The sequence below is a fragment of the Acinonyx jubatus genome, chromosome B3, assembly GCF_027475565.1.
Source record: "Acinonyx jubatus isolate Ajub_Pintada_27869175 chromosome B3, VMU_Ajub_asm_v1.0, whole genome shotgun sequence".
NCBI classification, from domain to species: domain Eukaryota; kingdom Metazoa; phylum Chordata; class Mammalia; order Carnivora; family Felidae; genus Acinonyx; species Acinonyx jubatus.
This window is the reverse complement of record NC_069386.1, coordinates 143,545,143-143,807,172: the sequence shown is the minus strand read 5'-3', so window position 1 is coordinate 143,807,172 and position 262,030 is coordinate 143,545,143. Positions and strand designations below refer to the sequence as shown.

The window sequence follows — 262,030 nt, the reverse complement described above, 5'->3', positions numbered from 1 at the left end:
CTGGCCCCCACCCGCCACCCCTCACGCCACCCCCCCACACGGTGCCCGCAGCCAGCGGCCGCGGGACGCCTCCCAAGTCGGCCTCGGAAGAGCTGGCGGCAGGGAGCACGCACCAGTGCAAAAGGCTCAGACTCTCCCCCGGTAGGTACTCGGACTTCCGGTGGGCCCCATCCCCGTCCCTGTCCCCCGTCCCCCCTCATCCCCTGTCCCCTCACAGGAAGGCAAGGCCCACGTTCCTCAGAGGCAGATTTGCCAGCCCTGCTCTCCTGCCCCGGCACCGGGCGGGCACCTAGCCTACAGCTCTGCCCGTGTGCGGCACCGGACGTCCACTTCTCGCACACACGTGCACCCCAGCCCGGCCACGCTTCGGTCCCACCGTGGGGCCCAGAGCGTCTTGCACTCCTCTTGGTGTGCGGGACTGGGGTGAGTGCCTGGTTCCCGTCACCTCTGTGTTTGGCTGCCTTTGGCAGCTGCCGGCCCGTGGGCATCCCAACCCCGGTCCCTGGGCTGCGCTGCTCTAGACCAGGGCGTTCCCGTTCCTGCGCCCACACTCGGCCGGGAGGGCCAAGGCTCCGTGCTGGAGGTTCAAGTTTTGGGCCAGATTTCTGGGCATGTAGGTAAATACTCTCTTAGCATTAAGAAAAAAAAAAAAAAAAAGGAAAAAGAAAAAGTAAACCACCCAGGAGATTTGAAACAGAACCAGGACAGCTTCTACAGCTTCCAAGGGCCATCCGGATCTAAGAACGCAGCGGCTGCCCTGAGAGCCTGCGGTGGAAAGAATGAGTGAGCTAGAAGACAGGTCGGGAGAAGCCGCCCCAGGATGCAGTCCGAAGACGCGAAGACACCCGAGGCGGGGAGAACCTCAGTGGAAGGCACTGGCAAGAGGCCCAGCGGGCTGTCCCCAGGCCACTCGGGTCCTTGCCTTGCTTCCCCATCCGGGCGTGGCCTGGGTGGCCCGGTGCCTGGTGGGGGCAGGGGGCAGGGCTGTCCACGCACCTTCCCAGGCCCGGCTTGCAAGGACACCCTGCGGGCTCCCACGGCTCATGCCTGCAGTGCCCCTACTCTGTGCTCTCGTGTGGCCGTGAAGAGCGGCCAGGAACGTAGCCCGGCGCACCGTGGCTGGCCCACCGCCCGCTTCTCTGCTCCCGGGGCCACCTCCATACCCCAGAAGCCCCTCATCGGCCTGCCCTCGTCTGTGCTTAGCCACACCATGCTGAGGCCACGACCCTATAGCAAGGTCAGGCCACTCTGTCCTGTCCTGGCTGGAACCTTATTCTCTCCCGGGGGCGGTGGGGAGGGGGGGTGGCAGGTAATTAGCTCCGAGAGGGCAGCTGCTTTGTCAGCAAGTTCACAGAGAGGAACACAGGCTCACAGATGCCCCAGCGGCAGACACGGTTACCCCGAGGTTGGCGCCCGACCCCACTCAGGGGGGCTCCACTGGCAAGAAGCGGTGGCCGTGGACACCGCCAGCAACCCCCCCGCCGAAGCCTGCGTGACTGCACGGATCCTGCTGTGGCCCAGATGGGAGACAAAGTCCGGGACCAGTTTGGGGCCCTCCTGGCCACTGGGTCCCCTGCGCGGCCACCTTCCCGTGAGCTGTGCTCTGCACGACCGTGCGAGCTTCCTCCTGGTGGCGGGTCTCTCCTGCTGTCTCACCCCTCCCTCCTGGTTGGTGGGTCTGGAAACCGGACAGGAGACGCCGGGGGCCCGACGGGAAAGGGTGAGGCTCTGGCCCGAGCGCTGGGCTGGGGAAGTTCTCCACCGTCTGTGGGGTGCCTGTCACAGAGAGAAGCCTGGGCCTTCCCACACCTGGTGGACAGTGGGCTTTGGGGTCAGGAAGCCCTGAGCCGGCAGCCCAGCCAGGACCTTTGGACTTGCTCCTAGCCCAGGTCCGGGGAGGCTGCACGGGCCCAGCAGGGTCTGCGTCCCCCCTCATCTGTGTGTAGCATCCAAACGCCGTGCGGTTCAGAGAAGACGGTGACGGGATTTGGTGGCCATCTGGAGGGGACTAGGCTTCGGATGTGCACTGGGGGCTGGGAGAGGCGTGGAGGCGGGGGCAGCCCCAGGCAGCCCTCTCTTTGAGGGCAGGGACCCGGAGAGCCCCGCCGTGCCCACTAGGTGAAGGGCGACCGCCCACGCTGGCGTGACGCAGGTTCCACAGCATGGACAGAGCTGGCGTCCACGCACAGCTCTCCTGGAGATGTTTGCTTCCTCTGGGCTGGGGTCAGACGGCCCTCTCCCCCTTCCCACCGCCACCCGGTCAGAGCAGGGAGCAGTGCCCGGACCGAGCGGCACGTCCCAACCCCCCGGCCCACCCGGTGCCCTGGCGGACGGCCTACCGCGGGCGATGAGCAGCCGGGAGGCCAGGACCAGGGCCTCCTGCACCCGCCGCCCCGGGGCCACCTGCTGCGTCTTTGGCGTGTGGCCCCGGGGACTGCACCGCTGGCTCTGCCTGGCGACAGCGCTGGCAGCCGAGTCTCCGAAGAAACCGGCCCTGGGGAGCAGTGGGGCTGATTCCACAAGTGTCCCTCCTGCGCCTGGGCCCATTAACCCCCGTGGGCCAGGCCACAGGTGGGTGGCGGTGGCCTCAAGGTGGCCTGACTCCAGCTGCGCCAAGACCCAAGCTGGCTTGCCCCTTTCCCGTCCACAGAGGACATTTGGATGGGTCTGAGGCCAGCGACGAGGCCGGTGTGGGGTCCTGGCGTCCCGGCCGGGCCAGAAAACAGGTTCTAAACAGGGGTGGGGTGTGTCCCCTCAGGTGGGACAGGCCTGGCTCACGTCCTCAGGCTTCCTGCACCTTCCACATCCCCTCCAGGGCCGGGGCCCGTGCTGTGCCCTCCCACCGGCACTGCGTGGGGGCCGCTGTGCCTTCCACACCCACGGGCCTTTGGGCACCAGCGCCCCAGAGCCCAGGAGAGCTGACGACAGCCCCGGGCTTGGCGGCCGGCAGGCGGTCGGGACCCCCAGCGCCTCTCCACGAGACGGCTTCAGGAGAACACAGCCACACGGCTGATTCTCCAGGAGAGAGCATCGGAGGAGGTCCACGGGGGCACCAGACGATTCTCTGCAGTGAAAACGCGGTCTCCCGGCCACTCAACAGTGGACGGGACAAACACCAACAGGAACAGCGATGGAGCCCAAATTTAGTGCCTGGAGGATCACAAGGGAAGAGGGAAAATCCTTGGGGTGGAGACAGAGCACAGGGCAGGTAACAGGAGCTCCTGAAGGTGAGCGGGGAGTAGGTGGAGAGGGGCAGTCAGAGGCGGGGAGCACAGCTCTCTGAGCTAAATACAGATCCCGCCTGCCGAGGGAAGAAGGGCCCACGGCCCGCGCTGCCCACGGACAGGCTCGCTCCCCGGCAGCCCTGCGGAAGCTCTCCGGCTCTGGGGGAAGGGGAAGCTTTCCAGGATCCAGGGCGCCACGCCGAAGTGATAAACGGACAAGGGCCCGGGGCCGGGGGCCGGGGGACAGGGGACAGTGTGGTGGGCGTTCCCGATGCCCTCTGGCATCTCCTTCCGAGGCGCGGCCCCGGCAGGTGACATGGGCGTGGCGGGGGGGCAGTGTCACCCCGGGCAGAAGCCCCGCCGAGGCTGCCGTGGGGGCGCGTGGTGAGAGGGACGCACCACCCGCTGAGGCCCAGGGCGCCCGGCCACCCCACGGCTGTCTCCGTGCGCGTCCGGATGATTGCACCTGACACGCGGGGACCTCAGACTTGTCACTAGAGCCAGTATTGGTTCCTGCTGCCGTGTGACAAGTGACCCCACATGCAGGGCCTTGAACCATGAACACCTGTCGTCTCGGGCCACTTCTCAGGGCTGGGGGTCCGGGAGAGGCTGGCCGGGCGGATGTGGCTCGGGGTCTCCCGTGACGTTGTGGTCACTCTGACTCGGGTGGCTCGGGCCGGTCCAGCTGCCGGCGCGTCTCCCACAGCCACGGAGCCCAGAACGGGGACAGAGGCTGCAGGGCTCTGATGGCCGACCCCACGGCGGGCACCCACACTCAAGGGGGATGGGGGAGGAGGAGGAGGACGTGGGAACATATTTTATTTTGTTTCATTTTGTCTTTAAAAATTTTTTAATGTTTATTTTTGAGAGAGAGAAGGACAGAGCATGAGTGGGGGAGGGGCAGAGAGAGAGGGGGAGACACAGAATCCGAAGAAGGCTCCAGGCTCCCAGCTGTCAGCACAGAGCCCAACGCGGGGCTCGAACCCACGAACTGCGAGATCATGACCTGAGCCGAAGTCGGACGCCTAACCGACTGAACTTCCCAGGCTCCCTCCACCTTAACTATTTCTAAGGATATGGGTCAATAGTATCAAGTATATTCACGTTGTTGTGACACAGAACTGTTTCCTCTTCAAATCTGAAACTCTGTCCCCATTAAATTCTCCCCACTCCACCCCCAGCCCTCCGTCTACATTATGTTTCTATAAATGTGACTCCCACAGGTACCTCAGACGAGTGGAATCACACAGCATTTATCTTTCCGCGACTGGTTTATTTCATCTGGGATGATGTCCTCAAGGTCCGTCCACGGCAGCAGGCGTCAGACCTCCCTTGCTTTTTACGGCTCGGTACTATTCTGTCGTTTTGTCTATCCCCTGGTCTACGCATCGACACTTGGGTTGCTCCCAGCTCTTGGCTGTTGTGAACAATGGTGCGGTGGACGCGGGGGTACAGACATCTCTTCAAGATACACAGATATTCTTTTAGGTAAATGCCCAGAGTGGGGTTGCTGGAAATGTGGTAATTCTACTTTTGATTTTTTTGAGGAAACTCCATACCGTTTTTCATGACGACCGCACCCTCTTACGTTCCTGCCAAAGGTGCACAAGGGTCCCGACTTATCCACATCCTCGCCAACACTGATTATTTTAAGTTTTTGTTTTTTCAACAGTAGCCATCCTACTGAGTGTGAGTGGTTTTGATCTGCATTTCTCTAATGGCTAGTAATGCTGAGATGATCTGTGCGCTTTTAAAAGAAGTCATGACTGTGTCACCCATGCACCCGCGTCCACGTTATCACGTGCACGCAATGCGGCCTCATGGGCTCCGAGAGAACACAGAGAGAGGGCACGCAAGTGTCCATGTGGGCGACGTGACGAAGGTGGGGCCGGGGTCAGGGAAGGAGTGAGGAGGACCAACGGAGAAGGGGGAGAAAGACCAGCTTAAACACGCTTATCCCTTGGACACTCATGCCTTCGTGGTGGAGAAGAAGTACACACGACAAGGACAGAGCAGCAACAAAGCATTGCCTGCGGCTGGGAGCGCACAAAACCGGGGGCCAAAGAACAGTCAGAAGAAAATACAGGAGGCTTGAGGGGGGTTGAAGAGGGAACGCTAACAATTTAAGAACAACAGGTGTTCCTTGAAAGAGTAGAAAGGTGACCTAAGCGGTAGACACTCCCTGTTCTTGGATCGGAAGACTTAACGTTCTGAAAATGTCCACGCTCCCCGGGTGGATCTGCAGATTCAACACAGTCTCTCCCGAAATCCCAGATGGAACCTTCCCCTCAGAAATTGACACGTGGATAATAAAATTCACATCGAGTTGCACAGGACCCCAAATGGTCCACACAACCCTGACGAAGAAGAGCAAAGTAGGAGGACTCCTACTTCCGCATCTCAGAACTGATCACCCAGTGACCATAATCAAGACCGTCTGGTTTTGGCACAAGGACAGACGGGCAGGTCAGCGCAGTAGAGCCAAGACTTCATGGTCAACTGATTTCCGAGACAGGTGCTGGGACAACACAGGGTAGTCTTTCCACGCGTTTCCGACTGGACGTCCACGTGCAAGAGGGAGGCCGGACCCCTACCTCACGCCGTGTACAAGAATGAGCCCCCGGTGGAGCAGAGACGTACACGCAAGAGCCGCGTGACAAGGAGGCAGCCGACGTTGCCGCAAGTCCCGGTGCCGCCAGGGCAGCCCCGGCGGCTTCAGACATGACAGCAGAGCACAAGCCGTAGAGGAGAGGACGGATAAATAGGGCTTCATCGAAATGAAACACTTTTGGGTTTCAAAGGACGCCCTCAACACGGTGAAAAGACAAACCAGAGAATGGGATAAAACAGTTGCAAACCGTGTGTTTGCTGAGGGGCTCAGACTAGAATATATAAAGAACTCTTGCGATTCAATAATGAAAAGACAAAGCGCGACTGAAAAATGGGCATCTGAGCCGACGTTTCCCCACTGAAGACGCACAGCTGGCGGCAAGCACGTGACAGGCTCCTAGTCACATCCCTCACCCTCAGGAAATGCAAATCCCGACCACGACGGGACCGGGCTCACACGCATCGGGACGCCTGGGACAGACAGACAGACAGTAAGTGTTGACGAGGAAGTAGACAGGCGGAACCCTACTTCGTCGCTGGAAGGAGCGTGAAATGGAGCAGCCACTTGGGAAAACAGTCCGGCGCCTCTAAGGCTGAACACGGAGATACCATGTGACCTGGCGGTCCCAACCCTGGGCGTCTACGCAGGAGAGGTAAAAACATAAGTGCAAACCAAAAGCTTGTCGATAAATGCTTACGGCAGCACTGTGCGTAATCGCCCGACCCTGAAAACCATCCAAACATCCGTCAGCTGATGATGTGGTCTCGGGACACGGGGGAGCCCCAAAGAGGTGCCCAGCGAAGGAAAGTACAGAGAGAAGGCAGCGTGTCCTATGGTTCTCTTCACGTGACGCGTCCACACGAGGCCGGTCCCCAGAGACAGGACGCAGAGCGGGGGCCTCCGGGGGCCGGGGACCGGGGGAGGGGGAAATGGGGTGTGACTGCGGACGGACGCGGGATTTCTTTTCGGGGTGAAGAAGGTGACTGACGCTGGTTGTGGAGATGGCCGCACAGCTCTATGTCTACCAAAAACCCATCCGTTGTGCAGTTTATTTATTTATTTGCTGTCTTTTTAAATTTTGTTTACATTTTAATTTATTTATTTTGAGAGAGAGGGAGAGAACCACAAGCCGGCTCCAAACACAACTCGCGAACCGTGAGACCGTGAGCTGGGCCGAAATCAGGAGTCGGAGGCTTAACCGACGGAGCCCCCAGGCGCCCTCACACCGCCCCCTCCCAACCAAGTGTTTCGGTGTGTTTTTCACACAGGAGCCCCTGGGCGCTCTCGTACCGGACGTGCTCGCAGAGGGAAGTGGAAGGCATTGGGATTCCTTGTGGAGACATCTGGAAGGCTGCGTCTCTCCTGTGCTGAGCGGACTCTTCTGCCTGGATGGCCGGGGGATAGTTGGGATGGTGTCTCGGGGGGGGGACGCGGGTCCCCGGCCCCTATTGCGGTCCCCTGTGGCACAGGGACTAGAGGTCGCCGTGCAGGCAGGCCCTGGCTGGGCTCTCTCAGTGGCCGCTGTGGTCCCCCCTGGTCGTGTGCACATCTTCCGTATGAAATCCTTCCTGTCTGAAACGCACGGAGCACAGCAGAGGGCTCACAGTAGACGCACCAGGAGTCCTTCCAAGAGAGGACCCCCAGCGCCAGCTCAGCGGTGGGGGCTGAGGGTGCACGCCCCCCCCCGAAGGGTGCGGGGACGGGAGGAGGCAGTGCGGGTCCCGAAGGCTTGAGCGAAGGTGGTGTTGGCCTCTTTGCTGATTATCGGGGTTGGGGCAGGGACCGGGGGAGGTGTGCAGGCTGGAGCGCGCGGTGGGAAGTGGTTGCTGGCACCTAGGGATGGAGCACGCGGGGTTTGCTCAGATGCAGGGCTGGGGGCGGCGGGTGGCCGGAAGCCACCAAACACCGAAGATGGAGTGAGCGACTCCCGTGAACCCGATCGGTTCTCCGGCCCGACTGGGGCCTGGGTGCCGCCCTAGGAAGGACCTCGTGCCAGGGGCAACTGGGATGTGACAGGCCTGCCCGCAGCACGGTTACCAGACCCGTCACCTGTGGCTGTCGGCGAGAAAGTGCCGCGAGCAGAGGTCACGGTGGTGTGCGGCCAGCGACAGCGTGTAACCAAGCGCCGCTCACGGTGGCCTCAACCGTCGAGTGTGTGTTACTGCTCGCGAAGGCAGCGGCCACCTGAAGGTCCCCCGAGGAGGGGGGCTGGCTGGGATGGTCCCACACACATCTGGGAGGGGCCGCCCGTCGGCCGAGGCGTTGGTCCCACTGGGCCCCGGTCCGGCCAGCCAGCAGGCGACCTCGGGTGAGTGGGCAGAACAGAGCAGAAATTCTTTCTGGTTCTTCCTGTTTAACAGCTTCATTGAGGTATGTTTTCTATGCTGTAAAATCCACTTGCTTGAAGTGTGCGGTTCAATCATCTTTCACAGATTTAGAGGCTTGCAGGGGTCCCCCCAGTCTCATTTTAGAACGCCTCCATCTACCCAGAAAGAGCAGGGCGGCCGGGGCAGGGCCCGGCCGAGTCCCGGAGGTCATGACCTCCCTCGACGGCAGACCCGCCTCCTCTGCACCACCTGTGGTCTTTTGTGTCTGGTCTCGTCTCCCGCGTGTCGGGACCTTGTTCTTTCTTGTCGCCAAGCTGTATTCCGTGGCCCGGACACGTCACGTCTCGTGTGTTCAGGCACCGTGGGTAGGTGTTTGGGTCGTTTCCAGCCGTGGGAGTCAGGCTGCCGTGAACACTCACGCTCGAGGTTCTGTGTGGACACATTTTCCTTTCTCTTGGGTGGATTCCTGGGAGCAGAATTTCTGGGCCATATGGTAAATTTGAGTTTAATATTTTAAGAAACAGCCAAACTGCACCATTTTACATCCCTCTAGCAACATGCAAGGAGCCCAGTTTCCCACGTCCTTGCCCACCCCTCGACCTTCCCCCTTGCAGGCGCAGAAGTACCCGAAGCACCAGTCAGAGCCTCGGCCGGTTGCACACGTGCACGCCAGCCTGGGCCGGGGGTTGGGTGGGAGCATTCGCTGGGCTTGAATGAATCTGACCACCCTGAGCCCGGCCCCCTCCAGGCTCCTGCCCAGGCCATGCGGCCCCCACCCCTGCCCGAGTGGACCCGCCTTCCTTCCCCTGACAGGCGAGTGGTGTAGGACTCTGCGTGGCCCAAGGGGGGGTCTGGCCTCGCCCTCCGCCCCTGGTCTCTAGGTCCTTGGAATGTCCTGCCTGATAAGATGGTCTCTGTTTACCCGGGGGTCTGGGCCACACCAGCTCGTCCCACAGCGGGATCAGGGTGGGGGCCTTGGGTCAGGAGGTACCAGTTTGACCTCCAGAGGTTCTGTCGACCACGGAACGCCAGCAGGGACCCTGGACGCCAGCGCTGGGTGGGCGCCCCCGGCTGGCAGTGCTGTGTGCAGGCGCCCCCACCTCCCAGTCGGGAAAGTCGTGCTGTTCTGACTGCAGGGGAGAGGATGGCAGAGGCCTGGCATGCGGACCCAGGGAGCGGGGGTGGGGGGGGGTGTGACCGCCCTGCACCTCCTCCCCAGTCCGTTCGCAGGACGAACCACATTCCTGAGTGTATTGGCTCTCGTGAGTTCGGCCAGCGCCTGCAGTGAGGTCCAAACCCGAGCGTGGTCTCGGGGGCCCCCGAGGGGTGTCACCGGGGGTGTCAGAGTGCGCTGGCCCTCTGCCCTCACAGCGGCCCTGTGCTGACCTCTCCTGAGGCCCCCAGCCCCCCACGGTCATCTAGACTCAGAACTAAGACCCGGCGTGCCCGGGGGGACACAAGTCCCCTGGAACGCCCAGGGTGGTCATCCAAGAAGTGGGGGCACGGGCTGGTCAGGTCGCAGTCATTGACGGAGGTGGGCGGCGGCTGGGAGGACCCGAGGTCGCCGGTGGAGAGGAGGGCTGGGGGACCCCTCCTGCCCCCTGGGCTGCCCCCTCAGGGCCTCAGGGCCTCCTCTGGGCAGGGCCGACTCGGAGACCAGCACTCGAGAAGGGCTAACAGGGCCTTGGTCCGAGCCTTCCCAGGGTAACTCGGGTCCTCGTGGCCCGCCCGCACGACGGCTGCGCTGGGGGTACAGTGACCGCTCCCTTCACGCAGTAAGAAACCAAGGCGGAGAGAGAGGTCATGGAAGTGGCCGAGGGCCCACGGCCAGGGCAGCACTGACAGCCGTCCCCGGCCTCCCGCCTGCCTCACGGGAAGACGGCCCCCGGATGGTGCTTCTGTCCTCAGCATGGGTTTGGTCTCTGAATGCGGCGTGAGCTGGCCACGGACAACGGGTGCACAAGCTGCCGGGAGCACACAGCATTCTCAGGGACGCTGTGCCAGCTTGGAAGGACCCCCCCCCCCCTTCCCGCTTGGCACCTGTGACCTCTCTTTGACCCCTTCCTCACGGGCCGGCTTTGGGCAGGAACTCAGCTCCAGCCCCAGGTGGACGCGGGGCCGATGGCCCTGTCCCCACGGGCTCCAGGTGGCCGTTCACGCTGTCATCCCTCCTAGCCATGCATTTTGCTACTATTTTATTCAAAAATTTCAACACTTCGGGGCGCCTGGGCGGCTCAGCTGGCTGAGCGTCCAACTTTGGCTCCAGGCATGATCGCGTGGTTTGCGAGTTCGAGCCCCGCATCGTGTCTTGTGTGGACAGCTCAGAGCCTGGAGCTGCTTCGGATTCTGGGTCCCCCTCTCTCTGCCCCTCCCTGCTCGTGCTCTGTCTCTCTGTCTCTCAAAAACAAATAAACATTAAAAAAAAATGAAACATGACAGATTAACATATTATAAGACTAAATGTATACATTTAAGTGCTAATCAAAAGCATACATGTGGAACAGTTTTCTTTCCTAACTAAAGAAAGGCAATTAAAATATTTGTGGGGGGTGGTGCCTGGGAGGCTGGGTCAGTTAAGCGTCTGACTCTTGGTTTCGGCTCAGGTCATGGTCTCACGGTTCATGGGTTCGAGCCCCACATCAGACTCTGTGCTGACAGTGTGGAGCCTGCTTGGGGTTCTCTCTCTCCCTCTCCCCCCCCCCCCCCCCGCCTCTCTGCCCTTCCTAAGCTCACGTGCTGGCTCTCTGTCAGAAATGAATCAACATTAAGAAAACTCATCACTGCTGCGTGCTGGGGCTACAAACAGAACCCCAGCCAGCCCTTCTCGCCTGAGTGCACCCGGCGTGGCCAGTCCCCGCGGAGCAGGATGGTGCGGGCTCAGGCTGTGCCCTCGCGGTGCCCCAGCTCTGCTTCCGCTGAACCGCTTCAGAAGGCGGCTGTGTCGCCCTGGGGGCACCAGGGCAAGAGTGGGCACGTTGGAGACGTGGGCTGGAGGGAGGCCGTGCCCCGGGGAAAGCTGGCCGTGGGGCGGAGAGGTCCCGGCCGCGTGAGTGGGCGGGGCTCCGATGAAGGACAAAGCTTGTGACCTTGTTTGCTCACTGCGGCTCGCGAACTGACCGGCTATGTCTGTCCGGGAAGCTTTGCTGTGAGGCGTTTCTCACGTGCACATGCTCAGACCTGCCCACTCTCTCACCGTGTGTGTTGCAGACATTTCCGCAAGTTCAGGGTCAACTGCGGCTTCCTCCTCTGAACGGAAGTGTTAGACGCATGTGGTCAGACCCATTGCTTCGCTGTGTGTTGCACGCTGTTTCCCGGCTGGTGCCTGTGGCTCTTGGCTGATCCGAAGTGGTCAGGTCTGTGGCCTCTCTCTGTGGCTCCGGGGGCCATTCACTTCATGATGTTTCTTTCCCCACCCCCCCCCCCCACCCCCGGTCGGGACCAAACGAGGCCTTCGAGTGAAGTTGGCAGACGGTCCAGTGCGCGTCTGGTCCCTCTCCAGTGGACGGTGGGTATGGTTGGTACCTGGCCCCCGTGGGCACCCAGGCACTCGACCTTCGCTGGAAAGGGAAGCAAGGTGGGGCGGCCCTTCCACGGCTGCCACCGTTTCCCGCGCGAGCCCGAGTGGGGACGCTCTTCTGTGGCCACGGGAACAGGCCCGAATCTCACCCCGACAGTCCAGGTCATGGGGCCTCCATCTAGCAGCCTTTGGTCCTGGCTCGGCGGGGTCCCGGAGCTGAACGTGGAGCTGCGTCTTCTGGTTCCCCAAAGTCCCAAGTGCAACAGGAACCACAGCCTCCTTGAGGGGCCCCAATCACCCCGCGTGTGTAATAGGCCCCCCGGAACCCATGGGTTAAAACAACAGCCGTTCACGGGTTTGTGTCCTGGGGCGACGCTTCTGGCTCCGGGAGTGGTTCTCCCCGAGTTGTGGCCAGGCCGCCCCTGCCTCTGCCGTCCGTGTCCCCGAGGGCGTCTGAGGGGACTGGGGGACCGCCGGGGTCCGGCCCGTTCCTGGTGGCCTCACACACGGGCCGGGCGGCTGACCGGCCCGGGGCTGGAGCACGGCCGTCCTTCCCCAGGCTCCAGCCAGGGCTTGCACTCCGGGGGCAGCTCCCCAGTAACGGGAGCAACAGTGGCAGTCCCCTCGGACGCGTTCTCCCGTCAAGCGAGCCGCGAGGATGGTCTCTGTAGGAGCAGCGAGGACTTGCCTGAGGGGGCCCTCGGGTGTCTGCGGTCACGTGAACTCCAGCACGGGGCCAAGCCGGCCGTCGTTCCTGAAAGCCACTTCTGAGACTCAGCCGAGGTCCCTCCGAGCTTCCACGGTCTGCACACTCCATGCCAGGAGAGCTCTGTCCCCGAGACTGACTCCTGGCCCCGACAGCACGGGCGGCGGAAGGGACTTCGGCCTTGGGTGGCCGCCCGTGCTCAGCGGGAGCGAAGTACCCAGAAACGTGTGTTTCGGCGGTGCGAGCGGCCCGGGCCTGCACTGCGGTCTAAGACGTAATGTGATGTGATCGGGGGTTTTGGATTCTGAGCTCAAGGACCGGTCAGAGAACAGGAGTCCAGAGGCACCGCAAGGGTCTCTGGTCTCTCGTGGCTGCTGCGTCGATGCACTCCCAAGGGAGATGAGCATCATCGGGGCTGGGGGCTGCCGGTTCCCACACGCGGGATTGACGTCCCTCCCCAGGCCCCTCTGTGAAGGCTGGGGCCCTGACGGGACAGAGCAGGACCCCAGAACTGGGAGGGAAGAAGATTTCGATCGCCAGGACGGCAGGATAATCGTGCTGAGCGGGAACAGCGCCCCGGGTCCCTCGAAGGGCCTGGTCCCGCCGTGCTGGCCGCGTCCAGCCCACCTGGCGGGGGGGGGGGGGGGGTGCTGCTCTGTGGGCCGCCCTCTCCGCTCCCTAGCCTGCAATCCGAACCGATCCCGGCAGGCCCCGGGGGACAAGCACAAACCTAACTGGGGAAAAGACGGCTTACACATCAAAAGATTTGCAAGATCTGTCACCTAACGGTCAGGTGACTAGGGCCGAGGTTTCTGCAAGTCCCAGGCCAGTGAGCGTGTGGACCCGATGGCTTCTTTCGAGATGTGTGCGGTTACAAGGGATTTAGAATTCCACGTTTTAGCTCAGAAGCTGGGGGTGCCCTCACCTTCTAGGGCAGTTGACGGACACCTGAGCCCACGGGCACCCGCTGGCTGAGGCCGGGGGACTGGTGGGGCCGGGCACGACTCAGAGGGAGGCAGGAATCCACAGTAAGGGAGGAAGGGGTCCCCGGTCTCCCGATGCCGCTCCCACGAGGACCCCCCGCGGCGTGCCTGCGGTCAGCGAGGCCCCGAGGGCCCTGGCGAGGAAGGCACAGGGGGCTGGGGACAGCTCGGGGCGTCCTCTCCAGGTGGCGGGTGGAGGGGCGCGCTGACTGCAATGCCGACGGACGGGGGGCAAACCTTTGGGGAGGGCCAGGCGGTAAAGACAAAAGCAAACAGGATTTGAAAACCAGAAGAGCTAACCCTTTGGGGGCAAAAATCACAAAGAAGCAGAGCAACAGTTAGAAGGCCTAGTCAAGAAAAGGAGAAAGTTCAGGTGCACAGAAAAGGGAGAAAGAGGAAAAGTGTCACAGGTATAGAACTTGTTTTCCGTGATAAGAAACCATTTGATGAACAGCAAGCAAACATGTAAAGCCTGGCTGAAACAGCATTTTCTAAGAAAGTATTATCATTCATAATTATAATTATAACAGATCCCCGAGGAGGTTTAAGAATCCAAGTGCACCGGGGCGTCTGGGGGGCTCAGTCGGTTGAGCGTCCGACTCCGGCTCAGGTCATGATCTCCACGGTCTGTACGTTCGAGCCCCGCGTCGGGCTCTGTGCTGACAGTGGGGAGCCCACTGCAGATCCTCTCCCTCCCTCTCTCTGCCCCTGGGCTGCTCGATCGCTCTCAAAAGTCAACGAACATTGAAAAAAAATAAAGTTGTGGGCTGCAGAATCTGGTCACCTGAGACTCTGTTTCTATCAACTTTGTCCCCCTTGATCACGGGTCGCCTTCTCACACTTCTTCTCCATCTGGTCGTTGTTTACTGTGTTCCAGACACGGTGGTTGTTATGTCGAAAGGTGTCTCGACGATGGGCCCATCTTTTAAAAGATGTTGTTTTGCTCTGGACGGCAGTTAAAGTCCCGGAGGACTGTCTGGTCACGTCAGTCTTGGCTGGATGCTTTGAAGGGTGGGGCTGTTCCGCGTTTGTTCTTGGTCATATCTTGTGGCCTTTATTGTGGAGTGTGTTTCTTATGCCTAAACCCTGGCCTTGCTGGGGTCTCACCTGATCTCCCCAGGTGCCCAGCGGGGACGCTTCCCTCCGGCTGGGCAAGAACGCAGCGTCGCCCAGCCCTGTGTCCCCGGCTCGGCCCACAGCCCTGCGCCGCCCCCCCTCCCCGCCTCTCAGCCCACAGCCCTGTGTCCCCGCTTCCCTGCACGGTGCAGCCTGGACCCCAGGCAGGCGGCTGAGGAGAACCCCCACGCACACGCAGGCGCTGTGTGTTGTGATTTACAAAATGAGAAATCTGCATTTGGCTTTGTCCGCATTCCTGGCACCTGCTCCAGAAGCCCTAGAATCCCCGTGAGGGGGACCAGGGAGGTGCCTTCTGTGATGTTAATGAGGTGGCTCCGGAAACCACTTTGGGTGGGGGCTGGTTGCCTGGGGGCTGTCGGCTTCCTCCCACCCTGACCTCTGGGGAGGGGACAGCGGCTGAATCTGTCACCCAGCGATTTAACCAGGCCAGCCTACGGAAGGAGAGCTCCAGGAAACCTAAGAAGACGGGGTTCCGAGAGCTTCCAGGTGGGTGAGCCCTGCCAGCCACGTGCCCCGGGTGCCGCGCACACGGGACGCTGCTGGGTCCCTACGCGTCTCTTCATCTGGCTGTTGTAATAAACTGGTTTCCTGAGTTCTCTGAGCCACTTAGCAAGTTAACCGAACCCAAGGAAGGGGCACGAGAACCTCTCATTTACAGCCAGTCGGTCGGAAGCACAGGTGACAACCCGCACGTGGAACGGGCATCGGAAGTGAGGGCCAGGGGACGACCCTTGGGGCCTCTCCAGGTGGTCTGAACTGAGCTGGGTGCAGGACATCCAGCTACTGGGGGGGGGGGCGTCGCTGGGTGTGGGGAAAAGGCCCCCCCACCGCCCCGCAAGGGAACTGGCATCAGGCTCCCACCACATGCCCTTACGGCGCGAAGCTGCCTCCTGTCCTCTGCTTGCTGCCCCTCCAGCAGCACTGCACTCTGATGTCGCTTCCTCAGCCCGTGAGGCTGCCGGCCTGTGATTTGGTTCCAACCCTCTGTACCCCGGAAGGAACTCAAGACAAAAAAACAGGGAAAGGGTGCCCGGGTGGCTCAGCGTGTTAAGCGTCCAACTTCAGCTCAGGTCATGATCTCATGGTTCGTGAGTTCGAGACCCGCATCGGGCTCTGTGCCGACAGCTCGGAGCCTGGAGCCTGCTTCGGATTCTGTGTCTCCCCCTCTCTCTCTGCCCCTCCCCCACTCATGCTCCCACTCTGTTTCTGTCAAAAATAAATAAACTTTTAAATAAATAAATAAATAAAATAATCTTTAAAAAAAATAAAATCGTTTTAAAAACTGCAATGAAGGAAACACAATATTAGTTTTTGCAGACGATACGATTAAATATCTGGAAAATCCAGGAGGATCGATTTAGATTCTTTTTTTTTTTTTTAGTGTTTATTTTTGAGAGAGAGAGAGAGACAGAGCATGAGCATTTATTTTTGAGAGAGAGAGAGACAGAGCATGAGCACGGGAGAGGCAGAGAGAGAGGGAGACACAGAATCCAAAGCAGGCTCCGGGCCCCGAGCTGTCAGCCCAGAGCCCGACGTGGGGCTAGAACTCGGGACCAGCAATATCCTGACCCAGGCCGAAGTCGGACGCCCAGCCGACTGAGCCACCCAGGCGCCCCTCGACTTAGGTTCTATCACCAACTCTATTTCGGTGCTGTGGCTGCGACAAAAGCAACGTAATTATTGGCCTGGTCTCTACAAAACCAGCTTGTTTGCAGGAAGGGTCCTGAGAGGGAAGATCCCGGTGGCCAGAGTGCTACCTGGTGACAGTGCCCAAGAATAAGGTTAACAAGAAACTCCTAAGATACAAAGTAAGAGGACTCATACCGCACTGAGGGATACACACAGGGATGTAGCACGGTCCGGGTCAGGAGACCGGGCGTCCTAAAGATAACAGTCTCCATGCCCGGGAATGTATCTCACGGATGTGACTTCACAGCTGTGGAATGAAGCACGTGTGTGATCCATTCGGTGGAGGCTTGTCTGCAATCGCGGAAGGCCGGACACGTCTCCGAAGGCCAGCGGGCCGGCTCAGCGAACCGCGGTGCACGTATAGCGGCTGACGTCGCCACCGCGAGCAAGGCTGCCTTCTAGGGACTGATAGAGGGCCGTCTCCCAGACTGACGGACACGTGAAGGAAACCAGTGTGCTGAAGGCACGATATGCGATCATCTGTGAGGTGTGTGTGTGTTGGAAATTTATAAATAAAAGAAAACCGAACTTAGCGTGATGTCAACAAATAGCCGTTTATTTCCCCCCAAGAGGCCCAGAGGAAGTGGTCTCCTGGCAGCCCGGTGTTTCCCCTCGGCCTTGTTGCCTCGTTGTTACAAGACGGCTGCCTGTTCTCCCCAAGTCGTGGCCGTGCTCAAGGAGGGAAAGGAGAAGGGAAAGGCAGTTTCTGTCACACCTGTCCCACGCGTTACGGAAAAGCAAATGTTTTCTCTGTCCTCTCCCGGGCCCAGCAGCAGCTCCTGGCTGCAGGGAAGCCTGGGCGGTACAGCCACCAACCAAGGCTGGGGACTGTGTGACAGACGAGGGCAGGGAGACAAGGCAGAGAAAGTGTTGCCGTGTTGGTCGTACCGAGGGTGTCTTCAGAAGAACGCATTAGAGGTTGTGGGGCTGGTCGGCTCTGGGAGGGGACAAGTTGTCTGGAGCAGGGCAGCAGGGGCCGACTCTATCCCGTGGATCCAACACCGGGCACGTTTACTACCTATGCAAGAAACCAAGAACAATATAATTTTCAAAACAAGAGACCAGTAACCAAGCCATGGCTTTCAAAATGCCACATTCAAGGGGTGCCCAGGTGGCTCCGTCAGTTAAGTGTCTGACTTCGGCTCAGCTCATGATCTCACGGTTCGTGGGTTCGAGCCCCGCGTCGGGCTCTGTGCTGACAGCTCAGACCCTGGAGCCTGCTTTAGACTCTGCGTCTCCCTCTCTCTCTGCCCCTCCCCTGCTCACGCTCTGTCTCTGTCTCTGAACAATTAATAAACCTTAAAAAAATTTTTAAAAAAGCCACATTCAGAAACTTTTTTTTAAAGTGCTCGGTAGTGATTGGGTTGAAGAGAAATTCATAAAGTAAATCCCCAAATGCATAGAATTTAAGAATAAAGGAGCTTCAATGTAAAATTTGTGGGACACGTTTAAATAGTATTAGAAACAACTGTATAGCTTTGTTAGAAATGAAGAAGAAAGGAAATAATAAAGATACAGACTACGATGGAACAAAGACAAAAACAGAAAAGAAATAGTGAGGAAGTCAAAGCTGGCTTCAAGACTGGTGGCAAATAACAAAAGAAACAACAAAACGTAGGATAAAAGGGAGAATTAACTATAGCTGTATGAGAGTTATTGTTTTTTAATTTTTTTTAACATTTATTTATTTTTTGAGAGACAGAGACAGGGTGTGAGTGGATGAGTGCAGAGAGAGAGGGAGACACAGAACGTGAAGCAGGCTCCAGGCTCTGAGCTGTCCGCACAGAGCCCGACGTGGGCACGATCCCATGAACCGTGAGGTCATGACCTATGCCAAAATCAGGAGTCAGTCCCCCAGGCACCCCTGTAAGAAACATTTTGTAAAAAGTACACACCAATAAATCTGAAAACCCGGAGTTATAGAAAATTTAAAATGCTGAAATTGGGACCAGAACAAATAGAAAGCCACAAGAGTCTAATAATCATTTAACAACCACAATAATAGCCAAACCTCCCCACCAGCACGCACATGCCTCCCAAAGCCCCCACCCTGTGGGTACCCCAGATGAAATCTACCAAATCCTTGGGGACAGATAACCCATATGACATATAAGTGTTCCAGAAAAAGAAAAAGAGAGAAAAGTGGTCCAACCCATGTTATGAAGCTAGTATAGAGATAGTCTAGGAAGCACTCGATCAGTGAATTCTACACCAGTTTTAAAAATCCTAAAGTATTGGGGCACCTGGGTGGCTCAGTCGATTAAGGGTCTGTCTTTGGCCCAAGTCGTGATCTTGCCATTTGTGAGTTGGACCCTTGCATTGAACTCTCTGCGGTCAGTGCAGAGCCCACTTTGGGTCCTCTGTCTCCCTCTCTTTGTCCCTCCCCTACTCGTGCGTGCTCTCTCTCTCTCAAAGTAAACATTTAAAAAATCTCACAGAAACCCTTAAAGTATTAGCTAACTAAAATCCAACGGTGTGTTAAGGTCACACAAACTTTATATCAGGAATGTAGGCGTAGTTCAAATTAGAAGATTTAACACAGCAATTCACCAGGTTAAAGAAGGAAAGTCAGATCATTCTTACATTGATGCAGATTAAAGTATTTGACAAAGTTTAATGCATACTCATTATTAAAAAAACAACAACAAAAAACTTAGAAAATATGAACCAGAGGGAATTTCCCTAATGTGCAAGTGCTGTCGCAGCCAAACCTGGCAAATGTAACAGAAACACATTACACATAACATAAGAACGTTTCTTCTTACAATTTCTGTTCAGTGTTATTCTGGATGTCCAACGTGATAAGACAAGAAAAAGAAATCAGCAATTTAGGGACTAGATGGAGGGAGACCAAATTATAACGTCATGTATTTTCAGATAACGTGATAACTCACACTGAAATGCGAAAATAATCAACAGATTAACTACTAGTACTATTCTGAGTTCAACAGGGTTTTGCTTTGATAAAAAACAGTAAGCAGTGTTCCCCTAAGTCAGTGGAAAAAAAGAAGCAGGAAAAATGTTGCTTAAAAAATATATGTATAGGGGTACCTGGCTGGCTCGGTCAGTAGAGCACGAGACTCTTGATCTCGGGGTGATGAGTTCAAGCCCTGAGTTGGATGTGGAGATTACTTAAAATAAAATCTAAAAAAAAACCATTAATACGTACATATATATATATATATATATATATATATATATATGATATTCCAGAATTAATTTGGAACCCACGAGTCCTTTGTGGAGGGAATCCCCCTAAAAGCCCCCAAAACTTGAACCATCCTTCCAGGCCTTAACAGGGGACTGGAATAAACACCATTTTTCTGCCACGTGTGTGGGTGGGGCCAGGCTGTGAGGCCCACGCTTGCCAGGTCTAGCACCCGCACTCTTGTGGGTCTGGAGGCCTGCGGAGGCTCTGAGCAGTGGAGCAGGTCTCTGCTCTGCTAGCGTCATGGTCCTTCTGGGTCTGTCTTTGATCCCCGCTGGCCCACGGCCGGATTGAGTTGCCCTGGACCCCAGCACCAGCCTCCATGGGTGCTGGGACCTGGCCTTTCCTAAGGATGCCACTCCCATACTGGCCTCTCCAGGAACGAGAGGCCCTGGCCCCTCTACCCCACATGGCTGGTCACGGGTCAGTGGGCTGTGTTGGCATTCTCTGCTCAGCTCTTCATGGCCTGAACTCCTGAGAGAGACATCCGGGTGGTGACCAGGCCTGCCTGGGTTCTTCTCAGCCTGTGAGGAATGCCAGGGCGTGCTGGAGCATGCCCACCCACGGCCTGGCTCAGCTGAGCTTCTGTGTGTGTGTGTGTGTGTGTGCGCGCGCGGTGGGTTTGGGGGACCTGGGGCTGACCCTGCAGAAGAACCGGAGTCAGCTCCTCCCTGAGCCTAAAGAGCGGGGGTGGGGTGGGGGCTTGAACTCCCAGGGGCATTTGGAGCAGGCAGGCCAGGGGGTGGTCCCTTCTGCTCAGCTACGTGGACCCTGGAGTTGCTGCATGACACCCAGCCAGTCACGAAAACTCTCTGGGGTGCTGCGCCCAGCCGAGGGCCCGGCCCTGGCCAAGGGTCCCGTTCTGTGGACTTTGGTGAAGGCTCTCCCTCTGCCCTCGGCTCAGACCCGGGACGTGCAGACGCGGCAGGCCCTGGGGAGGCCAGAGGGTTTCTCAGTGATTCGGATGCAGCCTGGGCACGGGGCAGGGAGAAGGTGTGGGGCTGTGGGGGGAGCATGCCAGGGATGTGTGAGCATGGAAGGAGGCAGAGGAGGGCAGCGGCCGGACGGGCTTTGCACAAGAGGCCACGCCTGAGCTCTGGCAGGGGAAGGGAAGGGTGGGCACCGGAGGGGGCGCTGCTGAGCAGGGGCTCCATGGGAACTCGAGTTTGATCTGGGGGCTCTGGGGAGCTACTGCCGACTTTAAAGCAGACTGTCAGATGTCTCTTGGCGGGTAGCCAAAATGGAGGGGGTTTCGGGGAGCAGAAAGGGGAGGGGGCAGGTGAGGAGGGGGACTGGAGTGTAGGAGGTTGAGGTCAGAGGACGGAGTGAAGGGGGTGCTGAGTGATGGGGCCTGTGGGTAGGATCGTGAGAGAGTCCCGAGGCTGGCTGGTGCTCCCATTGGGGGTCAGGAGTCCCCGGCACATACTGGGGGCTCCACGAGGTCACCCAGGAGGGTGCCAGGTCCCAGCGACAGAAGAGGCTGGGGAGAGGCCAGAGGAAGCTGTGTGCCTCCAGGGGTCCTGTTAGTAGGGTGTCAGGCTGGCACAGATTTGTCAGCCGCAGCGGAAGATCACTGAGTCCTTACTCACCTCTAGAAATCTGTCTTGATGACTCAAAATTCAAACAGTGATGGACAGTGATTTTCACTGCAGAATTATCTGGAAGCCACCTTAATACCCAACAATAGGAGATTTATTCAGTAAGAACTGGTCCAACCTGAAAGATGGATTATTGTACGACCCTGTACACCACACCCTCTCCATGTCTGTTGGGCTGGTCTTCCTAAAACTCACACTTGAGGATGTCAGTCCCCCCTGCTCAAACACCTCTGTGGCTCCCCACTTCCCTCAGGACCGCGTTGGAGCCCAGCCTCCTCCATGCTGATGTCCACAGTTACATTCTGCGGGAGGGGGGGTGGGGGGGGAGCTCCCCACCTTTCTTGCTGATCTGTTTGCTCCTGGGAGCCCGGTCCTATGCCTTTTAAGACCCACCGGCTCCTCCTGTCCTCAGAGCACTTCCTGCCCAGGTGAGCCGGGCCTAGGAGTGAGGGCCCGCCTGGGGCCTGGAGGACGCAGCCGGCCCTCCAGCCCACCCCCAGGCCCAGCCGTCCCTGGGGGGCCCCTCACTTTCCCCCAGGGCCCCGGATCCGTCCCGGTCTCCCCAGCCCTCCACGACCTCCGCGAGAGTCACGGCCCTCGAAGGCAGGAGGGGTGCGGCTCCCAGCGGACCGGGGCGCGCCGGCAGCTAGGTGTTAAATGAATTAACAGGGGTCCGGAGGCGGGGCTGATCGGTGAAGGTCAGCCGGTCCGACACAGCGTCGCGAACCCCGGCCCCGCTCTCACCTCCCGCCCCAGGCCCCGCCGCGCCCCGCGCCAACTTGCTTCCCTGACCACGCGGGCCGCCTCACCCCCGCCTCCGCGCTCGGGCCCTCCCCGCTCACCCCCCCTCCTCCCTCCCCGAGCCCGCCCCCGCAGGTCCCACCCCCCCCAGTGCGCCCGGGCCACGGCCCTGGGGGAGTGTGTGTGCCGGGGGGGGGGGGGGGGGGGGGGGGGGGCGGGGGACGTGCTCCGGGACGGCTTCACCCCTTCCCCGGGGCCGTCCGTCGGCCCGCCCCCGGCCCGCAGACCCCTCCCGCAGCTCCCTGCCCCGCCAGGAATGCAGGAATGCGCGCGGGGCCGGGGCCGGGGCGGGGCGCGGGCCGGGGGCGGCCGCCGGGCCCGCAGCGACACGCTCGGGAAGCCGGGCACGGAGGCGCGTTCGGCCGCCCGCCCCGCCCCGGGCGCGTGGAAGGCTCCGGACACCCCGTGGGTCCTGCCACACTCCATTCTTCCACTTGGGCGGAGGCTTTGCCAAGAACCTGGGCGCGCCTGCACCCAGGGGACCGTGCCTTGCCCCCTCCTCCAGGAAGCACTCCCCGTTTGTAGACCTGAGGACCTGGCCCGGCTCCGCCCCTCTCCCACATCCCCAGGGGAAGGCAACCCGTTGGGAAAGGACACCCCAGGTCTCTGGCAGGGCCTGGGAGCCAGACCTGACCAGGTGGGCAGTAGAACAGAGCCCGAGTCCCGCTGAGACACAGGCAGGGCCAGACGTGGGCTGGAAGGTTCCCCAAGGGCCAGGCTGCTCTGGCTCGGGGCGCCTGGGTGCCCCCCTTTCTGCAGGTGGTGCCCTGCTGGGGTCCCTTCTCCCGGCAGCAAGGGGTGGATGGAGCGGGTCCCAGACAGGCCTCTGGGGGAGGGGGGATGCCAGCTGGCGATGTCCATCCGGCAGGTGAGCAGACCTAGGACGGAGCCTGGCCATCCTGCTGGGGCCTCTGCCCCTCAGGAGCCCCTGATGAGACCCGACCTGCTTGGGGCTTTGAGCCTCCGCTCTCTCACCTGGGCTCAGAGGGCGGCCCCTCGTTCCAGAGTCAGGGGTGCTCAGCGGCAGTGACGCGGGGTGCACGGAGTGAATGGGCCGTTGTCACAGGCTCAGGGAGGCTATTCCAGTCAGGAAGCAAGCACAGCAGAGGGGAGGCCTGTGGTCTCCTGCGGGGCTGGCTCCCCTGCCATCAGGCATGAGGCCCCGGACGTCCCGGGGCCCCTCCTGGTACTGGGTGGTCCAAAGCCCTGACCAACATAAGGCGCCCCAGGGGTCTCAAGAGGGGACGTGGAGGTGGGAGGTGATCAGAGGGCAGCCTGGCAGGTAGGGAAGAGTCAAGGCCAGGTTCCCCACCCCCCGGGGTGGGGGCAGGCTGGGGGAGGGGCAGAGCGCTGCGGCACTGACAGGCTGCAGGTGGGGAACAGACCCGGGCCCACAGGTGAGGGGCCAGGACCGCCACCCAGCTGGGAAGAGGGGGGTCAGGAAAGTCCCGGGGCACCCGCCTGGGCCCACCCCCCCCCCCCCCCCCCCGGCTTCCCCTGTGGCCTGGCTGGCAAGGCCCGGCGCGCCCGGCTCCCTGGAGCTGGCAGGGATCAAAGGGCGGAAAGCAGTCCTCCGCCCTCGCCCACTGAGACAGGAATCCGTGGCCCCAGGGGACGGAATCCACAGCCACATGCCGGGTGCCCTGGTGGCCACGAGGCAAGGGCGGGGCAGGGCAGGAGCGCCAAGACTGGCACCACAGAGCGTGGGAACCAGGCCTCCGCCGGCTCCCAGGTAGGCGGCGCCCTCCGCCGCCCGGCTGTGGCCTTTGCCCCTCGCGCCCTCCCTCGAGGGCCTCAGCAGGACTGGGGAGGGGTCCACCTTGCCAGGAGGTGGGGGTTCCTGGGGAGGGTGGGGACTCTCTGCTGCCGGGCAGCGGGAGGGGCTGGGGGCGGTCGCCATCGCTACCTGGGGGAGACCCAGCCCTGACCCCCACCGAGCCCTCTGGGCCCACAGGGGCAGGGAGAGCATCTCGGGGGAGGGGGCCATCCCCAGCAGGCGTCATCACGCGGAGCACAGGATGCTGGCACACTCACACGTGCACACACACGTCCACACACAGCCTGCGGCAACTTGCTCTCTGGCAGGAAGGCGGCCTTGCCTGTCTGGCTGCAGGCGGGGGTCGGGGGTGGGGGGGTGGGGGGGTGGGGAGGGGTCAGTGCGCGTCTGGCCAGAGCTGAAGCGCCTGTGGACCCCACAGGGCAAGGCCACGGCCGCAGAGACATGCTGTGCACGGTGGGGGTGGAGCCCTGACCCCCAAGGGCACAGACCAGCCAGGCGTCACCCTCTGCCCGGGGGGTCGGGGGTCGGCCCTTCCCACCTCCCACCCCCACCTCACAGGTGAAGAAATAAGCCCAGAGAGGTCAGGCGACTTTCCCAGAGTCACACAGCAAGGTAGTGGCGAGGCGGCAGATCCAAAGCGGGCTCGGTGAAACCTTGAAGACGCAGACCTTAGGCTCCCGAGAGCCAGGTGGGTCGCGCCCCTTCTCTGGCCTCAGTCTCCTCGCCTGGGAAGTAGGCTCGCAGTGACCACCTGGCAGAGCTCTCCAGGAGCCTGTCCTCTGCTCCCAGGCCCAGCCCAGCCCCCAGCTCAGGGGTCCTGATGCGCTCTAACGCTGCACCTGAAGCAAGCGCCCCCTGGTGGCCACTGATGGTATGAAGCCACCCGTCCTCTGTCCTTGGTGATGATGGCACAGGTTGAGAAGGCACCTGAGGAGGGAGGGGAAGGAGTGGGCCTGGGGGAGAGGGGCTGTGGGGGGGCCACAGGGCACAGGGGCTCCTGGGCTGGAGCGGCGTCCCTGGGGGCTCGCGCATGCTACAGACGGAGGGCCTGGGGACAGTGTCACTCCCCCTGGGGCGTCCGCAGAGCAGGCTGCAAACACCAGGTCAGGAGCTTGGAGCAGATCCTGTGGGCAGCTGAAGGCCTCTGGGCCCGACGGACTCATCCCAGGGTGGTTGCAGGGGAAACAGGGCCTGGGGCAGGGTCCGAACTCGAGAGGAGGGCAGCCCCAGCTATGGGAGCTGGTGAGGATCCCGGCAGATGACCCAAGGGCCCCAGGGGCGCTCAGATGTGGGGTGTGGTCAGTCTGAGGCCTCCAGGCCACCAGGCTGGGGGAGGTGGAGGCCAGCCCTCGGGGCCTTCAGGAGATCGGGACATTGACCCCTCTTCAGACCTTAGTACCAGGTGGCCTTGGGAGGCCTCCCCCTGCCCCTCCTCCCTCCGAGGCCCACCCTTTCCCGTCCTCCGTGGCACCTACCGAAGCACTGGCCTGGGAGGCCCACGGTCCGTGAGTGTGTGGATGGGACTTCGCTAAATGAATGAATGAATGGGGAGCCTCGTGTGGGGCTCCCAGTCTACCCTTGCACCCTGCTCGTCCCAGCCTGGGGTCCAGCCACCGGCCCTGCGCTGCCCCTCCTGGTCAGAGCCAGTGGGCCGTGACGGTCGAGCACTGAGGAATCTGGGGCAAGAAGGACGAGGCTAGGGTGGGTGGGAGGCAGGGTCATCGGCCCAGCACCCCCAGCGTAGGGGTAGGGAGGCAGAGGAGCCATGCGGGGTGGAGGTCAACCGGGCACAGGGTGGGCGAGGCAAGTCCATGGGGCCTCTCTGGCTCTGGGCAGGGGGCTGAGCTCGGGTTCAGGCTGGGGGAGGGGGCAATTCCTGCCCAGTCTCTGGGCCCAGGGCAAAGGGACAAGTCTTGGCTCGTATCTTGCCTTGTGGCCCTTGCTCCTTAAGCTACCGTCACTGTGAGGGTGGTGAGGCACCGGCCGGGGTAGGGGCAGGTGTCATGGCAGGGACAGGAGGAGGCTGAGAAGCAGCTCTGGGGAGGGGCTCCCGACTTTCCAGCATCCCCTGGGGAAGGGGCTCTGGGCACCCTTCTGGCCTCAGCAGCGAGCATCCCCCCCCCCCGTACACCCCCACATCCCCAGCTCCCAAACGTGGGACTTCCTCCCCGGACCCTCAATCCTGAGTGCCCCCACCTGTCCTGTGGCCAGTAAGCTTCCTGGGGACAATGCGGGGCTGGCCCTCCTTCCTGGGCCCTGTTGTCAGCTGGGACCCCTTGGGTGAACATCTGTGCTTGGGGCTCAAGCCTGCCTCCCCTTGGAACCAGGTGCCTCCTACTTCCCTGGACCCCGGAAGAGAATGTGCTCCTGGTGAGGGTGTGTGTGTGGGGAGGCTGGGCAAGCCGGAGGGGCCGGCGCCTCCAGGGCCTGGCGCATGAGAAATGCTTAGGCAACTCCCCACCTAAGGAGTGGGCTTGGCAGAAGTGCCCGTGTGCGTGTGCACGCGTACCTACACGCACACACACCCGAGGGCAGACACGTACACGGAGGTGAGCACGCGTTCACACCAGCACCTTCACACTCACGAGAACGCGCGTGCATGACACACGCGCACCCCACGCACGCGTGTGAGCCTACCCAAGCCTGAACCCGGGGGTGGGGGAGGGTTGGGGGGGAGGGGAAGGCAGGCGCTCGGTGGCTTTGGACGCTGAGTGCTTCCTTTCTCTCCGTAACTGTAACAAGAACTCGCTTCCTGAGCGGGCACCAGGCACCTCTCCCCAGCTCCAGCGGGGTCTCCCCCACCCCGCGCCCCCGCAAGGCTTTGGTGGAAGTAGCGCCCTTTGCACAATGGGGAAACAGAGGCACAGACTTTTCAGCCAGGTGTCTGGGCTGCCGGGCCCTGGGGGGAGGGGTGGGGGCCGCCGGCTCCCCCCCACCCCCGGGACTTCCAGGCGCGTGTGTCAGCGCGCTCGGCTTCGCCCCCACGGCCCCAGACGGCGGTTTGGCGCGGAGCGCTGGATTCCGAGGGGGCGGCGTGGCCCCAGGGCTTAGGGCGGGGTTGGGGGCCCGCCCCTGCACCCCCAGAGCGGCTCCGGCAGGAGCAGGAGCGGGTCTCCGCCCGAGCCAGAGCGCTCGCCGTTTTCCCGGGAGGGAGGCCCGGGTGCCCGCAGGGGTGCCACGAATTCTCACCACCTTCGGGGCAGGCCCTGCCCTGCGGGTCGCGGGAGGAGACCCTGGGGCTCGGTGGCGATCCCCGGGGTCGCAAACGCCCGCCCGCTTGGGCGAATCCCCGCGTGCGGTGGGGGGCGGCGTCTGGAGCGTGAGAGCGAACCCAGTTGTGCCTCGCGGCCGCTCTACCCGAACTACTCTGCCAATAAGATACGGCGGCGGGCGCCGTGCGTGCCCCCAGGGGTGCCGCCTGGGAACCAGGGCGCGGCCAGCCCTCCCGGGCCAGTCCTCGAGCCCCCCCTCCCCCCGCCCGCCCTTCCCCGCCCCGGCAGAGCTCAGCCAGCGGCCACGACCGGCCCCGGCGCGCTCAGGCCGGCTTGGGTGGGGGGAGGGCGGGGGGTGGGCACCAGGAAGCCCCCGGCCAAGCCAGGAGTCTGGGCAGCTTCGGGCAGGAGGGCTGGGGCGGTTGGGGCAGGGGTGTGGGGTGTGGGGGCTGCAGCGAGGGGGAGCAGTCCGGGAGGGGTGAGCGGAGGGAGCGCGGAATCTCTGAATGCGCAGGGCGCGGAGAGCTCCGGGACCCCTTCGCTCCCCTAGGGCAGATGCCCCCTCCTGTCCACCCCCACTCCCCGTACCTCTGGGCTCTGCACGCTCCTTTCCTGCTGGGGAAACCGAGGCCCCGGGTGTGCAGTGCATCTGGCGGGAGCAGGGGCTGGAGGCGAGGGAGTCGGAGCAGCGCAGGGGTCCCGAGGAGCCCCCAGGAGCCGGTGGGGGGACGCGGGCGGCCCTGGCCGGAGAAGCAAGCCCTGAACGCGGGCGCCGGGCCGGGGGTCGGGGTGAGCCCGCGCGCGGCCGGGAGCGACCCCGGAGCCGTGCCCGGAGCAGCCGCCAGCAAGCGGCGGGGCAGAGCCGGTTGCGGCTGCAGCTGGGCCCAGGAGGGGGCCGGGAAGTCCCAGGCGGCTGTTCCTCCCGGTTCCTAGGAGAAAGGGGGTCCCTGCAGCCGGGAGGGCTGAGCCCGGCCGAGCTGGAGGAGGGGGGAGGTGAGCCCTGGGCTTAGCTGGGGAGTGGCTGAGCCAGGAGAGTGTGGTCTGGGACTAGGGGCTCCCGACCTGAGCCTGGGGGTCTTTTGATCGGGGCTGGGCCGCCTCGAGGGCACATCTCCCACCAGGGCCCGGCCACTCACAGATGGGGGTGCCACTGAGCATGCCCAGACCGGCCGGCCCCAGGCCGGCTGCACGTTGTGTCTCCCTTCCCAGGCACTGTGGCTGGGCAGGAATGTGGGCCAGGCTCCCCATAGACTAAGCACTTAGCCAGGAGGTGGGGTGGAGGGATCTGGGGGTCAGAGGCGCTGCACAGGTCAGAGAGAGCACAGGAAGGGCACTGAGGGCCAGACCTCTGTGCCTCGGCCCGCTGACCCTGACCTCAGCACCCCTGAGGAAATGTCAATCACAGGGGAGAAGGATCTGGTAGACTTTCTATCTGAAGGTAACCGTAAGCGGGGGATTCCCTGAATCACGAAAAAAAAACTTTCCAGCTGACTTTCCAGCAGGTGGCAGGGCCTGAGTCATTAGTGGTTCGCCGTCCGTGGGCAGCCTGGGTGGGGGTGAGGGAGCCCGGCTGTCAGCAGTAACCCCCTCACCCCATACCAAAGCTCAGCCACAGAGCCAGCCCCCGGGCACTGTGCCCAGTGGGGGCTTCTACCCCCCCTCCGCCCCGCCCCCGGATGTTGCCAGCCTTGTGCCAGGAGACCCCCCGCCCAGACCAGCTCCGTGGAGGGAGGAGGGGTGGGGTTGGACTCCCCTCTTCCAGCTATGGCACTGCCTGGGCTCCTGCCACCACTCAGAAGGAGTATGAGGTCATGACGGGAGTCAGGGGGCTTTCCAGCTTCAGGCTGCCAGCAGCGTCCCTCCTCTGGACGTGGGGGCAGAATTAGGGGTCAAAGGAGAGGGGAAAGGGGGCACCTGGGTGGCTCAGTCGGTTAAGCGTCCGACTTCAGCTCAGGTCATGATCTCGCGGTCCGTGGGTTCGAGCCCCGCGTCGGGCTCTGTGCTGACAGCTCAGAGCCTGGAGCCTGTTTCAGATTCTGGGTCTCCCTCTCTCTCTGCCCCTCCCCCGCTCATGCTCTGTCTCTCTCTCTCTCTGTCAAAAATAAATAAGCATAAAAATTAAAAAAAAAAAAAGGGAGAAGGGAAAGGCCAGGGGGGGTCCTAGATACTAGCCACTGCCGGCCCCTCTTCTCCTCTTCCGCTGGTGTTCTTGGGGGTAGTCAGGGCCAGGTGGGGTGCAGGGATGTGGGCCTTCACTGTCTCACGGCAAAGTGTGGCAGCTGTGGGGATGTGGGGAGTGAGGGACGGGGCAGGTCTGTGTCCCCAGGGAGCCCCAGGCTGCCCCTGGCCCCTCTGTGTCCTGCTTGCCGACCCAGACTTTGGGCTCAAGTGATTGCTGTGGCCCCTGGAAGCCGCACGGTGTGGCTGCCGCTCACGGTTTAATGAGCGTGATCAGGAAGCAGGTGACCCGTCACCCCAAGTCGAGCCACGAGGACCCAGGCCCTGGGCTCACAGGGCAAGGTGCCCACGGTAACATCCTCTCCGTCCTGAGAAATGTACAACCGCTTGATGGCGGGAAAAGTTGCCAGAGACCCCTGGGTGGGTTGGAATGATACTTCCATGGAGCAGCTGAGGCAGGTGTAACCAAACCTGAATCTACACTTTCACAGAACACACACTCCCTTCAGTGGCCAGGACCCGCCCGCCCGCCCCTCTCCTGCCCACCTCACTCGCGCCCCGTGTCCGTCGACACCTCTGTCTTTTTCCTAAGCTCTTCCCTCCACTCACCCCACAGGGCTCGGCTTCGGTGTCCAAGAACCCTTTCCTGAGCCTGTGCAGTGAAGGGTCTGGGTGGTCCACACCCTGCACGTCCCAAAGAAGGGTCTGGCCCAGCACCTAGAAAGCAACCTCTGAGCCTTTGGAACGTCGGAGACCCCTGTCCCTTTTCTGGTCTGGAATTTGTACCCAAGAAGAGGCAATGCAGGCCCTGGGGGGGGGGTGCGGGGAGGAGGTGGCCATGGGCAACAGCCATCTGTAGCAACCCCAAGGATCCAACCGCAGGACCTTTCTCTCGGTTTCCCATTCACCGGGGCACCAGAGGTTCTAAGACAGAAGGGAAAAGAGGCATCGACACCATCTGGAGCTAAGTAATGGGACAGGGGCCTGGGTTTTTAAGAGGAGGAGGGCAGTTCCCAGGGTGACAACAAGGAGAGCAGACAGTTGCTAATTAGATGCTTGCCCTGCCACGCGGATGGGTCACGTAAACTTTCCCTCTGATGACCACTCTTATTCTGGGAAGGGCTCCCAATTTAGATTCTTCTAGGTATTTAAGAAAGGGCCAGAAGTTCCTCCTGAGGCCACAGGGTCTTGATTGCCTTCGGCTCAAAACAGTTCTCATACCAAAATGGCACAGTCTAGGGATGCTTGGCCTGAACGCCTTCAGATGCAACCATCCCTCCCTCCCTCCATCCAACCATCTCCCTTGTATTCCCCCCTCCATCTAACCATCTATCTGTCAACCACCCACCCATCCCCTCGTCCTTCCACCTGGCCATCTCTCTATCCGTTCACTCCAGCTCTCCCTTCTCCTGTGACCCCCACTTCTTATCTTATCATGGGGGACTGGCTTCAACTGAGAGCACCTTCCAGGCCTTGTGCCCTGGTGACCGGGAAGCCGAGAGAAAGATCCTGCGGTTGGATCCTTGGGGCTGCTACAGATGGCTGTTGCCCATGGCCACCTCCTCCCCGCACGCCCCCCCAGGGCCTGCATTGCCTCTTCTGGGGTACAAATTCCAGACCAGAAAAGAGAGGGTGGTTCCTGTACAGACAAAATTAATTTGTTTTTCTTCTGTCTTTTTAATCTGTCTCAGGTCAATTTTATTTGTAGACCAGCTGGAAGAAACTTTGAAGGGTAGAGGACACTTTTTCCTCCCCAACAGGTGGATGGAGGAAGTGTGGACAGAGGGATGTGTGAAGGAACAGGTGTAGAGCAGGTGCGAACTACAGGGTGTTAAGAGTGAGCATAGGGGCTCTCAGTGTGTGATCCTTTTAACTGTGCTGAGTGTTTGAAAGTACAGTCCAGCATTGGGGAAAGTTTTATACATGTGCACTGTAACACATACACTCGGACTGCTGAATAGCTCACAAGCTAAAGAAGAGATTGTAATGAGAGATTTAAAAGACCCAGAACTGCATGGTAAGGAGACAGTGCGTCTGCGGAGGGGAGAGCAGTAGGGCTGCCCCTCCGGGAAGCCAGCACAAAGCCTACATTGGGGGGGCGGGGAGGAAGCCTCAGGATTTGCAAGCTGGGCCCCCACCTCGGGAAGCCAAGCAGACGGCCCGGGGGAGGCGGCGGCTGCAAAGGGGCTTGAGGCAATTCGGGGCATGAGGGAGACGTTTTAATATGTGGGGCCAGCACTTACCCAAACGCATGCATTTGTCAAAAGTTGGAACCACATCCTGGACAGGGTGAACCATACTGTGTGTAAGCTATCCCCGATTTTGTAAATGAAATAAAAAAATGTTGGGGGGAAAAACAGAAGAAGCCCAAAGAAAGTTGAAAACCAGAGATAAAGGCGTGCCTGGGTGGCTCAGTCAGTTGGGCGTCCAACTCTTGATTTTGGCTCAGGTCGTGATCCTGGGGTTGTGAGGTGGCCCCACGTCAGTCTCTGCACTAGTCAGGTTCTGCACTAAGCACGGAGTCTGCTTGGGATTCTCTCTCTCTCTTCCCTCTCCCCAGCTTGTGCAGTCTCTCTCAAAGTGTGTGTGTGTGTGTGTGTGTGTGTGTGTGTGAGAGAGAGAGAGAGAGAGAGAGAGAACCAGAGATAAAAGTAAGATTGGAGGGGTGCCTGGGTGGCTCAGGTGGTTGAGTGTCCGACTTCGGCTCAGGTCACGATCTTGTGGTTCGTGGGTTCAAGTCCGGCATGGGGCTCTGTGCTGACAGCTTGGAGCCTGAAGCCTGCTTCGGATTCTGTGTCTCCCTCTCTCTCTGCCCCTCCCCTGCCCTGTCTCTCTTAAAAATAAAAAATAAACATTAAAAACATTATTTAAAAAAAGTAAGACTGGAGGTCCATGAAATAGCGAACAAAGCTGCAATAGAGGTCAATGAAGACAAAAGTTAGTTATTTGAAAAGTCAAACAACCAATGGAAGAGGCCAGCGACAGAAGCAACCAGAAGGGTCAGAAAAGGCACCAATGAATGAGATGCAGTATTAAAAGATGATAAGCCACAGACGGGCAGGAAGTGTCTGCAAACGTAAATCAGGTAAAGGACACGTATGCAGAATGTGTGAAGAGCTCTCAGGGCTCAACAGTGAAGAAACGACCCAATTTAAATATGGGCCGCAGACGTGAGCGCGGTGCCGAGGAAGGTGCGCGGCAGGAAGGAGGCCCGAGAGCACAGGAGCCGTTCCCCATCGCGGGTCATTAGGCAAATGCAAATGAAAGCCACTGAGCGGTCCCAGGGCTGCCAGCTAGGACCTAGGACGCCCCCGCGCGCAGTGGCCGCCGCAGGGCTGAAGATGTGCGGGGCTGTGGGTGGTGCAGCCGCCGTGGTCCCCGTGGGACGACTCCGGAGCCCCGTGCCCAGCGCTCGCTCGAGAGAAATGAAAACTCACGACCACGCATCCTCTACAGCAGCTTCCTCTATAACCACGAAAGACGGGAAAACCACGGACAAATGGATAACACACTGGTCCGTCCATGAGATAAATGCCATCCAGGCCCGAGAAGGAGGGGGCTACTCACCTGCAAACCACGGACGGATCTTCACGCGTTTTCGGTGGGAAACACGCCGGATTCACAGGCTGTACAATTCTGTTCGTGATGTTCTGGAAAAGGCAGGAGCAGAGAGAGGGGGAAATAGACCAGCGGTTGCCAGGGGTTGGGAGCGGGGGGTAAGCACCGACCCACAAGGGGCTGCAGGCCAAGGGGGTTTGGGGGTGCCCCTGTTCCGTGTGGTTCCCCTGTGGCGGGGACACAGCAGTGTGCCTCTCTTAAGACCCGTGGGACCGAATACCGGTGTGACTTCTACTGTTCGTAAATTAAACATTTTTTAAATGCAAAAAAAAAAAAATCAATTCCAAAAAAGGGTGAACAGGAGAATACTGTAAACAGGCGTATGTCAGCATTTCTGGAAACATAGATGAGACAGACAAATTATTAGAAAAATAGAGAGAAAAAGCTTGACTAGTCCTATGGTCAGCAGGTCCATGGAAGCGATGCTTCAAAGTCGTCCGTGTGGACGCTTGGGTCTGGCAAGTGCGGATGTGGAGGTGGCAGAGAGCGTCGCAGCACAGCAGCCCCGAAGCCAGCGAGGGGCCAGCGGTCCTGCCCACGCGTGACGGGTCACACTCTGCTCCCGCAGGCAGAAGAGCCAAGGAGAGCCTCGCCCCCGCTGTGGCCGCAGCCTGGACGGAGACCTGTTCCCTTGTCCCCACCCCACCCCCACCACACTGACCGGGCTCTGAGGTGCGGCCTGGGGCCGCGGACAATGTGCCATCACCTCTGCTGCCGGAAAACCTCGGGGCTGGACGGCGGGGGGACCCCGAGGCACCCAGGGTGGCCTGCAACCTCCAGCAAGAAAGGAACATTTTCGGTGGCGCTGGGGCGGCTTCTCGCGGGTTGAGGCCGGGACGTTAGTTTGCCGAGCGGGGGTCACACAGTTAAAGCAGGACGAGGGGGCTCTCCGTGCAGACACAAGCCGCGTGGGCGTCCCAGCGAACCGACCCGAAAGGCATCCAACCTGGCAGGAGGAAGGAAGACTGTGTGCCGATGATGGGATCCCGCGTGTAGAAAACCCTCCAGGTGTCACGAGAAGCCTGTTCCAACAAGCGCAGCCGGCGAAGGAACCCGACACAAAGGCGGCGCGGGGGTCCCGCTGCGTTTCCGGCCCTCGTGGCGAACTCCCGGAAGGGAAGTTGCGAAATCAATTTCCTCTTCGATAACATCAAAAAGAATGAAATACTTAGGAGTTAAGGGATCCAAGGAGACCACAGATTTGCACAGTGGAAAGAAATTACGGACGACGTGAGCATGTCCCAAGTTCACGGACTGGGAAATGCCCGTGGAGTCTCGAGGGACCCCCAGTGGCGGAAAAAATTGACGGGGGGGGGGGCAGGCCCGGGAGCAGACAGGTGAGGCTGGAGGCCAGCCTCCCAGCTCGCAGCCCCCAGCCCTGCTTCTGGGCTCAGGGGCTCCAGACGTCCCCCTCCCCCGGGGGCTGCTGAGGGCTTCGCAGGTGACCCCTCACCCCCATCCCCCCCCCCGGGCCCCACCCTCCCCCCGAGGAGCCGGTTCCTGCACACGTGATAGTGTGCAGGTGGGTGTGTGGTGTGTTTGTGTGTGCACACGTGTGCAGCCACGCATGTGTGTGAAGGTGAGCAAGGCCTGGTCTCCGGGTGGGTGCTGGCGGGGCTGGGGTGGAAGGCTTGACCGAGGCCTCGTCCCCCTCCCCGCTGGGCGGCAGGTGAGGGGCAGGAAGTGGACACGGCGCCTGCCTCTGGCCTGGATTTTCTATGAGGGGGAGAAGCGGCCCCTGCTGCCCCCGGGGAGCCCGTCAGAGCTTCACGCCTTCCCCCCGCCCCCCCCCCAGCATAACCTCTGCCGTGGGCCAGCCGCACCCCTGCACCCCCGCCCTCTGGCCTGGCCCCACCTCACCACAGGCAGCTGACCTGTAGTGCCCTGAGGCCCCGGGTCTCCTCTGGGCAGCCCTCTGCGCCCCCCCGGCCTAGCCGTCCCCTGGGCAATGCCCAGCTCCTGCCTCCGCCTCGCCTCCTGCCGGTATCCAGTGGGTCCCCGCCCCTGCTCTTCTGTCTCCTGGTGCTGGGGCCGCAGGCCTGGACGCCGCCCTCTGGCTCTGCCCTCACCCTGACGAGGCAGGGCAGCGTGTGACGGAGCGCTCGGCCCCTCACAGAAAGGATCTACTTGCCACCACGCCCCGCCCCCCCGGGAGACCCTGCAGGCCCAGGGGGCAGTCACCCCTCCCAGCCTCACTGTCCCTGTCCCTCTGCCCCGATGCCCTTCCAGGCTCCAAGTCCTTCTGCAATGCTTCTGGTCACACTCCCGGGGTGGCCACAGCGGCCTCTCTCTGGCGCCCGCTGACGTGAGGGGGCCCCCTCCGTGGGCTGTGGGCTCCCGGAGGACCCGCCTGGTCTCCAGAAGCTGCGCAGGGTGGTGCACAGGGCAGGGGCTCTGTAAGCACCCCGGCCTGGCATCCTGGGCCCCCTCCCCGCCATCCCACCCCCCCAAGCTGGGCGTTACCAGACTGCTGAGACCTGAGGCTGGCTAGAGGCCCTGCAGAGGAAACCAAATTGCTTCCTGTGTGAGTCGTAGTGTCAGATGTCAGCAGTGTGTTTGCAGGGGCTGCTCTCTAGGAGGTGTCAGCCAGCTGCAGGTGTGGGGGGGGGTGGCTAGCCACAGCCCCCACCCCACCCCACCCCTGGCATTCCCCGTCCGAGGGCACTTCTGCTTTTCTCTGTATTGCAGAGGGTGCAGGCGGGAGGAAGGCTCCGGGTCCCAGATGCCACGGGCCGGGTGGGGGGGGGGGAGGCAGGAAGGTGGGGGAGGGGGGTGGCTGGGGACAGGGTCTCATCCAGGCTCCCAGGCAAGCCACCCTGGCTGGGGGGGGGGGGAGGGCGGGTGGTTCGGCGGGGGATGGCGCTGAGGGCCAGGGGCCTCCTCTCTGCAGCAGGCGGCCTGTGTGCCCGGCCCGCTCTCCTCATGGGGACGGGGGCAGAGCGGTTCCCAGCCCTCCCCTGGTGCCCACAGGCCGGCAGGCTCTCTGGAAGCACCATCACTGCCAACGTTTGGGGCCAGGTAATTCTTTGTGGTGGGGGAGGGGTGTTCTGTGCATTAGGGGATGTGTAGCGTCACCCGTGGCCCCCCAGCCCCAGATGTTAGGAGCGTCCCGCCTCAGTTGTGAAACCAAGAATGTCCCCGTGGGTGAGACATTGTCCTGCCTGGGGACCACCGGGGAGGCCCTGGACTGGACGTGCTGCAAGGGGAAGATGGTGGCCGGGGGTCTCCAGAGGCAGGAGGAATCCGGTGGGAAGAACCAGGTTTTTGTCTCCCGTCTGGGGCCGACCTCGGCAGTGTGGGGACTGGAGGAACGAGTCGGAAAAGAAGGCGGACGCTGACGCGCGGTGCTCTGTGAGCCTCACCACCTGGCCGCCTGGACAGCGCTTCCTGAAGTGGCCAGGGGAGGGACAGCAGGCGGGGGCCTCCTGGTGAGTTGGGGGGATTCTTAGGTCCTTTTGTGTCCCCGGGGCAGCGCGGCGCCCTCCGGCACAGTCCTCCCTGAACGGCCTGGTTCTGCACCTTCACGCGCAGCTCGCGGGTGCACCGGTCGCCTCTGTCCCGCCAAGCGGGTGGCCGTCCTGCAGCGAGGGCCCGCGGTCCCCTGCCGTGCCCCGGCCCCGACAGCCCCCAGGACGTGAAGACCTCCGCTTTCTTCTGACGCTTATTGTTCTGTTTGCCACTTGGTCCGCGACCCCCTGGAACAGGTTTTCTTGGGCGCAAGGGACCCTTTGTGGTGCCCCAAACGCCCCATAATCCGAGGGTGGGCATCCTCCTCCGCCCACCCGGCAGCAGCTCTGACGTCAGGAGGCTGCACCCACGCGTAATCTTTTGAGACTGGTTCCCTCTGACGGGGAGGACGCTCAGGGCACCGTGGGCTCGGGGGCACCAAAGTGGATGGGGTGCCGACCCGCGGCCCGTGGGGCTCGCGGACTGAAGAGACAGGCGGACAGACGGGGCCGACGGCTGGTCACAAAAGCAGGGTCCGGTGTGGCTGTGACCCCCTCTGCAGGGCTCCAGGATCCTCTGCGCCCCCAGCAGGTAGAGGCGACACTGTGTGCACCCCCAAAATATCACCCGAGGTGACACCTGATACTTCCTGCTGAATAGCTGGTGGCCCTCGGAGACTCCGGGCTGCGCAACGAGGCTATTTGGCATCACTACCTCCCCCCGGAAGGGCGGACCTCTGTCGGTGCGCACAGAGGCCAGGAGCCATGCCCATCCTGCTTCCGGAGGCTGGGCCGCGGAGGGGTCGCAGGGGCCTCCCCTTGTCCATCACGCCCCGGGGGCCTCCCCCGGACACCCCTCTCCCCAGCTCCTCTGGTCCCTAGGCTCCTCCATGCTTTTCCCGGCTCGACCCCTTCTGGTCCACTTTCATCCCAGGGCCTGCCGAGTGCACACCCCCGACCCTGCCGGGTCGAAGAGAAGCTGGTGACCGCGTGTGCCCGAGGCAGCGTCTGTCCCCCTCTCTCTTAGGCATCGGCAGACAGCAGAGATCACGCCTTCCAGTCTCCCCTGCAGCCAGGCGTGGCCACAGCACCGCATTCCCCAGGACGCAGGGCTGGAAGGACTGGGCCGGAAGTCTGGGATGCCTCCTTACAGGCCGGGGGCTCCACCATCCTCCGCTGTCCTCCTTCCTGATGCCTGAAATACAGCTGTGAAGGCCGGAGCTCAAGCAGCCACCGTTGACCACGAGATCAGGCACCAGCCTCCCAAGGCTGTGGACGCTTCCGAGAGAGAAGACCCTTGTGTGTTGAGCGTGTTTATCCGTGGGGGTGGGGGCAGCCTGTCTTGGGCTGAAGGAGGGTTTATGGTTCACACTCAGCGTGTGGCCCGGTGGCAACGAGGGTTTCAAAATCACTGAGCTCTTGAGATGGCCCCTCTCGGAAGCCCCGTTGCTCCCCCGCCTCCTCCCTCTCAGGGCCACTCTCTTCAGAGCCGCGTCTGGGGGAACTCCTGTCCTTTTAGGAGGAAGCCCCCGCAGCCCCCTGCCTTCCCCTCCTCCATGACGACGGCCGAAGGCGGCAGAGCCACAGGAGGGTGGGGAGACGCGAGGAGTCAGGGAGGCTGGAAGGACCATTCGGAGCAGCAGAAACTGAGCATCCCAGCAAACAGGACCAGGCGTCCGCGGACAGACCGACGCCCACGACAAGGGAGGGTTTGTGCCAGGCACGTGGCGTGGGCAACCGACCTCGAGGGCAGGTCTAGGGAGACAAACCGTAAGATCAACCCCACAGAGGCAGCGTGGGCAACTGCTCAGATTTGGGGCAAGTTTGGCATCTTTCAGAACGATGACCGTGCCTCACGGAGACACGCTGGAGATCCGGAGACCCGTGAGCCTCGTCCCCCAGGCCCCGGCAGCCGGCGGGCGACAGCAGCCCAGCGTTTTTCGACACGGGAATGGACACGCGGGGTGCGGTCCATCCGCACGCTGGGCGTCCCGACACCTGCTCCGGCACAGGTGAGCCCTGAGGACGCTACGCCGAGTGACACACACCCGTCACAGGGGGACAAAGCCTGTCTGAGCCACAAATAGAAGGTCCCCAGACTGGCCAGCTTCGTGGACACGGACAGCGGAGTGATGCCGGCCGGGGAAGGGCTGTTTGTGTTTCACGGGGACAGGGCTTCAGCCTGGGACCTTGGACGTGTCCTGGAGGCGGTGGTGGCCGTGGCCAGTGTGGACGTACTTAATGCCACTGAGGCATACACGGAGAAGCGGTCGGAACCGTAGGTTTTGTGATACCTACGATTTCCCACATTCGAACAGACCGATGAGTCCTTGACGAGAGAGAGAGAGACTCTGAGTGCTCAGCCACCTCTGGAGAGCTTCGCCAGAGGAACATGCTGGGTGACGGTGCCTCCCACACACGCTGGCCAGCGGATGCGCGTGGAAGCATCCAGGAAGTGCAAAATCGGCACTTAGCGAAGCAGGTGAAATGTTGCCTTGGCGGGACTCCGAGTGACGCTAAGGCTCCCAGGGTGAGTGAGGAGGGGAGGGGAGGCGGTGAGGAGGGGAGGGGGAGGCGGTGAGCCTCTTGTGTTACCACACGCTCTCCAGAGGTGCGACCGCCAGAAACGCCAAACTGCCCCAAACCAGGCGGGAGAACCCCCTTTCCTAGTTTGGGAAACAGGTGACAGAAGAACACGTTAAATGACACCAGAAGGACCCAAGCGAGCAGATCCAACCGGTCGGGTCACTTTAAACCGTCGACCCTATGGGCGGCTGGGGGTGGAGGGGCCCAGCAGACACGGGCGGGGGTGCTCCACCCTCGCTCGGACCCTGGCTCGAGGGACCCGCTGTCAGACCACGTGGGGCAACCGGGGAGGCACAGAGCGCGGGAGAGAGGCGGGGTGGCCGCGTACGCTAGGAGGGGGCCGGAGGTGGACGCGCCAGTGTCCCGGGGGCTGAGTCGGGGGCCTGCGTTCTACTCAGACGCGTGGACGCTTCTAGACGAAGCCCATCCGAGGTCTTCACATCTGTTGAATCCAGGTGGTGGTTCCTCGAGGGCTCGTCAGCCTGCCTCCTTTTCGTTATAAAGACTTTAGGACCCAGGAGGAGAATAAACACCCTTGAGTCCCTCGGTTGGGGGTGCAGACCGCCCTGGGCAGACACCCCGAGAGCCGGAGCAGGTGGCAGAGAGTCGTCCCGCCCACCCTTCCCTACCTTGTGAGATTCAATCTGAGACAATAGGACCTACTCGAAATGGTGAATGACTTCCGCTTATGGTGAGATGGTGTGAACGGGGTGGCCCCGATGCGATGCGTGCAGAGTCCTTCCAGGTTCCGTGGGGGACCTTCCCAGCAGGAGTCAGGAGCCAGTGACCCCTGGGGGCACTGTCAGGTGGCTACGGCCCCCTTCCCCCCACCTGGAAGGCAGTCGGCCCTCGGGAATAGGCCCCCAGCCCCTCGGCCAGGTGAACTCACCCCTGCTTCTCGGCAGCCCCGTCCTCTGCTGAGACCTTCGTCCCACACACGCACGCCCTTCGCTGGGCCGGAGTCCGTGCCCCAGAAGAGGCCCTACCAGCGGTGGGGGTGGAGGGCTCAGCGGACCTAACTTGAACCGGCCGCCGTCCCTGACCCGGCCACCAAGGCACAGAGCTGATGGTGGTGCAGGTTGGAGCTGTGTCAGACCTGAACCCATCAGCGGGGCCTCAGGGGAGCCCCAGAAGACACGGACCCGTCCGCGGAGGCCCGGCCCGGACCCCGCCATCCCCGGCACACCCGGCCTGATGGGGGCTGTGGCCCTGCTGAGGCCCGACCTCCCAGGCCACCCTGAGCCGCGGCCCCACCCGCCGGGGGCGGCGACCCGGGAGGCGCGTGGTGCTCGTGGGCAGTGGCCAGGCCCCAGGGGGGTGTTTCCGGGAGGCTGAGGTGCGCCCTGCGCCCAGACCTGTGCGGACTCCAGGCCCAGCGTTCTAGATACTCGGCAGCCACTCACGCCGAATCGCTGTTCGGGCCGGGTCTGAGCGGACCCCTGCCCGGAGCCACGAGAGCCTGCAGGGTGGCAGGCTGAGCCCCGAGAGTCCCTTAGAGAAAGGGCGGCCTGCGGGGCACCCCCCACAGGGACCCTCCCGGCCCCGAACACGCCTGGGGGTGTGGCTGCCTTAGATCCGCCCCCACGTACTGTCCCTGCTGCAGGGCTGGGCACGGCCACCCGAGAAGTGCGGGGGGCCCATCCCTGCGCCCCCTGGACTGACAGAGTCAGGACCGGGTCAGGCCTTGGCAGTGGGGGAAGGCAGCGGACCACCTGCCTCCCCCTAGCGTTTCCCAGGGAAAGTGGGGTGGGGGTTTGGATTGCGGGTGCCTCAGCCTGGGGTCCTGTAAGCCGGATGGGGGACCGGCAGCTGGGCCCGCCAGGGCGGGGCAGCGCCTCGGTGCAGGACGCTGTGTCCCAGGGAACCCGTGTGGCCCCTCACAGAGAATCCCACCGGCGAAGTCCGCTGCGCCCAGCCGGGGTGAACTCTGGGGCCAGACTCAGAGCCGAGGACAGGGCGCGCAGGCCCCTTCCCTCCAGTGGGAGCCCCGCCCCGGGCAAGGGAAGTGAGGAGGGAGGTCACCCCGTGAACCACCGCCAGGGGAGGGCGCACCGGGGGCCAGGGCAGGAGCCGTGTGTCTGGGGCGGCCGCGCACCAGCGGTCGCTCCAGCTGCTCCCGCGTGTGGGCCGAGCCAGCTGGGAAGGTCCTGAGCGAATGCGGAGCGTGTGGCCTGTGTCTGAGGTTGTCACCACCACGAGCCACAAGGAGAAGTAGGTCTGGGCTGCTTCCCTGCATCTGCCTCCAGGAGAGTTCAAGGCGCCAGGCGGATGACGGACGCCCCAACCCCGCCGGCCATCCTGGGCCCGCCCGTTTGCGGTTAGGAGAGTTTGAGAGAGATCTCTGGACCCCTGCTACTTCCTGAAAGTTCACAGCTGAGCATGAGGTCTGCCTCCCTGAGTAAGTCGTGGGCTCCATGTGCTGGGGAGCGGTCGGCAGGGGGGCGCCCGGACAGGTGGGGGGCTGGGATGATTTGTTGGCACAAAGGTGGGGGCTTGGTCGAGAGTCTTAACCTGGGGTCCTTCGCTCGGCCTCTTCCGAGTTCTCGCGGTGGTCGCTGCTCCAGGGGGCCAGCGAGTCGGAGCTCAGAGGCAGGTTCCTCTCCGGGGCGGGGAGTGGCACTTCCTGGCCGCTGTGGGACCGTGGCTGATTCTCAGGGTGTTTGGTGGGTGATATACAAAGCACCTGGCTCCCTGGCCTCCAGGGCTGCTGGGGCCACGTGGGCATGAGGAGGACAGGCGGGACAGCGGGCTCTCTGCTGGGGCGACAGTCAGCCTGGCCGCAGGGCCTGGTCCTGGGGCCCCTCAGGGCGCCGTCCGGTGTGGGGCCAAGGCCAGCGGGGTGTTCCGTATCTGCCGAGAGCCGGGACGGGGAGTGAGACCCCATATTCTCCCAGGTACGTGTGTGCCCAGGAAGGTGACAGGATGGTTTCAGGGGACCTGCCAGGAGGAGGGGGGAGGCAGCCACCTGGGGCAGAGGGGGACACGACAATACAGATGGATGGGCTGGGGGGCGGCATCAAGCTTGTTGCCAAAGACATGAAACGAATTAAGACAATTCTTTTTAAGGACACTCGAACCCCAAGGCCGGGAGACCTGTGCTCTACTCACTGAGCCAGCCGCGCGGCCTCGCAAATGAATTTTTAAGACTTGCACTTAAAATCTATGCGAGGAGGGGGTGCCTGGCCGGCTCGGTCGGCGGAGTACATGACCCCTGATCTCGGGGTCGTGAGTTCGAGCCCCACGCTGGGCTGTAAAGCCTACTCAAAAAGAGTCTATCAAAAGGGGAACGGTAGCGGCCTGGCCACCGGGCGTGGGAAACACACGTGGTCTGTGTGCCATGAGGGCCGGGGGCGCAGAAACTCCCAGCTGGGACACAGAAACGAAGTCAGGGCTGGGTGTGAGAATGTGGGGAACGTGGAAGAACCCGAAATGTCCAGCAGTGTTCGTGAAACGGCCCCAGAAACCACAGACGATCCCCGGGGCTTTCAGCAACGTGTCGGGACCGGGGCGACAGTCAGGGCGGGGTAAAGACGGTGTGTGTCCCGTGGCTGTGCCTTGGGGTCTGTTTGAAAGTCCTGTCGTCAGAGCTGAGGAATATATTTGAGAAGCTGGGGGGACGGGCTGCCGGGGCAGCTCGTGGTGGGAGATGCGCTCGTTCAGCGGGTTGTGTGTGAACAGCGGCCGGTGAGGGTGCTCGCTGGGAGCGGAGCCAGGGGACCAGAAGGAGCCGCGAGGGGACTGGAGCCAGCTGTCACCGGAGCCCCGGTCAGGCTGGGGGGAGGTGGGGCCTGTGGGCCCCTGGGGATGTGGAGGCGCAGGGTCATGCTCGGGGCTGTGTGGCTGTCGTAGCTCCCCGAGAGAATAGACCGAGGACAGAGACCCCCCCCCCACCCAGGCCTCCAGGCCCAGGCTGGCATTCCAGGCATGGCGGGCTTGTCCCTTCCCTGCGTCCCCGGGCTGGGAGCAGCCAGCTGGGTGAGGCCTGGGACCTGCAGCGGGCCGTCCCGCGGGATGTGTCACTCCGCCTGCCCCACAGCTGACACCCGCCTCTGTGGGTCCCCACGGCCGCCCGCACACGCGGTGGCTCTCGGAAAGAACTGGCCACCGTGCGTGACCACGAGCTGCTGTGGAGGGACACGGGGAGCCACCCCCGCCGCTCTTGGCCCCCCCACCTAACATCCAGCCCCGCGGGACGGCCAGGGTGCTCTGCGGCGGGTGGGGTGGGGACGCCGAGAGGGCACGGCCACTGCCACCCTGGCCGTGCCGGGTGCCGCGGCCAGCGCCCCCAACCCCCACGCAGGCCTGGGCTGCCCCGTGTCCCGGCCACCGGGATGATGCAGGGACCCGCCGAGGTTGGGCGGGAGCAAGGCGCTGGCCGGCTCTGGGACTTGCTCGCCTTCAGGGGCGGGGGGAGCACAGGAAAGCAGCAGAAAGTAGTGGCGGTAAGGGTGGCGGGCGGGGGACGACGGAAAACGGGGTCACCAGGTCCAGGGAGGCCCTGGGACGCCCGTGGGCTGAGATCCGGAGCCGTGCATCCACGGGGCAGGGAGCAGGACAGGCTGTGGGGGAGAAGGCGGGCCGCCAGGGCGCTGGCCGGGGGCGGGCCGCACTGCCGGTGCCTGACGGGGTCAGGGAGGTGGCCCGGACCTGGACACGAGCACCGGGCCCCCACGGGCCGCGTGAGCACGCTGCCCCAGGACCCCCCTCGCCCCGCACCGGTCTGCTCTCCACGTGGCCCCCGCAGGCCTCAGCTCAGAGGAGCGCGCTGTTTTGCTCGGGCACCACTTCCTCCGGCGTTTGCAGAAGCGGCTGCGAGAGACCCCACCCCTCCCCGCTCCTGTGTGCGCGGGGGAGACAGGGCAGTGCGGCCCCCCGGGGACGGGCTCAGCCTCACAGCTTCCAGAACACTCGAGAGTTAGCGTGAGGGCGGCCGGGCCCGGAGCCCCTGCTGCAGGCAGCTCACCGTCGTGACGGAGGAACTCGGGCCCCGGGCTGAGGCTGCTGGCACCCACGCTCCCGGGGCTGCAGGACGTCCTGACGGCTTCCGGGTGGCCTGGCGTCCCCGCAGCTCCTCCTTTGGGGGCCCCCCTTAGTCGGGCCCACCCCCTCACCCCTGGCCGGCCGGGGCTCCGTGCTGGGGGGTGGCGCCATGCGGGCCCTGCTGGGTCACAGCTGGGAGCGCCTTAGACCATCTCCTGCGGGGGCAGGGCCTTCTAGAACAGGCCACAGACCTGTCAGGGAACTCCCGGGGGCCGCCCCCCTTGTCGGGCCTTCCCAACTTGCAGGGGGCTGACCCGAGACCCGGGGGCGGGATGGGCAAGGCCCAGCGGCGGCCCTCCGGGCCCACGCCTGCCAGCGTGTCTGGGAACGTGGGCTCAGAAGGTCAACGTCACTTGGGAAACAACTTTCTAGACTCACCTTGTTGACTTCCAGGAGCTACTTTCTGTAGCTTCAGCAAACCCTGGCTTCCTGTGACCTCTGACTGCTGGAAACACACCAAGGGGGGCCGGGCGGGTAATCTGCGCTCTTAGGGTGTACCTCCCCTGCCCAGGCAGCTTTGGGCGGGACTGGGGCCAGCACAGCAGCCCCTCTGGGCCCAGCCTCTGCCCCTGCAGGACAGAGAGGCCCATGGGCCTGCCTCACGGAGCACAGCAGGAGCCCACGGCCCCTTGGGGCTCCAGGTGTGCCCTGCACACTGTGGGAGCGTGGGTTTAGAGCGCTCGCCTTCTCCCAGACCCTCTCTGGCGGATAAGGGCGCCTCTGGTTAGGGAAGGAAGTATCGAGATAGGGTGCCGTGGACGCTGTCCCCCACCTGCCAGGGCCCTGCTGTAGCTCAGGCCCCTACAGGCATGGTGGGCGCTCTCCTGGGGGGTCCTGGTCCTTTCCGTAGGGGGGGAGGTGCCGTGACATGCCTGCAAGTCACACGCACTTCACATTTTGGGTCATTGTTTCGCCAGGGGAAATTCCTAGAAAGGATTTTATGTGATCAAAAGTTAAGTGCGCCCCAGACTTTTGGAAGCATGCTGCACAATCGGGCCCAAAACATTCATGCCGGTTTATGCTCCCATCAACGCAGTAAAGACACCTGCTTCCTCACACTTTCGCCAACACTGAGAATTAGAGTCCTTTTTTTTTGTCAGCCTGATAGGCAAGAAAAGACTGCCCTTCTGACGTTGATGTTCGCATTTCTTTGCTTATAAGTAGAGTCGAGCCCTTTTTGGGTTTTTAGGAGCTGTTTATTACGTCTTTTGCAAAGTATCTGCTCATGGGCTCCGAAACTCCTTATATTCATTCATTTTTAATTTTTTTTTTTTGATGTTTGTTTACTTTTGAGAGAGACAGAGACAGAAGGCGAGTGGGTTGGGGCAGAGAGAGAGGGAGGCACAGAACCTGAAGCAGGCTCCAGGCTCCGAGCTGTCAGCACAGAGCCTGATGCAGGGCTCGAACTCACGAGCTGTGAGATCATGACCTCAGCCGAAGTGGGACGCTCAACCGACTGAGCCACCCAGGTGCCCCAAAACTTCCCATATTTATTGATTTGCAGATGTTCTTTGTATATTGAGGATCTGCTGTTATATCTATATATATCCAAACATATCTATATATCATATATAGATATATCTATATATCATATGTGTATCATATATATCATATATCTATATATATCCTATATATGATATATATATCATATATATCATATATAGTTATATCTATATATCAAAATACAAGACTTGACACATAACAAATGCTCGCTAAGGGTTGAGTCATCTGTTGAATGACTTAATTTCTGATCTAATCTGATTTTCCTAAAGCCATTCCGTCCTACTCTTTGTCCAGGTCACTTTGAGCTCTTGGAGCAAACTGCTCAGTAGGATCAAGAAGACACATGACATGTACTAGAAACCGGAGTGCGTGTTAGAGCCTCTCTGAGATCGGAGCAACTCAAGTATGCCAGGTGAGCCCCCTTCGCGTCTCCGTCGACTTTAACCACTTAGGAGGGACTGCAAGAATTTTTCTAGAATGCCGTCCCCTCAACATAGGAGTAATTACTTCAAAACTTAGCGTGAAAAATAGCCTTGTCTGAAAAAAAAACCGTCTCCGAAACAATAAAGGTGTAGGGTCTCCATCAAGACACAGGGAAGCGTCTGTTTCTTTGCTCTCGAGGCGCTAGGAAACACCGGGAACAGGACCGCGAGGGACCGGGGTCTCTTATCATGCCCATCTCTGGCCAAGTGCCGAGCCCCAGAGCTGTCACCTGTCACCTGTCTCCCGCCCTTTTCCCAGGGGCTCGGGGCCCTCGTGTGTGCCTGCGGGGGAGGGGGGGCAATTGATAAGTGGGCCCGACAGCGCCCAGGCCCCCGTGCCTCGGACCCTCGCCGGTAAATGGGGATGGCTGTGCCTGTCCCGGGGAGGGGGCGGAGAAGCCACCTCACACCCATTAGGACCATTAGGACGGCGACCCTCACAAAACAAAACACCAAAGTGTTGGCGAGGACGCGGAGAGACCGGGTCCCCGTGCACCGTCGGTGGGAACGTTAAGCTGGCGCGGCCGCTACGGGAAACAGCCCAGCGGTTCCTCACAAAGTCGAAAACAGAACTGCCGTGTGATGTGCAATCCCACTACGGGTATTTACCCGAAAGAAGTGAAAGCCGGGTGTCGAAGTGACGTTTGCACGCCCGAGTTCTCGGCAGCATGCATCCAAAAGGGGGGGGGGGAGTGGAAACGACCCGGGCCTCCATCGACAGAGGACTGCGTGAACGCACGCGGCCCAGCCTTAGCGCCGAAGGACGTTCGGACACTGGTGGCGGCAGGGACGGGCCTTGAGGACCTGAAGCCGAGTGAGGGAAGCCAGACGTAGAAACACAAACCCTGTGTGACCCCACTCCTGCGGGGGCCTGGGGGGGGTCGACTCCCAGGGACTGAGCAGAACGGGGCGCGGGCGCTGCGGGAGCCGAGGGGACTTCGGGTTTAACTTCCGGTTTAACGGGGACAGTGTGGCAGTGTTGCAAGCGTCCCCAGCGTCTCCTGAGGAACTGAAAGGCACGGGCCAGGGGCAAAGGCTCTGGTAAGCGTGTGTCACCAGGAAGGACACAGACGTTCGTTTCTGTGACAGGTCCCAGAGGAGGCGGGGGAGGGAGGACGGGGTCCAGGGTGGCCCCAGGCGCAGGTCGGGCGGTCAGAGGGGGCCCAGGAGAGCAGGCTGGGCAGGAGAGGGAGGTGCCCGGGATGGGCAGATTCCTTCCCCACGGCGGGTCCCCAGAGAGTGCGTGCGTCTGCAGTGTCCCTGCCGCTTACAGCTGGGGGCTCACGCCTGACGGCACGCTTTGTCCTTGTGACTCGTCCGCCCGCCACATCGCCTGCCCCTCAGGAGCACCGGTGAGGGAGGGCAGTGAGCACCCACCTCGGGCTCTGGCAGCTTGAGCCGGGGCTCAGGGCTGTTGTCCTCACTGGCTTCTTGCTGTTGGACGGGGTGGTGACTCAAAGGTGGCCGTCAGGTCACGCCTTCCTCCAGGGGCCTCTGTCACAAGCAGGTGCTGCAGGGGCCCCCGTGTCCGGGCGTCTTCCCAGTTGTAGGTGAAGGGACACTAGGGGCACTCCCTGGGGCTCCCACTTCCCATGCGGTGGCCCGTCGGCCAGCCTCAACGCGTTCCTGCTACGAAACACCTCAGAGCTGGGTCACACATCGGCCGAGCCCCGTGAAAGCTTGTCTGAACTCTCGAGGGGAAGGAAAACCCTGAGCAGGGTTGGGGAAGGTGGTCAGCGGCACCGGGCCGGGTGGGTGTCCGAGGCTGTGCACCGACGCGGTCCCTTCCGTCCCGGGGCATTGGGGTCCCCAGAACTCCAGAGCCCTGAGCGTCTCTGGCCCTCGGACTTCGTGTGATGCCATATGATGGTGACTGTCCCCTGTTACTGAATCTCAGTGAGAATCAGCACAGGGACATTCACAGGCTTAAGACAGCACAGAGGCCGTTCTGCGTTTACGCCCTGACTCACTGCTGTTCGTTTCCTAATGGGCAGGGACAGCAGGTGAGCCGTGGCTCTGGTGCGGGAGTGGGTGTGGGGCTTGAAAGGGGTCCCCTGCATACGGGACCCCAAAGGACAGCCCTGGGCAGTGAGGGCTGGAGTGAATCCGAGGATCCCTGCCCGCTGGCTGCCAGAGCTCGGATGGGGGTCCCAGGCAACTGGTGACGGGAGGCGATGCCCCTTCCACTCAGGCGATGCCCGCAGGTAATGCCCAGCAAACGTGGGCTCAGAACCACCTCCCACCTTCAAGGGAGCTGGGCTGTGGTGCATGGGCAGGGGCCAGAGGGCTAGTGCTGCGGGGTTAGAGCCCTCAGCCCTCGGTGCCAGCTGCTGGGACTGCCTCATGGGTGCGACAGGGGCACCTGGGGCGCGTCGGGGGCACGCAGGGCACGGACTGAGCCAGAGGCCATCCGGACAGACTTGGAAAGGAGCCAGATGGAGTTTCCAGGAATGAAGGCTGTATCACTTGGACGAGTTAGACACCGATGAAGGGACTCCTACCCTATAGCTGGACACCAGCAGGCTCCTTGGATGGCACGGGACAAGGGGGCCGAGGTGGAGGAGGCCCCACAGTGAGATGAGACTCGTGTGTCCGACACAGCCAAGCAGAGCCCTGAGGGCGAAACCTGGGGTCCCTGCACACTGGTGGGATCGACACACTCTCGGATTCCACAGGTCCGAAGGCAGGACAGCCAGACCGACGGGTGACTGCTCCCCGCTTCGGAGGCCAGAGGACAGAGCACAGGGCGTCCACGTGCCAAAGACGCGGGGGACCCCTGGGTGAAGAGGGCGTCTCAGGCGGACCCGCGGGGGCCCCTACCAGCAAGGTCCTGTCCTCGGCAGAGGACGTCCTGAGGCAGGACGAGGGGTCTCAGGAGGGCGGCCCAGAGGAGGCAGGTGGGCCAGCAGGAGCCCGGCCGCCACGTGGCTCGTCGCACAGGGCGGACGACAAGGCCAACGTGCGAAGCTAGAAACGCGCGAGTCCCCACACGACTGGAACCCTGGGGGGAGCGGTGCGTCGGCCAGTCGGGCCCAGAGAGATAGCGCTCGGGGCTCCCGGGCCACACGCTCAGGAGGGTGCAGACTCTGACGAGCTCCGGACACACAGAGGCACACATTTCGTTTCCAGGGTAGTCTCTGAAAACCTAAAAATAGACTTGATAATAACTTCCAAATGAGTAGAGGCGGGAAACAGAATTTAAGAAGTAAACAAATCCAGAAGATGTGTTTGCTCGCTTGGCGGGAAGGGAGAGTCTGTCCTAGCCGCTCTCCTTGGCTGGTGGAGGGCTGCCGTCTCCCTGTGTCCCCACACCGTCTTCCCCACCCGCGTCCCTGTGTGCGAATGTGCCCACGTAATAAGAACACGGTCCCAAGGGATTAGGGCCCACCCAAATGGCCTCATCTGAACCCGGCCGCCTCTGCAAAGACCGGCCCCAAATGAGGTCATGTTCTAAGGTGCTGGGGTCAGGGGTCCCCCACGTCTTTTGGGGGGGGCACAGTTCAACCCATAACAAAAGACAAAAGGGGAATAAAAGCAAACAGAAAAGCAGACAAAGGAGCACAAAGTAAGGTGGAGAAAAGCAACAAAACCATATCAGTGATGTCAAGAGTATAAACGGATTGCAATCGGTAACTGAGAGGCAGCGAGCGTCAGATTTCTAACTCCAGTCGGAAGCGTCACATCCAAACCACAAGGATGCAGACAGGCTGGAAGTAGAAGGTGGGGAAAAAAATACCAATGACTAGTCATCGAGAGAGAGCTGCTCTTTTTATATTAAGTACTAAACAAAGACTTAGTATTAAAAGCATTATTAGAAATTACACTGCCTTCCTGTGATTGTGTTACAAATGACTACAAACATAGAGGCTTATAAATGCCCATCTTCATTGTTCGGGGGATGAGAGGTGAGAAATGGGCTAAAATCAGGGTGTCACAGCCACGCTCCTCCTGGAGACTCAGGGAGAAGCCGTTTCCCTGCGTGTCCGGCTCCCAGAAGCTGCCCGCATCCCTGGGCTGGCAGCCCCTTCCTCCCTCTTCAGAAGGGCCAGTGGCCCCCACGTCCCCACATTCCGGGACCCTGGACAGCACCGAGCCTGCCCCGGCAATCTACGGCAGCCTCCCTCTTTTCCTAGTGCCAGGCAATTCACAAACCCAATTCCATTTGCAACTCCTTTTGCCACGGAACCAGAGTTGCGCATGAGCCAATCAAGCTGCTAGACTCACAGGTTCTGGGATCAGGACGTGCACGTCTTTGGGGGGTGGGGGCGTTATTCCGCCTACCCCAGAGATAAAGAGACCATGACATAATAGTACAGAGGTCGATTCATCAGGAAATCAGAACCGTTTTTAACTCACACGCACCAATTAACAACGGCTTAAAACACATAAAGCAAACCTTGAGAGAACTACAAGAAGTACACAAATCCCCCATCACGACAGGGGGGGGTTAATCATTTTTCTCCATAACTGACAGTTGAAGCAGGCAAGATGGTGCTGCGCACGAGCCGGGGTCAGGGGTGGGGGTCAAAGCATGAAAGCTGCTAGAGAAGGGCGGTGGGGGGGGCACCCCGACTCTATTGAAAATGTGCACAGAAGAACGGTCACTCAACAATTAAAGAATACACTCTGGGGGTGCCTAGGTGGCTCAGTTGGTTAAGCGCCCGACTTTGCTCAGGTCATGATCTAGCAGTTCGTGAGTTCAAGTCCGGCGTCGGGCTGTGCTGACGGCTCGGAGCCTGGAGCTGCTTTGGATTCTGTGTCTCCCTCTCTCTCTGCCCCTGCCCTGCTCACATTCTGTCTCTCTCTGTCTCAAAAATAAACTAAAAAAAAAAAAAAGAATACACTGTTTTCCGGCACACAAGCAACCCTTTGAGAAATGACCTCCGTGAGTTACGAGGACTCGGCGTCGCACAGCCCACGGGCTGTGACGCCGCCAGGCTGGAGCCCAAAAATCTGACAGGCATTTGGAGAACCCTTAAACGCCTGGTGCCTCTGGTCTGGAACGAGCACGAGTCGTATGTTCTCTTGGTTCCCAGGCGCTCCCGTCCTCATGCTTGTCTCTGTCCCACAGGGAACGACACCCTAGTAAGCGGCCCTGTCTCGGCGACCCCGTTTCCCGGCACGGGCCCCTGTAACGTGTCCTTCGAGGACAGCAGAGTGGTCCTGGTGGTGGCGTACAGCCTCGTGTGCCTGCTGGGCTTCCCGGCCAACTGCCTGACGGCATGGCTGACGCTGCTGCAGGCACGGCAGGGCAACGTGCTGGCGGTCTACCTGTTCTGCCTGGCGCTGTGCGAGCTGCTCTACATCGGCACCCTGCCCCTCTGGGTCGTCTACATCCAGAACCAGCACCGCTGGACCCTGGGCCCGTGGGCCTGCAAGGTGACGGCCTACATCTTCTTCTGCAACCTGTACGTCAGCATCCTCTTCCTGTGCTGCGTCTCCTGCGACCGCTTCGCGGCGGTGGTGTATGCCCTGGAGACCCGAGGCCGCCGCCACCAGAGGACCGCCTTCCTCATCTCGGCGTCCGTCTTCCTCGTCGTCGGCCTCATCCACTACCCGGTGTTTGAGATGGAAGACGGGGACACCTGCTTCGAGACGCTGCCCACCAACACCAGGGTCGCCAGCTACTGCTACTCCCGCTTCGCCGTGGGGTTCGCCGTCCCTCTCTCCGTCATCGCGTTCACCAACCAGCGGATCTTCAGGAGCATCAGGCTGAGCACGGGCCTGAGCGCCGCCCAGAAGGCCAAGGCGAAGCGCCTGGCCATCGCGGTGGTGCTCATCTTCCTGGTCTGCTTCGCGCCCTACCACCTGGCGCTCCTCGTCAAGGCCGTTGCCTTTTCCTACTACAAGGGAGACCCGGGCTCCATGTGCGCCTTCGAAGCCAACCTGTACACGACCTCCGCGGTGTTCCTGTGCCTGTCCACGGCCAACGGCGTGGCCGACCCCATCATCTACGTGCTGGCCACGGGCCACTCGTGGCAAGAGATGTCCAGGATCCACAGGGAGTGGAGGAAGTGCTCCGCGAGGACAGATGTTGTCAAGCTCACGTGTTCCAAGGACTCAGAGGAGGCGCCCCTGCCCACGACGCTCACTAACGGTCACATGATCCCCAGGATCGTCGAGCCCCCGGAGCCACAGCAGCGTGCGTGGGGCTCACCGTGCACCTTGGAGAGGCCGGGCGAAGAGTCCTGTTGAGCCCACGTAGGAGCCCAGGAGCGGTGGTGTGGCTTCCCCATCCGCTGAGCTTGCCAATGAGTGCCCAAGGCGCTGGCCGAGAAGCCCTCCTCTGGGAAACCTGCCAGGATCTCTCGTTCCTGGAGCCACGCTCTCCGTCGGCCCATCAGGGTCCCGGCCCCCCCGGCTCCCCCCACCCGGGCCGACACAGGAGGTGGCTCGCCCAGGCAGCGCGCGGCTGGCAGGCCGGCCTCTTCGTCCGCACACATCCCGGCCGGCTCACCCGGCCACTAGCGAACAGCGGGGCTGTGGGCAGGGGCCGCGTGCCTGCCCGGTGCGGCCCTGCACGGTGCCGGTCACGCGCAGTGATGACTTTATTTCCCGTGCTTTTCTGCAAGCAGTGCTTGGATGACCGGATAGTACGGCAGGGGGTCTTTGTGCTCCGTCTCAGGATGCCCTTCCCGCAGGGCCAGCTCGCTGTGGGACAGCCAAGGCCGACGAGGGGGCAGGAGCCCAGGCCGGAGGGCCCTCGGCCGGGCCGGCTCTGTGCCACGCAGGTGTGAGGTCGCGGGCTGCCGGGGACTCCTCGGGGGAGCCGTGGGCTGGGGCACCAACTGCTCTGACTTCAGCAGGGCAGCCGACGGGCCTCCTGTAGGGTGGCCCAGGTCGAGGGTGCCGGTGGACACCCGGGAAGGGTCAGACGCTCAGCTAAAGAGGCCCGGAGAACGGCTGGGATTCATTCCTTCACGTCAAGGCTTCCCGGCCTCAATGCCAGGGGAGAGGCCGCCGAGGGCTTGCAACGGGGGGGCTCAGGAGTGAGCAGGTGATGGCCCCAGGCCTCCAGCCCCTCCACCAGGTGCGGATGGAGTGTGGGTGGAGCATGGAACCTGGTCGGCCATGGGGCCCGAAAGTGGGCTCCCTGAAGACGCACAGCGTCGGGTCACATCCGGGCACGTCTAGGCCAGGTCACGTTGCTGCCTCGGTTTCCCTATCTGTAACAAGGCCAACGACACCTACCGCACGCTGACCCACTACCTGTCCTTCGGGGACTTCACACACACCTGCAGCTCACGCCTCAAACAGGAGCCCGGCGGGCTGTGCGCCCAGCGTGGGGGCCTGGGCACCCCGGGTCCCCCCGAGCTGTGCCGGGCCGTGGTGTTACATTGTGCTCTCGTTTCTGTAAGGCAGCGGTCACTGTCCGTGGTGGTTCTTTGTAGTGAGAGCCATCGAAAAGATACACTTGGAAATAAAAATGCGAAAATACACGCCAGTCTCAGGTGCCTTCCTAACGAAATAATGCCACCTTCCCCTTTTCAGGGACGTGTTTTCCTCTAGGGCTGTCTGGGGGCACCAAGCCCGTGGGAGGAGTATGTGCCCAGGCTCTGGGGTGACGGCTGTGGCTTCAGGGCACAGTCCGGAACGCTCAGCGCTGGGGACGGAGCCCGGTGTCCCTGGACAGGGCGCTGGGGACGGAGCCCGGTGTCCCTGGATGGGGCGCTGGGGATGGAGCCCGGAGCCCGCGGACAGGCCCACAAGGCGTCCATGCTGAGCCCACGCCGTCCTGCCAGGGGCCATAACCACTCAGCACAGACTGAGCAGCTTAGCACCAAACTTGTTCTCTCCGGCCGCCGTCGCGGGGGCTGGCCGTCCAAGATCAAGGTGTCTGCAGGGTGGGCTCCTTCTGGGGGCTCTGGGGGGGATCCCTTCCAGACTCTTCTCTCAGCTATGGGCGGTGCCCGCCATCCCTGGCCCGACTCCCGCGTCGGCCTCCGTGTCCGCGCCCTTCTCCTCTGGGACTCTCCGCCTCTCCTCCCTGTCCCAGGGCCACGTGCTGGGCTCCAGTGGCCGCGGGGCACGGGCGCAGGGGCGCTGGTGTACAGCTGGTCCCGGCCCAGCGTGCTCCGCTTCCTGTCCTTCGTCCTCGGGGAGCTCAGAGCCTGCACCCCCTCCCCGTGGGCACCAGGGTGACCAGGCTGCCCGAGGGCCCCTGGCCGGTGCTGCTTTGTCGGGGGGCGGGGGGCGGGGGGGGGGGGCTTCCGGGTCTTTCCACACCTCAGCATGAGAGGCAGCGTGGTCCCGGTGCCTCAGTACCACCCCAGGAGCGCGTTCCGGACAGGAGAGAAGGAACAGACGGTTGGCTTTCGCCGGCACGTGGGTCTGAGCTCTGTGCTAGGGGCTCTGTGGGGGGTGTCTCCTCTTGTCACCATAGGTCGCTGATGGGCGGGGGGGGGGGGGGTGAGGACTGACACCTGGTGGGGCGGGGCCTCATGCACGAGGTAGAGCGGCTGGAGCCGGGGTGGGCCGGGGTCTCGGGCCGGGGGTGTGACCTGCAGGGTCCCCTTCCCTGGGGGTCTCAGAGGGTGTCTGCAGTGACAGCATGGGGACCCATGAGATTAGAAAATGAATATGGGGAGAGACGGTGACCACTGGGGCCAAGGAGAAGCTCTGTGCTGAAGGCCCGACCAGCTCAGTGTCCACACTAAGACACTACTCAATCCACACCCCGCAGTGTTAGCTGAGGGGCTGCTGGGGGGGCCCAGGTGGGAGGGGCTGGGCTCTGGCCACGTGCCAGCTCCGGTGTGGGCGCAGGAGCACCCGGGGAGCAAGGCCGGCCCTGCCCTTGAGTGTGAGATCCTGGGGGCAAGAGGCAGAGGGCACCAGGCCCGAATCCCAGCCGGACAGGGACAGCTGGGGACGTGGTGGGCACAGGCTGGCGTGGTCCGTCCCGTCCGCCTGGCTGTGCTCCCCTCCTTGAAGATTAGTGATAGTGTCGTCCTCACTCGCTGACCGAAGACCTCTCGTGTTTTCATCTGACATGTGCTGCTTCCAGAAACTTCTCTGGTGAGCAGTGGGGCTGTGCTGGTGAGCAGACCAGATATCCAAACATGAGACCTTCACTCACCCCCCACCATGCCCCCTCATCTTCCTGACTCACCGTACCCCTCACTCCCCTCCACCCTCCACCTTCTCATCCCCCCACTTACTCCCCCACTCGCCCCCCCAGTCCCTAACCCCCTCTCCCTCTCCCTCCCACCTCCCACTGCCTCACCCATTCACTCTGGGTCCCCCTCTCCCCTTTTCCATCTGTTCCCTCCACGAAATGCTCCCTTGGGCGCCGGAGGGAGGAGGGATGCCGGCAGTGAGGTCCACCCTCACAGTCCCGAGGCCAGCGCCCCAGGTGGGAGCCCTGAGACCCCTGCAGGGTGGCGCCCCCCTCACCTGGAGCCCACCACCCTCACTCCTAGGCTCTTTCCCTCAAGCGTGTCCCCAGATGGGGCCACCCGCTGTTTGCTCACTACGGCCTTCCCAGCTCCCTGGACACGGCCTGTGCCTGAGTAGTCCCCTCTTGTTCCTCGAGGGACAATGGGGGCCAGATGGCCACGTGTGTGGGCGAGCTCCGTGCCAGCTGGGGAGCCCACACAGAACCCTCACATAGGACCAACCTACCGGGCACCCTCTGTTCCTGCCCTGACAGATACACTAGCATGTCAGGTGCAGGTGGGGCCCCTCCTCAGCCCACCCCACCCTCCGGGCATTGCTGGTGGCTGTGGCCCACAGGTGCACACCCCGGGTGGACCCCGCAGGAGAGGCCGGAAGGGCGCAGCCGGGAGTTCCGGGCCCCTTGGTCCTCAGTCGGTCTAGAAGGGGTGGCATGTCCCCGACCCCAAAGCCTCTTGCCCCTGGGAGGGGTGCGTGCAGGCTCTCCTGAGTGGTGCACAGGGAGTAGGTGGGGCTGGCCGTGGGACATGGGCTCCTGAGGACAGCTCGCTTTGGCCAGGTCACTCCACCCTGTGTCTTCACTGGGGAAATGCCTGCAGGGCCCTGGGGACATTAACTGAGATCATGTATGTCCCTGGCTTAAGCTGGCCTGACACAGGGTGTATGCTCTAAGTAGGTTAGACACTGTTCTTGGGGTCCTGGGAGGTGCCAAGTTCGCGGCGGCCCCTGCAGGTGCCGTGTGCGGGCACCAGGGGGCAGCACGGCCCCGTTGGCCCCGCTCTTGTTCTAAGGGAGGAAGGCGCAGGAGGCCACGGACGGGGCCGCGGAGCCCAGCCGCCTGGGCGGAGGGGGGTTGCTGACCCCGAAAGCCTCCTGCGCGCAGAGCTGGGCCTAAGGAGAGAAACGACCAGTGGCCTTGAGCCCCGGCGACGAACGACAGCCACGCCATCACTGACAGTGCCATCAGTCCCCAAGCCAGGGGCAGGGGTGGGGCTCAGGACTGGGGTCCGGGAGGGGCACCCTCGCGGATCCGGGAGGGGGTGGAGGCCAGCGGGGCAGAGACTCGGCGCCAGGGCAGCGCGCGGCGGCAGCAAGTCCCCCCGGGGAGGCACCGCCGCCCGCCCTGCGCCCCCTCCGCAGACTCCACCGGGACCACGGAGGCACACGGTAACGAGTGTTGGTGCACACGCGCAGAAGTCACAGCCCTGGCACACGGCCGGCAGGACGGAGAGGGGACGGCTGCTCCCGGAAACAGCCTGGCGGCCCCCCAAACAGCTACTCAGGCGTCGCCCCCTGCCAGGCAGAACCACGCCTGGGGCCTCCCGAGGCTGACGGCACCGTCCACACGGGGACGCTCACCCAGAGGTCCACGGGGCACACTGGCGATGGCCGGAGGGTGGAAACAGGCCAGCAAAATGCGGTCTATCCCCTGGTGGGACGTGGCTGAGCCCAGAAGAGTGAAACACTGACACCGCGGACGGACCGGAGGGCAGCTCGGCCTTGGACGGACCCCGACGGGCAGCTGGGCCACAGACGGACCTCAAGAGCAGCACGGAGAGACAGAAGCAGACACGAAAGGCCACGTGGAGCAGGATTCCACTTCTCTGAAATGTGCAGAATGGGAAAATCTGTGAGGACAGAGCAGGTTCAGAGTTGGGAGGGGCAGTGGGGGGTACAGCTAAAGGGGACAGGCTTCTTCCTGGGGGGCTGGTTGCACATACCTGTGACTGTGACAAAACCACTGACTCGTACCCTCAGAGAGGTATGTTGTATGGTATGTGATTATGTCTCGATAAAGCAGTTTAAAAAAACAAAGACGCATCAGACTGTGGCCCCAAAGCCCCTGAAGGGACAGTCTGGGGCCACCATGGCTCAGAGGGGGGCGGGGGGAGGCTGAGATCCTCGGCTGCCGTGGCAGGGAGAAACCCAGAGGCACCCCCCCCCCCCAGTCCGGTGTGGTTTGAGGCAACCGGGCAGCAGAGGGGGCCTGGCAGCTCAGGACCTGCCTCCCAGCAGCCTCAGCCCCGAGCTGTCAGGTGGGAGGTCAGCAGGGCACCCGTTGTCCGTGCTGCTCAGGAAACAGTCCCCTCCCTGCATCATGATCATTCCTGACCAGCCTGGGGGTGAGCAGCCCTGCCCTGCCTGTCCTTTTGCCCCTGGGTTTGGGCCCAGGGTGGGCTCTGATTTCTTAAATGTCAGCCTACATCCAAATCACTGAGGGGCCCTGTTAAACACAGAAGGGACCCAAGGGCACCTGGGTAGCTCAGTCGGTTGAGCATCTGACTTCGGCTCAGGTCATGATCTCGCGGTCCATGAGTTCGAGCCCCGTGTCGGGCTCTGTGCTGACAGCTCAAGAGTCTGGACCCTGCTTCGGACTCTGTGTCCTCCTCCCTCTCTGTTCCACCCCACTTGCACTCTGTCTCTCTCTCAAAAATAAATAAAGATTAAGAAAAAAAATTTTTTAAATACAGAAGGGACCCAGCCCCATGGCTCCTGAGTCAGAGCGTTTGCATCTGGGAGACCCTGGCTCATGTCCACACCTAGAGAGCCTTTGAGTCTCAGCCCGATGCCATCAGAACGGCGCATATCCAATTTCGACCAGTGAGAGGTGGGCCTGGAACTCAGTTTGCCTTCTGGAGGAAAGGCTCTTTCCCTGGACCTGCTTCAAGGCCAGGTGCAAGGTCTGGAGCTGCTGCAGTCACTCTATGACTGTGGGCAAAGACATGGAACCAGAAAGCCCGTACCAAGGGGAGGGCCTCCGTGTCCTGCACCTGCCGTCCCACTCCTTGGCCGCGTCAGGGCCGGTGACGTCGTCCTGCAATACCCCCCTGCTCTGTGCCCGGGGCCTGCCCCCCTCAGAGGGCATGGCAGCCGCCCCACCCAAACCTCCTCTCCTTCTGCTCTCTCACACTGGCACCCGCCTCGGCTTCTCTGCGATTTCACAGGGATGCTATTTTCTTTCCTGTCCTCTCACACCCACGTTTGCTCTTACAAATTGCCTGTGATATCTCCGTGCAGACGGCTGGGGTGTCACGGGCCCTGCTGACGCTCGTCCGCCCCCTCCCCCACCTCCAATCCTGTTCTCCTCCCTTGAGATCATCACGGGCTGTGCACCTTTGCAGACTCCTCCAGACTATTCCTAAACATTGACTTGCCTACATAGGCACCCGTGGAAACTACGTGGGATTGTTTTTGCTTGGATCCAATTCTCCGTTTTGAAATAACTTCCAATCTGCAGAAAAGTGGTACACTTAGTACTGGGAAATTCTGGATAGTCTCTCTGTTTACCTAGATTCCCCAACTGTCAACATTTTATGGCATTTTCCTTATTATCCAGTCTCTCCTTCCATACAACTATTTATTTCTGCACCGTCTGAGAATAAGGAGTCTCTCCTGCATAAGTGTAGTGCAGTCTGAAAAATCAGGAAATCCCCCCACTGATCTAACATCCCCCCCGTCTTGACATGCTGCACGTGTCTCTGCAGAATGCCCCCTTCCTTAGCTGTGTCTGTGTCCTGTGCTTTCTGTATTTCTGTGGGGCCCCCTGGGAGGCGAGGCTGTGTCCTTCTCACGTCCCGCCTGCCGGGGGCCCTGAGTGCCCAGCCAGCCGGCACCGCTCGCGTGAGGTCTCGCCACTTGGGTGAGATAACACCTGCCAAGACCCCTCCCTGTGAAGATAACTGCTGAGCACCTTGCACTCATTAGTAAGTAATTAATTAGTAAGTAGTTGCACTCGTTAGTAAGCAACTAATTAGTAAGCAGTGACGAAGCAGTTCATAGGGACAGCGCTTGTGATTTCTTTGACGAGGCTGGGGTTCCCCTCCCTCTTGGGGGTGTACCTTCTTACATCTGGACTGATGTCAGCACGGACTCTGGGCTGCTGTCCTACTCGAGGGCCTACCGTCCGCCACTTTCAGTGGGATCCTGCGTCCTTTGGACACGTCGTTTTGTTTAGGTACTTCCTTACCTTCTGGTACAAGATGCCGAGCTCACTCAGCTCAGCCTTTTCCCGGAGGGGCCCCAGCTCCTCTCAGCGGAGAGCAGTGCGAGTGAGAGCCAGGCCCAGGCCCGCCTGCCGTCACCAGGCGGCACCGTTTCCAGAGCGGGAAGATCTGTGCATGTGTCCACAAACCCGCGTGCAGACCCGTATGTTAAGCTGAGTGTCCTCTGCTCTCTCCACCTTCCCGCACCCCAGCGCTGGGCTGAGCTGCACTGGCACCCTTCTCCATTCGTTCGGGGTTTTTCCTGTGCGGTCCCCAACAGGCAAAGACTGGGCCCCACGGCGGGAAAGGGAAGGAGGAAAAAGGGAGCGGAGTGCGAAGACACGGCTGATTTGTGGGAGTGGGCTCTCCAGGGTGGTTGGAGGGTCCTGGCACGGGTCCGAGCCAGGCGGCGGCCGTGGGCAGACCGAGGGCTGCAGATTGGAGGCAGAGATGAGCAAAAGAGAGGCGTCGGGAGGACCCCAAGGTCTTGGGCGGAGTGGTGAGCAGCTGATTGAACCAGTAAAGGGAACAGGATGCTTTGGGTGGGGGAGGCAGACTTCCATTTCAGATGTGTAGGGTGTAGACAGAAGTGGTTTGAGGACTGGGCCCTGGGACACTGCAACGTCTGGAGGGGGGAGAAGAGGAGGAACCAGAGATGGGGTTCTGCAGGGGGGGCCCAGGGAGGCCCAGAGGAAAAGCAGGCAGGTGGGCCAACAGGCCTCTAGGGGTCCCCGAGATGGGGCCACCCAGTGGCTGACACGGATGGTGACGGGGGCACATGGGCATACGGAGGGCCCCTTTAACAAAGTCAAGTCCCAGCCCTCCGAGGATGCCCACCTACAGGGCTCACCCTTGGAGGTCATGCGTGGAGAGGCAAGCCTCAGAGGTGTGAGGGGGGAGCGGGTGGGCAGAGGGGACCCCGAGGGTCTGGTGGCATCTGTGAGTTCAGGCTCCGTGTGGCCTGTGTGCACCCCAAGGTTATGCTGGGGGGACGGGCTGCCAGGGGCATTTTCAGGGTGCCGGTCCATGACCCTCTGCCTGCCCCTGAGGCCTGGACCCACACAGAGGGGAGGGTTCCCCTGCTCGGCTGGTGCCGGTGGCCTCAAGGGAGATGCCCGGCCCCCGCCGACCGTCTCCCTGGGCACCGAGGGGGTCTGGGCTGTTCGCCTGGTCGGGAACACAGAGGCTGGGGAGCTGGGGGCGGGGTCTGCACGGGCAGAGAACAGCACGGTCCCTGGCCAGATTCCGAGGCAGAGGAGTGGCGCTGGCCGGGGCTGGGCGTGCGGGGAGGAGACGAGGGGCCGAAGGCAGACGCGCTTCCTGTCCACCTGGGCTCCCGGGCCCGGCTCACCCGCCCCCCCTTCCCGTGCAGCCCCAGAGAGTTGGGCGGATTTCTGTCCCTGCGGCACATCCAGCCCGTCTGTGATGAGGGCGGCTCTGAGCAGCACAAAACTAAACGACATAAAGGAAAGCATTTCTTAATGTCATCCTTTTTCTTTGTTCTCATTTTCGTAAACAACAGAGTACAACAAGGAAACTTCCAGGATTCCGCCCACCTGAGGACGCCTCGTAGGAAAGGTTCACAAGTGACACACTGATGCCGGCAGCAATGTTCCCGATGTCAACATCCAGCTGACTCCTCAAAGTGTAAGTGTAAGCGTGGCCGCGTCCAGAGGGCTGGGCGATGAGGCCGGACTGGGGAGGTAAACCCCCTGACCTACTTTAGCTGGCAGCATTTGTGTCCCCTGCCCAGTCCCCACCCCCTCCAGCAGCAGACAAGGGATTCTGGGAAAGGGGGTGGGGGGTCAGGGTTGGGGTCCAGCAAGGGTCCACACCAGCAGGTGGGCCTGGAGCATCTCTGGGGCAGGGCCACACGGCTCACAGCCTCGGAGTCCCCTCTGTGCCCGGGCCCGTCACCCTCCCCCACCCCCCCCCCCACACTGTGCCCGGGCCCGTCACGCCCCCACCCCACCTCTATCTAGCTGCCAGACAGGAGCCGACAAGTGGACCCCCCCCAGAGCGTGGTCCCAGGCGAGCCCAGGTGTCCCAGAGTGCGAGGGGACAGGCAGGGGCTGTGGCTCCCCTCTTTCTGCCTGGACGTGGCCGGGACATATGCAGGGCTGGCTCTGTAGAAGGGGCTCTGCAAGAGGCCGGAGAGCCACATGCACGGTTTTCTTTAGTACAGAAGAGACTGGATTCTTTGACCGGCTCAGACACACATGTGGTAAGGAGTCCCCAGGATTAAAGGCAGACATGAGGCTCGAAGCCGACCTGGGCCCGTGGCCAGTGCATCGCCTGGGTTGGCCGCTGGGGCCGGCCTCTGTGGACCCTGCCCTAGACGTCTTAATCGGCTTATTTATTGGAGCACGAGTAGAGAATGTCCCCAACGGGACCGTATCAAACGAACGTTAGCCACCTTCACTCAGACCAAGTATGGACAGTCTCGGGGTCCCAGAAATCTCCCCAGGGCCTCCCCCAAGCCCACTGTCCCCTTCCTCAGAATAGCTCCACTTGATCTGAACTTCCCATCTGTGGAATGGGCGTGCGCTCTGCAGTCTGGCTTCTTTCTCTCAATGTTCTGTGCTGAGACCCATCCATGCTGCCCCGGGCAGTGGCGGCTTAGCTGGCGGTGTGGCCTGGTGGTGCGGGCCCCGCCCCTCAGGCCCGTTCTCCTGCTGGGGGCGCTTGGGTTGTTTTCCCTTTGGGGCTGTAATGGAGAGTCCCTTCTATGGGCATTCGGGTACAAGTGTTTTTGCGAGCGGGTGTCTGTCCCACGTTCTCCGGAGCGGCCGTCCCAGCTCACAGTGTGGCCGCCCTTCTCCACGACCTCCTGGCTGTCTGTCCCTGGCCCTTTGCCTTTCCATACAGATTTTAGAATCAACTTGTCAGTGTCCACGAAACCAAGTGAGGGCTGGGATTCGGAGGGCACTGAACTGAAGGTAGGTTTGAGAGAACTGGTATCTTTACGAAGGTGAGTTTCCAGCGGGGGCCCCACCACTTTCCCCAACTTGAACAGCCACTGACCTCCCAGCAGGGCTTTGCGCTTTCCAGGGGCGGTTCTTACACATCTGTGGTTAGATTTAGCTGGTGCCGATGTTTTTGGTGCTTTGCAACGGTATCATTAAAACATTAAAGACTCCACACTCAGCACGGAGCCCAATACGGGTCTCAATCCCACCACCCTGGGATCATGACCTGAGCCGAAATCAAGAGTCCGACGCTCAACTGACTGAGCTACCCAGGCGCCCCTAAAGAATGTTATAGTGGCCTCTTACTTGCATATATAAATATGATTATCTGATGGTCATGCTTAAATCTTTATTCATTTGATCCATTCACCTGGAGATTCGCTATGGACGGAATTGTGTCTCCCTCAAATTCCTCTGTCCAAGTCCTGGCCCCCAGTGTGATGGTCTTTGGAGGCAGGGCTTTTAGGAGGTAATTAAGGTTAAAAGAGCTGGGAAGGCAGGGCTGCTGGCTTCAGCACAGGAAAAGCTCTCCCTCTCTTCCTTCTAGTCCCCTTCCGGGCACTCCTGTCCCGTTGTGGACACCAGAAACCAAACCTGGATGGCCGAACGCTCCCCTTGGCCTTCCAAACTCCAGAACTGTGAGAACGCAAATCACGAGGGTCTCAGTCCCCAGTCTGGGGTCTCTGGTTTCGGCAGCACTCCAGGCTAAGATGAGGTTCTGTGGATTTTCTACATTCGAAAACCGATCTTCTGGGAATAATGACTCCAGTTCTTTGCAAATCCTTTTCCTCGCCTATTTGCCACCCCCAGCCCCCCTCCCCGCACAATGTCCGGTATAAGTGTGGGAGCAGAAATCCGCCCCTAACTCCTGATCCCAGGAGGAAGCTTTCACTGTTTCACTAGTCACCGCGGCACTGCCTGTAGGTTCTTGTAAATGCACTTCACTTCGATGGAGTGAGCCCCCTTGCTGTGTAGCAGAAATATGGGCCTTGCCCAAGGAGGGGTCTGTTCTTTGCCCCGGGTCCTGGGAGGTGATCCCGAAACCCCTGGGCTGTCCTGCCTGCGGTGGCGAGTGTTGGAGGGGGGTGCAGGGACCACACCGCAGAGCAGAATACAGGGAGGGGGCCTCGGGTCACTTGGGGTGGAAGCCCCAGGCGTGGGGCCCTCCTGGTCCCTGCCCCATGAACTTCTTCCCCTGCGGGAGTTTAATGGGCACACTTTCAGTAATAGACCACACTGTAAGCTTTCAACCGGTTCGGTGAGTCTTTGTACTGAATTATTGGACTGGGGGTCGTCCTGGCGGCCCCCAACTTGCAGCGCATGTCGGAAGTGAGGGTGGCATTCTGCACTGCTCCTAACCTTGCACTTGTATATTTAGTGTGCTACGTGTCTTATCACGGATGTGGGCTCATGTCATCAGGTGATTCTTCTCCACCTATGGAGATTTTCAGCTATTTTTCTTCCTGCGTTTTATTAACGTCGGGAATTGTTTTGGTTGGTTTGGAACGTTAACCTTCTGTCCGCCGGAATGACCCTAACGTGGCTGTGATGGTCGTCTTCTCACGGGGCTGGAGTTGCTGACATTTTGGTTGGAAGTTGACGAGGGCTCGGCCTGTGCTTCCTCCCTCTTGCCACCCCCACCCTTTCAAGCTTTAGCATCGGGGCGATGTCGGCCCTCTCGGTGGGAAGACTTCCTTCCTGATTCTCCAGAACGCTTCGTGTAAGATTGCTGCTACGTCTTCCATTGGGGTCCTCTTAATACATCCTAGTTCTCCTTGTCATTAATTCTCATGGAGAAAATGAGTGCTGTTTTTAAACCTCTGATAATTCCAGTATCAGGATCACCCGTGAGTCTGTTAGTATTATGTGGGCGTGTTTTTTTGTTTTCCCCTTGTTTTTCCCTCATTTTTTGGTTTTGTGTCTAGCTCTGCCTGTTTTCATTTAATGCTGAACATGCTGGGTGAAAAAGAGTGGTGGCTCTGGATACCCTTACTCCAGAGATGTTGGATTTTTGCCCATCTGATAGCACGAACGGCATCTAGGGTAGTCGCATATGCTCGGCTCATATTCTGAGGCCCAGCACCGGCCTCTTCACCAGTTAGGCACTGAACTGTGCCCACGTTCTATTGGTCCATCCACCTTGCTTTCACGTGTGTTAAGGGGCACGTGGCATGTGGCTAGGAGCAAAATCTCCCCCTAGCTTTTCCACTGTTTGACAAAAGGACATTTTAAATGTGTGCAGTCACACTGGTCACAGCCCATAGTCCCCCCACCCCAGGGCTGCCGTACCCTAAGTGGCCTCCCTACATCTCCCCTCTCCCCCTCCCAGATGCGTTCTCCACAGCGATGCTCTCCCGGCCCCCCTCAGAACCTGCCCCTCTTCTGCACAACCCTCCAGTGATCTCCAGCTCACCCCCTCCCTTCAACTCCCTTCCTCTCCAGCCCGGAATTCTCTCCCTCTTCCATGCCCCCTTTTTCCCAGAGGCCCGTGTGCCTAGGGTGCCCACCTCACCTTGGCTTTTCCTGACAGCATGAGGGGCACCACACTCACAGCCACCCCCCCCCATCACGTGACCCAGCAGACCCAGAAGGGCTTTTATTGCCTGTAACTGCAGCCCTGGCCTGCACAAGAGCAATGTTGGTTGAATTAACAGTCAGGATTTGCTCCTCTATTTACCTTTTCCCCTGAGAAAATTTTTTAAAAACCTCCCCTGCTTTGGACTTTCATGGTTTCACTTCTTCCATGAAACCCGGGAAGTTCCTACAGTGACCTGGGCTGGGGGGGGGGGGGGAAGAGCTGCTGCCCCTTGCTGCTCCCCCCTCCTCCCACAGCTCTGACTCCCCCCAGTTTCCACATCCTCCCTCTCCCATCCCCCCTCCAGCCCACAGCTCTGAGTCCCCCCACCCTCTCCTCCCCTCCCCTTCCAGCCCACGGCTCTGACTCCTCCCACCCAACCCTCCCGTCCCCCCCTCTCAGGCCCACTGCTCCGACTCCCCTCACCCTCCCCTCCAGTCCCAGTCTTCTCCCGCCACGCCCCGCCCCGAAAGCCCTGCGCCGGCGCGCTGGGGCCGCGCGCGGAGACCTGGGAGCGGACGGGGGCGGGGCGGCCAGGACGCGGGCCCCCAACGGCCAACGCGGCCGCGCGGGAACTCGCGCGCCGGGCCCCGCCCGCGGTTTGAACAGGAGGCCCCGCCCCCGCACTCGGCCAATCGGCGGGCGGGGCGGCCGGCGCCATGGCGACCCTTTGTGGGCGCGGAGAGGCCCCGCCCGGCCCCGCCCCGCCGGCCCCGCCCCTCCCTCGGCGGCGGGCGCGGGCGCGGAAGGCGGCGGCCAGGTGAGCGTCTCGGCGCGGGCGGCGGGCTTTGTGCGGCGGCGGGCGGGCCTGGGCGCCCGGGGTGGGGGCTGCGGGCCCCCGGGGGGAGGCCGGGGTCGCGGGGGCGGGGAGGGGGCGCGACGCGGGCCGCCGGCTCCCCCCGCCCGTCCGCCAGGAGGGCCGTCCGCCACCTGGGAATCCCCCCTCGTGCCGGCTGCCCTGCGCTACTGGCGTCCGAAAGTACTGCCTGCGCCCCCCCCCCCCCTCCCCGGCTCTCATCACGCTGCGGACTTTTTAAGAGGGGAAGCGCGAAGCGGGGTCGGCGGGGCCGCTGGGGCGTTGCGGCCTCCGAGGGCAGCCCCCACTGCCTTCCTGCCTTGGACTTGGGAAGGAAGGGTCCGCGCGGGGAGCCCGGCCGACTTGAGTTTCCAGCCCTGATCAGAGTCCCCGCGCTCCCCTCCTCGCCCTCGTCCGTGCTCATCTTTCGCCCCTTCCCCGGTGGTGCGGGATGCCCGCGCTCCTGGGTTTCCTCCTAGCCCGCCTTCCTCACGGAGTGAGTGGGTGGCTGGCCGCGCAGTGCTGGTGCCTCATCCCAAGTCCTCTGGGCAGCACGGGTTCCGCTAGTAATCTGATGCCCTTCCAGGATGGCCCAGCCGGGGCACCACGCTCTGGAGCCCTGGAGGGTAGCGAGGTCCGCCGCAGCCCGGGAGGGTCCACTTTCACTTCTTTTCCTTTGTTTCTGGGTTTGACTTGCTTGAAAAAGGAACGTTGGGGATATTTCGCAATGGCTTCTGCCCCCCGTTCTGTGGCAGACCCAGCTTCTCTTAAAGCTGGCAGGGGAGTTTCAAGGAGCTGATGGCGCCTGCCCCCTGTGCTATCCAGCTCTAGCTGCGTGGGCAGTGGAGGCGGGCATCGGGGAAGGGCGGGGTGGGATGTGGGAAGAGGAAGGTTCCCAGACCCCGGTTGGGAAACTCTTTTCAGTCGGCTCCTTGTGGCTGCCTGCGGTGGCACTCAGGTGTGTGGGGTGGTGCTGGGACTAGGAAAGGGATCAGAAACTCTTCCACTGGTCAAAGGCAAGCTTGAGTCCACCTCTCTGAAAGCCTGTTGTCTGCAAGATAGGATCGCCAGGAAAAGGTTACCAGGTTACCAGGTAACCACAGTTTGCCAGGAGATGCGCTGGTCCAAATCCAGGGTTTCCCAACTGTTTCCTCCTCTGGTGGCCTTTATGTCGCATGCACAGGACAGCAGGACCGAGCTAACTGTTGTTTCAAAACAAGAAAGAAATTGCCTGTTTACAAAATTAAGTTTGATGTCTCATAAACTTCCTGCGTATAACTATTCTTTTATTTTCAAGTTTTGGCACGTTTTACAATTGAAGTTGAAGTTCAGAATAAAAAGTCAGTTATGACTTTTTTCTAGGTAGAATGGCAGGTTTTATCCTGGGAAGAGGGCTGGGAAGTTTTTTTTCAGCTTGCTAATGGGACATACTCCATGTAGAGGGAATCTGTGTGTCATTCCAAGTCGCAAAAGTCCCCGAAATTCACTTGTTAGTAATTGCTGAAGGAAGGTCTCAGACGGTGATGATGAACCCACAGCTGGACTCCCAAGCAGTGCTTCTCAAGACTGCCACGCTTGCGGTGTCGTCCCATTTTCCTCTGGTGAGGTATTTCAAAGACAGTCTGATCGTGGGCCAGAAACTGAGAGTTCATGTTGGTCTGCCTGAAAAACCTGAGTGCCATGAGCTGAAGGTCGTGGTGAAGGGGCAGGTCTGAGCAGGTCTCAGCCGTCTGTCCCCTGCTGCCCCAGCTCTTCTGCTCGGAGTCTGGGGATCTGCATTTTCCACCGGCCTCGAGATTGCTGGCCACACGTTGTGAGAGCAGCTGCAGGAGAGGCCGCTGGCCAGGAAGGGTGAGGGGTCCACCAGGCCAGGCTCCCCTTTGTCTTGGGGAGGGGGCCCTGATTGGGCGGACACAGCACCCCTCCCTGGCTCCACCTGCCACATGGAACCACTCAGTCTGTCATCTTCAAGTTTTTCCGTTGGTCACCCCTTGTTCTGGAGGCTGCTGTGCCTTGACCACGGGGTTGACACTGCTGGCCTGCTTGTCCATGGCTCAGGAGGGTTTGAGCAAAACACCATTGACCCTGAGGAGTTGCTGGGGTGTGACTCAGCAGGACCTTCTGGCTATCTGGAGTGGACGGAGGTGTGTAATACGGAGGTTTGTCCTGGAAACATGCTTGTTATCCAAAGCACCTGCATCGCAAAGCGAATTTCCCCATAAGAAATACCGGAAACTCAGATGATTCGTTGTACAACCCAAATATATGCATATAAAAATGGTTACGGTGCTGTAATACAACATAATAAAATGCAGATTACAAAGCTAAATTAACCTGCCCTTTGAAAACCCTCCTAGCTGGTGTGAGGGGCACAAGAGAGGAGGGTTGCTGTGTAGGGTGACTTTTATCACTGACGGAATCACTGCTCTCTGTTGGCTCCATGGAATCTTAACTTTCGTGCAACTTCAACAAGGAACCTGTCCGATGACCTAGAATGAAGCAAAGCATTCCTGAGCTCCCTCTTGGATGGAAAAGCAAAGGACGGCCCAGAGGTGCTTTGAAGTGACAAAAATACACAAGTGCCAGTTGTGGGCACCTTCCAACGTCCTGAAAAATCACTGATTTCTTCCAAACACCGCGGCCTGAGACCAAGCGTCTGAGCATGGGAGATGATCACCCACAATCCCACAGCGAGTGAGCAAGAGAGAGAGAGAACTATTGGCTAGTTGTGATCATGTGACATCTGGCAGCACGTACTGCTCATATCACAGGACGCCGCTCGTGTATCAAGTTAAAATTTATTCGAAATGTTTACTGGTCTTGCAGAACAAGTTACTCGCGGTCCAAGGTTTTACTGTACTCTTGTTCGGAACTTAATGGTGAGTCAGGCTCTGCAGTTAGGACAGCCTGGGAAGTCTGGGGTCTCGTGTCCTGTGTTCAAAGGGTCAGGCGCCCCAGGCCATAGTCATGGGCTGCCCAAGAAGCTGGGCTTGGACCAGTCCAGCCGGGGGATCTGTGTGCTCACCTCCACTGCCTTCAGAACCATATTGTGTGCTGTGTCCCAGGCACAAACGTAGGAGGGTGAGTCTCACCGGCCACCTTCTGGGCTCGGCCTGACGCATCACCCTGACACAGGCTCTGGTGGCAGCCCAGTGGCTCTTGTGGTTGTATGTGCTGCCCTCGAAGTCCTTCTCAAGTCGCAAGTCTGCCAGCATTTTCTTGTACGGAGTATAACAAAACCTAACAGTTGCTCAGGATTTGGCCCATTTGAAGCCAGTAATTCGAGTGACTCTGAGCACATACTGGTCTTGGCATGCTGATCCAGACACTTAGTGATACACGGGAGGCAGTGTCTAAGATGGCTTGGATTCACATTAACGTAGCCTGCTCCCGTCAACTCGTTTACGTGTTTTTCTTTATCAAGCCATCGCTTAATACGGTGAAATGAACAGTTATTACTTGTGCTGCTCAGTGAATCTGACGAATGCCATTCTCCTGTCTGGACAGGGTGCATTTCCGTCGTCCTGGAGAGTTCTGGATGATCCCATCTCCTCCACTGGCAGCCCCTCTGCTATTTGCACCTTAGGTTAGCTTTCCTTTTTCCAGAAGTTCATCTGAATGGAGTCGTATGGTACCTGTTTCTTTGCTCTTGCTTTGTGATTGGGCATAGCGTTTGAGGCCCGTCCTTGCTGTTGCGTAGACGGGTGTGGATTTTGTTGCTGGGGAGCGTCCTGTTGTCAGACACACCACAGTTTACCCATTCGACTTGCTTATTTTGAATCTGAAAATAATGTTTACGTCTGGGGTGGTGACACAGGGTAATGGCAGAGGCACGGAGGAGGAGCCGGGATAATGAGCAAGGTGGAGGGGAGCTTCCAGCGATTGTGAAAGAACCATACAGAAAAACCTGGTGGAGGGTGAACTGACTCAGCCTTCCCAGAGAGCGGCTTGATAACGTCCATCATGAGCCTTACAACTGCCCCTACCTTTTTAAGCCCTCGTAGAAACTCCGGAATCAAGTGCTACAAATACCAACATCCAGGGTTAGAGCCCAGCATCACTGTGAGCAGTGTGAATGTCAGGGAACAAGGCTCTGTTCTTCATAGCAACGCACAGCCATCGGAGGTGATGGTAAACCTTTACACGACGTGGAAAATGTGACCAGCAGGAAAGCAGAACTCGCAACGAGCTCTCAGGTGCACAGAGAAGAATGTGCTTAGGACGATGCTAAGAACCTGCGTGATAACTGGTTCTGAGGGGCAGGGCCAGGGTGGTTTTTGTCTTCTATTTTCTTCTTTTTTTTTTTTAACGTTTGTTTATTTTTGAGAGGGAGCATGAGCAGGGGAGGGGCAGAGAGAGGGACACAGCATCCAAAGCAGGCTCCAGGCTCCGAGCTGTCAGCACACGGCCAGATGCGGGGCTTGACCCACAGACGGTGAGATCATGACCTGAGCCAAAGTCGGACACTTAACTGACTGAGCTGCCCAGGCCCCCTGTCTTGTACTTTCTGATACTCTTCTCAACTATCGACAGTGAGCTGCGGAGACAAATGGAGGCACCCATGTGAGAAGAGCAAAAGCTGTTTACTGGACGCAGTTGCAGCCAGGGAGTGGGTCACTGCCTGGCTTGCAGCTACTCGGGTAGCTGCACTTGGCTACAGACGGCCGAGTGGCAGCACTGCCTCCTGGAACAGGGTTCCGGGGCCCGGTGGGCCTGCAGGCTGGGGGAGCAAGGAGCCCTGGTGGTTTTATGGGGAGCACGTTTGGCCTTTCTAGGAAGTGGGGACAAATATTAGGGAAGCCCTCAGTTATTGAAGTCCTTTCCTTGGGGCGACTGTGACAGAAGTCATTGGCTTCCTGGCCTGTCACTGGAGATAGAAGTCTGACTTCCTGGGCTGTGTTAGCCTTAAAAATAAGTCAGTTATTTTACCAGCTAAAATGGGTGTATTTGGGAATAACAGAATAGCAGTTTCAGGTGTGAAAAACAGTAGAAGGAAACACCGTTTCAAATGGCATCCGGAGGTGGGCAGGGGAGCTCTCACAGTCACTGCCACTGCAGACCCAACAGGAAGAGATGCACCTTGCACACAGGTACTACCTATTAGTGTCCCAGCAGGAGAAAAGAAGGTTTCCTCCTTCCCCGGCAACCGCCCAGCCAATGAGAGATGGTTGCAGCCCAGCCAATGAGAGGCCGTCCCAGCTCAGCCAATGAGAGATGGTCACAGCTCAGCCAATGAGAGGCCTCTATACTTCGAATTCCCAGTTTATTCCAATAGACTTTGTTTACAATAGCCCCATTCCCTAGCCTCTTCTCCCCACCCCCCCTTAAAAAAAATACCAATTGAAATTTTGTTATTCCCAAATACGCCCATCTTTTGCTGGTGAAATAACTAGCAGGTTTTTTGTTGTTGTTGTTGTTTTTTGTTTGGTTGGTTTTGAGAAAGCGTGTGCAAGCAAGAGAAGGGCAGAGAGAGAGGGACTGTTAGGCTACATGCCCAGCACAGAGCCTGACTTGGGGGCTCAATCTCACGAGCGGAGCCAAGATCAAGAGTCAGACCTTTGGGACGCCTGGGTGGCTTAGTCGGCTGGGCATCTGACGTCGGGTCTGGTCATGATCTCACCGTTCGTGGGTTTGAGCCTCGCGTCAGGCTCTGTGCTGAGAACTCAGAGCCTGCAGCCTGCTTCGGATTCTGTGTCTCCCGCTCTCTTTGCCTCTCCCCCGCTCACGCACGCTCTCTCAAAAATAAGTAAACATTAAAAAAGAGAGACCCTTAACTAGTTGAGCCACCCAGGTGTCCTGGAAGTTTTATTTTTAAAGTTAACAGGACAAGCAAGCTTTTTCAAAGCCATAGGCAAATCCAACGAAGGAGAGTAAGGAGGTAGTTTGGAGGAAAGGAGAAGGAGGAGAAAAGGGGGAGTTCAGGGTGGTGGCTTTCTCATTGCCTGAGTGGCACGGGTGCTCAGGTCCTTGTGGGGGAGGCAGTGGGCTCATTTCCCTGCGGGGCCTATAACTGGCGATTCTTCCTGGGATCGGGCAGTGAGTGGTCCTGGCTCCCCCTTCCAGCCTCTCCGTTTTAGTGAGTTTGTCTTTGTTTTCTTAGCTGGTTGCTACAGGGAAGGGTTGGGGTCCTGGATGGATCTAGCAACCGCCCTCAGCATACGGTCTTTCGGAGCAGGTATGAATAAGGGCTCTCTCTGGGCGGTTCCTGCTGTGATGTGTGTCTAGCTCGGTCTGCGGCCGCTGTTGACCGTCCTGGCGAGGCTGGCCCCGAGTCCAGCCTGGGCGTGAGAGGCCCCTGCTGGACCGACAGCTCACAAACTTGTGTCTCGGGCTTGCAGAGGACCCCTGAGGAGAGGGAGGTGGGCCCCCAGGGAGCCGGGTGCTCGATGTGGCGCCTTGAGCTCTGCGAGCTGTGGGTCTCTGCTCCCGGCTGCCCCCGTGGTGGTGCTCACCCTTGCCGTGCAGGGCCAGCAGGAGAGGCAGCCCAGAGTCCTGGTGGTAACTTGGGCCACTTGAGTGAGTTTTGTTGGGCCCCAAATCAAATCGGTTGTCATCCAGGTTTGGGATTTTAGAGTTGGTTGGAAAGAGAACTAAAAGTTAAACGTGGGGGGCGGGGGGCACCTGGCTGGCTCGCTTGGTTAAGCATCCGACTCTTGATTTCGGCTCAGGTCACGGTCTTGCGGTTTGTGAGTTCGAGCCCCACTTCGCGCTCTGCGCTGACAGCACAGAGCCTGCTTGCAATTCTCTGTCTCCCCCTCTCTCTCTCTGCCCCCTCCCCTGCTCCCACTCCTCTCTTTCGAAGAAAAAAAAAGCCGAACAGATACAGTGGTTTGCCACAGAGGAACCCTGGACACTTAATTCTCCCCCCCCCCCCGCCCCCTCACAGGTTATCTTGTAGTTTGACCTAATCTTACATTCATTCTCAGTGTACTCATCCATTCTAAGTAAGTGACTTTTACAAAAGTGATGAGAGAAAAAACTTGTGTAAAAGTTGTATTTGCCGCCACAACAGAAACCTTGACTCCTGTACCACCAGCAGTGAGTGAAACCTCTTTCGTGTGTTTTGGTGGTAAACGCTTTAATTCACTTGTTTACAAACCGCTGATTCAAGTAAGTGTGAGCCAGGTGCTGTGGTGGAAACGGTAGAGAGTTTCAGAGACTGTGGGTAAGTCCGACCTGTTTGCTGTTCTGGGAAAAGTAGTCTGGGGGTGGGGGGGTAAGCTAGGGTTACTTAGTGTTTTAGGCTTTTTATTTGGGAGTAATTGTAGACACACAGGCCCTCGGGGAGAAATGATCTGGAGGTGCACCTTCTCGCTGTTTAAAGAGGGTGCCGGGCGTGGCCGTGCTGCAGGTACCTAAGGACGCTCACGGAGGGGGGAAGGGGTGGCCACGGCAGCCCCCGCCCGAACCCCCACCTTTGACGACTGCAGACTGAGTCGGGGCTGGGGGTGTCTGGGGGGGGACTCTGGAACGTGCTAATCGGGGTCCGCCTCGCTCTCCGCAGGGCAGGATGTTCGCACGAGGGTTGAAGAGGAAGAGCGCGGAGGACGCGGAGGACGCGGACGGGGGCGGGGCGGGCGTTCCGGCCGCCCCCTCCTACACTCTGCAGCGGCAGTCGCTCTTGGACATGTCCCTCGTCAAGCTCCAGCTGTGCCACATGCTGGTCGAGCCCAACCTCTGCCGCTCGGTCCTCATAGCCAACACGGTCCGGCAGATCCAGGAAGAGATGACCCAGGACGGGACCTGGCGGGTGGTGGCGCCCCAGGCCGCAGGGCGGGCGCCCCTGGACCGCCTCGTCTCCACGGAGATCCTGTGCCGCTCGGGGCGGGAGCAGGAGGGCGAGGGAGACGGCCCCCTGCCAGACCCGGCCCCGGGACAGGCCCCGAGGCGCCCGCAGAGCAGCCCCTGGGGACTGGACGGCTCCCGGGAGGGCAGAGGAGGCTTTCAGAAGTCGCTGGATCACATATTTGAAACGCTGGAGAATAAAACCCCCGGGTCCGTGGAAGAGCTGTTTTCGGACGTGGACAGCTCCTACTACGACCTGGACGCGGTGCTGACCGGCATGGTGGGCGGCACCCCCTCCGGCCCCGGGCTCCCCGCCTTCGCCCCCGCGGCCGCCGCGCCCCCCAGTTCCACCTGCAGGTCGGATCTGGGCGAGCTGGAGCACGCGGTGGAGATCCTGGTGGAGACCTGAGAGGGCAGCCGGGCCCCGGTGGGACTCGTGGCGGAGGGGCCCCTGCGGCCCCCGGAGCGCGTGGCCTGGGCGTCTGCGGGCTCGGCCCCTGGTGTGTCGGCGACGAGGAGAACGTTCCGGAACAGCGTCCCGTTGCCCTGTGCCCTCTGTCCTCCTCCAACGGGTTGGGCGGTTTCCTTCGGGCTAGCCATCCGAGCCGGCCTGACGCCCACCGTGCCGGCCCCTCTGTCCTCCGTCCGGCCACATCTCTGTGCAGGGCCCGTCCCCAGCTCGGTGTCCAGCCTTGTGTAATTTTAGATAGGTGACATTTTTTAAATTAAGTTTTATATGTTTGGGGCAATATTTTGTCTTAAGATCTATTTTTTAAACTTTTTATACTTTTTTTAGATTTTGTCAGCTATTCAAAGTATATTTTTCCTATAAACGTTTTCTGCTGCTACATTAGGAACCTATAACCTGAACAGTTGCAGTTGGTGTATTTCATCGTTTAAGGTTTAAATAAGGACTTTGTTTCGGGTGGAACTTCGGGCGACTCCGTGTCGCGCACGTGTGTCATGAATTTCCACTTCACGTCGGTGCGAACCTTCTCCGCGTCCTCGCCGGGCGGAGCAGTGCCTCTTAGTCTCCAGTGTCCTTATCGGCTCCTCTGCGCCGGCTGTGTCTTCGTTAGAATCACATGCGGATTCTGGGGGGTTTATTTATGCCTATTTATATGTAAGTGTTGGAGAAGGGCCCATCCTGTCCACCGGAGATCTCGGGGCGGGGTCTCAGGCGGTGCCTTCAGAGGATCCGACCCTCGCAGCCCCTCCCGTGCGGTGTTCCCAGCGCGACTGGGCTTTCCCTGTGCCCCGCCGCTGTCGAGAGTCCCCCGACCGGTGTGAACATTAAACAAGGGGAACCTCGCTCCAAGGGAGTCAGGAGGCCAGAAGGGGGCTTTCGCGCCGCACCTGCGGACGTCGAGAATTGCCGGTCACAGACCCTACAGAAGACCCCTCAACGGGAAGGAGTCCGTGCCAGCCCCCACGGGAAAAGATGCACATTTGCTCTCCCACCAGAAGCTGACGGCCCGCGACCACTCAGCCAGAGAGAAGCCCTCGTCACCCTGGACCCCGCTTCTCTCCAGTGGACTTTGGTTCAGAGCAGCCCTCCCGGCTCCCTCCTTTCTCCGTAAGTGACGTTCCTCCCGTTGGTTGCTTGGGCTTGCCTGTGGTTCTCCCAGGTCGCAGTTCTGTTATTCCTGAATAAACCTAGTTTGCTGGTAAAATAACCGACGTTTATTTTAAGGTCGACACTGGCCACACTGGTGTGCACGGAGTCTGCCGCGTGCCGGGTGACACTAGTGCTGGGACAGAACCGTAAGGTTAAGTCCAGAACTAAGGAAGTCTGGACTCCTGCCATGTATGGCTTCTCAGTCCCGAGGGCAGTTGATGGTGGGGTTGGTGGGGCGGTGCCACTTAAGTGGGCTCTGGTGTACCGTGTCTGCACCCCTGAACCTGCCCTGGCCGCGGGGAGTGGCCAGACCTTCTGTATTGTTTTCACTAGTTTACAAGTAAGACTGCGCTCACCCCGTCCCACCCCTGCCCAGTTGCTGTTTCTCATGCTTTTTCTTCCTTACCCAGCCCTTAGCCAAAAACGTTTGTTTTCTCTCATGCGTAGGACCATTCTTTAATATCAGTCGTGTATACATCACTTTATTAAAAAACTATCCAACAAACAAAAATGGAAGTGTGTTTATTATCTGCTTCGTTATGCCACGGCATAATCCTTGAGTAGATCTTTTTCGGCTGGATTACCTATTTCGCTTGTGTTAATATGTGTTAAATACGAGGTGGAGCATTTTCACCTTGCTGAGCAGACAGGCTTCTGGTTCAGCACCCCTCCTCTCTCCCAGTTCCTGGGCAGGAGCAAGGGCAGCGCCCTTGGAGGAGCCAGTGGTGGGACGCGACATCCCACGGGTTGCTGTTTCCTTCCGATTTTGAAAGTACTTTTGCCTCGTGGAAAACAGAGTGTATGTGTTTTATAACCAATAAACCTGAAGCAATGTGAAAGTTAGTAAGGGAGCTTCGTTTAGAATGGAGTCAGGAGGCCAGCAGGGGGTGTTCTCACGGCCACCATTCCTTGCCCCCTGCAGACCCAATGGGAAGAAATGCGCCTGCCTTGCTCATGGATACTGTGTTACTCTCCCAGCAGGAGGAAGGAAGATTTCCTCCTCCCCTGGCAACAGCCCAGCCAATGAGAAACCTCAATACTTCCCACTTTATACTTCCCAGTTTACTCCAATGGATTTTTTGCTTACAACAGTCCGTCCCACCTGCCACTCCTCTCTAAAATGACATCCTCCCCATCGCGGGGTTTGCTTTTGGCGCTGGGGGAGAGCTTGCTTGTGTTGTACTGAAATGCTGTTATTCCCAGGCAGATCCATCTTTTGCTGATAAAATAACTGGCAGTTTTATTTTTAAGGTTAACTAGTATTTTGTGTCTTTATAGCATTTTTTTTTAACGTTTATTTTTGAGCGAGAGAGACAGTGAGCAGGGGAGGGGCAAGAGAGAGAGGGAGACAGACAATCCGAAGCAGGCTACGGGCTCTGAGCTGTCAGCACAGAGCCCGACGTGGGGCTTGAACCCACAAACTGAGATCGTGACCTGAGCCGAAGTCAGACGTTCAACCTACTGAGCCACCCAGGCGCCCCTGTATCATTTCTTTATTTTTCGGTCTTGGTAGTAGTTGCAGTGTCTGTCTTCCCGCTTTTGAAAGTGTAGCATTTTCTGAAAATGTGGACCATGGTGCACTCCAGGGGAGGAGCCAAGCAGGGCCTTCGGGGCCCCCACCTCACTGACAGCTAACCCTGAACTCCCAGCTCTTCCCAGCGCCCTTTTCCCCTTTGCTCTTCTGATGGTCTCCCAGCTGCCGCTCTCGTTCCAGAGGCTCCCTCCTGGTGCTTGGTGGCCTGGCTGTCCTGGGCAGGGCCAAGTGAGGGGGGGGGGGGGTGGCTGCTGGCCCTCGGTCATCCCAGTCATGCTGGTGGACACCCGACTCCCCTAGAAGCACCTGAGCTCCTCCGCTGAGGCGCAGAGGCAGGTGGCTGGTTGCTGAGGACGGACCTAATGTAAATGCAGGACTCAGGCCCTGTAAGCGCCAGTGCGGACATGGTCACGTGCAGAAGGAAGGTGTGGGGACCGCAGCACGCTCAGGTTGCTGTGTTCACCCCACCTGTCCGTGCAGCTCTGCGCTCTGGGTCAGGGAGGTCGTCATCAGCACCAAGACACCGGATGCTGGACAGCCCATCCTCCCAGGGAGAGCAGGAAAACAAGGAGAGGAGCCTGGGTCCACAGCAGCCCCCAGCAGCTGCCGGGCACCCTGAGTCAGTGGCCTGTGGCCTGACGCGCCCTCATGCAGGGGGTGCCTCTTGACCCTGTGTCCCAGGATTCACCTACCCCAAGGTCAGGGGTGGGGCAATATCAGGGGCCTGGCCTAGTTCTGTAGCAGGAGCCTGTGTGCCCAAAGCCCAGGCCTCATGGTGAGGACGGAGACGTGGGTGAGCTCCCTGCCCCATGGCCATGCTGTGGGGGCCGCCCAGTGGGTATGGGGGTCACCCTGGTGAGCGTGCACACGTGTGCATGCACGTGTGTGTGTGTGCACGTGTGTGTGCCTATTGGTCGAGGCACACAGTGGGTGATTCCCTGGGGGTGGCTTGGGGTTTGCTTTTCTGTCCTGGACTGTTGTTCGTGTCCCCCAGATTCATATGTTGAAGCCTAACCCCCGGTGTGATGGCGTCAGGAGGGGCCTCTGGGAGGTGTTTTCCCGCTGCCCCTACCCCCCCCCCCCCCCCCCCGCCCTGGAGGCGCACGGTGAAGGGGTGAAGTCGGCTGGCCGTGAACCAGGGCAGCCCCGCGGGTCTCCAGCCTCCAGCCCTGTCGGAAGGAACTGTTCTAGCGCCCGAGCCGCTGAGACGCAGCTGAGACACGGTGTCACCCCTGGCGCCTGCCCGTCCCGTAGGACACCTCCCGCCCGTCTGGTCCCCGTGTCGCGGAAGCCGCCTGCATCCTGCACTCGGGGCCCAGAGCCCGGGCCTCGGCCCCCTGTCTTCCTTCGTGCGGACAGCACGCTCTGGGGGGCCCGGCGACGGGAGGGGCCTGAGGGGGGCCATGGGAGTCTCAGAGGAAGCGGAGGAAGGCCTTCCTGGAGGACAGGACGCACCCTCGAGTCAGGGGGCCGGCGGCCTCTGTGCCTGTTGCCAGTGGCGACCGGTTGCCACCTTCGTTCTCTGCTTTTTCCTCAAAGACTCTTAGAGCAGATGGGAGATGTTGAGACATCTTGCCGGTGAGTACATCCTAGACCTCAGAACCGCAACCCCGTGTGGCGGTGAGGAGACAGACACTAATTCCTCCACACCGGCCCCCGCAACGCGGAGCTCCGTCACTGGGGTGCCGCGTGCACCTGAACTGCGGGGACCGATTGGTGGCGGTTTGCGCGGGAAGGGACCGGCGCCGCTCTGCCCGGCTCGGGTCCGGCAGTGGAGCGCGGGGTCGGAGAGGGTCTGTCCTGCTGGCTGGCGGGGGGGGGGGTGGGGGGGGGGGAGGTTGCCGGTCAACTCCTGTGTGTCCGTGTCGAGCACGGGCCTTGGCTCCAGTCGTCGCCGCTCCCCGTTTGGGTGGCTTCTGCTGTCACGTCCGTTCTTTGAGCCTACAGCTCTCTCTCCGGCACCTTGACGTGACAGCCCGGCCGGTGGCTCTTACGCTGGCCTCGTTCCCTGATGCGCGCGCACACGATGGCCGTCCCCTCCAAGCTGTCCCTCCCGCCGCCCCGTTTGGGTGCCGCACCTCCATCCTCATTCAGTTTAACCTGAGGAGCCCGCCCGCGTCCTCCCTGCGGGAAAGTTCTTGGCCATTAAATCCTCGAATATATCTCCCCTTTGGCTCCGGCTCCTGGTCCGCCCCGGACACTCGGTTCTGTCTTCCTCCCCACTCTGGTCTGCGTCCTGCCCGGATGTTTCCCGGTGACCCGTCTTCGCTGGGCCCTCCTGCAGAAGGACTCACCCTCGAGGTCACGGCCTTCGTTTCTGGCATCTCCATTCTTCCGTTTGATCATTTCCACGTCTTTTGCATGTGGCCCGCTTTTCCGCTGGATCCCCACCTCTTCTTATTTTCCGGTCTTTGGCTTTGCCCGCCTGGGCCCTCTCTGCTTCTGCTCCCGTTGACTGGGGATCAGGGTTTTGTTGCATTTGGATCATCTTGCGAGGTTTTCCCAAGCGCCGGGAGTTTGGATGAGGGGAGCAGAGACTGGAATGTCTCACAGTTAGCCTGACAGGTTCCTGGCGGGGCGTGTCCTCCTCACCTGCCGTTCGGCTGGGTCTGGGCCCCGTGGCAGCTCGGTGAGTGTCGCCCGGGCCTCGAGGTGGCAACAGGGCAGCACTGGTGAGGCGCGGGCCGTCAGCCTGTTTCCGAGCCGGGCCGCCATGACCTCGGATCACCGGACGCTCCCTCTGCCCCCGTCCCAGGTCCATCCACCCCGCTGCTCTTCCTGGCCCTGGTGGACCACCCTCGCCCAGGGCAAGGGCCTGGCCCCGCCACTCCTCCCAGAGGGGGCTCTCGGTTTCCGGCCCCCACTTCTGAGAGGCTGGCTTCTACTTGGGGGTTTTCTGCAGGCTGTCCCCCCCTTACACCCACTCTTACCATTGCGAGCCCTCCGCGAGGGCGGAGAGCCGCAGACCTACTGGGTGCTGGCCCTCGAGACCCCAGACTCCGCCAGCAGGCCGGGCAGCCACCCCAGGGTCCTGCCCCACCCCGGGGGGCACCGAATTTAATTAACGTAGGCTCTTGTGCGTCCTTAGCTCTGTGATTATTTTGAACCGTGACTATGTAGCTAACGGGGCATGTTGTGGTCAGGGTGACAGTGGCAGCCTCTTGGGATGGGTGTCCCTGAGTCAGGGGACCGGTCCGCACTGACCCTCCCGGTTCACTAGGCCCCCAGCTTGAGCAGACTGGCCAGACATCAGGACAGGGAACCAGAGCCAAACTTGGTGTCCACTTGCACGCGGACCGAGGGACAGGGACAGCCGTCCCTCTGGCTCGGGGAGCCGGACGCTGGGCTGGCTGGGGCTCAGGGGCGGTCACGTTTCTGAGGTCTGTGAGGCGCTGGCTTACCGGCAGTGGGGCGGGGGGCAGCCATGGGGGGTTCAGTGCCCGGGTCTGAGAGGGACTCTGGGTGGCAGGACACAGAATGGCCTATTTTAGCTTCAGGTCCGACTCTAGCCAGAGGCTGGAGACGGCGGCAGGGCCCCAGGAGGCCCCAAGGTGGTTCTGCCCTTTGGTGAAAGCAGCGTGAGAACACTCGTGCCTTTTTCTGGCTGAAAACAAAAAATCAGGGCAGCTTCCCAGACATATGGCACTAAAAAGAAACAAAACAAAACTGTTGCCCCTTAACATGAACCTCAAAACCACACGCAGTCTGGAGGAGGGTGGCCAAGGACCCACTGGGCTGGTCCTCCCCGTGACAGGTGACATCTGCCGGCCAGTGTGTCCCCACAGCGTCACTCTTTGGGTCTGACACCTGGGTTGACGGAGCTGGCATCTGAGGCCAGCTCCCCGTTGTGGTCTCCCGGCCACAAGTGTGGCCTTGGAGGGACAGAAAGGTCTTCTCTGCCAGCCTGGGGTCCCCAGGCCTCTGCAGAGGGACGGGGCCGGGGCTTCCGGGCAGGCACAGGCTGAGATGACAGGACTCTGGCAACAGACCCACACAGCAGATGAATCAGCGAGAACATGGGCTTATCCAGGCCATTTTATTTCATAAAATTTTACAAAACTCAGTGCCTCCGCCAGAACCAGAGAACGCTCGCTTGCTCGGGGTTGGAGAGGAGGGCCGACGTAGAGAGAGGCCGCTGGATGGCAGTAGTCCAGGTGAGCACTCACGGGGCTCTGGGGAGACCCTGGCTTGGCTTTCCTGCCGCGTGGGCCCTGCCCAAGGTGTGCCCGAAACACACTCAGGGCTTCCTGGGCGCCGGGACGGCTGTCTCCTGGTGACACCCCCCACCGAGAGCCAGGCCACCCTGGTGCGCCCCCCGCAGTGCTACGCCGGCAGCCAGACCTGGGGTCCCTCACCAGGCAGAGGACCCCCAGTGCCACCCGGGTTCATGTGAGGCTGGGGCGGAGCTCCTGGGGGGCGCAGGGCGCCTCCTTCCTGTTGGGGACAGCTCTGCAGAAGGACATAATCCTAAAGCGGTCAGACCCCAGCATGCGCCAGTAGGCGCGGGAGTGGTTTGCACAGGGATCCCAGGAAACCGACTTGGGGTTTGAGAAACTCCCCCACAAAATAGTTCTGGTTTCCAGTAGCAAACTGAGCCAGTAAGAAAATGTAAACTTTCTCATAAAAATACCAAGGATTCCCATCTTAGTAAACGTTACTATTAAACAAGGTCATTTTTAGGTTACGTGGACTGAAAATCTTCTTTTTCCGTGGAACTGGGATGTACGGGCCGCTGCTGCGTAAGGGGGTCTTCAGAAAGAGGCTCCACGCAGTCAGGCTCCCCTGTCTGCCGCCGGAGGGCCCCGAGAGCTGGCGTGGGAGGAGGGGCACGGTCAGGGTGTGGAAGGGCCAGCGGACCCGCTGTCCCGGGGGCCGGCCTGCTGCGCCCCGCCCCGCGGGGCTTTCTCTCCTGTCCTCACCCGGTCAACGTGAACGCGCACGGGACGCCGCCGACAGCTCCCTGGCTTCCCACAGAGCAAATGGGGCACCACGCCGGGAGGACGGCCAGGCTGTGTGCCGGGGCCAGGGCCACATGGGGCCTCCTCGACCCGAGTGATAATACGACCCCAGCCCGTGGCCCCCCCAAGCAGCCGTGGGCCCGTTTCCTACGAGGGGTCACAAGGCCCTTGTGCTGTGTGTCGGGCCCTTCCCGCCCGTTTCCCGCAGCGTCTGTGAACCTCCCCTTGCACCTGCTGCGGACGTGTGGGCTACTGTGAGTGGTGCCGCTGCGGAAGCTTCTATGTCTTGCTGCTGTAAGATGGTCCCTGCCTCCTGCCCTGTGGCATTTTCCAAAGAGCAGGTCGACCAGCGTGCTTGGGCGTTGCTGCAGATGGCCCGTGGGACCAGGCGACAGCGCCCTCTCCCGCGCTCCATCCTGCCCTCCCAGCGTCCGCGCAGCAGCCCGACCCTCCCCAGCACGCACTGTCCCCCGTGTGCCGCTGCCCGCCTGGGGCCGGGGGCCTGCCGAGCTGACCCCACCGGTGCCCCAGCTCTTGGTACCGGGAGGAGAGCAGAGGCGCCCTCACTCCCAGGAAAGGCTTAGCCCCGCCCCCGCCGCCCGCTTGGCCGCGCCCCCCTCCCCCCTCCCCCCAACCCGTTGCCCAGTGGAGCCTGGCCGTCCCGTGGTTTCCCTGCGGCCACCCGCCGCCCTCCAGTTCCCCTGGGAGACCTGCCCCCACCGGCCGCACCTGCCCAGACTGTGGGAACGCGCCTTTCTCACGAGTCCGCGGCACTTAGGTGGGAAGTGCCAACACACACCCACGCGGCCAGCACGGCCCACGGCCTGTCCAGGGGCCGGCTCACCTGGGTGTGGACCAGGGCCCTGCAGGGCTGCGCACAGACGGTGTGCACACCTAGTTCTTCAGGCTCTTGGAGGTCGGAACGTTCCAGAACGTGACCCAGGTCTCCAGAAAGGTCCTAGTGAGACAAACCAGTGTCAGCCAGCGAGAAGGAACCTAAAAGGCCACTTTGCTCTTTCTCTTTGGTAACTCAGAGCCCTCTGGCACAGTGCACTGGAATACTGCCACATGGTGACTTGGTCCCCATCCTGCTGGCACCCGGCCCAGGGCCACCCTGTCCCCCCAGGACTGCAGGGCCCCTCCACCTCCTCAAAGTCAAGTCTTTCGCCACCTCCAGGGTGAGCCCCCGGCCCTGGAGCTGTCCCACCTCGGAGCCTCCGGTTCAGGAGGCCGCCCCCTTCCCCGGCTTCCTGGCCGCTTTCCTCGCACGAACACAGTGCCAGGGTGGCCTCGGGGCCCCTCGCTTCCCTCCTGGCCGGCCCCACGAGGCCCCTCGGCCAGGACAGCCTCGGGTCCCGAGGCCCTGTCTTCGCTGAGGTCTGCGAGCCCCTTTTAGGTTTCCCGCGTTTGAACATTTTCATAACACGTAAAAACGGAAAAGCGTCTCTGCCCAGTCCGTTGCCAAAAGATTGGTCTTGCTGCGATTTGCGTCTCGGCTCACTCGCAGCCGGCCCTCCCGCTGCAGCCCAGGCCTCGCCAGCCTCTCCCCTGCCACCCCTCCGCTCCAGCTTTGGGGGCTCCCAGCTCAGGTGCGAGGGCCCCACCTGGTGGCTAACCTCACACCTCTGCCTGCTGTGCTCAGGCCGCAGCTCCAGCCCCCTCCTCCACCCTCCCCTCCTCAAGGGGAGCCCCCCCCCCACCCGCCTGCCGCCCCCCCACCATGCTGTGTGTGTCATCGCCTTCTGCCACAGCCCCTCCTCACTGCGCGGCGAGGGCTGGGCCGCGCGGGGACATCCGTCAGCCTGGCGCAGGGCAGGTGCCTAATGCCGAAGAACTGACCCATCGCGCCCCTTCCCTGCCTGGGTTCCACACTCCCCCCACCGTGCTGGAAACCAGTGAGTCTTCTCTCCCACCTGCTGTTTCCTGGCAACAAGGTCCCCTCCCCCCCGGCCGTGGCCTCAGGATGGCCTGCCAGGTCGCTGCGGAGCCCGGCTGCACCCCCGGAGTCACAGCTACACCCGCATCACCTTCCGGGCAGCATCCATTCCGAGAACAAGCAGCAAGTTCTCCTGGCACCGGGACTCGCTCCAGAGCCACCGGGAAGTGGATGCACTATCTGTGTTCTGAAGAGCTCCCCAGAGCCTCCTGGACTCAGAACTGGAAAAGAAATGCATTAATTAAATTAACTGAAAGGTAACGAGAAAGCCTTCAGAGGAAAAGCAAAGACGGGCAGTGGACCTTTGAAAATCCTGAGAGCAGAGTGTCCCCTGCAGAAACACCAGGCCGTGTCACCGGGCATTTATTCAGCCAACACCTGCTACCCCGGGGACACCCGGCACGCCTTCCCTCCTCTCCTGCTTTATTTCTCCCCTGAGAGCACACCCCTGGTGCCGCCTGACTTCTCGTCACAACTCAGTGTCTCCTCCAAGCGGTGGAAGCTCCTAGAGCCCGGTGCTCCTCTGGTTTTGTTCCTCAGCAGCTGGGGGACCGCGAGCGGCACTGGGTGCCACAGAGACACTCGAAAACCCGGGGCAGAGCGATGCTCAGAGGACGAACCCCTGGGTGTCTCTCACGCACCGTCCACGGTCACGAGCCATCCCCCCACCACGTGCCGTCCACGATTTCTAGCCCCCCCTTCAACCACGTGCCGTCCCCGGTTGCTGGCCCAGCTCCCACGAGGCAAGGGGAGGTGTGCCCACGGAGAACCACAGCAGGGGCAGTTACACCAAGTGCCCACATCATTCCCAAGTAGTCCTCTTGCTCGCACACCCCAAGGTACCCCCTGCCTTCCATCCCACAACCGGGCCCAGCCCCGCCAGACCTGGCCCCCAGGACCACCCACCCTCTGGGTGTCTGAGGCTCATGCTGCCACCTGAGGCCCCTCTACCTGCCTGCTGGCCCGGACCACACCTCGGGGAAGCACCACGTCCGCAGGGCGTATGGCCCTCTGGGCCATGGTGATCACAGCCCTCTGGGCTTCGGGCCTCTGTCCCCAGGCCTCTGCGGAGGCTTCCCGGGGGGGGGGGGGCAGCCACCGGCTTGGACCCCAGGAGTGGCCTGTCTGCAGAGCTCCCTCTCTGACAAAGAGGCATGGAGGGGCCAGGGGAGCCAGCTCCTGCCGACCTTCACCTCCTGCTGTGGCCTTGGCCCAGTGGACCTCAAACTTCCCTGCCAGGACACACCACCCACTGAGCGGCCCTCGTCCCTCTGTCAGTCCCAGTGGAAGCGCGCCTTAGGCAACGGCCGTCTGCAAACAACCGCATGGTGACTCCTTTAGAAAGCCGGTCCCCAGGGCGGCCAGCCTTCCACTCTGCACCAGATGCACACAGGCTGTCGGGAACGTCCCTCCAGGGCGCTGGGCTGTTTTCTTGGGGGCCCAGGACCATTCGGTCAGGTCACCCAGGAGGCCCCTGTGCTCATGGCCCAGGCCCCCGTCCTTTCCGCACCCCCAGCATGTGCAGGGAGGCATCAGGAGCTGGCACTCGCCGGCCCGCCTTGCCCCGGGTGAGCTGATGGGGATGGAGGGGGCCACACGTGGGTCTGAGAGAAGGGACCGTGGCCAGAGCATCAACCCACACGCCCCTCTGTCCGGGAGGGCCCCATGGCCGCAGGGTTGTGGGGACTTCAGGAGAGACGGGCTCCCAATAGAGGTCCACTTTATCAACCAGAAGCATAAACTCAAAGTTGCCATGAGAAATGTCGCCTGCAATTTAAGTTCATTACCACAGTATGTGTCCAGGTCCACAGCCAGGTTTTCCCTCACTGCTCATTTCTAAGATGCGGTCTAAGGGGGAGACACCTTCAGTTGCCTGCTGGACTGGTACTTCCTGAAAAGCAAACCTGAAAACATCCTCATAGCTGAGAATGAGCTGAAAAGAAGAGAGAAACACATGGACGTTAGAAGAGATACATTACAGGGTGCCCGGGTGGCTCAGTCGGTTAAGTATCTGACTTTAGCTCAGGTCATGATCTCACGGATCATGAGTTCGAGTCCCACATCGGGCTCCACACTGATGGTGCAGAGTCTGCTTGGAATTCTCTCTCTCTCTGCCCCTTCCGTGTTCTCTCTCTAAAAAATAAATTAACAAAAAAGGAAAAAGACTAGAAAAAATACATTACATCACCTTATACCAAATACGTAATTTTGGCGTAAATGAAACGTGTAACGATTGTACCATTACTGTTACCAAAACAGGACACGCTTGTTCCCATGGGGTGTGGGACAGCGAGATTAGGGCACAACACTCAAGCTTCGTCAGACACGTGAGAAAGAGGCACTCATAAAAATGTGTTTCCCGCATGTTAACTGGCTGGGAAATCTACCCGCACGACAGTAATGTGGCATTTCCTGGGAGATGATCTGAGGTTGGAAAGGTCAGGGCGTGAAGCCCTGAAATGAGGGCTGTCTGAAGTCCAGCAGGAAGTGACAGGTGTGCACGCTGGGAGGCTGGGGGCGAGGGCGGGGGTGCAAGCCGACAGGGCCGGGAACCCAGAGAGCTGTTGGAGATGTGCGTGCGCACGGTGTATATATTGAGGTCAGTGGGGTGGTTTTCTGCATTCACCTAGCGTCTCCTGCAAAGTTCACACTATCCTCAGATTGTTCCCTGACCTATTAATCACGCTGGAACACAAGTCCTGTTTCCAACACAAGTGGTGAGCAGAGCGGGCCCCATGCACAAAGGGGCCCGTCAGGGGCTGGGGAGAGCCCAGCTGCTCGGGAAACACACAGCTCGTCCCCAGAACCAGTGGAACCTTTCCTCTGGTCCCTTCTTCATCTTACTCCCTCTGTTCTCGTGGAATCCAGGGTTAGCCCTTGGGAAGAGACCGTAGAGGAAGAGAAGCCAGGGGTGGAAGAGGAAAACAAGAAAAAGCCGCATGAGATGCAGTCACAGAAAAGGTAGACCTGGTGGTCAGGTCGGGAAGGGCAGAGCAGGGCGCCCAAGAGATGAGGCCTGGGCTCTCCGGGCCATCCCCAGCACCGGATCGTCACACAGACTGCAAATGACCCTTGGTGATGCTGTCTAAACAGGCAGACTGACAGCTGAGACAAAAAACTCTCTCCCAAGTGCCCGACCTGAGGCCAGGAAAGCACAGCCGGGTTGAGGGCAGCCGGATGCTGGAGGCCTAAGGAGGGGACGGTGGGCACACGGATCGTAGAGGCCTCAGGAGGGGGGGAGGCAAGAGGAGGCCGATGTGCCCAACCCCGGACGGGTGGGCACAGAAAGCGGCCCAGTTCCCGAGTGCCCCCAGGCGCGGTCCCCTTCTGCAGCCTCGTTCCTTCCCTGTGTCAGGAGGCCAGCCAGCCAAGGACGAAGGCCAAGAGAGAAACAGGCCTCCTGCCTGGCCAGCCCACTGAAGCTGGAGGCCGGCGGCGTGTAGAGCGCTCGCTGTGCCACACGGCGGCGGCGGACACGGGGACTGGCAGAAATACCTCGGAGGCGGAGGTGCCGGGGGTCCCGGCCGCCCCAGGCCCGCCCCGCTGAGGCTGGCCAGAACCCCGCTCCTTTGGAGTGGAGGCCGCGCTCTGCAGCCCGCGTCCCGCGTGTCTGTCCGGGAGTTCAAAGGGTTGGGAGAAGTGTGGAGACTTGGCTGAAGATTCCTGAAAGCCTTCGAACTCCCCCCAGGCGCTGCTGTGCTCCCCAGGGTCCGGAGTGCTGACCGTGCAGGCGGAAACGCCGTCGCCGCCCCCGGAGGTCCTGGGGGCGCTCCTCACGCACTGCGCCCCCGCTCCTCTCCGCCTCCCGGGCGCGGGGCTGGCCCCGCTGTCTCTAGAGGCCCGGTAGAGGGACACCTCGCCCGCTCCCTCGTTGCCCGCGCGCGGAGACCCGCAGACAGGGGGCGCGTGACCGGGCCCTGCCCTCCGCCGCCGCTGGCCCTGCATTTCGGCGCCGCCGGGCCCGCATAGACGCCGCGGGGAGACACCCACACCGCCGTGCCGGGGCTGCCCAGCGCTGCACCGGGCGGGGGCCGGGGGCCGCCGGGGCCTCCTCGGCAGCGCGGGAGGCCTGCTGTGTGGCCAGGGTCGCTGTGGGACCGACACAAGCCGCCCGGGGGCAGGGGCCGGAGCCGCGGCCCGGCTTCCTCCTGCACGCGCCCGGGCGGCCGGTCCAGCGCAGCGGCGTGTCCCGGAGCACAGGAGTCCCCGAGAGCGGGGGCGGCGCGGGGCCCTGGGTCCCCGCGAGGGTCCGGCCTGCAGCCCACCTCGGCCGCTCCGCCGCCTCTGCCTGCGCGCGCGGCGGCAGTCCGTCGTCCCCACGCCCGCCCGTTGCCTGGCAACGGAACGCGCCAGCCCCCGCGCCGGGCGCCCGCCGCCGTGACGTCACCGCCCCGCCCGGCCGCCGCTGCGCCTGCGCCGTGTCCGCCCGGCCCCTGGCCTCCCACGAGGAGGGTCCTCGGTTCGGTTGGAGCGGCACGGCGTCTCTGGTGCCCCCGATTCCGGACCCGCGGGGGTGCCGTCTCCACCGCCCGGCCGACCCCCGAATCCCAGAGCCTAGCTCCCCCAGCGTGAGGGCGCGTGGGGATCCGCCGCCTGCGGGCCGGAGGAGCGACGCCATCACCGGGCACAGCAGGCCCAGTGTGGGGCCTGGACAGCCTGCCCCTCCTGCTGCCTCCCGCCCCGGGGCAGGGGCACCGAGGGGCCAGCTTGGCCCTCCCGCCAGCCCCTCCCAGGCAGGCCAGGCCGGTCCCCATCTGACCCCACCCCAGGCTCATGACACCCACCTTGGTGAGTCAGCTTGACTCCAGCCTCCCCAGCGCCATCATCAGATGCCTGAGCCTCACCGCGCTCCCCAGTCTCCCCCCCCCCCCTGCCCCGCCCCACGTTTCTCCACCCTGTGACCTCCTTGGGCCCTGTCCTGTTTGCATGAGTCGCCCGCTCTCCCTGGTCCTTCCCAGCCTAGCTATTGAAGTTTTAATTCTGAAAATTACCAGATGAGATCATACCTGACCTCTGGGCTGCAGCCTCCTGTCCCCTCCCTTCCCCTGAGCCAGCAATGCAGTGTGCATGCGATGCAGTCAGACTGCCCAGCTCTGGACACACACCTACCTGATGACCCTGCGGGAACGTGACCAGATGCCAGCTCTTCTGCCTCGACGTCACCCCGGGGACAATGTTGACCCCAGGCACTCCTGCTGTGTACCCACCGCGTGGACCCCCCTCATCCATTGTCCTTGCCGTGCTCGTAGTCCAGGCAATTGGAAAGGGGTGCGAGAAGTGGTGCCGTCGTGTACAGGTGGGGAAACTGAGGCCCAGGCCCAAAGGCCTGAGTGAGAAGTGTTGCTGGGGCTGGGACCAGCTCTTCTAAGCTCGGCAGTTTCCCGCACCCTGTGTGGACCTCAGTGAAGACTGAGGAAGACACAGTGAGCTTCAGGGTGCAGGCGGGCTGGTCTGCATTCCCCGGCGTGGTAGCTGAATAACGCCTCCCGCAGGTGTGCACGTCCTGATGCCCAGAGCCTGTGAATCTGGGACCTTATGAGGCACAAGGGACTTTACAGACACGATTACATTCAGGCTTTTGAGATGGGGAGATAGTCCTGGATCATGCTGTTGAGGCCGACATCCTTACAAGTAGGAAGCAGGAGGGTCGGAGTCTGAGAAAATGGAGAGACAGAAGCAGAGGCCAGAATGACGCAGGGCTATAAACCCAGGGATGCGGGCAGCCTCTCGAAGCTGAATGGGACAAGGAAGTTGGACCTCCCCCGAACCCCCCTCCCAGGAGGACCGCAGTCCCACTGAGGCCCGGAACCGTTAGGGAATAAATGCAGGTTGGTTTAAGCCACTGTGTGGTTATTTTTTCCAGCAGTCATGGGAGACTAATATATCCGGTGACCCCTGGCTACTAAAAAGGTGCTGCCTTGGGGGGGCCGAGACTCAGGAGGTGGCAGAGGGGACTCGCCATTGGGTGCTCGGCGGTGGGGGAGGGGGGTGCAACCCAGGTGCTGACAGGTGGCCCCTGGCTACTCAGGCCAGCGTCCAGGCAGGCCGGGCATGAGACGTGGGGGCACAGGCTGAGGGCCAGGCCTCCAGCTGGGTGGGTGGGGCAGCTTCTGTTCAAGTTTCAAAGGCTCACCTGCTGGGGAGACTGGTCAGAGGGAGCGTAGTGCCTTTAAAGTAGGCGTGCAGGAGACACAAGCAGGACTCCCTGGAGGGTAGCAGAGGGGTCGGGTGCAGTGTGGTCAGGAGGAAGAGCCTGTGTGCCCCCCCCCACCTCCTCTCGGACACCTCCGTCCACCCCTGATCTCCAGCCCCGCTGAACAGGAGTGGTGGACAGCTTCTCCACCACCAAGCTAAGCCTCAGGAGGAAGCCAGCCTCCACTTGGCCCGGAGCCCCACGGTATCGTGTGCCTCGCAGCACTGCCTGATGAAGATGGGGAGGCGTCCCTTGCCCCCGGAAGCACCTGGGTGTCCTGCTTCTCTGGGGTTTTTGGACCTCAAGGAGGCCACCTGCCCCCAGGCCTGGAGCAGGCACTCAGCTTGCAGGAGACTGAGGCAGTTAGAGGCCAGGGGTCAGCAGACCCGAAGCTCCCCTGCTCCCACCTGTATCAGGACCGGATGGGGGGTGGGCAGATGGTGGCCGACAGGGTCCTAGATGTCCCACCACCCAGTCGTGCCTCTTGGGCTGGGCCGGGCCAGGGCAGGGACAACAGCAGAGCTATTTTTGTTTATGGCACTGCGGCAGCCGCAAGGAGACATCAATCATTGATGTTCTGGGCCTCCCTGCCCACCAGAGAGGCTCGGAGAGCAGCCAACCAGGAGGAGCGAACTCTGCTGAGGGGCTAAGCCTGTGGAGCCGGCAGCCACGACTCCTCATCCCGGCCCCACCGATGCCCTGCATCCTAGGCTCTGGTTCCCAGGTACCCAGCCTCGGGAGGCTGCAGGCAAGCCTGAGAACCCTGACTGGCAGGCCAGGGCCAGGGCCGAGGCGTGGCCCCCAGTGTCCCCGGTGCGGTGGTTCCAGGGAGGAGGTGGAGCCCGTGTGGCCAGCAGGAGAGAGTGTGGGGCACTGCAGAACCACCACGTCCCCTGCCACCCCGACCCTCAGATGCCACGTGGGGCCGCATCTGGGCCGGGGGTGGCTATGAGTTGAGCCCAAGACGCCGTGCTGGTGGGAGGACAGCAATTTCTGAGCTGTGTCCAACTGCCGTGGCCTTCCCCAGCAGGGCATCGGTCCCCAGCGGGGCCATCAGGACGGGGCGGTAGCTGGGCGTGACGACAGCAGCTCCTGGCAGCTCAGGGCTCTGCGGCAGGCTCACAGCCAGGCTTTGGCTGGGGGGCAGGGACAGGCGGGGAATGGGGGGAGCGGCAAGGCTGGGCTTCCCAGGCTCTGCCTGGGCAGCGTCCTCCCCTGTCTCCCCTGTGATCCTGGGGCCAGGCTGGGGCCTCTGAGGCGTCGGCAGGTGGGAGGAGGGACTGGGACTGGGGAAGTGGGGCCCAGTCGGGCTGGCCCTGGGTGGGTGAGGGCCAGTGTGTGGGCCGTCTCCCTGTCTGCAGGGGCAGCTCGCCATCACTGGTGCACACAGCTGAGGGGCCAGGCCCTCCTAGAGGTGAAGTGGGGCCCACAGGGGGCCCAGGGGAGTGTGCGGGGGTGAGCATAACAGGTGAAGTCAGCTCTCCGCTGAGAGCAGGCAGGAGAGGGGAGGGGGAAGCCTCTGGAGCAGGGGTGTCCTGTCCACCCCCACCCTGAATCTGGGGCCCTGAGCCAATGCCGAGCCAACTCCCTTGCTGCAGAGTGAGCAAGGCCCGAGGGTGACAGTGTAAGCCACCCAGCCCCCACCAAGGCCAAGGGCAGAAGTGGCCCCAGTCTCCCCCAGGCCCTGGCCGGTCAGGGGTCCCAAGGACCACCCGCCTGCAGAGGGGCTAGCTGGGGGCCAAGTGGGACCCTCCTCCTGGCCTCTGCTTAGGCAGGGCAGCCTCCTGGCCTCCCCACCCAGGGCCCCGTCATCCCCTCCCCCACACAGCTGGTAAGAGCCACCATAGCCCCACATGCATCGTGCTGGATAATCAGGACATGTCACATGGAACGAGACCGCCTCATTTGGACAGGGACCCAGGGTCCACACGACTTTACCAAGGTCACTCACCCAATGGAGCAGGGGAACACAGAGCTGGGTCTGTACCCCAAGGTCCCTGATTATTCAAGACCGCTCCCTTGTTCCCAGGCCCCCACAGCCAGACTCACATACGCAGACAGGCAGGCAGGCTGAGATCCCAACAGATCTGGACAGATGCTGGACACACTAGGGACACAAACAGCACTCCCTCCCTGCACCCATGAGCGACAGGGCAGGGCAGGACCTCAGGAAGAGAGGAGAGCACAGGGTCCCTGGCTCCAGGGCAATGCTGCCCAGCCCAGGACAAAACACCGGGGCAAGAAAGGGGAGACCCACAGCCCGTGGTCTGCACCTGGAGGACAGGGCTGTGCCCCACTGTGGCATGGGCTCAATGGATGGGAGGCTGCCAGAGCCTCTTCCCAGAAGCGATGCGCGTGCCTGTGTGACCCGCTGCTGGAAGGCTGCCCGGCTGCGGCCTGGCTAGCGGGAACTGGCGTGCATGAGTCATCCTGCCGGGCAGGCTCACCTGGGCCCCACTGGCTGCGTGAGTCCGGGAGTAGAGTGCACGTGCGCGTGTCTGTGTCCTGTTGTGCACATCCGGGCACATGGGCCTGAACGGGTACATGGGTGTATGTGTGGGCGTGGGCGTGTGCCCGTCTCCGTGCACAGGGACATACCAAGTAGATCCGTGACTGTGTATTAGTGTGAGTACGTGTGTCAACTCGACACGTGTGTGTGCGTGTGTGTGTGCACGTCCACCTGTCTGTCCCGGCACCACCAGCACCATTCCTAGGAAGCCCGCAGGAATGGTCCTCCTTGGTGGCAGCTATGCTTCTCTGGGTCTGTGCTGGCCCAGGCCCCCCAGCCCCAGGCCCAGCAGGACCCACACCTCTGAAGCACCCTTCCCCAGGTCTACGTCAGGCTGGACTGCAGCTCCCTCCCGGCTTGGTGGGAACAGAATTCTCCTGGGCCTCTCCACTCCCCGCTCATTCACCGAGGAGAGCCTCCTCCTGCACAACGCCAAGCTGGAGCCCAGGCCAGCCCGCAGCCAACCCCACTCCAGTCTTCAGCAGGCCCCCTGCCGGCTTCTGGAACATCCTGGGTCCTTGTCTCCTTCCTCATGTTGCTGCTCTGGCCCAGCCCCCACTGTCTTGCAGAGCTTCTGACTTGCAGCAGTGTCCCCAGGGACAACCCCCCCCCCCCGCCCCTCGTCCCAGCCCCTGGTGGTCTTTTCAAAGCTCTCTGACCAGTCTTGCTGCCCCCTGCCCCACGGCACCTGATTCTCAGCCCTGTGAGCTAGCCTGGGCTCTCTTACCCTGCCCTGCGCACACACACTACTCCGGGCTCTGGACTGAACTTCCCGCACTCCTGACGTCCTAGCTTAGACTGACCCCTTGGGAGCCTGCCAGGAACCCCTCCCCATGCACCCCCAACACCGTGCTAGCCGGCAGAGCACACCTCTAGACTGGGAGCCCCCAGGGCAGGGCCAGTGAGGCCACATCACACGCCCCTCGTCTCCTTGGACTCCCGCGGCCTCTATGGCCCCCAGGGCGCCCCGCCCCCCAGCTGAAATGTCCTTCTCTGGGCTGGGAGGTAAGACTGCGGGGCGCGGGTCCAGTCCGGGAGCCTAGGCGCGGCGTGTGGAGCCCCCTCCCTGGCAGGGGCCCAGAGTCCACTGTCTGGACCCAGAAAGGCCAGCTGAGGGCGCGGGGCCGGCCCGCCGCAGGGGTCGGGACTGGCGGCTGGACGCGGGAGGGGGGGGGCGGCGGCGGCGGGGTCCCGGGGGGCGTGGCCGGGTCGGGAGGGGGCGTGGCCCTGCGGGCTGCAGCCAATGGGCTGGATGGGGCGGGGGCGGGGCAGGGTCCGGGCGGCCGCGGGGTCCCAGGGGGCGGGGCCTGGCGGGCTGCAGCCAATGGGCTGAATGAGGCGCGGGCGGGGCGGGGCGGGGCGGGGTCCGGGCGGCAGCGGGGTCCCGGGGCGCCGGCTCCGTCCGCAGTCAGAGGCTCGCGGCCCGCTGCAGCGCCAGCCAGCGGAGGCAGAGCGCGGCGCCCGCCGGCTACCCGGCCGCCCGCGCGCCGGAGCCGAGACCAGCGACTGGACGCGACGGGCCGCCGCCGGCCCGCACCGCCCGGCCGCCGCGATGTGCGACTGTTTCCACATGGTGCTGCCCACCTGGCCCGGAGCCCCCGGCAGCGGTGCGCCTCCTCTCCGCCTGCAGCCCGCTCCCCTCGGGAGGGTGGGCTCCGCGCGGGGCCGCGCGCCGGGCGGGTCGGGGTGGGGCGCCTCGGGGACCGGCCCGGGCTCTCGCGCGCGGTCCTGCGCCTCGGGCTGCTTCCCTCCTGCTGCCTCTCTCCTGCCTCTCTCCGTCTCTGCCGCTCACTCCGTCTCTCCGGGTCGCTCGCTGACTCATCCCTACCACTCACTCTGTCGCTCCCCGCCTCGGTCACTCACTATCCCTGTCTGTCTTTTCCGTTCTGCCACTGTCCCCCTGCTCTAACCCTCTGGGACGTCGTCTTGTCCCTAGAGGCGGCCGCCTGGGGAGGGCCGCACGCGTGAGTGGGGGCCGTGGGTGACCAGGCGTGGGGAGCTGCTGTCAGGCTTGCCCTCTGACCTGCTCTGGGAAGAGCAGCCTGGCTGGACCCCGAGTCAGGGCTGTTGGCCTTGGTCCAGAGTCCCATGCTGGGCTGGGTCCACAGTGTGTGGCCTCTGTGTGGCTTGGTCACCGGCTAGGTGGTGGCAATGAGGGGGCTAGACCCGAGGTCTGAGGCTTGGTGAGGGGCCTGAGTGCGGTCAGAGATCAGGCCACAGAGTAGCCCAGTGCTGGGCAAGGAAGGCAGGTGTTGCCCATGGGGCAGTTCCCACTCCTAACGCCTCTGGCCACAGAATGGGAACTAGGAGCTCTTTGTTACCTGTCTGTCCCCGCACTAGGTCTGGTTCCAGAGGTTGCCTGTCTCAGCATCTTGCAGGGCAAGGTGGGGTGAGGCAGGGGCAGTTCCTGCAGCTGTGGGTCAGTGGTGCGGCAGCCACACCCAGGACATCTGGCCAGTTGCCATCTAGGGGGGGCTGGGGCCGTGCTGCAATGGTGCAGGCCGGTCCCCACCGCTCAGGGTCACAGAGGTCGATGATGACAGTGGTGTGCTGAGACAGAGGGGCTCTGGGGGCCCCTTGGCCTAGGCACACCCCTCCAGCTGCAGCAGGAGCCCCCATGGGCCCTTCTGGTGAACACGGCTGACCTCCTGTTTGGGCCCCCCTTGTCTGGGGGACAATGATGGCCTCCGGCCCCCTCGTCCTGACTGTGGCCCCAGCCCACATATTGGGGGATCTGCTGCATCACAGGGAAGGAGGGGCCATTGCCCTGCCTCCAGCATTCCACACTGGCCTCTGCCACCCCCCGACCCCCGCCGCCCCCCCCCCCCCCCCCCCCCGCTCACAGGCTACCCAGAGGCTCCCAAGATGCAGGATCTAAGGCCATCTCATCCTCCCTCCTGCCTTGAAAAGGCCTGTTGGGGCACCCCTCCCCAGCCGAGACCTCCATTCTCTGCTTTGACCTGGTGGTTCCCTGGCCACCCCTCACATCCTGCCTACAAACCCCTCTGCTCTTAGGGAATGAGGTCAGTGGTTCTCGTGGGGCATTAGTAGGAGACCTACTGGGTCGGAGCCCCTGGGGGTTCTGTCTGCTGTGCAGATGGCCAGGCCCTCCCCCACCCTTCACAGAAGCTAGGGAACGAGCATCCCTGATAAGGCCCCCTGGGGGCTGGTCCACGTCTTTCCAGCTGCAATTCCTTCCCAGCTGGCCAGAGGTGGACAGGTCTTGCTCTGCCCTCGTCTTTCTGCCCAGTCCAAACCTGCCCTCTCTGGCCAGTCACGCTAGGTCCTCTGAAGACCCCTCCCAGAGCCTGCGTGCACATCTAACCCTCAGCCTGGGGAAGGAAGCCAACCACGTCCAGCCTGCAACCGGAGGCTGCCCCCTCGTGGCTGTGCCAGGAACACGCCGCTCAGGGATCCGCCCAGGCTCGGGCGCCTCGGCCAGTCCGAGGCAGCTGGCCCCCAGCTCCTTCCAGGCCCCTTCCCCTATTCCCGTGTGGGGAGGGGGCTCCACCTGGCTGCACTGCCCCCACACAGGGCTTCAACCGCTTCACCCTGTGATGGGCACCAGCTGTCACATCCCTTCCTATCCCGGGGACGGCCAGTTTCTTCCCAAGGTAGAGCTGGGTCCTGGGCAACTAGACTGACAGGGAGCGCCCTACTCCTGGCCTGGGCCCGCCCCCCCACCATGCCCACCCTATGAAGCCCCCACCAGGTCCAGGGAGGCCTTGCTTATAGTGACACACCATGAGGGGGATGGTCTGGGTTGTCTCTTCTTGGTGGGGGGCCGTGGTAATGCAGGGGTCCTTCCCAAGAGCGTTGCAATGTGGGGCGTCCCTGTGGTGGCCTCTGCACGGCCCTGGGCTTGGGGCTCCCAGGAGCCGCGGGCAGTGCCTTGTATCTGTGAACGGGAGTGACCACAGCTGTCCGCAGCAGAGGCTGGGCAGAGGGCTGTGTAGCCAGGGAGGCCGAGTGCCAGCGCCGGTGGCTAGTGTGTCTATGCTGTCCGCACTCATGGCTTTGCCCTCGGTTGTCCCCACCGGCACACTGAGTCTGGGAGCGACGAGGCCCAGCCCCTCTCTGCCTCTACGGGGGCCAGAGAGGCCACACCACACTCTCAGTGCAGTGACGTCTGGCAGGTGCTGGCTCTGCCCTACCCCCCAGGCAGTGCTCTCCAGTGCCCCCCTCCAGCCTAAAGTGTCCCTGGCAGGGGCGGGCACCAAGGAGGAGGCAGCAGGGGTCGTCCTAGGCTGGGGTCCTCCCTGAGCTTTAACGGGCGGATTTTCAGTGGTGGCAGATGTGTTCCTGACGGCACCCTAGCTCTTCTCCCTGTGGAAAACTGAGGCCACACAGCCTGCTCCTGCCCCAAGGTCTCAGGGAAGTGGGTGGGGGAGGGCCCAGCTGTGCTAGGAGGGTCCCATGCCCCAAGGCCCCCTGCCTCCCCTGTGTCCCCACTCCACTGGGGCTCACTGTGGTCGGGCAGTGAGCCCGTGGCAGGAACGCTCTCATGGCCTTCCCTCCCTCTGGCTGGGCTCTTCCATCCCTGGCTGGGCTAGGAGCTGCCTCTTCCAGGTAGCCCCCTGGCTTGCCGGGCCCACCCCCCACTCCCCTGCAGATTCCAACCCTCTCTGTATCCTTTCTCCCTTGACTGCCCTTTGCTGAAGGCTTCTGGGTTTCAGGTTCAGCCTGGGGCAGGCTGCCTGGGGGTGGGGAGCAGAGGTGTCTGGGAGAGGAAAGCAAGCAGGCAGGAGGGCCGTCCCCGTGGGACGAGATGGGGCCAGGCAGGAGAGGAGACACCCCTGCCCTGGGGTGGCATCGGGCCCCGTCTCCAGATAGCTTTCTGGAGGGACGCGGCACCCACATCACCGCCAGGGGACTGATGGACCTGTGGGCAGAGAGCCACGGGTAGAGGCTCGCCGGCGGGCTCCCAGGCCCTGCTGGGTCTGGGGTGGGAATCCTGATGGGGGTCTGCGAGCTGCACCGCCGCCCGCCACCCTCCCCCTCCCCCCCCCCCCCCCCCAGCCCGGACACATCGCCGGGTGTGGGTGTCAGAAAGGAGCAGCCGGGGATGGGACTTCGTGGGGTCCTTGTCTGGGCCTCACCTCCCTGTCAGCACCCCCTGCTGCTTGAGGGGCCTCCCGAGCCAGGAGGCTAGTGGGTAGGAGACCCCATTTGGCCAAGTCATGCCCCCTGTGTTTGGGGCTCAAACCCCCTGCCGGCTGCCGCTCTGAGTGGGGTCAGCCTTGGGCGACCTGCACCAGGCTCTGGTGCTCTGCCCCCTCCTGCGTCCTACGTCCCACGTCCTGTTGACGCCCTCGTTCCCTGGAGCAGCGTGGGCCCCTCCCGGGTGGGGAAGAGGATGGCCTTCCCCCCGGGCTCCCTCCCTGGCAGGCCTTACTCCTGGGTGGCACCAGTACCTCGGGGGTCTTCTGTGACACGCCCCGCTAGGAACGCCGTGCCTGGGCCTGGCCTCCTCCCCCGTTGCCCTGCCCGGCCCTGGACAGCAGCTGAGCTCCCACGGTGGCTCCGAGTGGGAGCCCAGGGTGCAGGTGGCTTTAACCACCTGTGCAGTGGGCATCAGCACACGTGTGCTGGGCAGCCTGGCCCTCAGGACCTGTGCTGCCGCAGCTCATCAGACCCCCTTCAGCTGCCCTAGCACCTGCCTGGCCACGGGGGGCCGGCAGCGGGGGGCCGGCAGGCGGGCAGGGCCTTGCACCGTGGCCCTTACCGGCCGGAGAGCCGGGTGGGTCCCCCATGGGACTGGACACTATCCCGGGGACGAGGAATGAAAGGTCTTGCCCCTGCAAGGCCACAGTGGTCTGGACCCAGAGCCCTGTATGTCCAGTTCTCCCATCTGGCTGGCACCTGTGTGGAACCACGGGCAGGGGAGCCGCCCGCACACAGCGCTGGCCACGGGCCACACGTGGGAGAGAGTCCAGGGTCCGAGCTGGGAAAGCACTCCGGGCAGAGTAAGCAGCACGTGTACCCCTGGGGGCCTGGGGGGGTGTCAGGGAGGGGAGGGCAGGGCTGCAGCCTGCGGGCTGCCGGGGAACCAGGGCTATGGCAGGGCCCAGGGCCTGCGGCCGGCGGATCGGGAGGCTGGGGATGTGGCTCTGTGGGTTTGGGGCACCCGGGCTCAGGAGAGGAGGGGCAGGGGTGACCCTGCTTCTCCTCCGGGGAGGCTCATCCCTGCCCTGGGGGAGGTGACATCTGCTGGGTGTCAGGCAGGAAACAAAGAGCTCCCAGGTGAGGACCGTCTGGGCCACCAGCTTTCCTGTCTCACTGGACATAGAGTCATCTGTGACCGTTAAAGTTTTAGGGACAGGGGAGGCTGGGAGAGGCCTGGGTGCCGTCGTTCCTTCCCGGACTGGTGGCCCACCCCTGGGCTCAAGAGTGCCCGACGCCCCGGGCCCAGGCTGGCCAGAGTCTCCTTCCTCCCTGGGATCCCCCTTCCCGGCACCACACCCCAGGCCACCCCTGGCTTCTCCTGTTCTGCTGTGGGGCCTGCTGCCCTCGGCTGTCCCCAGAGCCCCCAACCTTGCTGATCCTGGCCTGTGGTGTCAGGCAGGGGTGTGTGCTCGGCCACCCCACTGCCTCCTCCCCAGGGCCGGGCCTGACCCCACACTGCCCTGGAACCCCGTGTGGGTCCCTCAGCTGTGCACGCCTGCTCCGACCTGCTCGTGGGGTGCAGATGCCAGCAGCCAGCCGGGCCCCACCCCGCGGGGCCGTGGGGCGCGGGGCGGGGCGGCTCTGGGACCCAGCAAGAGATCTGCCGATGGCACGGCGGGTGCAGTCCTGCCCGGGCCTGCCGGGGCTCCTGCAGCCCGGTCGGGCCAGGGGTCTGCGTCTTCCCACCCGCCCCTCGGTGCCCAGCACGGGAGCTGAGTCCTGGGGCCAACAGGGTGAGGTGACCAGATGTGGCAGACCAGGCAGCCGGAGCTTTGGGGAGCAGATGACTGGGGTCTTCAGCCACCACTTCTAGCCAAGTGACTGGGGAGGGGGTGAGAGATGCAGGTTCCTGGGCCCCCAAGGCACCCACCTGGAGACGTGGCAGCAGGGCTGGAAGGGTGGCCGGGGTGAGGCTGCCCCAGGGGGACTCGGCGGGTGAGCAGTGCCCCCCCCCCCCCCACGAGGTCACTCGCTCGCCCGGGGCCCTGGGTGGGCTGGGTCCTTCCCTGCTCTGGCCTTGCCGGTGTCTGCTGTGGAAGGAGCTGGCAGTGCCCTGGGCCGGGGCCTCAGCCCAGATGGGGCAGGACTTTGTTGGAAGGGCCTATGTACGCCTTGGGCTGTGCCTCCCCTGCCCTGCACCCCCTAGCCTGGCCAGCTTCCTGCAGGGAAACTGAGGCGCGGGGCCCAAGAAAAGCTTGCCCGGAGCATCCTATCTGACATCTGCATCTGCGTACCTGTCTACACAGCAGGACTGGACTGGACTGCACGGGCGGGTGGTAGTGACTCAGACATCCCTGGGCGGGCGGGCGTTTCCTCTCCCAGTCAGCTGCTTGGGCTGGGGCGGGGGCGGGGGGGGGGCTCTGGGGGAGGGGCGGGCTCCCCAGCTCCTTGAAGCCCAGGGGGAGGGACCTGGCCCAGCTCCGGGCCTGTGAGGGGGCCGCCCATCCCTCTGGTGGGGCTCCAGGCAGGCCTGAGGAGGAGGAGGCCAGGGCCTGGCAGCAGAGGAGGGCTGTGGAGGGGAGGGCAGCTGCAGGGAGCACCAGCTGGGACCTTCACTCCTGGGCAAGCTGGGAGGACTTCTGAGCTGGGTAAGCCACAGCGGCCGTGCTCTGTACCTGCCCCTGCCCCCTGCCCCCTGCCCCTGCCCCCTGCCCAAGTCCAGCCCTTGGGCCCCTGCCCTCTTCACTGCCCAGTCGGTCGGCCTGAGGGGGCTGGGTGGGGGGCTCGGGCTGGGGAGCACGGCTGTTATGTCCCTGGCCCTCTGCCCTGCCTCAGCCCCAGCCCTCCTTAGGACAGGCAAGTCAGTTCACGGCAGCCAAGGCTGTGGCCAAGCATAGCCACTGCCATCCCAGGACAGGCAGGTCCCCAGGCTGGACCGTGAGGCCGGGGAGGGCTCCTCAGGCAAGGCCAGCTCCCCTGCAGGTGCCGCATGGGCAGTGGGGGCCTGCAGGGGTGGGCGGGATGTCTGGGGGGTCCTGGCCTGTCAGCTCAGAGACAGAAATAGGCTCGGGCCCACCAGTCCCATCTGGGACGGGCGGGACTGTGGGGGCCTTTCCTTTTGGCTGCCGGGCCCTTTGGAGCTGGTGGGCCTGTGTGCCCGCCCCCCCCCCCCATGCCTCAGTTTCTCCAGGTGCAGAAGGAGAGACGCTGGGCCCACCATTGCCCGCCTAGTCCCACAGCTCAGGGGCGTCCTCAGACTGGGTGGGACGTGCCCCTTCCCAAGAGATCTGCCCTGCTCCCCGTCTCCTTCCTGCACTAGCCCTTATTATGCACCTACTGTGTGCCGGGCTCTGAGCGCTTGGGGCCAGAGATGAGGCGGGGTGGCCACACTGGGCCCGTGAGTCGGCAGAGGAAGCAGACGTGAGAAGTGCCCGGGCCGGGGAGAGAGCCCGGTCTGGGGTGCGGCTCCAAAGGTCTGGGGCCCAGGCCTCTGCAGGCGGGACTGAGGGCGTCCTGGGGCTCGGCGGACGGGGCTGGGCATCTGGGGGCGGGACAGGGTGGTGTGGAAGTGTCCAGCTTGCAGCTGTAGCAGCAGTGGAGCCGGTGGGCCAGGATGCTCGCCCCCAGGCCAGGGCAACCAGGCAAGAGCCGTGGGGGCAGAGGCGGGAGCCGAGCTGGCCTCCCCAAGCAGCACGGTTACCCTGAGCCAGTCGGGAAGGGGGGCAGGCCCTGGCTGCCTGTGGGTGTTGCTTCAGGAAGTCTGAAGGTCTCATGACCGGTCAGCCGAGCCCAGCACTTTCCTCGTGAAGTTCCAGGATGGGGTGAGGCCCCAGCGTGCCGTGTGCCCGTGTCGGCCCTGGGCTCCAAGCCCAAGGGCAGTGTCCCCTGAGGGGAGAGCTGACTCAGGCGCCCCCATGGCTCCCTGCGTGGCTGGGGGGCCTTGCCCGGGACTGTGTACCCGTGCTCGAGGGAGGGTTCCCGAGCCAGGCACACACGTCAACACCCACGGTCTCATAGGCGCATGCACGCACGCACCCACCCATGATGGCTCCTCGGGCCACCGTCCAGGTCCCCATTTGCAGCCCTCCTCCCTGCCCGTCCCAGATCCCCAGTCCCACCGCTGCCCTGGCGGCACGCAAACACCCCCGCCATCCCTGGCCCGCCTGGAGGGCAGCCAGTCTCCGTGCAGACTTGGGTTTTGTTTAAGCAAAGTTGCCCCACCCATGGCTGGCCCTACTCTGGACCCTCTGAGCACCCCCACGGCCAGGGGCTGACAGGGGAGCCCTACGGGCAAGGTGAGCGCGGGGGAGTCATCCTGGGCAGACACCCCACTGTCTGCATCCCCCTGCACCTGCTCCCCCTGTCAGCTCACCTCACCTTGGCTCTACCCTCTCCCCAGACCCACTTCCTTGAGCCCCGCCCTAGAACATTCCAACATGCTAGGGAGTGAAACTTTTCGGCTGACCCAGGTGCGTACTCCCCTCACCCCTCACCCCAAGTCCTGAGCCCCTCCTCCCCGACCCTGGGTACAAGCACCGGCCCCAGTTGGATGTTACAGTCACATCTGAGGCCATGGAAGGGTCAGGGTTTGGGGCTGGATGGACGCGGCAGGGCCCCGAGTCAGGAGGAGGCCGGGGAGGGCCTTTGGGGGGACACCAGGTGCCAGCAGCCAGAACCGCTGGGCTGGCTCAGCCTGTCGCCCCTGCAAAGTGGGGGTGACTGTATTTTTAGTAGCCATTGTTCCAGACGACCGTCGGGGCTGGACTGTCCACAGAGCCTGTCTGTGGGGCCGCAGGGGGCAGGGGGCGGGTCAGGCAGAAGGACAGGACACCTTCCCCTGCAGTCACCGCTGAGGGGGGCCCACAGGCATGGGGGCCGGTGGGGCGAGGCTCTGGGGGGCACTGGGGCCTCCTCCCCCCCCGGGGTGCGGGCCCAAGGCTGGCAGTCTGCTGGCATCAGACAGGCGGGATTTCCTCCTTCCTGTTTGTGCGTCCCTGGGCCCGAGCGGGCCAGCCAGCGGCTGTGCCTAGGGGGGTGCAGGAGGGCCTAGAGCCGGAGCCCGGCACCTCCTGGCACCTCCGTGGGGTGCGGCCTGGGGCCGAGCGAGCCACCTCTTAGAGCCCGCTCTTCACCCTGCAGGGGTGTGGCGCCCGAGGGGCTGTGGTGAGGCTGGTTCCCAGCGAGGGGTGTGCCCCGGCCTCCGTGCTGTCAACACCTTTCCTCACCCGGGCCCTGGACGCCCACGGGACACTCCTGGAGTAGATTTGGGGGTGCAGCTTCTCAGGGCCGGGGATCCCTGCTGCACCGCGGGAGGCTCCCACCGCCGCGCGCCCCCATCCCACCCACCCCACCCCCAGGCACAGGGCGCCCAGCTGGCAGGTGGGGGTGGCCCTTCCCAGGCCTGTGGGACTCCGCCCCGCTGCCTCTCCAGGGACACGCCTGGGGAGAGGGCGGTCGCCGGCTCCTGTTTTGTTGTGTGACTCAGGGAAACGGCTGGGCTGCGGAGGCTCTGGGCGAGGACGGGCGGCCGCGGGTTTCTGGGCGGGCCGGTGACACCTGGCGGAGCTCCCCCTGAGCGGCCTCCCACCCCCCCCCCCCCACCTCGCCTGATGGCCCGGGCCGCACCCCCGACCAGACCCTTCCTCTCCCGATGCGCTGCTGGCTGGGGTGGGTGGGCACCTGTGCGTCTCCTCGGCCCCAGCCGTGTCACCAGAGCTGGTGTGAGATCAGTGTGTTTCCTCTCGGGATGTTTAGTACAACTGGGGGGGGGGGGGCGCCGGGCTCAGCTGTGTGTGTGGGAAGGTTCTGAGCTGATCGCTAACTCATCACAGAACCGTCTGGTCCGTTCTGCAGTGTCCGCAGGGGGCTTGTCTGCAGATAATCCAGTACGTCTGAATGTGCACATTCACGGGCATAAAGTTGATGATTTCCTCATTTCAACTTTATGTAGAATTTTAAAGATTCTCTTTTTAAAAAAATTGTTAATGGTTATTTTTGAGAGAGAGTGGGGAAGGGGGCACGTGGGGAAGGGGCAGAGAGAGGAGGGCACCCAAGATCGGAAGCGGGTTCTGAGCTGTCAGCACAGAGCCGGACGTGGGGCCCGAACCCACGAACCTGGGCCGAAGTTGGACACTCGACCAACTGAGCCGCCCAGGCGCCCCTTAAAGATTCTTTATCGGGGAAGAGTACAAATCCTAAGCGTGTGGCTTGATGCATTTTCCCCAAGTGGCCACACGCGTGTCCCCAGTGCCCCTGTGGAGAAGCAGCTGTCCGGGCGCCAGAGGCCCTTCCCCTCAGGCTCTGCCCTCCCCAGAAAGCTTGTCACGTGAGTGGGCTTGTGCCTGACGGTGAACGGCATAGACTAGACTTCCGTCTGCACTCCTTTATCCGTCACGTCGTCACCAGAGAGCATTCCATCGGACAAATAGCCACGGTTTCTCCTCGCTCCACTGCCGGTGGACATTTGAGACTTTCTGGTTTCTGGTACTACCATGGTGCCAGGATGGGCATTTCTGTACCTGTCCTTTGGGGAGTGCATTTTTGGGGGCATGCCCTTGGGTACGGAGCTGCTGGGCCGTAGAGCAGGGTGGTCAGACTTCAGTAGCTACTGCTGGCAGTTTTCCAAAGTGACTGTGCCGGGGCACCCAACGCCCACACCAGGGTGGCGTTCCCGTCGCCCACGTGCGGGACAGCTCTCTGGGAGGTCCCCCTTGCCCGTTCCCGCCGTTCCCACCGTTCCACTGTGGCAGTGGAGCAGTATCTCGGAGCTCCCACTGGCCGCTGTCCTGAGGACCCAGCACGCCGTGCGCCTTTCCGTAAGTTAATTCACGGCTCGGCGTCGTCTGTTGTGAGAACTTGCCTTTCCAAGTTCTTCTCGCCCCTTCTTCCACTGGGTTGTCTGTCTTTGCCTTTTGTGTTGCACGAATTCTTTGTACATCTTGGGTAGGAGGCTGTGGTTTGGTAAGCGTGTTGCAAATCTCTGCCCAACCCGTGGCCTGACTGCTCACTCCCTCAGTGGTGTCTTCTGACGAACAGAAGCTCTTCACTTTCACGTAGACCACTTGGCCATTTCCTTCAGGGAGCACGCTTTCTGTATGCTGGTTAAGAGTCGCTTTCCTACTGCAAAGTCATTTCTGTTTATCTCCTGGAAGCTTCACTGTTAAGCCTTCCTCTTTGGAACGACAATCCCCGTGACGTTAATACTTCCTGTGGCTGATGTAAGGGTTGACATTTTTCTGCACGGATCGCCAACAGACCCAGCACGAGGGACTGAAAACACCTATCCGTTTCCCACAGCTTCGTGTCTAGGAGTCTGGTTCTGGGATCTTTGTTCTGTTCTGTTGGTTTTAATTTTAATTGGTTTAATTTGTTCATTCATTTTAAATGTTTATTTACTTATTTTGAGAGAGAGCGCGCATGGGGGAGGGGCAGAGAGAGAGGGGGACACAGAATCTGAAGCAGGCTCCAGGCTCCGAGCGGTCAGCACAGAGCCCGACGCGGGGCTCGAACCCACGAACCGCGAGATCACGACCTGAGCCGAAGTCGGACACCCCGCCGACTGAGCCGCCCGGGCGCGCCTGCCTTGATTTTTGAAGGGTGGTTTGCTGGACGCGGGATTCTTGCTTCACAAGGTTTTCCCCTGAGCAGCTTGGGTGCCTCGGGCCGCATCCTCCCGGCTCCCAGGGCGTTGGGCGTGAACTGTGCGGCCGAGCACCTCACAGGCGGGTCTCGCTTCTCTGGCCACTTTCACACCCTTCTCCTCCTCTTCAGCCCTGCGGCCCGGATGCGTTCGGGGCCGGGCCTCTCTCTGTCTGGCTCGCTGCGACCACCGCGTACCGTTGGAAACCACATTTCCTCCGCCTCTTTCTCTCTCTCCTCTCCTTCGACTGCTTGTGTGCTGCTGGGCTGAACGTGGCCCCGCGACCTCACATGCGCTTTCGTTCTCTTGAACCTTTTTTCCTCTGTTCTCCAAATTGGACAATTTCTTCTTCTTCTTCTTCTTCAAGTTCTTAGTTTACTCATCCTCTCGGGAAACTTCTCCGCGATTTTCAGGAATCACCAAGGGTCCCTGCAGACTCTTTCCTCCTCCTCGTTGCTGGCGCCCACATGGCGTTTGCAGACCTCCTGACGTCCTTAGCTCTGTTCTTGCGTCCCTTTCCCCGTTTTCCTTCGTGTACAGGCCGTGTCTTACGAGTCCACGTTTGGGTTTGCTGTTCCTGCACGATCCAAGGGATCATAAACCGCGCCACCATCAAAATGGGCTCTGAATCCAATACGAAGATGACTCTGGTGTGGTCTTGTCCATTTGGCTCCTTTTTCCCGAATTTCTGTCTTAGGTGCGGTCGCCTTTCCGGGGTGAGAAGCATCAGTGACCAGCTGCTTGCGCTGAAGTCGTCGGGCGGTCATGAACTTCCTGGTGCGGCTCATTGCTGTGTGGTTCACGATTGCGGCCGAGCCTCCCGCAGCCAGGGGGCTGAAAAGACCAAAGCGGCCAATTTCTCTTCGCTTTCGAGTTTTTCGATTCTTTCTTCTGGCATCTCAGTTCTGATATTGAGTCCCAGTAGTACATTTTTCAACTCCAGAATCTCTGTGTAGCTTGGTTGTCACTTGTACGTCTTTGCGACGACGTCTCTTCACTAAGCCATCGTACTTTCCACTTCTCGTGGCTGCTTGGAAGTCTGTGCTCAATCCAACACCTGCGGACATTCAGAGAATTTCCAGCACTTGCTTGTTCCTCCGTATGGATCATACTTTGCTGTTTCTTTGCGTGTCGCGTAACCCTCGGCTGAGTGCTGGACACCGTGGGTTCCTACCGCGGCAGCCCTGCACCCCGGCCTCCCTCGGGGCTGGGCGCGTTCTTTCCTGCGTGTTTGCTTACTGACTTTCTTGGACGAAATCCGTGAAGTGTGCCTTGTCTGAGCTCCCCTCGTGCAGGCTCTCTGCCATCCGGCCTGCGCGTGCCCTCAGGCCCGGCGTCCGGGATGGGGCCACGTGTGCACGAACACGGTGCGTAGACTCTCCGGGGCCCCTCCCCCCGGGTCCACCATCTGGTCTCCGCACCCCCGAGGCCGCACTGACTCAGCCTCTTTCTCCGCAGTGTCTGGCCGGCAGCTGCAGTCTGAGGACCCAGATGCAGAAACGGAAGAGGACCCCTCTGTAAGCAAGGCCCAGAGGATGCATGCCCTCCCGACACAGCCCCCGTCCTTTGGCGGGCCTGGGCAGAGCCCCCCTGATTGTCCTCTCCTGCCAGGTGACCGAAGGGCCGGTGGACGAGATCGTCCGGCCGAGGCCACAGGGGTCCTCGCCGGTCTACGAATGCACTGCTGAGGGTGCCGGCTTTGGACTCCCGGTAAGCCTGCCGGACGGAGACCCACAGGCTGAGGGAAAGTGTGGGTGTGGGGCCACAGGGGGCCGCGTCTCCTGCGTCGCCCCGTGTGGGCAACTGGCACCATTTGTGCAGCCACACGGCCCTGCCCTGCCCTGCCCTGCCGGCCCCTGGGCCACAGTTCCAGCCGTTCCCACATCCTGACCTTCTGTCCCTCGGGACCCCTCCCTTCAGGTGGCCGGGACGCAGTTGAGAGGGCGCATGCGTGCGTGTGTGCATGCGGGGGAAGAGAGCCCGCACTCTGGACGTGCACACACGCCGTCTCGCGGAGGAGGCCCGGGGGGAGGCCGGGGAGGGGGCCCGGGGGGCCGGGGGAGGCCCGGGGGGCGCCTTCTTGCTAAATCCTTGTTTTCTTTTATTTCCTCCTCCCCCTCCACACAAAACCCCAGTTGCCGTGGGGTTTGCCTTGGGTGCGGCGCTGGGGCCTGGGGGCTGGGCCCGGTCGGGAAGCACCAGGGCCAAGGGCCGCCTCCCCGCCGCCCCACACGCTCAGCTTCCTGGCACGCGGCACCGCTCCGGGCCCCCCGTGTGCTCAGGGCTGAGGCAGGTGGGTGACCCCTGGCATCTGTGCCTGCAGGGGGAGGACACAAGGAGAAGGCGGGCTTCCTCGGGCTCGGGGGGTCGGAGGTCCTGGTGGAAGCGAGACTCGGGAGACGCTCGAACGTTTTCCAGGATGAGTCGTCGGCAGGTGGGTGTGGCCGCGCCCGAGGGTCGGGGTGGGGGGGCCCGCTCTGGGGTGGTGGGAGTGGCGGGTCGGAGCAAGGACAGGGACTTGCTTGTCGCTTTTGCCAGGCGTGGTCTGCGGGCAGGGGCTCCAGAGGCTGGTCCGGGCTTCCCCTGAAACCTATGGGGGGGGGGGGGGGGCGGGCAGGGACACCGGGCCGGTAGAGCCAGGCGCGTGGGCCTCGGTGTCCCCGGCTGTGTAATGGGTGCAGCTGCTTCACAAGCCAGGGGCGAGGCTGGGCTCCGGGGGCTCCCTGTGAGGAGGGTGCGCTGCCTCCCGAGGCGGCCTGCTCTGCCGTCGGTGGGTCAGCACCTCTGAAGCCGGCTGGGACAGGAAGCGTCCGCTGGGTCTGAGGTCAGGCCGGCCGCTCCGTGTGCCGCGCGCCCCGGGGGCTCCTCAGAGAGTATCAGCCACGCTGCACGTCATCGCTGCCGGAGTGTGTGAAGAAGGAACGAGACTTTGGCCGCCCAGCCGGAAGGCCAGCCTCCTCGGCCCCGTTGGGCCTACGGGCCTGCCCCCGAGTCCTGGCGGGTGGGGGTGGGGGTACGAGGAGGCCGCTCCCACGGGAGGTGGCTTGCAGCTGGCTTCCTCCGGAGCTCGGACACACAGCCTGGGCTCTGGCTGGGGGCTCCTCCTCTTCCCCGCGTCACCTGGATGAGGGGCGGGACTCTGGGGTCCCCGTGTGCAGGGCAGGGGGGCTCCCAGCACCGATGGCCACAGCGGCACAGGCCGATGGTCGCCACGGCCCCTGTGTGCTTCTGATCCAGTCCGTGCAAGAGGCGACAGAGGTGACGCTGAGGACAGACGTGGAGGCCGGAGCCAGTGGCTACAGCGTCACAGGGGGCGGGGACCGAGGGATTTTCGTCAAGCAAGTGCTGAAGGACTCCTCCGCCGCCAAGCTCTTCAGCCTAAGAGAAGGTGCCCTGGCCGCCCCACCCCTGCGGTCCCCACGGGTCCCACCAGGACGGGAGGGCCCCGGGGCTCAGGACGCCCCCGAGGACCCCGCCAGGCCCTTTCAGGCTGAGCCGGGCTTGCTCTCTGTGCGGCTGGGTGGCCTCCTTCCCACGCAGGGCTCCGTGCAGGGTGGGCCGGGCTCCCCATCAGGGGCCCCTCTCACACACCCCTGTATCTCTGGAAGGAAGGGCGAGAGCGGGAAAACTGAGGCCAAGGGCCCACTCTGTGTTTGTCTAGGTGATCAGCTGCTCAGTGCAACCATATTCTTTGACAACATTAAATATGAAGACGCTCTCAAAATTCTTCAGTACTCAGAGCCTTACAAGGTTCAATTCCAAGTCAGACGGAAACGTCCTGCCACAGGGGATGAGGAAGGGGTCTCCGGTGGCGCTCAGCCCGGCCACAAGGACAGTGAGACGCAGGTGAGGCTGGGCCCCGCCGACCGCCCTGCTCCCGGGGCCGAGGCTGAGTGGGGGGCGTCCTCCCCTCCCGCATCTGTCCTGTGAGCCCAGGGCCCTAGAATTCCCATGCTACTGCTGCCACGCTCCCTGTCCTTGTATTTCAGGACAAAGATGTCGCCGATGGGTGCACAGAGACCCCCACGAAGACTGTGGAAGGAAGTGGAGACAAGGAGAGACTGATCTCCAAGCCCAGGGAGAGCAGGGGCAGGCCGTCCCAAAACGAGAGGCTCTCCTGGCCCAAATTCCAGTCAATAAAGACCAAGCCCAGGTCAGGGCCGCGGAGGTCACACAGCTCTTCAGAGGCCTGTGAGCGAGGACACCCACCTGACATGTCCCCCACGGGCACAGACACAGAGGCCCAGCTCCCGACAGAGGAGCAGGAGCAGAAGGCAGGACCGGACGGCCAGTGGAGGAGAAGGTTCCTGAACCTGCGATTCAGAGTGGGCTCAGGGAAGGGTCCAACACCAGGGGCGAGGCCGAGCACAGAGGTCCAGTCCGGGGTCCTAGAGGAGGCAGCATCCTGGGATGACAGCCAAGAGGGCGCCAAGGCCAGCACAGACAGGACGGTGGAAGGACCAGAGGGGACATCAGCTCTCACTGCCCAGCAACCTGTGGAGCCAGGCCACCCCAGCGAGGGAGCCTTGGGGGACGGGGCCAGCGTGGCACCCAGGCGCCGAAGAAAGACAAAGGAAGTGAAGGACCAGGTCGACTCTGTGTCAGACAGGAAACCCGGGATGGACTCAGGCCCAAAGCCAGGTGGAGACGGCCACAGAGAAGCAGTCCAGGGCACAGAAACTGGGATTGCCACATCGGCTCTGCAAGGCAAAGTGGACACACAGGGCCGCCAGCCGGAGTTCCAAATCCAAATACCCGATGTCAAAACGCCCAGCTTTGAATTCTGCGAAGAAACAATGCCAGACAGAGAAGCGGGCACAGCAGCACGACTGCAGGGACCCAGACACGGAGGTCCTACAGAAGAGGCCACGGGCATGAAAGAGCAGCCTGACCACAGACCGGGGCCACAGGTGGCCGGAAAGCCTGCACGGCCCCTGATAGAACGGGAGGAAGGAGGAGCAGAGGGAGCTGAGGCAGGGCACAGAGAGGCACACGCCGAAGACGGGGACACACACGCACAGGGCAGACAGGAGAGGAAAACTAGGTTCAAATTCAAAACACCCTCAATCGGATGGTCTCCAGGAAAGGACATAAAATCAGGTCAGGAACAGGACAGAGAAATAGAGAGCACACTCACCACTCTGACCACACAGACAGGTGCCAGAGTCAAACAGTCAGAACGCGAAAAAACAAAATTAGACACACCTGAGCTAGACTCAGGAGCCACAGAGGGAGAAACAGAGGGTGTTCAGCCAACTCAAGCCGATTTTACTCTGGGAGAAAGGGAGGTGGCCGCCAGAGACAGCAAGTTCAAAATGCCCAAGTTCAAGATGCCATCTTTCGGTGCCTCCGTGCCAAGCGTGTCCCTGCCCAAGATCCAGGCGGAAGCGTCCCTGCCTTCCATGGAAGCTGAGGTGAAGACCAGTGATGTGACCGTTGAGCTGCCATCTGCTGACCTAGAACTCAAGACATCCACGGTGGCGGAGAAGGTTCCAGAAGGCCCAATACCTGAAGGGGAGCTCCAGGAACCCGCGACAGGAGCCGGAGTCAAAGGGCACCTGCCCAAGGTGCACATGGCCAGCATGAAGATGCCCAAAGTGGACTTTAAGGCACCCCAGTTGGATATCAAGGCGCCCAAGGTGGATATCAAGGGGCCCAAGGTGGACCTGAAGGGCCCCAAAGGGGAGGTGAGCATGCATGACGTGGATGTGACGCTGCCGAGTGCAGATGTGGACGTCCAGGCACCCACCGCCAAGTTGGAGGGTGACGTTACCCTGGGAGACAAGGAGGTGACCGCTAGAGACAGCAAATTCAAAATGCCCAAGTTCAAGATGCCTTCCTTCGGTGCCTCAGTGCCAAGCAAGTCCTTGGAGGCCACGGTGGAAGTTTCCGTGCCCAAGATCCAGGCGGAAGTGTCTCTGCCTTCCATGGAAGCTGAGGTCAAGACCAGTGATGTGACCGTTGAGCTGCCATCTGCTGACCTAGAACTCAAGACTTCCACGGTGGGCCAGAAGCTCCCTGATGTTCAGGTGCCCGAGGGAGAGCTCCAGGAGCCCTCAGCAGGAACCGGGTTCAAAGGGCACCTGCCTAAGGTGCACATGCCCAGCATCAAGATGCCCAAAGTGGACATCAAAGCCCCCCAGGTGGAGATCAAGGGGCCCAAGGTGGACATCAAAGGACCCAAAGGGGAGGTGAGCGCCCCTGACGTGGATGTGACCCTGCCCAGTGTGGAGATGGATGTCCAGGCACCCACCACCAAGTTGGAGGCTGACGTTACCCTGGGAGACAAGGAGGTGACTGCTAGAGACAGCAAGTTCAAAATGCCCAAGTTCAAGATGCCATCCTTCGGTGCCTCGGCGCCAAGCAAGTCCTTGGAGGCCGCGGTGGATGTGTCCCTGCCCAAGATCCAGGCGGAAGCGTCCCTGCCCTCCATGGAAGCTGAGGTCAAGACCAGTGATGTGACCGTTGAGCTGCCATCTGCCGACCTAGAGGTCAAGACTGCCATGGTGGGCATGAAGCTTCCAGAAGGCCAAATCCCTGAAGGGGAGTTCCAGGAACCCTCGGCGGGAGCCGGAGTCAAAGGGCACCTGCCCAAGGTGCACATGCCCAGCATGAAGATGCCCAAAGTGGACTTTAAGGCACCCCAAGTGGACATCAAGGGGCCCAAGTTCGACATGAAGGCCCCCCAGGTGGACATCAAAGGGCCCAAGGTGGACCTGAAGGGCCCAAAAGGGGAGGTGAGTGCGCCCGACGTGGATGTGACACTGCCCAGCGCAGATGTGGACGTCCAGGCACCCACGGCCAAGTTGGAGGGTGACATTACCCTGGGAGACAAGGAGGTGACCGCTAGAGACAGCAAGTTCAAAATGCCCAAGTTCAAGATGCCATCCTTCGGTGCCTCGGCGCCAAGCAAGTCCTTGGAGGCCGCGGTGGACGTGTCCCTGCCCAAGATCCAGGCGGAAGCGTCCCTGCCCTCCATGGAAGCTGAGGTCAAGACCAGTGATGTGACCGTTGAGCTGCCATCTGCCGACCTAGAGGTCAAGACTGCCATGGTGGGCATGAAGCTTCCAGAAGGCCAAATCCCTGAAGGGGAGCTCCAGGAACCCTCGGCGGGAGCCGGAATCAAAGGGCACCTGCCCAAGGTGCACATGGCCAGCATGAAGATGCCCAAAGTGGACTTTAAGGCGCCCCAGGTGGACATCAAGGCGCCCAAGGTGGACATCAAAGGACCCAAGGTGGACCTGAAGGGCCCCAAAGGGGAGGTGAGCGCCCTGACGTGGAAGTGACCCTGCCCATTGTGCAGATGGACGTCCAGGGACCCACCGCCAAGTTGGAGGGTGACGTTACCCTGGGAGACAAGGAGGTGGCCACTAGAGACAGCAAATTCAAAATGCCCAAGTTCAAGATGCCTTCCTTCGGTGCCTCAGCGCCAAGCAAGTCCTTGGAGGCCGCGGTGGACGTTTCCGTGCCCAAGATCCAGGCGGAAGTGTCCCTGCCTTCCATGGAAGCTGAGGTCAAGACCAGTGATGTGACCGTTGAGCTGCCATCTGCTGACCTAGAACTCAAGACTTCCACGGTGGGCCAGAAGCTCCCTGATGTTCAGGTGCCCGAGGGAGAGCTCCAGGAGCCCTCAGCAGGAACCGGGTTCAAAGGGCACCTGCCCAAGGTGCACATGCCCAGCATCAAGATGCCCAAAGTGGACATCAAAGCCCCCCAGGTGGAGATCAAGGGGCCCAAGGTGGACATCAAAGGACCCAAAGGGGAGGTGAGCGCCCCTGACGTGGATGTGACCCTGCCCAGTGTGGAGATGGATGTCCAGGCACCCACCACCAAGTTGGAGGCTGACGTTACCCTGGGAGACAAGGAGGTGACTGCTAGAGACAGCAAGTTCAAAATGCCCAAGTTCAAGATGCCATCCTTCGGTGCCTCGGCGCCAAGCAAGTCCTTGGAGGCCGCGGTGGATGTGTCCCTGCCCAAGATCCAGGCGGAAGCGTCCCTGCCCTCCATGGAAGCTGAGGTCAAGACCAGGGATGTGACCGTTGAGCTGGCATCTGCCGACCTAGAGGTCAAGACTGCCATGGTGGGCATGAAGCTTCCAGAAGGCCAAATCCCTGAAGGGGAGCTCCAGGAACCTTCGGCAGGAGCCGGAGTCAAAGGGCACCTGCCCAAGGTGCACATGCCCAGCATGAAGATGCCCAAAGTGGACTTTAAGGCACCCCAAGTGGACATCAAGGGGCCCAAGTTCGACATGAAGGCCCCCCAGGTGGACATCAAAGGGCCCAAGGTGGACCTGAAGGGCCCAAAAGGGGAGGTGAGTGCGCCCGACGTGGATGTGACACTGCCCAGCGCAGACGTGGACGTCCAGGCACCCACGGCCAAGTTGGAGGGTGACATTACCCTGGGAGACAAGGAGGTGACCGCTAGAGACAGCAAGTTCAAAATGCCCAAGTTCAAGATGCCATCCTTCGGTGCCTCGGCGCCAAGCAAGTCCTTGGAGGCCGCGGTGGACGTGTCCCTGCCCAAGATCCAGGCGGAAGCGTCCCTGCCCTCCATGGAAGCTGAGGTCAAGACCAGTGATGTGACCGTTGAGCTGCCATCTGCCGACCTAGAGGTCAAGACTGCCATGGTGGGCATGAAGCTTCCAGAAGGCCAAATCCCTGAAGGGGAGCTCCAGGAACCCTCGGCGGGAGCCGGAATCAAAGGGCACCTGCCCAAGGTGCACATGGCCAGCATGAAGATGCCCAAAGTGGACTTTAAGGCGCCCCAGGTGGACATCAAGGCGCCCAAGGTGGACATCAAAGGACCCAAGGTGGACCTGAAGGGCCCCAAAGGGGAGGTGAGCGCCCCTGACGTGGAAGTGACCCTGCCCATTGTGCAGATGGACGTCCAGGGACCCACCGCCAAGTTGGAGGGTGACGTTACCCTGGGAGACAAGGAGGTGGCCACTAGAGACAGCAAATTCAAAATGCCCAAGTTCAAGATGCCTTCCTTCGGTGCCTCAGCGCCAAGCAAGTCCTTGGAGGCCGCGGTGGACGTTTCCGTGCCCAAGATCCAGGCGGAAGTGTCCCTGCCTTCCATGGAAGCTGAGGTCAAGACCAGTGATGTGACCGTTGAGCTGCCATCTGCTGACCTAGAACTCAAGACTTCCACGGTGGGCCAGAAGCTCCCTGATGTTCAGGTGCCCGAGGGAGAGCTCCAGGAGCCCTCAGCAGGAACCGGGTTCAAAGGGCACCTGCCCAAGGTGCATATGCCCAGCATCAAGATGCCCAAAGTGGACATCAAAGCCCCCCAGGTGGAGATCAAGGGGCCCAAGGTGGACATCAAAGGACCCAAAGGGGAGGTGAGCGCCCCTGACGTGGATGTGACCCTGCCCAGTGTGGAGATGGATGTCCAGGCACCCACCACCAAGTTGGAGGCTGACGTTACCCTGGGAGACAAGGAGGTGACTGCTAGAGACAGCAAGTTCAAAATGCCCAAGTTCAAGATGCCATCCTTCGGTGCCTCGGCGCCAAGCAAGTCCTTGGAGGCCGCGGTGGACGTGTCCCTGCCCAAGATCCAGGCGGAAGCGTCCCTGCCCTCCATGGAAGCTGAGGTCAAGACCAGGGATGTGACCGTTGAGCTGCCATCTGCCGACCTAGAGGTCAAGACTGCCATGGTGGGCATGAAGCTTCCAGAAGGCCAAATCCCTGAAGGGGAGCTCCAGGAACCCTCGGCGGGAGCCGGAATCAAAGGGCACCTGCCCAAGGTGCACATGGCCAGCATGAAGATGCCCAAAGTGGACTTTAAGGCGCCCCAGGTGGACATCAAGGCGCCCAAGGTGGACATCAAAGGACCCAAGGTGGACCTGAAGGGCCCCAAAGGGGAGGTGAGCGCCCCTGACGTGGAAGTGACCCTGCCCATTGTGCAGATGGACGTCCAGGGACCCACCGCCAAGTTGGAGGGTGACGTTACCCTGGGAGACAAGGAGGTGGCCACTAGAGACAGCAAATTCAAAATGCCCAAGTTCAAGATGCCTTCCTTCGGTGCCTCAGCGCCAAGCAAGTCCTTGGAGGCCGCGGTGGACGTTTCCGTGCCCAAGATCCAGGCGGAAGTGTCCCTGCCTTCCATGGAAGCTGAGGTCAAGACCAGTGATGTGACCGTTGAGCTGCCATCTGCTGACCTAGAACTCAAGACTTCCACGGTGGGCCAGAAGCTCCCTGATGTTCAGGTGCCCGAGGGAGAGCTCCAGGAGCCCTCAGCAGGAACCGGGTTCAAAGGGCACCTGCCCAAGGTGCACATGCCCAGCATCAAGATGCCCAAAGTGGACATCAAAGCCCCCCAGGTGGAGATCAAGGGGCCCAAGGTGGACATCAAAGGACCCAAAGGGGAGGTGAGCGCCCCTGACGTGGATGTGACCCTGCCCAGTGTGGAGATGGATGTCCAGGCACCCACCACCAAGTTGGAGGCTGACGTTACCCTGGGAGACAAGGAGGTGACTGCTAGAGACAGCAAGTTCAAAATGCCCAAGTTCAAGATGCCATCCTTCGGTGCCTCGGCGCCAAGCAAGTCCTTGGAGGCCGCGGTGGATGTGTCCCTGCCCAAGATCCAGGCGGAAGCGTCCCTGCCCTCCATGGAAGCTGAGGTCAAGACCAGGGATGTGATCGTTGAGCTGGCATCTGCCGACCTAGAGGTCAAGACTGCCATGGTGGGCATGAAGCTTCCAGAAGGCCAAATCCCTGAAGGGGAGCTCCAGGAACCCTCGGCAGGAGCCGGAGTCAAAGGGCACCTGCCCAAGGTGCACATGCCCAGCATGAAGATGCCCAAAGTGGACTTTAAGGCACCCCAAGTGGACATCAAGGGGCCCAAGTTCGACATGAAGGCCCCCCAGGTGGACATCAAAGGGCCCAAGGTGGACCTGAAGGGCCCAAAAGGGGAGGTGAGTGCGCCCGACGTGGATGTGACACTGCCCAGCGCAGACGTGGACGTCCAGGCACCCACGGCCAAGTTGGAGGGTGACATTACCCTGGGAGACAAGGAGGTGACCGCTAGAGACAGCAAGTTCAAAATGCCCAAGTTCAAGATGCCATCCTTCGGTGCCTCGGCGCCAAGCAAGTCCTTGGAGGCCGCGGTGGACGTGTCCCTGCCCAAGATCCAGGCGGAAGCGTCCCTGCCCTCCATGGAAGCTGAGGTCAAGACCAGTGATGTGACCGTTGAGCTGCCATCTGCCGACCTAGAGGTCAAGACTGCCATGGTGGGCATGAAGCTTCCAGAAGGCCAAATCCCTGAAGGGGAGCTCCAGGAACCCTCGGCGGGAGCCGGAATCAAAGGGCACCTGCCCAAGGTGCACATGGCCAGCATGAAGATGCCCAAAGTGGACTTTAAGGCGCCCCAGGTGGACATCAAGGCGCCCAAGGTGGACATCAAAGGACCCAAGGTGGACCTGAAGGGCCCCAAAGGGGAGGTGAGCGCCCCTGACGTGGAAGTGACCCTGCCCATTGTGCAGATGGACGTCCAGGGACCCACCGCCAAGTTGGAGGGTGACGTTACCCTGGGAGACAAGGAGGTGGCCACTAGAGACAGCAAATTCAAAATGCCCAAGTTCAAGATGCCTTCCTTCGGTGCCTCAGCGCCAAGCAAGTCCTTGGAGGCCGCGGTGGACGTTTCCGTGCCCAAGATCCAGGCGGAAGTGTCCCTGCCTTCCATGGAAGCTGAGGTCAAGACCAGTGATGTGACCGTTGAGCTGCCATCTGCTGACCTAGAACTCAAGACTTCCACGGTGGGCCAGAAGCTCCCTGATGTTCAGGTGCCCGAGGGAGAGCTCCAGGAGCCCTCAGCAGGAACCGGGTTCAAAGGGCACCTGCCCAAGGTGCATATGCCCAGCATCAAGATGCCCAAAGTGGACATCAAAGCCCCCCAGGTGGAGATCAAGGGGCCCAAGGTGGACATCAAAGGACCCAAAGGGGAGGTGAGCGCCCCTGACGTGGATGTGACCCTGCCCAGTGTGGAGATGGATGTCCAGGCACCCACCACCAAGTTGGAGGCTGACGTTACCCTGGGAGACAAGGAGGTGACTGCTAGAGACAGCAAGTTCAAAATGCCCAAGTTCAAGATGCCATCCTTCGGTGCCTCGGCGCCAAGCAAGTCCTTGGAGGCCGCGGTGGACGTGTCCCTGCCCAAGATCCAGGCGGAAGCGTCCCTGCCCTCCATGGAAGCTGAGGTCAAGACCAGGGATGTGACCGTTGAGCTGCCATCTGCCGACCTAGAGGTCAAGACTGCCATGGTGGGCATGAAGCTTCCAGAAGGCCAAATCCCTGAAGGGGAGCTCCAGGAACCCTCGGCGGGAGCCGGAATCAAAGGGCACCTGCCCAAGGTGCACATGGCCAGCATGAAGATGCCCAAAGTGGACTTTAAGGCGCCCCAGGTGGACATCAAGGCGCCCAAGGTGGACATCAAAGGACCCAAGGTGGACCTGAAGGGCCCCAAAGGGGAGGTGAGCGCCCCTGACGTGGAAGTGACCCTGCCCATTGTGCAGATGGACGTCCAGGGACCCACCGCCAAGTTGGAGGGTGACGTTACCCTGGGAGACAAGGAGGTGGCCACTAGAGACAGCAAATTCAAAATGCCCAAGTTCAAGATGCCTTCCTTCGGTGCCTCAGCGCCAAGCAAGTCCTTGGAGGCCGCGGTGGACGTTTCCGTGCCCAAGATCCAGGCGGAAGTGTCCCTGCCTTCCATGGAAGCTGAGGTCAAGACCAGTGATGTGACCGTTGAGCTGCCATCTGCTGACCTAGAACTCAAGACTTCCACGGTGGGCCAGAAGCTCCCTGATGTTCAGGTGCCCGAGGGAGAGCTCCAGGAGCCCTCAGCAGGAACCGGGTTCAAAGGGCACCTGCCCAAGGTGCACATGCCCAGCATCAAGATGCCCAAAGTGGACATCAAAGCCCCCCAGGTGGAGATCAAGGGGCCCAAGGTGGACATCAAAGGACCCAAAGGGGAGGTGAGCGCCCCTGACGTGGATGTGACCCTGCCCAGTGTGGAGATGGATGTCCAGGCACCCACCACCAAGTTGGAGGCTGACGTTACCCTGGGAGACAAGGAGGTGACTGCTAGAGACAGCAAGTTCAAAATGCCCAAGTTCAAGATGCCATCCTTCGGTGCCTCGGCGCCAAGCAAGTCCTTGGAGGCCGCGGTGGACGTGTCCCTGCCCAAGATCCAGGCGGAAGCGTCCCTGCCCTCCATGGAAGCTGAGGTCAAGACCAGGGATGTGACCGTTGAGCTGCCATCTGCCGACCTAGAGGTCAAGACTGCCATGGTGGGCATGAAGCTTCCAGAAGGCCAAATCCCTGAAGGGGAGCTCCAGGAACCCTCGGCAGGAGCCGGAGTCAAAGGGCACCTGCCCAAGGTGCACATGCCCAGCATGAAGATGCCCAAAGTGGACTTTAAGGCACCCCAAGTGGACATCAAGGGGCCCAAGTTCGACATGAAGGCCCCCCAGGTGGACATCAAAGGGCCCAAGGTGGACCTGAAGGGCCCAAAAGGGGAGGTGAGTGCGCCCGACGTGGATGTGACACTGCCCAGCGCAGACGTGGACGTCCAGGCACCCACGGCCAAGTTGGAGGGTGACATTACCCTGGGAGACAAGGAGGTGACCGCTAGAGACAGCAAGTTCAAAATGCCCAAGTTCAAGATGCCATCCTTCGGTGCCTCGGCGCCAAGCAAGTCCTTGGAGGCCGCGGTGGACGTGTCCCTGCCCAAGATCCAGGCGGAAGCGTCCCTGCCCTCCATGGAAGCTGAGGTCAAGACCAGTGATGTGACCGTTGAGCTGCCATCTGCCGACCTAGAGGTCAAGACTGCCATGGTGGGCATGAAGCTTCCAGAAGGCCAAATCCCTGAAGGGGAGCTCCAGGAACCCTCGGCGGGAGCCGGAATCAAAGGGCACCTGCCCAAGGTGCACATGGCCAGCATGAAGATGCCCAAAGTGGACTTTAAGGCGCCCCAGGTGGACATCAAGGCGCCCAAGGTGGACATCAAAGGACCCAAGGTGGACCTGAAGGGCCCCAAAGGGGAGGTGAGCGCCCCTGACGTGGAAGTGACCCTGCCCATTGTGCAGATGGACGTCCAGGGACCCACCGCCAAGTTGGAGGGTGACGTTACCCTGGGAGACAAGGAGGTGGCCACTAGAGACAGCAAATTCAAAATGCCCAAGTTCAAGATGCCTTCCTTCGGTGCCTCAGCGCCAAGCAAGTCCTTGGAGGCCGCGGTGGACGTTTCCGTGCCCAGGACCCAGGCGGAAGCGTCCCTGCCCTCCATGGAAGCTGAGGTCAAGTCCAGTGATGTGACCGTTGAGCTGCCATCTGCCGACCTAGAGGTCAAGACTGCCATGGTGGGCCTGAAGCTTCCAGAAGGCCAAATCCCTGAAGGGGAGCTCCAGGAACCCTCGGCAGGAGCCGGAGTCAAAGGGCACCTGCCCAAGGTGCACATGCCCAGGATGAAGATGCCCAAAGTGGACTTTAAGGCGCCCCAGGTGGACATCAAGGGGCCCAAGTTGGACATCAAGGGACCCAACGTGGATCTGAAGGGCCCCAAAGGGGAGGAGAGCGCGCCCGATGTGGATTTGACTCTGCCCAGCGCAGAGGTGGACGTCCAGGCACCCACCACCAAGTTGGAGGGTGACGTTACCCTGGGAGACAAGGAGGTGACCACTAGAGACAGTCAGTTCAAAATGCCCAAGTTCAAGATCCCGTCCTTCGGTGCCTCAGCGCCAAGCAAGTTCTTGGAGGCTGCGGTGGACGTGTCCCTGCCCATGATCCAGGCGGAAGTGTCCCTGCCCTCCATGGAAGCTGAGGTCAAGTCCAGGGATGTGACCGTTGAGCTGCCATCTGCCGACCTAGAGGTCAAGACTGCCATCGTAGCCGACAAGCTCCCGGAGATCGAAATGCCCGAGGGAGAGCCCCAGGAACCCTCGGCAGGAGCCGGACTCAAAGGGCACGTGCCCAAGGTGCACATGCCCAGCATGAAGATGCCCAAAGTGGACTTTAAGGCGCCCCAGGTGGACATCCAGGGCCCTAAGTTGGACGTGAAGACCGCCGGAGGGGAGTTGGGCGCCCCCGACATGGATGTGACCCTGCCCAGCGTGGACGTGGACGCCCGGTCTCCCAGGACTAAGTCAGATGTGGATATGTCCTCTCGGAACCTGGAACTGTTTTCTAAAGGAAGCAAGTTGAAGGTTCCTAAAATCAACATTTCTTCTTCTGGTCACCCCAGTAGTAAGTCCTCTCTGGTCTCTCCACCTTTTGAGGGAATTGCCAAAGATGTTGACCTCAGTCCTTCTTCTGGCCCCATGCATCCAGTCGTACGTGCTCGTGATGAGGATGCCGTCACAGTCAAAGGTGACGTAGGTCTCTCAATTGGGAAAGATGGAAGTCGAAGCAAAGGCAAAAAATCCCATTTTAAACTCCCCAAAGTCTTTTCTCCACCTGGGAAAACTCCTAAAGTGTTCTTAGCTTTTGGAGGAGATGTTGCCATGCGTTCGCCTCCGAGCGAGTCTGCGCATGGCGGTTCCCCGGGGCTGTCCAGTACTTCTGAAACGTCCCTGCCGGAGTCCCGGCCCGGCTGGCTCAGTGGTCCCCGTGAGGATTCCTCTAGCCTCATTCCGGGTGAGGCCGTCACACTTACAAAGTACCAGGTGACCATCCCCCGTGACCCCGCCTCCCCCGAGCTGCCCTGTGTAGGCCTGTCTGGGTCCCAGGCGGAGTCTCAGTTGCCCAGCGTGGCCGGTGCCGTGGACTCCCCATCCAGCGAGAATATTCTGCTGTCCCGGCCTGACAGCCACAGTGGCCCAGTGCACACCGTATTTCCTGAATCTTATGGCCGCGTGACTTTTCCTAAATTTCATCGACCGAAGTTCCAACTGTCATCCCCCCAATCAGCAGCTGGCATGGTGGAGCCCGGAGCCGCAGAGGGTGTCCCCGCCCTGTCCCCTCCCCTCCCTGAGTGGGGACCGCACTCCTCGGCCAGGGAAGCCACGGGGTTCCCCTTGCCAGGCAGTCAGTTGCCGTCTGCAGGAGTCTCTGTGTCCACGGTGGCAGAGGGACATGTGGGCACCACGGGGACATCAGCAGTGGCTGGAGGGGAAGCCCCAGCTGGAGACGCGGAGCCTGAGGGGAGGGGTGGTCCTGTGAGAGCACCAAGAGTCAAGCTTCCCTCTTTCCGCTGGTCCCCCAAAAAGGGGGCGGAGTCCAAAGCAGCCCCTGGAGCCGCCCCGCCACCGGGGGTTTCCCTGCCACCAGCAGCAGCAGGTGAGGATGTGAGTCTTGGGCAGGAGGGAGAGAAGGGGGTGGTCAGAGCACCCACCCTCGCCCTACTGAAGGTCTCACCTCCCACAATGACGGCTTCCACAGGAGGGGCTGGCGGAAGTGGCGGGGGCGGGGGTGCAGGTGCAGCAGCTGGGCCCCCAGAAGGAGCGGACGTGACCCTCCACCCCACACAGGCCCACGCTCCCGGTGCCGGCTTCGTCGAAGATGCACTCAGACCCGCCGAGGCCCCACCGGAGGCGAGCCTGTCCACCCGTGGCCCGTCCCTTGGAGACAGCAGCAGAGAGCACGGTCTCGGGGACAGCTCGCAAAGCCAGCTTTGTGGGGAGGTGATGGCCCCCTCAACAGAGGTCCCCCTGCAGCCGTCCCGGACAACCCCAGATGCTGCCTCCCCCACGGAGGGGAGCCCAGCGCGGGAGGCGCCAGCGGGAGTCACCCCGGCCGGCCCCAGGGAGAGCTGGTTTAGAATGCCCGCGCTGCGTCTGCCCAGCTTCAGGCGCCCCTCCAAGGAGAGGCCTGGGTCTGCAGGGCTGGGGGCTCAGGGGCCCGCGCCTGCCACCAGTGCGCCAGGGGAGGGACAGGCACCGACCACAGTCCGGAGTCAGGGTGTCCCTGTTCCTGAGTCTGAGGAGGAGACGACTAAGTGCCCGCGGCCCCTGGAGGCCGGTGCCGACATGGGCGCCACTGGCATCGAAGCTTCTCACACGGACGTTCCGCAGAGGAATCTAGACCTTCAGGCCCCTGCTGCCGGCACGTCCACTCCCGAGGTCAGGGTCCGGCCAGGCGCAGGCTCCCTGCCCCTCCGGGTGTGCGGGACACTCGCAGAGCCCCACGGGCCTCCAGGAGAAGCAGGCCAGCACCCCCTTGCTGGGACAGCAGCAGCGCAGGGCCCGGCCGGGGGCCCTGAGGAGCCGCCTCCCCAGCCCGAAGGCCCCCTCAGACTGAGGGCCTCCAGTACCGACGTGCCGTCCCAGGTTTCCGTGGTCAACGTGGGTCAAGTCTGGGAGGACTCTGTGCTCACTGTCCAGTTCCCCAAGTTAAAGGTTCCGAGGTTCAGCTTCCCAGCCCCCAGCGCGGAGGCTGACGTTTTCGTGCCCCGTGTCAGAGAGCTGCCGTCCCCACAGAGCCATCCTGACACTGCCCTGCTCGGGCAAAGCCCCGGCGCCCGGGACGCCGGCGTCCTGAAGGCGCCCGAGGCCGTCTCCTCAGAAGCCGCCCCCATCTGTAAGGTCAGGGTGCACATTCAGAGCGCGGAGGCCGAGAGCAGGCAGGTCACCGTACAAAGCACGGTGACAGCCATGTACACGGAGCTCTCGGAGCCCCAGGCTCTTCCTGCCCGGATCGTGCGGGAGTCAGAGGTCCCTGCGTCAGAGGCCCAAACGCCTTCCTACGGGTTCTCCTTACTAAAGGGGAGGGTCCCTGAGCCCACCGCTCGGTCGCAGGCACACGCGGTGACTGCGGACCCTGGGCCAAGAGGGCGCCTTCACCAGCCAGCCCCAGGAGCAGGACCTGTTTCTGGAGACCCGCAGCCTGACACCGGAGAGCCCTTTGAAATTCTCTCTCCCGATGGAGACGTGCCGGGAATGCCATCCTGCTCTTCTGACCTCCATTCTGGCCATGGGCCTGCAGGCAGCTGTTCTGACGAGGAGCCCGCGGAAATTCTCGAGTTCCCGCCAGAAGAGGGCCGGGAGGTGGAGGCTGCCCTGGCAGAGGAGGACGGGGCCCCCAGAGTGAAAGCAGAAGGTAAAAGGTCCTCCGGCCTGTTCCGGTTTTGGCTCCCCAGCATCGGGTTTTCTTCCTCTGTCGCGGAGGCCAGCACTGACCCCCAGGCCGAAGCCCCGAGACGCGCTCCGGTCCAGACGCAGCCCGAGGCGCGGCCGCCGCACCCGCAGGAGAGAGCGGGCTGGTTTCGATTGCCCAGGTTGGGCTTCTCCTCGTCTCCCATCAAGAAAAGCAAGAGCGCGGAGGCGGAGGCGGGTCCGGCCGAGCAGCACCTCCAGGAAGAGGCAGGCACCTTCTTTGACGCCCGAGAGAGCTTCTCCCCCGAGGAGCAGGAAGAGGGGGGGTCGGCGGAGTCCGCGGGCTCCGGGGCGATGGTGGCCTCCGCGGCGAGAACCGAGCTGATCCTGCTGGAGGGGGACGGAGCCGCCAGCCGGGCCCCGGAGCCCAGGCCCGGCAGCGAATGAGGGCCGGGCAGGGGAGACCCTTCCCCGGAGGACGGGCGCCCAAACGAAATCCCGACGCAGAGGCCCCGCCGCGCACGGGGCTCCCGTCCCGCGGCCCACGGGACTGAGGCGCAGGGCGGCGGTGCCCGGACGGACGTGGCCCTCCGGGGCGGGAGCCCTGTGGGGACCCCCGGGGTAGCGGGGCCGCGGAGGGTGTAGAAGTAGTTTCGCTGTCCTGTGGCCCCTGTCTGGTCCTGACCCGTCTCAGGTGGAGTCTGGCGCCTTCCAGGAAGCCCCCCCCCACCCCCCCGCCTGCTTGCCTGTCACGAGCTCACTCCCGGCCTCACCCAGGCGAGCTTGGGGACGACACGCGACACACGCACACCGGCAGAGGGAGGTGGCTGCGGGCGGGTGAGCCAGCCGAGGGGGCACCCGTCCGTGCCTGCACGGCCCCGTGCGGTCCCCGAGCCCCTTCGCGCACACGCTGCTACCAGGCCTCCGGCGGAAGCTCCCTGGCTGTCCCCAGATGGGCAATAAAGGACAGGATGCACCCACAGCACTGGCTGCGAGGTCTTGTGTTCCGCTCGCGCTCCCCACGCACGCCCAGAACCAGTCTGGGCCGAGTTGCCGTGGGAGAGAGTTCGGGGGGATCTTAGAGCAGACCTTCGCTTACCCGCGTGTCCGTCAGATCCTTCTCGAGTCAGCGGCTGTGAGAGACCGAAAGGAAGGAGGCGCAGGCCGGGAGCTCAGTGTGGCCACGCTGCCACTGCTCGGCGGGAAGGACAGGGACAGAGCAGGGCAGTTGGCTGTGACAGGCCGTCTGGGAGGCCTTCCTTCACCTCCTTCCCAGCAGCCACGGGGAACACATGGGGGGGCAGCAGAGTGAGGCTCCAGGGTCCCCCACCCCTGTGTCAGCTCTCCACCCCCCTCCGCTGCCCGCGGCGCTCGTCCTGGGCCCAGGGCACCCGCCCGCTCTCCCCTCCCTCCTTGCCCCTGCTGGCTCCCGGAGACCCGCCACCTCGCCCCCTGAGGGGAAGGGCTGCTCTCGGGCTGAGGGGAGGGTGCAGCAGCGAAGAGCTGGGCTGGGAGCCCCCCACGCGGTGCTGCCCTGGCAGGGAGGAGCGGGGCTGGGGCGCTCCCCCTCGCCCCCGCACACACGGGCCTTTCCCTGTGGCGGGCTGGGCGAGCCACCCAAGTCAGGGGATGTGAAATGCTCTGGCAAGTGGGCACGAGGCCTCTGGGCAGTTCATGAATGAGGACGGAGAAGGAGGTCGGTGGGGTCTTTGTCCCAAAAGTCCAGTGAGGCCAGCCCACCGTCCAGGCGCCGGCAGCCTCCCTCTCCCATCCGTCCTGCAGACACGGTGTGTGCGGCCCTCCTGGGGACCCCGCACGCAGGGGTCTGCCTGACTCCACGGGGTTCTCGCCTCCCCCGAAGCTGGGGTCAAGACCCGAGGCCCCGGGGCCCTGGCGCCGGAGGCGGGAGGGGCCGCAGAGTCTCCCGACGGGGCCTCGATGCTGCGTGGACCCACCCAGGCCGCGTCCCCGTGCTCCCACAGACTGGCCGCTGAAGACAATGTGCATTTAAGACCTCCCGGTCCCTCCCTGTGGGTCGGGGGTCCGAGCACAGCTCAGCTGGGTCCTCCGCTCAGGGCCCCACAGGCTGCGAGCCGGGGCTGGGCTCTCGTGGCTGGCACCGTTCAGTGGGGCAGCTCCGTGTGCCCGGGGCACTGTCAGCGCCCTGCCGCCCCGGCCTCGCGGTTTGCTTCTTCACGCCCGCAAGGAACAGACTCCCAGCCAGACGCCGGCACAAGCTTGCGTCGCACGGTCACCGCCGCACGTTCTATTGGCTACAGGCGAAGGCAGGGGTTCCGCACCCCCAAGCGGAGGGGATCACACGGGAGTGTGGGTTCCAGGAGGTGGGGGCATGGGGGCCATTTTAGAGTGTGTCCACCCCCCCCCCCAGAAGCAGCCGCATCAAGGCCCCCCGGGGCGTCTCTTGAGGCTCGTCAAGCTGGGTCTCCCGTGGGGTCTGCTTTGGAGCAGGCCTTCAAGCCTGCCACCGAGGTGTGGCCACCACTTCCGCTGGCTGATGGCCACCGGGCCACTGGACCCGTCATCCCAGCGTGGCCTGGGGCACAGAGCCTGGGGACAGGCCACGCGCTCTGAGACACACAGGAAGCAGAGGGCAAACCCACACCAGCAGCCGTGGAGAGCAGAGCGGGTCTCGGATGGTGTCTGCTCCCGAGGGGAGCTGCCGTGCGGCACGTGAGCCCGGGGTGGGAGGCTGGGCAGCCGCTGGGGCTTGGCTGGGTCAAGTGCGGCCCACACGCAGACCAGCTCCCAGAGGCCCTGGACGCCTTGCAGGGCCACGTGGCCCCCAGGCACCCCCTCCGGACCCGTGCAGGGCTGGGCGGGGAGGCGGGCTGGGTTGAGGGACCCTCTTCACCGACGAGGACGCGGATGCGTAAGGTGCCCCACCCCAGCCCATCTGGCTCTCTCCGGGGCAGAGGGGACCAGGCGAGGCAGGGAGGAGGAGCCCCAAGATGTGGGGAGAGGAGGATCTGCTATCCACTCCCTTAGGTCCCTCAGCGTCCAGTGTCCCTTGGACCACTGAGCCAGCCCCAAGCGCCAGCCTAGGGCAGCCACAGGGTCTCCACGGGCCAGGTGGGCTCCAAAGCCTTGGCCAGAAGCCAGGAGGTGACGGAGGCCAGGGTGCCCGGAGACAGGCCTCTGGTCCAGCAGGAGGCTGGGAGCCGAGGGAGGTGTCCGACAGGATTCAGACCCTGCCTCTGCAGTGTCGGCCTCCGCCTCTGCACAGCAGCTCCCAGGACAGGGGGCTCCAGCCCGCGTGTATCCAGGTCCCCACCCTGCCCCCGCCCCCTGCTCAAAACCAGGTTCTCTGGACGCTGCCCGGAGTCCTGGACCCCCTACGCACCAGGACCACCCCACAGGCCCAGGCGCCCACCTCGCCTCTCCGAGACCCGCCCTCACAGTCCTGGGTCCCCCTGTCCCAGCACCTGCCTCTGCCCTGTCCCCTGGTTCCTGTGGGCAGGGACCGGACAGCAGCGAGAGTCAGCGGCTCTCATGGCACACGGGCAGACAGCAGCTTCACCCGGCAGCCGTGTGGACCCTCACAGGGTCGGGGGTGCTGAACTCCGACCTGGGGCCAGCGGGAGGGGGTGCAGCCCATGTGGGACTCACACAGAGAGGCAGGGAGGTGCAGGGGGCCTCTGAAGCAACCCCCCTTGTGGGTGGGGACTGTGGCTCTCAGATCAGGGGGGAGCATCCCGAAGGGCTCTCTGCAGGAGGTGAGGTTTAAGAGGGGATGGTTCAGAGAGCTGAGGGCTGGCAAACAGTTTGCACCTGCCAGGAGTTGGGAAGTCCTGGCCCTGAGCGGGGCTTGTGAGGGTGGGGACAGGCCACCGGGAGCCATGGGGCCGGGGAATCAGGTGTGGCTGGACCTCAACCCTGCCAAGCACAGTCCTGACCCTGGGCTTGTCCATCGAGGCCCACGGCGTAGGGGGAATCCCAGTCCCGTTCGAACAGGTGCCGTAACTGCTCCTGCACGGTGGGCACCCCCGGCCGAGCGCGGGAGGCCCTCTGGCTGACCACCAGGCCTGCCCCTGAGGTGCTGCTGAAGTAATCTTCCGACCAGTTGGAGGTGCCTGTGGGGGGTGGGGTGGGGAAGAGTCCCTGACGACCGGGCTCGCACAGGGACTCTGCCGCCTGGCCCAGGCGTGTGGCTCAGCCACAGCTTCGGGGACAGGTGTGCACAGCTGCTGGCGTCCCCTCAGGTGCGGCTGGGGGCGGGGCAAGGGCCCCTCGTGTGTGTGAGGCTCCACCCACAACCTCCTGGGACGGGTGGGACTCAGGGCTCTGACAACCCTGTGCTCAGGACTCACCACCTGCCCGTGGGGCCGGGTCGCAGCGGGGCTGGCCGCCTGGTCCTCGGAGCCCCGCCGGGCACCCTAGCCCTCGGCCCTGAGGGGCCCCCGCTGGACAGAAGGGCAGTGTCGCCTTCGGCACCCCGGCCCGGCCACGCTCGAGGGCCACGGCCCCCTTCTGTGGGTTTATGTGGCCCCCGCGTCCCGTACAGTTGGCACCCGGAAAGGCTCGAGGGCCCGGGGACGCCCGGGCCCGAGCCCACCGCCCACCGCCCTCGCTGCTCACCTATGTAGGCCACCTTCTCTGTGACCATGAACTTGCTGTGGTTCACCCTGCTGAACGGGATGTTAGAGTGGTTCCTCACAGGCACAATGAAGACTTTCTTTGGGGAACGGAGAGGGGGCGGGTCAGGAAGGGGCGGGGCCGCCCCGCCCCCCGCGTCCCGTCCCGCACAGGGAGTGGGTGCCCACCACGTCCACGGAGACGCCGGCCTCGGGGTCGCTGAGAGCCTGCAGGGACCGCAGGCCGGGGAACATCCTGGGGTCTGTGTGCAGCCAGCAGCTGACCAGCAGACGCACGCGCACGCCCCTGTTGAAGGCCGCTGTCCGCAGCGCGGTGTCCAGCACCGGCCAGTACCTGGGGGAGGCAGGGTCGGGGTCTTGGGCCGGCGGGGTCCCTGCCTGCCAGCCGCGGGCGGGCAGGGGCCCCCGCGGGACGGGGAACGGCAGCGGAGGGGCCTCCACCCTGCAGGGCCGCCGGGCTCCCACCCGGACCCACCTGGCGGGGCGGCTGAAGCGTGTGGTGGGGAAGTACTCCATCACCGAGGCGTAGATGAACTCCTGGGCGCCCCCCATCACCGCCAGCAGCGCCTCCAGGTCCCCGGTGCGGCCGTGCGGGCAGAGCGGAGGAGGCGATGCCTGTTCGGGGAGGGGGTCCCTGAGGGCACGGCCGGCCGACCCCGAGCCGCGCGCTTTCTGGACCTGTGACCCTAGCGTGCGCCCCACCCCCCGCCCCGCCCCAGCGTTTGGGAACCTGGAGGAAACCGAGAGGTGCTGCCTGGAGAGGGGGGGAGACTCGGGGCGGCCCCCAGTCTTGGCGAGAGAGCCTGGAAGCCGGCAGGCCTCCCCCCGCCCACCCGGGGCCAGGTCGGCCCGACTTCCTGGAACAGGGCCCCGCCCCCCCAACCCGTGCAGGCCTTCCGGGGCTCCATGCTGGGTCTCCTCCTCCCCCACCCTCCCTGGTCCCAAGCCGAGGCCCCTCGAGCCCACCCAGCAGTGTGCTTGGAGCCCCCCCTCCCAGGACCCCAGGGCACCCTGCCACCTCCCAGGCTGTCTGTCTCCCATGGACGGTGATGACTGGCATCCTCCCCTGCAGCTGGGTCCCTCCCCTGCCCGGCCCCCCAGACCGGTGCCCCGAGGACCTGCCCCAGACCTCCCTGGGGGTCTGGCCGGCTCCTCAGCCCCTCTCACCGAGAAGTAGGCAGTGGTGGGCACCCCCTCAAAGCGGTCCCGGAGGGGCTGGAAGCGGTTGATGTGGGACGAGAGGTTCCGAGGCCAGGCTCTGGGGAGGACGGCCTTCGGCGCCCCCAGCACCCAGTAGGTCTGGAAGGTCTTCTCCAGGTCCCGGGCCAGGCGGCTGCAGTTGTAGATGATGACGCCGAGCTCCTTCACCTGCAGGGACAGGGCAGCGGCTGCGGGAGGCGGCCCGAGGTGCGCATGTGCGCGCGTGTGGCCCCCCCCAGGCAGAGCGCAGCCACTCCCCCCCGCCCCCCCCCCCCCCCCCCACTGGCAGCGGGTCCAGGCAGCGTCACCCGCAGGAGCCACGACGGACAGCGTGCTCGGGGAAGGCGATGAGGTGGGGGTGCCCAGGGCTCCCAGCTCTTCTCGCGCACTGGGTTCTAGTAATCAGAGCGACACACGCGTCTCGCAAAAAAACCAGGAAATGCGTAAAATCGTTCTTCGTGTCACGGTCCGGCCACAGACACAGCTGTCCTTGCCGCCCCCGTCCTTGCACTGGGTTTCGACGTGGTCCGCAGGTGTCCGTGTAAGTGACTGGCACGGCCTTCCCCGGGGCGCCGTGGTGTCGCCCAGTGTGAGTCAGCGGCCGCCGAGGCCCCTGCCTACCGACCCGGCTCTGGCGACTCCCCGCGGGGCCCCGCTTGATGATGAGCTGCAGGGGACGTCAGGCCGAGCCCCCGGGAGTGTGGGCGGCGGACAAGCTCCGGGTGGTCTCCCCGCGCTGGGCTCCGGACCCACCTGTGTCAGGGAGCGCCAGTCCATGTTGGCACTGCCCAAGTAGACGTGCCGTGCGTCCACGACCCAGAATTTGGAATGTAAGACGCCGCCGGTGAGCTTCCGCAGGGGCACGTACCGCACCTGGGCACCTGGCCGAGAGTTCGGGGCGCTGTGGCGAGGCTGGCTCTCAGCCCTGTACGTCGGGTCGACGTGTGGACCCTCACATCGGTCCTCAGCCGATGCCATCAGCGCCCCCACTTTACAGGTGGGGAAATGGAGGCGTTGACCGGCCCGGGATCCCTCCGGGCAGCCCAAGTCCGGAGCCCAGGTTGGCACGGATTGCGCCCACGGCCGCTTGCTCCCTGGCTGAGCTGCCCGCCCGAGCCCCACCCTCACCCCGCGCTCCGCCCCGTGGAAAATGACCCCCCGGCCCTGGCCGCCCGCCCTCCTGGCGACCGAGGGGAGCAGGGGCGGCCTTTCCCGGCCTCTCCCCTTGTCCCTGGGCGCAGAGGCCCAGGCCGGGCGGCCGCCTACCTTGGGCTGCCAGCACCCGCAGGTCAGTGGACTTCCTGGCCAGCGACGGGCTGCTGGTGGCCACGGCCAGGGAGACGTTCCTGGCCAGCCGCTGCTGCAGCTTGCTCAGAAGGGCCTCTCCCTGCGGGGCCAGGCCGGCCGTGAGGGTGACCCCCGCCGAGCCGGAGGGACCCAGACCTTTCCCCAGGAGCCCGCCTTGCACTCCCACGGCTCAGAGCCAGAGACACATGCCCGGAGGGGGCGGGCCGGGCCCCGGTCGTACCGGCCGGGAAGACGAGTCATTGACCCCGATGTCAGGCCCCGTGAGGGACCAGTAGAAGGAGGCCACGTGGATGCTCTCCTGGGCGGCATCCAGCAGCTGCGACCAGGCCTGGGCGAGGGGCTGGGCAGACGGGCTGCCGGCCGCGGAGGGCAGGTCCTGCGGGATGCTTTCCACAAGGACAAGCCTGCAGGAGGGGCACAGGGGCCAGCGTCCCCTCCGTCTACCTGCGTCCCCGCCGGCCGGCCGCGCCGGAGGGGCCGCTGCCAACGTGGGGCCCCGCCCAGGCGGAGGGTGCGTGCAGGGGGTGCCACCAGACTGGGCGGGGCACACCTGAGCCGCTGGAGGGCTGTGGGCCTGAGCAGGGCTTTGGGTCTGGGCCGCCTACCGGTGCGGAGGCCCTTGGAGGCGGCCCAAGATGGCCCCGGGGAAGGGCTGGACCGGAGGTGGCGAGTGTGCGGGCTGGGCTGCGCAGGAAGCGTGGGCAGGTGGGAGCAGGGGCGCCACCCCGGGGCAGGGGGCGGGGGCGGGGGGGCAGGGTGGGGAGCCGAGAAGCCCACTCACCGGCAGGAGTCCTGCTGCTGCTGCCGGGCCCCCCCTGGCAGGGGCTCCTGGGCCGGGCTGGAGCCGTGGCCCCAGGGCCCGGTGGGCCCTTCCTCGGGGTGCAGCTGGCCCCAGGTGGGGGACAGGTGCCCTTGCCACAGGAGGTAGACCAGGGTCATGGCACCGAGCCACAGCACAGCCAGCGCTCCCGGAACCTGAAGGGGAGAAGGGCATCACTGTGGGGTCCCCAGATGGCCTGGGCTGACGGGGCCCCCCGAGAGGACCAGGCCTGCGGCGGGGTGGGGCCCAACAGGCAAGGGGTTGGCGAGCGTGGCAGTGAGCAGGGCCCAAGCCCACTGTGCCGGGGGTCAGGGGCCTGGGGCGCACTCTGTGACCCCATGCTGTCCCCCAGGCCCCCCGGAGACAGGGAGGCGCGCAGGTGCAGAGCCCCCTGCTGGTCTGGCCCGGGGCTCAGCTGGGCTTCAGGGCCCCCTCCCCTGGGCCCCCAGTGCCACCGCACTGGCCTCCGTCCCATGGGCCGTGGCGTCACCGGGAGCTCCAGCCCCGCCTGGAATGGCCCCGCGGTGCCCGGGCAGCTGGGGCCCCCACAGAGGCCTCCCCCCTCCTGCGCAAGGCGGCGCCCCACTGCCCTCCCCCTGGGCGGCCTGGCCTTCAGGTGGTGGCCTCTGTGCAGAGGCTGAAGAGCAGGCGTGTGTGCGTGTGCGTGCGTGTGTGCGTCTGCGCCTGGGACCTGGCCCTCGGGCTGTTTTCCCCTCTCAGTTTCCCTCTCGGGGTGTCGGTGTCTGAATCTCGGTTCCTTCTTTCAGCCACATGTGTGCCGAGTCCCGGAGTCACTTCTGCTTTCAGCCGGGACCCCCTTACAGACCGTTAAGTGGCCACGCGGGCTCTGTGGGTGGGACCAGAGGAACCTGGCTCGGCCTCCGACGCCAGCCTGGGGTTCGCTCTAAGGCCGCCCCCCACGGGGTACCCTGGCCTGCCTCAGTGTGGGGAGCGGTCGGCCACACGAGGCGTGTCTGCCCTGAGCCGGAACGTGAGGGGGCGGTGGGGACCCCCAGAAGCCAGAACAGGGCCTCAGGCAGAGCCACGGAGGTCCGACACCACGGCCTGCCAGAGTCCCCCGGAGGGGAGCTCGGGGCGTCGAGGTGCCCCCTCCACCTGGCCGAGCTGAGCTCAGGGGCTGCCCCTACCGCCCCCCCCCCAACCTGGGGGATCCGGGTCCACGACCAGGCCTTCACTCTCAGGAGAGGCAGTCGGTGTGAAGTCCGGGCTGGGGACGGGGCCAAGGCGGCACCAGGGACATCCCTGCACACCCTCCCCGGATGCCCCACACGGAAAAGGGCCTGTCCCCCAGGTGTCCCAGGCAGAGGGCAGCTCAGAGCCCTAGGGCCCCCATCCGGGACTTGGAGCTGTCGCAGTCACCGCCCCACCCCCCGCCCCGGCCACTGATGCCCAGAGCACATCATCTCCTCTCGGCCACTGGGAACAACACTGGGAGGCCGGCCACGCAGGGCGGCCCTGGGCCACTGCAGCACTGGCGACCTCACGTCCAGGGCTGGGCAGAGGGTGACCCGCTAGCACAGGGGGCGGGGAGACCCTGCGGGGCAGCTCCAAGCACCCCCGGCTCCGCGGCAGGCAGCCCTGGGACCCTGCAGGTGTCAGAGGTCATGGCTGGAGGCGTGGACTTCCTGCCCTGCAGGGCACAGAGCCTGGGATGAGGCTGCCTGGCCCAGGCAGGGGAGAGGGCCTGCCGTCCACTGGCCGGGACGCCCCGAGGCCCTGCTTCTCCCGGCTGCACAGGCCGGAGGGGGAAGGGGGGGGGCCTGGAGACCCCAGGGCCCAGGGCTGCTGGCAGCCTGCTTCCAGGGCCCTCCGCCTGGCTCTCCCGCCCGGCCGTGGCGCGGCTGGCACTTACCCCTGGGGCTCCTGCCTTGGCGTTCATCCTGCTCCAGCAGCAGACTGCGGGCCCCCAGCTCTGTGAGGGCGAGCGGGTTCCGGCGGCCTCCACCCCGGCCCACCTGCCTCCTCTCTGTAGCTGCTGCTTCCCCTTCTGGCCACTTCCTCTTTGTCCTGAGTACCTCCCTCTGCACCCCCCGCAGACATCTGGAGCTGGGTGAGCCAGCGGGGGGGGGGGGGGGGGGGTGTGGTGAGAGCCTGCGAACTTTCACCTCCAGAGAAAATCTGCCCCTCCCGGGGGAGGCACTCTCTAGTCACAGGCTTGGGTATCGGTCAGGCTTGCTGCCGGCCACAGAGACCCGAGGAGGCCTGATTGTCCCTTTCTCTCTCCCACTAACCAGGTTTAGGGGCTGGTGGCCGGGAGACGGGGTGGGCTGCACGGCCACTGGGAGCCAGGTCCCTCTAGCTCTCAGCTCCCACTCCCTAGCGGTGACCACAGCCTCGTGGCTCCACAAAGGCTGCTGGAGTTCAGCCATCACCTCCGTGTCCTAGGGGCATGAGGGACATCCCAGAAGTCCCACAGGGCACTTCCACTTATGTATCAAGACCGCAACGAATAGATTCCCCACAGGATCGCCACACGAGTGCCGCCCCTCACAAGAGCAGCGACTCCTTCATGTTAACGGGTCATAGTTCTGGTTTCTCTTAGTCTGTTCAGGCTGCCAAACAAGACAGTGAGGACCGGGGCGGGGGGGGGGGGGGGGCTGGTGAACAGCACACACCTGCTCCTCACAGCTCTGGGGTCTGGGAGCGCAAGGTCGAGGCGCCAGCAGGTAGGGTGTCCTTGAGAGGGTGTCCTGGCTCGCCTGCTGTGTCCTCCAGGGGGGAGGGGCGGGGCTCTCTGCAGGCTCCGTCCTGAGGGCGCCGATAGCCTCTCGGGGGCTCCACCCTCCTGCCCTCCCGGCCTCCTGCCAGCCCACCTCCCGACGACGCCATCCCAAACCCATCCCCCCGCGCCCCTCCCCCTCCCCTTTTCTCCCCCCTGCGAGCCGGAGGGGGCAGGGATGGCTGCGGGGGCTGCAACCGCGGGTCCCCCGCTAGGGACGCAAAATCTGTGCTAGGAAAACGCTCGGCCCTGCTCCCAGCAAGCAGCCCAGGGCTGACACCCTGGGGCCACACGTCCAGCTCCTCAGTGGCTTGACCCAAGCAGACCTCGGTGCCCCTCCCTCTGCATCGGCTTCGCGGACCCTTCTGGGAGGAGCTTTCCGGCTCGGCCGTGGCATCACACGGCTCTTTCTTTCTTCTCTCGTTTCTTAGTTTTGTCATGTCCCCTCCCCCGTCTTATTGAGAATATAACTGACACATGACGTTGTATTAGCTTCCGGGGTGAACACGATTGCTATTTCCAGACGCTGGAAAGTGACCAGCGGGTCAGGTCACCCCCCACCGCACACGGTCAGTGCTTTGCTGTGACGAGAGCTGACACCCACTCTCTTAGCGGCCGTGCTCGCCGTGCCGCCCGCCACATCCCAGGACCCATCTGCCTGGCGACTGTAAGCGTGGCCCATGGCCCCCCACGGGGGCTGCTCCCCCCCACCCCCACCCCCCAGCAACCGGGGCTGTTCTCTGTTTTTGTGAGCCCGGTGTTCTCAGACTCCACCCAAGGGATCGATCCTCCGGTGTTTGTCTTTCCCTGACTCCCCTCGGGTCACGGGATGCCCGCAAGGCCCAGCCAAGGTCACCGGTGGTGGGATTTCCTTCTTTTTCATGGCTGAGTCGTATTCTGTTGCCTCTGTGAATGCACACCACATCTTTTTTTTTAAGTTTATTTATTTATTTTGAGAGAGAGAGAGAGGGAGGGAGAGAACCAGCAGGGAAGGGGCAGAGAAAGAGGGAGAATCCCAGGCAGGCTCCGTGCTGTCAGCACAGAGCCCGATGCGGGGCTCGATCTCATGAACCTCGGGATCGTGACCTGAGCCGAAACCAAGAGTCGGGCACTCGGCTGACAGAGCCCCTCAGGCGCCCCCCCACACCACGTCTCCTTTATGCATTTGTCTGCCGGTGGACGCGCAGGGTGTTGCCGCGGTGTGCTGTCGTGAAGAGCACTGCAGGGGACGTGGGGGCGCGCGGCTCCCCCAGGACAGAGGCTCCCCGTCCACTGCCAGGCTTTCTCCCCCAGCCGTGTGTGTCCTTGTATCTCTTTCCTCTTACATGGAAAATGCTGGTTCCCACCAGCGTCACTATGATTATTTATTGGCTTTGGCTTGTCACATCTTTACCACGATGTCCAAGGAGCAATCCTAACGTCACCGCTCCGTGCGGCCGGGCTGGTGGGCAAGTCTCGCCCCTTCGCCGGGACTGCCTCGCGCTCCGCACGCACCTACTGACATCACCCGGGTTTCTCTCCCTGAACCTGTTAGTGGAGCGGGTCAGGGAGTTTCTCGGGTGTAATTTCCCTCGGTCTCCTGGAGGGGCCCCATACGAACCACGATCATGCGCGGTCGGACTGGCTGCGGCGATAACGGACTTCAGCTCGTCCATCCGTGCTCACGACCGTCACTCGTCACACTTCTTTCTCGTCCCACGTCGCCTGGTTTTCGTATTTAAATTATATCAGAGTGGTGGAATGGATTCGGCACGCACCCCCTTCTCCCCTTCTCCCTACATTTAGAAGTTTGTAAAAACAGGCTAAAATACCCCTTTTCATTTGCGGGGAGCCTGGGAACCTGTCTTGATTTTTCACATGTTTGTGGGAAGGTGGTCAACCATTCATTCAGTTTCTTTCGTGGTTAGAGGACCGTTCAGGCTTTCTGTTTCTCTGAGAGTCACGTTTGGCAAATGGTATTTTTCTAGGAACGTGTCTCTTTGTTCGCTCTTACGAGTCGTATGGACAAAGGGTATGGATAACACCACCCTCCTCGCCGCATCCGTCCCGCACGCCCACGGGGACGCCCCCTTTTCCTTCCACACAGTGGCCTTTATGCCTCCTATCTTTTCTCCCCCTTGGGAGATCTTGTCAGAATTCTGGCTATTTTATTAATATTTTTTCAAGAAATCCACTTTTACATTTTTTGTTTCTATTATGATTTCACCTTTTATTGCATGCATCCTTCTGCCTCCTGTCATATAGTACATATTTCTGTGGTTATTTTGCTGCCTTAAGCTGGATGTTTGACTCCTTAATCCCCAGCTCTCTTTGCTGCTACAACTGTTTAAGGGATCTGTTTTCTTTTTTTTTTATTTTTTTTTAATGTTTATTTATTATGAGAGACAGAGAGAGACAGAGCATGAGCAGGGGAGGGGCCGAGAGACAGGGAGACACAGAATCCGAAGCAGGCTCCAGGCTCTGAGCCGTCGGCACCGAGCCCGATGTGGGGCTCGAACACACCACCCGTGAGATCACGACCTGAGCCGAAGTCAGACGCTCAACCGACTGAGCCACCCAGGCGCCCCTAAGGGATCCGTTTTCTGCAGAATTCTGCTTTCGCTGTGTCCCACCATCCCCTATGTGGCACCACCAATATTTATCTCTGAGTGTTTTATTGTTCTGTCACTCATGAATGATCTGGAAATCTGGTTTAGGGGCACCTGGCTGGGTCAGTCGGCACGGCATGCGACTCTCGATCCCTGGGTTGTGAGTTCAAGCCCCACACTGGGTGTAGAGATTATTTAAAAATAAAATCTTAGGGGCGCCTGGGTGGCTCAGTCGGTTAAGCGTCCGACTTCGGCTCAGGTCACGATCTCACTGTCCGTGAGTTTGAGCCCCGCGTCGGGCTCTGTGCCGACAGCTCAGAGCCTGGAGCCTGTTTCAGATTCTGTGTCTCCCTCTCTCTCTGACCCTCCCCCCGTTCATGCTCTGTCTCTCTCTGTCTCAAAAATAAATAAACATTAAAAAAAAATTTTTTTAATAAAATCTTAAAAAAAAAAAAAAAGGAAATTTGGTTTCAGATTCCCAAGTGTCATGTGAAGCTCCTTCTGTCGCTGATTTGCAGCCTCCTAGCGCTGGGGCCAGAAAACAAGGCCCGGGCGGCACTGGGTCCTTAACCTCGTGCTCACGCGTGTGCTGTGGCTGTCTCTGATGAGAACGCAGCCTCCGCTGGGGAGGGCCTGGGGTCTACATCCGTCTTTGTGGGGCTCGTGGACGCACTGTTCAAATATTACGCATCATTTCTTAACAGTCTGTGGCGCGGGGCCACGGAGATTCCCACGTGGACTGTTGCTTCCCGCAGCGAAAGCTGTACTTCAGGTGACTACGTCCCCAACTGGGCCACCTGTCACCACGCACTGCTCGCACTTTCCCGAATAACGGATTCTGTCTGAAAATCTATGTTGTCCGATTTTAACTTAGCTATGCCAGCTCTGTCCTGATTAATATTGGCCTGGCTTTTTTAAAAATATCCTTCTACCTTAGGCTGGTGCATGTTCTTGTATTTCAGATCTGCGTCCTACGCGTAACAGAGCGGGGGCGCCTGGGAGGCTCAGTCGATTGAGCCTCCAACTTCGGCTCAGGTCACGATCTCACGGTTCGTGGGTTCGGGCCCCGCGTCGGGCTCGGTGCTGACGACTCGGAGCCTGGAGCCTGCTTCGGATTCCGTGGCTCCCCCTCCCTCTCTGCCCCTCCCCCGCCCGTGCTCTGTCTCTCAAAAACGAACAAACATGGCAAAAGCCCTCCTTGTCTGTGGTCTTCGGGAATGGTCCGAGGGTGCCGCTAGGGCAGGCTTCTCTCCTCACCCCGTCCGCAGACACCGCGTGTGCAGAAGGAACGCGTTTACCGGTTTGCTGGGCGCCGGGCGGCTGCCACGGCAGCACCGATCGCCTCTGTTCTGGAGGCCCGGAGACCCGCGTCGGGGGCGGGCAGGGCCGGCTCCCGGGAGGGAGACGCGGTTCCGTTTTGCGGCCTCCCACGGCGCGTCCGCTCCCCTCCCCTCCGCGTCGCTTCGAAGGCCGTCCCTGCGTCTTTGGCCTCCCGTCCTGCGGCCCGGCGCGGCCCGGTTAGGTTGGTTCGCATCCGTCCGCCGTGGGGCTCGGGCCTCTGAAACCGGAGGATGCGTGCCGTGGTCATTTCTGGAAGGTTCTCAGCCGTCGCCCACTGTCTGCGCCCTCGCGTTGTGGCGCTCGCGTTCTGTGAGCGCCGAGCCTCCTGCCCGCGCCGCGCGTCTCCACCTCCGCGGTGGCATCGGGCCGGTTTCCAGCCGCCACCCCGCCCGCCAGCCGAGTCCCGTCTCCAGCTCTGTGACCGGCCACTCAGCGTTCTCTCGGGCTTCCGTTTCTTGCCGCAGCCTTTTCTTCCATCCGCCCACAGCCCGGAGCCGATGCGCCTCCCTGGCCTCTCGCTGGGCCCCGGGAGAGATTTCCTGACCCTTCCCCTGCGCGTGCAGACTTGGGGGCCCTCAGCTCGGAGCGGGGGTCTTGATGTCACCGCTGCTCTTCCTGGGCACAAGCCCTGGTCTGCCGAGCCTGCGTGCCGGCCCCGACGGGCGGTTCTGGGCCCGCGGCTGCCCCCAGAGGCCCTGCGGCGCTCCCTGACCGTCCAGCTTCCAGTTCCCCCTGGACTCCTGGTACGCGGGGTTTCCCTTTCTTTCTTAAAATCTCAGCTTTGCGTCCGGTTCCGATTTTACGTTCAGCTCACGGTTCTAGATGTTCTGGTCGTCAGAGGGGAAGCAGAAAGCGTGAGGGGCTGAGAAGCCGGGTAGGAAGGCAGAATGCGTGGGGCAGACTCGCCAAGCCAGGGGGGAAACACCGCGGTCCAGCAATGCCGGGGCCTCCAGGACTGAGGGTCCAGATCCTCCAGAGAAAGAGGAGCAGACCCTCTGGGCCGGTTTTCCTCCTGAGGCACCTGCTGACTCGTGTGCTGCACGGGACACGAGCACAGGGGGGCTCCAGAACATTACCGCTCCGGGGACGCGGAGTTGAGCTCAGGGCGACCTTCAGAGGAGGAGGGCGCTGGTGACGTCATGCGCCTCACAGGTGGGACTCCTGGGGACTCCAGGAGAGTAGAGCCCCGGAAGGACGGGCAGACAGGAGGTAGAACAAGCCTTGTCTACACCTCAGTCCCTGAGTGGATTGAAGGGATCCGTCCCTCTCTGGGGGTGATCCTCTCTGATAAGTGTAACCTCATCCACAGGATCTCTTTTTATCCCCGTTCACAATGTCTGTCACTTTAAATTCAGAGTCCCTGGGGGTTTCTGGCTCAGTCAGTTAGGTATCTGACTTGATTTCAGCTCAGGTCATAATCTCATGGTCGTGAGATCAAGCCCCATATCTGGCTCGGTGTTGAGCTTAAAGCCTGCTTGGGATTCTCATTCTCTCTCTCTCTCTCTCTCTCTCTCTCTTTCTCTCTCAGAAACAAACAAAAAAGGGTCACCAGACATCAAGGGACACCGGGCTGGCTCAGTCAGAGGAATGTGTGACTCTTAACCTCGGGGTCATGAGTATGAGCCCCACACTGGGTGTGGAGATTACTTAAAATAAAGAAACTTAAAGGGCGCCTGGGTGGTTCAGTCTGTTGGGCATCCGACTTTGGCTCAGGTCATGATCTCACAGCTCGTGGGTTCAAGCCCCGCGTCGGGCTCTGTGCTGACAGCTCGGAGCCTGGAGCCTGCTTCGGGTTCTGTGTCTCCCTCTCTCTCTGCCCCTTCCCCTCTCATGCTCTCTCTCTCCTTCAGAAATAAATTAAAAAACATTAAAAAAAATTTTTTTAAATAAATAAACTTAAAAAAAGAGTCACCCAGATAGCAGCACATCGAGCCAAGAGGAGAAGCAGGGGTCAAGTATTGCAGCTATCAAACAAGTTTGGCAACAGCTGTGATTAACATGTTCAGAACAACAAATGGCGAGATGGAAATTTTCACTTGGAGAAAGGAGACGTTCTTTTTAAATCAAAGAAACTCTAGAATTAAAAATGAAATAACCACAGTAAAAAGTGCAACGTATGGGTTCACAGCCAGGACAGAAGTGCAGAGGCCTAGCGAGCTGTGACGTAGACACAATAAAAGATGAACACAAGGAGGAAAAATGCATAGAAAATGCGGGAAAGAGCATGACAGACACACAGGACATGCACACAGGTTTAACGCATGAATAAACTGAGTCCGAGCAAGGGGAATTGGGAAATTGGGGCAGAATTATATCTGAAGAGGGATGGCTGAGGCTTTCCCCAAACTGGGGAAAGGCCAGTTCAAGAAGTGCCACACACCTCAACACAGAGGAGCGCAGAGATGCTCCTGATTGTAGGAAAGCCACCGAAAAACTAAAACGAAAGAGAAAACCTAAAACGGCCAGAAAAGAAGACACCATCTAGAAAGGCAGCAGTAACGCGTTTGACCTCTCCACGCAAGTAAGGAAATCCAGAAGACGACGGAACGGTGTATTTTAAGTGCCAAAGAAAGGTAATTGCCAACTTGGAATATTATATCAATGTGCCAAGTGAAAGGAAAAGGCAAAATAAAACCATTTCCAAACACTCCCCACTCGAGAAGTAGAGAGATTTCGTCACAGCAAACCTGTATACCAAAACCAAAAATCTCAGTGACGGTCTATTGGAAAATGACCCCAGGTGGAAACATGGAAATGCCGGCTGAAAAGAAGAGTGCAAATATGTCAGTACCTTTAGGGCATGTTGACTGCAGAAATCAATACGACAATTCATTGTAGGGTTTATAATATTTGCGGAGTTAAAATGCCTGCTCGTAACAGCACATAGGTGGGAGAGGCAGACGGATTTAAAGAGCTGGAAGGTGTGTATGTGGTCTAGGAAGTAGCAAAACTGCGAGCTCACACTGGGCCCTAATAAGTGAAAGATAAATTTTATAATTGAATTTTAGAGTTGTGAATTATTTTGTAATTGCCAGGAAGCAGTAAAAGGAACAATTCACATTAGACCATAATAAGTGAAAGATGGGTTTTATAATTATTTGGGTACCTACTAAGAGTATAACAAAAGTATTACTAACAAGCAAATGGGGAAGAAGAAGAGGAGGAGGAGGAGGAAGGGAGGGAGAGGGAGGAGGAGGAGAAGGAGAAGGAAAAGAATACTTGATTAATCCTAACACAAAAAGGGAAGAAAAATGGAATGATAGATATAATATAGCAGATTTAAAGTTAAATATGTTGGTAATTGCCAGGAATCTACTAAAAACACTCCAACTAAAAAATAGATATTGTCAGACTGAGTTTTGTAAAACAAAATCTACAAAAGTTTAAATAAAAGGATGAAAAAGGATGTTATGATAACACCAACCAGAGAAAAGCTAGATATACGGATATCATACCAAGTAGACTTTAATTAAGGCAAGGAAAATAACTCAGGATAAAGAAGACTTCATGATGATAAAAGGGCTCATCAGCCAGGAATATAGCAACTAAATTGTACGCAACTAATAACATAGCTTCAAAACACATAAAGAAATACTGATGGCACTGAAAGGAGAAATAGATAAATCCACAATCACAACGGCAGACTATAACACAGCCCTTGGAGCAACTGGTGAAATAAGCAGACAAAACATTAATGGATATATTTGAAAATAAAGCTGATCAAACTGATAAAAGACGGAAAATATATGGAAGTATATATATTCTTTTCAAAGGCGCATGAAACATTTATCACAACTGTCCATATTCTGGACGAAAAAGCATACTCTATACCTTTCCAATGATCGAAATAATTCAAAATATATATTCAGACCACAGTGGAAATAGGCTAGAAATCAATTACAAAAGAATAATGGAAAATCCTCAAATGTTTGATAATTTAGCAACACATATCTGAATAACTCACAGGCCAAGGAAGAAATCTTAATGAACACTAAAAATTGTTTCACCCAAATGACAATGAAAATACAATATATCCAACTTCATGGGATCAGCTAAAGTTGTCTTTTGAAGGAAATTTGTAGCCTGAAATCCATATATCGGAAAAGAAGGAAAGCTGAAAATCAATGATGATCCATCTCACAAAATAAAGATGGGGCACCTGGGTGGCGCAGTCGGTTAAGCGTCCGACTTTAGCCAGGTCACGATCTCGCGGTCCGTGAGTTCGAGCCCCGCGTCGGGCTCTGGGCTGATGGCTCAGAGCCTGGAGCCTGCTTCCGATTCTGTGTCTCCCTCTCTCTCTGCCCCTCCCCCGTTCATGCTCTGTCTCTCTCTGTCCCAAAAATAAATAAATGTTGAAAAAAAAATAAAGAAAGAAAGAAAGGAAAGGGGAGGAAAGAAAGCTTAAAATAGGGAAGAGAGGGGAAAACTAACAATAAGCATAAAATACAGAATAAGAGCAAAATTGATGCAACAAAAAACAAATGTATCATAGAGAAAATTGACGAACCCACCCAAGCAGTTGGCTCTACAGAAAGAAAAATAAAGTGGGTAGACCCCAGAAAGACTGAGCAAGAGAGAGAGAAGGTGTGAATCACCACTATTTGGGGTGAAAATGAAAAAGCACAGAAACAGACCCTCAGACCCTAAAAAGATGACAAGCAAATATTATGAGCAATTTTGTGTCAATACATTCACTTTCCATCATCAGTTTTTTGAATCCTTATTGCAGTATAAGGTACCCGTGTGGAGGGCACAGATATTCAGGTGTGCGACTCAATGGATTTTTTTGTATACATGCACCTGTGTAACCACCACAGAAATCAGGACGGAGGACGTTACCTCAAGCCCTCCTTGGCCAATACCTCCCTCCAAGAGTACTGGTGTTGACTTCCACGGCCATGGCTTAGTTTTCTTTATTTTCAAAACGACACAGCACATAGATTTGGCACCTGGCTTCCTTTGTCTTGGTTGTGTGTGCGGATTTATCACAACGTGTGAGGTTCCGTTTCGTCACGGTGTACTATTCAGTGCGTGAGCATACCAGAAGTTACTGATCCATTCCATTCCTGATGGCCACGGAGGTCGCTTTTAGCTGCTTATGAGTGAGGCTGCTGTGGGCGTTCTCATGATGTCTTTTGGGGATCACCGCACTGTTTCCCTTGGGTGTAGACCCAGGAGAGTTGCTGGGTCATGGGTAGGCATTGGGTAGCTTTAGTAACTAGTGCTGAGTTTTTTTCAAGATTGTCAAGCTGTTCCACTCTCCCCAGCCTTGACAGGGACCCTCGCTTCAGCTCTGCTGGTCGTGCTGTGCTGTCTCATCATGGCTTTACCTTGCGCTTCTCTGATGACAGACGAGGTGGCACCTCTTTTCACACAGTTCCCCGACCCCCTGAGCTCCTCACGTACAGCACCCGCTCAGCTCTTTTGACCATTTTTTATTGCGTTGTCTGTCTTGTTCTCTCTACTTATAGGACCCATGTATTTTGGATACGGATTACTTGCTGAATCTCGTTATAGGTAATATCGTTCCTTTTCACACTTAGAGGGATCTTTGGATGAATAAGTGTTCTTAGCTGAGCTAGCCCAGTTTAAGAAAAACTTCCCTTGGGGGGTGGCGCCTGGGGGGCTTAGTCAGGTAAGTGTCTGACCCTTGATTTCTGCTCAGGTCATGGTCTCATGGTTCATGGGATCGAGCCCTACGTTAGGCTTTGCGCTGGCAGAGCGGAACCTGCTTAGGACTCTCTCTCTCTCCGTCTCCCTCTCTGCCCCTCTGCTGCTTGCGCTGTCTCTCTCAAAACTAATAAATAAGTATTTTTTAAAAAACTTCCTGTAGCTACTGATTCTTGTGTCCTATTTAAGAAATCTTTGTAACCCCAAAGTCACAATTTTATTTCACCTTCTAGATGTTATGTTGTACCTTTGACATTTGGATTAGAAGTCTGATGAGATCTTTATCTTTGTTCCTCTACATGTCATACATCTTTTTTTTAAGTGATTTTAAGTTCGTTTTTTTAGAGAGAGACAAAGTGGGGGTGGGGGGAGGGACGGAGGGAGGGAGAGAGAGAATCCCGAGAAGGCTCTGCGCTGTCCTCCCAGAGCCCAATTCGGGGCTCGAACCCACAAACCATGAGATCATGACCTGAACCGAAGATGGACACTTAACTGACTGAGCCCCCTGAGTGCCCCTGTAATAAATCCCTTAAAATTTAATTTTTTATTAAGACTTTACTTTTTTGAGCAATGTTAGGCTCACGGTAAAACAGTGGGGAGAGGACAGTGATTTCCCACCTGCACTACGCAAGCCCCTGTGCCGTCGGCGTCCCCACCACAGTGGGACGTGAGTGCCCTGGAGGAAGCTACGGTGACCTGTCATCATCGCCAGGGCCTGTGTTTACAGGAGGGCTCAGTCCGCGCGCACGCCCTGGGTCTGGGCCAGGGTACAACGACATGTACCCATCTGCTATCGGGGCCTGCACTGGCCACGCCCGGTCCCTGCCTCTGCAGCGCCAGCCCCCCGGAAACCACGGAGCCTCTTACTGTCTTCGTAGTCCTGCCTTTCCAGAACGAGTCACTGCCTGCTTTTCAGTCCTTCCCTGTCACTGAGTCTCAGCTGTTGACTTGCGATGCGCTTTGATGATCACCTTCGTTTGCGCCTGCCTTGGGGTTCTTTTCACATCCATCAATTTCTAGCTTGTATGCAGTCTAGGCATCTTTTGCCGTCATTTCTTTGGACATTTTCTTCTCCACACTTTTCCTGGGACCCCAACTACATGTGTGTTGGACTTCTCGATATTGTGCCATTTATCAGTGCTGCTGTTTATTTTTGTAATTTAATTTTTTTCATTTTTGTTAAAGCCTTTTCTCTGTGCTTCATTTTGGGTAATTTCTCCTGTTTATATTTTCTAGATGAGCAGTCTTTTCTTCTGCAGTGTCTCCCGGCTATTAATACCATTCAATGTATTATTCATTTCAGATCTGTGTGGGGAACAGAGCTGGTGTGGGAACAGAGCTAACCTGGGGAACAGAGCTAACGTGGGGGACGGAGCTAATGTGGGGAATGGAGCTAACTCGGGGAACAGAGCTGGTGTGGGAACGGAGCTAACGTGGGGAGCAGGGCTGGTGGGGGGAACAGAGCTGTGCGGGGAACAGAGCTGGTGTGGGAACAGAGCTGGTGTGGGAACAGAGCTAAGGGGGGAACGGAGCTAACGTGGGAAGGGAGCTGACGTGGGGAACAGCGCTGGTGGGGGAGCAGTGGGGTACAAGTGGTTCCTGTGCCGTGGTCGAGCGACCTGGTGATCGGTCTCTGTTGCAGCCAGCAGTGTGGGCTGACGGCAGGCTGGACGCTCTCCAGCCCAACTGCCCATGTCCTCTGGGTCCACCCTGCGGCAGAGTTGGGGGATGTGGTCCCCTGGGTGGGAAGACCCAGGGCTCCAGGCACCGGGTGGCACGACACCACCACAGCTGCGGCGTGAGGTCAGCGATCGCTCCAGAGCCACAGAAAGGGTGAAGGAATTGGGAGAAACCGAGGCTCAGTACTCAGCGCCGCCCCCCCCCCCCCCCCCGCTACTTGTCCACAGCAGGCCTATTTTAGAGCGCTGCTGGTCAGCGCGTCCTTCAACGGCTGGGATAAAATGAGAACTCTTCTCTGGAGGAGCAAACGCGAAATTTCTAGGCTTTGCTTTCTCGCCTACACCGCCCCCTGCTGGCAATGTCTCTGCACTGCCGCATCCCTGGTCTTGGGGGTCAAATGGGATTTTCCGGCCAATGAATGGAGACCCCTGGGGCCAGGCATCCCCAGGCCAAACTCCAACGGAGGAGAGAGGAGGCCGAGCCAAGGGACGCCGGGACCTCGCCATGTGATAGAATGATTTATTAGAACAAATTCCATGACAACTCATATAAAATAATCGTTTTCCGAAAGACAGCCGTAAGACCACCTGAGGACAGACAGACAGAAGTACCTCCAAGAAGCCAGACAAATAAGTTACCGATCCCGAGTCGAAGGCTGGAAGGGGGAGGAACAGGAATTTGTGAATAAAAAAAAGCGTACAACGATCACTGAGGGTGGGTGTGGATGCAGAACGGCCACTGTTTGCTTCCAGGGGACGGGCTGCGGGCGACTGTGTGGGGCATGCAGGAGACAGCGGGCCGGCACCTCCTCCGTGTGGACCAGCAGGCTCGAGGGGCGGGGTCCTGGCAGGGACCCCGCCACCACTCGCACACAGAAACGGGGGGGGGGGGGGGGGAGGGGCGTACAGGACCCATGCACACTAGTCCACATCAGCTAAATGTAAACACGGACACACACGTCACCCATGGGGCCCGGACTCACACCCACTGGCCTCCGGGCCCCGTCCCGCAACCGCCACTCACACAGGCGCCAGGCAGGGTGCACGGCAACCCCGCGCCACGGCGGCCAGGGTGGGCCAGCCCCGCCCCCACCTGCCATAGCCCGCGGGCTCTTTGGCTTAGAGGCTCCAGAAACGGGCCCCCCTGGGGGGCGTGCTCTGCCCCCCCCCCCCCCCGGCGTGTTCCCAGCTGGAAGAACCCTGAGAAGGCAAACTGTCCCTGGGATGGGGGGGGGGGGGTCTCTCCCTGCTCTCCCCGCCCCGCCCCTGCACTGGGACCGGAGCACAGCAGCCTGCGGGGCCCCGAGCCAGACACCCAGGTAATGCCCACAGCATCAGGGAGGACGGGGGTGAGGGTGGGGGAGGGCGGGCGGCCCCGGGAGGCTCTGGTTTCCAGCCACTTGGGTCTAGTGCTCACCACCCCCCCCCCTCGCCCCCACCCAGCCTAGAACCGCAGGAAGCCGAGTGCGGCCAGCGTCCCGAGCTGGGACCTACCGCCCTGCAGTGTGGACACGTGCCTGGGCTGGCTGGGAGCGCGGGCGCGTGTCTGGCATGCGTGTGTGCCCGTGTGCACGGCCGGCGTGGCAGCAGCCACACACTCGGTGGGCTTGGCAGTTGCGTTGGCACCAAAGAAGTGGGGTTCCCGCCCCGAACGTCTCCGCGGGCCACGTCCCCGCCCCAGGCCACTGGGCCGCAGAGCTGCCCGTGAGGGCCCCGGCCAGGTGCGCCCCGGCCTCCGGTCCTGGGGTACTGCCAGCCCCTCCCGGCTCTGTGTTTGGCACTGAATGGCACCCACCGGCCCAGCCGCGGCCGGCGCCCGGGGCCTCCGACAGAACAGCAGCCCCCGGCGCCAGAGGCAGGGGAGGGGCCTCCCAGGCCCAGGGAGCCGCTGCGATGGCACAGACGACTCTTTCCTCAAAAGCTAAAGACAAAAAGGACAGCGTGGAGAGGAGGCAGGGGACACACCTGTGACGCGGGCCTCAGCGGTGGCCGCAACGGGAGCCGGGCCGGGCCGGCCCATCCAGCTGGGGTGCTGCTGGGAGCTAGGGAGGGGCCCGGGGAACCGAGGCCCCTGCCCAGGGGTTATGGCACGTGCGGGGGGCTCCGCATGAACCGTCCGCAGCCGGGAAGGGCCGCAGTGGCGGGTAAAGGAGGCTGGCGGCGCCGGCCCCGGGGGCGCAGGGGACCGCCGCGGCCCCCACCGCCTAGATCAGGAACCTCTCCGCGTCAGGAAGGAAGTCGGGGAGGAAGGCGGGGTCCGGGAGGCCAGGGGACCCACAGTTCGCCCGCGGCGGGCAGCTCCTCAGAGGCAGGGCCAAGGGGGGCGACGCTGGGCTCTGGGTGGCCGGCCGGCCTTTCCCAAGCTGGGCCGAGCCCGCGGCGCCCCGGTTTCCGGTCAGCAGGTCCAGGTTCCCGCTGGGGTCCACGATGGCGTTGATGACTGCGGGGGCGGGAGCGTTAGGCCAGCCCGAGGGTCCCACCCCGGGGCCTCCCAGCCGGCTAACGGTGGGCAGTGCATCTGGTCTCCCACCAAGGACCCTGCGTGGGGGTGGGGGGCAGCAGCACCAGTGTGGGTCCCCCCCGCCACCGCCCACCCGCGTCTGGCCACACCCACCTTCCAGCTGCTTCTGTACACGCCTCAGTTCTTTCAGGATGGAGCTGATTTCCTGGAAGCGAGCGAGCAGGGGGAGATGGGACAGGACCGCCAAGGGGTCGCCTCTCCCCCAGGTCTGTGGCCGGAGCCCCCCACTCCCTGGAGCCAGGTGGCCGGGGGACAGGGCCGGCGCCCACCTTGTTGGACGTCTTCAGGATGGGCACCTCGTTCTCCGAGTTGATCCTGGCTTCCAGCTCCTCCCAGGCACGCCCTGTGTTCTGAAAGAGGATCCTGCCGCCCAGGGGTGGGAGCGGGACGGGGGACGGGCAGAGGACAGTGAGGACCGAAGCCTAGACCCACAGGCTCCCAGGCCACCCCACCCTCCACGCCCCTCCCGTGCCCGAGGGGAAACTGAGGCCCGGAGGAGGGCCTGGGCCTGGCTGGTGCCAGAGCCACCGTCCCCGCCTCACGTAGGGAGGGCTGGGTGTCGCCCTGGGGGCTCTGCCTACCACAAGCTCGGGGCCTGGTGGCTGGGGGCCGGGGGTGTGTGTGTGTGTGGCCCCGGCAGGCCCTGGCTGACGCGTGCGTGTGTGTGTCCGAGGGGCCTGTGGAGCCCGCTGGCCCTACTCACTTCATCTTCTCGGCCAGGTGCTCTGTGTTCTCTCGGATGGCGTGGGACAGCTGGGACACGGGGTTGAGCATCAGGTTGTCAAAGATCACCTGCGAGGACCAGGTGTCAGTGCGGTGCCCGGGAGCCGTGGGCACACCCTACCCCTGGCCAGAGGGACCCCTGTGTGCAGCCAGGCCAGCTGTCTGCAGGGGAGGGAGGCGGGGCGGGGGGGGGGGGGGGGGGGCGCCTGCCTCCTCACGGTTCCAAGGCCGCATCTTGTTGGCGAGGGGGTCCTCACAGCGGTCGTTCATATTCTGGTCCAAGTCCCGAGAGCTCAGGGGGCCAGGTGGCACCTTCTGGAAGTTGAGGCTGGCCTCAGGGATTCGTTGCACCAGCTGCAGACAGGGCAGGGCTGCGTCAGCGCACCTCGGGGGCCGCCCGCCAGCAGGTGCGGGCACTCGCGCCTCCCTGCTACGACAGCGAGGAGACAGCCGACCCCACGCCCTGAGCGCTCAGGGCTCCTGGACGCCCCTGCCCCCAGGGCAGCTGTTCGGGGAGCCGAGCGGAGGACGCACAGCCTTGGTGCCTGTCCGCCCTCTGCCAAGGTGTGCCGGAAGCTGCCGCAGGGCGGGGGGAGGCCGGACACGGCCTGCCCGGACCTCACGGCTCGGGGAGCGGGGGCAGGGCTGGGCTCACCTCCTCACGGGCGGAGATGGTTGAGGCAGGGGTGCTGGGCACGTTGCTGAGGGAGGGGCTACGGGCGGGCCCCGGTGAGCCCAACGAGTCGCCGTCCCCAGCCACGTCATGGATCTCCCGGGCCAGGATGGCCACGTCCTTCACTAGCGTCTGGCTCAGCCTGCGGGAGCAGGGAAGAAGGCAGGTGCCGTGGGGTCCTCCGGGCTGGGGGCCGGTGTTGGGAGGTCGGGGAGCAGGAGGCTGACAGAACCCGGTGCCCGTCCCCAGGCAGACCTCCCCCTCTCAGGTGCAGGCAGGAGCCCCTCCCAAGGGACAAGTGCCGGTGAGGGGCAGGCGGCCCGCAGCCTGGCCCAGACTGTGCCCCAGCGGCCATCGGCAACGTCAGAGTTGGCAGGGCCCCGTCCGGAGGCTCAAGGCCCCAGTGCCCCCTGAGGGGTGGCCGGAGCTGGGCCCGGCAGGGCCAGGTGGGAAGGGCTCCAGAGCGAGCCACACACACCCTCTCCTCCTCCGGCCACCAGGACCGGGCATCAGGGCTGCCACAGAACGTGTGGCCACACGAGCCCTCCTCCGCAGGCAGGAACACCAAGGTGGGGGAGGGGTCACAGACCACGATCAGAATCAGGCAAAGGCTGACAAAGGCAGGCAGAGACCGGGCACCTGCCCGCAGGGGAGGCGGGGAGGCCGAGGGAGGCTAAGCCCCCAGCATCAGCCTGGCCTCACCCGCGCCCTGCACAGGCGATGACTTGCGTCCCCTTGAGCCCCCGGGGACCGGGGACGGCTTCTGCCCCTACTGCCTGCGAGGTCCCCAGGCCCAGCCTGCAGCCTCTGTGCCCTGTCCCCGAAGCTCATCGGGTTCCACAGCCAGCAGATCATGTGCCACCGGAGCCCCCGGCCCAGGCTTGGGGCACTGGAGCCCCTTGTCACTGTCCGCCACCATCCCCCCTCACCGCAGGGGCACAAGGCCCACCCCGCCCAGCTTCCTCCCGTCAATGCCTGCGGTCGCCCAAGGGACAGGGACACAGGGACGGGGCTTCCAAGCCCACCGAGGACCAGGTCTCCGCCCTCGGCGGTCTCAGCACCACCCAGGGCACCTCCCAGCCGGCCCCCAGGGCCCATCCACTCCCTGCCTGGCAGGGCCGCTGAGCCCAGCCCCCAGAAATGTTAGTTACAGCTGGAGGAAACCATCCTGGCTGGCCCCTCCCTCCCCGGCAAGACTGACCTAGGTCCCCTCAAGATGAGTCTCCCCCAGTGGGCCCCACCCCCACCCCCACCCCCACCCCCACCCTCCCTACGTCCAGAAAACACAGAAGAAGCCCCTCAAATTCACAACAGCACCAAACCAGCACGTGCTCCTGCCTCAGTGTCCGACTCCCCCCCCACCCCACGTGCCCCTGCTTCAGTGCCTGCGGCCACCCCCCACCCCACATGCCCCTGCCTCAGGGCCCGACCCCCCCCCCCCCGCCGCGCTGCGTGTCCCTGCCTCAGTGCCCGACTCCCCCCCCGGCCCACGTGCCCCTGCCTCAGTGCCTGCGGCCCCCCCCACCCCACATGCCCCTGCCTCAGTGCCCAACTCCCCCCCCACCCCACGTGCCCCTGCTTCAGTGCCTGCGGCCACCCCCCACCCCGCATGCCCCTGCCTCAGGGCCCGACCCCCCCCCCCCACGCTGCGTGTCCCTGCCTCAGTGCCCGACTCCCCCCCCCCCGCATGCCCAACTCAGTGCCCGACTCCCCCCCTGCCCCGTGTACCTCTGCCTCAGTGCCTGACCCTCCACCCTGCCCCACGTGCTCCTGCCTCAGCCCACGTGCTCCTGCCTCAGTGCCCGACTCCCCCCCCGCCCCACGTGCCCCTGCCTCAGTGCCCGACTCCCCCCGCCCCGCATGCCCGACTCAGTGCCCATGGCCCCCTGCCCCAGACCCGTCTCCTCTCTCTGGCCCCCAGCATATCAGATGCTCAAGCTTGCTCACTCTGGAAGCAGAGGCCTCCAAAGCCCCCAGGGGCCCTCCACTCCCCATCCTCTCTCTTCTGCACCCTGCTCGCCTCCCTCCTCCGGGTGAAGTATCTCCTTCCAGAACCCTCACTCACCACCCCAGCGCACAGGCACCGCCCCCTCCCCCAGTGTCTTGGGAGCTCGGTTCCTGGTCCCCTTCTCTCCATGCCTGGCAGGTCCTCTCTGCTCCACCTCGAGTCTCCACGGTCTCCGTCACCAGCCCTGTGTCTCCACGCCCACACGGGCTGTTCTCCAGGGAACCACCTGCCTCTGGTCACCTCTTTCTAGGAGCCTCACGGGCTCAAGCTTAGCATCCTCAGCACCAAACACTCACCGTTAGCCCAGGCCCAGGCTCCTGCCCTGCCGTGAGCCCTGCAGTGCTCAGCCAACGGCCGCTCCCCAGCAACAGCCCCCCACGTCTGCACTGTCCTTCCCAGCAACCGGCCAGAGGTGACCCGGCAAATGACCACACAAGAGAGTTCATCTTCAACAACCACGGCGGAGTCCTTCCTCAGCCCGGAGGTCCCACACCCGCCCACCCGTCCACACGCGATCATCCGCGAACCATCCGTCTGACAAGCATCCGCGGAGCCCGTCTGGGAAGAGAGCCCGAAGCCCAGGCCTGCCCTGCCCTGCCAGGGCGGGGGGCGCCCTCTGCATGGACGGCTCACCTGGCAATCTCTGCGATCTCTGCCGTCTGCACGATAAAACCGTAGGGGTCGGGATCCTCCTCCTCGTCGTCCGTGTCCCGGAGGCCGGGGGCCCGGGGTCGGGTCCGGCCAGAGCTGCCGGCCCGTGGGGTCTGCGTGGCTGCCGAGGTGCGGGCACGTGCGTGTTTGGGGGAGCCGTACTCCTCCTCGGACGTGGACGTGCAGTCTGAGCCCTGCTGCCGCCGGCGTGTGCCTGGGCGTGTGCATTCGTTCCAGGAGCAAGAACAGAACAGAGCAGCACTCAGCACGCTGCGGCAGCCCAGGCCCCTCTGGGCGAGGGCCTGGCACCGCGGGACAGGCCACCGCCGGCCGAGAAGCCGACGGGGGGTGGGCAGCCCGGCGCCTCCACGGCTGGAGCTGATCAGCCCCAGGCAGCCACGCGTCCCATGGGGAGGTCAGCGCCCTTGGCGGCAAGAAATGGGACCCACGGAGACCCCAAATCAGGGCGAAACTCTCCACGTGGATCAGCCCCAGCCCCTCCCTGGTCTCAGACCTGACTCCCCACAGTGGCGGCAAACACACTCAGAGGGAAAACACGGGGACGGGCAGTGGGTCCCTGACCCCAGACCACACTGACCCTGCTTCGTCCTCCAGTGGAGCCCGGCCCTCGGCACCCCTTGCCCCCAGCGGGGGTGGAGGCCCCCATGGCCGCCGCCCCCCCCCCCCCCAGCCCGGGACCAGAAAGCAGGGGCGCCCTGCTTCTGCAGCTGCGGGAGGCACAGGAGCTTCGAGGAGCTGGGCCAGAGAGCCCACCCTTCAGTTTGCTTGGGGGACAGGCTCCCCAGAGGGCAAGACATCGGGCCACCCCCGGGCAGGAGACCAGCGCCAGCCTCCACGGCCCCGTCTGTCCTCACCGTGCATGCGCACAGACCGCGGGCGGCCCGGGGCCTCTGCCCAGGGGTGCGTGGGAGATGGACACGGCCCTCCCCCGCCGCGGGCTTTGTGGGCGTCCAGGGAAGACACCCTCCCCGGGCCCCGGGGCACGGCTCGGGCCTCTGCCTGTACCTCATGAGCCGGATGCCAGCCCAGAGCGCCAGGGAAGAGCAAGCAGCCCGGCCGGCTGTCCGCAGCCACGCGGGTCCCCCCCGGGGTCAGCGAGAGCCCCGCCCCCCTGCGGCCTGGGCCTCCCGCGGCACTCGCGCGTGTCTGTGGAGACACGCCTGCTTGCGGGAGCGGGGGCTCCCCGCGGGCTGGAACCGGGACCCCGCAGCCCTGCGCCAGGCCAGCACAGGAACCCACCGCCCAGGCTGGCTGCCCCCGGCACTCACTGGGCGAGGAGTATCGGGCGCTGCCCGGGCGGGCCCTGCTGAAGGGCTGGCGGGGCACCGTGGTGGAACTGGCGGCCTTCCGGGCAGCGGCCCGCGCCTCGGCCATGACGGGCTTGCGGCCAGCGCAGTACAGCTCGACGCTGCGGCCGGAGAAGCCCGCCCGGGCGGGGGCCGCCTCCGAGTCGCCGGGCCCCGTGAAGGACCCGGCCCGCTTCCGCGGCATGGCCAGGATGTCCAGGCGTGACAACTTCTTGGCCTGCTCGGCAGCCGGCCGGCCCACCGGCTCCAGGTTGGCTGGGGGTCCCCGTTCCCCATCTGCAGCCTCCGTGTCCGAGGCATCCCCCAGCCGGGCCCGCCTCAGCCGGGAGGCCCGCGTGGGCCGGGGGGTGGACAGGCTGTTGGAGCGGGTCAGCACCTGCTGTGCCTTCTGGGAACCCGTGGGGCCTCGGCCCGGCTCCTCCCGGGTGGCTGGAGATGGTGGTGGGGCCACAGGCTTCCGGCGAGGCCCTGGCCGCCCTGCCCCACTGGCCGCGGGGGGCTCGTGGTCACAGGTGACCGTGTCCGTGCCAGGCGGGTGGGCCGGGCCCGAGCCTCGTTCTTCATCAGGCCAGTCCGAGGGCACCCGGGGCCCAGGGCCACGCCGCGCAGCCACACGCCTCGCGTCGGTAGGGCCCGGCGGGCGACGCTTCTCTGACAGCCGGTCCCGGGCACTGTTCAAGGAGACGGTCCCCAGGTCCTGTGTTGCCGGCGGGGACGGCGGCTTGTCCTTCTGCAGCCCCGTGGGCTGGGCGCCGGTCGGGCTGGGCCCGTTCTTACCGCTGAGCAAGCTCACAGTGCTAGCCGTGTCCACATCAGAGTCCCCAGACAGGGAGTCGTCCGGCGGCCCAGGGGCACTGCCCATCTGGCCCTCGGCCTCGTCCGTGGGCTTGGAAAGCAGTCGGGCCTCCAGGGCTGCCAGGGCCGTCTCCGTCTCCTTCAGAATCAGGTGGGTGTCCTGAGGGTGGAGGTCTGTGCGTGAGGCCCGGGCCGCGGCCAGGTCCTGCAGGAGGGGGTGGCTGGAGATGTGTGGAAGCTGGCCAGGCGCCGGGGGGCCAGCAGCCGGCTCCTTGCTGAAGCTCTCCTGCCGCACCAAGGCCGGGGCAGAGCCCTCGGGCTCCGGGGACCGCCCTGTCCGCAGCTGGATGACCATCCTCCCGCTGGTGCTCACGTAGACGCCGTCCCTCACCGGGGGGCTGGCCTGGGCCACCCGTCCTGGGCCCTCCGCCTCCCCCGGAGCCACAGATGGTTTCCTGGGGAAGGCCGCCTCCCCGTTCTGGTCCCCAATGAAGAAAGAGGTAGGGGCTGGGTCCCCGGGGGCCCTTGGCGAGCGCCGGCCCTTCGTCCACGCGGGACCCTCCTGGGGGCTCCTGCGTCTCTCCTCACGCGGGGCCCCGCCCAGCTCGGAGCCCCGCCCACCATCCGACCCACTGGCATCGCTGAGGCTGTCGGGCTCCAAGTCCTCCTGGCCCAAGAGGCAGCTGGCCTGCTCACTGCCCAGCTCCGGAGGCCCGGGGCCGCTCCTCCTGGTGGCCTCAAGGCCCCCAGGGCTGTCTGCCCTGTCGCCGGGCAGCTGTGGGAGTAGCCGTCGCTGGCGCACGGGCAGAGCCCCCTCGAGCTCCCCAGCTCTGCGCCCAGGGCCCTCCTCTGCAAAGACAGGGGCGACCTGGTTGGAGTGGCCACACGCCTGCAGGCCCTCAGGAGCGCCGGAAGCCCGGCCTTCCTCCAGACAGCCGGCGCGCACGCGCACCCGAGTGTCCAGCACGAGGGCCTGAGGCCACCCCTTCCCCCCTCCCCCTCCATCCCCCACCCCTCTGCTGGGCTGGAACCACTTACCTGCCAGGCCTGGGTCTGAGTAGCTATCAGCCAGGCTGGCCCAGCGGGACACCCACTTCTGACCCCCGGGGGACCCCGGCACCGTGAGGCCCTGCGGAGCGAAGGGCAAGCTGTGTCTGCAGCAAGGAGGGGCGGGGGCAGCGGGGCAGCTCCCCCCACACCTGGCCCAAACGCGCCATCCCTGCACCTGCGGCACACTCCTCCGTCAGAGGCAGCCAGGCGACCCCTCGCGCTCCCCTGGGCTTGCGGGAGCCCCACGCAACTGCCAACGTAACTACCTGGTCCGAGCCCAGTTTGGCGGCCCGGAGGTCAGCAGCTGTGACTCAGGCCAGCCCTGCCCGTGGGCACAGGCGTACCCAGGGGCCCCACCTGACTCAGAGCCCCAGGGCCTGCCCTTGAGCCCTCCACACAGGGGCCCCCCGCCCAGCCGCCAGGCGGGCCACTCACCGAAGGTTCCACCCGGCCTCGCAGAGGGGCTGGAACGCCGCGCAGGCCACGCCACAACCCTCGAGTGCGTACAGGACCCGAGGGCGGGGCCCCAGCCTGGCTGCCGTCCTCCCTCGCCCGGCCCCTCCCCGGAGCAGTGTGTCCCACATACCTGGAGCCCCCCTTGGGAGTCTATGCCCACTGGTCGGGAGGCAAACTCCTGCAGGAGGGCCATGCGCTGGGCCACCCCGTCACCGGCCGCGTCTCTGTCCCCTCGGATGACCGGACGAAAGGTGGCCGAGGACACCCTGGAGAGCTCGGGAGACTCAAGTACCCCAAAGACCTGCCGGGAGGGACGGCCAGGCCTGGGTCAGCGGCAGCCCACCAACCGCCCGTCCCCTCCCGGCCGGGCCCCCACGCCCCTGCCGTGCAGACCTGGTCAATCATCTGGCGGGCCTCCTCCACCTCCGGATCCTGCACGTCCGTCTCGATGGTGTAAGTCCCCGCGTCGCTCAGGCTGTCGTCCTCGTCCTGCTTCCGAGCCTTGGTCAGCTGGGGGTCAGCGGGGGGTGGCGGCGGGGTCGCAGGGGCCACGGGGCTGGCCCCACGGGGGGTCTCAGGGGCAGGCGACTCCGGGGATGCCTTGTCAGGGCTGGGCCGGGCGGCAGGGGAGCCGTCCCACGGGCACTGAGCCATGAAGTCCTGGGCCAGACGGGAACGGCGCCCCACACTGCCGAAGGGCCGCGGGGAGGCCCGGGGGGCGGGCGAGGACCCCCCCAGCCGCTCCTCTGTCCTCTCCCGCTTGAGCGAGCTGGCCCGCTGTGGCCCCGAGCTGCCGCCCGTCCCCCGCGCCGGGGCCGGGGCGCCGGGGCGGTCCCTCTCGGCCGGCCCGGGGCCTCGGCGCTTGTCGGCCTTGGGGTCCCCGGCAGGGGTGTGCGTGAAAGACTGGGAGCGCTTCTTGCGGGGCGCGTCCTGGTCGAAGAACTCGATGACGAAGGCCTGCTGGTTGTGCAGCAGCTCCTGGGGGTCCCGCTTCAGCTGCCTCTGCAGCCGCACCTGCGCCCCGCCGCCCTCCGCGGGGACCCCGGCCGCCGCCGCCTTGGCCGTGGGGTCCTCCGAGTCACTCTGTGTGCCGTCCTCGTGCTTGTGGCCTGGGAGTGGGGGATCCCCAGCTGTCACAGGTGCTTGGGGACACAGCGCCCCACACCCCGCCCCACACGGCCGAGATGAGCAGCCAAAACGCGCTGGACAGCCCCGAGTGCGAGGCAAGTCCAGCACAATCGCCTACACATGGGACATCAACCAACCTGACTGGGGCGCCCCCAGGGAGGTGAGGGGGCCGCGGGGCGGTCGCGGGGCCCGTGGTGGGCCAGCCGGTCGGCACTCACCCTTGAGGGTGCGGGTGTGCACGGGCAGGTCACTCTTGGTGCTGTGGCGGTCGTCACCGGGGCCGGCCCGGCACAGCAGGCTGGGGTCATTGTGCACCAGCCAGTCGGCCACCTTGGTCTCCGCGGAGACGGCCTCCGCAGGCGTGGCCTCCCTGCCGGGCGGCCTCCTCTGGCGCAGGGAGAACTTGGTGACGTGGTCCTTGATCTTAACCTTGCCGGGGCTGCCGTCATCAAACTCGATGGTGAAGGAGGCGTGGCTCTGTACCACGGGGGCTGCACCGGCCATGCCGGGCTCCACGTCCTTGGTGGGGGCCTCCTGCACCGGCACCTCGGGGGGCCGTGGCGGCGGGGCCTCCTTCGTGGGGATCTCGAAGTAACTGGGCTCCCGCCTGAACGCGTAGCTGGGAGGCTCCGCTGCAGCCCGGAAGCCGGCCATTGTCCCGGCCAGCTCCCTGTCCTGCTGCGACAGCTCCTTGGGCCGCTCTACGTCGGTGAGGGGAGAAAACACGTCCTTGGGGCTGCAGGGTAGCATCCTCACCCCACCCGTGTCTGCCAAGACCGCTGTCTCCCCCAGAGCAGGCACCTCCGGGGCTTCCGGGGACCCACCTGGGTCGGGCTCCTCCGGGCGCCGGTCCTCACACGGACTGTCGCCCTCATCCTCGCCCCACCAGGAGGGCTGTCCATACAGAGGGGTCCGGTAGGCCGCTGCCTCTGCAGAGGGAGGACAGTCCCACCCCGAGTCACTGTGGCGCCGACACAGACAAGGAGGGAGACCCGGAGCCGGGGGAGACGCTGGCCTCTGGAGGGGTCCCGGCATCAGCTCCCGTCTCAGACCTGCGGCTGCCCAGGACCCTGCCTTGACTGCTTCAACGTGACCGCTCTGAGCCCTGTTCTGCATCCGCAGTGGGGGACAGTCGCAGGGAGTCCAGGACACTGGCTTCCCCCAGCCCCGCCCGGGCCTCCCTGAGGGGCAGGCACCCCCTCCAGCCCAGCTCCGGGCTCCCCAGGGCCTGCCTGTCAGAAGGTCAGGAGGACAGGAGTCCATACCCAGGGATAGTCTCTCCGAGGCTCTGGAAGTGACTCAGGCCACAAAGGGGGCCCTGAAGGCTGAGCCCACTACAGACTGACCGGACCACACGGGGCACGGGGGATGCAGTGCACCCAGGGGGGCGTGGGTGGGGGACACACAGGTGCCTGAGCTCACACAGAGCAGGTCTGTGCCATGGCTGCTGCTGGTGGAGTGGGCCCAGGAGGCTGGGAGACGGGGCAAGGGTCCGTGCTGGGAGGGGAGGGTCATCCGGATGGGGCAGACCCGTGGGGGGGCCGGCCTGTGTGCCTCGGGGCTGCCCTACCTGCTCCCGGCCTCCGGTCCGCTCTCTCCGGCCTGGGGCTCGAGGACTCGCAGTAGGGGGTGTGCTGGGGCAGTGCCTCGCCCTTCCTGGGTGCCGGGCTCTTGACGCTCACCTGCAGCTGGCTAGTGTACTTCTCGTGCTGCGGGCAGCGAGGCGGGGATGAGGGGGTGAGGGGGTGAGGGGGTGAGGGTGGGGTCCAGCTCTGGAGACGTTCAGGGCAGCCTGCCTCCCTCTGAGTCCAGAGGGGGCAGGAACTGGCCCCACGCACGAGCTCTCCTTACTGAACCCCATGGAATTGACAGCCCGAGGTGGAAACCGGGGGTCCTTGCCCAAGCCTGGGGGGGTCCTTGAGACCAGGAAGCTTCCAGGGAGGCAGGGGAGGGCGGCAATCATCAGAAGTGACACCTCGCCCAGGACCCACCAGAGAGAGGGGAGGGATGGGCCCCAGGACACGGGAAGTGGGGAGCAGCGGTCTACCCCAAGAGACCGTGCACGTGAATGTTGGTTTGCACGCGTGCGTCTGTGTACGTCTGTGTGAGTGCCTGTGTGCATGCCGGGCTCCCCTGGTCGAGCCTGCGGTTGTAGAAGTCGGCCTCACGCTGGCCGGTGACTCCAGGCAGGCTGCCCACACGGCCGGTGCTGCCCACAGCTCACTCCAAAGATGGGGCTAGGGCTAGTCTCCCCCACACGGAGCTCCTGGGTAAAGCTATGGGCAGGGTCCCCCAAGTCAGGGCTCCAAGACTCCCACACAAATGAGCAAGGGGAGAGGACATGGCTGGCCTGCCGTGGCCCCCCCACCCGGGCCCCTCAAGCCCTGACCGAGAGTACCCCAGGACCCCCTACAGGGCTGTCCCCAAATACTGACCGCTCCTGCCTGTTCCTGGCCACCACCTGCGGTAGACTGCTTGGGGTCCTCCTTGGTACCCAGGATGCCTCTCGGCGCCCCCCCCCCCCAGCTGGTACAGGCACACAGCAGCCCCCTCTCCGTGCCCAGCACCCGCGGCTGCATCAGCCTCAGGGGAGTGACCATCTTCCCCACCCGCTAGACTGGCCAGTCTGGCAGGACAGGCCCCACCAGGCTGGGCTGACTCATGGCACCAGCACCAGGCCATGGGAGCCAAGAGGCTGAGGGTGCTAGCCCGGGAGAGCTGTGGGGCGCAGGGGCCTTGTGGGAGGAGCCCCTGGGCTGCGCGCTGGCACTGACCCTGAGCGCCTCCTCGGGGACCCGGTGCTGCACACGCTCCAGCACGTACATGTTGGAATGTGGCAGCGAGTTAAGGCAAACCCAGAGCAGAGGAGCCAGGATAAGGGCGCAGGGCAGTGGGGGAGCAGACGGCCCAGAGGAGAGGCATGTGCTGCCCCCCAACAGCCGCTTGTGCACCAGGCCCGTCCCCACGCTGCACCAACAACCTGCGTGCCAGGCTGCCCAACTCAGAGACGCAGGACACAGCCCATTCCGGAACCCAGCACACCCCTCCCCCCGCCCACCACTAGGGCCATGAACATGCCCTCTACACGCCCCCCACAAAGGGCAGGGCGGGCAGGTGATGCGCCCAGGAGCCAGGCCACACAGCTCCTGGCTCCCATCTCAGACCACCCCTCGGCCCTGCCTCCCTATGTTCTAGAGGTGGGGAGGGGAGGGCTCAGCCAGGGGCTGTGTCCATACCCCCGGGGGGGTACGCCCACACAAGCGCAGGCTGCGGCGGGCAGAGGAGAAGACAGGGTGGGCTCCAGCTGCGTGCGGGTCCCCAGAGCAACCAGGCTGCTCAGGGCGGAGGCCCAGCCCTCACTCACACATGCTCTGAGCACAGAACGCCACGCCTGGTCAGCCCCCGGTTTGCCCCTGGGTCCCAGGTCAGCGCACTGGTTCCTGGAGCCCTGTGTCAGCTCAGACCAGGAGGTGGGAAGCAGTTCCCTGAGACCGGGGCCTCCGTCTGGGGAAGAGCGGGTACAGGTCAGGCCAGAGCCCAGGCTAATGGCCGTGGGCCGTGAGCACAGAGCAGCTGTGCCCACTGGGGCCCCTACCACTTCCAGGACAACCTGGGCCAGGACAACCTAGGGCGACCTGGGCCAGAAGGAGGGGGCACGGCCCGGAAAGGATATCATAGCCGAACCGGATGACGTCATGGAGCTTCAGCGTGACGTACTTCTGGTCCGGGATGCGCACATCATTCACGAACGTCTGCAGAGGAAGCAGGTGGCAGGGCCCGGTCAGCGGCAAGCAGGACAACAACTCAGGAGTCCGCTCCTTCCACACTGCTCTGGGCCGGGCACTGGCCCTCTGACACATGTGTACCCAGCCTCAACCCTGAAGGGACCCCAGGACAGGCAGCCGCTGAAGGACCGGCGTCACCTGGACTCCCAGGACCCTCAGGTAGCCCCACAGTGTCCTTGTCAGTGGCCACGTGGCAGGGCTGGTCTGGTTGTGCAAAGCCACCCGCTCCTGGAACCCTCTTTCCCCACCCAGGGACTTCTAATTGTCTGGTCGCCAGATACCACGCCGTGGCCAGATGAGTGGGAGAGCCCCGCACACCCTGAGGGCCCCTGGGTGACAGAGGGACGACAGATGTGGGGGCCAGAGTCTGGTAGGAGCAACACGAGGCCTGGAGGACGCGGTACAGGGCGGAGGCGGGCAGAGCAGGCCCTGAGAGGGTTCCATGTGCACACTTTGTATGCGGAGGAGGAGTCCTCAGCCCCAAGCAGGGAGCAGAGGACGCAGGGCTGGCAGGGGGGCAGCCGGGAGGCTCTGCAGACACACCCTGCCCGCCCGTGTCCTTGGCTGCGCTCGGTGTCACGCGGGCAGGCAAGAGCTGGCCCCAACTACACGGACATCCCAGGCCTTTGAGGATGGGGGAGCACCAGGGACCCAGCGGCCCCAGGGACCCTCTCAGCACCGCATGGTCTGGGGGTCAGTGTCTCAGTGCGGCCCACGTGGGCGGAGGGAGTGCTCACCCCCCTTGCAGCCCCATCCGGGTAGGGCCAAGAGAGGAGGGGCTCGGGGGCCCCAGAGCCCTGGACGGAAGTGCTGGGTGGGAGGCGGTCCAGAGTGCCCAGCACTCGCCAGCTGGAGGCTACTGTGGGACCCCTGACTCAGGATGGAGGGCAGGCTGCACGAGCTGGAGGGACAGGGTGAGAGGCCCCTGGGGCAGGCAGAAACAACACACCCAGACACTGGACCCAGACGGACACTGGACCCTGGACAGAGCCTTCACCGGACCCCTCCCTGCTGCGCCCTGCTCACAAGAGGCCACGTGGTCCCCGGGACAGGGTATCTCAGCGGACACCCGAGCAGACCCACTTCCAGCCTGCAGGTGGTCCAAGGCCTCCACTGCCCACCCTAGGGCTCCTTTCCCCAGAACAGCCCTGCCCAGGGGAGGAGGCCATGGGGCCACGGCACCTGCGGGTGGCTTCCTCCCCACCGGAGCAGGAGTTTCAGGAGGAGGCCAGGTGGGGACAGAGCAGAGGGATGTGGTCACCAAGGGGAAGTGACCACAAGGGGTGGCAGGGGGGGTGGGCTGAGGGTGGGGGGGTGAGGCCAGGGGAGAGGGGCGGGGCCAACACAGGGGGAGGTCACAAGAGCCAAGGCTGAGGGATAGGCCATGATGGGGGGTGGGGCGGGTAAGAGGGGTGCTGCCACCAGGAGGAGGGGTCATGAGAGGGCTTGATCATCACAAAGGGAGGGTGGGGCCAGCAGAGGTAAGGGTCCTGAAGAGGGGTGGGGCCAGCAGAGTTAGAGGGGGTGGAGCCAACACAGGGGGAGGGATCATGAAGAGGTGGGGGGGCAGCACTGACAGGGGGGTCCTGAAGGGGGAAGGGCCAGCACAGAAGAAAGGGTCATGAAGAAGGGCGGAGCCAGCACAGAGGGAGGAGTCATGAAGGGGGAGGGGTCATGAAAGGGGAGGGGTGGGGGCAACTCAGAGGGAGGGGTCGTGAAGGGGGAGGGGTGGGCAGCTTAGAGAGAGGGGGTATGAGGGGGGAGGGGAGGGGGCAGCTCAGAGGGAGGGGTCGTGAAGGGGGAGGGGAGGGGGCAGCTCAGAGGGAGGGGTCGTGAAGGGGGAGGGGCGGGGCAGCTCAGAGGGCCCCTAGCACTCACCCCGTTCAGGCTGCCCAAGTCCTTCACCCAGTGTTCGTCCCTGTCCTGGTCGTAGTTGATGACGGCATGCTGCTTGTCCACGCTGCGGGACTGGGGACACACAGACTGCCCTCAGCCCACCTTCCCGGCTAGGTGAGGGCCACAGAGGCAGAGGAACCCCCAGTGGGAGCCCCATCCTCTCCTACCCCCCCCCCCACCACCACCAGACCGACACCTGCCACCTGGGCCTCGGAGCCCCCGAGGCCCCTCCCACGCCCCCATCTTGAGTGCGTGTGTCCCAGAAAGCCCACCCGGCCTGACTCCACTAGCTGTCCCAGCCACGGGAGTGGGCCACAGGGAATTGCCGAGGGGCCAAGGCCGGGTCCTCCCGCCCCCTGCTGCCCCCCCACCCCCAGGGGCCCTCCCCCCATCCCCGAGGCTGCCCCTGCGTCAGCCGGGGGTAGGGCTGGGAACCCCCTGGTCATCTGGCACATGCTGCTGTTCACCCCCAAGGGCAGTTGGGGGCGGGCAGAGCCCACAGAGAGGATGGACGGGCCAGGGGGCTCAGGGAGAGGCCTCCCCCCACTCCCAGTCAGCCCCACAGGGGCCCGCACAGCCTCTGCCAATGAGGGTCACACACAGACACGGTGTGTCTATGTGCCCTCACGCACGGGGCTCACACCGGGCCACACAGGTGCACACGTACATCAGTGCTCCCACACCGAGCACTTCTAACCTTTCCCTGGTCGCCACCCCCTCAGGACCCCTCCGAGGATGGTCACCCAGCCCCTCCCCCAGCCACGAGGCCGGTGGTCCTGGCATAAGGCACACGGCCACTGCCCACCCCACCCCCACCCTGCTGGAGGCCCTGGGCAGCCGGGCGGCCCCTGCATCCCTCTCTCGCCACCTGAGGAGACCCAGGCCCGGGACCAGCCCCCGGAGAGGCCAGCAGAACCAGCCAACCTAGGAGGTGTCCAGACCACCTGGATGGCAGTATATGGCCCCATGCACCTGCCGGGCAGTGCCTCCACAAGACACCCGGACCTATCTGCAAGGGCACGGGATGGCCCCTGGCCTAGGACCCTAGTGCCCGTGTGACTATGCCACTCGAGGGTCGTCAGCTCTCACAGGTGAGTGCCCAGACCTTCCCTCCCCGAGACAGCCGGACCCACAGAGCCCACTTCCTCTCCGACACCCTCCACCTGCTCAGCCCCTCTGGCACCACCAGGGCCCAGCACCTCCCACAGACTATAAGCCCCTAGGGCAGGGCCTCCTGCCTCACCCAGAGACCCAAGGGCACAGCAAGGTGCGGGTGGGGGTGGACACGGGTTCTGGCCCCGCTCTGCCCTGCCCAGGTCACTCTGCTCGGCAGATGGGCCGAATGCTCTGGAGAACAGACTGTAGTGGGTGGGCAGGGCCCCAGCAGCAGCCTCCAGCCCTGCCTGCCCACCAGAGGCCCCATGCGGCCAGACGCACAAGGCTGCTGCTGCAGTGGGGGGTCTGGGGGGGGAGAGGCATGAGGAGGGGAGGGGGCGCAGGCCACGGGCCTCCGGTCCTCTGGAAGGAAGCAGGGCTGCAGGGGCGATCCAGAGGGCAGAGCAGCCTGTGGGGCCGTGCCAGCACTGCCGAGGGAGGCAGGGGCCAGCCCTGCTGCGAGCATGTGCCCTGGTCAGCCCCCGGGACCGAGACTGCTGAGGCTCCCGGTGCCAACACATCTGCCTCCCACAGCAGCGGGCCTCTGACCGGGTGAGTCTAACCTTGAAACCCACGCCTCACCCCCCAGGCCTCACCTCTGCCCCCATTCTGGATCCCTCATCCAAAGTGGGCACCCATGCCAGCCAGGTCCTGGCCACCCCGGCCACAGCCTCCTCCCTGGATGCTGGGCACCACCTCCTCCATCAGACTCTCCTGCTGGTCCCCGACACAGGCCCGCCCAGCACTCACCCACCCCCACAGCCGGCCCTAGAGACCCTCCACGGCAGCCCCCCACTGGCCCTGGCCTGGGCCTCCCCCACCTGGCACGGGGCTTGCTGGGGGACACTGGCGCTCCCTCACCTGGGCCTCAGGCCCCTGGCTGCAGGTGGGGTTGACAAGGACAGCAGCTCTCTGGGGGACCTGAGTGCTCAGCCCGCCTCGCCTCGGGCCGGGTAACCGTCCCTCGCGAGTCTGCTGTCACAGTGCCAAGAGCCCAGCCTGGTGGCGGAGAGAGCTAGTGCTGCTGGGGGTCTGGGGGCTTGCCTCCACCCGCGCCCTCTCCCAAGCTCAGCCCAGGGCTCCACAACAGGCCAGCTGCCCGCCTCTGCCCTGCCTGACACTCTGGGTGCCAAAGGAACCCCCCCTCCCCGGCCTGTGGAAAGTGAGCCTGGAGCCGGGCCTCGCCCTCTTTGCAGCCGGGTAGCAGATTTTGGGGGGGGGGGGGGGGCGGGCAGGGTCTCTGCGTGGCCGTCCCAGCGCCGAGACAGGACGGTGCTCCATCACAACTGTTGAGCCACAAATGTGGGAACGAAGACGAGGACAGTGCAGAGGGAAAGCCCGGGCCCTCCCGGAGCATGAGGCAGGGAGCGGGTGAGGAGGGGCTGGCTGGTGAGGATAAGCAGGTGAGGGCACCCGAGGAGAGGTCCTGGACAGCTAGGGCAGGTGTAGGGCGAGGCTGGGCCCGGTGTGCCTGTCCCTGAACCTGGGTGAAGTGGCAGTGGCACCTGCGGTGGCCCAAAGCACAGGTGAGAGAGGGCAGGTCAGGGCTGGTCCCTGGACCACTGACAGGGACCCTGGCTGGGACCCCGGTGGAGGGGAGGATGGTGGGTTTGCTCAGTAGCACACAGCTTGGGCTGCCTCTGTGGTGTCCAAGCAGGCTATGAACACAGGGGGCTCGAGGCTGGGGGCAGGACACGTCGGGACACCACACGAATCATCTGAGCATGGGTGTGGACAGGACCCCAGGGCGGTGCAAGCTGTGGCCATCCCAGCATGCTCAGGGTCCGGGCGGAGAGGGAGGCTGCAGGGGCGGAGAGGGAGGCTGCAGGGGCGGACGGCATCCCCGCACCCCTCCTATGCCTGCGTGAGCTCCTGGAGCCTCAGTTTCCCCATGTGCCGGAGGACAGCTGGGGGAGAAACACAGGAACAGCCAGGCCGGGGGCTGGCTCCCACAAACGGCTGAGAAACCCTCACTGCTCCTGGCCCGCTCAGGGCTCCACCACAGACTCACCAGAACTAGGAACTGGACCCCACACCCTGCGATGAGCCTGACCCCCGCCCCCTGACCCAGAAGCCTCTCCACCAACACCTGGGGAGAGAAGCAAGCAGAGTGAGGGTCCGATGCAGGGGGACAGAGCCAGGCAGTGGGCAGAAAGAACGCCCACAGAGGCCCCCTGTCAGGCACTGCCTCCTCCAAGAGGCCCTCCCGGCCACCCTCGGGAGACCGGCAGAACCACCCACATGCTACACAGGTGCACAGCACCTTGCCGGGGGTCAGGGACAAATGCGGTGACCCCGAAGCCAGCACACGTTCGGATCTGCCTCCCATGACAGAGAGCAGGGGTCACATCCCACGATACCACCCGGGGGGAGCAGCGGCCACATCCAGACCCACGCGGGCCATCCCGGAGGCCCGGACGCACCCACAGCTGCAGCCTGCCTCGTGGGGACCCAGTGCCGTGAGCGCTCTTTATACTTGTAAGCAGTTTCTAAAGGTCAAGACCCCTTCGTGACCTGTGGGAACCATACGAGATTGATGCTTCAATGCCCATAAGGAACGTCCTCCTGGTCCAGCCGCGTCAGCTGGATTACCACCGCCAGGCTGCCGCATCCGGATCCCGGCAAAGCGGAGTAGCTGCCGTGGGGACGTGCGGCCCGGAAGGCCCCCAACAGACACCCAGGGCTTTACAGAAGACACGTGCCCACCCTGTAGGGCGGTGCAGAGTCACCGACTCCGTCCCTCCGGCATCCACAGGCATGAAGAGCAATACGAAGACGGACTGTTCCGGATTAAAGACGCTTAAGAGGCCCAGCAACCAGACACGATGTGGGAACTTCGCTGGTCTGCCGTCAGGCAAGTCAGAGGACCTTGGGGAGAAGCCCGGGTGTCCAGACCGGGATGGGGTCTGCCCTCGGGAGAGGGAGACACACATGTGCTGCCCACGTGAATGTGCACGTGGCTGGGAGCCCCGGCCCCACGCGTCCTGGGGAACGGGTAGCAGCAGCCAGGTTTGCACAAGGAACCAGGGCCGTGCGGGCAGTGCACCACACCCAGGACACCTCTCCTTCCGAGAGTCCCACAGCGGATGGCATGGGGCTTGAGGGGCTGGGGGGCAGGGGCCCATGGGCCACAAGGGGCCGGGGCCGCGGGGAGCCTGACTCCGTCGCACCCATGAGGGCAGGGAAAAGGACACCAGAACTAGGGTGAACCCTACAGGGTCGTCCGCTTCCCTTCCCTCCTCGTTCCCAAATAGCCAGATGCGTGAGCCCCACAGAAGCCAAACTCGGACTCTGAAACCCAGGGCCCAAGAAAACCTGACTGTCAAGTGCCCGGCACCCTGACTCCACCGGCCTCTTCTACCCCAGAAAGGCCCCTGCCCCACCCCAGGGTGCCTCAATGGGCTGCCCTGGACAGCTCTCATGGTCCGAGCTGGCCCCGCAGCTCCCCACTCGGCTCATGGCCCAGGTGGGGCCCCCAGACAAGAATATGGACATATCCACTCTGCGGCACCTTCCAAAGGTGGGTCCCTGACACCTTGAGAACCTGATAGAAGCCTAAGCAACTTACGGTCAGAAAGCTCCAATGCACAGGCTCAGGAACCGGCCCTGTGCACACGCTCAGGCCCTGATGCGCCCAGCGATGTGTGTGGTGCCCTCCGGCCCCGCCCCTCGGCCCCGCCCCAGAGGCGCCCCCACTCACCTGCAGCATAAGCTCACACTCATCACGCCCCACGAAGATGAGCTCTCGCGGGAGCCGGTGGCGGGTGCCGCCGCTGCTCACCAGGAACCAGGAGGTGACGCTCATCTTGGCGCAGGCAAGGCCCGTCTGGCCCTGAGGGGAAGGAGTCATTAGGGCAGGCGTCCCTCCCTGCACCCCCGCTCCAGGGCACACGCACTGAACCAGGGGATCTGCTTCCCCAGCTGAGGGCAGGAGGGCCCGGGGGAGACAGCTGAAGACAGGAGTCCTGAGCCGTCAATACACCTATCACCTCGAGGAGACCGAACACTTTGGGGGCAGAGGCCTCCACGCAGGCCAGCGCCAGGTGGCCAAGGAATCAGGTGACCCCTCCAGTGCCCAGGAGGGGGGTGCTTTGGTGCCCAAGGTCCTGGGGGCATCGGTGGAGAACGGGTGTGAGGGCCGGTATGGTCAAGATGAGCAGGGAAGCGAAGGCAGGTGGACGGGCACAGTGGGGACAACCTGAGTGGCAACAAGGGCCAGTGTCACCCCGAGACCAGGCCCTGGGGCAGCCGGAGGCCCCCATGCAGCCAGCATGCACACGTTGTCACACGGAGCCCGCTTGCGCGGGGCCCCAGAGCCGAGCTGCGCCATCACGGCAGCACAGGCACTTGGGCCCCAAACACGCACACGCTCATGGGACACACGTGTGCACATGGGCCACACCACACCTGGAGCACCGCCTACAAGCGCGCTGGCCCCTCTTCTCTGCACAGACACTGCTGAAGCACACACACACACACACACACACACACTGGGGCAAGTCGCATCATGAGGGCCACCGCGTGCTGAGCACTGTCCTGGACTGTGAGCAGCTGTGCCCTGCATCGGGGGCTCTCTCCAGCTGGGCAGGCCGCAGCAAGGCTGAAAGGCTCTGAGGAAGTGTGAGTGTCCCAGAGGAAGAACAGGCAGGGGGAGGGGGGGTGAGGGTGTCTGGGAAGGCGCCCTGGAAAGCTGACATGTAACACCAGGAGGTGGATGTGCACGTCCCAGGCAGAGGGACAACCAGTGCAGAGACGTGGGGTCGTAAGGCCTGCGGCTGGAGCCAAAAGCTGGTTCCAGGACACGCTTCACCTCTGGGGGGCTCAGCGCAAAACCCAAGTGTTGTAGTCTTGTCCAGAAGTCATGAAGGATTTCCAGTCAGTGAGAGCAGAGCACGGGCCCGGTTGGCGCCTGTGTGGCCAGCCCTGGAGGTCCCAAGGCCACGATGTGACTCACAGGACACAGCACGGACGAGAGGTTAGGCAGACTAGGGTGAGGCGACCGGGAAGAGAGAGGAAGGTGCCGCCACCCTGGTGGAAGCAGAGGGGGTCCCCAGGCCCCGTCCCTTTGCTACCCGCACCCAGAGGCCCAGGTCTCTGCTCTCTTTTGGGCAGACAGTGAGCAAGGCCAGTACCAGCACATGCCAGTCCGGGAAGGCCCGAGTGGCCATGTGTCCCAACGCATACCCTCATGACACCTGAGGCAAGCAGGTGGGAAGCCGTGGGAAAATCCAGCCCAGAAGGCAGCTCCAGTCTGCCAGAACCCCCTCCCCGGGGCCTCGGGCGCTCCCGGAGAGTCCAGCCAGAGGGGCAGGAGACCGAGGCCAAGGGGGTGGGGACCAGTGGAGGCCTCCCTCATTAGGGCAGCTGGGGGAGGGGACAAGGCTTTCTCTGGGAAAGCCCCCGCCCCATCATTGCCGTTCCCAGCCCCCACATCCCACACTCTTGCATCACCTGCTAAGGTCTCCAAACGGCAGCGACCCCACCCAGAGGAGGCCACAGCCTCGACTTAACAGCAAAGGGAGGCCAGGCCCCCAGAGCCTGGTTTTGCGGCTGTTCCAGAGCCCACCCAACCCTGTCACCACCAGCCCATCCAGAAAGGGCTCAGGCCAGGGGAGCCGTGGACGTTCCCAAACAGCCTGCGGCTGGTTCGGGGCTGGGCTGGCCACCGTTGCTAGGAGGGAGAATAATAAACACCCCAAACTTGTCCCCCCGGCCGCCCCAGCCAGAAAAGCCACCCGCCAGGAGGTGAGGAGGAAGGTGGAGCCGCCCGGGGGCAGGGGCTGGGAGCGGCCGGGGCTGGGAACGGGAAAGGATGGGGGCAGGGGCCGGGAGCCGGCCGGGACTGAGAACGGGAAAGGATGGGGGCAGGGGCCGGGAGCGGCAGGGGCTGGGGCGGGCGGGCGGCTGGAAGGAGCAGACGGAACGGAGGCCGGGGACAGGCCGGGAGAGGAGGCAGGGACCGCGGAGAGACGGCGGCGACACGGGAAACCAGGAGGAGGGAGGGACCGCGGGAGGAGAGACCAGGCCGGGCGGCGGCCGGGCCCGGAGGGGGAGGGACAGGCGCCTTCTGAATCAGCGCTCTCCGGGGCGGCCATGGCCGAGCCGGTGCCTGGGCGGGGACCCCGGCGCCCAGGCCTGCGCGCCCCTCTCCAGGCCGCGTAGACGCGCGCCGGGCGCCGCTCCCGGCCTGGCGCCCCTCCCGGCCTGGCGCAGCCCTGGGCCGCCTCCGCGGCGGCGGGGAGCGGCCCGGCCAGGTGTGCCCGCGGCCGCCGTCCCCACGCCTTTGTCCCGCCCGGAGGGGACCTGCCCCCCGGCCCCCCGCCCCCTTCCATCCCCGCGCGGCGCCGCAGGCGCAGGTGCGGGCGCAGGGAGGCCCCGGGCTTACCTGCGGCTCGGCCCCGGCGCGGCCCCGGCCCTCCCGCCCGCACCTGCCGGCCGAGCGCTGGGCGGGGCCGCCGCCTAGGACATGCCCGGCGCGGCCCGCACGCTCGCGGCAGCCCCGGCCGAGCCCACGGGCGGAGCGGCGGCCCCGCGGCCTGGCGCGCGGGTCCCTGACGTCTGCGGGCCCGCGCCCCGCCCCGCGCCCTGGCCCCGCCCCCTCCCGCCCCGCGCCCGGGCCCCGCCCCGCCCCCGCCCCGCCCCCGGAAATCCAGGTTAGGGCGGGCCCCCGTGCCAGGTGAACACCGCCCTCGCCCCTCGCGCGCTCCCCTCCGCGTCTCCGCGCCCCCCGCAGACCCCTCCCGTCTCCGTCTGCGTCCCGGCCCCCCGCGCCCGCCCACCCCCCACCCCCCACCCCCCACCCCCTCCCACCCTGCCCGCAGACGCCCTCCCCTCCCAGTGTCCGCCCCGCCCCGGCCTCGGCTGGGGGACCTGCCCCCGCGTGCCCGGCGGACCCTGGGGCCGGGAGCAGCCCGCAGTCCTGGCCCTGGGCCCGCGGCTTAACGCTTCACCGCGCTCCGGGAGCCCTCCCAGCCCCTAACCTTTGGCCCCGCCCGCCCAAATGCGGGTGGAGCCTGGGGGGAGGGGAAGGGAGTCCCCGAGGCCCGCCCGGGCCCTCCCGCCCGCGCCCCCGGCGCCCAGGCGCGGGGCGTTCCGGGCTGGGCTGGGGGCGGGGGTCGTGGGCGTCGGCTGGGGGCCGAGGGTAGGGTGCGTCCGGGCGCTCGGGAGGTGCTCACCGCTCCCGGGGTCGGGGCCCACGGGCCGCTGGCTCGGTGCTGGGCGTTACCGCAGAGGCGTCGTGGCCCGGGAGCTGGGAGACGGGGGAGGGCGGGGGCAGCGTGGGAGACGCCTCGCGGGGGGACGGCCCTGCCGGCAGCCTGCCTTGCAGGTGCGGGGAGGGTCTTGAGCGAAGGTGAGCCGCCGAATGCCGGGGCGACGCGGTGGGGGCGCTGCGCTGGGCGGCCTGGGCTGTGGGACGGCCGCAGCCGCCGGGCGTTCACTGCCGCGACGGCGCCCACCCGCCCTGCACCTGTGCCGCCTGCCGCCCTCTTGGTCACCAGGCCCTGACCTGGGCGTGGGAGCGAGAGGAGGGGCACACGGGGTGGAAACCCACCGCGGTGGGCGGGGCTAGGAGGCGGCGGGCCGCCCGCGGCACAGGACCCCTGCGGGGAGCACCGGAGGGGAGAGGTCCGGGGTGAGGGGGAGCAGGCCGGGGGAGGGACCCGCATCTGGGTGGGCAAGGAGTTTGGACTTCATCTCAAGGACAACGTGGCGCCGCACGAGGGTTTGATGCCAGCCGAGACCTGCCCAGATCAGGGTGTTAGAGAACTCTGGGTGCCGAAGGGAGTGGGTGGGGAATCGAACCAGAGGCCCTGGGCTGGAGAAGGTGGGGACGGAGGAGAGGAAAGAGGTTGGACAGGGTATTCCGGTTTGCCCCCAGACCTGCCGTCCTCCCGCCGCTCCCCGCCCTGGGCTCCGGACTACATCCGTGGCCCCATCCCCCACGCCCTCTGGCTTCCGGGTGAGTTTGGCCCCCGGCCCAGAGGTTGGGGAATTTCCCCAACTCCTTGCTGGGCACAGACCTGCTCTCTCCCTGAGGCCCCAGCCCCTGCCCAGGGGCGCTTTTCCTTCCCTCTCAGGGCTCTGGGAGCAGCCCCTACCCAGAGCTTCACCTGCCCCTTGTACACACCTTGGGAAATGGCCCTTCATAAAAGTCCTTTCTCTCTTTGTGTCTGTCTCCTCCCAGGATCCTGACTTCCTCCAAGGTGAGGGAGGGGGGAGGCAAGGGTGGTTCCCAGCAGTCACCTGGCCAGCCTGGGACCAGATGTGCAGGGGTCAGCCCTTGAGAGAGTGACACAGGGGTGCAGAGCCTAGAGGACAAGCAGGTGAGCTGTGCGGCAGCATTTGGGAGTTCAGGACTGAGCTAGAGGGTGGTTTTAGGCACCATCAGGTATGGGAGTACTTGGAGCCACAGGGAGGGGGTGGAAAGAATGAGGTACACGGAGCCAGGAACCCAGAGGAGAGCAGAGAAAGAAAGCAGGGTGAGCGGGGCCACAGTCCCACCCAAACTGATCTGTACATAGAATACAACTCAGCAAAAGCAGCCGCAAGATGTTGTTTTAAAGCTACATCAACCAGTTCTAAAGTCCAGGTAGGGAATAAAGATGCGAGAATAATAGCCTGGAAGTGCTGAACAGACATGTCCCCAAAGAAGGTGCTCAGCGTCGTTAGTCACAGGGCAGGGCAGGGCAGGGCACGTCACACCACACGAGACGCCACCTCTGGTTGAAGCTACAATCGGAAAAGATAGGCAGACAGACAAAATGAGTGCTGACCAGGATGTGAAGGAATTGGAACCCTGTGCACTCTTGGTGGGAATGTGCAGTGGTGTAGCTGCTGTGGGAAACATTATGGCCTCGAAACCTTAAATCCAGAATTTGTATGATCCAGGATTTCCCCTTCCGAGCAAACACCGGAACAGCCGTGTGTAAGTCTCCACTCACAGCAGCGTTACTCACAGTGGCCAAAAGGTGGCAGCACTCAAACGTCCTCTGATGGACGAATGGCTGAGCCCGCGGAGTATTACTTGGCCTTAAAAAGGAAGTCCTGGCTCCAGCTTCAAGAGGACACTGAACGGCATAAGCCAGTCACAAAAGGACAAACACTGGGAGTCCACGTCCATGAGGTCCCTGGAGGGCTCAGACCACAGGGAAGGAAAGCAGGTTTGTGGGTGCTGGGGGTGGGGAGGGGGAGGGGTGTTTAAGGGGTGCAGAATTTCAGTTTGGGAAAATGAAAACGGTTCAGGAAATAGGTGGTGGTGATAGCTTCACAAAGACGCGAAGGTACTGATGCCCCCGGAAGGTAGCCTTAAAAATGGTTAAAACGGTAAATTTTATGTTATATGTACTTCACCACAATAAAAAAGAAAGAAAGATGACTAAGCAGAAGGTTCTGGAAAGTTCTGGAACAGAAGGCTCTAGTCCTCCCGGAGGGCAGACCATCAGAGAACCAACCGGAACGTTTTGTTATGGGCAGTTCACCACACACACAGATCAGAGGTTTCTGTCATCGTTCAGTATACGATTATTTGGCATTCAAAAGCCACGAGGAAATGGGCATTATTTAATTAAGGGTTTGGGACAACTGGCAGCCATCTGCAAACAACCAAAACAAAACAAAACATCGGACTCCTACCTCCACAATAAATTTCCTCTGGCCCAGAATCAGGACTGCAAAAAAATCACAACCACAAAAGCATTCCAAGAAAACAGGAGACTTCAATAGTCTCAAGATGAGGAAGGCTTTTCTCAGCGTGATACAAAAGCAGAAACCAGTTAAGAAAAGAGTTTATCACTCTAATTAAATTACAAATTGTGACATTTTGCATAGAAATAGCCTTTAAAAAAATTTTTTTTTATATTCATTTTAAAGGGACAGAGAGAGAATCCGAAGCAGGCTCCAGGCTCTGGGCTGTCAGCACAGAGCCCAGCACGGGGCTCGAACCAATGAGCTGTGAGATCATGACCTGAGCTGAAGTAGGACGCTTAACCGACTGAGCCACTCAGGTGCCCCAAAATAGCCTTTTAAGTCAAGGATGTGTGACAAACTGGGGACGACTTTGTAACTCACATGCCCACCACTGGGCTGACCCCCTCCCCCGCCAAGGAAGCACTCTCATGAGTTAGTAAGGCCCAGGCCGCAACCTCCTAGAAGCGGGTCAGGCGGTCTGGGCGTTTGCCAAAGGAAGCAGGAATGGCTGTCTGCGGAAAGATGCTGAAGTCCACCCGTAATCAGAGAAGTGAGGGTACACGCCGCCCAGAGATAGTACTTTCCCCCTGGGGAAGCTAGGCAGTTTGGAAAAGGGTCAGGAGGGGACGGGCAGAGAGACAGGCACCCGCTTACCCCAGAATGGGAGTTTGCAGTTTGGGGTGGGGAGTACCTGTCAGCCTTATAAAGGCTTGTGTCCCGCCAGCCCGTGTCCTTCCTGGGATCCGTCCTGTGGGAACATCCACATGGGTGACCGTGCACGGCCTGATTTCCATCACTGCCCTGCTCCTAAGGGCAAAGCCAGAAACAGCCTGAACGTGGGTCCACGCAAAGGCGCCCCGGAGTGAAGCTGGACCGTCTGCAGCCCAGGCACAATGTGGCAGCGTCCTGGGCTGGCGCAGGGACATCTCCGTGATATTCAAATTGAACCCACAGCCCCTCCGACTCCCCCACACTGTGCGGTCTCCATGGTGGCCTCTGCATATGGGAACTGGGGGCGGGGAGACCTTGATCCCACCATCTGCCCTTGGCTCTGCTTGAAATGTTTTAAACCAGGAAGCCGTATTAAGGATGACAAAATTTGCTGTATCCCTTAGGGAGGGGAGAGGAACGGGGCAAGAGTCCCCCTGTGAATGTGTCAGGTCTAGGGAGCGTCCAGCGGGTCGGGTGGGCTTGGGCCGGGGACACACGGCTTCAGGGCCAGGCAGGGCCTGATTTGGTGCCTACCGCCTCAGATGGAGTTTGCAGACCCCTCCAGGGGTGGAGTGGAGACAGGGGACCAGTCAGAGAGAGAAAACGGGGGTTGTCTGTCCCCAGCTCCAGGGTCCTGTGGCCCTTTGAAGCCATTGGACTCCGCAGCCTCCAGGCGGGGTCGGGGCTGGGCCCGGCCTCCTCCTGGGCCTCACAGCCCGCTCTCCAGAGTTCAGGCCCGGAATCTCTGGTGGAGCCCAGCCGCCTCGCCTTCCGCGGGGAACTCTTACTGTCCCCTTGCCTTGGGACTTTTGCATTCAGCCACTGGTGTCATGGCATTAAAAGCTTCGAGTCTGGGGCGCCTGGGTGGCTCAGTCGGTTGAGCGTCTGACTTCGGCTCAGGTCACGATCTCACAGTCCGTGAGTTCAAGCCCCGCGTCGGACTCTGGGCTGATGGCTCAGAGCCTGGAGCCTGCTTCCATTCTGTGTCTCCCCCTCTCTCTGCCCCTCCCCCGTTCATGCTCTGTCTCTCTCTGTCTCAAAAATAAATAAAACGTTAAAAAAAAAATTAAAAAAAAAAAAAGCTTCGAGTCTGAGCACTGGGCATAGCGCAGCGAGCAGAAGGCACCTTCGGGGCTGGCACGCAACTTGTGACGCCAGGGCGTCCCTCACACAGCGGTGAAGGGACTGCACACGTCCTTCCCTTCCCAGCGGTCAGTCTGGGCCTCGCACAGCCCTGCTGGTGACCAGAAGCCAGGGACCAGCTGCAGCCAGGCGCCAGGCCTTCCTGGAGGCCAGGCCAGGTGACATCTGCTGTGTCTGCGTGGGCCTGTCCAGCCCCAGAGAGGAACCGTTGTTTGTCTGCAGGCCCTAATCCCGCCAGCCCGCAGCTCGGGAGCCCTCTGTGGGGCTTGTCCGGGCAGCTGGGGCAGGGGCCGTGCTCAGGGACTGGAGACGGTGGCCTCTCTCCCCTTCAGAGGCATGGAGACCCCTCGGCTGCTCTCCCAGGCTCGCTGGCTTCCTGGAGACCGGTCCCCGAGACTCAGCCTGATGGCCGGGGTCATTATCTGCAGGCAGCAGGAGGGCAGGGCCCACAAACGGACCCCTCCCCCCCCCTCCCCTGAGCAGCACTGAGTCCGCGCTCAGTTATTCGCCCCAGCTGAGACCCAGGCGCAGAAGGAGGACGCCGTCGACTCTGGGACCAGGGCATCCATCCGTCCTTCCAGGGCCTGGCTTGGGAGCAGCAGGGCACTGGGCTGGGGCAGACCTGGCACGAGCCCCAGGATGGGTGAACCTGAGGGCTAAGGCGGGGGGGGGGGGGGGGGGGCGGCTGCGAGCCCGCACCCCCTCAGGTCCTCTCTGAGCCTCCTCCTCAGGGAGTTAGCGTCTGCCTGCACCCTCCTGGAAGTGATCCCTGCACAGGGGTCCACGAGCAGGGAAGACAGCACCCCACTGCCCCCCACGTTTCCGCCCCTGCCCCGTGCTTCCCCCACATATCCAAGCCCCTCCCCCACCCATACTGCCCCTCCTCCTACTCTCTTGCCCCCTCTGCCCCGTCCCCCCACACCCATGTCCCCACCGCTATGGGACAGAGAAGGACGGTGAGGAGCCAGAAGGTCTCTTGCACACTCAGCCAGAACACAGAACCCGTCTCTGCTGAGTGCCAGGCTCATCACACCTGCCCACACCCCTGCGGTCCCCCTGGTGGACAAGGCAGGTGATGAAGGGCTGTGGGAGTTATCCCCCCACCCATGGGGTCTTCTCTCAGGGTTGCCCTCAGACAGGAGGCGGTGTTTTGCTCACCTTCCACAGCTCACGGCCTCAGTCTCTCCCGGCTGCGGCAGGTGCTGGTGCCCGGGGGTTGGGGGAGGGGCAGGTGTACAGGGGGTGGGCAGGTGCATGGGGGGCAGGTGCGCGGGGGGGGGGGGAGGGCAGGTGCATGGGGGAGCAAGTGCGGGGAGGGGGGACAGGTGCATGGGGGGGCAGGTGCGTGGGGGGGGCAGATGCAGGTGCATAGGGGGGCAGGTGCACAGGGGGGTAGGTGCATGGGGGAGCAGGTGCGTGGGGGGGCCAGGTGCATGGGGGGGCAGGTGCACGGGCGGGGGGGGGGGGCTGGTGCAGGTGGGGGTGGAGGCTGATGGCCTAAAGTACATCCCATCTACAGTCAGTAAGACTGAACCTGGCCTTTCACTGAAGGGTGGCAGAAAAGCCTTCTGCTATAGCTCTAATCAAAGACTTCTTGAGATATTGAAATATCACTTTTTATTAACCAAGATGCTTTTTATTTTGAGTCCCATGATGGAATTTTTTGTTTTATGTCTCAGATTTATATTTTATTTTTACATATTTCTATTTATTTTGACACTCTACATTCACGTCCTTTGTGTATTTTGACCCTTTGTGTATTTTGACTCATGCACATAGGCTCTTTGTATAGTTTTAAAATTTTACTAAAAGTCAACATATTATTAAAATGTGTTACAACAGCATTTATAGATATTATTTTAGGCATGACCTACCGGTGAGTCCCATCCCGCAGCCAGGGCCTGGAGCCCGGCACCCACTCTGACCCCTGTCCGTTGCCCCAAATCAGGACCTTGCTTCACAACCTCAACACGTGTCACACGGCCCTTCCGTGTTCCTGGCATACCGGACCCGTACGCTGCACCGACTGTTTCTGCTGGTTCCGTGGCTCAAAGAGGGGAGTGCTGAAAATGTAGCAAGGTTTTGTGGCCTCAAGCTGGACCCAAATCAAATGAGGCAGAAATCCGAGTTCTTCCAATACAGATAAGTGGTTGCAGCCTCCCAGAGGAGGACAGAACCCAAAGAGCCAGCTCCCAAGCATGGGAACGAGGCGTGCATGTGCTCGCTGCTTCCTTTGTGGTCGATACACTGCGGCTCGCAGACTGTTCCGGAATTGCACTAGCGCCGAGCTGAGCTGAGCGTAAGGTTCCCACCAGAAGCCACGTGGCAGGGAAATCAGAGGGTCTTGATTCAAGGTTTTGCTCTCAGGTCAAATTTTATGAGGAGGAAAAGAAAAGAAAATGCTCTATCTCGGTATGTTTTTTTTCTTAATTTTTTAAATGTTTATTTTTAAGAGAGAGAGAGAGAGAGAGAGAGAGAGCGTGAGCGGGGGAGGGGCAGAGAGAGAGGGAGACACAGGATCCGAAACAGGCTCCGGGCTCCCAGCTGTCAGCACAGAGCCCGATGCGGGGCTTGAACTCACAGACTTTGAGATCATGACCTGAGCCGACATCGGATGCTTAACCGACTGAGCCACCCAGGCGTCCCTGCTTTCTTTCTTAATGTATGTTTCTTACTAAAATAAATGCAACCTTCTTTCTTTCGTTATTCTGTTATACAATTAAAATGCACACAAAGGTATATAACTCTAACACTCTTACATCAGAGCATCCGGTAGATGAATCTTATCATGTACCCACCAAATCTACAGCACTCGTTATGGTTTATTAGACCACTTAATTTTTAATCACATTCACAAGACTCCGCGCACCCAAAAGTAAAGTCTCAGCACAAAGCAAAACCCTCTGCTTCTAGCCGTGAAGGATAGCAAATATCAGACAAAACCCTGCACCAAAAACAACTCTGAATGTTTGACTGAAAAGCACATAGCAGATTGCAGCTGTCAGTGAACCCTGAGGAAGCCAGGACCTGAGGGGTGGAGGTCCTTCCAGAGGGATTCACACTGAGGGGAGCCCTCCCCATCAGCCCCTTCCCGCTGGGGAAATGTGCTCGTTTGTGGCTGGTAATGGCCTGGAGGCCACGCAGGATGCGGCTCAAGGCTTCCAGTGTTCCCACAGGCCTGGGGAGACCGAACTACACCCAGCCCCCTGCTCCTCCTTTCCCCTCAAGGTATGTGATCGTTTCTAGGCTAGTTGGGGTGGGGGGCTAGGAAGCGAGGCGAGAGAGTGGCAGCTAAATGCCAGGCAGCATGGCTAGCGGTCTGCTGACCCTGCAGACGGAGGCTGGAGCGCTGGCCTTCCGGACGAGGCCTCCGGAGGACGTGAGGCTGTAGCCAACTAGGATCAAACATTGGCCCCAGGGGCGCCCGGGGGGCTCAGTCGGTTGAGCGTCTGACTTTGGCTCAGGTCATGCTCTCACGTTTGTGGGTTCGAGCCCCGGGTCGGGCTCTGTGCTAAGAGCTCAGAGCCTGGAACCTGCTTCAGATTCTGTGTCTCCCTCTCTCTCTGCCCCTCCCCTGCTCATGCGCTCGCTCTCTCTCTCTCTCTCTCTCTCTCTCTCTCTCTCTCTCAAAAGTAAATAAATAAACATGAAAAAAATTTTAAAAACAAACATCGTCTCCACCTCGGACAGCTTTCCTACACAATGTCTAACATTCACTCAGAAATGACCAGGCATGCCAGGGAACCGAAACAAAAGACAAATAAAAAAGAAAGAGAGAGAGAAAGAGAATGCAAGAAACAGATTCACAGGTGACCAGATATTGGTGCTATCAGACATGGATTTTTAAATAGCTGTGATTAAAACATTCAAGAAATAAATGACAGGATGGAGAATTCTACCAGAGGCCTGGAAGCTCTGAAAAAAAATGAGATGGAAATTCTAGAATTAAAAATAAAATAACTGAAATTAAGAACTTGGTGGATGGAAGTCTCATAGCTGATGAACCCTGGAACACAGGGTGAGGAGAAGCTGGCGCCCCATGGCCCCTGTGCCTGGGGGGACTGGCTCCTAGCTCTGTCCCACAGCCTGCTGGTGGAGAGGCCTCCTGTGCACACCGTGGCTGCCACCCACCGCCTCTCACTCATCCACTCCCTTCTCACCGCTCACTTTCTCCTCGTCTCAGGGTCTGCTGACCAGGAGTGCCCGCAGGTCGGGGAGTCCCCGCTCCGGGTAGGGTGGGCTGAAGGCTGCAGGCGCAGTGGGAACACCAGGGTCTGGACGGCCCCACTTGTGGGAGGGGAGGCCGCTTTGGGAAGAGGGGGAGTCGCCGGGGCGGAGGAGGGGAAACCTGCCTTCTCCGAAGGCCCGCGGCCTCCCCTTCTCCGGGGTCAGAATCACCTCCCCAGAGACCAGTCCAGAGGACAGCAGCCATTCCCTCGGGTCTCGGGACCCAGGCCGGCACATGGCAGTGGGGCCTGGCCTCCTTCACCCCTTTTTCCTGGCCTGTGATGTGGCTCCTGTCCCCGCCCAGCACAAGCGGGCTCCCTGGGGCCCCCAGGGCCTAGCGGCCAGCCTGCGCCTGCAGGAGGCCCGCTGACCCAGCCTCTCCCCTCTGGCCCCATCACCAGCCTCAAGCTGGGGGCCACCACCTTCGGGACTCGGGCTTTTGCACGCGCTATTGGCTGCTGCCCCCTCCCCTTTGTCCGGCTTGACGGGCTCTTCCTCCAGGAGCACCTGCCGGCCCCACCCTCTCTCTGCCCTGCTGTTTGTCCCTGCAGCCCCTCGACGTGGCCCGCCGACACGCATTTGTCCCACTTTACCCACCCAGACCGTGTGCGTGGCCGCGTGTGGAGGCGACGGCCGGCGGGCAGCTTAAGGGAACCCTGAGGCCCCCGGGCCTGGCCTGCAGGTGGCCCGGCCATGGTCTTGGCTTCCTTCCCAGACTCCAGGCACGAGGGAAGGCCCCCTCTGCGCCCGCTCTGTTCCCTTCGCCACAGTGACGCAGAAATAGAAAACACTGAAGGGGGCCCCCAAGGAAGGCCGGGACCGAAACGAAGAAAGCCATGCAGCCTTACAGAACAGGGCTGGGCGAGAGCTGAGCGAGGGAAGCGGTCAGTTAGCGCCTCAGGGGTGTTTCAGCGGTGTGTGTATGGGGGGGCGCCCGGGGGGCTTGGGCGGTGGGCGTCTGGCTCGATCTCGGCTCAGCTCATGATCTCAGGGGTCGTGGGTTCCCGCCCCTGCATCGGGCTCCGGGCTGACGGTGTGGAGCCTGCTCGGGATTCTCTCTCTCCCTCTCTCTGCCCCTTCCACACTCCCTCTCTCTCTCGCTCTCTCTCTCTGTCAAAATAAACAACAACAAAAAAAAAAAACTTAAAAAATAAGAAAGAAGATACCACTCCCCTCCGACCAGAACGGCTATCAGCCAAGAGACGCCCGCCAACAAGCGTGGGCGAGGACACGGAGAGACCGGGTCCCTCGCGCCCTACCGCTGGGAGCCGAAATGACGTAGGCATTCCGGCTACAGCCTGACTCTTGGCCAGCAGTTCCAACGGAGCCACCACGTGAGCCAGAAATCCGGCTTCCGGGTGATTAATCGAGAGCACGAAAAACGCACGTCCACGCAACACGTGGACGTGCGTCCTTCCGGCAGCGCTGTTCGTAAGAGAAACGGCCCAAATGTCCATCCACGGACGACCGGAATCACAAAGTGCGGTCGGTCCGTCCCGCGGGAAACACTCCGTCAGAATAAGGAGTGCGGTGGCGGCACAGGCTGCCCCGCGGGGGACCCCGAATCGTTCCGCCAAGCGAAAGCAGCCGGTCACGAAAGGCCGTATATTGAGTGACTCGTTCACGTGAAGCTTCCGGAACAGGCGAATCCATGGGGACAGAAAGCGGAGCGGCGGTTGCCAGTGTGGGGTGGGGAGGCACTGCTCACGGGGACCACGGGGACCGGGGGTCTTCGAGGGGTATGGGCCACGACTGGGTCACAGTGACGGACGGCGTCTGCACAGCTCTGTGAATAATACTAAAAGCCACCGAACTGTAGATTTTAAAGGGGTGAATCTTACGGTCTGTGAATTGCTATTAACATTTTTTAATGTTTTTTTTTTTTTTTTTTTTTTTTTTTTGAGAGAGAGAGAGACAGAGCACAAGCAGGGAAGGGGCAGCGAGAGACGCAGACACGGGATTGGAAACAGGCTCCAGGCTCCGCCCGCCAGCACAGAGCCTGACGCCGGGCTCGAACTCACCAACTGTGAGATCATGACCTGAGCCGAAGTCGGACGCTCAACCGACTGAGCCACCCAGGCGCCCCTATGGTAGGTGAGTTATATCTCAATTTTTTAAGTTTTTAAAAAGAACAAAAAGCAGGTAAGAGGCTTTGCATATAAACAATATCTTACAAATATCTGGCAGGAACGATCTGCGCCTTCATTAGATGCAAATTATACTTCGAAAAAAAGGAAAGGAGAAACACAATCAGGGCCTGCTTATATCCACCAGAAAATAGACAAAACAGTCAGAGTGGCTTTACTGCTAACCACCCCAAACTGGAAACGGCCCACGTGCCCACGGCCAGGAGGGTGGGCGGTGGCCTGTCCGTAGGACACGGACGAATCCCAGGGACACATTACCCATTGAGAGAAAGCTGAAGCCGAAAGCCAGGCAGAGCTGACGTGTGAGTGAAGGTTAGAGGCTGGTTGGGGTGGGGGGGGGGGGGGGCGAACCGACTGCCGCTGGGGCCTCCACACCCGGGATGTCATCTCACCGCACACTTAAGATTTGGGCTCCCGCACACCTCGAGGAAAACATGTTCCCTAAAGACCCACCATGATTTTTAACACATTGTCATTCTTGTAAGTTTAAAACACACAACGTGAAGTAAGCTTAAATAAACTTTCAAACAAACACAAACACTTTATCCAGCCAAGGCCAGGAGGGACCCGGAGACAGTCCGGGTGAGGCGATGGGGAGGCTCTCCGCTTGCCTGCCCTCCCCCGCCAAACCAGCCACGTCCCCCACTCACAGAGGCCCCCCGGGCCCCAAACCTCTGGGGACCAGTGAGCGGTGTTACCAGCTGCCCCTCTGTGGCCGGCCACCTCGTGGGGGTCCCCCAGGGAAGATGCAGGCCGTTTTCCCCAGGACGGACTCTGACAGCACCTGAGGGCACCCTGGACAGTGCCTGGGGCACGTAGGCTGGGTGGCCACAGAGAACACCCTCCGGAGACCCCAGATGGAGCCGCTTTTGGGGAGAGGCTGCAGGGACTGTTTGGGAGAGAATCGAGCAGATGGAGCGGAGGAAGGGGCAGAGGGCAGGCTGAGTGTGGGCACCGGCGTCTTCCTTGAGGGACCCCCCCCCCGCAGTCCTGAGGGTACAGGAGCGCCTCCAGCCCTTCCCCCCACCATGCTGGCCCCAAACTGCCCAGAGACCCCTGCTGGGTCCCCACCTGAACCCTGCCTGCCCTCCGCCCCGCCCCCGCAGGGACCGCGGCTACCTCCCCAGCCCCCCACCCCCACCCCCGTGTTCTCCGACCCCGGTACCAGACCTGGGGTCCCCCTCCCGGCGCCCCCCAGCCCTCCCCGTCCGGCAGATCCCGGCCCTGGGCACCTGCCTCGCCGCCCCTCCCTCCACACCCGGCCACCAGCGAGGCCTTTCCCGCTTACCTGGTCCTCGCCCCCTCCTCTCCGCACGCGGCCCCCGTGCGTCCCCCCTTCCCCTGGGAGCCCCCGCGACCAGCCCTCGCTCCCCTCCGCCGCTCCCCCGGGTCCCCCAGGGCCGCCGCCGCGACCCCGCCCCGCACACACCCCCTGGCCCGCGCGCTCCGGGAGGGTCTCCCAGGTCTTCGCTCCCCACCCCCCGGCGGGACCCCAGATTCCACCCGCTCCAGCTGCACTCAGGGGCGGCACCTTCGCAGCCCCGCGCTCGGGGTGCGCAGGGGGTCTGCCCCGAGGAGCCCCCGGCGCGGCCCCAAGAGAGGAGGGTCCTGCGCGGGGTGCTTGGCGGCGTAGGGCCGCCAGGTGGCGCGCTGATCGCGGGGACGAGGCCTCCAGAGAGGTCCCCAGGGTGCTGAGCGCTCCCCCCCCCCATTCTGAGCGGATGCTGAGAGCCCCCGCCCCGTGCGGAGACCCCCTATGCTGAGGACCCTTGGGATGCTGAGAGGGTCCCTCGGGATACCGAGCGCCCCTCGATGCCCAGAGCCCCCCTCCTCCGCATGCAAAGAGCCCCCAGGGCTGGGTGCCCCAGTTTGCTGAGAACATCCGGGAGGCCCAGCACCCCTGAACTCCAGGAGGAAGAGGGCCTCTCCATGCAGACACCTGGTTTCAAGCTGCTGCAGAGCAAGTGTCCAGGGCTCGCCTCTGTGGGACCCCTGTCCTCCACCCCTCCCCCACGTCCCAGCCCGCAGAGCTTCCCAGATGGACCAAACCTTTCCCCCACGAGCCCTCATCTGGGAACTTTAAAGTGCTTGATTTCCCCCGGGGGCCCGGCTGAGCGAGCTGTGGTGCACCGTCCCAGGGGCAGTGCCCCCCCCCCCCCAGCCTGAGCATAAGGACCAAGGTCCCCCCGCCTCAGCAGGACCCCAGTCCTCCCAGCCTCCCCCCAGCCCTCCCCCTGCACTACTATCTTGCACAGTTGCGGCACCGCCTGACCTTCCGGATCCTTCCGCTTTTGCGTGTGTGCTCGACATGCGGCAGCCAGGAAGATGCGGTCGGAATCCAAGTCTGACCCTGTCACTCGGGGGATCCAACCCCCCAGGGGTTCCCACTCACTCAAGGTGAAAGAAAGTGAAAGAAAGTCAAAGTCTCTACAATGGCCACAGACCTCTACTCTCCCCTGTCCCCTCTACCCTCCCTCCTTCAGCTCCAGACTGGCTGCCCTCCCGGGCGCCAGCGAGCCCTGTCTGAATCCTCTCCAGCCTCTGCCCCAGCCAGCCAGGCCATCACTGCCACCACCTCACCCCTGTCAGCATCTGGCGTCCCCAATATTTACTTTCCCATTTGCATGTGGGGCCACAGGAATCTGCTGCCTGCTGTTAATCACACCCAGAAGGGCCCTGGGGCCTTCTAGCATCATCTGGAGTCCCCAGGTGAGCTTCTCCAGCAGCCCCCAGACCATGCCCCAGAGCATACCTGCACCCCGTTCCCACCTGTGCCTCCACAGGTCTGCCCCACGTCGGCCACTGCCCCTGACCTCGGCCAGGAAAAATGCTTCCCCACTCCTGCATCCTGAGCACACACGACGGGGCACTGGGTCAGGTTGTCGCTGGCACAGGCACAGGGTCGGCTGGGGCAGACGTCGTGGCAAAGCAATCCACTGGAGGACGTGATCCGTTTCCAAACCATGTGCAGGTCCCAGGCCACATCCCTGCTGATCCCCCATCCGTCCAATCATCTTCTATGCACCCACCCCCGAGCCGCTGTCCCCGCGCCACCGCTGATCACCTGTCTGCGCGTCCAGCCCCAAACGTCTATCCACGGAGCCGTCCTTTCCTTGTCCGCCCATCTGTCCATCCGACCTTGACCCATCCGGTCACCCACCACCCATCCGCGGTCCGTTCTCAAGCCATCCCGCCATCCGCCGGTACCTGTCGTTTGGAAGCATCTCGGCTCATTCGGGGGTAAACCCCTGGTGCTCTGTCCAGCCCCACCCGTCCCCCCTGTGAATACCTCTCAGGCTCAGGCCGAGTCCACACAGTCAGGCCTCGGAATAACCTGGTTCGTCAAAAATACCCGTCTCATAGCCGGTGTAAGCACCATCGTCCTCCGCTAATCCCTCGTCGCTGGCCATACCTGTGACTCAAGGGACCTAAGTGGTGGCAGGGGTGCGGTCCGCTCATTCGCTCAGCACCTGGGACTGGGAAGGAGCGCGGTGGGGCTGGCTCTGGGACGAGCCTTTACCTCCTTCTCCCGGGTCTTGTGCCCTCTTGGCTCGGGGTGCAGGAGGGTCCAGCATGGGCCGGGCAGTGTGGGCACTTCCATTCGTGCCCTCGTCCAGCGCTCAGCCAATGCTAGGGTGAGTGTCGTAGCGGCGACGCATTTCTAAGGTTCACTGAACCCGGCCTTTTTTGGTTTGTTCGGATCCTCTCCTTCCCTCTGCTTCCTACAAAGAGGATTAGTAGCGGCTGCCACCACAGGACAGAGCTGGGTTGGAAGTATGGCCACGCTGACTTTCCTCTGTGACTTCATTTCTTTCTTCTTGGGTATGAGGGTTACACGCAAGTGGAGGACAGGTGTGGACGCCGAGCCGCAGGGTGTGAGCTGTACTGGTCTGTTCTCCCCCAACCCCCGCCCCCAGGCCACCGGCTCAGAACGACACATCCTCGGGCTCCCTGGCCAGCTGGGTTCCCACAGGGAGTGGGAGCCACTGGCAGGAGCCTGGGAGGGGGCGGGAAGACGTTTGGGGCAGTCCTTGCCCCCCACCCCCATCCCTGCTCCGGCGCGCCCCCCACAGCCAAATCCCCACACCTGCAGCGCTCCAGGGTTTAGCGCCCCCTGGGGTCCAGACACGGGCAACTGCAGGTTCGACCGGCCTGAAATACACACTTGGGAGCTCCTCCTCTTCAAGGAGAAAATAAATGAAAAGCTTACACACATACGGATCTGTATTTACATATCTATTCACAGACAGTCACACATATACCTAGTGTACACATAGTTATAGGCATGAGCTGAATCGTGTGCTCCTGGAGTTTAAAAATTTATTGTTGGGGGGGCACCTGGGTGGCTCAGTCCCGTAAGCGTCTGACTCCGGATTTCGGCTCAGGTCCCGATCTTACCGTTCGTGGAATCCAGCCCCAGGTCGGGCTCCGTGCTGACGGCGCAGAAGCTGCTTGGGATTCTCTCCCTCTCTCTGTCCCTCCCCCTCTCTGCCCCCCCCCACCCCTCTCGCGCTTGCATTCTCTCTCTCTCTCTCTCTCAAAATAGATACAAAAAAAAATTTTTTTTTACCTTGGAAGCCCTAGTCCCCAGCACCTTAGGCTGTGATCTCACTTGGAAATAGGGTCTTCACAAAGGTGATCAAGTTGAGATGAGGTCATCAGGGTGGGCCCTGACCCAGTGTGACTGGTGTCCTTAAAAGCAAAGGAGATTGGGATGCAGACACGCACAGAGACACAGTCTATAGCGCTGTTTTGGCGGCCGAAGCATGTGTATGTGCGTGTGTATGTGTATATACATGTGTACATATATGCACGTGTGCACGCACATTACACTTTCATATATTTCTACACTTTCATGTGCTCATAGTTTATGTTTTATCTTCTGTACAACTGTTACACATTTTCAAAAACACGTGACTATGTGAAGGCACTTCTGGGGTCCCCCCCACCGCCCAGGGCCGGGAAGGGCTGATGGGGGTAGGCCCCTAAGCTGCCGCTCGGCCAGCATCAGCACCCCTGCCCCTGACCTGACGGCGGGAGCCCCACGCCCTCCCCGCCCCTCTGTAAACACCCTAAACCCCCCCCCCCCCGCACCCAGGTCTTCCTCTGAGAGGCCCTCCCCCTCCAAGCCACGACACTGGGCACCTCTCAGCACCCGTGCCTCCCACAGGGAAGCCCCCCGGGGAGAGTGTGCAGCCCAACTCAGGGAGGGTGAATCCAGCCCCCGGGGACCAAGGACGAGGGTCCCTCCAGGAAGGCTGGGGGGGGCGGGATTCCCAGCCCACAGGTGTTTCAGACCCTCTTTCTTGGAGTGGAGCACTCCCTCACCTGGCTCCCAGGGGGCCGGGCGGTGGAATCCACCCATCCCGCTGTGAACACGGTGCTCCCGTGAGGCCAAGGACTCCCCTGGGCCTCCCCTCCTCCCCACCCCTTTGCACAGGTAGGCAGGACAGTGGGGGGAGGGTGCCTGAGGGCAGCTGCCAGGTAGGGGAGTTCTGTTGCTTCTTTGAAAGCACAGGCAGAAAACTCTGGGCCAATCACTGGGTCTTAGGGGTGCGGGAGCCTCATCACTAAGCAAACTCCACCCCCTGGCACTTGGGTTACCCGTCCACCCGCCCCCCTTTCCCTTCCCCCCCTCCTGCCCGTGACACTGTGGTTTGAGGAGCCGCTGGGTTCTTGGTTGCTGCGGGAGTTCGCTGGGCTGCCGGAACTAGAGACCACACACTGGGGGGCCTAGAACAGCAGAAGTTTCCCCTCTCACTTTCTGGAGGCCGGGTCCGGAATCCAGGAGTCGGCAGGACGGTGCTCCGTCCAGAGCCTCCCGGCCACCCTCCTAGCTGCTGGTGCGGCCGTCAGTCCTGGCCCTCGGGGGCTCACAGCTGCACCACTCGAGTCTGCCTCTCCCCTCCTGTGTCTGCATCCAAGTGTCCCTCTTCCTGCAGACACACGGGTCATGTTGGATTAAGGCCCACCCTGATCACCTCTTCCCAGCTGATTACGTCTGTGAAGACCGCTTCCAAATGAAGTCACAGTCACAAGTCCTGGGGATTAGGACTTCAACATCATGTTTGAGGGGACACGGGTGCAGGCCACAGAACCCACTTGTTCAGCAGATACAGATTTAGAAGGAGCCGTGAGGTGGCTTGAGGATCAGGCTAAGCTTCCAAGAACAGAACACGGACCCGCCGCCAGAACCGGTCTGCGTAAGGGATCTGCCGCCTCCACCGAGCCCAGAACTGCGGTGTCCAGCAGCGGCAGGAAGCAGACCCCACCACCTTTGCCCCAGTAGCCCCCCCACCCACGACCCGCCAAGTCGGACATGTGCCCCTATTGGCAAGGGGACAAGGGGATGCATACCCCGGGGGAAGGGGGAGCTCCGAATTCTGAGCGGGAAGGAAGACGGGACTCACAATGTGGGAGCCATCAAAGACACTGGACAGCCACGGTGACAGATGTCCCCCCCAGCCACTAACCCCACTCTCTTCTCTTTTACATGCTGCAGGAGTGTTGTCATGTGACACAGTTCTGGCCAGTGACGTAGCCAGAAGCCTACCGGGGAACATCTGGGAACTGTTTCCATGATAAGAGACAGACATCTCTGTCACTATCCTTTTCCACCTTCCTCCAGCCTGGAACATGGATGTAGTGTCTGGAGCTATGGCACCCCTCTGTGACCATGAGGAAAAGGCCAACAGGATTACAGAGATAGTTCACCTGTGGGCTGCTGAACTCACAGAAACCTTCCTGCTTCCAGGTTTCCCGTTATGGGAGAAAAACAAAACCCCAATGGTTCAAATGACTGCACTTGTCAGTATTTCTGCTACTTGAAGCCCAAAATGCATCAATTCACACAGCAGGGATCCATTCATCCGACCATCCCTCCATCCAAGCTAAGGTTAAGAAAGCTTTTTTTTTTTCCCCCAATTTATTTTTGAGAGAGAGAGAAAAGCAGAGAACAAGCGGGGCAAGGGCTGAGAGAGACACGGAATCTGAAGCAGGCTCCTGACGTGGGGCTTGAACCCACAAACTGTGAGATGACGACCTGAGCCAAAGTCGGATGCTTAACCCACTAGGCCACTCAGGCGCCCCAGGTTAACAAAGCTTTTAAGCAAATGAGTGGCGTCCGTTTAAACTTCAGGAAGTTTCCGCAGTAAATTAAGCTTGCTTTTACAAAGGCTGGGAGAAAAGAGAGGCACACAGACCGCCTGGAGGCAGAGGCGGGGGTGGGGATGGAGTTTATTCCGAAGTCATCCGTGGAAGGTTGCGCACTGTCGGAGGTAGACTTGGGGAAAGCGTCTCAGGACTCCCAGATTTGCAGCAAACCAGCTGTCCGGCGAGGACGGCACCTGCACTAGCGCCCTCCAGGGTAGCAGAGCTCCGGATCTCAGCCTCTGCACACGGGGCGGGAATTCATTCCACGGCTGGCTCCAAACCTTTCCTCCACCTGATCTGCACGCCACCCGGCTGCGTGCGCGTCGTCCCGCCCGGCCGGGGCCCGGCGAGGCCCAGGCCGAGCCCGGCCAGGGGCAAGACCAGGATCGTCCTCCCAAAGCCGGGCCCAGCCAGGCCGCGGAGAGTCCCCACCGAGAGGTTTGCAGGCGCTCGGCAGGAAAGGCAGGCTGCCTTGGGCAGCGCGGAGGATCGGACCCTGAGCACCCCTGGCCCTCCCACCCAGCGCCAGCAAGGCCCAGGCCCCGCGGCGGCCACCCGTCTGCAGGGCTGCGGCCGCACGGGAGAAGCCGGAGGGCTCGGCAGGGGCTGAGGCCTGAACACAGCCAGCCGGTAGCCGCGCGCGGGTGCGCGCTCTGCGTCTCTCCCCAGGCGCCCGGGGTCCCTCGGCCAGGTCCCGCCGGCGCAGCGAGGACGACCCGGGGTCCCCGTCCTCCTGCCCACGCGTCCGGCGTCGTCCCCGCGCGCTCCGTCCTCCGCGAGCACACCCGTCGGCTGACTCAGCCCCGCGCAGCGCCGCCGGGCGGAACCCGAGGCCCCGCGGCTCGCGTTCCCCGGGGGACTTCCGGGAGCGCCGGCGCGCCGTCCCACGTGACGGGGGAGCGCGCGGGAGGCGGGGCGAGCATGCGCGGTCCGGCCGGCACTTCCGGGGGGGCTGCGGGCCGAGGGTCGAGTCCTCCGTGTCGGTGGCCCTGCGCCCCGCGCCCCTCGGCCGCTCTCCTCGCCACCGCCAGCTCGGGGAGGGCGGGGCGTGACGATTGTCCCCTTGAGAACCTCCCCGGGCGGCATCAAAGACCGGCGGCCGGTGGGAATAGAGTGAGGAGGAGGCGTGTAACCTGGGACCGGAGGGGCGAGGAGCGGGAGTCCTGGCCTCTCGGACCCCGGACCCTCGGCCGCCAGACTCCCCGGACCCCCCGGTGCCCCCGGGCCTCTGGCTGGGGTCCCAGACCTCCGGCCGCCCCTCACCAGGCTGGGCAGGAAAGCACACAGCGCGCTGTGGGACGTGGTCCGCGGCTGGTGACCCCAAACCTTAGAAAAGGCCCAGGACAGGGTGCTGGGAGGCGAGGTCGGAGGGAAAGAAGGGGCAGGATGTCCTTGCGGGCGGGACGAGGAGCGCACACCCGCGGGGATTCCACACCCGCACCTGATCTCAGGGGTGCCTCGGAAGACCGCCGCCGTATCTGTGGACCACGATTGTGATTTGGACTAGGGTGTTGCCAGTGGGGGCGGACAGGCCCAAGATAGGTTGTGCAGACAGGAGCCCAGAACTTTGTGTGGAACCTGGGGAGTAAGAAGAAGGAGCTCCCAGGCTCCCAGCTTGAAGGACGAGCTCATCGGGGGGACCGGTTTGTGGGGGGATCCGGGTTTCATCCCGTGCTCCTGGAAGGCACGCAGGAGGCGTGTGTGTAGGCGTCGCATCTGTGACTGGACGCAGAGGGGAGCTGGTGGCAGGCAATGCCCGCTCAGGGGGCACCAACAGGAGATGGCATCTGTCGAAACGGAAAGGGCCAGGCTCCCTAAGGAACCGGCGCTGACGGAGAAACCCAGCGGGGGGCCGAGTGCCGGCGTGTGCGGAGACGGAGGTGGACGAAGCCAGTGGGGCAGAAAGGACCTGGGAGAGCAGCGAGTGAAGTGGGGAGTGGTTAGCGGAGCAAGATGCTGTTGAGACGGAGGCCACGTGACGGGAAGGCCGCGTGGAGGTGGCTGGTTTCGCGAGCAGTGCGGGGGGGGGGGGGGGGGGGAGCCGTGGGGAAGGGGCTGAATTGGCGGGGATTGCGGAGTAAACAGCTTTTCCCTCTGAACTAGAGGAACCGGTTCTAGAGTTCCCCTGAAACACGAACAAGCAAAAATAGTAAAGGAAAAAAACCCAAACTGAAAAGGCAGGAATGAGCAGCTTACCCTGCTGCAGAATAGTGCAGCAGCCTTTTTGGGTGACACTGGGGACAAAGAATATCCGCATTTACAGGAACATTGGAGAATAGCCAAGAAACGAATCCTAGTGGGAGCCCAAAGGCAGGGACAAACGGGGTGGGAGGGGGCACGAGCCAGAGGGAGCAGGTCCGCTGTGTCCGTTTTAATGCCAGAATGAAGATGAAAACGCAACACTTCGGGAAGGAAGGAAGGAAACCGCACACAGAATTAAGCCGTTGGTGAGAAGGAGCGGAGGAGGGAGGGGTGAGGGGTAAAGGGCGGGGTTTCAGGTGGAACCTAATTCACGTAGGTTGGCAACTAATGCCCAGTAACCCGATCCAAAATAAAGCCAGGTCTCCCCACCTCTCCCCGTCCTGCAGGGACCAAGTCCCCTCCCCATGAGGGACCAGAATTCCCGCGTTACCGATTATTCTCTTCAACATCTTTCCAAGAATATCTTGTTAACCGTGCAAACGCATATTCGAGTGCTTACAATTTCCGCTCTCCGCGGTGGGAGGGTGGCACGCTGCCACCCGTGTGCTCTGTGACTCCCACTTGGTGGGGGCTTCCGGAGGCCGTGCGGTGCCACGCAGGCACCTTTGTGGCCGTGGTGTCCCGTTTAATACCGCGGCTTGGCGGGTCCCCTGCCGACAGTGCCGGGCCTTCAGCGATGCCTGGCCGGGTGGAACAGCGCTCCGCCACCCGGCCTCGCACGCTGTTCTGCACACGTCCGAGCTTATCTGAAGACAGATCCCCAGAACTCCGGGGTCGAAGCGCTCGCGTCGCCGTGATGTGGGCAGCAGCTCCGGACTCGGCCCGGAATCAGATGTTAGCCGACTTCGCGCCTGCCAGGCGTCTGTCACAGCGCCGCTGCCCCGCGACCCCACCAGGGACCGAGGTGACGGAGCCGTCGTCATCGCCAGTCTGATGCCAAACGGTGTCTCTAAGCACTGGGTTTGGTTTTAACTTTTTTAAATGTTTATTTTTGAGAGAAGGACAAGAGAGTGAGTTGGGGAGGGACAGAGAGAGGGAGGCAGAGAATCCGAGGCAGGCTCCAGACTCCGAGCCGTCGGCACAGAGCCCCACGGGGGGCTTGAACCCGGGAACCGTGAGATCATGACCTGACCTGAAGTCGGACGCTTAACTGACTGGGCCACCCAGGCGCCCCTAGTGTTTCTAAGCATTTTGTTAAGGCAAGTGTCAAATATGCAAGTTTTTTAAAAGAATATTTATTTTTTGAGAGAGAGACAGAGACAGAGCGTGAGCAGGGAGGGGGCAGAGAGAGAGACGCACACACACACACACACAGAATCCGAAGCAGGCTCCGGGCTCTGAGCCGTCAGCACACAGCCCGATGCAGGGCTTGAACCCATGAACCCTGAGATCGTGACTTGAGCTGAAGTCGGAGCCTTAACAAGCCGAGCCCCCGGGGCGCCTCGCGCATGCAAGTGTTTGAGGTACAGTAAACCCCCTGCCTGTGTCATCGGTCTCAACAGCTGCCCTCTTCCCGCTTTCTAGCTGCTTCTACGCCTCTGTTCTTGCCCTTTAGCAACTATTTTTATCACTTTTTTAAACGTGCTTCAGAATGCGCCAGTCTTCACTGTAAACCTTACCCACTCTGACAGCTACGTAGCACTCTGCCCTATGAAACTCAAGAACGGCCCGTCACCCCAGAAAAGTTCGCAGGTGCCCCCGGCCGATGCTCGTCCCCCCCACGGAGGCTAAAGTCTGGTTCCTCTGCTGGACGTGACTTCGCTCTAGAAACTCACGCCAAGGAGACTGTACGGCAGGCGCCCTTCCTGCCCGCCTTCTCTCCCTCAGAACAGGGACACTGGCCCACGCTGTGGTGGCCTGCCAGCCACCCCTCCTCATTGCTACGCGCTGTCCCGCGGGGAGAGGACCGTGCAAGTGGTCTGCCCGGTCTGTGGGGGATGGGCTTTCGGGTGGCTTCTGGCCTTTGGTGCTGCGAACACTTGAGGAAGGTCCCTCTGGGGGACACGTGTTTCATTCCCGCTGGATGGTCCCCACGGCAGAAGTGCCGGGTCAAGTGGCAGGTGCACGGCTGACCTCCTGAGGGGCTGGCCCTCCCCTGCCAAGGGGCTGGCTGCCCCCCCCGCCCCCCCATCCCGGGGGCTGGTGTCGCCTTCGGGCTGCGGACAGACGCGTCCTGGGATCTCACCGTGGTTTCCATCGACACCCCCGCCCCGTGATGAGTGGCGCTGAGCACCCTTCCGCGAACGTGCTAAGTTCTTTCGAGAAATGTCTGCCCGGCCCGCCGCCGCACACCTCCCGACCGCACTGGGCGCTTCTCGGGTGGACACCTGTCCGCGTGCTGCCGCCTGCCTCGCCCCCCGGCGCCTTCAAGTTGTCTTCTGAAACGCGGATGCTCGTGTCCAGAATGTCTCGTCCTCTGTGGTGGCCTCACTGGCCCCTGGGAGCCACTGGTTCTGCAGTCCCTTTTTTTTTTTTTTAATGTTAATTTATTTATTTTGAGAGAGAGAGAGAACGTGGGTGGCGGAGGGGCAGAGAGTGAGAGACAGAATCCCAAGCAGGCTCTGGGCTGTCAGCCCAGAGCCCCACGGGGGGCTCGACCCCACGACCCGTGAGATCGTGACCTGAGCCGAGTTGAAGAGTCGGACGCTCCACCGACTGAGCCCCCCAGGCCCCCCTGCAGCCCTTTCAGGACACTGTCGGAACGGGGTCAGCAGCCCTCCCGAGCCTCCCCTCTGCGGGCTGTGCGGTGAGGGGAGGGCTGCGTGCATCCGGGCTTGCCAAGGACCAGGACAGAAGGAGACAGGCAGAGACTCCTGGTGAGGACCGGGGAGCCGGAGGAAGGCGGGGGCAGACGGTGAGGAGGTGGCCACGGCGGTGGTCCGCGTCGCAGAAGCTGCTTGGTCGGACGGGGACGCGGCTGGTGCTGTGCTGGGGGATCTGGACTCAAGGTTCCGGAGGGGGCGCTGCTGTTGGGCGAGTGGGGGCGCAGGGGCAGGGGGAGAGGCCGCCGAGCGCAGCGAAGGGTGCTGGATGTGTTTGGCCGCAGGCCGTTGGACGCTGAAAGCCTTGGCCTCGGAGACAGGACGCGGAGCCAGAGCGGCCTGAGCCCTCTGAACACAGGGACCTCGGGTGTGGAGCCCCGCAGAGAGAGGGTGTGGGGTCTTGGGCGAGGCGGGGAGGGGGCACAGACGCCCCCTCCTCCCTTCCTGGCCCTGGCTGGTGGGGGGGGCAGATGGAAGAAACTGGGTGTACCTGACGCTCTGCAGGGGACAGAGCCTGGAGGACAGCCGGCTGGGCCGAGGGGCCGAGCCCTGGGCCGCAGCCGGCGCGGGGTGAGGCTCAGGTGTGGAGGCTGTGGGCAGGGCGGGGTCCTCCCCGAGCTGAGGCCCCGAACGCCGAGCAGAGGCAGGCAGCTGTGCCCCACGGCCCGTGGGCAGGGCGGGGTCAGAGCCCATGGGGTGCCCGGCACATCGGAGGACAGAATGGGACCTCGCCAAACCTACGGGAGCACGGCAGCGGCTCCCTCGGACGGGGCCTCCGCACTCTTCTGGAACACCGCTGGCTGGGGGTTGGATTGCGTCTCTCCAAAATGCCTCTCCAAAAACCCTAGCGCCCGGCCCCTCAGAAGGTGACGGTATTTGGAAATGGGCTTTTTACAAAGGCGTTCAGGTTACAACGAGGTTCCCGGGGTGGCCCCAGAGCAATGGTACCAGTGCCCTTCGAGGAGGAGGCCATCAGGACACAGGCACGCACAGAGGGGCGGCCTCGTGAGGGCACGGGGAGAGGACGCATCTACACGCCCGGGGCAGAGGCCTCGAGAGCCACCGGCCCTGTGACAGCTGATCTCACACGTCCAGCCCCAGAACTCCGAGGAGATAAACGAGTGCCGTGGGAGCTGCCCGGTGCGCGCTGCTCTGTCCTGGTGGCCTGAGCTCACCACGCAGCGGCGGACAAGCCAGCGACAGGAAGGCACGGCTGGGTCTCTGCACACAGGCTTTTGTTCAAGTTGCTGGACACGTCATTTGGTCCCTATCAGGGAGGTGAGTCCCTGCCCCCCCCCCCCCCGGAGATTTCCGGGGATGCCCAGATCCACTGACGTCTCTGCAGGGCCAGCTGCCAGCGAGGCTGGGGCTGGGCGGGGTGGGCACCTGGGCGCCGTGAGCCCAGCTGGTCTGCTCCTGGGGCCGCCTCCCGCCCGCCTGCCCGCCTCGGGCCTGGAGCAGATCAGCTCCCAGGCCCGCAGCCTGGAGCCGCCCCAGGCCCCAGACGGCTGTCCCCATCCTCCTCCCACGGCCCGGGGGCTCCGCCAGGGACAGCTGCAGGGGCACGCGGCAGGGAGGGTGAGGGCCGGAGGCGGGTGGCTCCGTGACAAGGCTCGGGGCCCACGGCACCGGTCCCCAAACCGCAAACTGCTGTCACCTGCAACCCGGCACAGCTCGGCCGGCTCTGCGGTGCCCTCTGTCCTGGGCGCCGTCTGACCCGGGCACCGCCCCGGGGAGGCAGCCCGCACTTGGTGGCCGCTGCCCGTGCGCCTGCCGGGCCTGACCCCCTTTTCCAAAGCTGTGCGCCCCGCCCTTGCTCCCGTTGTGCATTGAGCAGCCAGGCAGAAGAGCCCTGGGGACAAGGATGAGGGCCGGTGGCCCTGCCCGGAAGGACTCTGACAGGCAGAGGGCTGCCTTCCCTGCTGCCGTGGGGGAGGTCAGGTGGGGTGGTCGGGAGATGCACAGACCCGTTCTGCCCTGAGTACGGACAGAGGGGGTGCGGCGGGACCCGGGGAACGGCCCGGAAGTGAGGGCTGCAGGGAAAGGAGGGACAGGGACCGGAGTTCGCCCCCGTCTCCTACAGGTCGCCAGCGTGCAGATGGCCAGCACTGCGCCCTCCACTTGCGAGTTGGTCCAGACTTCAGGGGTCCGTTTCTGTGGGGATCTGCTGGAGGTGACGATGCAGGAGGAGCTGGAGGCGGAGGCACCAGACCCTTCCACGTGCCTCGGTTTACCATCCAGCCAGTGGGTCAGGCTGGGCGGCTCCAGCCTGCGAGGAACGGAGCTGGCAGCCTGGGTGACCGGGCAGCGGGCTGGGTGTGGACACAGCTTGGCAGCGCTGGGCCGGCGGGAAGGACCCTGGAAGCCCGGGCCCTGGTCGGCCCCTCCCCCGCCCCCCTCCCCTGCCTGGTTAGCATGGCAACAGCCTGCTCCCTGGTTCTGAGAGGGCCGCTGAGTCACGGGCCCAACTGGGAACATGACAGGGTCCCCCTGCAGGACAGTGGCTCCGGTCCAGGAGGAAGGCTCAGTGGGAGGCAGGCTGCGTGGGGGAGGGGAGGCACCAGGCACCACCTCCGAGAAGCGACTAGCTGCGGTTGGGACCGGGACGGGTCGGGCCTCAAAGTCTAGCCACAAACACAGCAGGCTTTTCAGCACCAGCTCAGCTGAGCACCACCTCTGGGGACCCCTTGGTCCCTGCCCTGCCCCTGGGTCTGTCTGCTTCCGCTCTTCCTGAAGGACACTTTGGCCAGAGCGAGGCTTGGCCTGCACGTGAGGCCGTGTGCTCCTCTGCCCCGGGCCCAGGGACATGCTGAGAGCCTCCAGCTTCCTGCTCCCACGCGAGGGCCGGGCAAGGGCTGGGGCACCCACCCGAGCCCACCTGCCAGCTCTGATCTGGCTCAGGGCTCCAGAGCCGCCCCCAGCCCCCCACCCCTGGGGCCAGGCCCACCAGCACTGCCCAGATCCAGGTCTCTGAGGGCCCAGCCCCACCCTGAGGGAGGTGGGAGGCACCGGAGTTACGGTGGGAGGACAGAGGGCAAAGGGCATGTGGGGGGGGCACACGGGAGTACTCAAGACCAGAGCGTCGGGAGGAGCCTCAGATCCAAGCTCCAGGGCCTGTGGCTGCCCAGCAGGGGCCCCCTTTGACACCCCCTCCCCCCGAAGAAGTTTGAGGCCTCTGACCGGGTCCCAGCCTGCATCCTGTTCCCCTCACTCAGGGCAGTGGAGGCGACCCATCCACAGCCCTGCCCTGGCCCACGCCCCCCCACGGGGCACAGCAGGTGATGCCACCTGAGACAGGGCCCCCCCGAGTGGCCGCTGCCCACCGGGACCCTCCCCCGCCCCCCCCCAGACCAGCAGCGCCCACACTTCACACACACACCCGGGGACATGCACACCCCGGTCCCCAGGAATAATCCTGCCCATCTCCACCTGGGGCAGACTTTATTACCACGGTCATCATCAAGACGATCATGTGAACACAGGAAGACAGCGCCGGTTTCCAGACTGTCGTGGCAGGCGGGTGCGTGCAAAGGAAACCTCCCGCCAAACGCTACGCACAAACAACTGTCCTCTGGGTCACCGGGAGCCGTCACCCCAGGGGCAGAGCAGCACGAGGCCGTGAGGAGGAGGCTGGACCAGCCTGCGAGGACCCCACCCGGCAGGCTCCCCTCGAAGTGCACCTGCTCGCGCCTCTAATACACGTTCCCACACAATCAGGGCGTTAAATATATAGAGATTTCGTCGGAACTGCGTTGGTTAACAAATAAACTCACCACCTCTCTTTACATTAACTTCACAGTAACTGTTTGCAGAAGACGATGAATCCAGTGTTGAGAACTCAGGGGAGGACAGTAAGTTTCTTCCTCGTGGAAACCCCTGGGGAGAACCCAGTCTCCCTGCTGCCCACTGGGCTGTGGGCGTGGCTTGGGGACACACACACACACACACACACACACACACACACACGGAACCCTGACTCGGTACAGGGCACCGAGTGTGAGGTGCCATCAGCCCTTCCGGGATACTCACAAGCAGGGGGTCCCCTTCCCCAGCTCTCTCTGTCTGCAGCCAGTCCAGGGCCTCTGAACCCCAAGCACCAATGGGGAGGGGGCCCCCCCGCACTGCACGGTGGGCGGCCCACACACCAGGAGAGCGGGGAGCCTGTGGGGGGAGACGGCCCCTTCGGTCCACCTGCTGTGAAGGTCACCGGTCATTTCACTCCAGACCAGACAGATGAATAAATAGGACATCAAGTGTTGCCAGGAGACGGGAGAATAACTTAAACTTGGCTGGACTCTGTCCTCAGTGCCTCCAGTCAGTGGGAACCCGGAGTCCCGGGGGTCTGCCACCTGCAGGGCCCCCGGGAGCTGTGGCAGGCCTCCCTCTGGCCTCTCTCCTTGCCGTCAGCGAGGACATTCCGGCAGCAAGATTTGCTGAGTGAGTAGGCGGGCTAGGCGGGGTGGCCCCTCCAAACGCACACTCAGAGGTCTGCCCATTCTAGGAGCTGTGGATGACAGTGGGAGCTGTGACCCCAGCCCATCAGGGGCTTGCCCCCCCACCCCGTGCCCTCTCTATCCGATGGCAGCTTTCGCCCAGGCCCCACTGGAGGGAAGGGAAGGCCTGCAAACACTGCCCCCGATCAGAGAGAGCAGCTTCGGGCCCCCAGATCACGGCTCTGGAAATGACCGGCAGCTCCAGGGAGACCCTGAGCAGGCAGTGACCTCAGGGCGACGCCCACAGCAGCCCAGGGGCAACCTGCGGCCACGCCGGTGGGCGGCTCCCTTCCCAGGCCCTTCCCGGCCCCACCCGAGGGATGCGCAGAAGCACCCTGGACCCTGTGCTCAGGCAGGGAAGAGCACGGCCCATCGCCCACGGGAAGACAGCTGGCAGCCTCAGGGAGGCTCCTTCTGCGTCTAAAGAGAATCATTTCCAAGTTCCGATTCCCTCCCTCCACCGGAGTTCCCGTGTGGTCGGGATCACCTCCCACCCCGGCACCTGGAACCCCGGAGCCACTCAGCGTCTGGCAGGTTCTGCAGAACCCTGATTTCCCCTGCCCGCGCTCCCTGTGCCCGGGGCCTCCCGAAGAAGCTCCCACTGCCACCCGCCGGGGCGGCCTGTTCCGTCCAAGTGCCCTTTTTGGGACACGCTGACAGCTTCTGACACGCTTTGGGACGCGCTGACAGTCCCTTTTTGGGACACGCTCTGCCAGTGCGCCAGTGCGGGTGGTCAGGAGAGCCCTCGGAGGGGGACACACGTGCCTCCTGGAGCCAAGGAGCCTGGGCCGGAGCTCCGGGCAAAGGAGACACTGGCTGGAGGGGGAAGGAGGGCAAGACGGTGTTTAAGATCAGGGCACGGGCTGGGGGCAGACGTGAGTCGGAGGAAGGGAGCAGGGGCCGGGCGTGGAAGAGGGCTGCCCGAGCCACCCTGAGTCACCCCCAGTGTGAGGTCCCCGCCAGGGGCAGCAGTGGTCTTCCACGCTGGGAGCTCTGATCCCGGGGCTCCCCCCAACCCCGCCGCAGCTCCATCCGGGTGTCCCAGCCCGGAGGCCCCTCCCCTCCCTTTTCCAGCCCACCCCCACCCCCTCGCGCCGCACGAACACAAGTCACACCAGCAGGGACTTGACCAGCCCACAGTGGAATTTTCGGACGTGGCGGTAGAGGTCCCCCGACTGCGTGAAGCGGCGCTCGCACCAGCGGCAGGCGTGCGGCTTCTCGCGCGTGTGCACCACCGCGTGGCGGCTCAGGTTGTGCGAGTACTGGAAGCTCTTGCCGCACTGCGCGCACGTGTAGGGCTTCTCGCCCGAGTGGGTCCGCTCGTGCCTCTTCAGCGTGTACGTGCACGAGAAGGTCTTCCCGCAGAGCGGGCAGGTGGGCACCGTGCCGTCGGGCGAGAGGCGCGCCCGGCCGCCGTCCCGCTCCCGGAAGTGGGCGCTCAGGTGCAGCTGCAGCACGTGGGCCCCGGGGAACAGCTTGCCGCACAGCGGGCACACGCACGGGCGCGCGCCGGGGCCCAGCTCGTCCCCGCGGGCCCCCAGCTCCGCATCCGGCTCCGGCTTCGGCTCCGGCTCGCGGCCGCCCGCCGACGGCTCGGCCGCAGGGGCGCAGGGTGGCTGCGGGGGGCCGTGGGCGCCGCCGTCCCGTTCCGACGGCGAGTCCCGCGAGTCCCGCACTGGTGGCTGCGCGCCGTGTTGCATCTGGACGCGGGGGGCTGTGTGAAGGACGCGCGGTGCGTGCGCTGGCTCCCGCCTGCGGCCCGGCTTCAGCGACAGGTCCAGGGCCCGCTCGGCGTCTCCCGGGGCCTGCCAGGGAGGGGGCCCCGGGGCTCGCGGGGGGAGCGCGCAGAGCCCAGAGCGGGGCGGCCCGGCCTTCTCCGGGGCCCGGGCGGGCTGGGTGCGCGGCGGCGGCCCGAGCGGCTCTGCCCGGGCGGCGGGGGGCCCCCGGGGCAGCGCGCGGCCCCTGTCCCTCAGCCTGCCCTTGCAGACCTTGACGACGTCGTACATGTGCAGGTAGCTGGCGGCGGCCAGCACGTCCTCCACCGGCAGGCTGCGCAGGTCCAGGCGGCCCCCGTACATGAAGTCCAGCAGGCGGCCGAAGGCGGGCGCCGTGACCACGTCGCCGTTGAGCCGCACGGCGTCGCGGCCGCCCGCGGGCCGGTCCCTGTAGAAGAGATGGAAGTAGACGCTGCAGGCGGCCAGCACGGCGCGGTGGGCCGGGAAGCGCGCGGCGCCCACCAGCACGGTGCAGTCGCACAGGAAGCCCTGCTCCCGCTGCTGCCGCAGGCGGCCCAGCAGCCGCGCGCCGTGCTCCGGGAACTCCATGCGGCCGCCGGCCTCCGCGGGCGCAGACGGGGCGCCCCCGCGCGCCCCCGCACCTGCCCCGGGCGGGACCGGCTCGCCCGCGAGTGAAACAGAAGCCGCCGGCCGCGGGGCGGGTCTCGGGGCGCGAACCTGCGCGCGTCCCCGCCGGGCCGCCCCCGAACTTCTCCGCGGGGCGCCGCGTCCCCCGACGCCCGCGTCCCCGCCCGCCGCCCGGCCCTCCGCCACCGCCGCCGCCGCCGCCGCCGCGGGCCCCATTTATGGCAGCGCGGCCGTGGGGAGCGGGCCGGCGGGCGGGGCGGGCGGAGCCGGCGCCCGCCCCCCGCGCTCACCTCCGCCGCCCCGCGCCGCTCTCCGGCCGCCGCCCGCGCCGCGCGCCCTCCCCGGTGCGGCCCCGGTGCGCGGGGCTCCGGGCGGCGTGCCCCGGCCGGGAGGGCGCCGGGCGGGGCGCGCTCCAACTTGGCCGGCCAGGCAGCGGCCGCCGTCGCCCCGCCCCGGAGAGAGCGAAACTCGGGGCGGGGGCTGGAGGGGGCGGGCCGAGGCGACTTCCCGGAGCGGCGGAACCGCTGAGGTCACCCTCGCCGCCCCTTCCCGGCCCGCCCCGCCTCGCCCAGCCGGGCCCCCGGCGCGCCGCCAGCTGGGGCACCGGGGTGGGAGGGGATGAGGGGCGCGGCGGGGGAGGGGGCTCTCTCGCGATATTTGCCGCCTACGCCTCCGTGTCCCCAATCCTCTCTCCCCCCCGTGGGGTCCCCACTGCGCCCCTCGGCTGAGGAACCCCTTCCGAAGACCGGATCCCCTCCGGCCCCGCGTGGGGCTGTCACCCGAGGTCGCACCTCGCGGGGCGCTGGCCCTGGGACGAAGCAGGGGACACGCGGAGGGGGTCGTAAATTTTGGAAAGATGACACCCCTTCTTCGTGGAAAGCCTCTTTCTGAGGTTGCAGTGAATTTGGCTGGTACCCTCTTCCAAACACTCAAGCAGGACCTCGACCGCGGAGGCCGGGACGGGGGGCGGGGGGCGGGGGGGAGGCGGGGGGGGGTCCCACCCGGGGGGGTCCCACCCGCTCAGCGGAGCTCGGCACAACCCGTGCTGGGGGCCCGGAGCCCCGAGCTGGGTGTCCCAGAGCCTCACGGACAGGGCGCGCCTCCGCAGACACGGTGGATAGGGCCACAAACGCCTCGTCGGAGGGAGGGAGGCCCAGGCGCCCCAGAGTCCAGAGGAAAAGTGTTTAGGGACGGGGAGACCCTGTGGAGGGGGGGAGTTGGCGTCCCGGGGGCCCGGTGCAAGAGCAGCCCCTCCGGCTGCTGGGAGACGGAAGTAGCCTGAGTGCAACAGAGCGATGCAGGCGCCTGGGAGGCTTGGTGGGTTAAAGCCTCCGACTTTGGCTCAGGTCATGATCTCACAACTTGTGAGTTCGAGCCCCGCGTTAGAGCTGTCTGCTAGGAGCCCGGAGCCTGCTTGGGATTCTGTGTCTCCCTCGCTCTCTGCCCCTCCTACCCCCCCTTTCACGCGCTGTCTCTATCTCAAAAATTAATACAAATTAAAAATAAGTCAAAAAGAAATAGAAAGCGATGATTTTGGAGCAGTTGGGGCCCCAGGGGCGGGGGTGGGGGTACTGTTGGCTGGGAGTCTCCCTGGGGCAATGGTCTAAAGGGGCTGCCCTTGACGGAGCAGGATTGAGGCACTGACCACTGCTCGGCTCACCTTCACAGGAATCCCTTTACTTGGGCACTCGTATTATTACACCCGCTTGATGGGGGAGGTTTTTAGGTAAGGGGTTCATGGCCACACAGCAGGCATTAAGTCCCTGAACCAGGATTCGAACCTGAACAGTCTCCTGAATTCCCACCTGCACTGCCCAGCTGCCCAGGAGTCCGAGGTGGGGCTGGGGAGGAGGAGTCTCAACCAGGGGCCTGACGGGTGGGGGGCGGCTGCTGGGGAGGGGCGGGACCACAAAGGATGGGACCTCCAGCGCCAGTCGCCAGAGGCCTGTGACATGCGAGTGAGTAGCCCCCAGGGGGGTCCTATTCAAGTCCTTAGGTTGGAGACCTGAGGACTGGGCCAGCACAGCTGGTGTCTAAAGCCTGTGGGAAGGAAGGCCACATTTTTTTTTCAAGTTTATTTATTTTTAAGTTGAGAGAGACACGCAAGCAGGGGAGGGGCAGAGAGAAGGAGAGAGAGAACCCAAGCAGGCTGTGTGCCATCAGTGCTGAGCCCAACTCGGGGCTGGAACTCACAAACTGTGAGATCATGACCTGAGCTGAGATCAAGAGTCAGACGCTTAACCTACCCAGGCGCCCCAGGAAAGCCACATTTTTATTTATTAAAAAAAAATTTTAATGTGTTATTTATTTTTGAGACAGAGAGAGAGCACGAGTGGGGAAGCGGCCTTGAGAGAGGGAGACACAGAATCCGAAGCAGGCTCCGGGCCCCGAGCTGTCAGCACAGAGCCCGACGATGTGGGGCTCAAACCACAAAGCGTGAGATCATGACCTGAGCCGAAGTCGGATGCTCAACCGACTGAGCCACCCAGGCGCCACATTTTTATACTAAAACTTATTCCTTATTCATTTGCAACTCAAATCTGACTGGACATCTTGGTATTTTTATTCCCCAAACCGGGCAAGGTTTGGAACCCTTGCGACCCTTTGGAACCCTTGGAACCCTTGGAACCCTGAGCTCACCCTGCACTCAGCCACGGAGACTGCCCCTGGCTCCCAAGCTCCATCCACTCTGGGGGCCCCTCCTCACGCACGCCCCCCTCCTCCTGGCACCCCCAGCCCAGGCCCCCCCAGGAGGAGGGGAATTCAAGGCAGGTCAGAGAGAACCCGGACACGACTGCCCCTGGGGTCTTGGGCTCACAGCCTACCGCCTGCCCCCTGCCAACCTCGGGCACAGCCACTCACCTCCTTGAGCCTTAACACCGTCATCTGCAGTGTGGAGTCTTACCTACCGGCCAGGCCCACAGCAAGACCTCCCCTCCGAGAGCCCTTCTTCCCCGGCTCCTCCCCCACTCGTCTCTGCCCAGCCCCCTCCCCTCCCCCCCTCCCCCTGAGAGTGGTCTCCCCTGACCACCCCGGCTAAGAGCACCCCCAGGCCATCTTCTCCTTTCTGGGCCTTAGCCTTTTCCAGAGTGCTCCCCATGTCATGTGACCACACTACCTCACGAGGCCAGGAAGTTGGCTGGGCCTGACACAGGGGTTCAGTAAATGTCTCTTGAATGCATGCGGTGGCTTTGAGGAATGTCCAACCGAATCCTGAGTGCTCCGTGGCGCCTACCTGTCCCATGTTGCTTCCCCAGGTCTGGCCCCTGAGGCCACGGAGGCAGGGCTGGCCGTCCTGCTGCGGACAGCTCCCCAGCCAGGCCGAGGGAGGCCCCGGGGCCGGCAGGGTGTCCTGCCCTGCCCTGCCAGGCTGTGGGGACAAAGCGCTCCTTGGGGCCCTGACAGAGGCTGTGGGTGTAGAGAGAGGCCAAAGCAGGTTGGGACACTGCCTATGGGAGCCGGGGAGGCCAGCCCAGGTAGGGATGAGCCACGGAAGGCGGGGTGTCCCTGCCGTGAGGGAGTGCAGGCCCCCTCCCCCGTACCTCTTGGGTGGGAAGGTCTGACTCAGGTCCTCCTGTCCCACCCTCCACTCCCAGGAGAGGCTGTCCCGGCTGGCCACCCCAGCCCTCGGATCCCCTCTCTGGCCTGGCGAGGTCTCGGGCAGAGGGATGACAGGAGGCCACGGCAGGCGGAGACCCCTGGATGCAGCTGGCCGGGCGGCCACCTGGCCTGGGAGCCGCCCTCAGGCCCCGCCCTACAGCTGCTGCTGAGACCGGGCAGCCGGGGCGCGAGTCCTGCCGGATGGCTGGCGGCAGCAGAAGGTGACGGGGCCCGAGGCCCCTGAGCTCCGAAGGCGGCAGGCAGCCACCGTCCTCGTCCTCGGGGCTGCCACAGCAGTTTTTGTGGGGAACATCTGGCGAGGGGCTCCCCAGGGGCCCCAGCACGGGCCAGGGCTGGCTGACAGGACTGGGTCTTCATCTATCTGGGCCGCAAGGGGGCTTCTTGATGGCAGCAGCTCCGCCTTCCTCCGGGGGAGGGCCCCGCCTGCAGCCGGGACTGGGTGCTGCCCGAGTGGGGCTTGCTTGGGGCTCACACAGGTCTCAGGCCCTCGGCGGGCCCCAGAGCTCCGTGCAGAGCAGGGAGGGAGGCCTCCTGGAGATGGGCCGGGGGCCAATACGGCAGCGGGTTTTGGACCACCGGGACGCAGCCTCCCGGCCGAGATGCCTTTACTCAAATGGCCATCGGGCTCCAGACAGGCTTGGGGAGCCACCACATCTTCCAGGAGAGGGCGCCCTCCCAGACCCCCAGGGGCTGCCTGACCCCACCCACCCCGCTCTCTTCTTGTCCTCGGCCTTCTCCGTAGCACTGCCAGCCCAAGATGGGGGTGGGCGCGGACCCCCTTCCTGGGAGAGCAGTGGGTAGGTGGCACAGTCCCAGAGGGGCCCAGGGGCCCAGAGGGAAGGTTTGCAAGGTACGGGATGGACAGATGGGGACATCTGGGGGTGACCCTCAGGGCAGCTGTCGGGTCCCAGGGTCCCAGAAGCATGGAAGACTGGTCCAGGCCTCTCACTCGGCCCCCTGGAGGCAAGGCCCCACCTGGGGGTTTTCAGTGAGAGCCGGAGTGCTGGTCCGGGTTGGGGAGAGGGGCACACGGGCAGCGGGGAGAGGCCAGGGTCCGGCAGTCATCTCCCCGAGGTTCGAGTATCCCCTGATCAGGGACAGTCCTTCCCTGAGGAGTATAAGTCTCTGCCTCAGCCCCAAGAAGTCCGGCAGGAGCCCCCCGTTTTGGGTGTGGACGCTTTGCTGGACGTTCGGCTGGGCTGCACCTGCCTCTGACCCGGGTGAAGCGGCTATACCTCCCAGGCTGAACCCTGACCCTGGATGAAGAACAAAAATGCCCCCCTCCCCCACAAAATACATACCAACTCCAGGAGGGTAGCTCACTAGAGTCTCCCTTTTACCAAAGGATTCCTATCAACTTGGAGACCTCGGGATGGGGGGAGGGGCAGCTGTTGGAGAAACTTGTGGCTCTAGCTGAGCACAGGGCCCAGGGAGGGGTCAGGGGTTGGAAGTCCTCTGCAGTGTCCCGGGAATCTGTAGGTGGGCGGGGTCGGGGGGGGGGGGGAGTCCCCAGTGGACTGTGGGAGCCTAGGACCCATTGATTGGGACAGCAGGGAGGGCCCGGGGCCGCTTTGCTGTGACAGCCCTTCTCTGGAGTCTGACCCCCACCCAGCCCCCCACTCTGGGTGTCTCTGTCCGGCTCAGGGCAGGCGGCTCCCGCCAGGTGGATGCCCCTCCACCGGTCCCTGGCGCCATGGTCTCCCTCTGTGGCCCTGGGAAGTCTCCCGCCTGCTTTTGTAGCCAAGCCGTCAGTGTCTGTCTGCATTCCGGTCAAGGCCCTAGTGAGCCCCTCTCCAGAGATGGAGGGCCCTGCCCGGGGCCAAGGGAGTCCTTCGGCACGGGGATCGATGACCCCTGTCTCCCTGGCCTTCCCTCTCCTGTCTGCCTTCCAGCCGGCCCTCCAGGACCCCTCAAAGCTGACCCCCACCAGCCTCCCGCAAGCAGCGCCCTGCCCCCACCTGCAGGGGACCGCTAGCTTGCCAGGCTCCTCGGATCACGCCTTTTAGGGTCACCGGGGCTGCTCCCTCCCCGGCCCCCAGCTCGGAGCTGCCCACCAGGGGTGGGGTGGGGGGGGCTGGGGGCACGTTTTGAAAGGGACACTAACCTGCCCCGCCCCCACGCCACGGAGGCAGAAGCGCGGGCTTCGTCCCGGACCGGCCCTCCCCGCGCGCTCAGGGCGGAACCGGGCCGGGAAGTGAGGGCGCGCCGGACGCGCCGGGAAACCGAGGCCGGGGAGCACGCGGCCGGGGGACAGTGGGCGGCCCGCCCCGCGCCGCGCGCTCCCGGCGCCGCGCCCTCGCCCCGGCCGCGCCGGGGGCGCCCCGGGCGGCGGAGGCGGATGTGGGCGGGCGGCCGGGCGGGGCGGCGCGGGGCGGGGAGAGGGCGGGCCGGCGGCGGCGGCGGCGGCGGGACCGAGCGCGGCGGGCGGGCGGCCGGCCCAGCGCAGCCAGCGCAGCAGCGCAGCCGGAGGACGCGAGCCGGCGGCCGCCACGAGCTCCGGGCCCGGCGGCGCACGAGGCCCGCCCAGCAGCGCCCGCCCGCCGCCGCCTCCAGCCCGGCCCCGCCCGGCGCGCGCGCGGGGATGCCGAGCGGCGGGCGCCGGAGGCCGCGGCCCGGCTAGGCCCGCGCTCGGCCCGGACGCGGCGCCCGGTGAGTCCCCCCCGCCCCCCGCCCCGCGCGCGCCGCCCGCCGCCGGGGCCCGGATTTCCTCCCGCGGCCCGGCGCTTTGTTCCCGGCCGGCGGGGCCCGGGGCGCGGGCCGCGCGCGGCCGGGGTGGAGGAGCGGAGCAGGAAGTGGCCGAGCGCGGCCTGGGCGGGGAGGGCGCGGGCCCGGCCGGCGGCGGCGGCGGCGGCGGGGGTGCGGGCCGCGGCCCCGGCCTCCCTCATGACCTTGGGGAAGCGGCCGGGGCCGGGGCCGGCGCGCGGGGAGGAGAGGCGAGGCGGGCCGGCCGGCCGCGGTGCCCAGGAGGTCCTCAGGGACCGCTCGGAAAGGCTCGCTCCAGCCCTCGTTCAAGTTTGTGGGTGGGCCTTGGGAAGGAGACCTCGTTTGCCCCGAGACGAAAAGTTGTACGCGATGGCGAGGTGCCCGGGCCGGCCCTCCTGGGCCCCGCAACTGCTTTCTGACCTGGGTGGGCTTTGGAGGTGCTGCCCACCCTCCCTGGCCGGGGCCCGGGTGGGCGCCTGGGGCTGGGCCCCCAGACTGGGGGAAGGTGGGGCAGCTGGTGAAGTGGTCCCTGAGCAGGCCGGGTTCCTGAGGACCGACTTGGTGGGCAGGTCACCACAGGGCCCCGCAGCCCGGCTCCCCGCTAGCCTTGACTGCTCTGAGCCCCTGGCCCGAGTGCAGGGCGGGGTGCACCCGTGGGGCTTGGTTCTGCCTCCCCCAACTGAACGTGCAGTTCATAGATCGGTGTTTGGAGAGAGAGGGAGGGGGCCCTTTAAGAGCACGGCAATGTTTTGGTTGGTTGTGACTTAAATAATACCAGCAGTGACACACTTTTACGGTAAAGGCGCTCACGGCCCGGTGGGAAACGGCCCTGCACCCGGAGACAGCCCAGGCCCTGGCTTGGTGTGTACGTTTCCGTGCAGATGCACAGCCCGTGTGTGCACAGATATATTTTTACACACGGGGCTCGACAGCTGTCTGACTCTGTCAGCAGCAGGCCCTGATTAGGCCAGGGTGGGGGTGGGGGACATCCAGAGGTCTTTAGGTCCAGCCCTCTGCCTCCAGGCCACACCCACTTGTGTCACCAGAGGGGTCCCCCCTCCCCCCCCCCCCCGTCGGGCGTGCTGTGCAGGGGCTCAGAACCCTGTCCTTGGAGGTATCTTCAGTCTTGCTTCCTGTCGCTGCCGGTGCCCTGTTGCACACGTTGGGCACCGTGTGTCTTCCCTGGCCTGGCATTAGACGCAGGCAGGGGGGGTCTTTCAGTTCTTCTAAATTTAGCCCAAGACTGTCAGTGCCAGGCAACCTTCTCTGGGTCCCAGTCCCCTGCCTCAGGAGGCCAGTAATGTCGAGGGAGAATGTCTATGCAGCTGTAGGTGAACCCATGCTGGGCTCCATTCCAGAGGTCCTCAGGGGCCTTCCTGGCCTGGGGGTCCCAGAGAGGAGTGTCTCTGGGCCTGCCCTCTGGAGGGCTAGCCCAGGACTGCTCATGGGAAGACTGCTCTTTCCCAGGATGCTCAGAATGATCTGTGAGCTGGGTTTTGAGGGATGCCTAGGAGCTCGTCCAGCCGGGAGTGATGGGGATGGTCGCTCAGGTTCAGTGGCCAAAGTATGTCCAGGAGAAGGCTGCTGGTGGCCACTGCAGGCGCCAGGGCCTCTGCGTTTGTGCAGGCACCCCCGTCTGTTACCTCCTGAATGCTGTAATTATGGGTCTGTAACCACCCTGGACTGGGTGCTTCTCACAGACAGGACCCATCTGAACCTCTCTTTGTCCCCAGCATCGAGCCTGGCAAAACCAGGGATGCCTAGTACATGTTGGCCGAATGAATGATCCAGATTCAGACCAGCAGGGGTGCTGTGGTTTAGGAGGGCCTGGGGTTTCTTGAGGGGAGGTTTTTCTTATGTCGCCTCGGAGGGCTCTGGGTTCTCATTTGCGCCAGCCGCCTGGTCTCTTGGCCCTACTTTCTTCACACTTGAATTTCTTTCCTCTCCTAGGCTGGGGCAAGAAGGAGGAGCCCGGGGCCCTATGGGTGGGAACAGGGGCGCCCTCGCCAGGGGCTTGGGGAGGCCAAGCAGCTTACAGCAGAGCCAGAGGGCCTGCCTGGAGGAGGTGGCCTCTGCTGGGTTGGCAGCTTAGGGAGGCTGGAATATGCCAGGAGTGCCTTTTGGGGGCCGGGGTGAAGCCGGGTCATCAAGCCCCGAGGGCCTGGGCTCAGGTACCAGGGGGATTGCAGCCCAGGCGGAGGGGAGGCCCGGCCCCAGGGGACTGGGCGCCTGTCTGGTGTCGTGGCAGAACCACGCGCTGGGGGGGGGGGGGGGGGGGATGCGGCAGTGGCTCAGAGGCCATGGGGGGGGGCAGGCCACATGGGAGGGTGGGCCCCGACTGGGACCCTAGGTGCAGCAGGCTCCCTGGCTTCACTGTGGGGTTGGAGGAGTGGGCCTGGGCCGGACACAACCTCACACACTTCCCTTTGACTCTTCCAGAGGCTGGGTGCACTGGCTGGGCTCGGGGAGACCCTGCTGAGAGGGGACGGTGAGCGGCGCCCCGGCTGGCCCGGCCCTACCGGAACAGGGCACCATGAACGACGTGGCCATCGTGAAGGAGGGTTGGCTGCACAAGAGAGGTCAGTGCCCTCGGGTGCTGGGCCTGGGGCAGGGGTCCCTCGGGTGGCGTGGAGCCCGTGTGGGCCGGCCAGTACGGTGGCTGCCTGGCTGGGTCCCTCAGGCGGGAGAGGCCCCGCCGCCTCCCTCCCCGCTTTCCTGGAAGGCAGTGAGGACACTGGGGCCCGTCCAAGGCCTGGCTCGCTGGCGGCCCGGGGCGCTGCCCGAGGGCTCCTGAGGGCAGGGCAGTGTTACTTGGCCTGGCCCAGTGCCCGCCTCAGGCCTGGGCTGTGGGGCGGTGTGGGGGTGGGGGGTGGGGGGCTCTGCACCAACCAGGGGCCCGGCCCCGGTGTGTTTGTGCCGGACCTGTGAGCCGTCCGAGCCCAGCGCCCGTCCGGCCTCTGCTGTCCGCGGGCTCAGAGCCCTGCGCCCAGGGAGGGGCTTGGCGGGTCCTGGTGTGACAGGACATGTGGCCTTGGCCCCTCGCCCGCAGCCCCCTGCCCCGCAGCCCTCTGTGACTCGGGGGTGGGGAGTGGGGCGTGGACAGGCTTCATGTTTAGGTGTCCCCTGGGGAGTCACTCCCTCCTGCCCCAGGGCGGGGATTAGCAGCCGCCCCCTTCCTCTTCCTCTAGACTTGTTCCTTCCCAAGGCTTTGGTGATCCCGCTAGCTGGTTAGCCTGCCCTCACGGGTGCCCTCCGGCCGATGGCGTGAGGGTTCCCCCTCCCCACCCCAGGATCCCACAGGCTGTTGGGAGGGGGAGCCTCGGACACGGGGAGCAGACGGGGAGGTATGCTAAGGCCACCGGCCACAGGCTGGGTTTTGTGGGATGCGCGGGAGCCCCCAGGAGAGCAGGCTGGGAAGCAGCAGGGTCCGGAGCGGCAGAGAACGGGGGTCAGGGGCTGCGGAGGGGCTCGAAGCACAGGGTCCAGGATGTGGTCAGCCATGTGCTGTCAGGGCTGGCTTTCGTGGCTGCAGGGAGGACGGCACACTGGGCCTCGAGACGGAGGCGAGGAGGCCCCCGGGCCCCGTGGTCCGTGGGGAGCCCTTCCGCCTGGCTTCTCCCAAGAACCCCCAGCACGCACCTGCCGTCTCCATCCCCGCCCCCAGTGCTCACCTGCTGCCATCCCCGGCCTGCTCCCTGTGTCCTGTGCCTGGAGCCCCGTCACCAGGCCGGGCTCCGTCTGCCTCACCTGACAGCCCTGTCCTTCACCCTTCACCGGCCCTGGGCCTTTCTTTCCTCCGCGCCTGGCCGCAGCACGGGAACACGGTCCCCTGCCTGAACCAGCAGCAAACATTTGTTGACTGACTGTTAGATTAAGATGCTCCTGGCCCAGTTGCTGGGACGTCCCCGTGCCGGGCTGGAGCAGGGGCGCCTCTCTGACCCCTGGGTGAATTTCAGGTTGCCCCTCAGGGCACGTGCCTTCTGAAGGGGCGGGAGGCTGGGGTATCGGGCCGGGGTGGGGGGAGAGTGGCTGTCCAGAAGGCTGGGTTTGGATCTGACCTGGCTGCTCTGTCGCTGTGTCCCTCTCCAAGGACAAATCTGTTGAGCTCTTCGGCCCTCGGTTTCTCACGTATGTGATGGCAACGGTGGCAGGGAACGGCCTGGTGAACTCTAGGGGGCCCCCAGTCTGGGCACAGCCAGCCTCAGCAGCCTCACTGGGAGAGAGGGTCTGTGCTCCCTCCGGGAGGTGGGCATCCTGCTGGGGGGAGTGACCTCTGGGCTGTTTCCTGGGTGTCCTGATACTGTGTACTCTGGGCAGAGAAGCCACGGAGGACAGTGGGGAGTCCAGCCTGCGTGGGGATGCCCGGGTTTGTGTTCCAGCCCTGTGCTGACCTGTTCTGGGGTCCAGGCGAGCCCTCCAGGCCTCAGGGTCCCAGTGTGTCCAGTGGGGAGCCCGTCCCCGGGAGACTGAGTTCAAGCTGCTGACGGCTCAGAGGGTAGCTGGGAGGCAGGCTGGGCCGGCAGGGATGGTGGGCAGATGGGCGGCCCCAGAAACGGGTGGCTTCCCGACCGAGAGCTGGACATCTGGACGTGCGGGCAGCCCGAGTGATAAGCAGACACCCCAGCTCTAGGTGGAGCCCCCAAGCAGCGGGCAGCTGAGCCCGCAAGCCCCCAGCGCTGATGGCTGGAGCTGGGCTCAGCACCGCTCAAAAACTTGTGCACTCTCTTGATTCTTAAAGGCTGACGATTTTTGAAAACGAGGCCTGCTCCAGGATGTAGGTCTGGCTGAGCTTGGCCTGTGGCCTCTGGTTTTGTCTTCAGACCGCTCTGTGCTGAGGCCACGGCCTGTCTGTGCAGCTGTTTTGGGACATCCCTGCCCGGTGGCCTCACTCTTGGAGCCCAAGCTGTGGGCTCTGTCTACCCGGCCAGGCTTGTGGTTGTTTTCCTGGGTGTCCCTGACCCACAGGCAGGCCAGCTGGACCAGGAGAGGGGAGGAAGGCAGTGAGGAGCTGGGCCACAGAGGCAGGAGGGGGCTCTGGGCCGGGCTGGGCGGCCCTGGGGACCCTTCTGCTCACGCAGACAGGCTCCTGGCCAGGAGGGTCTGGCCCAGAAGCGTGATCGGCAGTCCTCAGCGGAGCACAGCCTGGCCCCTGGGGGTGGAGGGGTGGGATGAGGAGAGCCGGCCCTGAGGTCTGCGAGCACATGTGCCGAGCGCACGGGGCGCGGTCGTGTCTCCCTGCCCTCTCGCCCCCAGGGATGGTGCCGCCGGGGCCCCGAGTTCGCGGAGCTTAGCAGGTCTGGTCCCTGGCCCGTCTCCCGCCCTGCTGTGCCCCAGCCCTGAGCCCTTTCCCAGCAGGGATCCGGCCCTGGTTCCAGGCCGAGGTGGTCCGAGGCGTCCTGGTGGAGGTGGGCTCCTGGGCCGGTGGTTTCTCCCACCTCCTCTCCCTCGGTGGCGACTAGGTCCCGTCTCCCGCCGTGGCCACGGCCATTCCCCGTGTCTCACGTGTGGCTCCGATGAGGAGACCATGGTTTCCCCTTGCTGACACAGTCCCCTACCCCATCCCTGGTCCTGGGGTGCCCTGGACCTTTGGAGGAGGCAGCGGCTTTGCTAGGCAGACACCAGGGGACCGGCCTGTGGGCCTGCTGAACGCACTTCTGAGCGCAGACCTGTGGGGTTTCCTGTGAAGGCCCCGTACCGTTGCCTGCGCATGGGTGCCACCAGGGCGAGGGGCTCAGCAGGACCGCCAACGGTGGGTGTCGCTCCCCTTACCCTGTGCCTTGGGCTAGAGGGCAGGGCTGCCCTGGGCCTCCTGGGCCTCAGTTTCCCTGGCCGTCAGGTGAAGGGCGGCCCCAGTTCCTGTACAGGTCACACCGATGTGGCTATGGCTTCCGTCCCAGCAGCCCCTTGGTCCGCGAGGCCGACCGCGCAATGCCTTGTGTCTGTGAGGGTCCGGGACTGCCCCTGGGACAGGTCAGGGCAGTGTGGCCGGGCCTGGGGGCGAGGGCAGGTGCCTAGGAGGGAGGGCCCCGAGGTGTGCTCCAGGGCCGCTGGGCCTGGCGTGTGGCCGTGGCCGTGGCCGCCATCGGTGGGGCTGTTTCCTGTTTTGTGAGCGTGTTGGGTTCTCCCTGTAGAACAAACAGCAGAAGAGGAAGCTGGGGCGATGCGTGGGGGGTGAGGGGTCACTGCCCTCCTGGCCCTGGGTCCCTTGGCCCTTGCTGGTGGCCCCAGCGGGTGGCTGTCCCATGGTGAGCCAGGTGCCGGGCAGGGGCGGGGAAGGTGGGAGTCTCGAGCTGGGGAGGGGTGAGGGGCCACAGGGTAGGCTCTGCTCCCTCTAGCCGGCCCTGGGTAGCACGTTGTGCAGGGGAGAGGGTCCCGAGCCCCCCCTGCCCAGACCCCCACCGGCCAGCGGCTCTCCGCAGAGGCCAGGCTCCGTTGCATCAGGCCGGGTTCCTAGAAGTGCTGTGGGCTGGCGCGGGGTGGGAGCTGGCCCGGCCGCCGCTGGCGTCCCTCCTGCCCAGGCACACCCAGCCGGGCTCGGGGCCAGCGCCCTCCCCGCGGGCCCTCCCGTAACTGGAGCCCGTGGCTGTGGCTCCGTGCCTGCTCCCCAGGGCCACCCCATGGTGGGCACATGCCCACTGTTCCTGCCCACTCGACGTGCCCGGTCCCTGCTTGGCGGCCCCCCGGGCAGGCCCCCCGAACAGATCTGGCCCCGGACAGGCCGGCAGAGGTTCCTGGGGTTCCAGGCTGGGGTGGGCCGGTCGGGTGAGCCACGGGCCAGACCCGGGAGCCCTGCCTGGCTGAGCCCTCGCCTCCTGTCTCCTGCCTTCAGGTGTGTTTCTTTAACCATAAGAAATACTAGACCCGTATTTCAGGGGTGTTGCAGTCGACAGCCGGGTTTGGGAGGGGTTCCTTCTGATAACCCTAGGTGCTTGACCTAGATCTCTGGGCTCTGGATTCGGGTCCACGGATCCCCAGGTGGGCCCCAAGACCGCAGGCCTCTCTCCCCAGGCCTGTGACCCAAGGTGCCAGCAGATAGGAGTGTGCAGCTGGTGGACTGATGGGTGGGGGTCTGCCCCCTGGACCGTCCAGCCCCCTGGGATGCTTGTTCGTGGAGGTGGGGCTGTGGCTGCCCCCTCACCCTCACCCAACTGGGTCTCTGAAGCCCAGCCTCCCGAACCCCACTGTGGTGAGGCCAGGCGCACATTGGACGGAGCGGGCAGGTGAGGCAGGTGACCAGCCGCCGGCTTGTGGAGGGAGACTGAGAATAGGCGGTGGGGAGGCCCACGCAGCCCCAGGCTGGATCCGGGAGTGAGCAGGGCCATGGCAGATGGCGCCTGGGCAGTGGGGCTGTGGCCTTATCTGGGGGTGCTGAATAAGCACCCAGGGGTCTCTGGGCCAGGGTCTCTGGGCTGCCTGGGGCAGGAGACCAGAAATGAGACAGTGGGTGTGGGCAGGGGGCCCCCGGACCAGGGCAGGGGTCGTGGGGACTAAGCCACGTGGAGACGTCCCAGGGGGAGCTGGGACATGTGGTGGGCAAGCTGGGACTAAGGGGCAGCCCCTCTGGCCTGCGTTGTGGGGGGGGGGGGGGTGCTCGGTGCCCAAGGAGGAGGTGGGGTTTGCAAGGACGATGACATCCGGGCTGAGATGGTCGGCAGGCAGCTGCACCTGGGGTGGGGTGGGACGTGCTGGTCGGTGAGGGGCGCCGTCCCGGGCGCTGTCCTGATGCGGCAGGCAGGGCCCGAGCAGCCCCCGGCACCGTCCCCGTGTTCTTTTTTTTTTTTTTTAATTTTTTTAACGTTTAATTATTTTTGAGACAGAGAGAGACGGCGCATGAACAGGGGAGGGGCAGAGAGAGAGGGAGACACAGAATCGGAAACAGGCTCCAGGCTCTGAGCGGTCAGCACAGAGCCCGACGCGGGGCTCGAACTCACGGACCGCGAGATCGTGACCTGAGCCGACGTCGGCCGCTTCACCGACTGAGCCACCCAGGCGCCCCCCGTCCCCGTGTTCTGAGTCGACCTGTGTGCACTGGGCCGTGACTTTGGGACCTGCCTGCTTGATGGCAGAACCACAGACCTGTGGGGAGGTCGGCAGGTGTCATGGAGGGAGCCTAGCCTGGGCCGCAGAACCGGGGTCTCCGCTCACCGTCTGTGACCTTGAGAGTCCCTTCCTCGGGCCTCGGGTGCCCTGGGAGCTAGCGGGCACATCACTCCCTGCCCTCCCTGCCTGCCAGGTGGGCCTTCTGGGAGGGCTGGGTGGGATCGTGGGGGAGGGCCCAGCGAGGCTCAGGGGCCGTGGGCGGGGGGGGAGCGTCTGCCCTCCATGTGTCACCCCTCTGCTGGGCGGGGGGCGGGCGCCTCCTCTCATCCAGCCGTGCCCCTGGCCGGACCCCGTGGATGCTGGGCAAGGCTCAGTCTCAGGAAGCAGGTCGGTGCCCCGCGGCCCCGCCTGAGCGAGGGTCTGGCGCTGCCCGGCCCTGGCGCTCCTTCCTGGGGGCTCCCGGACCCTCAGGGTCAGCCTGTGGCCTGGTGCCCTGCTAGTGGGACGGGGACGCGGGGACCGCAGCTTGTGCACAGGCAGAGGCCTGGCAGGCCGGCCCCCCCCCGCCAGATGACCCACGCCGGGTGCCCGCCCGCTGCCTGCCCCCTTCCCGGTGGGCGGCGATGGATGGGCCGCTGTCAGCAGGGCCGTTTGCTCACTGCGCTGGAGAAAGCAAATGGACGCCCGGCAGCTGCCGTGCTGCGGTGGACGTGCTGGCGGCAGGGGACCGCACGGTCGCCGCCGCCAGCTGGCGCCCGCTCCCCGGGCCTGCTGGGGCTCGCTTTGCTGTGGAGACGCAGCCCGGTGCCGCCTGGCGCCCTGCCAGCCGCCGCCCCCGCAGCAAAGCGTGTATCCGGCAGTTTCCCCGAGAACCGGAGGCTTGGAGGAAAGGTTCGCGGGGCTCGGGCGTGGTGGCTGAGCGGGCCGGGGCCTGGCGGTGCGGGGAGGGGGGGGGCGGGCCCTCTGGGGCGCCAGGCCCGGGCTGTGCCGTGACTCCCCGCGTGCCCACAGCGTGGGTCCCAGCCCCCAGGTCCGCTGCCTGGGGCGCCCCGATCGTGACGTGGCTCGGGACCCACGGCTGGGAGGCACGGAGGGGACAGGCCCTCAGCCTCTGCCCACCTCATCCCCAGCTCCTGGCGGTGTAGCCCCGGTGGGGTGACTTGGGCTGCAGGAGGTCAGGATCTGCCGGCATCTTCCTGGAGATGAGCCGGCCCCAAGATGAGCAGGGCTATTAGAAGGGCCCTCCTAGTGGAGGACGCACGGGGACACCACGGCGGCCGGTGCCAGGAGCTGAGGGTCCCTTAGAGGCGCAGGAGGAGGTGGAGGAGCCTGGCTGAGACTGCGTGTCCCCCTCCCCCCACCACCCCAGCCAGGACGCCTAGGGCCCTCCCTGGGGGTGGACCGGCTGCGAGTGAAGGGCTGGGGGGGGGGGGAGCATGGGTCCCCTTCTCTGGTGGCAGGCGGGGCGGGGTCTCTGAGGGCCAGTGTGGGTCTCTCCCCCACCCCAGCCTAGGGCTGGGCTTCTGAGAGAACCCTGCCCGTCCCACCTGCCTCCCAATTTTGCCATGGCTCCTGTTTCCTGGCTGCAGGGGTGGGGGCCTTCATGGCCGGGCTGCCTAGCTGTGCGGAGGGGACACTGAGACTGGCCCCCGGGACTGTGGGGACGCCCCACGTGGGCCTTGGTCAAGTGTCTGCCTGCAGTGGGGTGGGTGGGTGGAGAGCCCCTCCGGGAGACCCGGGCTGTGGCCGTGAGTGGCAGGGACCAGCGGTGCACTGCACGGCTTCCCGGAGGTCACCCTGGCTGTGGGCAGGCATCTGTCCCCGGGGCAGTGGTGGGGACCTCCATTTAGGAAGCAGTGACCTGAAGGGCAGGCTCAGGCCTCCCTGTTCGTCACCCGCCCGTGCCTGTGCCCGGAGTGAAGGCTCCTAGGTTCCCACCGCCAGCAGCGGCCGGCGAGTGTCTGTCCCCACCCCAGCCCCCGTGGCCCTAGTCCTGTGGCTGAGGACGGGGGTGGCTGTGTCCCCCCTTCGTCACATCCTGTGTCACCCCAGCCTCCTCGGGAGTGAGCAGGGCTCCGGCCCCCCCGTCTGCCTGGGCCGGTCGTCTGGCCCGAATCCTGTGTGGGCTGAACTCACTCGGATGCAGGCCACAGCCCAGGACGAAGTCAGCACTGCCTCGGCCCCCAGGTGACCGCCTGGCTGCACGCGGCCGGGCAGAGAAGGGTCCGTGTGTCTCCGAGCCTTGGCCCCAGCCTCCCCTGCCTCCCCAAGGGCTCTGTGGGCCGGGCTGCCCAGGCGAGGGGCCGAGTGAGGCCGCCTTCCCTGGCCCTCCCGTCCCACCCGTGTGTCCTGTGGCTCTAGGGCTCAGCCACGTGGGGCGCGGCAGGGGAGCAGCTGGGGGCCGACCGTGGCCCCCCTTCAGCGCCCTGGGTCAGGGGGCTGCTGGAGGGTCCGGCGGACCCACTGCCTGTCCTCCTGGGCCCCTGCCCAGGGCTCATGCAGACTGGGGGCCTGTCCCTCAGCCTCTTCCCCGCCAGGGCCGCTCCCTTGCCGCCGCCCCCCCCCCGCCCCCCGCGCCCCAGGGCTGGATTATAGAACCTTCCTGGGCCCGGAGTGGACCAGGTGCAGGGTCAGGTGGCTGGGGCGAGTCCTGGTGGCACCCCCGTTCCGGGGATCCTGCGGCCCGGTGGGGAACCTGAGGCCCAGCCTGGCGTGCGGGCGCTGCCGAGCAGGTGTGCACGTGCCGACCGCGTGCACAGGGTGCGGGGCCGGGCGCGGTGGGGGCTGGCGGCAGTTGGTGAATCAAGATGGATTTTCGGGGCTGCGCGGGCGAGGCGCTCATCACTCTCCCCGCTCAGTTAGCGTCCCGGGGAGCGGCAGCTGGCGGGATGAGCGACACTCCATCAGGGGCCGACAGCTCCAGCCTGGCGCGCAGGCGGGTGGGAGCGAGCGGCCTGGGACGGCGCGGGTGGGGGGCTGCGCACAGCCCCCGGCGCCCCGTCTGCTCGTGCCCACCCGCTGCCCCGGCGGGAGGCCCGGTGGAGCCGCGTGGGCGGGCGGGCGGGGGGGGGGGGGGGGGGGGTCCCCGGGCGGTCGGAGGCAGCGGGTCCGAAGGGGGCCGACCCCGCGGACCCCAGCCTTCCACGGGCCGGGGCGGGGGCTCGGCGGAACCGGATGTGGTTGGGGCAGAGGGCAGACCGCCGACTCTCACGGGGGGTCCTCGCCCTGCCGGTGGGGGCGGGCCTGGAGGTGACCGCCCCTCCCTCCCCGTCGTCGTGTGCAGCGGAGTGAGGGCTGGGTCACACCCCGAGGCCCGTGGCCGGCGGAGGCGGCTGGGCAGCGGGGATGGGGGAGGAGCACACTGGGAGCTGCCGGTCCCGGGTGGGGCCTGTGCCCGTCCCCCGCCCTTGGGGCCCAGAGCTTGGGGACCCCAGCCCCCTCCCCACCTGCTGCCCAGTGGCCCTTCTGACAAAGCCGTTGTCTGATTAGTAAGTTTTCTGTCGTCGTTCAAACTCCTTGCTCGGCAAAATGTAAATGAAACGCTCTTTTTTCTGGGTGTCAGAATGAAAAATGACAGTCGCTGGAATATCACAGAGGACATCTGCTCCGGCTCTTAAGTGCGGTTGCCCGCTTATGGCTGATGTGGCAAGACTTGGGGAAAACTTCCCCGAGCACCTGGGTGGCCTGCGGACCGCACGGACGCCTCCTGGGTCCGGCTTCCCCGTGGTGCCCAAGACTGTGCTCTGGGCCCCTGGGCAGGGCACGTGGTCACGTGGGCGGTGAGGGGCTGCGGGGGCCGTGCTGCATCAGGGCCCTTGGTCCCACTTGCTGTCCCCTGGATGCTGGGCGCCGGGCTCCTTCCCGCGGGCCAGGGAGGGGCCGGCTCCGGCGGGCAGTCCACTTGCCGTTGCGACGGCGGTAACGGTGTGGCCGACACCTGGCTGGACCGAGCGGGTGGGGGGAGCTCTTAGGCCTGAAGCGCTGGTGGGTGGCTGTAGCTGTGTGTGCTGGGGACCTCCTGGCCTGGCGGCGCCTCCTCCAGAAAGGCCCCCTGGATCGGGCCGGCCTCTCGTTAGCTGTGCCCCTTCCCCCCACGCCCAGGTCCCCTTTCCGACACTGGGGGCCGGCTCTTGGTCGTGTCCCCGAGTCACGGCGTCCCGGGTGCACCTGTTCTGGCACAGCTGGCTGCGAGCCTGCCACAGGGACGGGGCTCCCGGGGGGCCTGGGGACAGGGCCCGGCGGCCTCGGCCCTCACCGAGCACACGTCCGCAGGGGAATACATCAAGACCTGGAGGCCCCGGTACTTCCTCCTCAAGAACGACGGCACCTTCATCGGCTACAAGGAGCGGCCACAGGACGTGGAGCAGAGAGAGTCCCCGCTCAACAACTTCTCTGTGGCGCGTGAGTGTGCCCGCGGCCACCCTGGGGTGGAACCGGGGAGGGCGGAACAGTGCCCAGTGGCCCCCGGGCTCGGGTCCCCTGGGCCTCTGCGTTTGGGGCCAGCAGCTGCCAGGGGCCAGTCTGGGCGGTGCTGGCTTTGCATCACCTTGGGAACTGGTTAGTGGATGCTTCCGGCTGCCGGGAGGTCTTCGTGCAGAGGCCCGAGGCTGGAGACCCCAGACTTGTTCGGGGCACGCTGGCTCTGGGGGACAGAGCCCCGCCCGGGACAGCCGGCTGGCGCTCACCAGGGTCTCTCCACAAAGCCTCTGGGTGGGGACCCTTAGCTTCCAGGAGCCTCTGTCACCCCTAGGAAGAGCCCTCAGAGGCCTGGGCCCCGCAGTGGTTTCCTTCTACCCTCAGCAGGGGTGGGGTCGGCAGGCACAGCGCAGCCGGCCGCGGCGTCTGGCAGAGCTGGACGAACTGGGACCTCTTCGAACCATGTGGCCACGGCCTCATCCCGCACCCGTGAGGGGGAGACCCGGGCGTGGAGAGGGGCTGCTGAGCCAGGCAGGCCTTCCTGTGGGGTCTCTGTTTCCACCCTGGAACCTGGCTCTGCCTCGGGGCCAACCCAGGACCCAGGCCGGGTCGGGGGCTGGGAAATGAGGGATGGGCTCATCAACCGGCCGACCTCCTGGGTTCCTCTTGGGACGCCATCAGGGGTACCGAGTGCAGTGCCCACCGAGGGGTCTGCCCCCCACCCCCGGGCTTCTTCATACACCCCGTCTCTGGCCGGCTCTGTCTTCATTCAGCCTGGGAGCCTGGGGCTGCCCCACGTCGTCTGGTGCAGGTTCTGGTCTGGGGTCTCAGGAGGAGGAAGCACAGGCCGATGGGGAGGGACTCGTGGCTTCTGTGCCTGTGGGTATGGCGGGGGGGGGGGGGTGTCCTGGCACGTTGGCTGTCCTGCCCACCCTCCAGGGTGCCCGGCCCTGTGCTGCAGGGACAAGGGTCATGGCCAGCACACCCCACCCCAAGGGCTTCTGTCGGGCAGTCGCTGCCTTTCCATCCTCCAGCCTGGGGGTCTCCCAGGGGGGCTTTACCACGACCTGGGTCCAGTGAGTCCCACCTCTCCATCCTCAGGCTCCACAAAGCAGCTGTGAGAGTAGGAGCCCTGGGGTGAAGGGAGACCCGGGAGGCAGGCACCGCTGTCCCCTGCAGCCTGGTGGCCATGCAGGGGACCTTACTGCAGTGCCTCTGGGCTCCCCCCAGCGCCTCCTTGTTTGGGGCCAGGTGGGGCTTCAGGAAGGAGGCCTGGCTGGGGTGGGGCTGGGTGCCACGGTGCTGGCAGGGGCACGAGGGGCCCCAAGGAATGTTCTGTACAGGCGGAGCGTGGGGGGATTGAGGGAGACTCTGCAGAGGCGCACAGGAGGTAGGCACCCTCCAGAGGGCTGCCGGAGCAGAGCGGGAGGTGCTGGGGCCTCGAAACCGGGCCGCGGTCCAGCTGGAGCGCCAGCCAAGGAGCAGAGCCCTTGGGGAGGGGGGCCGGGGCCGGGGAGACCGGTGGTCTCTGATGGGCGAGTGGGGGGTGGGTGTCAGCACCGAGGAGACCGCCACGGCATTTTCCAGCCCCCACCCTTGTGTCAACACGGGCCACCGGCCCCACGAGGCTGGCCCCAGGCCCCTCCTGGCACCCGGCCCTGGTTCACCTCTTGCTTACGCTCTGCTGAGCCCAACCAGGGGCCCTCGAGGCTGCCGGGGCACAGGCACCGGAACGTCGGAAGCCCCTTCACAGGCCCCGAAACCCGTCTCCTCTCCCAGAGACGGAGCTGGCATGGCCTGGGATTTCTCAGCAGCCCCTACTGGTCCCGACCCCTGTGGGGGCTTGGTGCATCCCCACAGCCCCTCTGCTCCCGGTGTGCGTGTGCCCCGGCTGTAGGTCTGGGTGCTCCCAGTGTGTGGGTGCTCCCGGTGTAGGTGTGTGTGCTCCTGGTGTGCGTCTGGGATCCCTCTGGAGGGTGGTGGTGGTAGGGTGTCGCCAGTGTCGGGTGGCTGGGTACAGTCCGAGCAGCCTCCAGGGAGGGGCATCTGCCGGGACAGGCGGCCCCTGAAGGGTGAGTCGGCACCAGCCTGTGCCCTGGGGTTGGCCCCGCTTGGAGGGGCAGGGGGCCGGCAGTCATGGCTGGGAAATGGCGGGAGGTTCCTGCTCGGAGGCCAGCTGCCTGCCCTCCCGGGGGCCCCCGTACTCCCCACCCTCTGTCCAGTCGAGCGGTGTCCTGGCGCGCCGCATGGGCTCGGCGACCAAATGGCCGGGGGGGGGGGGGGGGGGGGGGAGACGGCCCGGGGCTGAGGAGACCCAGCCTCAGCCCGCCCTGCAGGGGCGCGTCTCCCGGCCGGAGCACGGCGTCTGGGCTGGGACAGGGGTCCCGGCTCCGTTTTGTGGTCGGGGAAGCCAGAGCACGGAGCGGGGATGGGACAGGACTTCCCAGGACCCGGTGGGGGGGGGGGGGGAGGAGGGCCTGGGGGGGCGGGGGCAGGGGGGCTGTGTGGGGCCGGGGGTGTGCAGAGGGACGCTCACGTGCCAGCCCTGTCCCCAGAGTGTCAGCTGATGAAGACGGAGCGGCCCAGGCCCAACACCTTCATCATCCGCTGCCTGCAGTGGACCACGGTCATCGAGCGCACCTTCCACGTGGAGACCCCCGAAGAGCGGTGCGGGACGGACCCGCGGGGGTGGGGGGGGCGGGGGGGCCCCTGCTCCCCAGCGCTCCCGTGCCCTCCTCAGGCCCCTGGTGGGGTGGACGCGCCAGCTTGCAGGGGGCCAGGCCTCGGTGTCCCCCAGCATCTGGGCCTGGAGCACGGGGCCTCACCCGGCCGCCCTGCAGGGAGGAGTGGACCACCGCCATCCAGACGGTGGCCGACGGGCTCAAGAGGCAGGAGGAGGAAATGATGGACTTCCGGTCGGGCTCGCCCAGCGACAACTCGGGGGCCGAGGAGATGGAGGTGTCCCTGGCCAAGCCCAAGCACCGCGTGGTGAGGCCCCCCCCCCCCCGACCACGGGCAGCACAGTGGGGGGTGGCGAGGGGCAGGGACGCAGGACCCCCGGAGGGCCGGGCCCCCATACGGCCCCTGACCCCGGGCACCGGCCCGCCACCCCGCAGACCATGAACGAGTTTGAGTACCTGAAGCTGCTGGGGAAAGGCACGTTCGGGAAGGTGATCCTGGTGAAGGAGAAGGCCACGGGCCGCTACTACGCCATGAAGATCCTCAAGAAGGAGGTCATCGTGGCCAAGGTAGGGCGCAGGGCCGGGTGGCCCGGGGGCGGGTGGCGGGCCGGCGGCTCACCTGGCCCTGTCTTCCAGGATGAGGTGGCCCACACGCTCACAGAGAACCGCGTTCTCCAGAACTCTCGGCACCCTTTCCTGACGGTGAGTCCTGGAGGCGCGAGCTGTCTGCGTGAAGTCCCCCGCCCCTGGCCTGAGGGACCCTCGTACCTTTCTCCCCACAGACCCCGGGCTTCTGTGCTTCAGAATCGAGGCCCGTGGGGGCAGGGGTGGGGGGGAGGTGCTGTTTGCTGCCCCTGCTGTGCAGGGGTGGTGGGTGACCCTGTCTTCCCTCTGCTCTGCCTGAGGCCCCGGGAGGCACCAACCCCCCCCACCCCTGCATGCCGACCCTTCTGCACACAACCTTCCAGCTGTTTCCCCTTTGAGGCTCCGGTCAGGAGGGTCTCTGTCCCCGGGGAGGTTCTTGGCCCAGGAGGGGTGTAGGGAAGCTCTTAGAGAGCATCGAGAATGAGCTAGAAGTTGTTTCCTGGCCGAGCCACCCAGGAAGGTGTGGGCGAGCTGGTCAGCAGTGCAGTGGACGGACGGGCTGCTGCTCGCCTGGGGGGTCGGGACCGGGCCAGGCACCACTTGGGCTCTCCTGAGGACCCCCCCAGGCCCGGTCACCCTCCGCCCAGCACGGCGTCCCCAGCCCAGGCGCTGCCTGACCCAAAGCGGCGGCAAAGCAGAGAAGCCCCTTCCCTCCAGTTCGTGCTCCTTCAAACGTTTCCTTGTGAGGCGTGACCGGCCCGCCCCTGTGGGGGGGTCTTACCTCGTCTTGCTCGCCGCTCTTCCTCTTCCCCAGGCTTCGTGCCCTGCCCTCCCCCTCTGCATGCCCCTTGTCACAGGCCACACACACTGGCTCCCCTCCTGCGGGCTCCCCACGGGATAGGGCGTGGGACCTGGAGAGCTGGGGACGGTGGCCTCATGGCACCAGGTCTGGAGCTGGTCTCCTGGCCTGTGTTTCCTGTGAACGGGGCTCATCCCTGGCTGCCGGGTGAGACCCAGGGTCTGTGCCTCGTGGGGAAGACTTGGTCCTCCAGGCCTTTCCTTTTATTTTTTCAACGTTTTTTTTTTTTTTTTAATTTATTTTTGGGACAGAGAGAGACAGAGCATGAACGGGGGAGGGGCAGAGAGACAGGGAGACACAGAATCGGAAACAGGCTCCAGGCTCCGAGCCGTCAGCCCAGAGCCTGACGCGGGACTCGAACTCACGGACCGCGAGATCGTGACCTGGCTGAAGTCGGACGCTCAACCGACTGCGCCACCCAGGCGCCCCAACGGGCCTTTCCTTTTAAAGCAAGGCAGGAGGGGCGCCTGGGTGGCTCAGTCAGTTTGGCATCTGACTTTGGCTCAGGTCATGATATTATGGTTTGTGGGTTCGAGCCCCGCATCGGTCTCTGTGCTGACAGCTCGGAGCCTGGAGCCTGCTTCGGCTTCTGTGTCTCCCTCTCTCTCCACCCCTCCCCTGCTCATGCTCTGTCTCTCTCTGTCTCAAAAATAAATTAAAAAACATTAAAAAATTAAAAAAAAAATAAAGCAAGGCAGGAAGGGGGTGCCAGGGTGGTGGGGAGGAGCCTCTCCGCCGCCGTCCCGCTTCCCATGTTTGTGGCCTGGAGCTCCACGGCCCTGTAGGGAGGCCTCCACATGTGCACCGGAACCTGCTGGGCCCTACCCTGCCCGAGATCCGACCCGGAGCCCGCGCCTTCTTCAAGAACGGCCGGTGGGCGTCAGGGGTCCCGCAGGGCCACGGTACCAGCTCTGCCTTCCCCGTAGGCCCTGAAGTACTCCTTCCAGACCCACGACCGTCTCTGCTTCGTCATGGAGTATGCCAATGGGGGCGAGGTAGGCTGGCCTTCCGTGAGCCTTGGGCCACCTTCCCCGGCACGGGGACGGTGCCCTGCCTCCCCCCAGTCCCAGCACCCCCCCACCCCCCTCCGTGTGTTGGGGTCTTGCCCCGTGGACAGTGCCCGCCCCCCCCAGCGCCCCCCGCACCGTGTGTCGGGGTCTTGCCCCGTGGACGGTGTCCCCCACCCCCGGCCCCGAGCACTGCGGTCTCGCTCTGGGACCCTGACTGCGGCCCTCGTCCCCCAGCTCTTCTTCCACTTGTCCCGGGAGCGGGTCTTCCCCGAGGACCGTGCGCGCTTCTACGGCGCCGAGATCGTGTCCGCCCTGGACTACCTGCACTCCGAGAAGAACGTGGTCTACCGCGATCTCAAGGTGGGTGGGTGCGAGCAGGCGGGGCCGCGGCGGGGGCAGGGCTGGCGCTGACCCGGAGGCCACCCCGCAGCTGGAGAACCTCATGCTGGACAAGGACGGGCACATCAAGATCACCGACTTCGGCCTGTGCAAGGAGGGCATCAAGGACGGTGCCACCATGAAGACCTTCTGCGGGACGCCCGAGTACCTGGCCCCCGAGGTGCGCGCCCGCCCCCCGCACCCCGGTGACCCGGGACCGCTGGGCGGCCCGTGACCCTGTGCCCTGCGCCCCCCAGGTGCTGGAGGACAACGACTACGGCCGCGCGGTCGACTGGTGGGGGCTGGGCGTGGTCATGTACGAGATGCTGTGCGGCCGCCTGCCCTTCTACAACCAGGACCACGAGAAGCTCTTCGAGCTCATCCTCATGGAGGAGCTCCGCTTCCCGCGCACGCTCAGCCCCGAGGCCAAGTCCCTGCTGTCGGGGCTGCTCAAGAAGGACCCTAAGCAGAGGTGAGCCCCTGGCCCCGGGCCAGCAGGGTGCTGGCGAGCCGCCCCATCCCCCTGCTTCCCCTAGGAGCAGCTGGGCGCCTCCCGGGCCACGTGGCTGACCTGCAGCGTCCTCGACTGGGGCTGGCTGGGGCCGGACGGGCACCCGCGCCCGGACCTCGCAGCCTCCACACGTGCTCGGGAAGACCCCACCCGGTGTGCCGCACCTCCCTCTTCCTCTGGCCCCACCGCCCCGGGGCTGCGCCGTCAGCTGGCACTGTCCCCCCAGCCCGCCCCCCGGGATCGAGCCGTCCCCCTCGCACGATCTCCCTGCTCCCTTGAGACCGTGCTGCCCCACCCCCCACCATCCCCCACCACCCGGGGCCAGGGCGTCCCACTCGCTGTGCCCCCCCCCCACCCCTCCCAGGATCACGCTGACCCTCCTGTACTGTCCCCCGACCCCCAGGGACCCCAGTGTCCAGTACAGTCAGGCGTCCCGGCCTCACCCGGCAGGAGGCGGGGCCCTGTGCCAGCGGGCAGCGTGAGGCACTGACCAGTCTCCTCCGCAGGCTGGGAGGGGGCGCCGAGGACGCCAAGGAGATCATGCAGCACCGCTTTTTCGCCAGCATCGTGTGGCAGGACGTGTACGAGAAGAAGGTGCGTGGGGGCCTGGCGCACGGCCCCCCCCATCCCCGCGGCCCCTCCCCAGGCTCGCAGGGTCTGCACCGCGGGATTTCCTCCTGAACACTGTTCAGGGCCCCCCTCCTGGCCCCCTGGAAGGAGCCGTGCGCACGGACTCCCGGAACACGGTGCCCCGTCAGGTGGTGGCTCCAGGCCTTTTCCAGCCCCGCTGCTAGAGGCTGGCCTTTGCTCTCCCAGTGCCTCCAGTTATCGGACCTCAGTCCCTCCTGCTGCAGGGAGAGCCCTAGCCACCCTCTGAGCATGCAGACTGGGGGGAAACACAGGCCTGTCTGGCACAGGGGAGGTCTCCCGGGAGCCAGGCGACTGCTTCCTGCACACATCCCTCTGTCCCCCGCCCCCAGGGACTTGGGAGCGCCGAGCCCTGGCCCAGGCTGGCGCGGTGGCCCGGCAGGCTCAAGAAGGGCGTGCGGGGCGCCCTGTCTCCAAATACTTCCCGCTGGTTTCCATCGCACCCTCCCCTGTAGGCCCGTCACAGGCCACACGCCCTGCCTGGAGCAGAGACCCTGCTGGCTCATGAGGGCCAGCCCTGGTGTCCTGGGGGGGGGGGGGGGGGGGGTGCTGGCCTGCAGGGCCCTCCTCCCGCACGCACACCCCCTACGGTTACCTGTACGTCCTCTGTCACGGGGAGGCCTCTCTGCAGCCTGACTTAGCCAGCTGCACTGTGGCCTTGAGCGCACAGGAGGCCAGCCGGGCCCCGCGCTCGGGTGGGAAGCCTGGAGGGCGAGGCCCCAGCAGGGACGTGCGCAGGAAGGCCTGGCCTCACCTCCTGGTGGGAAGTTGGGCAGGGAGGGCCCTGGGAGCCCTCTGAGTTTGGGGGCAGGTCAAGTTCACTTTGTGCCCCGGGGCGCCTGGCTGGGGCTGGCACGGGCACGTGGCGCTGCCTGGCTCCGCCCTGGGTTCCCTCCCAGGGCTGCGGTGGGCTCTCTGGACCCACTGCGTGGGAATACTACCCGCTGGCCCAGGGGGCTCCAGGGATGGGGGAACCGGGATTGTCCCTCTATCAGGAACGATCAAAGTGGGGCCGCTGGCAGCTGGGCCCCATGGCCATGGTCAGGAAGGGGTGCGTGTGGCCCCTGGGGATGGGGCTCTGGGGCTGGGAGCCCACCCGTGTTCCATGGTGTCCTTGTTCGCCCCCTTCCCGCGTCCGAGGAAAGCTACAAAAGAGAAGAAAACTGGACTTGTCTCCTTCCACCTGGGGGTACTAGGGTCCCGCAGAACTGGTCACCTGCCGGGGCCTGCTGTGAACAGGGCCCAGCCTGCCCTTGTGGGGGGGGGGGCAGGTCTGCAGGGCCCGGGCCACCGCCCTCCCCTGTGGCTCCTTGCTGCAGCCCCGTCCTCGGTCTCGCGCTGCCTGGAGACCCGAAACCCTTCCTGGGGGCGGCCCCTGGGGGGCAGTGCAGAACGGGGTCTGTAACTTGCCTCCCCTCCCCTTGCCCCCCGCAGCTCAGTCCGCCCTTCAAGCCCCAGGTCACCTCAGAGACGGACACCAGGTATTTTGATGAGGAGTTCACGGCCCAGATGATCACCATCACGCCCCCCGACCAAGGTGAGGGGTGCCCCACCCCCCGCCGGCCCCCAAGTCTGTTTCCTCCCTTCTCTTCAAACCGCAGAAGTTAGCGGCTGCCCCTGGCAGTGAGGCCCACAGGGTTCACCGGACAGGTCCCTCCGGAGGGTGGCGATGGGCGCGGGGGGGCACCGTCCCCGTTCCTGGCATCAAGAGGGTCCTTTTCCCCAGCGCATGGTGGCCGCGATCCCGGCACTGGGGTCTGAGCGTGCCGCCCACCCGCCCACAGGCGACAGCGTGGAGGGCGAGGACAGCGAGCGGAGGCCCCACTTCCCCCAGTTCTCCTATTCCGCCAGCGGCACGGCCTGAGGAGGCCAGCAGCGGACTCCGACGCCGGCTTCAGGGGACGGGGAGGAAGCCTCGCGGACAATCCGATCCCTAGTTCGTGTTGTGTCCGAGGGGAGCCGCCTCGGAGCGCGGTGGGAAGGCCTTCGTGCTGCGGGAGGGGCGGCCCGCCTGGGAGGGAAGGGGTCCTGCGGGTCTTTCTAATTTATTTCGTCTAGCTCTCCAGACGTGGCCTTGGCCTTCAGAACAATTAGACTCGCATAGGAAAGGGTCCAGGACTTCTGCAGCCACGTGCAATTGGGGGCCCGGGAGGGCTCTGTCCCCGGCCCCTCCGTCCCTCCAGCCAGCGGTCCCTGGCTGCCACCTGTCTCGGCCCAGCCCCCGGGACCCCAGAAGCGCCCGGCGGTGACGCGCTGGCCCGGTTCCCTCGGCGTCCTGGCGGGGAGCGGCTCTTGAGTGGGGCCAGGGCGGGGGCGGGGGCAGGGGCAGGGGCAGGGGCAGGCGGGGGCCGGAGGCTGAGAACGAGGTTGCGATCTGTTGCTGTGTAATACGCTATCACGTGCATTTGGGGTTTTTTCATCTTAGTGACAAGAAAGCCCCTCCCTCCCGCCCTCTTTTCCCTTTGGGGCACCTCAACGGTGTCCCCAGGTAGCACTCTTCTGTCGAGAAGCTTCACTGTCCCGCCACGCGCCCCACGCCCTCTGGAGGGGCCTTCAGCGCGCCCTCTGTGCCTCCGGGCCGGACTCCGTGCTGCATGGGGGCGCTTTTTACATTCAACTTTACTATTTTTACTATTATGAGACTTTCCCTCCAAATTCTTCAATAAACACTGCTTTTCAACTTTGTGGCTTGTTCTGGTGGGTGGCGGGCGGCAGAGCGTGTGGGCTGGCCCACGTGTGCGTGGGGAGCACCCAGCCTCCTCCCCCGCCGCCCCGCCCCCGCCCCGGCTCCAGCTGCCCCTCCCTGCAGGACCTCCGGGGCAGGGAATCCACATCCCCAGCCGCTTCACCCCCTCACAGCACGTCTGGGATCCCTGGGTCGAGGGGCGCGGGCGGCCCCCGGTGGCCGCCAGCTCCCAGCCGAGCAGCCGGCTGCCCGGCAAGGAACGGAACAGGGCACGGCTGCCGGGCGCCTGGGGTCCTCGGCGGCCTCATCTCCTGTGGATTCAAGCCTGCGGGTGTGGCCGGGCCGCCGGGACACGTGTAGGTCCTGGTGCGTGGGCCTGGCGAAGGGGGAGAGAGCACCTCCCTGTCCAGAGTCCACGGTGACCCCGGCGGGGCGGCCGTCCCCTTCTGCCGGGGGCACGTCTGGAGCAGCCCCCAGTAATGCCTCACCACCTCCGTCTGCACAGGCCGCGGGGCACAACACAACGGCTTGTCTGGGGACCCACACACACACCAGACATCACATCCTAAGCGGTAAGAGACGTGCAGAAGGTGTGCGTATGGACACGTGCGTCAGACCAGAGCCCGGGGCGCTGCTGGTGGGATGTACGAGGACGGGCTGCTGAGAACAGCACGGCGGCTCAAGAGATCGGGCCCGGCAACCCCGCCTCTGGGTCTGTCCCCGAAAGGACTGAACACAGGTACTTTCACCCGTGTTCACTCCATGAGTTGCAGTAGCCAGACCGTCACGGAACCCGAGTGTCCGTCTGTGAACACGGGGAAGCGAAGCGTGGTCTGTCCGTGCACAGGAGTATTACTCAGCCTTAAGGGCATCTTGGCTCCTGCCACAGCACAGATGGGCCTCGAGGACATGTCGCCGAGCACAACAACCCAGTCCCCAAAGGACCCACACAGTGTGGCCACTCACACGAGGTCCCCAGAGGAGTCCGATTCACAGAGACAAAGTAGAAGGGGGTGCCAGGGGCTGGGGGCGGGGGGAGATTTACAGGACGGGTGGTGGTGAGGGCCCACAACAACGTGAGCATATTTCCCACCACTGAACTGCACCCTTAACACTTAAGATAGTTAAATTTTACACAGATCTTAAGGAAAAAACTGTCCATTGTAGAAACCAGAAAATACAGGGACGCCCTTCTGTTCTCCTCAAACCCTGAGCCAGCGGTGCAGTGGCCGCATGACCGCAGGTGACGGCTGTGGTGGAGAGCGCAGGAAGCGCCTGGAATCAGTACAGCGTGGTCATCAGGCGGGCCCGCCCTCCCCACGGGCGCCGTGGGTGCCTCTGGTCCCAGGAGGGGCTTCAAGGTCACGGGCATGGACATAGCATCCTGGGTGGGTGGGGCCGAGGAATGAACGGACACCCTGAACTTGCGGGGGCAGGGGGAAGAGTGGGGGACACGAGGGGACGGACACTTAGGATGGAGGGCGAGGCACGATGCCCTCTTGTGTCCCGTGTCCCCATAGCTGCTTTTGCCACTGCTGGGTGGCTGGCGAGGGACGGGATGGAAACCAGTGCCCCGTACCTCGACGGCCCACGTCCTGGCCACCGTGTGGAACGAGCTAAGTCGGCCGCAGGCCTGGCTGGCAGCGGCGGGCGACCTGGGGTCTGCCTCCGAGGCCTGCCCTGCAGACTTGGGCGGGGCGGGGGGAGGGGCCCTCCAGGAGCTGCCAGCAGGGACGCGAGCTCAGAGACGGCGTCTCTCTTGCTCCTTTCGGTTCCCCGTCTTTACGCTCAGAGGGAGTGTCTGCAGGCGGCAGGCCGGCGTCTTGCTGCCCGATCGTGTGCTGGACAATCTGACCACGTCTGGCCTTGACTGAGGCCTTCCCAGTGCTCACACACAGACCGCGGTCAGCGGGCTGGGCTTACAAACCCTCTTGCCCTTTTCCTGTGTTCCCTCCTCCGTCTTTCCCCACCTTATTTTGGATAAAAGGACTCGTGTTAACATCCATTTTATCTCCATCAGTGGCTTGTTTTTCCAGTTTTCTTTAACATTCCCTTTCCGCCACGGATCCAGCCCACGATATCAAGCGGCACGTCGTGCCACGGCCCGGCTGCTCAAGGACCGACGTGCACGTGGACCGTGCACACCGACAACTTCCCGGTCCGCCCTCAGTGCTGCCAGAGCACCCCTGGCATGGGGACAGGGCGGCGTCTCCCAGCCCTGTGCGGCCGTCCCGTGCCACGTCCACAAACCCGCCGTGACTTCTGCTTTCGGCAGTCGAGGGCTTGGACATTCTAAACACAGAAACACCTTGGACTGCGAGAAGCTCATTCTGTGTCTAACACAAGACAAGCAAACATTTCTGATAAATTAAAAAAAAAATTTAACGTTTATTTACTTTTGAGACAGAGAGCACAAGCAGGGGAGGGGCAGAGAGAGAGGGAGACACTGAATCCGAAGCAGGCTCCAGGCTCCGAGCCGTCAGCACAGAGCCCGACGCGGGGCTCGAACTCGCGAGCCGTGAGTTCATGACCTGAGCCGAAATCAGACACTCAACCACCTGAGCCACCCAGGCGTCCCTCTGATAAATTTTAACTTGACACACGAGTGGCGTCCTGAAATATGAGCAGTACGTGCTGCCAGATGTCACATGATCACAACTAGCCAATAGTTCTCTCTCTCTCTTGCTCACTCGCTGTGGGATTGTGGGTGATCATCTCCTATGCTCAGACGCTCGGTCTCAGGCCACGGTGTTTGGAAGAAATCAGTGATTTTTCAGGACGTTGGAAGGTGCCCACAACTGGCACTTGTGTATTTTTGTCACTTCAAAGCACCTCTGGGCCGTCCTTTGCTTTTCCATCCAAGAGGGAGCTCAGGAATGCTTTGCTTCATTCTAGGTCATCGGACAGGTTCCTTGTTGAAGTTGCACGAAAGTTAAGATTCCATGGAGCCAACAGAGAGCAGTGATTCCGTCAGTGATAAAAGTCACCCTACACAGCAACCCTCCTCTCTTGTGCCCCTCACACCAGCCAGGAGGGTTTTCAAAGGGCAGGTTAATTTAGCTTTGTAAGCTGCATTTTATTATGTTGTATTACAGCACCGTAACCATTTTTATATGAATATATTTGGGTTGTACAACGAGTCATCTGAGTTTCCGGTATTTCTTACAGGGAAATTCGCTTTGCGATGCAGGTGCTTTGGATAACAAGCATGTTTCCGGAACGAATTATGCTCGCCAACCAAGGCTTTATGGTCTTTCTACTGGTAGCACACACACTTGTCACACTCTGAAGCGCCGTCAATGGCACCACCACGTGGGCCCACGGTGTCGTGCACCCCTCACCACCCCCCACCCATCTTCACAACTGAAACTCCGTCCCCATGAAACACGGACACCCCTTCCTCCCGACGGCCCCTGGCGCCCCCATCCCACTGTGTGTACGGACGGCACGAGAGGGGTCATAAGCGATCTGCCCTCTCAGGGCCGGCTGACGTCACTGAGCACCGTGTCCTCACGGTCCATCCACGCTGCAGCAGGGGCAGGACACTCCCCCCCACCCTTTCCAAGGACCCTGTCACACGGATGGGCTGCAGTGTCCATCCGCCCAACGGTCGGGGAGCACGCGGGTGGCCTCCCTCTGGATCCCGTGAGCTGTGCTGTGGGGAGCAGGGGGACGTGCCGGCGCCTTCAGGTTCCTTCTTTCACTGTCACCCAGTAGTGGGGCTGCTCACCACACGGCAGTTGACTCTGACTTTCCGAGGAACCGCGGGCTGTTTCTGCAACGGCCACGCCACCTTACGCTCCCATACGGTGCACGGGGACCCGTTGTCTCCACGTCCTCGCCAACACTTGCTTTTGTCTTGATAACGGCCATCCGACAGGTGTGAGGTGGTTTTGATCTGCATTCCCCAAATGACCAGCGCGATGTCCTGCTTACTGGGGTCACAGCCTGCAGCCCCAGCAGGAAGCTGGACGCGAGGAAGTCCCAGGTCGAGGATGGCCGTGTCTGCTGCTCAGGGCGCAGCCTGCCGGTTAGCCAGAGCCCCAGGCCCCTGAGCCGGAAGGCCTTGGAACAGTATGGGTTCAGGAAGGCCCCGGGCGCCCGCCACCCCCTCCAGGCGGCCTCCCTGTCTCCGCTTCAGTGGCTTCTATGATGCCCCGACATAGCGAACCACACCCTGGGCCCGGCTCCAGCCCGCCACCCCGCCGTCCCCTGCCCACCCCCCCCACCCCCGTCCACCCCCTAGACTCCGTCTAGGATGCGGAGTCTGATGGCAGGGGGGCCTCGTGCGTGGGGACCAGGGTGGAGGCTCCAGGTGACGGAGACCCATGGCCTGCTGGTCCAGCCGCCCCGCTGCTCCTATCGGCTGCCCCCGACGTGAGGACTGCCCGGCCGTCACTCCCAGAGAGCAGGGACTGTCAGGTCACCGGGAGCCCCGACCACACGGGCACCCAGATGGGGGCACGTGAGGGACAGTCTGGGACACCAACCCTGAGCCACTCTGGCACCGTGGCCACGAACTGTAGAGTCCGTCCTCTCTCACCACTGCTGGCTGGAAGGGCTGGAAATAGCAGACTCTGGACGCCCGTTTCCCACGTACAAGATGGGGGAGCAGGCGCAGAGGTCTCCAGAAGGCCGCACCCCAGAACTGTTCAGCGAGTCCTCTGGTCCAAATATAAAGGGGTTTATTCGCTTCTGTCCTCAATACAAAATATAAAACAGACACCCCCGCCCCCCAGGGTCCCTCGGCGTCGCCACTGGCGCGGCCGTCCAGGAAGGCTGTCGTCCGCTCCCGGCCCTCAGGCCTCGAACGTGGCGCAGCTGGCACAGAGCACCGTCTCCTGAACGTCGCCACAGCTGCAGCATCATGGGGAAGAGAGGACAACCGTTTTGAGGGGCTGAGCTGAGTCCCCAGGCTGACCCCCCAGTCCCTCGACCTCATCTGGACACAGGGCCGTGAGCCGCTTACAGACCTACTTAACGCAAGGTCCCTCACCCCGCACGGCCGGCATCCCCGGGGAAAGACCACGTGAGGCCACAGGGGAACCCCGAAGTGCGCCCACAGCCACCGGGGGGGGGGGGGGGGGGCCAGAGGGGGCCCGGAGCCGGCCTTCCGGAGCCTCGGGAAGAGGCAGTCCCGCCGACGCCCGACCTCGGACCTCCGGCCAACGGGGCGTGAGTACTGCTGACGGGCCCATCTGCGGCCCCCGCCCCACCCCAGAGATCTCCCAGTCTCCAGGCAGGGTTTACTGGACCACAGTGGCTCAGCGAATCGCAGGGGAAACTCATCAGGAGAGACGCCAAAAGGACAAGGAATTGGCAGCACGTTACAGAACGCCCAAGGAAACCCGTTTTCGTCGGAGATGCAAGAAGTCGGAGCTGCCCAGCCGCTGGCAGGGAGGGTGGTGAGCCTGTGGCCCACGGGCGAGCCAGGAGCCATGGGCCCCAAGGTGGCCATGCGTGGCCCACTGGGCTGCATTTTAGTGAGAGCAGAGCCTTGGCACGGAACCCACCTTGGGGGGAGGGGACACCTGCGGGGGGGGGGGGCACCTTCAGGGGAGCAGGGCACCTGCAGGGGAGGGGGGGCACCTGAAGGGGAGGGGCTACGAGGCCACGGCCTGGCTTCTATACCTGGGGATGCCGCTTTGGCCTTGTGACCCGGAGCAAGTCACTTGTACAATGGGGCAGGAACCCACCCCGTTTGGGCTTAGAGATGGGCCTGTGGCCGCCCCCATCACAGGTGATTTCTGTAGGTAAGGGGCAGGGTGGGGGTGGGGGGAAGAGCAGGAAGTAAAGGCCAGGATGATGCTGTCGGGCAGGAAGAAGGTTCCTGCACACGGGGCTGCAGGGAGGAGGGCTCCCAGCAACTCTCTCTCTCCCTCGCCTGCCCTTCTGTGCTCAGCCCCCCTGCAGGTGAGGAGGTAAGCGGGGGGGGGGGGGGGGGGACACCGGAAGGGCCCGGCCCCCCTCGGTCTGCCCGTGAATATGAAGAGAAGAAACCGGCAAAAACAAAGACACGCCACGTGCACAATGTGCCCAAACTGGACAGCACAGAGCTCCCAGTCCCCCACCCTCACTCCGGGCCGCACCCCTGCCCCCGCTCTCCAGGGCTCGCCAGGGCTCGCCAGCGGGCCCACCAGAGCTGGGTGTCTGCTTCCCGTGGTTGGTTCTAAAGACTGTCGGGACTAAGCTGGTTGGAGGTCGACACAACCGGCTCCGAGTCTGCACGGGGGCCTCGTCTTTCTTACAGGGCCCTGTTCACCCCCGCCCGGCCAGCCAACAGTGGCGCGGAGGTGGGACTGGGACCCAGCGCTGCCCAAGTCCGGACGGGATCCAGCGAGCTGAGGCAGACGCACGCTCAAGTAGCGCATGAAGCAAACGCTCCGCTGGGGCTCCGGCAGCCCGCCACCAGCCACGCGCAGACCCGCGAACGGACCTGCGCCTGCCCCCACCTGCCTCCACCAACGGCGAGCACCCTGCCGGGAAAAACCACGTCGACAGTCCCGACACCAGACCTCGAAAGATCAAATCACGAAGTGACTGAGACAGCAGACCCAGAGCAGAGGGCGGGACTGGCGGCCGACGTGACCTGGATTTCCTCGAGAAAAGACCGGTCTTCAGAAAAAGGCGAGAGCGGTGAAGCATCCGTGGGCACCACGGCATCCCGAGAAGCAAGGCCACACGGGGCCCCTCCCACTGCCCGCCCCCCAGCTGGACCGGGACGCTCCGGCACCAGGCACCTGCTCGGGCCCCGCGGCCGGTCACTTACTCCACAAGGGCGCACAGCGCGCAGGCCACGGCCCCGCAGCTGCAGCAGATTCGCACGCACCGCCCACACAGGGCGCGCTCACACTGGCCACACGCCGCCTTCCCGTCCACGGCTCGCACGCACGAGGAGCAGGCCCTGGTCGCTGCCCCGGATGGGTCTGTGAGGAAGAGACGCCGCCGTCAGCCCCGCCTCCCCGACCCGTGGACAGAGGGCTGACCTGACTCCTGCACCTGACCTGCCCCCTACCAGGGGTCCTCCTGACCACCTACAAGAAAGCACGGCCCACAGACCCTCGTTCACTCAGAAGACCCCAGGAGCCCAGGGGCACTAAGAGGCCGGCTTCCGCGACCCCGTCCCCGTCCGTTCTGCCATCTCCAAGTCAGAGCGGGAAGGAGTTCTCCCCCTGGTGGCTCGTATCAGAACCCTGTGGCCTTCGTCCCGTGATCCTAGTCCCGGTGTCCCAAAGCGTGGCCCGTGCACCACTGCTTAGCAAAGGCTGCGCTCCGGGCCTGGGGGCGGAGGGGGGGCAAGGACCGTGGTATCCACTCCGCAACGAGGGCGGTGATCTGAGCTGCTTCCGCCCAGATGGAAAGCAGGCAGGACGCCAAGAGGGTTTCCACTCCTCTCCTGACCCCCAGCCAGAGGCTGCTTCAAAACCCAGGGCTTGGATGTCGGGGTTGGGGGAGGGCAGAGCCTCCTGACATCAGGAGCCTTCTGGGCTCCCCAGCTCCCGCCTGCCCAGGAACGGAAGAGCTCCCCGGCAGACGGCATCAGGAACGAAGGACAACACACCTCCACATCCATCCTCTGCGCAGGGCTGGAAGTGCCAGCTGCTGGCCTCACTCACCAGCTTCGGAGGCCTGGGCTCGGCTCCTGGTCAGTCGGCCATCCGGTCCGATCAGCATCTGCCCACGGGGGGTCCCAAGGGCCTCTGTAGGGCCAGGCTTCGGGGACTCTGGCAGGTCAACGATGGCACAGCCTTCCTCCCACAAGTGGTCCATATAGGCCTGGGCCCCTCGAAAAAGGAGCTGCTTGGTTTTCTCTGGGGAAGACAAATCAGTCCCAGCGTCCACACCCCTGTGGCGTGGAAACCCTGGCCCGGCCACCCTGTCCTCCGAGCTGGCTGTGGCCGGGCCTCCTCTGTGTCCTGTCATCCGGTCGCCCCCAGCCCATGCTGCTCGCTGCTGGCCCTTCCTTACCCGAGCTCCGGGGCCACCTCCTCCAGGAAGGTTCTGGACCGTGCAGCCCTACCCAGGCTCCCTCTCCTGATCTTCCACATGGCTCTCTTGACGTGTGGCTTCGCATCACCGCGGTTTCTCCCCTCCAGACCCCACGAGCACCCCGCGAGCTGGCGGTATATGGCACAGAGGAAGCCCTGCCCCTCAGGTCACTAATTCACAGCCCTGGCCAGTGTGCCCCCCTCCACCTACTGTGGAGCCGCCGGCAGAACAGAGCAGCAACCAGCTCGGACACAGGCGCCCCAGGACTTCCCAGATCTCCGTGGGCCCTGGATACCCCGCCCCCAGAGCCAAAGTAGATACTCAGCTCCGCAGCAGTGGCTTTGCCTCAGGCCGCACATCGGTTATCCAGGGGCTTGCACGAGAGCAGACGCCCACCTCCAGCCCCCAAAACGCCTTATCTGAGGTTTTCTGCCTTGTCCCAACAGAGCCAGGGTGGAGATGCTGGAGACTGTTGGCTCTATGTGGTACTGATGGGAGAGCAATTGCCGGGTAACTCAGATGACCCCTGGCACACCCAGCTCCTCCTCCTCCAGCCCCTGCCTCGCCTTATCCTGGGGAAAGGGGGAGTGTCAGGAGGTGACCGGTTTTCCAAGGCTTGTGGTTCATTCAAGGTAAGGGGTTAGGGCTGGAATTTGCTGCACATGAATTCAAACTGGGCGCCTGGTCCTTAATTATGGAAGGCCCCGGGGGGTCGAGGGAGAGGGTAAGCCAGACCGACTTGGCCTCAGAAAGCAGTTTCGTTCGCCACCCGAGTGTGCGCGAAGGAAAGGGCAGAACGACTGCTGACAGCAGGGTGGTGGCTGGGGCGGGGGTAGGAGGACAGGAACCGCGTCTCCCAGGTGGGCTCTCCCCCACATCCCTCAGGCACAGCGGCTCCGCTTGGTTGCAAACCCTCACTGCTCTAAGGGTATACTCTCTGGGCCCCCACCACTAGGTGAGGTGAGCTCCACTCTGGAGCGGCCTCAGGGTATTAACCGCCCCAAACTGAAGAGCCATCGTGTCAATGCACCAAGAACCATGCACGAGGAAGCCAGATGAGAAGAAGGCCTACAGCTCGCCGCCCTCACACCTCACCGGGACCTGGATTCCAGCACGCTCCTGCTTCCTGGCCTTTGCACGTGTGTCCCTCTGCCCGGAATTCCTTTCCCCCTCCTCTCCGCCTACCTAGCTCCCACCCACCCCGCACGAGCCCTCGGACACCCCTGCAGCTGGTCCTGCAGCGACCGGTGCCCGCCCAAATCACCTCCGGAGAGTCCTCCCCACACTGGGCCGGGAAGCTCCCAAAAGGCGGGGTCTCCCGCGCGGTCGAGGGCAGGGGCGGCGCGCTCCACAGACAGCTCTCGGGTTAGGATGCGCACTCAGGCCCGCTTACCCCACCCGGGTCAGGGCACCTCCCCACCTCCTGCTGGGCCCGAGAGACGCGGGGGTTAACCCGGTCGGGGTTAGTTACTGGCCCAACCCGGGGTCTCCCGGGAGGACAGAGCCCCGAGGCAGCACCGCCCGCAGGCCGCCCGTTAGGGGAGGTAGGGAGGGAGGGGCAGGCACGCCTCCTGCGGCCTGGGGTCGGCGCAGCTGAGCGTGCGACCCTTCATGCCCCGCTCACCGCTCCCGAAGCCCGGCTGGACTGCTGGTCCCGCAGCCTCGCAGCTCCCGGGGGGCGCGGCCTGCGGAGACCACCTCCCAGGCTCCCGCGTGCGGGAAGCCCACCCGGCACTCACCGAAGATCTCCCGCGAATACCGCTCGGCGCATACGCCGCGGCTCAGCTCCCTCTGGCCAACGCGGACCTTCAGCTGCAGCGGGGCCGCGTCCGCGAAGGTACAGCCCCGCTTGGGCATGGCCGCGGGCCCGGGGCTGCGCAGCTCAGCCGCGCGCCTAGCCGCGACCCGTGTCGTCACAGCCGCGCGCCAACGCAGCGCGGCGCGGGATAGGATAGAGGCATGGACGGGGCGGGGCTCGAAAGCAGGACGGCGCGGGATAGGCTCGGGGCGAGGGCGGGGGCGGGACCCAGCTGCGCGCGAAACGCCGGGGGTGAGGGCGGGGGCGGGGCTCGAGCCCGCCGCAGGATAGGTCGGGGGCGAGGGTGGGGCGGGGCTACAGCGCGGCGCGGGATAGGCCGGGGGGTAGGGCGGGGACGGGGCTAGAGTGGACACGGCGCGTGATAGGTCGAGCGTAGGTTGGGGTTGGTACTGGGGCAGGGGCGGGTCTTGTGTGAGGCGCGCCGCAGGATAGGCAGAGGGTGCTCTAGGGTCCCGCCTCGGCGTGGCCGCGCGGCAGGGGCGGCGTGTCTCGGGTGTCTTCTGGGTGGTGGTCGCAACACAACTGTTGAGAGTGGTTATATTTCCTTGTTGAAGTCATCAAAGTTGGAGGATGAATCACGTCGTCCTAACTTTTAAGTGGGAGGAATGCCTAGTCCTCACGGAAGTGGCCAACGGCGTACGGACTCCCTGGACGCAAGAAAATCACCGCCGGCCGCGTTTCCGGAGCAGCTGACGTCACTTCCGGCCGGTGGCACGCGAGCGCGGAAGAGGACCATGTGAGCCGCTGGGACTGTGGTGCTTGAAACGCGGGAACTCCGGGGCGCTGGCTTTAATCTTGCGAGTGTTGGACCGTTTTCTAGAGTCTTTGTGTTCGGGTTCGGAGCTGCTTCGGGACCTCTGAAAACACAGGAGCCGCCTAGCGTGGCTAAAGGCGTGTCGCGGGAGCCCAGGAGGTCGCGTGTGCACCTGCCGGCGGCACCCCCTGACGGGGTGACGCGGTGACGCACTGCCACCGGCACCCCCTGACGGGGTGATGCGGTGACGCGCTGCCACCGGCAAGGCTGCAGGTCCGCGAGCCCGGGGTGGCCTCCGCCCTGGGTGGGCTACCGCGGACTGGCTCCCGTCGCGGGCTGGCACTGCCACTGCTGCCTCCAGCACCTGGAGGTCCAGCAGCCCCCACTCCTGAGTCCGTGAGGACCTGTGGTCACTGCGGGAGCGAGACGCGCGCACCCCTGTTCGCTACTTCCGCGACCTGGCTGCAGCCTGTGCGACCTCACAGACGAGTGGATGAAGAAGATGAGAAGGACACCTGCAGTACCGCGCATGGCCCAGAGGATATTGCGCACAGGGAAAGACACATACCCTATGATCTCACTAATACGAGAAACCTGAAGTCCTCAAACTCCCAGAAACAGAGCGGATGGTGGTTGCCATGCGGGGGGTGGGGGGGGGATGCGGAAGCTGTGGGTCAGAGGTGGGTCTGCCCTGCAGCGTGGTGACGAGCCAAAGGTACTGTGATGTCCATCTTCAGTGTTCTCACCGGAGCAACCGCAACGGCCACGTGGGGTGAAGAATGTGTCATATGTCAGTTATATCTCAATGCTGGGGAAAAATTACTTCCCTGAAGACCTCGTCTTCAATACAGTCACCTTTCGAGGGACCGGGAATCGGACATAGGAATTTTGGGGCGATGCAGTCCAGCTTATAACACATGCCACGCTCTGCACTAGGCTCTTGGAGTGCCGTTGAGTACAATCAGCCGGGTCCCTCCCCGGTGGGGTAGATGTCACGATAGGGGAAGCATGGGGGCCATGGAGGCAAAGGTAAGGACACGTGCCCTGCCCAGGTCAGAATGCCCCAGGAAACCCAGCTGGCCAGGAGCAGGGCTCATGTGAAGCCTTTGCCGAATGGCATAAGCTTAAAGTTGGATGTTGGAGAACGAGAAGCCAGAAGCACTGTGAGCATGTCCCGAAGGAAAGGGACGGAGCAGCAAGAAACCGAGAGCCGTTTCATCCCCAGGACGGAAGGCCGCCGGGACTGCTCGTTCTCGCCAGAGGACATCATACGGGCGCCAGGCCTGGGATAAGAACATTTTCTCTGGCGCCAGATGTACTCAGGACCCAGTGTGGAACACACTGCAGGTGCCGGACCTGTCAAGATGCCAAATACTATGTTGTACGTGCCTGCTGTTACCAATTTGCAAAAATAAAAGAGGCTTGAGCCAGAGGACCGATGCTTCGGCTCTTGGAGAGTCTTAGCCCCCTGCTTTCCAATTCTCTCACCACCCCACCTTTAGGACCTGTCTACAGTTGACATTCTGGAAATGGATGTTCCAGAATTGCGTTGAGGAAGGAACACGCTTTCTGTTTTCTCGTGAGGAGGGCAGCATACCTGCCAGAGAGGACAGGCGGGCAGGAATTGTACTCATTCAAGTGTCTAATCAGGGCTGCCTCAGGGCCTCAAGATTGTGAGTTGTCATCTCAGCTGTCTGAAGCTGGGTAGTGTGGTTGTATTACTCTTAGTAACTTAGGTTGGAGGCTAATTTATTTACTTAGGGCGAAGTTGCATGGAACACCCAGATGATAGATGCCCAGTTCCATCTGTCACAACAAACCCGAGTGCCCGGGGGACCTGGAGAGACCACGGCCCTGCTTTCTGTCCCCGTGGGGTAGTGTTGCAGGCCTAGAACCTGACACGTGCAGACTCATTCTGCAGATGCCAGTGCATGGGTGCGTTTGTGTCGGGCTCCTCAGCATGCTGACTTTGAGACCGTCTTTGTTACTGTCGTATCCCATGTGTGGACGGGCCAGTCTGTTTACCCGTCCACGGCCACCTGGGCTGATGCCAGGTTTGGGCTGTGACAAAGGTGGCTTCTCTGGATATCCTTCTGTAAGGCTTTTTCTGAACATTCTTCATTTACTGTGGTCAGCCAGCATGGAATGGCTGGGTGGCAGGTTAGAGAGTCGGCAGCTTTTCAAAGTGCTTGGAAGAGCACATCAGTCATGATCAGTTACCGATTTGTCTTTTACTCCCGTATCGAGCTGAGGCCACTGTGAGCGCCCCCCTCCACTCTGGGGCTGTGTTATTGGTGCAAAATAGAGCACCTTATAATTACTCAGGCCCTCAAAACACCTGATGCTGGAAAAAGGGGGCTGTGAGTACCAACCCATCCCTCAGAGCCTCCTGCCCCTGGGCCGTGAGAGTGAGGAAGTCAGTGCCAGGAAGGACCACTGCCCCTGGAAGTTGGTCTTTTCAGCCTGTAAAACTCCACAGACACCCGAGGACATTGCCTGAGGCTGCCTCTTTGAGATTTTGGCCAGAGATGGAAGAAAACCAACAACGGTTTGTGTCCAAGCGAAGGATTTAGCAGCCACTACAAGACGGAGATTTGAAAACATTTTTGCAGCTAATATAAATTGCTGGTTAACCTTCCGAAGCCAGGCTTGGAGCTTTTCGTGTAGAATGAAATGATTTCTCTTTCTTCTGAAAAACGTCTACTCCGCTTGACTGACAAGGGCATGCATTTCTCTGTTGCGGCAAAACGCTGCCGGACGGTCACCTCACATGGAGAAGCGTGCTCCCAGGGGGCAGGGAGGAGTGTGGGGTCCAGCGTGGCTGAGAGGGTGGCTCCACTTCCCCGAAGAACCCACCCCTGCCTCCAGGCTCTTTGGTCCTTCTTGCTGCATCATGGAAGGAGATGATTCTCAGGAAACTCAAAGAGCAGTTTCTGCTGTGTTCCTCACCTCTGCCTTCAAGCGGCTGAGCTGCTTGGGGACTGGAGGCCCAGGGAAGCTGGTCAGAACCCGTTTTCCTGGCTTTCTTTCAGATCACTGGACACCGTTCTGGGCACCGTGTGGAGCGGTCTGCGAGCGTGCCTGAAACCGCAGGAGTCTCAGAACGGCGCACTGAAGATGCCGCCACACGGTTAGCATCTCTGAGGGGTGAGCCAGCCACACTGCAGCCCGCGGCCCCTTCCTGGACCAGTGTGGTCCCTGGGAAGCAAGCACCATGGCCACTTGGCCCATTTCGGTGAGCCCAGATGACAGTGGCAGTGTGGCAGAGCCAGGATTTGACCCCGACCGATGATGGGTCTCCCCACTGAATTCCTTCTCTCCAAAGTGATATTGAAAGGGCGGTTATTTTTCTGAATTTACCCCCAATTCTGGAGAGTTGTTTGAGGACGCTACTCAGCCTCCAATGGAGACCACAGTGAGCTGGTTCCAGCTCTGGCCAGTGAGGAAGTGACTTACTCGGGGCGCCTGGGCAGCGCAGTCAGTTAAGCGTCTGACTCTTGATTTCGGCTCAGGTCACGATCTCAGGGTCTGTGGAATCGAGCCCCATGTCAGGCTCTGTGCTGACAGTGCGGAACCTGCCTGGGATTCTCTTTCTTTCTCTGCCTCTCCCCTGGTCACTCGCACTGTCTCAGAACAAATCAACTTAAAAAGCGACTTATTCCACTGACATTTCGAGGGATGGGGGCAGGTGGTTGCAAGTGACGTGAAGAGGGGCCTGCTGGTGGCCTCCCTCCGCCCGGGCAGGGAGGGCTCCCAGACCAAGGGGATGCTCCTTTAACTGCCCCCGTTAGCGAAACATCGAATGGCTGCAGGCTCTCCTACACGGGCTCCCTCCAGTTTGCCGTCTAAGCAAGCAAACGGCTTGGCTTCATGACACCGGAGACCTGTGGCACTCCCCCCCCCAGACTGTCGTCACAGCAAAGCATTAGCAGCACCTGTTAGAGTTTGAAAGTCAAAACGAAGAGACGGAACAAGACATGTACCAACCACTACCATTCAGGGGCTACTCGATTTGTTTATTGCTGAGCTCCAACCGGCCATACAGCCATGTGACTACGTGCCATAGAAGTTCTCTGTTTTGAGTACTTGGGCTCATTTTAAATAGCAGGATTTAAAAAAAACAACAACTGTCCACAGCCCTGGCTGTCAGATGTTTGAGTCACTGTAGACATCAGTGGTTGAGCTGAAGGCTTGGAGAGAAATACAAAAGTACAGAAAATGGTTTCCCTATCTCTTAGTTTACGGCGCTGCTTTTGTGGCTGATGATGCCGGAGGGGACGCTGCGGCCTGCCGGGGTCAGCGCTGCTTGTCTAAAACAGCTGGATCATGGAATCTCTTGATTTGCCGACACCAACCCATTTCACTGAAAGGGAAAAGAGTCGCTCAGTCCCAGGGTTTTGGGGCAGGGAGAGGGCGGGGTGGTGGCCGGGGCTCGGGCACCCACCAGCCACTCCGACGTGATTCTCCACGAACCGGATGTAGTTCTGGGCCTGCGGGGGGAGGTCCTCCCACTTCCTGGCGCCCGTGGTGTCCGCCTTCCACCCAGGCAGTGTTTCATATTCGACCTCGACCTTCTGCAGTATCTCCTGGTTAGCTGGGGAAACAAAGGGTAGGGGCTGACCCGTGTCCCAAAGATGCTGGTGTCTCAGGCTGCCCATTCAGGGCCCTGCTTGCCGTGGGGCTGAGCAGCGAGGAAGGCCGGCAGCCCTGTTTGTTCTCAGAGTTGCAGGGTGGTTTTAGGACACTGGCTGTAATCCTTCCAGACCAGGGGGGACACACCCACCCAGACGTGGGTTTGCTAAGTGCTCTGATAGAACATACAGTGGTGACTCAGCTAAGGAACTTCACGGACCCCACTCGGAAATTCTAAGGGTCCTGAAGCATGAAGGGTTCCTGAAAAACTCTTGTGTCCCGTTCCCGGGGCGAGGGCCCCGCTCTAGCTGTGTGGTTCCTGGCATGTGGCTCACAGTAGATGCCGACCACCCCTTATTGACGGAAGGTGCTGGAACAAGCCGTCTACTGCAAGGGTCCTCATTCACATGCTCCCCTGGGCCCTGGATCCCTGGACTCACACCACACTCCCGCTGTGCCCTCTCAAAGGTCGGGGACCAGCAGGGCCAGGGCACACAGGCCGAGAGGACACACGCAGCCCCCGCAGCCAAGCGGCACTGGTGGGTGGCGGGTCTGCGCGCGCGCACAGGCGAGGGAGGGCCACTCCCCCCACCCCCAGCTGAAGGCTGGAAGTCGCTGGCAGGGGCGCGTCCAGGTGCATAAGTAACAGATCCAAGAAAACATGAGCCTTTGTACTTTTTAAAAGATTTTTAAAAGAACGGATGCACGGAGGCAGAAACCCATCAGGTGTTAAATGGTCTGACCGAAAACCGTGTTTTCCCGGGTAGAAGAGTCCGCTTTGTGCTTGCACAGAGCCGGCCACACCGGCCGCTCGGGAGCTTCCAGTGCTCCCGGGAGCTGGGCCTCGACAGCCAGTGCCTCAGTGTCCCCGGGGGCTGGGGCCAGCGGGGTTGGCTCCCACCTGTCAACCCTGTCCGGGGCCAGGCCTCCCCAGGGGTGAGAACCTGTGACTGGCAGCCGCCCGCCCAGGACTGGCCGGCTCCGGAGACAGGTGCTCACTCTGCACGTTTGACGTGCAGACCCTCCCCTGCTCCAGCCTCTTCCCGCCTTGGATCTTTCCGGTACCTGGGAAATAGGGGATCCTCTTCCCGTTCAGCTTGTACGAGACACCGACTTTGACCTCGTCCAGGGCATCCAGGATGTCCAGCTTTGTTAAGGCCAGCCTGTCCAAAAGCCAACAGACCGAGGCACGCTGGAGAAGCCGTTCCGTTCGTCCGTGCCCCTTGCTTCTCTACAAAGATGAGGTGGACCCAGGAAAACGCGGTGCAGACAGCTTTGGGAGTGGGGCTTGTGACCGTCCTCGCTCTGCTCACCTCGAGGGCCCCCCCCCGGGACCCCGTTCTGGCGGCTCTTGCCCTATTTGCCCTCCGTCATGGCTCCGCCTAAGTGCTCCTCTGCGGGCAGCTGCCCCATGACCCCAGGGACTGGCGGCCTCCCCGGGTGCCAGCTCTTTCCGGCACGGGCCCTGGGCCCCGGGCTCCATCCTGTTTCCTCCGTGTTTCCCTCCTCCCTCCCTCACGGACCGGGCCGAGAAGCCTCGCAGGTGGGTCTCCCCGTGCTTGTGAGTCCGTGGTGGCCTCTGTGCCCGGCGCAGACACCCTGTCTTCCACGCTTCTGTGTCTCAGCCCCTCGGCGCTCAGAGCGCAGCCGCTTTGGCACTAGGTCCTAGTTGGGGACGGTGGCCCCCTCCCACGGCCCGACCCAAACCTACAGACCTAACGGAGGTGCTGACTCGAGTCCAGTCAGGCCCAGGCCGGCCCCTACTGTGCCCGTGAGGACGGCCGCGTGCGCCCCCGTGCGCCGCGTAACCTGCTGCGCACGTGCTCAGCCGGCTCTGACGTGCTGGGGGGGGTGGGGTGGGGCTCCCACTCCTGTCACCCCCACTGCGGCCTCGCCGTGGGGAAGGGGAGACCCTGTGGCAACAAACAGGTGGGAAGGGCTGCTCACGCGGTAAAGCCGTTGACCATGTGCGCGTATCGCAGAATCATCAGGTCCAACCAGCCACAGCGCCTCTTCCTGCCCGTGGTCACCCCCCACTCGTGGCCACGGCTCTGTAGCAGGTCCCCGATTTCCTGCATGAGAACAGAGCGGGTCCATGGCGCCACTAAAGGCAGCCCGCACTTGGCTGCCTCTGTGCTCAACACCTCTCTCTGCTGCCGCCTGCTCCCCTCTTCTCCCCTCCTCTTCTTCTTCTCCCTCCTCCTCTCCCTCTTCTCTCTCTCTCTCTCCTCCCTCTCCCTCCTTCTCTTTCCCTCCTCCTTCCCTCCTTCCTCTCCCTCCCCCCTCTCTCTCCTCTCTCTCCCTTCTCTCCTCCCTCCTCTCTCCCCCCTCCTCTCTCCCATCTCTCTCCTTCCTCTTCTTCCTCTCCTTTCTCTCTCCTCCTCTCTCCCTCCTCCCCCCTCCTCTCCCTCTCCTTTCTCCTCCTCTCCTCTCCTCTCCCTCTTCCTCTGTCTCTCCTCCCTCTCCCTCCTCCTCTCTCCCTCCTCCCCTCCCTCTTCCCTCAGGGGAATGCTTGAAATCACACCCCCTGACAAACCCTTCCTCACACCTGGCTTCTCCTGTTGTTCCCACGTTCCCACATCCCTGGCAGGTGTGTCTGCAGCTAAGGCTCCCCTGATCGGGCCTTGCCGACCAGTGGGGTTGTGTTCTCAATGCCTCCTGAACACGCGAGTGGGGAGCAGGGCAGCCTCTTGTCCCCCCTGATGGCCCGCGAGGACAGAGGGGGAGCTGGCCCTGTAGCTTTGCACCAGGGACAAGGTTTATTTCTGGGCAAGATCCCCATCCCTGTCCCTGCTCCCCCTGCCCCGTGAGAGCCCTGGCTACTCCTGGACGTGGCACCCTTCCCTCCTGATGCCGGTCTTCACACACACCCGCTCGGGACAAGAGCCTGTGCCCTCGCTGCCAAGGGCACAGGGCCATGCTGAGAAAAGGCCACTGTTTTCCTGACGGTCCCTGAGCTGCACCACATGGGGCGCCCTGAGGGGGGCTGAGGCCCCCCGCGCGCTTGCAGTGTGTCCCGGGGACACGGTTGGCTTGAGCTTCCGCGGTGCGAGGCCGCTGTAGCGTGCAACCTTCTGTGCGCTCGTCTCTGCCTGCCTCTGCCCTTGCCCTGTGCGTCCCTGCCCGCCCCGCCGCTGAGCGCCCCTCACCGCCTCTGTGTCCCCCTGCTGAGGCCCCACGGGGGCTGGGGACTCACGTTGATCTGCTCGGTGGGGAAGGCGCCGATGCCCACGCGTGTGGTGTAGGCCTTCACCACGCCATAGACCTCGCCTATGTTCTGTGGCGGGATGCCCAGGCCCGTGCACACGCCGCCCACGGTGCAGTTGGATGATGTCACAAAAGGGTAGGTCCCTGCAAGACAGAACCAGACGGGGGGTGTCCACCGCCCCTGCAGATCACCCCGGCCCGGGGCTGCCTCTTGGCAGAGGACAGCGGGTGGTTCAGCCTCCCCTAAGTCCCCTTGGTGGGGTCTCCAGGGCCGGTGGTCTCAGGGACCAACCTGGGGGAGCTGCCTGCAAGGGCACTGTGAGTCAGGCCGCTGTGGCTCAAGTAGGAGTCTGGGGGTGAACAGAGGAAGAAGGCTGCTCCCAGCTTGGATGGTGGGGGCCTCCCCTGCTGTACCAGGTGGCCTCGGCTCGGGTGTGGCCACGGGGTCGGGACAGGATGTACAGGGGGCCCACGCAGCCGGAAGCACCGGCTGTACCCAGCCTTGCGGGGAGCCCTGGGCCCAGCTCCGGACACTCTCCCTTCCTTCTAGATCGTCTCTCCCTCTTCCCCCCTCCCAGCTGAAGCAGGAAGACCGGGGCGGGGGGTGCAGCGTGATCATCCTCAAGGGGAGCCCCGCCCCATCCCGTCAGTGGCCAGCCTGGTTCCCAGCAGGCACGAAAGGAGGTCCGCTGGGAGCAGCTGGGCCGGGGACCTACCGAAATCAATGTCAAGGAGGGCTGCGTTGGCACCTTCCACGAGGATCTTTTTGGGGGTGCCGTGGAGTGCCTCGTACATAAAGTACACGCCGTCTCGGACCATGGGTCGGATCCGCTCAGCAAAGCCCTGTGTGGGGGAGGGAGAGGGAGGCTGCAGGGGACCAGGCCACGTCCGTCCAGCTCCAGCCCCGCCTGACAGCCCGATCCTTCCAGTACTATTCCTTTCCCGCGAGGGTCCTGACTTGCCAACCTGTCCCCAGACCTGGAACAGCCCCTGGCCCCACCTGAGTCTTATCTGTGACTCTCACGAGTCTCTTCCTGCTGCCATGGGCTGAACTGTGTCCCCCCAGTTAATCTGTCCGAGTCCTGGCCCCCGGCCCCTCGGAATGTGACTGCGTTTGGAAACAGGCCTCTAAAGAGGAGATTACGTTGAGGTCACTGTGGTGGGCCCTAATCCAACGTGACTGGCATCCTCATCGGTTTGTCCCTGTCCTCATTCACAGCCTCCAGCAAGGACTGGAAGGAGCCAAGATCCCAGCCTTGGAAACTTCTGGAAGGGCTCTGTGCTCCCCTCATCCTGTCCCTGACCCCATGCTGCCCCTCTGTGAGTCAGCAAGGCCCCCTATACCTCATGCCCCAAATAGGACGGGGACAGCCTCTTTCTCCAGTGCATCCTGGGAAACTTGCCCTGTGGGAAAGCGAGGGGCCCAAGTATCCCCTGGCCTCCCGAGGGGACCCTCCTGACCTGGCTGGCCCGAGGTCCCTAAGAAGGCCAGCCGCCCCATAAGAATGCCCTGTGACAGCGTGCCCTGCGAGCGTTCCGTGAACGTCGGACAGGGCGTCGCACCTCTGGCAGGCTGCCCGCCGTGCCAGGGGTCCCTGATCTACCTTGAGCCTTTTGAGTTGACCTTCAACATCCACTTCCAGGGTGGGGAACATGGACCGGTGCTGGTGAGCCAGGTTCTTGAATCTGCAGGGGTGACAGTGACTGCGACCCCTCGCCCCGCCTGGGTGTCCGCGCCCCTCCTCACTAGCCACGGTCCCCCCCCTTGGGCTGCGGACGGCTGGGTACCTGGCGGAAAATTCATCAAAGTCCGACAGCAGGTCACAGATGCGGAGGCCCGTGCGGGCCGCTTTGGAAGAGTAGGCAGGTCCGATCCCCTTCCTGGTGGTGCCGATACTGGAAGATGGGGCTGCCGTGAACACAGGGAGCCTGGCCCCGCAGCCTGCTGGGGGCCCGGGAGAAGCCCGGACGCTCAGGGCCCCGGGCCGGCACCCCTAGACCCCGGTTTGCACCCCTACAAAAAGGGTAGAGCTGGGAGGGGTGCTTCCCAGCAGTAGCACCTGGAGTCTGGGGCCGCCTCTCCAGGATGGGGGTGGGGGGAGGGGCTGGGGCCCTGGAAGGTGGTCCTGGGCCAGCCCTAACCCTCCCCTCGTCCCAGGCCTTGGCTCTAACACATCCTGTCTGCGTTCGGCCCCAGCTTCCCTCTTGCAGGGCACTGAGGCTGCTGCCCTGCGTGTCTGACCGGGTTCGGCCGACGGGATGCTCAGCACTGCCACCTGCTGTACCTGCGTGTGAGCGCGCGCGGCAGGTGTACCTGCGCGCGCACGTGCGGCAAGTGAGCATGCCATGTGACGAGGCAGGACGGCCACTGCCTCACCCTGTCCAGACTTTGAGAGCCCGCCGCTGGCACACTCTCGCGAGGATCTTTGGAGGCCAGGGAAACAGCCGTTGGTGCTGGTGGGGCGAGGGTTTGGGCGCCGTGGTGAAGTGGTGGCCCGTGTGTGTGTGTGTGTGTGTGTGTGTGTGTGTGTGGCGGGGCGGGGCCGGGGCACCAGCGGTCCCGGTGGCTTCCAGTGGACCTCGGCCCCCTCTCCACACACCCCAGGGCCCCCAGACTCGAAAGCCCCCCGGAGACACTCACTTCTTCCCCTCCTGCGCCTGTCGCTGTACTTCCTGCAGCCCGTCCACCGCCTGGTGAAAGTCAAACACTGCCCGGCCAGGCCAGGGTCCCCGGGGGGAGACAGACACAGGGTTAAGGGCCTCGCCTGCGCCAGCCCAGCCGCCCGGGACAGGTGGTCCAGTTTGAAAGGGGACATACTAGGATCTGGCCGCCGCCCAGGCTCACGCGTCACCGTGAGTCCCTCGGGCCTCAGCTTCCCCATCTGTCAATGGGAACAGTGACCCCCACCCACTGCCCACCTTCAAGTTCTTCGAGAAGGCCCCGTGGAGCTACGGGGCCCAGCGTCCCGGGGAGGAGGGCCGGAGGAGGGCCGCGGCCGCGTCATCGCTCACGTGGCAGGTGGGTGGAGCTTACCCAGGTGGGCGCGGTCAGAGATGATGAGCCTTTTCTCCCAGTCCTTCAGACCTGCGGCCACGGGGCAGGCGGTCAGCGTTCAGGGGCAGCTGGCCCAGCTCCCTCCCAGGGCGAGTCCACAGAGGTCACCAGGGGTGTGCCCTCCCCTCCTGGCCTCTCTCCCCGCCGAGGGCCCCGGAACCTCCCGCCCCGCCCGGGACGCCCCCCACATCTCCCTGCGGGGCCTCCGTCCTGTCACTTCTTGCTGCTCACGGCCCAGGGTCAGGTTCCCGTTGACTCTTCTGGCTCCTGCCCTGAACTCGAGCCCTGAGGCCGAGGCACGCTTCCTCCTCGGACCCCATCGGGGTCTCAGGGCTGCGGCCTCTAGACAACCGTCACGGGGCGCAGTTGCCCAGACACCTGGCCGGTGGCCTCGCTCTAGCCCCTCTCTGCCTCCTGCCTCCGGAAACCACATCCTTGCCTGAAGGCGTGGCGGGCCCAGCGGTCCTCAGTCCTGGCTGGGGGGCTCCAGCCAACTCCAGGTCCCAGGGCCCCTCCCTGACTTCCTGGATGTGACGCTCCAGAGCCACCTGTCCCCCGTGTCGTGAAAGCGCCTTACAAACACTGGGACCCACAGCCAATTTGGGGCCTTAGGCCGCCCTGCTCTGTGCGTCCTGGAGCGAAGTCCGGCTTTCTGCAGGGGCAAGGCCAGCAGGAGGCGGGTGGGGGCCCGGCCGAGTCGGGGAGCCCCCCCACCCCAGAGCCGGGCCAGGGTCAGTGCGTGGGGACGCGGACCCACCTTTCTTCTCATTCTTTTCTGCTTCTTCAAACAAGCCGGGTAAGTGGACGACCACCCCATTGCCTGCAACACATGACAGGAGACTGGATTGAATGGCAGACCCTGGCGAATTCGGCGAGAGCGTCATCAAGCGTGCGCGCTCACGGCAAGTGCGGTGAGAGCGTCATCAAGCGTGCGCGCTCACGCTCCCAGCGGCCGTGTTCGCGAAGCCGGAGCCCGGACGCGGTGAGCGGGAAGCCGACTGGGCTCTGGCCACGCTGGGAGCCTGCGCAGCCGTACAAAGGGAGGATGTTCGGACCTGCTACAGCACGCGGACCTCGGGGACACGACGCCGAGTGCAACAGCCCAGTCCCCAAAGGACCCACACAGTGTGGCCACTCACACGAGGTCCCCAGAGGAGTCAGATTCGCAGAGACAGAAAGTAAAAGGGGGTGCCAGGGGCTGGGGGTGAATGTTTAATGGGGACAGAGCCTCAGGCTGGGAAGATGGAAAGTCCTGGAAACGGACCATGGCGGTGGGTGCGCTACAGTGTACACGTGCTTCGTGTGCTGAGCCCTGTGCCTGAAGGTGGCCAAGAGGGGAAGCTTACGTTCTACGTATTTATCACGGTAGAGACGACAGGGCCCGAACAAGACAAAAGCCAGCACGGAGCGTTTACAGGGCCGGACAGCGTTTGGTGGTCGCTGCGGCGGGGGCAGGGCTCCAGCCAGGGGCGTGAGGGAGCCTCTTGGAGTGATGACAGGGTCCTAGGGCTGAGTTGTGGAGGCGGCTGCGCGGTTGTGGCGGATTTCACAGCGCGTAAATTACACTTCAGTAAAGCTGCTGCGGTTGATTTGAGCAGCGGAAAAGCGGGAGAAATGCAGCCCCAGCCATGCCCGGACCCGACTGGGGCCTCCGGGGGCCGAGCCTTCCCTAGCCGTACGACGCTGGAGTGGGATCCACATACATGCTTTACACGGGCAGGGACCGAGGCCCAGAGTAGGAAGGTGGCTGGCCCCAGGTCACATGGCGCGTTGGTGTGGGGCCCCACGTGAAACGCAAGCCCTTTCCTCTTAGACCAGAGGCAGTGGGGCTGGGGCACCTGCTGCCTTCCCATGAGGAACCCCTCCTGGCCCGGTCCCCGCCAGGGCTGGCGGTGGCACAGGCTCGGCCAAGGGAGATGGGACACAGGTCCAGATGGGAGTGGCTCCGAGACGATGCGGTCCGTGCCCAGTACAAAAGGTCACCTAAATGCCACGGCGTCCTGAGATGGCCACGTGGCAGGGGCCCAGGCAATGTCGCAAGCTGAGGGGCAGCTGTGTGAGCTCTGGCACGTTCTGCCCCTGCCCAAGCACGCCGGTGGCTGGGCTGAGCCCTGCCGTGCTGCCCGGTGACCACCCAGCCTGGGCTCTGGCTGCTGGCCCCCGCCCGCCCCAGCTCCTCAGCGGCAGGCAGAGCTCCTCCGACGAAGCAGTGCCTCCTTGGCCTTGCTTCCCGCCAAGTGGGGCCCGGGGCCTGGCTGCAGCAGGGCCTCAGCCTGCAGGTTGTCCCCGGGCTGTCCTCGGCCCCTGCAGGGCACCCGAGTCTGCACTCCTGCAGCCCTCTCCTCTGCCCAGCTTCCCGTGACCACACACGGCCCCTCAGCCCACACGTTCCTTCTTTTCCCCGACACTGTGCGCTCAGTGGGCTCACACGCAGCTGCAGCCTTCACTTCCCAACCGGGGAGGGGCGGATACGTCACCAGTGAGGTCCTGCTAAGTCGTGGAAGGAGCCGGAGGAAAAGTCCTGGACACCGTGGGAGGGCATCCCGGGGGCCTGGCCCGGGCAGGGGGGCTCAGGCTAAGAGCTAAGGGCAGGCAGGACAGGCAGTCCAGCCCAGTGGCCGGGAGGGAGGGGAGAGAAAGAGAGGCAGACAGAGACAAAGAGACACAGAGCGGGAGACCCCACAGTCCTGGAAGGGCCGCGAAGGTCCCGGCCCCGAGGGCGAGCCGTGCTGTGGGGAGCGGGTGGTGAGGAGGCTGGGCCTCCACGAACGCGCACACACGCTTGCCTGCACACGTGCACGTCCCCATCCACACCGCACACTTGCTCGCACTCGCACACGTGCAGGCGTGCAGACGCTCACGTTCACGCCCACAGTCGCAAACATGCTGGTCCCTGCGGCCCGGAAAGGCCTCCCGCCGCCCCCTCTCCGTCTGGCCCAGCCCCACGTGGCACCCCGGGCCCATCTTGCCGGCACACCCGGGACCCCAGGCTGGCGGCTGGGCACGGCGGACACTCACCGATGAAGGACACGGCCTTGGTGTTGATGATGCCGCTGGGCAGCAGGTGGAAGTCGTACTCCCTGCCGTCCACCACCACCGTGTGGCCCGCGTTGTTTCCGCCCTGGGAACAGAGACCCGGCTGAATGTGCGGGAGCCTCAGGGCTTGGCCCTTCCCTGGGAGGGCCTGCCAGCCTCACTCTGGACTGGCTGCAGACAAGGTGCTTGGGGGCTGCCTCCCCCAGGGTGCACGGGATACTGTCCACACTTGGACTTGGGGAATCTGGTGTGGCAGGTGGCACTGATCCGGGTCTGGGGTGCATCAGGTTGGTGACCCACTCCTCAGATGAGGTGCGGGGGCCTGGCCGGGGGACTGGGTTGCAGAGGGGCTGGCCCAGCCGGTCCCCCAGCCCCCCAGGGCCCCCCTCGTGGGCAGGCCCCTAGGAGGCTGGCTTAGCAGAGGTCACCCAGAGGTGCTTATAGCTCCGCCCCACCTGTGAGCCTCTCTGGGTGTCTCCTCTGATGCGGGAATGAGGGGCCAACCCTCCCAGGAAGCGCAAACCCAGACAGGCCGCCACAGCTCGAGCTCTGTGGTGGCGGACCCTGGTGCCCACCTCTGGGGCTGGGTGAGGCACAGGTGCAGTCATTGGTCATCGGGGCCAGCGCTCCCACCCCCTTAGCAGGGGCCCCTCCCTTCCCGCCCTTTCAGCCTGTGCCTGCCATCGAAGAATGAAAAGGAAGAAACAATTCCGAGGCCAGTCCTGTTCTGGGGACACCCAGGTGACGGTGGGCTCGGACTGGCTGGGGTGGGTGGCCAAGCCGGGGGAGGCCAAGCCCCAGGAGGGAGGCCCAGCCTCCCGTTCCCACCAGCAGAGGGCACTGTGGGCACCCCGGCGGCCCCTGGGGCGGGAAGCCTGCTGGCTGGTGCCCCACCTCACCCACCTTCCTGCCCTAATCTCTGCAGAAACACAGGCTTATCCATCGGGCCTCTCTCCCTGCCGGCCCGCTGTGCTCCAGCCTTGCGAAGGGCGGGCCGGGGCCATGGTCTTGCCCGCCCCAGGCCTGTCTGGATGCCAGCAGCCTCCTCCCCCCACCTGCCTACCAGGAGTGCCTGCTCCTTCCAGTCCCTTCACACATAGCCCGGGGTGGGGGGTGGGGGGAGCCTGGGGGCAGCGAGGAGCAGACACTGGAGACCCCCCAGGCCAGAAGCTTTCCCTCCTGCGCCTCCCATCATGCATCAGTGCCCTAGCGCAAATCCAGGTCCCACGAGCCCTCCACCCCCACTCACCCCTGTGAGCTGTGCCGACTGTCCCACACGGCCCTGCTAGAAAGTTCCACGTGGGGCCCCCCCGACTCCCCAGCACCCCGCTTATTTAGTGCATGTGGATGGTCTTTCTGGGTCTGCTGCTGCCCGGACACGGTGTGGAGGGCCCTCTCTAACAGACCCCTGGGGTCACCACGACCCAGGACCGGGCCGTGTCCCCAGGTGCTCTGAGGCCGGCGGGGACCGAGCTGCCCTGGGACTCGAAGGCCGGTGGCTGTGGGAACGGACCGCAGGCTCCCGGCAAATGATGGTGGAAAGGGATGGGCTGCCCTGTGGGGAGCAGACAGGAAGGGTGAAGGGGCGGTGGGGGCCTGGGAGCCCAGGGGGTGTCCCACGCGCAAGGGCAGGAGGGCAGCACCAGGCCGCAGGGGGCTCAGGACAGACACGGTGCTGGGAGGTGACCCGGGTGGGCTGCTCCAGAGGAGACAGGGAAGGGGCCTCAGAGGGGCCGTGGGAGGGAAGGGGGATGAAGACAGAAAATGCTGGCGGGCCGGTGGTGGGGGAGGGGAGCGGGGGCATTGGGCTCGGCCCCAGAGGCACACGCCGTCCTTGCTCTGCCCCGGCCTCGGCACCTGTGTGCTGACCCCTCACACAGGCCCCTGCACACGTCTGTGCGCACTGGACGTTCATGCCCCGTCACAACTGCCGCCACAGGAGGGGCGCCCGGGGGTGTGGTCTCCACCGGCAGATGGGGCCACTGAGGTCCCCAGAGAAGTGACCGCAGCAGGATCCAGGCTGGGCTGGACGCAGGCCCCACTGCCTCTCTGCAGACGCCTGCCCCCCCGGGGCCGCTTCCTGCCTGCCCCAGCTCCCCCCCAGACACCCCCCCTCCCTCCCCACTCTCCCTGTGCCCAGCACCAGGGTCAGCTGGCCCCAGGACACACACACACACACACACACACACACACACACACACACAATGAGAAGCTCCTCACGCACACCCCCACCTTTGTTTGGGGTAAACACGGGTACCTAGGAACAGGCACAGGCCGTCGTGGGCCAGTGGGCGTCAGGTGACCGCTGCCAGCTGCAGGGCCCAGGCATCAGGCCACAGTCCTCTCCCGGGGGCAGAAGCTAGCCCCAGGAGGCCGTGCCCGGGGCCTGCTGGCCTGCAGGGAACACTTCTGAGAGCTCCAGGGGGACTGTCCCAGAGCCGCCCCGGTCTGTCCTCCCCCAGGTCACACGCAGGCCGCTGGTGAGGTCGGGGCAGGAACACCCCACCTGCCCTCCTCAGGTGGTGGCCCAGGTGCCATCTGTAGTCCGCAGGCCCCGGGACGGCTGGGCCAGGGGGCCGTCGGGCTGAAGGTGCAGCCCCACACGCTCCAGCCTGGTTTGGAAAACCGCTTGGAAGGAGGAGCTTGTCCAGGGTCCAGCGAGACGGGTGAGGACGCGTGGCCGGCCTGGCCGCCTCCGTGGGGACTGCCTCTTGGGCGGCCCCTCTCGGCCTCCCTGTCCCAGGGGCCAGGTTCTGCCCTGGGGGGGGGGGGGGGGAGCGAGGACCGCTCCGAACCTCAGGGCGGCCGGGGTGGGGGGTGGGATTCCCAGACCTCGACTCCACTGCCTGAAGCTGGCCTCACCCTTCCTGGTGCCCCTGGGGGGCTGGCCAGTCAGGTGGGAGCTGGGCACAGAGGCGGGCTCGGGGCGGCCTTAGGGGGCTCTGCCTGCCTCCGGGTCCTCCCTCTGTGCTCGAGCCTCAGGTCGGGCAGAGCTCCAGTCCCACTGCCCCCGCCCAGCCTGTCTGGTCACTCCTGGACACCCCTGCCAGCTGCCTCCCTGGAGGAAGAGATCTAAGAAAGGGGAGCTTTCTCACTCCTGGACACAGGAGCAGAACCAAGGCCACGGCTGGCCCGCTAGGGAGTCTGGCCAGATCTGACCTTCCCATCCCCGCAGGAGCCCAGCAAAGGCGGGGCCCAGGCCCAGCAGGGAGCCTCTCCACGGGGCTGCCTGGGCTTCGAGTGTGAGTGGCGGCCGTGGGCCGGACAGCGCAGACCCCTCCCCTGCCCCATCTAGAGAGCGGGCCCCACCCCGTGTGCCCTCCACCACCCTCCTTGGCATCTCAAGGCTGTGCAGCCCCGAGAGCCCGTTCCGGGTGCCCACCAGGCCCCCGAACCTGGGGGACAGAGAGCCCGTGGGAGCCATCTTCCTGGCGCCCTCGGCCCCTCCCTCCAGGAGGCCCCTGCTGACCCCCTGAGCTCCCCTGGGGGCCATTTCCGGGCCTGACGGACCTGCCTTTGCAGCTCCCCTGGGCAGGCAGCCGTGCCCTTTGAAGAGCAGGCCCCGGTGCCCAAGTCTGGTCTGGCGCCCGCGGGCCTTGGGAACGCTGAGGGGCGGGCTCTGCCGGATCAGAGGGACCATCTGCTGTTCAGGGATGTCACCTCCTCGGAGGCAACGGGGGTGGGGGCTGGGAGCGTACGGGGGGGCAGTGCAAAGGGGAGAGGATGCTCCTGGGACGTCACCCCCACCCCCGGCGCTGTGGCTGCTCCTTCTCCCACACCACCCCTGCCCGGCCGCCGGTGCCTCTCCGCACCCCTCCTGGCCGCCACGGTCCACACCCACGGGGCTCCGCGTGGCCGCCCTATGGAGGGGGACTTGTCACCCACACGTGTACCGCTGCCGTCCAGCATCCGTCCCCATCCCTGCCCCCTTTCGCCAGCCCTTGGCCCCAGCACCCCGCTGACCTCTGACCTGCCAGGGCCCGACCCCTACGACCGGCTCAGCCACCACTCCTCCCGTTCTCTCTGAACCTCCAGCTACCCGGGTCCCCACGCTGCTCTGGACGGCTCGTTTGGCCACGGTGCCCCCTCGGCCCCGGTTCCCGGGGAGGCACCAGCCTGGCCGTCTGCCCTGCGATGCAGCCCCCTCCTCCCCGCCCCCGCCATCATCAGCATTGAGGGCCCCAGGCCCCTTCTCCCCGACGACGACGTCCCTCATTGTGTTTCTCACACAGCCTCGCCCCCATCCCTGCAGCCAGAGCCTGCCTCCCAGTCCCGCTCGCTCTGGACGGGCACCGCCCCTGTCGGTCCCCAGCCCTGGTCCAAGTGCCCGACAAGTGGACAAAGGGAGGGAGTGAGCAGGGAGGTGAGCAGGGGCGGGTGGGGGTGGGGGCAGCTCCTCAGAGGCTGCGGGGCCCCTCCCGGCCAGCCCCCAGAGTGCTTGGGGTCCGCTTGGGTGTGGGTCTGGGTCCTGGGCTGCAGAGCCAGCTTTTATCAGGCTCCTGCACGACACACGGCAAGGGGCCGGCCCTCAGGGGGAGACGCTTGCGGCCGCAGCCCCGCCCGTGGGGGAGAAACCCGGTTCACCCTCTTGTGCGCAGCTTCACCCCGTCTCTATCTGCCTGCCGCAGGCAAGCTCCTTCACTCGTTCACTCATTCAACCCAAAGAGTTGCCCTTTGCTCAGTGAGGCTCCGGGTGGGGGCTGGGAGGAGGGAGGTCCTGGGCTCCAGGTGGGTAGGCAGGCCTCACCTGCCGGGGCCACAGGGGGCTGTGTAACCTGGGGGGGGGCCCCCTCCAGAGCCGCCGCTGGGTGGTCAGTGCCGTCAGAGGATGCAGACTTGCAGGGGAGGCCCGCTTCTGGAAGCAACCCCGGGCGCTCCCGGCCCCCGGCCCTGTGGAGGGCCCCGGCCAGCCTGGGGTTCGAGGTGAGGTGTCTCCTGAAACCTCCCCGGGGAGAGAGGTCCCAGAGCACCAACAAGCCGCAGGGCGTGGCCCCTCAACCACTGAGGTCACCGTGTGCAGCACCAGACCTTCCACCACCGCTCGAGGTCCCCGGCCCTTCCCAGGAAGTGACTGGCTGGACTACAGTGGAGACCGAGAGACCCAGCACAGCTCCCTCGCTCGTACTGAGCACGTCACACACGGAGCCCCGTTTACACCGAAGCTGGAAGGAGGGAATTTTAAATCCTGACCTTGGCGGTCCTGGGCAGGGGGCCCCACAGCCTTCTGACCAAAGTAACTTGGGAGGTGGAGGGAGGGTTGAGCGTGAGCCCCTGGCTCTGTGGGCCTGGGGCCGAGTCCAGGCTGGGGGTGGGATCAAGCAGCAGGAAGGACACTGAAAGAGGGACCCCGGAGGAGGTCTCGAGGAGGTGTGGGGACTCATAGGAGGGGCCAGCAGAGCTCACAGGGGGAACATGTGAACTTGCTACAGAGAGCAGAGGCCCCCGGGGCTGTTGTCACTCTGTCCAGAGGGAGCCCGCCCCGCCAAGAGCAAAGGGAGGCCCCGGGGGACCCAAAGCAGCACCCCAGACCCAGAACGCTGGGCGCCGACCAGGCACTGCGGGGGGCGGGGCGTGAAAGCTGGGAGGGCACAGAGGCGCGCGCGAGGCGTCTGTTCAGCGTTCAAGTGGCACGGAAAACAGCAGCGGGAAGAAGCCAAGCCTGAGACCCCCGACAGTAAGGAAGGTCGTGGGGGAGTCCTGGGGCGCCGACCACGGGCCCCACACGACGGGTGGGAGAGAAACAGGACAGCGGTGGGGGTGCAGGCGGCCTCAGACCACGAGGGCCGCAGAGGGCTTCCCGGCCGTGCTGAGTGCGAGACGGAGGAGACAGGCCTGCTGGCGGAGGACGGTCGGCCGAGCCGAGGCAGGGTGGCGCCAGTCAGCAGCCGCCCCGCAGGACGGCCCCGGGCCCAAGTGACAGGCCAGGTGACCCTTCTGGTCACTGGGGCTGGCCGGCTTCAGCCCTTCCAGGCAGCCGCCCAGACGGGACTCCTGGCCCGGCCCGCTCTGCCCACTGCACGTGCCCGCCGTCCGCTTCCCTGGGCCCCTCGCTCCCACGTGCTGCCCGGCTCCCGGGGTCACGGCTCCGTGTGGCTCTGTGCACCCGGTGGCCGTGACTTTGGGCTTCATGCGTTCGCACCCTGAGTAAGAGGCAGCCTTCCCCAGGTCAGAGGCTGGCGCCTCAGCAGGCAGCCGGACGCCAGGGCCGTCTCCACGGGTGTGTGGCACACGCGAGGGCCCACACGTGCTGCTTATTCCCATTCCTCAACTTCTCTGGGCCTCACTTTCCCGGCTTGTCAGGAGGCTGGAGGGGGGTGGGGTGAGGGCGCCGGGGCTCCTACAGGCAGAGACGCGGGTGATCTCAGTGTGAGAAGTCAGATGGGGGCCAGCCTGCTCTGCCCGTGGCTGGTCCCGTCCGGGAGGGACTCTTCCTGGTGATGGACGGGAGAGGGCAGGGCCTGGCCTGCTGACCCAGGTGGCAGAGCAGGGAGGCCCCACTCCAGAACCATTTCCAGAACAAGGAGAGCCCACAAAGGCCCCCAGTCTCTTCAGGAGGGAGACGGGCCACAGACAGACGCGTGAGGCTCACTGGGGCCGGCAGGTTACACAGAGGGCCGTGGCGCCGTGTGCCCAGGAGCAGGGGGACAGGAATGGGTTCGCTGGCCAGGCTCAGGGCACGGAGGGTGGGAGCCTCTCACGATCCCAGGAAGCACCTTCCGGGAACCCACTGCCCAGAGGGCACAGGAGTGGGCACAGAGAGTGGTTGGCGTGTGCCGAGAGCCAAGCGTTGGGCTCACCCTTTCCCCGGGGGCATGCCCCAGCCTGAGCCGTCCCGGCAGGGGCTAGGGGATAAGGCTACAGACCAGGCAGAGGAGCTCCAGGGTGTCCCCTCCCCACTTGGAGCAGCATTTCTGGGCATGGCTCCAAACCGCAGCAGAGCCAAAGCACGAAGCGTAAAGCCCACCCGTCTGTGCCCTGAGCTCTAAGTTATCCGGTCAGCAGCGTGGCTCTCGCTCTGGTACAGGGGCAGTGGCTCCGAGGGAGCGGCCCGGAGGGAGCCCATAGCTGGCAGTGGCCACCCGGGGCCCTTGGGGACAGAGCCCATGTCCGGCTCCCCGGTGGCGCTGCCAGCCCCTGGGTCACCCTGGCCAGCCGTCCGTGGCCCCTCCCTTTCCCCCTGAGTCTGGCCGGGACCCTCCTTGCCCCTGGTCCCTCTTCCTCCGGGTCCTGGCCCCCTGTTCTGCCCTTGCCTCTGCCTCCTCTTGGCTGATGCCCCAGGGCCACCCCGCTGGCCGGCCCTGTGCCAGACCCAGACAGGATGAGAAGGGAGGGTGTCTCAAACCAGACAGAAGCTGGGGGCGCCACCCCACCCCACCCCATGAGGATCCGGTGTCCCCAACTCAGCACTTGTATTTATAGCTCTGCCCTGGCCCCCGGCCTTAAGGGGTGGGGCTGGGCGGGGGAGGCGGTCCCTGGGGGAGGGGGCGGGGGAGGGGAGTGTGTGCGTGTGCGAGGGTCGGGGTGTCCAGGAAGGGAAGGTATCCAGGAGGCGTGGCCAGGTCAGGGCGAGGGAGGAGAGGGTCCCCGGGAGCGGGGAGGAGGGGGGTGCTGGGGGGGGGGGGGCCCGCACCTGGCAGCGGCTGATGATGTCGGCGTCCGTGGCCAGCAGGTCCACCACCTTGCCTTTGCCCTCGTCCCCCCACTGCGCGCCCAGCACCACGGTCACCCGGGAGCCGGTGGCCGCCGCCTCCTGCTGCAGCCGCCCCCGCTTGACGCCGCCCGAGCCGGGGGGCCGGTCATTGGAGGAGGCTCGGGTTCCCGACATGCTGGTGCGGTCCTCGGCTGCGCTGGGCCACGAGAGGGCCTGGCCGCCGCACCATTAAAAGGAGCCGGCCCGGGGCAGGGGGCGGGCCGGGGGCGGGCCTGGCCGGTGCGGTGGCGCCTCTTGGTGACCTCCAGGCTGCCGGGTCCCGCCCCCCACCCGCCCAGCCACCACCGGGGAGCCGAGTTGGGCCGCGGACGCTTACTCATGGAGGTGGGGGCACAACGACGGCGAGAGCGCTCCGCGGTCCAGGTTTCTCCCTCGGGAAGGCGGATGGGGACGTCTGCGCTCCCGGCCCCGGGCGGGGCCTGGGGAGCCCTCCACCGGCTCCCCACCAGCCTCCGACCTCAGGGCTTTAGAGACTCTGGGGGGCCCTCTCCAGGGTGGGGGTGCGGCTTGTAAAAGGGGAGCCGTGTCCTCACACCGCACCTGGGGGGGGGGGCGGGCTGCATCTTGGGGGCTTGCAGCGCACCTGCCCTGAGGTGAACCTGGGTCCCTGGACCCAAGCGCGCACTCTGGTGGCCAAAGAGAGAGCGCGCGGCTGTCCCCTCCCCCAGCACACCCACGCACACTCTCAGGGGCTTGGCGTTCAGCACGGGGCAGGCAGGCCCCACTCGGGCTGTGCTGCCTCTGGTCCGCAGGGCCCGAGAGTCCAGGGACACAGGACCGGCGATGGTAGGGTCACCTGGCCAGCAGAGAAACAGCCAGGGATGCTGGCCAACCCCCACACGGCCACGGTCTCCAAGAGGCTCCACTCGAGACACCTTTCCTGGCCCAGCCTGTGCAGGGACTGGGTTTCCAGACAGGATTTGCATCCCATTGCTGGGCTCCCGTGCTCCCAACTGGATGCCCTGCGTGGCCTCCCGGGAACGCGCCACATCCTGAGTGGACTCAGTTTGGGTGTGGCTCACCCCACTGGGAGATGGGGCCAGGGATGGACCCCGGGAGGGGGGGGCAGGAGCACACTCTTAGCCTCTCACCTTGTTCCCTCTGGGGGCGGCGGGGGGGGGGGGCAGTCTCAGTACAGAGGCCCCCAGAGCCCAGCAACTAACCTGTGGCCAGGGCTCAGGGAGCGCGGGGCTCCGTGGATTCCGGTGGGGGGACCAGAGCTCCCATGGAAGAGGGAGCAGGCTCTGGCTGCCACACAGTCACTCACAGAGAGTCCCAGCTCAGGACTGCACTGCCAACCTGCCCCTGTTTGTCCCCTCCTCGGCCCACCCCCTGCTGGGGTCCTGGCTGGGATCCCTCCGCGGCCCAGACCCTCTTCTCTCACACGGGGACACCGCGGTTCCTTCCTCCCGGAGTTGCTGTGGGGCAAACACCAGGGTGCAGGTACAAGTGGGGTGCGAGGGGCAGGCCTCCCGTCCTTGGCCCCCCTGGTCGACAGCCCCCCTCCGCCCCGGCTGGCAGCGCAGGGGCAGGCGGGCTGCCTTCTGGAAGGCCAGGCAGAGCAGGCTGAGGGTGGGGCCCAAGGCCTTGGGCAGCCTGGAGGGGCTGTGGCAGGGGGCTTGGGTGTTTCTGGGAGTGGGGGCTGGGAGGGGAGCTGGCTGTGTAGACACGGAAAAGTCGGAAAGGCATGGTTGTAGCAGAAGGGACCGAGAAGGCGGGAAGGGTTGTTTGCATTTGCAGAAGGAGCCCAGCCTTCCGAAGGCCACAGGAGCCCCGGAGGGGAAGGGGATGTGCGAGTCACTTCAGATGGGGATGTTTCTCTCTGCCAAAGAGGGGTGCTAGCTTGGAGCCCTTCCTGGGGGAGACTGGGGCTCAGTGGGGACAGCGTGGGGGCTCACACGGGATCTGCAGGGCCAAACCCTGTCCGGCAGGGGCACCGACTCCCCCAAGCCCGGTCTATAAATAGCCAGAGGGCCTGGTGGGAGGGGGCGGGGTTGGGCTTTTCT

At 63.5% G+C, this 262,030-nt stretch overlaps 10 protein-coding genes across 24 annotated transcripts; 4 read left to right on the top strand and 6 right to left on the bottom strand.

Moving 5' to 3' along the window:
- Positions 1-33,785: 33,785 nt before the first annotated feature.
- Positions 33,786-60,935, top strand: GPR132 (G protein-coupled receptor 132). 6 transcript variants are annotated; one of them, XM_053225051.1, is made up of 6 exons: positions 33,786-35,113; positions 35,480-35,607; positions 38,354-38,565; positions 40,868-41,019; positions 45,459-45,576; positions 50,718-52,995. In XM_053225051.1, exons 5-6 carry the CDS (start codon positions 45,570-45,572, stop codon positions 51,839-51,841), a joined length of 1,131 nt encoding a protein of 376 aa, XP_053081026.1. In that variant the 5' UTR covers positions 33,786-35,113; positions 35,480-35,607; positions 38,354-38,565; positions 40,868-41,019; positions 45,459-45,569; the 3' UTR covers positions 51,842-52,995. The 6 variants fall into 6 exon arrangements, 4 of the variants coding, with proteins under 4 accessions (XP_053081026.1, XP_053081027.1, XP_053081024.1 ...); XM_053225052.1 differs by lacking the exons at positions 33,786-35,113; positions 35,480-35,607 and adding an exon at positions 36,196-38,047; XM_053225049.1 differs by lacking the exons at positions 33,786-35,113; positions 35,480-35,607; positions 38,354-38,565 and adding an exon at positions 38,938-39,500 and having other exon boundaries at positions 40,505-41,019.
- A 4,242-nt stretch (positions 60,936-65,177) lies between these two features.
- CDCA4 (cell division cycle associated 4) lies at positions 65,178-75,276 on the top strand. 3 transcript variants are annotated; one of them, XM_027066779.2, is made up of 2 exons: positions 65,178-65,326; positions 72,867-75,276. In XM_027066779.2, the coding sequence occupies exon 2, from the start codon at positions 72,873-72,875 to the stop codon at positions 73,554-73,556; it is 684 nt and encodes a 227-aa protein (XP_026922580.1). In that variant the 5' UTR covers positions 65,178-65,326; positions 72,867-72,872; the 3' UTR covers positions 73,557-75,276. The 3 variants fall into 3 exon arrangements, with proteins under 3 accessions (XP_026922580.1, XP_053081029.1, XP_053081028.1); XM_053225054.1 differs by lacking the exon at positions 65,178-65,326 and adding an exon at positions 69,687-71,537; XM_053225053.1 differs by lacking the exon at positions 65,178-65,326 and adding an exon at positions 72,693-72,713.
- A 5,040-nt stretch (positions 75,277-80,316) lies between these two features.
- CLBA1 (clathrin binding box of aftiphilin containing 1) lies at positions 80,317-87,963 on the bottom strand. 2 transcript variants are annotated; one of them, XM_053225048.1, is made up of 5 exons: positions 87,459-87,963; positions 84,981-85,126; positions 83,285-83,414; positions 82,102-82,215; positions 80,317-81,108 (listed from the first exon to the last, which is right to left on the bottom strand). In XM_053225048.1, the coding sequence occupies exons 1-5, from the start codon at positions 87,945-87,947 to the stop codon at positions 80,944-80,946; spliced, it is 1,044 nt and encodes a 347-aa protein (XP_053081023.1). In that variant the 5' UTR covers positions 87,948-87,963; the 3' UTR covers positions 80,317-80,943. The 2 variants fall into 2 exon arrangements, with proteins under 2 accessions (XP_053081023.1, XP_026922579.1); XM_027066778.2 differs by lacking the exon at positions 87,459-87,963 and adding an exon at positions 86,689-87,452.
- Positions 87,964-93,395: 5,432 nt separating this feature from the next.
- AHNAK2 (AHNAK nucleoprotein 2) lies at positions 93,396-123,650 on the top strand. The gene is made up of 8 exons (XM_053225114.1): positions 93,396-93,502; positions 106,099-106,157; positions 106,252-106,350; positions 106,964-107,074; positions 107,878-108,028; positions 108,302-108,486; positions 108,630-111,875; positions 111,908-123,650. The coding sequence occupies exons 1-8, from the start codon at positions 93,448-93,450 to the stop codon at positions 123,113-123,115; spliced, it is 15,114 nt and encodes a 5,037-aa protein (XP_053081089.1). The 5' UTR covers positions 93,396-93,447; the 3' UTR covers positions 123,116-123,650.
- On the bottom strand, positions 123,316-132,695 carry PLD4 (phospholipase D family member 4). Its single transcript, XM_027066777.2, has 10 exons — positions 132,483-132,695; positions 130,571-130,764; positions 130,010-130,193; positions 129,748-129,868; positions 129,235-129,362; positions 128,449-128,649; positions 127,757-127,896; positions 127,450-127,615; positions 127,265-127,361; positions 123,316-126,759 (listed from the first exon to the last, which is right to left on the bottom strand). Exons 1-10 carry the CDS (start codon positions 132,507-132,509, stop codon positions 126,557-126,559), a joined length of 1,461 nt encoding a protein of 486 aa, XP_026922578.1. The 5' UTR covers positions 132,510-132,695; the 3' UTR covers positions 123,316-126,556.
- Positions 132,696-145,133: 12,438 nt separating this feature from the next.
- On the bottom strand, positions 145,134-170,108 carry CEP170B (centrosomal protein 170B). 3 transcript variants are annotated; one of them, XM_053225047.1, is made up of 19 exons: positions 169,972-170,108; positions 166,497-166,628; positions 161,624-161,713; positions 159,634-159,712; positions 158,735-158,793; positions 157,531-157,669; positions 156,785-156,889; positions 156,179-156,661; positions 155,226-155,941; positions 154,963-155,133; positions 154,365-154,455; positions 152,493-154,175; positions 151,186-151,417; positions 148,527-148,686; positions 148,082-148,225; positions 147,852-147,940; positions 147,418-147,511; positions 147,242-147,293; positions 145,134-147,067 (listed from the first exon to the last, which is right to left on the bottom strand). In XM_053225047.1, the coding sequence occupies exons 2-19, from the start codon at positions 166,599-166,601 to the stop codon at positions 146,832-146,834; spliced, it is 4,728 nt and encodes a 1,575-aa protein (XP_053081022.1). In that variant the 5' UTR covers positions 166,602-166,628; positions 169,972-170,108; the 3' UTR covers positions 145,134-146,831. The 3 variants fall into 3 exon arrangements, with proteins under 3 accessions (XP_053081022.1, XP_026922577.1, XP_026922576.1); XM_027066776.2 differs by lacking the exon at positions 169,972-170,108 and adding an exon at positions 169,182-169,331; XM_027066775.2 differs by lacking the exon at positions 169,972-170,108 and having other exon boundaries at positions 166,497-168,609.
- A 27,697-nt stretch (positions 170,109-197,805) lies between these two features.
- Positions 197,806-199,860, bottom strand: ZBTB42 (zinc finger and BTB domain containing 42). Its single transcript, XM_027066774.2, has one exon. The coding sequence runs from the start codon at positions 199,642-199,644 to the stop codon at positions 198,430-198,432; it is 1,215 nt and encodes a 404-aa protein (XP_026922575.1). The 5' UTR covers positions 199,645-199,860; the 3' UTR covers positions 197,806-198,429.
- Positions 199,861-205,795: 5,935 nt separating this feature from the next.
- AKT1 (AKT serine/threonine kinase 1) lies at positions 205,796-227,815 on the top strand. Its single transcript, XM_053225046.1, has 14 exons — positions 205,796-205,953; positions 208,447-208,586; positions 218,320-218,448; positions 221,019-221,130; positions 221,304-221,451; positions 221,580-221,711; positions 221,781-221,846; positions 223,515-223,583; positions 223,833-223,958; positions 224,029-224,157; positions 224,234-224,448; positions 224,994-225,081; positions 226,570-226,672; positions 226,920-227,815. Exons 2-14 carry the CDS (start codon positions 208,541-208,543, stop codon positions 226,997-226,999), a joined length of 1,443 nt encoding a protein of 480 aa, XP_053081021.1. The 5' UTR covers positions 205,796-205,953; positions 208,447-208,540; the 3' UTR covers positions 227,000-227,815.
- A 2,372-nt stretch (positions 227,816-230,187) lies between these two features.
- On the bottom strand, positions 230,188-237,742 carry SIVA1 (SIVA1 apoptosis inducing factor). Of its 4 annotated transcripts, none has more exons than XM_053225045.1 (5): positions 237,550-237,742; positions 235,438-235,632; positions 234,591-234,747; positions 234,274-234,419; positions 230,188-232,678 (listed from the first exon to the last, which is right to left on the bottom strand). In XM_053225045.1, the coding sequence occupies exons 1-5, from the start codon at positions 237,665-237,667 to the stop codon at positions 232,245-232,247; spliced, it is 1,050 nt and encodes a 349-aa protein (XP_053081020.1). In that variant the 5' UTR covers positions 237,668-237,742; the 3' UTR covers positions 230,188-232,244. The 4 variants fall into 4 exon arrangements, with proteins under 4 accessions (XP_053081020.1, XP_026922569.1, XP_026922570.1 ...); XM_027066769.2 differs by having other exon boundaries at positions 232,490-232,678; positions 234,274-234,336; positions 237,550-237,737; XM_027066770.2 differs by lacking the exon at positions 234,274-234,419 and having other exon boundaries at positions 232,490-232,678; positions 237,550-237,732.
- A 4,642-nt stretch (positions 237,743-242,384) lies between these two features.
- Positions 242,385-260,205, bottom strand: ADSS1 (adenylosuccinate synthase 1). 2 transcript variants are annotated; one of them, XM_027066766.2, is made up of 13 exons: positions 259,944-260,205; positions 252,296-252,398; positions 250,035-250,097; positions 249,257-249,307; positions 248,864-248,930; positions 248,011-248,118; positions 247,827-247,908; positions 246,939-247,065; positions 246,212-246,366; positions 244,963-245,087; positions 244,081-244,178; positions 242,828-242,977; positions 242,385-242,746 (listed from the first exon to the last, which is right to left on the bottom strand). In XM_027066766.2, exons 1-13 carry the CDS (start codon positions 260,136-260,138, stop codon positions 242,694-242,696), a joined length of 1,377 nt encoding a protein of 458 aa, XP_026922567.1. In that variant the 5' UTR covers positions 260,139-260,205; the 3' UTR covers positions 242,385-242,693. The 2 variants fall into 2 exon arrangements, with proteins under 2 accessions (XP_026922567.1, XP_026922568.1); XM_027066767.2 differs by lacking the exons at positions 252,296-252,398; positions 259,944-260,205 and adding an exon at positions 250,624-250,699.
- Between the last annotated feature and the right edge of the window lie 1,825 nt (positions 260,206-262,030).

Bases quoted from the DNA above. Each gene is read 5' to 3' on its own strand.
- CDCA4 (XM_027066779.2), top strand. From the start codon at position 72,873: ATGTTCGCACGAGGGTTGAAGAGGAAGAGCGCGGAGGACGCGGAGGAC.
- CLBA1 (XM_053225048.1), bottom strand. From the start codon at position 87,947: ATGGGGACCGGCCTGGCCTGCCTGGGAGGGGCTGGCGGGAGGGCCAAG. The intron at 85,127-87,458 runs GTGGGCTGCAGG...TCTTCTTTTCAG, and splicing joins GAGGCGGCGGAGCGGCCGAG to CTCATTCTCAGCTATGAGGA. The intron at 82,216-83,284 runs GTGATGCGGGTG...TTGTCTCACTAG, and splicing joins GAATGGATGCTGCCCGGAAG to GACCTTTCTGGAGACCTGGG.
- AHNAK2 (XM_053225114.1), top strand. From the start codon at position 93,448: ATGTGCGACTGTTTCCACATGGTGCTGCCCACCTGGCCCGGAGCCCCC. The intron at 108,487-108,629 runs GTGAGGCTGGGC...CTTGTATTTCAG, and splicing joins ACAAGGACAGTGAGACGCAG to GACAAAGATGTCGCCGATGG. The intron at 111,876-111,907 runs GTGGACCTGAAG...AGGGGAGGTGAG, and splicing joins TGGACATCAAAGGACCCAAG to CGCCCTGACGTGGAAGTGAC.
- PLD4 (XM_027066777.2), bottom strand. From the start codon at position 132,509: ATGAACGCCAAGGCAGGAGCCCCAGGG. The intron at 129,869-130,009 runs GTACGACCGGGG...CTGGCCCCGCAG, and splicing joins ATGACTCGTCTTCCCGGCCG to GGAGAGGCCCTTCTGAGCAA. The intron at 126,760-127,264 runs GTGAGCAGCGAG...CACCCCCCACAG, and splicing joins AGAGAAGGTGGCCTACATAG to GCACCTCCAACTGGTCGGAA.
- CEP170B (XM_027066775.2), bottom strand. From the start codon at position 166,646: ATGACTCCTTCCCCTCAGGGCCAGACGGGCCTTGCCTGCGCCAAGATG. The intron at 156,890-157,530 runs GTAGGGCAGCCC...CTCCCTCTGCAG, and splicing joins GGACCGGAGGCCGGGAGCAG to AGGCAGCGGCCTACCGGACC. The intron at 154,176-154,364 runs GTAAGTGGTTCC...CTGTCTTTGCAG, and splicing joins CTCAGACCCAGGCCTGGCAG to AGGAGGGCCCTGGGCGCAGA.
- ZBTB42 (XM_027066774.2), bottom strand. From the start codon at position 199,644: ATGGAGTTCCCGGAGCACGGCGCGCGGCTGCTGGGCCGCCTGCGGCAG.
- AKT1 (XM_053225046.1), top strand. From the start codon at position 208,541: ATGAACGACGTGGCCATCGTGAAGGAGGGTTGGCTGCACAAGAGAG. The intron at 221,847-223,514 runs GTGAGTCCTGGA...CCTTCCCCGTAG, and splicing joins CTCGGCACCCTTTCCTGACG to GCCCTGAAGTACTCCTTCCA. The intron at 223,584-223,832 runs GTAGGCTGGCCT...CTCGTCCCCCAG, and splicing joins AGTATGCCAATGGGGGCGAG to CTCTTCTTCCACTTGTCCCG.
- SIVA1 (XM_053225045.1), bottom strand. From the start codon at position 237,667: ATGCCCAAGCGGGGCTGTACCTTCGCGGACGCGGCCCCGCTGCAGCTG. The intron at 235,633-237,549 runs GTGAGTGCCGGG...TGTCTTCCCCAG, and splicing joins GTATTCGCGGGAGATCTTCG to AGAAAACCAAGCAGCTCCTT. The intron at 232,679-234,273 runs GTGGGGGCAGGC...ATGATGCTGCAG, and splicing joins CTCGCCGTTGGTGGAGGCAG to CTGTGGCGACGTTCAGGAGA.
- ADSS1 (XM_027066766.2), bottom strand. From the start codon at position 260,138: ATGTCGGGAACCCGAGCCTCCTCCAATGACCGGCCCCCCGGCTCGGGC. The intron at 247,909-248,010 runs GTACCCAGCCGT...TCACCCCTGCAG, and splicing joins TTTGATGAATTTTCCGCCAG to ATTCAAGAACCTGGCTCACC. The intron at 242,747-242,827 runs GTGGGTGCCCGA...TTTCCCTTTCAG, and splicing joins GAATCACGTCGGAGTGGCTG to TGAAATGGGTTGGTGTCGGC.